The sequence below is a fragment of the Mixophyes fleayi genome, chromosome 12 (genome assembly GCF_038048845.1).
Source record: "Mixophyes fleayi isolate aMixFle1 chromosome 12, aMixFle1.hap1, whole genome shotgun sequence".
In the NCBI taxonomy this organism is placed as follows: Eukaryota; Metazoa; Chordata; class Amphibia; order Anura; family Limnodynastidae; genus Mixophyes; species Mixophyes fleayi.
Genome location: NC_134413.1, coordinates 36,445,770 through 36,684,199, shown reverse-complemented (window position 1 = coordinate 36,684,199; position 238,430 = coordinate 36,445,770). Strand labels below are relative to the sequence as shown.

The following is a 238,430-nucleotide window of genomic DNA, read 5'->3' as shown; positions in this document are numbered from 1 at the left end:
AGAGTTATTTTTTCTATAGGATGTATAGTCACAAGACTTAATTTACATGCTATCTTATATATGATTCTCTATGGCTATTGCTGGCAAGAATATGGAAACTAAATCTGTGATGGCATTTCTTCCAGTTCTAGGACGTAAACCACTTTCCCCAGAAAAAACTCTTCTGCATTCCATCAATTTAGAGAGATGGCCCCTATTGGCAAACAAGTAGAAAGTATGTAGAACATCTTATGAACCAGGAGATGATATAGACCTTGAACAGCTTTAATGACACCTGTTACTTCTGCATAATATGGGGGCAGGTACAAAGTTCAGATGTTGTATGACCCCTCTCAGTATGCAGTCTGTAAAATCAGAGGGCTACTTAGTCTTTGTTCAATACATTTCATGTTAAAACGGCAGCATTAAATGAAGTCACTGGAGGTGTTTGCTACACTGGCAGATTTTGGATGGTGCTGTAGTACCTTCTTATCTCCTTCACAGTGACCAACTGCATTTTGTGCTAATTCCATTCATTTGTTTGAAGCGGTGGTAATCGTTTTCACCACCATAACGACACCGAGGACTCCTCCAATTAAAAGCCGAATCTGTAAAAAAGCGATTTAAAGAGAAGCAGACTTACCCAAATACCGACGTTGGAGATGTCTGATCGGCGCAGGACGCTGACCTCAAGTGACTCCGACTACTGAGGTGTCCGTCAGTAGACTTTAACGTCATTGCGACTTCTATCCCTTTTCATTTAAAGCGGCAATGTCTGGTTAAGTGTTTAAACTGCGGAGTTTAACATTGCCGCTTTAAATGAAAAGGGATAGAAGTCGCAATGACGTTAAAGTCTACTGACGGACACCTCAGTAGTCGGAGTCACTTGAGGTCAGCGTCCTGCGCCGATCAGACATCTCCAACGTCGGTATGCAGGTAAGTCTGCTTCTCTTTAAATCGCTTTTTTACAGATTCGGCTTTCAATTGGAGGAGTCCTCGGTGTCTGAATATTAAGCACCGATCACCCGTACCCAACCCGTTTGAAGGGGCTTGTGAAGAATTTCTGTGTGCAGGGGAGCCAGCCTGCAATGGACCCGCTCATCACCCTGGTGCATCGTAGCCGTGCTGCAAGGACAAAATTTATTAGGCAGTCACTCGTACTGGCAAAACACCAAAAGGAGCAGGCTTGCAATATTTTTGGAAATGAACCTGCAGAGATGAACTGATCTTTATTATGCGCTACTATCAAGCATGGATGCTGAGAAATTTCTCTACAGAAGAGCTTTTACAAGCTACATTGGGGGAGGGAGACGACTCTTATTATTATTACCCCTCCCCATTCCATTCTCAAAACAGGCGTGCAAAATGAGGGTAGTATGGAGAAGTAGGTACAACTAGAAGTTTCACCCCGTGGCCACATTTTACATTTCGGTGCTTGGTTTTAATAAATGTGGATTGATGTCATCCTTAATAGTTATCCATAACCACTGTGTTGTATTTACTTGGGATGGGAATAGAATGACAGAGTTAAAGGTGTTACAAAATGATGCAATACAAGAGTTGTCGGTAAAGAGAAGACTTGGAGGGTTACATCCATTCCTCCTCTGCCAGTTCCACTGTCCGGTGTTAGATCACTTTATCTGAGTGTGTATGTAGCACGTTACTTCTACAAGTTTAGTAATTACTGTACAGTTTGTGTATTGTGATGAAACAACAAATAAGTATTACATTTACAGAGTGATATATACAATACAGAAACACATGACCTTGCATGTTTTATGTTAATTGTGATTATTGCCTCCATCTCCTGAAATATATATATTGGGCAGCACAGTGGCTTAGTGGTTAGCACTTCTGCCTTACAGCACTGGGGTCATGAGTTCAATTCCTGACCATGGCCTTATCTGTGTGGAGTTTCTATGTTCTCCCCGTGTTTGCGTGGGTTTCCTCCGGGTGCTCCTGTTTCCTCCCACCCTCCAAAAACATACTGGTAGGTTTAATTGGCTGCTAACAAATTGACCCTAGTGTGTGTGTGTGTGTGTGTGTGTGTGTGTGTGTGTGTGTTAGGGAATTTAGACTGTAAGCTCCAATGGGGCAGGGACTGATGGTCTCTGTACAGCGCTGCGGAATTAGTGCCGCTATATAAATGATGATGATGATGATTGGGCTGTGAATCCAGTAAACACAAATTGATGACACATGGAAAGTGTAAATTCTCTGTACATAAAACAGTGTGTGTAGACTAAAAAACACTGTATACTATACACAAAATGTCACCAGAGCTATGCATAATGTTGTTATTTAAATATGTTTCTAAACCAGGAATCTATGCACAATCTTTGGGGCTTGTGTGAAATTTCTGTTAACATACAATTTGTCAATATGTTGAAATATCACAAATACTTTTATATTATATCCAGAAAATGTACCATTATCATGGTTATGGCCATGTCCGTGTTATCATAGGCTTAGTTATTTTCTTTAGAATGTGTTGTTTTCATGTGTTCATTGTACAGTAAGCATCTTGCTAAGTCCATAAGCTATTCTTAATTCCTGTCCATTACAAGAGCAGAATCTCCCACATACACAGAAACATGTGACATAAATGAAAATATACAATGTATTGTAGGTGAAGACATGCAAAATAGCTGCCTTACCCACTTGTATTAGCTATTGCAGATTGTTATAAGACTAGAATACTAGCCATCGGGTGTCTTTCAATACAGTCCATTTTTTATGGGGAGGGGTTTGTAGCCGTAATCATATTCTCAGATGGTTCCGTCATCAAAGTTTAAGAACTACAGAATTGACGTATTATGAATATCATTTTTATATTAAATAGTAATTTATTTTATTTTTTTACCTGGCTCATCCCTTTCCTATTGGCAACTCCTCCCTAATGCCAGTGGCACTTTACAGCCATCTCTAGAACACATATGAATGATGCCCCCTTCACACTCTTCAGCAGAGAAGATGTTGAGCATTAACAGAACCTAAAGAAAGAATCATTAATTTCTTTGAGCACACATAATTAGCTAATCACACCAGTATAGTTCTACAGCATGCGTTTGAAGAAAAGAAAAAGTATATATAGTTAATCTTTGTTTTGTTTTTCTTTCTAAACTTACATTTTATTAGGTGTAACTTATTTTGCGCTATATGTATGTGCCCTGATACAGATACATAATCTCTTATCCAGAAACGCGTTATCCAGAAAGTAAATATTTATTCTGGGTGATTTTGCCAGACACCACGTGTTTGTTCCTATAGTTATATAAATAGTTCCGTGAAACCATTGAATGAGGATGGGAATGCTAGGTGCATTCTTATATATAACTGAAGTATTTTTTTCAGGATTTTTTGGGATATGGTGCCTAAAATGATAGAAAATCCCCTTATCCAGAAAGCATAAACTCCCAGGAATTCCAGATAATAGGTTCAATATTTTGAAAAGAGATGTCTCTATATCATTGTGCTTTGAGGAACTTTTCATTTTTTGCTTTGTGATATTATTGCACAGACCTCTAGCTATATCTTTAATTGGAGGGGGTTAGAGTTCTGCATTAAGATTTACCATTCATTAAAACACTAGGCAGATTCACTGGCTGGTGGCCAAATATTAATTGAAGTAGAAATTGCATGGGGTATATGCTGCATTTGTGTTGTTCTACAGGTTATCTAAAGCCATGTGAGAACCTAGTAACATGATGGCTTCATTATAACATTGCTCATTGTGCTGATAAGTTCATGAGAAGGAGGTGACATCAATAAACCCTCCCTATCAGTCACACCTGCTAATGTCACAAAGCAGGTTCTACTTAAGAGTTGCAGGGTCCAAGTTACACATTTCACTGGAGAACAATGCTTCTACTGACCCCCCTTCCCCCACTTCAAGCAGCCAAGAATGGAGGCAGCAGAGCCGGTTGGCTCACATTCAGTCTTGTTAACCATTACAATAATGGATAGAATCAGGCATATGTGTAAAGTAATGGTGTTTATCTAAAAGCAATACAGAATTTATGAGAAATGAGAGCAGTGTCAAACACATACTGTATGGGTTGGAGTCTGCTGAATCACAGTACGTAATAAATTGCAGACAGCACAATGTATAGATAATGCAAGCTATTACTGTTTAGTCAGACATACAGTTTCTCAAACAAACTTTTGGGGTCAGTTATTACTGGACAGTGGTGCAATTGAGCAGAAAAGTTGATTTTCCTTCTGTTAACATAATATGCTTAAATAAGCAACATTGCACACGGCTGACATTACAAGGCAAGACCATGGTTTTTTACGAAGACGAGCATCTGTTTACAATGTGTTTTTTTTTTTCTCTGCTTCTATACATATGATGTCTGTGCACACCTCATAGGTAAATGAGCTATTAGGGGAGGAGATGGAGCAAAATTGAAGACGTTCCTCACTTTCCACACTGCCATAGAGGTTTGGAACAGCTCAGTTTTTGTTTTAGTGCAAGGCATGAAACATAACCACTATTTTCAATGGGATGCCATTCTTAGGATGAAATGTAGAGATGTTCAATTTCATTGTCAGGGGTGGATGAAATAGATAATTGTGTGCTAATCCCATGCACATGGTGCAAAAGCCAGGGTAAAATTTGCATAATCTGCTCAAAAAGGTCATTCTGTTTCACGGTAGGATGTGAACCTATGGGTTTGTATAGCACTAAAGCTGATGATAAAGCCACTACATGACGTATAGTCTGTGCTGCTTGGCTGTAATGTTACACCCAATGGATACATGTAATACATGTTAATCTTTGTGCCAGAAAAATATTTGCCAAATAGCATAATTAAGTGGTACTATACAAATAACCAAATTTGTATGGCACTGCTCGACTTGCAATGAGGGAAAAGTCTGCTGCCAGCGGAAATGGAGTTGTTTTATAATCCAATACATTTCATTCTATTTAAATATGAATCCAAATGCATCATTTGAAAACACAGGACTGAAGATGTTGGACGAGAAGGACTGGACCAGAAGATCGTAGATGGTAATTTGTACAAGTACAAATAATTGTTTTTCCATTATGAATTTAATAGTAATTCACTTGAAGGTACAATCTTGGCAGCACAGTGGCTCAGTGGTTAGCACTTCTGCCTCACAACACTGGGGTTGTGAGTTCAATTCCCACCCATGGCCTTATCTGTGAGGAGTTTGTATGTTCTCCCCGTGTTTGTGTGGGTTTCCTCCCACACCGAAAACATACTGGTAGGTTAATTGGCTGCTAACAAATTGACTCTAGTCTGTGTTTGTGTGTGTGTTAGGGAATTTAGACTGTAAGCCCCAATGTGGCAGGGACTGATGTGAGTGAGTTCTCTGTACAACGCTGCGGAATTAGTGGCGCTATAGAAATAAATGGTAATAATAATAATCTTGCAGTGACCTTTAATAAGAAGTAGAAAATACACTGGTAGTTAAGTGATCCAGATATGAATAATCACTTTAGCATACATAACATACACAAAACAGGTGATGTTATATTTGACAAATAGTGTAACCATAAAAATACTGTGACATTTTATATTCCACTAAGTCTCATGAAAATCCCTGCTGCCCTGAAATATAAGGAATTTTAGATAGATGATGGACATAGAGAAATAAGATTACAGACAAAAATCTTGGGGAAGTTCAGGAGCTTATTATGACAGTTTCTGGGGTACTACTGTCAAATGAAATATTAAGGCCTGATTTTGATTTAGGAGCAAAGCGAAGAAAAGGAGCAACTTTGCACCTGGACAAACCATGTTACAATGCAAGTGGTACAAATTGACTCATTTTTTTGCACGCAGGATAATACTGACTGTTTTTTCATGTAGCGCATAAATAGTTGATAGCTTTACTTTTAAACTGAAATTAAAGTTGATCTAGGACATGCCGTATCCCAACTATAAATCTGTCCCTACATTTTATCTTTACCTCCCCCTTCAATACAATATGTTTTTGCCAAGGTGCAAAGTTGCTCCTTGTCTTTACTTTTGCTCCTAACTCAAAATCAGGCCCTTAGTGGGTACTTGACACACTTGCTCTTTTTGTGGATGGATACTATGGGGCGTATTCAATTGTCAGCGTTAACGCTGCAAAACGAGCGCTCGAAAAATATTACCGTTTGTACGGTAATATTGCGCACGAAAACCGTTAATACGGTAGTTTACTCGCTGAAATTCCGCGAGTAATTACCGTATTAACGGTAAGATTTTTCGAGCGCTCGTTTTGCAGCGTTAACGCTGACAATTGAATACGCCCCTATAAGTAAATACCATTGTATGTTGCAAATTTAAACATCAATTAAGTTGCCACTTTTTTCTTTTGTCACAAAGTATATACAGGTAGAATAGATTGGAAAAACCTGGGTAAATGAGAGCCGCAAAGCATACTGAAAGCAAGAGCTCCATAAAGATGTGGCTCATTCATTAATTAAGCAAATAATATTTCAGCATGATCCGGGTCTATAAAAATGCTGGTCTATATAAATAAATGATGATGATATACACTAAACAGCCTTTATTAATTGTATTATTTGCAATGTTATTTAAACATTGGACAACAAAAACTTACAATTCTTCAGAATGATATATTACACCAAATGTGATAACAGAATTGTTTATTTAAAGAAGAGCCTTCAGTGACATTTCTATAAAGAATTCCCATTCATGACTGGATAGATAATTAGTGCCCAGCATTCTTTCAGACGTAAGACAAAACAAGGAGAACATTCTTTTCTACCACTTCTGATACATGAAATGGGTATATAAGACTTTGTAGGAGACTCAATCTGCTCTGTGACCCGGCTACTCTGATGTCTATCAGCAGCAAAATAGCACTGTCTGAGAGCTATTTATAGTGCTATGAGGGCCCAAGTGACTTCACTGGTCTCAGAATTTATTTGGGTCCCTTTCACAATCCATATTTGAACTTGACCAAAGTACTTTGTGCTAAAACCGTAACTAAAATTAAATGGGGAATTTTATCAAAGGCTTGAGAATATTTTGACATGGCTCAATATCAACCTCATGTGGCAATACTCTGAACTGCTTACGTTCTATATGGTGAACTACACGTGTGAAATTTTGTACATCACTACACATTGTATTATCATGGTCTAGAGCAGTGGTCGGCAACCCCCCGGCACGCATGTCAGAAGTGTCATGCGGACCACGTCTGTCTGGCACGCCGACCTCCGCAGCTCAGTAAAACAGCCGAAGATGGCTGAAACGGAGCTGCTACACATGCGCACGACCTCGATTTCAGTCATCTTCGGTTGCTTTAGTGAAGCAGATCCTGTGGAATGGAAGATCAGCGTCTAAAGGTAAGTATGAGAGATGACGTTACCTGGGGGCGCAACTGTGAGGGATCATCATTTATTCATATAACGCCACTATTTCCACAGCGTTGTACAGAGAATTCACATTAGTCCCTGCCCCATTGGAGCTTAGTCTAAATTTCCTAACACACACACGTCAATTTTGATAACAGCCAATTAAACTACCAGTATGTTTTTGGCATGTGGGAGGAGACTGGAGGAAACTAACGAAAATACAGGGAGAACATACAAACGTCACATAGATAATGCCATGTTTGGGAACACATGACCCAAATGGATGACATTAACTGGGGGCACAACTATGAGGGATAATATGAATTTGGTGCACAACTGTGGCATAAAACGGGGGGCACAGGTTTGAGGCATAATATGATCCGTTAGCAGTTTAGAGATTTGTACATCGCCACACATCACATATGGTTTGAGTTTCAACCTCCAAATGACAGGTGAGTAAATCACTATTCATCCGATAAATGGTGTTTTGCAAATTGCAACAAAAAACGCCCTTAATAAGTTTTCCCCAATAATTTTTTTTCCTCTTTCTAAAAGCCTGATCTGCCAGATCAGTCCACTGTTCTCATCCACAATTCCAGGAGGTCAGAATGATGTATGATGTGCAGCACGATGACTTAGTGGTTAGCACTTCTGCCTCACAGAATGGCCTTATCTGTATGCAGTTTGTATGTTCTTTCCGTGTTTGCCACTAGTTTCCTCCAGGTGCTCTGATTTCCTCCCACACTCCAAAAACATACTTGTAGGTAAATTGGCTGCTATCAATTTAACCCTAGTCTGTCTGTGTGTGTTAGGGAATTTAGACTGTAAGCTCTGGTGCAGGGACTGATGTGAGTGTATTCTCTGTACAGCACTGCGGAATTAGTGGCGCTATATAAATAACTTTTTATTCTGTGTATTTTACCTCAGCAATTTAACAGTAAATTGAAGAGAAATGTATGTATTGTCAATCCTATATACTGGAGCCAATCGTAGAATAGCTAACAACAAATTTTACATGGTAGTAGTATTTGCACTAAGTAGCACCATCTATTTGAATATACACATCTCTTTATTATAAAAAGTATATTGTGTTAAAATACACAGCATCAGACATCACTCCCTATTCATCAGATGTCACTCACCATTCTGACTTATTTGGGGTTGCTCATATATTGATTGTCCTCATTAATCACACATTACTTCTCATAATCAGGGCCACCACCAGGCAAAACAGGTGTTATAGGTATAAGGGGCTTTTGTATGACAGTGTGGCAGCTCCCCAGACACTGATTTTGCGTTGAGGTCTGAAAGTCATGTAAGGGGCATTTGGGGTGGTCTGATGGATATGTAAGGGACATGTGAGGATAGCTGGGTGGCATGTGCGGATGTTTTGAAGTACATGTGGGATTTGAGGGTATGTGGGTGGTCTGAATGGCATGTGGCAGAATTTTGGATCATGTGGGGGCAATTTGAGATGAATGATGTTGGTGTACCGAGGTCACTTTCAGTCCATTTCAGCAAGTTTTTTATTATCAAAATTAAAGGTAATGTGCAGACCTTGGATATATGGATTATATGCTGCCTGATCTTTGTTATGTACTGTGTACACTTGCTCAGCTTTCCATATTCCATGTACCTATACATTTTCGAAACAGGCTTCAACATTCCAGGATCCAGACAAGAAACCAGCAATAGGTTGGAAAAGCTGCAACAGTCCCATCCTTTAGCCCTCCTAATTTTGTTTCCTAACCTTTCTTGCTCTCTCTGGGCCTGAGTCATTAAGGAAAGTAAGGCAAAAAAAGGAGTAAATGTTCTCCGGGACAAACCATGTTACAATGCAAGGGGTGCAAATGAGTTTATTATTTTGCACATTCGTTAAATACTGGCTGTTTTTTCATATAGCACACAAATACTTGACAGTTTAATTTTTACACTGAAATTTAAAGTTGATTTAGGACATGCCCTACCCAACTATCATCAACATTTATTTATATATAGCGCCAGCAAATTCTGTAGCGCTTTACAACTATAAATATGTTCCCACATTTTAAATTTACCTCCCCCTCCAATGCAACATGGTTTTGCCCAAGTGCTAAGTTACTCCTTTTCTATGATTTGCTCTCGTTAAGGACTCAGGCCTTCTTATCACCCTTGCTGTCCTCCATCTCTTTCCTTCCTCAATGTCTTGTCCATCAATCTGCTGTGTTTCTACCTGGCATCTTACCTCCCCTTTGTTCTCTTCCACGTTCACTTCTCCTCATTCTCTTTAGTCTTACCCTCTCTCCACTGACGTTTAGGACAGTGAGAATCAGCTTGAGGCACCAAGAGCAGAGCCCATCTATTAATCTTTAAAGTTTTGTTTAAAGATTAAACAACTATTGTTTTTTTCTACTTCAACTTGCCCCACATACTGCTCACACCCCCACCCTTGCTGCATTTCAGTACTGGGAGAGGTGGCTGCTTGTTTCATTTGTACTGGGCCCTACAACTTGATGGCAGCCAGTCTTCTTACACTTGCTTGATTCTAATAAATGATATCTAATCTGATTCTGATGTTTTACTCTGATGTGCAAAATGGACAACGCACCACTCAACACAAATAATAATTTGCACAAGGTGGACTCCAAGGAAAGAAATGAAAGCGGGTGTATGATGAAGTGGTTTGTTGGAGGCAGATGAATCATTAGTGGTGGCACCTCTTAATCACATGGTGCAGACACCCACCTCATTACAACCTCCAATACCTTTCCAAGTGCTGAATAATCCCTTTACGTGAATAAAACTCAAGACTACTGAAAGCTTTCAGATTGTGAAACTCTCAAGATCATTTTGTTTAGAAAGTTCCTGACCATAGAAATGGGTCATATTTGAGATGTGCGAAAGTTTTCTGGAAATAATTTTTAAAATATTGGCAGGTATGTTGAGGAGTAGAGTACCCCACACCTTTAAAGCACGAGGGCTTCTATGAGTCTTGGGATCCCCAGCAGAAAGATAAACAGAAGCCTCCTTATGAGGTTTAGGTGATGCTCATTTACAAAGTGTTTGTAGATACATAGGTTTACGGAGGAAGATGGCAAGGTTTGTAGAGGAGCTGAAGTTTGTGTTGGCAGTTAGGTGGAGTGAGGGGTGTATGGAGTATGTGCGCAGATTAATGTAATGACAGGGCTGAAGAGGATGCACTTTTTTTTTGGGGCATTCCATGCTGTGTAGAAGAGTGTATGGCCATTTCCACTCTGCAAATGGACTCGATTTTTACACCAACTCTGAGCTTGGGGAGATCTGGTCTCATCCTAAACCTCTAATGGGACACATCTGGAACTTTACAATTGCATTTTGGCAGAGAAGCGATTTTCTAGGGCACACTTTTGCCCAAATGTAAAATAAAGCTTGTAACACACATAAGTGCCACATAGACAGTCCCAATATTCCCTCACTCTCATATTAACTTATGTCATAAACGAGGTTCAGCAATGTAGTATCTCAGGATCATAACCAAAAAGTTTTATTAAAAGAATTGGGTCTAATGTGGTAGGAGATTGGACTTTTGGAGTGACGTTTACACTTTTGCTTAGTACACATCATCATATCTTTTCACCTAGACGCACTTCTAGCTTGCTAGGGCCTCTCCCAACAGCAGAGAGTAGAGGTACAGCTTGGTATGCGCAGCTTGGACCATTTAGGCGCACTAGTACAAAACCAAGGTATTTTGCACTGCACCTTGAATATATGTCGTATAATAGCTGCATCGGAGACAGATACAACTGTCTGCAGCATGACCATTGGAATGAATGACCAAGACCAGGAGATGAGTGAATTTCTTGAAATTCTGTTTACTAAATATTTGTGATGTTCGACCAATTCTTCTGTTATCATTGAATAGTTTGGCAGATCTTGCATTTGTGGTTCAAACAGATGAAGTTTGTGTATATAATATGTTTTGAACGTTAAAATGTTCATTATGTCTATGAAATGTTTTGTTATTTGGAAATTGTTAAAAAAATATTTATACACCAACAAATGAGCATTTTGACTTGGGAAATAATATTCTGGGCTTGATTCATGTTCAGACGTAATTCTCTTCATGTACCGCATCTTGCATGAAATGGCTTTGTGCATGCCAGGTAACGGACCTTATGCCAATGAATACAAATCATGTACAAGCGCAAATGACACTTATGAATGCCCATGACTTGAAGGGTGGAACTGGGTAAGAATGGGGTGGATGAACGGAGGCAAAGTAAGGCCGTTCCAATGCAGATGTGGCCGACTCAAGTCATGGGTTTCTCTAAAGTATGTTTTTTAAGCCGTTTACTTGCTACAGGGTTGGTGTAAGTGCCAACTGATAGTGATGACTATAAATAAATGATGATGATGATGATGATGACTGTCATGGCATCATCTTTGCATTAAAAACTGCATGTATGTGTGCTACTAGGTAGCAAAGAACATTTGTATGCAAGTAAGACAGAATATAAAAATGCGTAGTATGTACAGAACGCATTAAGAACATTCAGATTTATGTATTTAATGTAAAAAATATTTTTTAAAAAACATTTGTATTAATGGTTATAGTTTTATGAGTTGTTAATTTACTTTCTAGCATTAATTTTTTTAAGCGTTCTGATGGGACTTTATATTGCACATATTCTGTGCGTATTCTGCACTGTGTTCTATCTGTTAATACACGGTAAGTAACATTTAGCAAGATTCAAACTGAAGCGTATCTTGACATCCACTTGGATTTAAATACAGTTGGAACTACACAAGTTCTGTGCTCATTTTGTAAACGCAAGTTGCATGCAGGTTGTTTTGGCTGTTTTCCATGCTTGTATCTCTCTTGTGAGCTAAGCCAAGTGACATATTCCAAAGCATGGAACTCAGAAGCAGAATGAAGCCTGGAGCAGCAGAGATCACAAACACTCCTCCAGTAAGTAACAGTCCCACGTGTTTGTTTTCTTTCAGCACCACCTGGAGTGAGTTCAGAAAACTGCAGCCATGGATTCAGCTGGACCAGACAGCAACAAAGAGATGATGAACTCAAAAATTTCTTTGATACTGACATGTCCTAACCAGCACTTGGTAAAGCACCACTCAACCAGACATAGGATTTTCAGCTGATATCTTCATTGGCACCAGGAGACCAGACTCTTACATCAAGTGCAGAAACCAGTGTTGGAAGTAACAGTAAGAGTACCTATGTCCCTATTTTGGCAGGGTGTCTCATTTTGCGGCCTACAAAAGAGGTGGAGCTTAATAGGAAAGTGGGTAGAGTTTTACCAACTATGCCCATTTGTGGCCGACGTTTTGGCTGGATTTTTTTTCCCACTTTCGGGATTCTGAATGTTGGGAGTTATGATGGAGTATTCTATAGGGAGCAGTGTGTTGTGGGGGTGCTGATTCTGATTTATCAGGGTGTCTTATTGCAGCAGATACTACATAATTCAAAGGATATACAGTCACATTATAATCTCCCTTCTGTGGGTTTTGAGAGTTTTTGGGGTTTTTTTTACAACCTTTCCTTTCAAAAAATTCTCAACCTCTATTTGACTCTCTGTTAGGCTTATACTCCTAGTTCCCTAAAAACAACATCACAGGAAATTCGCAGTGGGAAACTCAGACTGCAAAATGTCATTATTTCAGGCCCTACATCATCACAACGTACCCATTCTAGTACCAATAGCGACCCACCACTCTACCACACTAACAGATTTGCCTACTGCTCCAGAATTTTGGGAGAATTAGTGTGTTATTTTCAAACATTTGAGGATATAATGTTGATATAAATTAGGAGAAAAATGAAACCACTTTAGAAGGTGGCATGTCAGCTTGTTGATGCTACAACACCAGAAGTCTCCTCAAACCCAGCATGGAAGCCAAATGGATGTATAGAGGTTTTGTTTCCTCCCATGTCATTCAATCTGTCAAATAAAGTAAAGTATAATTCACTGTCTTTTTAGTGCTGTGCCGAGAATGAGAGCTTCTGTCGATAAAGAAAAAACGATAAAAAGTCGAGAATATTTTACCATTGGCCTGGGGATAATGACCAGATATTAAACGTAATCTTGATGTACAAAAACACTGATAATACCAGCCAACAAACACCAGTCAAACTGAAAACATTACTGCTAGGGAGTGGCAAGCCCCAGAAATTATCTTCTTTGAAAATCATGGAGCAGTTAGTTTTTTTAAATTCTGCTTTCAACTCCTGATTTTCTTCAATTTGTGGGGTCCCCTCCTCTTATTAACCAGAAGCTGACAGTTTCTTCTTCATCATCATCATCACTTGATATAACTTTGCAAGCATTTTCCAAAAATAGGTTATTTCCTTTTATGAGGGTATGTCACCAGCATCTGCAAACACAGATCAGTTTGCATTGTGTAAAACTAGTACATTATTGACCCTATAATCTACTTTTCTCTGCTTCATTACCACCAACACTAGTGATACCCCTGGACATGCCTGCTCCATGATTGTGTAAAGCTGGGTACACACTACACAGTTTTCATCCAAAAATCGGCTACATCAGACGACATACGACCGCTCGTTCAAAAGTCGGGTCAGTATGTGCAGTGACACGATGGTCAAAAAGTCTGCCCAAATGGACGATTGTCGCCTCATTTGGTTGGTCGTACCGTTTAATATTTTCGGTCTAATCTCGTTTCTGTTGTGTAGTGTGTATAAACTTCCGACCGATCCACAACAGTGAGTACGAAATTACAGTCATTGCTCACGACAACATGGCTGTAAAAAGTCGCTAAAGGGACGTCCGCTCTTCCCTTTATCGTCCTAAACAAGGCTAGTGTGTATGCAGTCCATGGACCGAGCGATCGGAACATCGATCGCATGTAAAAACGCTCGGCATAAAAAGTTGGTTGAAATTTCTGTAGTGTGTACCCATCTTAATACATATAACTGGGATGTCACTCACTCGGTAAGTTGAAATTGTTATGCAGCTAATATAATTGGTAAATGCAGTAATAAACACACAATGCAACTCATAGATGTACAATTAATTTTCTGTATAGGTAGTTGATGCACTTGTTATACCAAGCTTAACATAGGTGTTAGAGAACCTACAGCGTAAAAGCTATAAGTTATATTGCATGATAGGTAACAGTGCAGTCACTATGTCAGTGTTGTACAGTCATGATCAAAAGTTTTCTGAATCACACAAGTATTGATTTTCACAAAGTTTTCTGCTTCATTCTTTTTAGACCTTTTTGTCAGATGTTGCTATGGTATACTGAAGTAAAATTACAAGCATTTCATAAGCGTCAGGCTTTGCAATTCGCCGTCATGCTGTCAATCAACTTCTGGGCCACATACTGACTGATGGTCGCCCATTCTTGCCTAATCAATGCTTGGAGTTTGTCAGAATTTGTTTGTTTTTGTTTGTCCACCTGCCTCTTGAGGATTGAGCACAAGTTCTCAATGGGATGTTTGCTCTGCACCCTTAGGGCTAGATTTACTATGCTGCAGGTTTGAAAAAGTGGGGATGTTGCCTTTAGCAACCAATCAGATTGTAGCTGTCATTTTGTAGAAGGTACTAAATAAATGAAAGCTAGAATCTGATTGGTTGCTATAGGCAACATCCCCAGTTTTTCAAACCCGCAGCTTAGTAAATCTAGCCCTAAGTGACCTGTGTCCCACACCTTATATATAGAGATATTGCTGAAAACCTGCATGTGCAGGGACCCTCTGCTCATTTATATCTGTGCCAGAGAGATAACCAGGCCAGAGGCAATACATTACCCACCTATACACCCCCAGGGCACACACAGTCACAGGGGTTGTTACACTTATATAGTAAAGCGGGAGTAGAAGTAATTGTTGAGCCAAGTTAGGAAACCTTCAAGGTTGTTTTTAACTAAAATAAACTGTATTTCTAGAACCGTGCAGTATTATTTCAGCAAGAGTGCAAAAGCCCATGACCTCTGGATGTTATCATAGTGTGTGTAATATACTATTACTAGGACGTTTACCTCACGCCACAGACAGCTCCTTGTATTAAATATCTACCCAGCAGTTGTGTATAAGACATAGCATGGAGAATAACTAAAGGCGACAACTATGTCATATGCGGAACGGACCCGGAACAATATTTATACCAGGACACTTTATTCCGGGGCTGTGTAACATTACGGATGTCTTGTGATGTTGCACCGGAAGCCGCCGGTAAATCTATTCCGCTATAGGTGCTACAATATCACATTGCTTTCATTCAAGAGCTTCTTCGTCTCCCTGGACTGATGGAGGCTGATTTACTGGACACGTTGGAGGCTTTGGGGTGAGTTCAGATCCTCCGTCCTGTGCTACGTATAGAGAGAGGAGACCGTCATCACCACAGTGATACTGGTACTGCTGGGACTTGTGGTCCTTCTATACATAATGGCAAAGTGTGTGTGTGTGTGTGTGTGTGTGTGTGTATATATATATATATATATATATATATATATATATATCTATCTATCCTCTATATACACGTAAAAAAAAAAATCTTTTCACATTTCAGCACCTATTAAGACAATGCTAGCTCAGATTTATATTGATATATCTCCATGTATGTTAATATACCAATACTTTAATGTTCATGAAGGATTTTTGGTAATCAAAGTAAGAAATCTTGCATATTTAAATGTTTCTTAAACACACAGTCCAAGATAAGCCACCAGTGAGATAGTTGTAAATGGAATGAATTTGAATGGAACAATATATATATACTCTTTAGAAAAGGATTGTTGTGCACCCCATCAGGATCAGCATGTAGGGAGCGCAGTGAATTCCTCAAGATAGTAACAATTGGACATTATGCTGTTCATAATATGTGTGTAAATACTTAGACATAATTTATTAGATCATTATTTCTTAAGGCATTGTACTACTCATGTTGAATGAATGCACACTTGTTATACATTTAGTTTGTATTTGTTATAAAGATATTTTTATATTGACAGACTGCTCATATAGTGAGACCTCTCTGGCATCAAGAACATAGAGCAGTTAAACTTGCTTGACAAAGTTACTTTGTGCAATAATATGTATCTTCACCCAGGTACCAGGGTCCCTTACTGGAAGAAGCCAGTCTAAATCCAGCTTTAGAAGGTGGTTTGTCATCTCCTGAGTACTCTCAGCTCTTGTGCTGGCTCAGTTCTCAGATTAAACTATTGGATAACTTAGAAGAAAGTGTTAGCTCTGAAGGTAAGTGACGCTTCACCCAAGTTAATGGTCTTATTGTCAGTGTAAACTTGTAATTGAACAGATAACTTTTCTTAAAAGGTCAGCAAAACCATTTTATAGACATCTGCAAAAGTTGATGTATGTTAGTATAATGTAAAGGGCACCCTACCCCAAAAACTCCACGGATGTATCTGGATCAAGAATATGATTTCAAAAGTATTCTCCTGCTTGACGGGCGGCTAGTGGAACTATTGGTCCGTTTGTTTAGCAATTAGGTGACCTCTATTAATAAATAGCTAGTGCGCAACCTCCAGTACATTACTGATAACCAAGCACAGTAAGGCTTCTGTATTGTCAATCTACACCAGCCCTTTACCTTATTGCCTCATTTACCAGTCCTGATTCAGGGAGAGTACACACCAAACATGTCTGTGTTCATTTATGTAGTGCTGTCGTAATGGAACAATGGAAATGTATAAAATGAGTGTTGACCACACAACCAGCTGTTAAATCTAAAGATGTTTTGTAGCACCGGTAACACAAATATTGTTGGCTATTTAAAATGTTGAAGGACTTTGTATATGCTCCACATGTCACCTGTGCTATTGTTGATTCATATGACTACAATAGAGAATATTTTTAATACCTGTCTTGACTGTAATAGGTGGAGATGTAGATAGCCTGCAGTTGGAAGTAAGTGGTTTCTTGAAGGAAATAATTTGCCCTTATCCTACTCTGGTATGTGGAGACATCAAGGGCAGACTGCAAAACAAGGAGGACTGTCTAAAACTGCTTTGTAAGTACATGATTCAAATGAAGTGAATACAAATCATGTATGTTTATTTGTTTTTAAATATGACACATACTTATTAAATAACCAATATAAGTTACTTGACATTGGGTAATAAAAAGTTTGACAACTGTAATTCAATAACAGATGCTTTATTAATTGTGTCCTTGCTTGCTGTCCAGTTATTTTTTTGAAATCCTCCATGTGTGGTATGTGCCTGCTTGCTGTCTGCCTTAGCTACTGAATGACCGTGGTCCAGTATGGATTATATTTGGGCAATTTATGACCTATTGGTCTATTATTGTATTCTATATATGTTAGTCGGTCTTCTGCAGGCTGTAATGCTGCTGTATAATTTGTTTCAGTGTTTTTAGGCTCTGAGCTTCAGGCCTTGCAAATTCTACATAGTAAGAAGCAGAGGCATTCGAGTCCTGGTGATGCTGTGTATATGGAAGTAAAAACCATCTGTGAAGCACTTCGACTCCCCGAAGAATCCTTTTCCAATGTTGCATCCATGTTAAAAAGTGTGGAGGAAAAGGTGGGAAGCTTTTATTTACTATATCACTGCTTGGCTAAGCTAGCTAGAACACTTGGATATAAATCTGAGCAAACCTGATGTTTCAGATTTAGCAAGGGGGAGAAAATTAGATTTTTAGATTTGAAGAACAAATAAAGCAGTTGCTGAAATCCATACATGTGAGCATCTGTGTAATAGTCAACTAATTCAAGTATCTGAAAAAGTGTCTCGCTAAATCTTCCCATTACACAATCTTCCCCCATCACTATATTAAAAAACAAAACAAAAATAGAAATATGTAACAAGCTGCATATATGAGCTTTCTTTCAGAGAGGTGTGCTACATGTGCCACTCCATGCAAATAAATTGTATAGTTAATGCAATGGGCAGTTGCAAGATTCAATGTATTGTACTGAAGGGAATCCTCCGTTCATGGGGAAAATACATTCCTGTGCATGTGTAGTTGAAAAAGTGGGGTGCCGATACCCTAGAGTAGCGTGCTTTAAAGAAATGGCTATGAAGGTGATGATGCTTTTCTCTCATGTATCACTCTTTAAGGAAGAGTAAGGTGTTGGGCAGTATGGCATTCCTGAGTTTATAGGATTAGCTTTCAGTCTAATGGGTAACATTAGGCTTTGTACAGATATTGGGATTTGCACAGGGACATTGCCGGTGATATCCCAGCAGAAATGACTGACGTGCTGTGATTTTTTATTTGAGCTTTTTGTCCATCAGTAGCCATTTACCCACTTTTTGTGATGGTGTGAAAATAAATACTGTTTTTCAATTTGTTTTTAACATTGGTGCATTCGATAGTAAAGGTAGGTCTAATGGTGAGAGAGATAGATAGATAGATAGATAGATATATATATATATATATATATATATATATATATATATATATTATATGCAATATATCTTTGTGACTTATTTTGTATAAAATTCATTATAACGTAGGCATGTTACTGTGCACAGGTTTGGGTGGCTGTCTGTTTAAGCTGTAGAGATAAAAATCATGCATATTCCCTAAATATGGAGACAACTTTATTTGTCCTCTTGTAAATTGTATATTGTGGGATGACCCCAGGCTGCCACTTTTCCTGCAGGTGACTGCGCTCTTACCCAAGGTGAAGACTAGTAACATTGACTCAACACTGCTCAATGTGGAACTGAATTCACAACAGCTGGTGAGAAGACTGCACAATATAGAGATAAATGTTGTTTGTTATATATTCTATATTTCACAGTCCATATGACCAAATAAACATACAAGGCAGAAATACCCTATATATAAATAAGAGTTACAAACATTGTCTATGGATAATACGGCAGAGCAAAAGAAGGTGCTGTTTAAATTCAAAGGATTTTTTTATTTTTTTTGTTATTTGTAGCAAGAGTCAAACTGTCTTTTAACATGGGTCGATTATGCTGCATAGCTCATCCTTTGCAATTTCCCCAGTTGTAATGTTAACGATTCAAAAGTTATACTTGCAATATGATGATCAACAGCATGGTTTGCTGTTGAATCATTATAAATATGAGGTCACGGTGGGAAGCAGAGTTTACACTTTTTGACAGATAATAGCGAAAAGTATAAAATCAATTTTCATTTTAAATGCATGAATTGTCAGTGTCTGGATGGAGGTAACTGTCAGTCACACATGGCTGAATAGCACAGAGCTGTGATTGTCGGGTTCTTCTGCTCTGACTACAAATGCTGTGCTATATGAAAAAGGATTAAAAAACTGTCAGTATGCCCCAACCACAAATCACAGACTGGTTCAACTAGGAGAGGAGCTCAAAAAAACAATCCCTACCCCTGGGGAGTTGGTCTATTCTATTAAAATTATTTTTTTTAGGTGTGGTTGCGTTTACCTGTAACTTAGACAGGAGCTGTATGAACCCCTTGTCCATTGTGCATTTACCACAAGGGATGTAGAGAGGCCACTCCATGGGATTCATCCATTTATTCTTATTATGACAGGGCTAGTGCTAACAAATATTAATTAAAGAATGGGCAGCTTCACACCCCCTTTCAAGTTATATAATCTATTGAAATGGGTGGGGTACCTTTTTACGATGACCGGCTCGGGGATACCAGATATACCGACAGGAAACAGTGACCGGAAAACCCTGCCGACGAATGAAGAAGCCGGCAGGTAACGTTGCTTTCAAGCTGCACATTAGGTTTGCTGTTCTTAACCTGCTATTTTAAGGAGATGCCACCTGTACAATGTATTTGGCTTTCTAAATAACATTGTACAGGTGGCACCTCCTTAAAATAGCAGGTTAAGTGCAGCTTGAAAGTGACGTCATCGTTACCTGCCAGCTTCTTCATTCGTCGGCAGGGTTTCCGGTCACAGTTTCCAGCTGTCAGTATTACCAGTTTGCCGGGGAATACAGGAATACACCTTCGGGGTATCTAGTATCGGCGATCCGGTCATTGTTCTAATGCTTTCCACCAATTGAAATATCTATACAGTGCTCACTGATACCGGTTGGACAATTGGTGGTTGCAGGGAATTTCATTATTACAAATGAAGAAATCTCATTGCATGGTGCCACATGTATTTCTCAAAGTGTCAGATTAATGAAATCATTCTGTGCTAGAAGAAAACTTGACACCTGTTACATGTGTAACAGCAAAACTGTAAGCTGTAGTTAGCAATTATTTTAAATGAGTTACCCCACTCCACACACTGTAGCGGACTAGTCTGGGTCCTCTGTGCTGGAGGACTCCTGATGAAAGTTTTCCAGGTGTCCTGCCAGCCCTCTGCTGCATCATGCCACTGATGTACTACATTTGATAGTTACTGTACTGGGTATTTGAAATATTACTACTAATTGGTGGACTGAAGCTGTGGAATGACACTGGGCCCAACATCAAGCTCCCCTGCTGCAAGCTGTGCATTGGGTCCTTCTTTGTGGATAACATGTACTATCTGGAGTGTACTTTGCGTTGAGGTACATTGGTATATTTTAATAGTATGAAGTGGAATTGGGGGGGGGGTAATTCCTGATTGGTTTAACAACAACTGCATATTGTCGCATTAGCCTAATTTGTACAATGGAAGGTTAATGTTCATTCTCTAGTAGCTCATTCAGCCCCTTTATAAATGTCCCACATCTCGTAGGAACGTCTGGAGAAAATAAATGAAGCTCTTCGTACAGAGTATGGTTGTCGGCGCAGAATGTTAATAAAACGGCTGGATGTAACGGTGCAGTCGTTTGGTTGGTCAGAAAGAGCCAAGGTGAGTAAAGTATAACCACTTCTTGACCAGAGGTTTTTAACAACTTTGTGACCAAACAACATAGATTTTTCCCCCACAAATAAAAGCACCTAATAAATTTATTGTTGTTTTTTCTGTAAATGGAGATATTCATTTCAGTATTCTACTGCAAACACAATGTGCACAACATCAAGAAAAACAGGCAAAACTTGCATAAAAAGGCATTTGTCCATGATGGCCATAGTTACCTTTGCTAGGGCCTAGGAGAAAAATATATATATTTAAGTTTGGGGTTTTTTTTGTTTCGTTTTTTTTTTCAAATTGAACACTATATACAGAAGTCTGGTAGCTAGGATTGGTAAGGGATTGTTACTACCTCACTGAAGCCACAAAGGCTGCCATTGACAGGACCTCAATGTGGCGGCCATGTACTTCAGTGCGCTCCCCATATCCAGAATCTGTGTGTGTGTGTATATTTATAGATATAATATTAGTGTCCAGGGTTATTCCTGTTTATGCATTTTTATCATATTTTACATTGCAATGACCATTTGGTAACTTTGATAATGTAGAAATTCCTGCTTATATCATCTGTAAATGTGTTCATCTAAAATACATTCTGTCTTAGACAAAAACAGATGAAATTGCACGGGCTTATCAGCCAATCCGATATTCCCTGTCCCCGAAATCGGGAATCACTGTTTCACATGTCTTGGCTGCCAGAGAGGATCTCTCCAGAATCGTGCGCACTAGCAGTGGGTCGGTGCGTGAGAAGATGGTCTGTCCTGTCAATAAGGTATATTATTCATGCAATCTAATTTTTGGACAATATATTTTGCTGTGTGACTTTGTTGGTTTAGTAGTGTTGGATTTACTATGAGATACTCATTCTATAACTACAGCAATTGCTCTTAACTTAGAGATTTGTGAATGATTAAGGCAGAGAAAACCTTTCTCGCTACGAGAACACAAGGATTCTGTAACGTGTGCAAATGTTTGTCCCTGTCGTTTGTTTACTTCTAAACTGCAACTGAGCATTAAATGGGCTGTCCGCTAATGTGTCTGTATGACCACTTCCCCCATATCAGACCCTCATGATGGAGCATGGCTCTTACTTGTTGTGACCGGGAACCTCTGCTATACGGCTGTCCTATCGCTGTAGTAGAGCTTTGTAGATAAAGCTATCATTCGGTTCTCTGTATTGGTTTACTGCCTTCTATGACCCGCAGACATTGTTATAGAGCTGATTCAGAAGTGTAAATGTATGGGTTTTGCTGAATTAAACAAATGGCTATGGTCCTGGGCAATCGGGGGGCTATATTGAAACGCTTAAACCCTTTGCAAATAATCAGCATTTTTTTTTTTGTCAACCTAATGAGTGAGATAAGATAGTGACTAGAGGTCCAGTACAGGGAGGCAGTCTCTGTACCACCGTGCACAGGAGAGCTTCCTCACGTAGGTAAACTCTCTCCCAGTCTGGTGCTCGGAAGTAGTTTTAAAGCTGCGGTAAGGCTCCAGGTCTAGGAAATGTGTTTGTGTGTGGTGGAAAAATACAAGTAATGAGAGAGGATAGGGCCACGGGGGTTTCACTGTGCCTTTCCCTAGGTAGAGGGCTGTCGATTTGTCAAAGTTTGCTTCAAATCCATGCACTGATCCAAACATCTGTCTTCCTCATCTGCGTTATCAAAGAGGAGTCTGGATTCGATATGTATAGCAGAATGTAATCAGAAATGCTGAGATCTTAGTGCATTCTGTACCAGTCTGAATACCCTGCAGCTGGGGCCACTGCTGTATGACTCAACAAAGGGGACATTGAACATCCTTGCCGAGTCTCTCTTGTTATCAACACATTTTAAACTCTGCGTGGGTTAACAAAGCTGAGGAGAGTTGGTTGGTACAACTTTCAGAAGACCTGAAAGCTAGTAGACTGGGATCTGCATTGTTGCCTTTGGTGGAACAGATTCAAAGAGCTACAGAGCATTTGGGGGTTGCGACTCTAGATGCTGGACTGATAGGATATCTGCTTCAGCAATCTTGGCCCCTCAACTGGTTTAAAGCCTGGAAAGCTAATGTGGAGTCTAAACGGACTCTAGAGTTGGTTCACTCCCTTACTCTGGGTGTGTGTTATTTGGGCCTGAGCTAGATAATTTTATCAGCCAGCCCTCGGGGGGAAGGGGTGCTTTGCGGTTAATGCTCCAAGAAGAAAAGCTTCCAGGTTTTGCTCCTTCTGGTTTTCAGGGAAGGTTTTTGCAAAGAAAATCTAAAAGTCAATATCCCAGAGGGATAGCCTTTGCCCCTAGGGAAAGTTTGCAGAGGGAGGACAGGCTTGATCTATCAATTTCTCTGACAAGCCATCAGCATGATGGGCATAAGGCTAGCTTGGAAATATTTGGGGTCACTATTCGGAGTCTCTCAATCCATTGGCGTGCACCAGATGCCTTCAGTTTGTGTCCCTCCTACTCTATCCTGTGGGGCTTAGTTAAAAGTAACTGATGGCTGCTCTGGCTGATGTACTGTATGGTGGGGGAAAGGGAGGAGCTATGGTTTTGGGTTTTTTTTTTTTATAAAAAAAAAACAAAAAAACAACACACTACATGTACCGTTGTGAGTTAGCTTTGGAAGCTGCTAGGTGTGTTAGTAACAAGATTATTCCATAGACTAGGGATCTGAATTAACGGCGAACATCTGCTGATTAATTTTTATTTTTTCTGATGCATAAAACACTGCTTCCAAATGCAGTTGTGACACCAGCTTTAGTTGCGTTCAGTCCTGTAGTGTGAATGGCTGATTGGGAACTGGGACTGTCCATCAACCAATCACTCTACAGGAATTGTACAGTGACCAAGGACTAACTCGTAAACAACAGAGTATTACATTTTCACATTTTAATTGAGCGTGTTATTCATTACATGTTCTATTACGTGACTGTTTTTGGTCTATTTACACATCTCAGTATAACGTGTCGCTTTATGCAGGTTCTGATGGGCAGGGTGCCAGATCGGGGAGGAAGACCTTCCGAGATTGGTCCACCACCTCCGGAGATGCCACCTTGGCAGAAGCGACAGGCTGATGGAGGAAGGGGAGGCTGGAGAGGGGGTGGACGACGAGGAGGAGGAGGTGGATATGGAAGAGGAGGATACCAAGGCAGAGGAGGATATGGTGACAGTTATGGAGGAAGAGGGAATTATAGGAGATTCTAAATGGACAATTTGTTGGAAGTTTGAAAGAGTATTTGTGACTACATTTTCATTTACCAGAAATTATCTATTATGTGCCTGGCGAGGTGTTTCTAGATAAACTCACGGAGCAGCTAATATGCTTTAACCAACCAGAATCAAGATTAGATGTTAGCACCTAAATTAATTTATGCCATAAGTACCAGGTGATGGACATTGCAGAGAATATGGAACATTTGTGTCCTGGTGATCTGATCTCTTGTTGAGCTCAGTATATTTAACCTGGCCATACATTAAATACCAATCGTGCTCCTGATTGTCCTTAGTCAATCTCTACAGAAGTTTGCAATATTTACATCCTATTCCAGAGTCAATAATTATTTTTTTACAGCACTGCCTTTAAGGAAGGTTTTATGATGTAAATAATAACAAATAGTGCTTGTGTTTACTAGTGGAGTATGCATAGTTTTCATTTATATTCCATGTCTATTAGGTGTCTTTAAACATATATAATTAAGGAAATGTCACCAGTACTATGGTTTAATAGAAACCCTTCTGTGTTTTATAGGTTGGTGGAGATGTATATTAGAGACAGTGCATTTCTGTGATGTTTCTATGTGTTTGAGAGCAAGTAACTGTTATGATGCACGTTCGGTATGGGTTACTGTACACATGCGCTTTTTAGTAAATAACTTTAATTATTGTTGTACTGGTCTAATATATATTGAATTTCCTGGAGGTTAGTATTTTTCTTAAACCAAACCTGTTTGTTTACTGCCAGTTTCCTTCCAAAGCTATAGGCTACAAGTATCTATTTTGTCAGAAGGTGTAACCTGTTAGATGTGGCAGAACTGCTACAGGGGGAGGGGGGGCTGACAATCCTTCGTCATCTTCCCTAGCTGTGCTCACAGCAGAGCCGTGGGAGCCCTCTTCTGAGCATGTGTAGGTTCAGTGAGGTAGGTTCCATGGACCTGTACTCGGCCCTCAGAAAATCGTTGACTTGCATTTCCTTACCTCTGGAGGGACAGGCATGAGTAGAGTAGGACAATTACCGTGATTGTCCACATAATCAGTTTGGTGTAGCTGCAGATGTATACATTGCTATCTGTGAGTGCAGATGTATACATTGCTATATGTGAGTGCTAATAAACACAATGATGATGGCTATTAGTAGCCCTATCGAGCGGCTTCTGACCATCATCATCATCATCAACAAATTAGTAGGTCCCTGTCTCCTGTGCTCATTCCCCCTCTAACTAAAATCTGTAATCTCTCTTTCTACTGGTATTTTTCCATCACTATTCAAGCATGCAGTGATTACTTCTATTTTAAAAACAAAATTCTGACCCAAACTCTCAAATTACCGCCCCAGCTCCCATGCTCCTCCAAGCTTCTCGAGAGAATTGCCTACACTCGCATCACACACTTTCTTACAGCAAACCACCTACTGGATCCTCTTCAGTCAGGCTTTCGTTCTCAACACTCCACAGAGACTGCGCTGACCAAGGTTGTCAATGATTTGATCACAGCAAAAAGTAATACCGTATTTCCCCAAGTATAAGACGCACCTTAATTTTGGGGCCCAAAATGAAAAAAAAAGATGTATTACATAAAGTTATTGAACTCAAGTTTTATTTATCATAAATGCAATGTGCAGCAGGAGGAATCAAAAGGCTCTTTCTAATTTTTGTCACAGAGCACACTATGGAGGAGCCTGCAATTTGTCACAGAGCACACTGTAGCTTGTAATTTGTGATTCACTAGAGCAGCTTACACATTCACACCAAAGTGAGGCAGTGAGGCAATAAGCGCTACTGCACAGTCTTGCTGACAAGAGACAAGTCACGTAGACATGCCCCAAGCGTGTCTACGTGACTTGTCTAATGTCAACAAGACTGTGCAGCTTTTGCAGGGGAAACACAGAGGAATCTGCAGCGGCGATCATCGTAACTGTCAGTCATGTGACTGACAGCACCGACACTGTGGGAGGCACCTGAAGGTCCTTTTGTAACGGCTGACACGCTGAACACCGCTGGAGCTGTTGGAGCTGATTAGCGGGGACTCCTCACACCGGATGCCGACTTCTTCAATCAGGTAAGTGAAACTTGCATTGTATAAGACGCACCTTTTTTTTAGACCCAAAATTTGGGGTGAAAAGGTGCGTCTTATACATGGGGAAATACGGTAACCATTACTCTCTTCTAATTCTCCTGGATCTCTCTGCTGCATTCGACACTGTTGACCACTCTCTCCTCATACAAATGCTACAATTCCTAGCTCCTGAAGGCATTGTTCTATTCTGGTTCTCATCCTACCTATCTAATCGCTCTTTCAGTGTTAATTTCTCTGGATCCACCTCTGCTCCGCTTCCTTTATCAGTTGGAGTACCACAAGGCTCAGTCCTAGGTCCTCTGCTATTCTCTATCTACATCACTTCTATTGGGAAAACTAATAAGCTCCTTTGGATTTCAGTATCATCTCTATGTGGATGATACACAAATCTATCTATCCTCTCCTGATCTTTCACCACCGGTGTTGTCTCACGTTACTGACTGTCTTTCTACCATTTCATCTTGGATGTCTTCTCGCTAACTCAAACGTTCAAAAAATGAATTAATAATATTCCCACCCAAAAACGGAAGCTTCCTGCCTGACATTTCTATTTATAACATGACCATAAATACCACCCGCAAGCTCGTTGCCTAGGTGTAATCCTTAAAGAGAAAATTATTAACCAAATAAGCATACAGCGCTGAAACAAGAAATCATATAGTATGTATCAAACGATACATATAGTATCTATTGATAATTAATACATAGTTATCCAAGGCAATAATCAAACAATTTATTAAAAAACATAAAATAGCGTCTTAATATTAAAATATCCACACCTGAATAAAAGGCATGATACCTCACAAAATCAATTCACTATCATAATATTGCAGTTATGATGACAGAGATCCACAATAAGACATAATCCATACGTCAAAGATGTTTGTTCCCGAAAATAATATATCCTATTGCCGAAATCTGTATGTACAATATCGGCAGAATAATGAAGATAGTGTTGTACTCTCCAATAATAGTCTTATCCAATAGCTTGAAAAGAATCGGAATAAATAGCAAAGTTATTCGCACTTACAAGTTCCTGGTTGTTCACTTCAGATCTCACGCGGACTCCGTCGTCTTCAATAATGAGACCGTACAAACTCCGATAGTACTAGCAGGTACTATATAAATACTAGATGTATCATTTGATACACATTATATGATTTCTTCTCTCAGCGCTGTATGCTTTTTTGTTTAATATTTTTCTCTTTGGGGACATGACACTATCCCTTTACAGCTTCGACTGTTGATATCATACTAAGTGTGAAAATAGTGACTTAGCGCCAGGTGATATTTATTTTATACTAGGTGTAATCCTTGATTCATTCATTCCCCACATTGATTCTATATCTAAATCATGTTACGTACATCTATAGAACATTTCCAGAATACGCACATATATCACACAGGACACCGCAAAAACCTTAATTCATGCACTCATCATCTCCTGCATCGACTATTGCAATTCCCTCCTTGAACCCCCTACAATCTATTTTGCATGCAGCGGCTAGACTGATTTTCCTTGCAAACTGTTATTCCTCTGCTGAGCCACTCTCATTCTCTACACTGGTTGCCTGTATTTCAACGAATCCAATATAAAATTCTTCTACTAACATACAAGGCCGTCAACAAAATTGCACCGATATACATTTCCTCACTTGTCTAGATATTTTCTGTCAGTCCTAATTTGCAGTTTTACTGGTCTATAAAAGATCATTTTAAAAATGACACTCAATGTCAAGTCTAGGGGGTAAATGTATCAAGCTGCGGGTTTGAAGTAGTGAAGATGTTGCCTATAGCATCCACTCAGATTCTAGTTATTTTGTTGAATGTACTAAATAAATGACAGCTAGAATCTGGTTGCTATAGGCAACATCTCCACTTTTTTAACCCTGTAGTTTAGTAAATATATCCCTAGGACTCTATTAAAGTCTGATCTAGATAGTAACATTTAAGCCATACCTTAATCAAACAATGCTGTCTTGCAACAGTTGTAGAATAGTGTTTAATTAGTTTAACATAACTGTATCTGATGCCCACCCCACCCCAAAACCCATTCACAGAAACCTAAACCATAACATTAACCCATTTAAAGCTTGATGACCTTCTGAAACAAGAATATGAAGCAAAAATTAGATCTATGGTTTCATTTAAATATTGGACAAAGAAAACCTACAATATTAACATATACAAAAAAATGTCTGTACAACATATACATAATGAGTTCTACCTTTATCTCAGAGATTCTGACAGTTGGCACAAGCACCTATGACTAATACAGAGAGAGTAGCAGCACTGTATCCACTTATGGTTGATTTATTGAAGCTCCAACTAAGCCTTGTCTATAATTTTATACTGAGTTATCTATATCCTGAACAGGCAACGGCAAGATCACAATTTACAAATGCCTTTACCTATAAAGGACTACTGGCAGGTGGGTGAAATATGTAATGTACTACATATATATTACTTCTTTTAAAACAATATGCTTCATATGACTTTCTACATTGAAAGATACGACACTAAGATTATTGCTTGGTAATGCGCTGCCCGTCTTCTATTCCTCACTCTTTCTCTGCCTACAAGTGAGGCTTTACCAAGCATCTAGTTTGATCTGTGAGAGACGTTTGTCATTGACTAATCCTAGATCACAAAATAAATGGTTTGAAACATAGTAAAATCAGGTGCATCATAGCAAAGAACAAATCATCTACACAAAGTTTAGGCAAATTGACCCTCTTGCTGTTGTGAAACTACAAGTTACAGCATCCCCTGGCAGCTTATTGTCCCACAATGCCTCAATTTCCAACATTGGTCTATGGCAGTGGTTCCCAAATCCAGTGCATGTTTTCCAGGTCACAAGTGATATAAGTAAGACCACCTGTGGATCGTTTGAGTCAGTAATGAATATACCTGAGCTCCAGCAAGGAGATATGGAAAACATGTACTGCTAGGGATTCCTGGGGACTGGGTTTGAAAAACTCTGGTTTACATTCATCCAAAAAGGCACCTCTGGATGCACCAGAAAGTGCTCTAAAACTGTAGATGTTCTCCTAAAAGGTTTGTCCATTCTTTTGAGTGGACATGAGTAAAGAAACAAAAGCCAATATACACAGATGATGTTTTTGTATATTTTCACCCCTCTCTCTTTAAAGCAAGCCCAGTGTGGTCCCCGAGGACCCCTTGATTTCCACACTCCTGCATGCAAGGCATTTTTTTTTTTTTTGTAAACAACAACAAAAAAAAAAAAAGTTTAAAAAAACAATGTGACTGTCTGCACATTACCTATATGGCTTCAGGCCTGCTAACATGTAACACTTGAAACTGCACTGATCAACCCCATTACATGGAAAGTATTGCAATAATCTACGACATAAAATCTATTTTGCTGATCGTGACTATATAAAGTTGCCATGATCCTCACAATGAATCTTCTTCCATGTTACAATAGTCTAATTTGTTTCCTAGAATCTGTCCTTGCCACATCGTACTCTTCATTATAAACCTGTCACACAGATCCAATACATCACAGCTATAATGATCTGGGTAGAGCCGGGGCGAAACGGCCTGAAATATACAGAGCTACTTTGTTTAACTGACCGTTCTGAAGTGTGGGCATTGTTGCAGAAGTCCTGCAGGTGTGTTAGGTGCCACCCTTCAACAAACCCTGCCAACAAGGATAGGCACAACCCAACATACAGTGTGCACTGATATAGTTATTATCCTTGTAAGAGACTAAACACGGTTTACACACCCTCTGTTGGCAGTCAGTGCCCCAAAGCTATGCACCATAAATAGTGATGTGCTGGGGGGGCTCTCTAAACAACTATTCTGTAATAGAGCCTGAGAACCAGTATATTGTCAATCACCCTTCAGGGAACCAAAGTGAATACTGGGTATTGTAACTAAACAAACACTGTTGTATCCTGCTGTGCTACCACCAACATATAGCAGGACTGTGGCTTTATCACACTGTAGTCCAGTGGCAGAGATCCTGCAAGTGTGTCCATCATCCTCTATGGCAGCAAAATGGCTATTATGTATATAATCCGTGGCAGTGGAGAAGTTCCAGCAATTCCTATTGCTATGATTCCTTCCTAACAGGCTCACTGTCCAAAACATACTTCCTGAGTTCTGCCCGCAAAGCTTCAATGCGTCTCTGGGCATCTTTAAGCTGGATCCGCAGACTTGTGTTCTCCTCCTTCAAAAATGATCTTTCCTATTATGAAAATAAAAACGTGTATAGTTAGGTCTGTTATGTCCTCGGCAGTCCTAGAGATGGTATAATGTAATGCTTGGGACGAACAAAACTAAATGCCAGCACAAACTTTTGCTGCTACTTTTTCAATGTGTCTGACATTTCCAACCTCAAGTCACAAGACAATCTAACCAAGTCAAATCACTAGGCATCATACCTGTCTGTGGAGGACCCACCCAGTGCACACCAGTTTCCAGTAACTTTTTATCCAATACACACCCTCTCCCCAACTAATAATCACTGCAGTTCCTCCGATAGGGACCACACTATTTGGACAATAATAACCAACTAAATAAACTGCAGGATTTTTCTTTTTTTAAGTGAAAGACAGACTGTTTATATAAGTGGAAGCAAGACTAGATTACGTAAAATAAAATATTGAATTCACCAATCATATGTCCCTTTGTTGAACCTGTCAGATGAATTTACCACCAAATAATCCCAATTTATAGCATATTTCACATGATCACCCCTCTTCCTACAAAATATGAACAGTATATGTGTATGGTGTTTACTTTTTCCAGTTCTTGTGCTGAGGGTTTAATTCCTCGTCTCTCCTCTCTTGCTTTGCGTATGGAGTCCTTATTCTCCCACTTGGCATACGCCCGCTTCCTGATTAGAATGGGGCTGGGACAGGGAGATGGGCTACGGCTGTGGCGTGGGGAGGGGATCTGTAAACAAGAGCTTGGAGGGCTGCCATCTGTCTGTGTGCTGCGGTGTCTCACTGCCGGGTGTAGCCGTACAGATATCTTCTGTGCTGAACTGCCCATCAACATGATCGTTCTGTCTTTACTGACTTCCGTATGTTCATTTTCTTCCCCATTCGTGTAAGTAAATGGGTCCTCGTCGGCTAAGCTGTCTGAGGAGCAAAAACACAAATTGACTTTAGTCAATATATCTTTTAGCATTATTATTTATTCATAAAAATGCCAGCATTTTCTGCAGCAACATACAATTGAGGGAATACATTTGGGTCAGCACAGTGGCCTAGTGGTTAGCACTTCTGCCTCACAGCACTGGGGCCATGAGTTTGATTCCCGACCATGGCCTTATCTGTGTGGAGTTTGTATGTTGTCCCTGTGTTTGTGGGGGTTTCCTCCGGGTGCTCCGGTTTCCTCCCACACTCCAAAAACATACTGGTAGGTTAATTGGCTGCTATCAAAATTTACCCTAGTCTCTGTATGTCTGTCTCCCTCTCTGTGTCTCTGTGTGTGTTTTGTCAACTCTCCTGGAATGTCCGGGAGACTCCCGCATTTTGGGTGAGTCTCACGGACTCCCAGGACAGTATGGTAATCTCCCGAATTTGGTACAAAATGGTGCGATTCTCCGGGACTCGTGGCATTTGGCCCCGCCCCAAGGTGTAAAATGACGCGCTTGCATCATTATGTCACCGGGGCAGGTCCAAAATGACGCGATTTTGGTGTCCCGCCCACCTCCCCGGCAGGCTCCTGGAAGCCAACTTCAGAAAGTTGGTAAGTTTGGTCTATATTAGGGAATTTAGACTAAGCTCCAATGAGGCAGGGACTGATGTGAATGAGTTTTCTGTACAGCGCTGTGGAGTTAGTGGCTCTATATAAATAAAAATGATGATGAGTGTCGATTTGCATTGACAAACTAATAGCAGAATTTCAAAATTGAAATTCTGCTTTCTGTTGGTTGCATACCATTAAACAGCCACTAGAGGGCATTCAGGAGGTGAGATAGCACATGGAATCCCCAAGTAGTTACAGTTCTAATCACCAGAGCTGGGCTAGATCATCATCATCATCTATATAGAGCCACTGATTCCGCAGCGCTGTACAGAGAATTCATTCACATGTATATTTTTATGTTACCTTGCACTTCAACCGCGCAAGGGGCACTAACCTCAACTTCTGTGTTTTTATTTTTGTTGTGTGCAGGACAGTAAATATAAAAATATTGTCTGTTCTATCTCTGAATAAAGACAGTGCTGGGGGACATGGGGAGTTTCTGAACACACAGCAGTCAATGGTCTCTTATGCTCTCTCCCCTTCGCCTCTCTTCCCAACTTCCTCATCTCTAAGCAGATGTCTGATAAGAAATGACAGTACTTTTACCTACAGGTGGGAAGGTGACTGGTTTATATAGAGGTGGAGGGGGAATGTTTAGCAAACACATGAGAAAGACAGCAAGACCAATCATGTTGATTCAAATTGTATCTTTATGTCTTATCAGGCACAGTCAAAGAATGTATTGAAGAAGTGTTTGTAATGTACGGAAAGTCTCTTTCTGTAAAAAAAGAGCGTTAAGTCCAGTGATGTGGGGGGAGGGGTTCTAATGCCCATATCTCCCCTATCCTGACTTCAATAGTTTCATACGGCAGACTGTCTAGTTTTCAATATGCCTTATTAGGCTACCATACTATTCCTACACATTGCATGCGTTTCATTAAAGATAATGCAATTTGGTTGCTAATCTGCAAGTGCAGATTTTATTATGAAAACCTATGTGTAGAATCCTACTTTTTTTTGTCATTTTGGAAAGGTGGATTGGTGCCAAAGCAGGAACAAAGTATTTCTTGGTGGTGGTTAGAAAACAAAATACACCCATTTGATTTTAGTTCACTTATTTTTCTTTTTGCAATTTCAATTTAAAAACATTGTTTTGTCCATTTTGGCTAGATTATTCTTGCCATGTGAAGGGATAAGCACACTTCTGGTATTCCATAAACAAATTACTGATTGATGTTGGATGCGACCAGCCCAAAAAGTGCCAAAATAGGCTCAGCGGTGAAGGGGTTAACAGATTCTTGCAAACAGATTGTAATTTGTCAGATACTTACCATTAGCTGTCCCTTTGCCGCCAGCTAAGAAGACGTCAGTCTGTCCAGAGTCGAGAGACAAACTGTTCTCCTCACTGGGGCATTTAGACCTCTGCTTACATTCAAACACCACCAGCTCTTTACACTGTTTGTGGCAGTTCATCCCACAGTCTGTAACACAAATACAGTGAATTATCAGATAATACACAAAATCAAATCACTATTTTATAAGTTCTACCAGTCTGGAGCATTGGTTGTAAGCTGAGTCACAAGGCCAGTGTGATACAGTATTAGGGGCAACCTGCTCGCATTCAACTGCCTGCATTTTCTATCACAAACAAGGCCCTCACTCTGAGTGCTGTCCCAGGTGTGGAGGTGTAGGGGGGGGGGGGGGGGGGGCTTGTAAGGGGACCCAGGAACTTGATTTGGGTGCCCGGGATTATCCTCAAAGTTTCCTGGAGGCTGGACCCTGGGACCACCAATGATCTACAATCTGCTCCACTCCTCCTGCAAAGGTGGCTGCCATCCAAAGCTTTGAAGGATAGGCAAGTGTCTTAGAGGGGATTAATGTTATGTGGGAGCTTGTGTGTGTGTGTATTAATGTTATTTGGGAGGTATTAATGTTAAAGGGCGCTAACTTAGAGATTGCAGGAGTTCAGTAAACATCCCAGCACTGGCCCTGCTAACACGTTATATTGAGGAACCTTAATGTGAACCTGTTGCTTACACACAGTGACAGCACCCATCTTGTGGGCCATGCATATTCATGAGAATGCAGTCTTTTAATTCACTGTAACTGGTGACATCACTTTGTCTTCATGCCTCATACCTCTGGCATAAATAGGTCATAGTAAATTCACAGTCTTCATTCTCATAAATATTGGTTCGACCCACTGCCAAAATCTTCTGTGTGGATTTTTAGGATATGGATTAGTACAAAGTCTTTACCTTTGCAGCGGTATCCTTGCTTGATCACACCCCATAGCTGAAAAACATAAAAATATGCATCACTACTGAATTATCATCCTGCCCAAGGCAGCCAGTATTGGCATGTTTTTAGTACCTGCCAATCATACCAACTGGGAGTAGATCAAAGGAGTTGCCCATTTAACTTCTAGGAATCTAGGTAGTTGCCAAAAAATTTAAGCAACTGGTGAAAGAGGGACACCAAGCATAATGAAAGAATGTGGCTCCTGTGTTAAGCAAGCAATTAACATCCAAGCATGGTCAGTGCCATGTATAAAATAGTTACACTGCCATGACTGCTTACAGCTATGGCCAACATGGCTGCAAGAAGAGAGTTCATTGACTGAGAGCCAAGTCCTTGTTTATTCATTGGGAACAGTCATTTTGGGTCATTTCAGATGTAATTAAACATTTTTAAACCTTAGATAGATTTGGTTGTCTCTCCTTGTAATCCGTGATTGTGGATCAATGTTTTTCAATGTATTTTGCACTAGAGATAATTACTTAGTGTAATACTTTAGGAGGTCACACACACACCATTGTTTCTAAACATTCACAAGTCTTAGGTAAGTGTATGTATGAGAATCACATGCAATGTAAACGGGCATTACAAATCTTTGCACTTGCAAACTACATTATCAAAGACAGATTTATTAACTAGTCATATTAACAAGGACTGCAGTTAAATATGAGCTACTCACAAATCCAGCACAGTTGTCACAGAAGGTCGGGCGCATATAGGTGGTCTCCTGGAATTTATGGAGGAAGCCCAAGCCCAGTTTGGAACATATTGAGCTGGCTCGCATGAAATATGCTGTGATTTCTTGTCTGCTGATTTGACCCACCCTATAGGACAGTCAAATACTAAGTGAGTTAGTCTACAGCATTGCTTAGGGTGTCGTATGTCCCTAGTACTATCTATAATATAAATGTCTAGTGGCGTGTGTTAGTCTGTCTGTGTGGAGAAAATAAAACCAAGCTGCAGCGCCACCTGCTGGGCGGAGTTATACACTGACCTACTAAATTCTTTGTGTGTGTGGAAAAAAAAATTCAGAAAGGGCTGAAATTTGGTACACTAAGATGTTTTTAATTTGTTAATTGTTAAAAGTGTTTATAAAGATTTAAAATATATATATATATATATTTCTTGAAGGAGAAGTGACAGTTGGGAGTGGTTGGTGGTTGCCGGGGGTGACAGTGGGGAGTGGTTGGTGGTTTAGGCCTGGGCTATGGCCCAAATGCATGACAAGAACCTTTTTAACACCTTAAGTAGCTTGATTTGACTAGAATGCATGAGTATCATGCACGGGTTAACTTGTTTCTAATATACAGGTATGAGATTTCTTATCAACAGAGTTCTAAAAGGCTTCTGGGAGCACTGCTAAACAATTTAATGATGCGGTGAATCCCGAGATTACTGTGGGGGGAAGTGCAGGGATAATTAGTAGATGTATACAGAAAGCAAAACATTATCCCAAGCATTCCAGCTAATAGGTACCACACCATCGGTTAAATAAACAAACATTCATCTTAAAATATTAATGTAAGCAGTGGTTGATGTGTAATCACCAATGTTTGTTTTGTAGATTATATTTTAGTACAATATATAAATGCAGTGTCACATATTTGGTTGAGTTTTAGGAGGTCTGCTCACCTGTCCTTATCCATGACGCAGAAAGAAAACGGGAAGCTGGCAGCGATCTTCTCAAATTCATCCTGGGATATGTATCCATCTTGGTCCAGATCATAGTTTTTAAATACAGACTAAAAAGATTAGAGGAGAGAATATTCATTATACAAAACCACAACCAGGAGTAATTCATTGTGACATTAACCACAAACACCTGGGCTATGTGCAAGATGGAATACAAAGAGCAGCCATAAGTTGTGTTTCCTGGTTAAAGATATATTTAGACCCAGAACAGCAGGTTAAAGTTAGACACACTTATCTAGAAATCTTACTTACATCTACCATCCTTTGCACGTGTTTGCTGATGGTTTTTGGGTCTGGCTTAGGAGAAACACCGGATGCCCAGTCTGCAACCACTGGGGGTTTTGAGGGTGTGACGGGCTGTTTGGAGAGAGCTCAGGGTGAATATCCATGAAAAAAAAAATTACTTTTAATACTACAATTAATTACATTATCCCACTATAGGAATAATAGAACTAAATATATACATACAAAGAATGAATGTATAAGCACATTTTTTTTACAAGCCTCTATAAACAAAGCACTTGGCCTATATCTTAGGCAACAGACAGTTTAAGCAGTTCCAATAAATAATATATGCTTCTATTTCTCTCCATATAAAAACCTGATAAAATAAATCCCAACAAATGAGGACCATGCTGCTGCTTCTTATGTGCAGTCAATGATTAACATTTAGACTGTACTGTGACAGCTGGGAATACATTACAGAACCCTCTGCCATTCTCAGCCAATGGCAGTACTGTAATTCCACCTTCAGGGCTCAATGATAATACGTGTGTGCACGCAGGTGTGGGGGTCACTGGTGAAATTCTACGGCTGTTTATGTTCTCCTTTACACCCAGGCATCATTTCATTTTCAGCAATCACAGTAACATTTCCCACCACAATGTGTTGTAGTTCTGGGACACAGCTGGAGAACAAGACGAGCACTTTTCAAGTTTTTCACGTGCAACCAAGGCCAACATATAAGCAAGCAGCTATATTCATTTAAATCTTGTACTAACAGTTAACATTGACGCACCTTATCTCATACAAACATGAGTTCCACAATATCCGCTTACACCTACTCTTGGCCGTGAATATATAGGCTATGGAAAAATGTGAATCACATTTCAGCTACTGTATTTGCTTATGCAAGCAAGTAATGAGTGTTACATAAGTGATAGCTCTAATGTATGCAGTGACAAAGTACTTTCTATCCTAATTGCAGGTTGACCTCAATAAAAAGAAATCATCTAATCAAAACATAGGTCTTACTTTTGACAATGTGCATCTGTTGGCAGTATATATCAAGTTACAAGACAAGATTTCAGCACCCATGTTACACTGTTCATCTGTATCTGTTACCCTACACATCGGTTTGTCACGTGGCCATCATATTATAACACCAAAAATTAATTTGAGAAGGCACAGAATAGCAAAGCACAAAAACATGAGTTCAATTCTAGATTTCATGCCCCCTTAAACCTAGGGCAGCTGCTTCTAATGCCTATTCAGAGTCCTGGGGATAAATGTATCAAGCTGCGAGTTTCCGGCAGGTTTGAAAAGTGGAGATGTTGCCTATAGCAACCAATCAGATTCTAGCTGTCATTTTGTACAATGTACTAAATAAATAATAGCTAGAATCTGATTAGTTGCTATAGGCAACATCTTCACTTTTCAGACTTGCAACTTAATAAATTCACCCCCAGTCTCCTACATGTCTACTTGTTAATGTCCTATTATGAGGTTGTCTCTTAAACTCAAATACCCCAGCCCTAAGTTTCTTACCGGTGCCCGATGATTCCTTGGCTCCCTTGCATACGACAGTTCATACATTTCATCCTCCGTGTAATACAAGTCAAGGGAGAGCTGATAAATACAACATGGAATAAGGTTTAATTAGCATATCATTAAGTGCGCAATGTTACTTCACAGGCTGGAAGTGATGAGTATTGACAAGTAATGAGACCTTATTTACAAATGCATGGCTATACGAGGGCTAGCATGGCTGTAAGGGAAGTGGGAATATGTTACGCCTCATATTTACAATGGAACTGCCAAGAGGTAAACACATATTATATAACTCACTGTTAGGAGATGCACAAGATCCATATTGGCATCTAGTGGTGGAGCTATATTTTGTAACTGAATGAGCTCGTTGATATGGTTGTACATGGAGTGTAGCTTAGGCACATTGATTTTCTTCTCTTCCACAAAATCTGGCATGGCCTCATGGAGAGAAATGAGATCTTTCAGGTGCACCCCAAGAATGGGAATCTTGAAATTGCTGCAATCATTGTATACTCTACGGTAATTATCATAATTCCTGCAGGAGGATAGGAGTTCTGTCATCTCATTAAGGACCTGCAATGAAAAAAAAAAAAAACATTGTTATACAATTAATTTAGAGCTAGTTATTTTATGAAGAACTGGAGAATTGTTTGATGCCATAACGTTTCCCTCCATACGACTGCTAATAGCCTGAACTTTTCATATAGTGTGATCTGTCCTGTATCTAACACAAATCAAAGGACCATCAATCAGTCCAAGGGGTATATTTACTAAGAGCGGGTTTGAAAAAGTGGAGATGTTGCCTATAGCAACCAATCAGATTATAATTATCATTTATTTAGTGCATGCTACAAAATGACAGCTAGAATCTGATTGGTTGCTATAGGCAACATCTCCACTTTTTCAAACCCAAAGTTTAGTAAATATTCCCCAAAATGTTAGGTCTCACAATCGATTCAGGAAATATAGGATTTATATTCATAGTACATATAGAAGGCTGATCAAATTTGTGAATCTCATACATTAGAGGAGACAGATTAAAACATGAAGGGCCCACCCCTAAATGCAACGTAATATATTAGATTTAGCACAATGATTTACTAATTTTAAAGTGCAATACAGAGATGTTTACAAAAAATTAATTTGAATTTTATTTACCTTGTGGACGTCGTGGGACACATGGGAACTGGTATCCTTGAGTCTGGAAATGGAGCTATGACACAGACCGCCAATAACTGCCATCAAAGTGTTAAAGTTCTGCAGCTGCTGAAGTTTCTGTGACGACAAGACATGAAAACAGAGTAAGTAATTGTAGGTATCTTACTACTATCACAATATAAGACCAGGGGTGTAAAAAGTCAGGTTACATGAAGCTGCTGCTCACCTGGGCCACATGAATGAATTTGGTGAGGACCTCGGCTCGGAGCTGGGGAGTCGGTCGGCTCAGAACCATCAGCTGGACCCACTGAGAGATGCCATTGCAGAGAGTGATAGAGCGTTCCATAGTGGGATTATCTTTTAAACAACCATTCACAATATACTTCTGATAGTCAGAAAACTGCAGGAAACAAAATTAAGGATATAATATAACCAAAACTTTACACAGTTTCACAATTCTTATATATCTCAAAGTTTAACTCAAGAATTCAATTGATAGATGCATCAATAGAACAAAATGTTAGAACTTGTGAGTGAAATGTCTTTGTCATTGTGAGTAACTTAGCCCCAACTTAGTAACTAGCCCTACGTAAGTAATTGTGCATCCCACCTGCTTATACCTCTTTATCCAACAACCCTTCTTCCATTATTTCGTAGTGAGAATACTAGTTGGTTGAAAAGAGCAAGTAGCAAAAATAAGAAAAAAATTGTAAATTTATTTCTAGTAAAACCATGTCTAAGCTGCCCTACTGATCAGTGGTGCCTAGGCATCCCCATAGATGTCTTCTATGGTAAATACAGAAATGACAATATACCTTAGGAATTCAATGGATAAAAGTAAACAGGTCAAGAAAATATAGCTCTCACAAGAAATATTAGAGAACATTGTACCAATCCATGCCACTACACTACATATAGGGACGGTACTACAGCTATTGCAGCTGTCCTGAGGCCTTGCAGTGAATAGGGGCCCCGGCCATGTGTATCCAGAGCGGTATGAATTCCTTTCCAGAGGCACCTGCTCTGCTCTTCTGGGCATGTGCGGGAGTGGAACATGTGCAGTGGGGTCCTGTATGGGCTTTCTGTTCCACAAATACATACGTACATATGTCAATGATAGAAGCCCTACACTGAATCTATAACTGAAACGGATGCAACATAGAAACTGCACAAGTATTAAAAAAACATTAAAATTGGCATAAACTGAAAAAAAAAAAAAGAAATCGGATTAAGATCTTAAAGTTCAAGTGTTTTAAGATCAGCAAGAGCCTTTTTATGGGCCCCGAGTTCCTTTTAAGCACTGCTCACATCTAGAGTCATGTTTGTATTGACGTAGTAGCCCTCAGCCCCCAACACAATGATCACAACGATGAAACCAGACCGGATCAAGCATGTCTTCTTTCTCAGATCCAACAGTCAGAATATGCTGTTGAAAAGGCATTTAGGACCTATGTTTAATCATAGTCACAGGACAGCACCGATAGAAGGGAGGGTGCAATGGTAATTTAAGAGATTGAAGATGAAACTATATTTTCTGCTAAAGTCACTTACAGAAATTCTGCGGAATGATTTGAATTCTAGGTAAGTCAGGTGTTCCGCCAGTTCCTGTGGCTCCAGGTGGTCGAACAGAAGTGATACTTTCCTCTTCTTGCTGCAATTGGGTTTTATTCTCTGTGTCAGTTTTCGAGACCAGTCCCGAGAGTTACTAGAATGGATTTAAAAAATAAATGAAAATACAAATAAATACAAATTTTCATAGTTTAAGAATACTATGCTTCACGTGCCCATTTTCTGATCACTCACATCTGAGCAGTATCAAGAAGACGAAAGTGTAACTCCTCCCCTTGTGCCTGCACCATCTCTTGGAACTCCTCCATGGTCTGTGTGAGACGTGTGTCCACCTTGAACATAGTCCACAGTTCTGTGATCCAGTACCTAAGGGGAATGAAAGGTTGAAGGAAAGACTTAGCACCACAGTACATATAGGAACATAGTGAGAAAGCTTTGCTGTACGATTTGGGGAAATGGGGTCATCTTACCTTACAAAGTAGCAGATCTTGAGACAGAACAGCAAAGACCTCTTCTCCAGAGACTCCTCATATGTTTGGAATTTCAGTTAAGGTAAAGACATATGTAGAAAAGTGACATGAAAGAAGTGTAACTCCGGTCACATAAGAGATAGACTATAATCACACAGCTTACACAAGTCGTGAATAGAAATTTATGAGACATTCTAATGATGATTAGTTTGCAATTGGTTGATTTATCTTATGGTCTTTGTTTTAAATAACATTAGCTATATACTGAGATTCGGTGCAGTGTGTCAGGTATATTGTTGTAACACTACACGGTCTTCTCTGGGACAGGATGAGGATTAAGTAGGTTGTAGATAAACAAGCACTGAACGTAATTTCTCTGTTGCCAGGCACTGCTGCTCCCACGAGAATCCTAGTTACATACAGCCTCAGTAGCACATGCCTGTCATTAGTGACACACATGCTCGGGTCTTTGTGTGTAGGGTTGTTTCAAGGCATTTCCTTTATATTCCATTTTAGAGGACTTGTTTTTGTAGCTCTCACAAACACATGTATAAACACCTGCTAGTTACGTGTGCTTAGATCCATAGATCTAGATTAGAACACCAACAAGTTAGATATATCAACTTTGTTTCATGTAGGAGTGTGATTGACACCGCAATCTTGTTAGGGACCCTGCTCCTTCTACTATTTAACTCTCAGTCTGTGATTTATTTATTACAACATTCCTCTCATCACATCATTATACCATTGTTGTCAATTGTTCCTAATTTTCAGGGACAGACCCAGATTTTAAACATTTGGCCCTGGAATGGTCCATGCTTTTCAGTATTGGCCAACTGCACCATAAAATTCTGATATTTCTGCCTTTTAGATGCAATTCTTACCATCACTTTTATTCTCTAGTTGTGCATCAAGTGTGTTTACTGGTTACGAGTGTTCTGGTAAAGATTTTAAAATGGTAATTATGTAACACTGCCCTTGTCATACAGTTCTGTCCTCACACAATCGCACGGATACCCTGAAATACTATGTGCTGCTGTGAGCATGCAGATGATGAGATTGGATAAATTTTGTATTCTCTCATCAACATCAGTACTTGGAGCAGAGGAAGAATGAAAACAAAAAGATGATTAAATCATAGTGAATACACCTTTATTCAATTATGTTATCTAATTTGCAACAGAAAGGGGTTTTGTTCTCAGGGAAACAAAATTTGTAATGGGGCAGGAACAGAAATACCTACAGTTGTTGATAGATACTTATCACCACTGAGCAAGTCACTGCTATACTCTTCCATGGAGACCAGCAATCACTGGCAGTGTCTGGCTTTCCAAAAAAGCCCTTAGTATGAAAGATTGCTATATACATGTACTGTGTGTTGAATATATTTTTCATATCAACTTCTGTGCCTGTCATTGCTTTTTGTGGCTAAACCGTTTAAAAACCAAGACCATAGCAGTGTATATTACGCACATTTTCATTCAAAGTTCTGGGTAGTGATCTTTGCAGTTACCAGTGCACTGTGCATGAAAGGATATAGTGTCCTGAGCTTGCGGAGCAGGTCTGCAGAGGGAATCAGGAACCCATGCATGGTCAGCATGATCTGCACTAGCTCGCTGCTCTGGCAAACATTCCCATCGGAATCTGGAAATCATAATGGTAAAAACAAGGATTACAAGTGTTGCTGCATGTGAAAGATGGATCCTGTTCTACTGCACTAGTATTTGCAGTAGAACAGGATTAACATACAGTACAAGTCAATGAGTTACCTGCTGTTTGTAGTCTATTATAACCTAAACAAGTATCACCTAAACACACCAACTAAAGGTGAACAATAGTATATAACTGGTGTGAATGAGTTCTTTGTACAGCGCTGCGGAATCAGTGGCGCCATATAAATAAATGATGATGATGATCTGTGAATGTAAAACGAAAACAAGGGCATCATTCTGGATGTAATGCTGTTTTAGTTTGAGTCAGTTTTAGTGTCTCTTTTAGCTTGTTGAGCATATACATGCTCTACAGGAAGTTACTGGTCTCTTTTCTGTCTCTCACACCCAGCTTCAAGCTTCCTTTCTAGTGCTCTCTTTTCACCAGAAGTGGTTTCAGAAGAGATTTTCGAGCTGAGCATAGTAACGATATGACTGCGTATGTGTCACACACTGCAGGACCACACCGTTCTGTCCACTAGTCTCAGGTGTGGATGCTGCTGCCATCTCCCACCTGCTGGATAAGGGTTAATGGGTTACTATGAGGGCTGTGAAACTCCCAGCATGCCACATGTTATTACATTATTGTCCTAGTTACATAAGAAATAGCATGCAGAGGTACTCAGGGTTATTATACAGCGCAGCAAGTTGTTTTCTAGGATCAGTTTGAGTATATAAGACACCACTTTAGCACATAATCTGTCATTTACTCTGAGGAACACGTCATGGAACATAAAACTAAATTAAGGAGGCTGTTTCTCCATTTCACGTCTTGTATTCTCGCAGGTTAGCAGAAAATTTCCTGCCGCGTTTCCATTCAGGGAAAGTTGTTGTATTAATGCTAATGTGATTGCAATTTTCCTCCATTTTCCTTCAGAGTGACAAACAATAGACTTTCTGTGCTGGGAAATGTAGGAGGAACATTAACAAAAGAATCAGTCCCTGGGGGTTTCCAGTTCCATCCAGATCTCCAGGTAACAAACAGAGCAAGCCCCCTGCTAAGTGGCAACACTCACTGACAGTTTAAATGTTTTCTAAAAACCATTGCTGCTAGATGCATTAATTGAAACTTTATACAGAAATCTGTAAGCATTTAGCTTGATGAAAGGTTCTTCTGACATCCTGTGGTTGCTACTGTTGTTATTTCAGCTTGTCACCTTCATTTATAGAGACAGAGACTCATACAGGCTATAAGAGGGTACTACACAACATACTGAAGAGGGCTTGGATCAGAACATGACAATGTTTTTTTAAATTCGAAACATGTATAATGTAAACATGACGTGGACAATCCCACATTATCATGGCATTCTTGAATAATGTGAATTCTAAAGTCACACCTCTTAGTGGAAGCTCCTTTATAAATTAGTAAAATCAGCTTACATAAACGATGACCGGATCATTTGACCCACTTACACCGTACCTGTAAACTCAATCATGACACTGGATCCTTAGGAATTCTCACAAACATTGAGTCAGTGCTCAAAATGGCTGCCTTCACTTGTGTTTGGCAGACAAATGCAATTTAATATACAATGCTTGATACAGAACTAAAATTAATCTGCTTTCTTATAATGATGGGACAATTAGATTTTTATTGTCTAAATTAGCAGACAATGCAGTTCACTAAATACTCTGGTGCCATGTAACCCTGTATATTGTTCCCATGACACCTATTGCTCAGAAGTCATGTAGACATGTGGGGGTTTATCAAGCTGCGAATTTCTGGCAGGTTTGAAAAGTGGAGATGTTGCCTATAGCAACCAATCAGATGCTTGCTGTCATTTTGTAGAATGTACTAAATAAATGACAGCTAGAATCTGATTGGTTGCTATAGGCAACATCACCCCTTTTCAAACCTGCCGGAAACCCGCAGCTTGATAAAAAAACTTACCCCTTGGGTGGAACTGTTGGTCAACAAACATTGTGCTACAAGAACAGTCCCCACACTATGGCTTGAAACTTGTGAGCAGAATTCTTCTGTGGCAAGTAAAAATTTTGGCAGTGATTAATTATGCATAAAGTACTGATTGTGTGGCAACTATATTAGTGATTGTGGGTTTTTTTTTTTTTTAAAATAGCCTTTTAAAGGTTGCATACCTGTAAGGGGCCATATGACATAGCACATTATGACTAGCAATGACCACATTCTCCAACACAGCATATGTCTGCTATTCTCTTATCATCACATAGCCATCATCATAACACTGACCCAGCAAGTCTAGCCCTCAGTACAATTTCCTATGCCAGGTATATGAGGATTTATCTTCTATTTAATGTGTGATGAGGACATACATCCCATTGACAGCCATATAGTGCATAAAGAAATCCCCCACTGTCAGGCATATATTGCAGAAAGAAAAATACTCATGCTGCAAACCACAAAATGCAGAGATAGTCCCATTACCAGCCAGACCCTCCCTAATAGGATATTTACACACCGACTGCTTGCTGTACATTAAACAGACTGCCCACCTCTCCAACCATGCCACTTACAATGATTACAGTCCTCTCAAGTGCCTTCCTACTCCTCCATTTCACACTGTGTAGATGTTCTGTGCCATTCAAGACTATGAAAAAACAGGTCCTGAATGACCTGGAAAAGTCAGTGATGTGCAGGTGATAGAGATAGTGCCTTCATGCAGTAACAGCAGAGAGGGTAGGAAGCCATAGAGTAGCCAGTGCGCAGATCCTTTATATTTGTCCTCTCATGGGCTCTCGTGCCTGGCCATGCACCTTAGGATCCATTCCTGTGAGACAGACAGACTTCCTTTCCCTTGTTTCCTGCCCATACTTTAGATATATATATATATATATATATATATATATATATATATATATATATATATATATATATATATATATATATATATATAACTATACTACACATACACATTATGATGGCCAGTTAATCTGGGCTAATAACAGACTATTATATCATCATACAAACACAATCTGATTATTGGCTGAGCAATTTTTTTCAGGCCCAAACAACCTAATTTATAAACAATTTTGTTGGCAAGATTAGATACATTAACATCATAAGACACATATCTGTTTCAAAATATCTTTCATATTTGATAAAAATCCACTAGACTGTCCAATCAAATGGAAACATCTACTTGTTTATTGCAGAATCCAGCCAACCAGTATCATGTGAATTTGGCAGTCCACAGAAACAATTTGACACATTTAAAAAAAAAACAACCCTTAGTGCTACATAGAAGTGTGTATATTTAAGCAATTTCCCAGCACAAAAAATAATAACTATCATTAATTAGGAGTTCCTATTTAAGAAGCATTTACTGAGCACAGCAAAACAGGATGCCATATCAATTTGGCCAAATATTTTTTTTTTCAGCACAGGGGTATCATCATTATCACCATTTATTTATATAGCGCCACTGATTCCGCAGCGCTGTATGATTTTTACAATCTATATATTGCAAATTTTAGAATAGAAATGTGCCTTTTACCTTCTGTGCCCTGTGTGTCAGATTTTATACTGAGACAGAAAAAGGGTGGAGCTTATCAATGCCATCTGCAGCAACACCATGGAGCATTGTGTCTATATTTAAGTACTGAATGAGGTCATTACCGACACTCAGCTACTCCACAGGAGCATAAAGACCCAGGATCTAGTTTAGCCATTCTGCTGTGATTGTGGGATGAGAACCAATAACTAAAACGCAAACAGCCCCCCATTAGGGTCGTGGACCTACAATGGATGGAGATTGGCTGTCAACTACATTCACCATAGTTCAGGTTTTCCCAAACCCAGTATTCCCCAACAGTGCAGGTTTTCCGGATCACATGTGACATAATTAGGACCACCTGTGGATCTGTTACAATCTGTCAGTCAGTAATGAATACACCTGTGCTCCAGCAAGGAGATATAGAAAACCTGCACTGGTGGGGAGCCCTGAGGACTGGGTTTGGGAAACCCTGCCATAGATACATTTGCTAACCTGAGGCTCTCTAGATGTGGTTCTCAACTCCAGTCCTCAGGACCCCTAACAGTGCATGCTTTCCAGGTGACAAGGGAAATAATTATACCACCTGTGGATCTGCTGGAATGTATCAGTCAGTAATGAATACACCTGTGCTTAAGCAAGGAGTCCTGAGGACTGGAGTTGAGAAACACTGTACTAGTGTATGTGAGAACCTACTACCTTGTTACACAAGACCTTAATGAGGATCAGACAAGTGCTTTGTGGAAATAAGCAAAAGTTCAACTCAGAGTGAGGGATCCATATGTTCAAATAGTCAGTATTTTGAGCACACACATCCTAATCAAATTAAATGGGCAAATATATTTCCACTAAAGAGGCACAAAAAATGCCCTACATGTGACTACCATGTTTGCTGTCTGGTCAGATAACCCCTGTGAAATGTACCTTGCACTGCAGCCATGCACCAAGCCCAGCAAGGTGGTACTTTTTTTTTATTTTGCAAAGACTGCTGTTGTTTTTATGTAACATGTCCCCCCTCAAAGAAATGGTTAATTGCTTCAAACAAACAGCAAGAAAGTATCCTGATGTAATTCTGTATTGATTGAACACAGCTGGAGTTTCTCACATCAAACAACATCTGACTGGTGCTGTGACAGCGACATTTCAGCTCTGTAAGGCTGCAACAGTCTCTGAACTCACTGACCCCGATCTCCACCTTTCAGGACAGGATGTTTCATTTCTAAAATTAATTGCACACCACGGGGTTATTGTTACTGTTTATTTTTAAGTGGCTGCATTTAACAATCTGTAAATGAATCTATTGTTTTAAACGTGTAGCAAGAAATAATGGCAAAAGCACGGAGACCACACAAGCCCATCAGGCTGTGCATTAGCTCTGTGCAGGAACTGAAAGCAGAAGAGGTCGTTTATGTTCGTGCAAAACCAGCTTCGGTAATGCCATCATCATCAATGCCATGCAACTAGATGATTTCAATGTAGTAGCTTAGGAGCAGGGCCCTCTCACCCATGTGTCTGTCAATATTACCCAGTATTGCTTTATTACAGTGTTTGTCCCCAACTGTAAAGAGCTACGTAATATATATATATATATATTGATGACAGATATACTCCAAGTACGACTAGCTAAAGGGCATGGGTGTGCAGAGTAAGGTGGCAGCGTCTGTGGAGAAGCAGACGTTTGCACAAGCTGAGGGAAGTAGATGGGTGGAGGGGGGGGGGGGCATTCTTTGCAAATTATGTTTTTTTTTGGAGCAGTGCGGAAACGCAATCTTCTTCTGAGAGGTGGTAACTAAAATGTGACAAAGGGGTAGAGAGGACATCATTTTAGGAACATTCCTTACTATGCAAAGAGCCATTTGTGATCATTCCCACTCTGCAGAAGGACTGACATTTTGCACCAACTCAGACCTAGTTGTCTTCAGGTCTCATCCTATACTTTTGATCGGATTCATTTTGTGCTATTTAATAAGACCCCAAAAAAATCCCTCTGTAGTTTTAATGTCCCCTCACTCATGATTACTTTAAGTTTAAGCTGTTCGGATAAACTGAGCAGTATTTTAGGGGGAAAAAAGACGGCAACGCTTCTTTTATTGAAAGGGGTGGTACTAAAGCGGGGGGGTTGAGCTTCGATGCATTGTTTTACACATTGCGACTCTAAAGTTTTCTGCCTCTCCACACACATAGGTGAACTTCTAGTTTGTGTAGGCGTCACCTGAGACTTGAGCGTAGACACGCACCTTGAAACGCGTTGGTTCTTGCTGCTCCTTCAGTCAGTGACAGGCTAGGGCAAGGTGCGGAGCTGCAGAATGATGTGTATGATCACATGATCACAGAGCCAACTTCAATCTTGCAAAAGAACCCACTGATGAAGCCACAACTGGTGGTGAAATGCATTTGAAACACAGTCCACAGACCACTACGGACACGTATGTATCTTATATTATATTTTTAATTTTGTTTTTAGTATTTACTACTTAAGATGTTTAACTTCTATTCTTCCCCTATATGCTTCTACCCAATTGCTGCAACGTCCATTATTTATTGATTTACACATACACATTTCCACAAAACATACTGTACCCATTTTATCCACCCATAGCACTGCACCTTAAATCATACCTCAAGTACATCTGGCTAAGTGCCCATTGCTTCTCCACCCTGACCCTTATCCCCAATCTATCCTGCACATTCTTCAACGTTTTTTTTCCACATTATAATTAATTCTTCATTTATTTTTATTTTTTTTCATTTTTCTATTTGTTCCCATTCTATTATTTAATTGTCTATATATATTATATTTGTTTGTTTATTTATTTGTTTCAGTAGTTCACATTTTTTATTTCCTTAATTTCTTACCAATTCTGTTTATTTTCTACCCAAATGATCCCAGTTATTGTCTATTCGCATCATAAGCAACAACCACCACACCCCACCTGCTCTACCTGGTATCTGCTCTACAAGATAAGAAGCAGCAGGGGAGCGGAGAGGGAAGCCAGACAATCATTTACATACTCAAGAGCCCCAATTTAAATTACCAGAATGTCCAGTGCTTGGAGCAAGGGTACTGCAGGGAGAATACATTTTAAAAAAACGTAGTGACTTTGTCACTCAGACCAATGTTATTACGGTTGCTTTAACCTTCATACTCTAGGCCACCATTTTGGATCTGCCGTTGAAGGAAACGAAGTCTGCCCATCCCTCTTCCAAAGAAGCAGTATGAGCTTCTGGCTTCAGATAATGTAGAATATAAAACACATGCTGCCTGTATAAAACATATACCAATAACATTCACACACATATATAACTTTTCTTACCTAGATAGAATTATGTTTTGTTTTAAACTATTTTGATTTATCTGTTTTTATTATCCATTCACATTTTCTGCGCAGCAATTCCACATAGATTTACTATCTCTTTAAATAGTGGTTTATGTACTTTTTAAGCATGCATCAGATACTCATTTATATTCGTACAAATCATTATCTCCTTTTCAATATCTCTCTGGAGGGCACACAGTATGTCAGCCAGCCATATAAAGGTGAAGGAGGTGGGGTGGAGGAAGCAAGGAGGTGAAGGATTTGAAGTAGATGGTACACATAGGAGACCGAGCTCATTGGGGCATTCCAAAGTCTCCATGCTCACTACATCATGTGCCATGTGACTGTGGCTGCCATGGTAGACCATGACACTACAATATTATAAATCATTAATAGCAACCTGAAGAAACAAAAACAAGGAAAAATGGTATATAAACAACAATATTTTTCTAGCCCCACACAATGATTTATGCTGAAAAGGACACCTTGTTTTTTGCTTGGGATTACTTCTTTAAGTAATATATATATCCTCCTAACATGTCTGTCCACACTAGCGGGTCAGGGGCACATGACTATGGCTGGGGTGTGGCCACACCCCCAGAGGGCTGCTTAGCATTGTAAAGCTACCCATTACATACCTCCCTTCCCCCAACATTGCCACCTGTGGGATAAACTTGTCCTTGAGCGGGACAGGGACCTAAAATCAGGACTGTCTCACTGAAATCAGGACATTTGGAAGGCATGATACATTTATTCCTACCCACGCATAGCAAAGTTGGAATAGGATCACTCTCTTTGGGCTGAACAGTGGAGTTGGCCCATATGCGACTAACTTAAAAGAAGCTGGCTGCAGGGTCCTTCAATGACAGGAAGTCTGCTGTGTATAGGCAAAAAAATTGTATTTCAGATAAGTTCCAAAACCCCAAATATATATGAATGTTATTAGTGTGTCTCTTAACTCTAAGTGGCCCTTCAATATGTCATTGTCGTTGCGTTTTCACTTACCAGGCATGATTCTTGTGACATGCCAGCCTAGCACTGTCACACACACACACACACACCCACACCCACACACACACACGTGTCCCATCAAAGAGGTTTAGAGGATACATACATGTACTAATCTGCAGTAATCGAGTGGAATTCTTCAGCAGACAGCAATGCTACCTCACTGGTAATCTTTCAAAACAGACACAATCCTTATCTCTTTACTCCAACACCAGATATCCTGACATCTCCAGACTAAAATAATCCATGCTTTATATTTACTATTGTGTCCCTTCCCATGTTGTTTCTCTTTGTTTAATCAATAGTTTCTTCACAGCCCCACGTTTGCACATCTGCAGAAATGTTTCCACTTTTCATTGTGATTTTGATATTCCAAACAGAAAACACGTGGAGTATGCTCTCAGCATAGCTCTCCCATGGGGTATACAAAAGGAGATACAAAATCATTGTGGGGTTGTTTAGATTACAATGGACCAGAGAAGCGCATTGGATACAGGATGTATGTAGTCACCAGAGAAGACCATTATTGCATGTACAAATTTTGCTAGCTGACTTAACATAAATACCATAATTACATAATTCATGCATGTGAGTGATAAGTGTCACAGCTTGTAGTTTCTACAAAAAGGAAGTAATAATTATTACAAGCAGCTCTGTGGTTAGGGGTGCTGACATCTAAAAACTTACTAAAACCTCCAGTTCCTTGTAAACTTGGATAAGACACTTTTTTGTGTTCATGTGTCCCAGACACTAAAAACTAAACTGTATATTCTACTGGGGAGGGAAATTTGTCTGAACAATTCTGTGTCACACTATTGCACCTTACTTCAGATGCGATTTCAATAGCGATTTTACCAACGACAAAGTCCCGATGAGCATGCAGCTTTAGGTGTACACACCTACACGAATGACCTTCAGATCTGTGATCTTCGTCTCTCATAACCATGTGCTGAAAAGATCGTGACTCTGTACACTCTACAAATATCAGTCTACACTGCTAGTCGTGAGTGCACACATACTTGCGCATTTGCCCGACATCGTTCCATCGTTTGTAGTGATTTTTAGGAAGTTTTTAAAACCAAATCAACAGATGCGATATGTTTTGGTATGATAAACGTGATTGTGGGAGGGTACACACTAATGCGATATTTGACCAAACAGCCATTTATCGTGTGATCTGCATCAGTCTGTACCTAGATTTACACAAAGCAAACCATTCCATATAATTATTTTTCCCCCAGAATGATGTGCTTATTTTATTTTTGGTGCCTGGAAATTGCTTGTCTGTTTTTTTGTGTTAATTTGCAACCTTAACAGTGTTAATTGTCAGTAAGGAGCAAACACACAGCTATCAAAACATAAAGGAAACCTTATGCACGTAAAAATCTCAGCTACGCGGATAGTCCTTAATGTACGAAACTTGTAAAGAAAACTGATAAAGACCTAACAATACCTGTGAATAGATATAGTAGAGCAAGAGTATGTTTATGCCAAGCAAAGTAACAGTTTAGATAATTATAAAAAGCCACAAACTATCTTTAATACTGTATTTGTTAATGGATTAGTAATGTCTGCCCATTCCTGCTATTTTAGCTATTTAGTCTCCATATGCTTTTAGAAGAAAAACAGTAAGAAACTTATTAGCAGAATCCAAAGAATCCAGGAAGAGAAAAGAATAACTTGGGTTAGACACAGTGGTATCCCGGTGGAATTGACAGCCAACAATAAAATTGTGCAATAGCAAGCAGCTCAGACAATCAACAGGGAATAACTGTATTGGAAAATATTTGTGTTCGCACAAACAAATCAATCTAAGTGAATCCACTGCCACGGCTGGCTATTACTGACAACTATCTACTATGATTCTGATATGAGGTTACAGAAGTAGAGAAGTGACGGGGAATGAATAGCTCCTTACATTATCAGCATAAATCTACACTATGACCTGATGGGGCTACATTCAGCAGGTTCTGAGCAGTAAATTTGCAATAAAAGGTTTTTAATATTGCAAGTCCTCCACCTAAAACGCATGCAACAGCTAATGTGATACAGGCAGGGCTGTCTTTCCCATTGGGCACAATGGGCAGGTGCCCGGGGGCCCTGCAGCCATGGGGGGCCCGTCGGAGGCAGCACAAAAAAAAAAAAAACCTGAAAAAAAAAAAAAAAAAAAAGAAAAGACCAGGGAGGGAGCCAGATCGCCAGCTGACCGCAAGGTAAGTGTTTTCTTTTTTTCAGGTTTTTTTTTTATTTTGTGCTGCCTCCGACAGGCCCCCTTGGGCTGCAGGGTCCATATACATATATATATATATGCACTGCTTTGCCCGGGGGCCCAAAATATTGTTATGAGGGCCCTGGATACAGGCATTTTTCTACCCTGAAAAAACAAAATCTAAAAGTACAAAACATTTTTTTTTTTACCAAATTGGAAATTAAATTGTGTAAATCCAAGATCAAAGCGGACAGCAGAGAACAAGGTTTTGATTACTCACCGAAAGTTTGAATGCACATCTGTATGAGTTCCTCCAAAGTGGCTACTTTGATGAGCTGTCCCAGAGGCATCATCATTCGAATGGGAGTGACCTGGGGAAGTTTAGGATGTGAGGTGCAATGGATGATTTGCTTTAACTCCAGGGCAAGTCTGGGAATAGTGGAACAGCCATGAGCAGGTCTACTGAGGAAGGAAGAAAGACAGCAACTTACAATCACAGTAACAGTTAGACACATATCATTGGACAAAGCATGGAAATGTCAGGATCTATACAGCCCGTTGCTGCAGATACAAGAAACCCGCCCTCTTCCTATCCCTCCTCCCATGTCAGACACAGCACAGTATTCTTACTTCTCTTCATAGGAAATAATTTTTTTCTTAAAATGGCATAGATATGGGTTTTTTTAACATTTTTTTTGTACAGGAATCCGACTCTACCAACCTGTATTACATCTGATTACAAACATGTCAGTTGTCTTCTTACACGTTAGTCTGTAAGAAATGTAAACTCTGAATGAATAGTGCAACAATCCCCACCCAAAGTATGAATCACCAAACAAACATGCAGCTCAAGGTAACCTCACTAGATTTCTAAGGAAAATATTTTAACCACATTGTAAATGTTCTCAGAAATAGTGTCAAACATAGGTATGCCATTTATCATTGCCATCCCCAAATATCATGTGCATTTCTGATAAACAACCTCTATTACAGACAATACTCTCCTTAGGGTATTCCAATCTGAAAGTTGGGACTGAGAATTTTTAAGTACGTCCACTGTGCAATAATGCAGGCAGATGCCTGGTCCTAACTTTACTACAAGGTCAGGATGTTCAGGGCAAACACACTGCAATCCACAGATACTTTATGAAATCAAATTAATATTTATTCTCGAGTAATTAAAATTTTTATTTCATATACCAGAACACTCTTTTTTGTATCTTTTGTCATTTTGGTGAATTATCATTAAAAATGGACATGGGGATTAAGGGGTCTATTTAATAAGTCGTGAACCGTAAACACCGGCAAAAGGTTCTCAAACCATTTTTTGTTATTTATCAAAGGGTTAACGTCAGAGAGATCATAGCTTGCTCTGGCATTAATCTAATTATCTGGAGGTAACAGCTGTCCCTACAGACCTCTATGGGGACAGCAGCATTTGTTAATTTAATAAGCTTTTTGCATCAAAATAACACCATTTCATTGTCAATGAGATCCGGCTGAAGCCTCCCCGGCTTCACTGGAACCCTCTCGGGGAAAGCACTATGCCCAAAGCACTTTCTCCATTCGCCGACAGCATAAAGGAAACACTTTGATTAAGAGGGAGGCCAGCATCGGCATAGTAAATTGTGATGGTGCAGATGGCCAAAACTCAGGTGGCTATGCAATGAATAGCACCAAGTGCTGTTGTCTCTGATAATGCCAAGACTCTGGGGCTGTGCAGTGCAGGCATCCCCCTTCCCCAATCTTGTAGCTGTGCAGACACCCCCCCCCCCCCAAATCTGGTGGCTGTGCAGTGCAGACACCCCCTTCCCCAATCTGGTAGCTGTGCAGTGCAGACCCCCCCCCCCCAAATCTGGTGGCTGTGTAGTGCAGACACATCCGCCCCCAAATCTGTTGGGTGTGCAGTGCAGACACCCCCTCCCCCCAAATCTGGTGACTGTACAGTGCAGACACCCCCCTTCCCCCAAATCTGGTGGCTGTGCAGACCACTCAAATCTCTGGCAGTTTTGCAGATCCCTGATTATCTTATAGCCATGTAGACCCCAGATCTCTTGTGGCAGCAGGATCGGGGATCTGTGCACTTTTTTCTGTTTGAAGTGACATGAAGCCGCTTAATTGTACCTCTCTCTATTGACCTTACTCCTGTGTCTGGAAGCAGTTTAAACCACTAAACAGCTCACAATACTGACTGATGAATGGCTGGTGTTATCCACCAGTCAAGAGTGCTGGGGGTTGTCCAGTGGCAGTTTCTAGGCACAGAAGTAAAGTAGAAATACTGCATACCAAAGGATGGATGGAAAAGCCCATGTGAGACAGGGCCAGCTTCATGTTTAAGGCCAGTGGAAGTATCTAATGCTGAGCTACATGGGTTCCAAAGGGTGTGGCGGGTAACGGGCACAGAATGGAGGGCCCAGGAAGCTAGAGCAGCATCACTGGGCCCTACAGCTAAATTGGGGTAGAGCGTTGAGGCTTTTGCTGCACCTGAAAAGTCTATATATCAGCCCTCCTATTCTTGTGGTAAGTAGACCTAAGTACTGGTGACTAGTCTATAACAGACCCACATATGGAGCCATTCCAATGACAACACAAAGTAAACCTACATGGTGGCTAATATACAATGCAGATCTCTATACTTGTAGCTAAAATACAATTTGAATCAGACGTAAACAACCTATGAGTCTCCAGCGGTTGTGGAATATGTAATGTTAAGCGGTTATGTAGAGGTAACCAGTAAGACCTATTGCATCACATCACATTACTGTCAATACCATGTAGTTTAACCATTTCAAAAACCAAACAAATAGGTACATTGTGAGTGAATATTCCCTATAAAGTAATTATACCCCCACCTGTCCAACTGTGAAACTAGTTGGTTGGTAAAAATCAAGAAAATTAACCATTAAAAATCATTGTTTGACAAAGTAAAAGACCACTAAACCCCCAAACTGAAAAATTCCTCTAGCAATAAAGGGAAATACTTTGTTGAGTGTTACATACCTCACAACTGTCCCATTTTAGTTCAAATTAGTGGACCCCAAAAGAGATGGGGTTTCTGTAAAAATGGGCAGAGCTTCATTATAAGGGGAGTGTGGCTGGGCACATTAGGCACATTTTGGGTGAAATGGGCACCTCATATAGGTGAAAAAGCTGAGAAGCTGCTGTGACATCACTGTCTGCTAGTTTAATTAGTCACTGTCAGTCTCGGTCCGCTAGTTTAGTTAGATAAGTATATTCCCTCTGTTATGAGCGTTTTGTCTCTATCCAATAACGATTGTCGAATCTCGATTTGTGTTTCCAACGCACAAAGATTTATTCTCAAAAAGTAGCAGTATATATATATTAGCGAAATAATAATAAGTACAGCCGTTACTTATTGCAGGCGCTCTGGATCCAGTGAACAGTCATTCAGTCCTGAAGTCTGTGGTCTAGGTGACTGAACTCTGGATGAGGAGCTGCTGCTTATATGCAAACAGAGATACAGTAAAACAATGCAAAGGTGTGGCTTGCTTCTATTGGTCCAGGCATCAGGAGGGTCCAGGGGGTTGCAGATCATAGGCTAGTTTAAGCTCAGGAATCCAAAGGAGGGGGTCATCTCTCCAAGGGATGAGCTCTGATCTTCCCGCCAAGATTTCTCATCATAATAGTCCATAATTCCTTAACATTAATAACTTGCGTATGCACTCTGCGATTCCTTCGCAGAGTGAACCGGACAGTTGCAAATGTGAAGAGGATTAGTATGGTACCACACATGACTAGATTCCTTCAACGTGTACCATGTGTTTTACTGATATGCCTAGAACTTATAATATTACATATAAATACTACTATATTTCGACATAAATGACTATGTGTTGCAACTACCATTAATGTGTACTATTTTACAAGTGTGCGTGTTTGTGTAAATGTATGTAAAATACTAAATACTGTTGTTGCCACGTGTTGCAGCTGCGCGCGCCCTTCCACGCCGTAGCGTACCGTACGCATCTTTTCAAACAAAGACAACAAAGTTTGCTCGATTTTAATTGAAATGACTTTATCCAATATGCTGACTTCGACACCTCCTACATGACAACCTGCTGCAGGGAAGTGAAACAGAGCATGGTGCACACAACTAGCAATATATAAACACTTCAGTTATTTAATGTATATTATTGAACCTGATAGTTCACAGCCTTTGAGATATATCAATATCCTCCCAACAGTCCTAAATTGAGTTGACTGTCTCACTATCCTGTGGTTGCCATGTTTGTCCAGATTGGGGATGCACCTATGTTTTGCACAGCAATTTCCTTTCTTGGAGGGAGGTTACCCTCTTAGTGCTTCAGAAGCTCTAGACATGCTCCCAGGGTGTGGTCAAGCCCATTGTGACAGACACACCCTCAACATGATGTGCTCACGCCCCCTTTCTTAAGTAGGCGTGGTCATGTCCTGCTTTAGAAATTTGAAATGGGAGGTATGCAATATCAATTAGTGGCTTTACTTACTTATAAGGAAATGTTCTACCATTGGTTTTATAATTTGGCCACTAGGATCACTGTCTCCTTATTGAAGTACTATGGCAGCTCCCATCTATATTAACACATGGAAATCTGCTGCTTAATTATGTCCTCTCTGTAAGAGTATCCTATGCCCACATGTTTTGATGAAGCATAAATACTACCTAAAAATTAAGTATACTTTCCCTTTAAAGGATATATTTCCCACTTGAGAAGTAATTAACTACATATGAGTGGATCTCCTGTTAGAGGAAGTCTCTATTAAAAGCCATTTGGTCACATTGAAACAAAAGAAGCAGAAGATGCAGTTCCACAGAACTAATGTTTTCACTGTAATATCCCATTATTTAACCTTTTCATACAATTTCCAGAGAAACATGTCTGCGGGTGTCTGCAGGGCATGTGTGTTTATTCTTAATGGTTAAGTCAATACTTTGGCAATCATGAGACTTCCATTGAAATACTTAAAAAAAAAGAAAAAAAAGGTATATAAAATACAAAAAAAAGTTATATACACACAGGTGCAGGATCAAATCTTTTAAAACAGAGAAGGAGCTATGTATTAATATAGGCTAACATGCATTATGTGGTAACCTGTATCAATCAGCATTTAGCTTTCATTGTCTAGTGCAAGGCAGACTAATAAATTCAGTGTATGATGGTTGTTAAGGGTTCAAATCTGCATCTATGTAAATAAACTAGAGGGTTGCTTATAATTGGCAATTAGGAGAAGTGCCAACATATGTGTAGTCTCTATATAGTAATTCAGAAAGTTGTGAGTTCTTCTCTTTTCATGACATTTATAAACCACTCACTCCTATTTGTGTTGTTCAACTAACAGTGCAGATAGATCAATGTTGGCTGCTGCTTCAGGGAGGACATGAAGATGTGCTCCCCACCAAAACCACTGTTAGCACTCTCCAGGAACAAGGTCCAGTACAAGCCATAAGAAGTGGCTTGGACTTATCCAAGAATCTATAGGATATGATCGTGGCATAACAATGTCACTAAATGCGAATGGAATCACACCTTCTACAGATCCCGGATCGGAGACCGTTCTAAGAGTATATTGTACCTAGGGATAAATACAGCACAAGATTTGTGTTCTCTAATAAAAGGTTTCATATTTTTTAACTTTATAAACTGTGCTGTGATACCATATGCTGCCACTTGATGTCTTGTTGCATTAAATAATGATATGACCAAAAATGTCTTAATTATGTTTCATAAAAGCACATAACAACACACCTCTGTTTGCAGGATCCAGCAAGTAGCAGAGTATCACTTCCTTGTCGGTGACCTGAAGAATTAATCATGAGCAGGAAGTCTGATTAAAGGATCCAGTAAGTCTGTATAACAGAGTGACATTGTTTCTTAGCCTATTGTACAGAAAGCTTGGCTGCTGTTACCTCATTAAATCATCAAAATCCCTGCGTACACTGGTAAATAAATAGTAATATATTGTGCAAATTTTGCTGTATCCACAACCCAGTCACCAGGGGCTGACTGGCCTGAGGGGCATTTGACCCCCAGGCCAGTCTCTTAGTGGACTACCTTGGGCTGGGTCATTGGGCTACCTGGATTTTGTTTCCTTTCAAATGTCTCTAATAGGCTGCTGAGCAGAGTATCCCTGTAATAAGTTAGCAGTAAGGTGCATCTGATCACCAATTCCTGTGCAACACACTGTGTGCACTTATCAACATTGTTATCCTACCCCACTGCAATTATTCCAGTGATGAAAAACACCTAGGTTCGTTTAAGCCCAAATGTCTTTACATATAAAAAAGCTCACACTGCAATGTAATTCTCATCTCTGTAATAGTGTGTGCTACTCATTTCAGTACCGAGAGTCTTAGCAAAGTAGGAGAACACCTTTTTCTTAAATATTTTACATTCATTTTGTTTGAGAGAGTTTAGAGAGCATTGGATCACAAGCAACATATGAGTTTCCTCTCTTTAAAACAAGAGGACTCCTGTCTTCATATGACAGCCATATTAGGGCCACTGCTATCCAGAATCTAACAGTGTCACATGAGTGGTCCATTGACAACTATGATACAGGTTGAAATAAAACCAGGATTTAAATAATGTGACAAGGCAGAAGCTTCAATCTGGAACCTTTAGGTAATTTGACTGTAATTCTGGTGATCCTCTTTGTAACTAACTTGTCTGTTCGGTCACACAGTCATAGACACTTTGCTCCTGTCTGGTTTGCCTGGCACTGTTTTATAGGTGCGTGTGCCCAAATAGGCACTAGCTTTATACATGCTCCCAATAAAGCACACCTAGAGATATAAATGTGCAAGTGTGAGTCATTATATTGTGCAATTTAGACATTTAACCTCAGGACAGGGTTGTGATGATGATGCTTTAGTTGCCGTATTTTTTCTTCCTAGATGTACTAAAGAAGAGATGACATCCTGGGATCTCCCAACAACACTTGATGATTTGAATCCTTTATTTCATAATGTAGTCCTCTTTTCAGAGAATGTCATTTAGAGAAGGAAATAAAGCAGTACAAGTTTATATGACTCACAGTCTTCAACAACCTTTGTTTTCTACCACTGATGAATCCATACAAATGGGCTGTTCTCTTCTTTCCAAGGAGGAGCGCACTCCTAGAAGAAGGGTAAATGTATCAAGCTGCGAGTTTCTGGCGGATTTGAAAAGTGGAGATGTTGCCTATAGCAACCAAACAGATTCCAGCTGTCATTTTGTGGAATGCACTAAATAAATTATAACGAGAATCTGATTGGTTGCTATAGGCAACATCTCCACTTTTCAAACCCGCCGGAAACTAGCAGCTTGATACATTTACCCCCAGCTCTCTATTGTAGAACTATAGTCACGTTGTGAAATATTGTTCACAGAAGATGGAAAACTCCAATGCCTGGCTTGAATCACAGAGGTCATACTAGGTAAACATAATTCATGTCCAATGAATAAAGATTAATTTCATTTTTCAGTCAATGCCTACATCTCCTATGGTGAAACAAATTTCTCTACTGCTGCTATCCTGGACATTGGATTTGCAGTAAATTAAAGCTTTGGTCTGCATTATATTACATTTTCTTCTATCCCTACTTCAAGTTCTTGTCATCTTTCTGCCTTGGCTCTAAAAACATAAAAGCAGATGATTTTTCTCTGTCATCTTATTGCAATGACTTCAAATTCCAGACAGATTTCACTTACATAATTGATCCTTGCGATTTACCAAAAATATCAAATTGAAAGTCCCTGTGATATATGCTCCACAGCTCATTTATCCCCTGCGTCTTTTCTACTCAAATTACCTTCTTCTTTGCAAATACTCAATGTCTTCCATGTTGAAAATCTCTGGTCATAAATCGTCACAGCTTCTACAGTAGTACACCAAAATCTATGGCTGCAAGACGGCAAAAGCATCCAATGTTCACGCGCCTCTTTTCATCAAGCCATTCTATTTAAAGCACTCTCTCAAACCTACCAAAGGGCTTCTGGCTGCTACCCAAACATGGGGAGGGGGATACGATAGCTAAGGCTAAGTACACACTGGAGAATTTTCCGACCAATCTGTTATCTACAACAATTGTACCTACGACTGTAGGTCCGATTGGTCGAGCGATTCATGCGTACACACTACACATGATTTACCTTCAGATCTGTGCTCTTCATCTGGTCCTATAGTGGTTTATAGAGAATGACAGCACAATATGCATTCATTCATACCGGTCACACTGATTAACCGGCTGAAAAGACCATGACTCTGTAAACACTATGGAGATTGTGATCGTGAGTGCGTACACACTGCAGGATGGGAAGGTGATTGGAATGAGCTTATTAAATAGTACGACCAAGAAAATGAAACGACAATCAGCACTTTGAAACACTGTCGTTCATTGTGTAATAATACACACTAACGCGATATGTGGCCGAACGGTCGTTTATTGGGTGATTGGCCTGATAATCAGCTGAAAAACTTCCAGTGTGTACCTAGCTTAACCCGTCTTTTCGTTAGCACCACCATCGGCACTTTTCTCCTGTTCTCTGCGACTTCCGCTTGTCAGCAGCTGCCTAGTGGAACTGGCTGCAGACCACGACCTCTGGGTCCCTCTTAGCAAAGTCTTTTACTCTATAATAGGTGTTCCTAGTACAAACCCAGGGCTCCTATTAGACTTCACACCCCAGGTTAGCCAGCACAAATTGCTAGCACTTATGAGTGGAAGATGTGAGTTGCTGGAGTTGAACAATGTTTGTAATACCAGTACACACCAAATATCACTCTATTTAAATCCAAAGTTAATTATTTAGCAATGGACCCAATGACCAATTTTAATAAACTACCCCTAAATGCAAAGGCAAGATATTGTGATCATCTGCTAGGGAGTATTACACAATTTTTGCTCACTTATTAGAAGTAACTTGATCTGATCTCCAGTTGGATTTGTTTAAACATTCCATGAAATGACATTATCAAACTAGCTAAAATACAACTTTATAACAAGGTGAAATAGTATTTCACACCATGGAATAGATCTCAAGCTGACTTTATTGCTGTCACCGTAATGACATTTGCAATGTACTTCTTAGTTTACCAGCTCTGAGTGGCATGCTGTAGCCATCAATAGCATACTTACCAACCTTTTTCAACTTCCTTCCCGGAGATCCCAGGCAGGGGGCGTGGTTGGAGGGCGGGAGGGGCGGGGCACGGGAATCGCATAATTTTGGCCCCGTCCCCCGCGGAAAAATGCTGCTTTTGTTGCAGGGCCAAAATGACGCGATTCACCGCAAATCGCGTCATTTTTACAGCAAGAGGCCGTTTGCGGGATATTTGCCTGCTCTCCCGGGAGATCTACCCGAATTTCAGGAGTCTCCCGGACATTCCGGGAGAGTTGGCAAGTTTGATCAATAGATGGACTTATGGTTATCTCACACTATGTAGTCTGTGCTCCAGTCTGTACGCTAAGCAACTAATGGGCTCATTTACAAGTGGGTGCATTTGTATTACAAATGCAAGTTGTGAAAGACCAGTCATAAATGAACAACAAAATATATATGTATGCATACACCCTGTTGGTGTGCATGCACAGTACAGAAATGCATATCTTACATTATTTTTTGTTTATTATTATTTTTTAAAGTATATCCACCTCTAATTGAGCCCCTAGATGTTTACCAATTTGAGGGCCAGATTTAAAAGATCTAGTAGCAGGAAGGCTCCTGCTTCTCCTTCCTACTATTCTGTATACTCCAATGAGGAATCATCAGCTAAAGGTCCCATTTTGCCTTTAATGCCATTGCCGTTTTAAATTTGCCCTGCATATCGGGGACTTGCAAAACCACAGCATAATACCTTTACCCCCAGAATGTAAATGTATCAATCAGTGGTTATATAAAACCAACAATTTTCGACAATTTGCCAGCGTTATGTAAATCGTCAATTTTATCAAAGGCAAAGCACGTCGGGTCTTGCCTTTCATAAAACTGCTGTTTTAAACACTGATGGTAAATCTATGAAAAAACTTTTATTAAAATTAGCCAATCACTGAACTGAGTTGATTTTGTGTTTTTTTTTTCCTTTTAATCTGGGCTTGTTCAGGAATGTGGGCATCCAGTGCTGCATTATTGTCTGATAACGTTCTTGTAGAAGTGTTGGGTTATTTTTCCAGGCAAGGAAAGGGAAGTGAAGATACATCTAGTTGGGTCTACAAGATCTCATTTAGGGCAAAGTGATTATACTGCAAATGTAATGTGGATGGCTAGTAAGAGATAAAAGGCAAACGTCCCATCTCATGGTCTAGAAGTCTACAAGTCACATTAGTACAGGGACTCATGCAGCGCTAAAAATGATTGTTCTGCAACCTTTCTTTATAGTCTACAAAGTACTGCTTGTCTACAGGGGGAATTCCAGGCTCCTGTAACTACTCCCACTCCAGTTCTTGCCTATGGATTTTTCTTAATTATTCTCACTGACTCTCTACATAGCGCATACAGAAGAAGTCTGTTGTATTATACAGTATATGTGATCGTAAGTCATTGTTGGCAAACTGCAAACCTTAGTAAGAAACCGGTTAATCAACCATAATAGGTGAAAAGTTGGTTTAACTACCTGTTTACTAATATGTGCATGATACAAGATTATTTCAGTTAGTCAAAACTGATACAGATAAGGCATTCCATTTCACCCAACCCATTACAAGCAGTCGTTGGCTGAAACATTAAAATATTATATGAGGTTCCATTGAGCAGTGGTGAAGATTGATCAACACATAAGGAAATCAGATTTTAGCACACAATGATGCCAATGGTTGGCATCAAATGTTTATTCAAATGTTATTCATTTAAGCCCCACTTATTTATGGCACATTCTGCTATGGCTTGCATTGCATTCATTCTCAAAATCACGGGCGCGGTCCTTTAAGTGTATTGTTTTATCTTTTAATAGCTCTGGAACAACGAACTTGGGAAGACAGGGGGAGTATGATTCCCTGTAATGTGCTGTGGAGTGCAGTCTGAACGGTTGTAAAGATACTACATGGTGATGTAACATCACAGATTTTTCCTAGCACTCCATAGATTTGTGCAGGAAAATCTGTAATGTTTGGGTACCATAGTACCAGATAATAAGCGCAGCCAGACTTCACAGTGATGCCTGGCAGCTCATCGCTAAGAACGGAATTCCACTATAAGAACCTGCTGGGATCACAATTCTAAGTAGATAAAAACTGGAGACCGACGACCATTTACAATTAAGAGTAAATCCAATGCAACAAGTATAAATTTTGCCCCTTGGCAAAACCATTTTGTGCTTCAGGAGGATCAAAAAATTGCAGACAAATTTAGAGTTGGTAGGGGGTGCAATATTGCTTAGCAACTTGTCTAGGTGCAAATTTGCACTCTTTAGCCATATGTCCCAGCTGGGTATATGACACGACCCCCTCCCACTCCCTCTTCTTCCATGCATGCTGCCAATAAATCTGACTGGATTACCTAAGAGACAATGTTGCATGTTAGATATATTTGCTCCTAACTCAAAATGAGGGCCCAAATCCTTATTATAGAGCACAACTTTCTTCTTGAAATTGCAAGAATATTTTTTTGTAGGATTCTTCTGTGTTTTAAGCATGTTTGAAGTAGAGATGCTCAGACTCGGTTCCTCGAGAACCAAACACACCCGAACTTAGGGGATCAGAGTACCAAGCCGAGCCTGCTCGGTACTTCCGTGCGCCCTCGGAATCGAAAACACGAAAATACGTCATTGTTACGTCGTCGGATCTCGCGATTTTTGGATTCCATTTTTAAGATCCAACATAACGGTGGTTGGGAGGGAGGGCGGGCCCAAGGACAATTCCATCTTGCACCATTTTTCTCTTCTGCCACTGCTGTGTGCCAATGTGTCCTAGATGTGCTAGGAACTGCTATGTGTTTGTGTCATTGCTCTGTCGCTTACCATCCAGCCAGGTCACTGCAGTATTTGTCCGAAAGTGTATGAAAATAATATTGTGATCTGTGAGGTGGTCAAAATTGACTGCAAATGCCTTGAAATAAGTGTTAATAATAATGTAGGAACAAAAAAGAGCAAAAATATGTGATTTTAGCATATAATTTAGGATTTTTTAAAAAATAAGCAAAACACATGAGGGCGGTTTTGCCAAAACCAAAATACAAAGCTAATCCAGATCCAAAACCAAAACCACTTCACTAGGGTCTTTGAGCATCTCTAGTTTAAAGCTCTTATACGCTAGTGTCACGGTTTTAAATAATAGATTTTTAATAAGTTGTTTACATGATCGATTAAAACAAAAAAAACTCAACTAATTTTTTGGCATATTTATTATTATTGTAGATTTGCAAGGCACCACATTGCTCCACAAAGCATTACAGTGGGGAAAATATAGTATACTTAACCCAGGGGCATACAAGGAAGACAAAAAAAAGCAGACGTGAAAACAAGGGGTAGACAAGGCCCTGTTCAAACAAGAGCCTAATCATTAATTGGAAGAAGGCACAGCTGAAATAAGAGGATCGGGTGTGGCTCATATTTGCGGTTTCAAAAATGTTGCCATAGCAACATTTTTGCTGCCTCTATTGGTAATATTGAGGTCTATATTTTGGAAATGACTGTAAAATGCAGCTTAGCATTTCAATGATTTCACAAATTTAGGTGACCTGAAATGAAAACACCTGCAAGTACATTTTGCATGTAATTTTAACAATAAAAAAACCTAAAGCCAACATTCCAAAAATTCTCATGTAAAAACATCAACCATACTTTAATTACAAACTGAGCCTGTTTACATGTTTTTTTGGAATGCTGTCTGCATGCGTTTACCATCTTAAAAATCACAGGTACCTGCAGTTGCTTTCACTTTCATCCATTTTTGGTCTCTTTACCTGATTTTGTCACTCTATTGTTTACTGCAATGTTTCATGCATTTATGTGTGTTTTTTTATTCCGCAATTTATGGTCCTTAGACCAATGAAGGTAGACAAACCTCATGTTTTATAATGTGGAGTTTTAATTATTTTTTTTTTTTAAATAATCAGTAACACAGCAACAATTGTCACATGTTAAAACTTTTAAAATAGCAACACAACATATCAGGGCTCATTTATTAGAGTATATTTTTATGCCATTTTTCTGAAGTTTAAGCTTTTTTCACACATTGCTGATGTGTTCGAATTCTTTAAAAAGAAAACAAAACATTGAATTCTATATTAAGTTATTTACAAGGAGAGATGTCTGGTTCCATTTTGCAACATGTTGCATCACACTTTATGTTGTTTATGTCAAAACTTTTGCTTTGCTTTTTAAACAACCCCTTAAAAAAAACTAAAACATACTTTTTTTTTTAATGCGCATGTAAACAACTGAATAGGAAATTATGTAAAACCATAACACCTTTAAAAGCATTGACGCAATATAATATTGAAAGAAATTCAAAGTGTTTGAAGAAACAGATGAATCACACACAAAAAAAGTCGCTTTTGGAAACAAGCCCTGGATGGCACTAATCAACACTCAATATATTGTATAATACAATCTCATTTTACCTGGTTTCCAACACAACCTCATCTTCATTATACAATATTCCCTACACTGCTGTGTAGATCAGAACATACATGTGAAGAGGCTGAGGCTTATTAATAAAGCTCTAGTGCTCTTAGCAGATGGCTCTACAAAGCAGACAATGAACCCTTAATATGATGAGCGAACATGCCTAGTCTTGATTACATTTCTAGATCACTGAGTGTATTTTGGCATTTCATCATTTATTAGATATGTAAACACGGATACTATTACAGGGCAGACACCCCCGATGACATTACTACTACAGATATATATGTAAAGTATAAACCAATGCAAATATAAATATCTAATGATACACAGCCCCTGATGTTGGGCATCCTACTTAGATCATTATTTTGCAAACAACAATAACATTATGGCCTTGTTCTTGAGCATTTCAAATTATATCAAGGACTAAATTTAGGGGTATATTTACTAAACTGCAGGTTTGAAAAGGTGGAAATGTTGCATATAGCAACCAATCAGATTCTAGCTGTCATTTTGTAGAATGTACTAAACAAATAACTAGAATCTTATTGGTTGCTATAGGCAACACCTCCACTTTTTCAAACCCGTATTTAGTAAATATAGCCCTTAGAGTCATTTCATTTTACACCCAGTATGCACCTTACCACTACACCTCCTCTTCCGTTTACTCTCACAACAAACTCAGGTACTATCAACATTTTACAGTATATCACATGCCAGTTTATGTAATGACACCTGGTACCATGTCTTAATTGATTCATCTCAACCAGTACAGCCACCCCTAATTATCTTACTCCATTTACTGCAGTCCCTAAAAATGTCCAGCTCAGGTTCTATCCCTAATCCTGTCTCATATCCTATTTAGTCTAGAAAATAAATAGCAAACTCTATACAGTTTTATTCCTGGACCAAACAACTACAAATGGACATCCTATCAAACAGTTTCCTGTCTTTAAATGTTAGCTAGTAGTCTGACTTTATAGTCCAGACCACAATAGACCAGCCTAGTCACCTCTCCCATGTTACACAAAGCTCCACTTAGTTATCTGCAGATAATATTAAAGATCATATTACTTTTATGTTATTAGCAACTCTCTGTATACAGTTATAACAACAGCACCATCCATTAAATCATTGCAATCTAGTATTTTTCATTATTTGCTATTTTCTAAATTAATTCACATTAATAAAACCGTCACAAAATAAGCATAACACATTTCTGTGCCTGCAACTACTATTGCAACAGCCGCACAAGCAATGTACTGGCAGTGCCTAGTGTCACGGACACGGGACGTATGTTGCCTGGTGCTGTGTGTGAACAATAGGTTCTGTACTGCTACAGACAAGAAGACATCGTGCACTTACTGGATTCCTTTCTTCTTGCCAATGGTCCCCATGATGAAGATGCTAGCGCTGTCTGAGTGATCTGCTGTCCCAGTACTCTGCCTGTATCCCATCCTGGAATAGAGATCAGCTTGGAGCGGATTACTGGTCTCCACCCAAACACACCTCCCAGTGGCCAGCTCTCCAAGTACCTGTCTCTCCTCTCACACACATTGCACAGAGCTTCCCGTGTCTCTGGGTGCAGGGCAGGCTATAGGGCAACACGCAGTTACGGCTCTCACGCTTCTTATCTAGAGGAGAATAACCTGTCTATTGAGGAGCACATTACACTTCAGTTCTTCCAGCTACTTCTGACAAGTTAAACGGATCCCCAGCGATTCCTCCCTTCTCTGTCTTTCACACACACTCCTCCCACACACGATGCATCTACATAAAACCATTCACACATGCCGTGCAGGCTTCTGACTTTCAGCAGCTCACAGACATCCGGGTTCTCTTATATTTTTCACAACCAAACTAATGCACTCCCATGTTACAATGGCAGTATTCCTACTTCCCAACTGCTCCTCTTGTGAAAGCACAGGAGTTCATTTGGATCCATATCACTCTGTTATTTCTTTCCAAATTCTGTTTTTGAGGTTTGAAAACGATGTGTTGTATGACTTGTATTGCTGTGTGGTGGTTATGGTGTTTGCTGCTGCATAACTATCACAACTAGGTTACATTTACTATGAAAGTCTGTCATCTAGTGATAAGACATACACTCCTAGGTGTGACCCACAGTCACCAGGCCTCAATTTTTTGTTTGGGTGGGAGCACGATGCTTCTCCATTCCATTGGTTGGACCCACACCTGCTCTTTTGCGCATGTGTGATTGCCAGAAGGCTTGTGCATGAGCTGTAAAGCCCAGGGTGGGTTTTCAATTCCTGAAAGCAGCTTCACTGCGCAATTGCAAGTCTCCGTGCATGCTCAGAAGAGCAGAGTGGCGGCCAGTGTAGCAAATGGAGAAGCCCCTCCCTCAGACCCCAAAGCCATTGGGGCCTTTGTGTCGACTATAATTCCGCCACAGGATACACTATAAGTTCATTGGTTCTCAACAGTACTAGAGTCTTGATAGATTTTCGGTGCACTGTGCTGAGGGCAGGCATTCTGATATGATCATCATCATGTCGTAAATGTAATGAAATAAATACCACTGACAACTGATATTCAGGTTTTTAGGGGCACAATTATCAATGTTCGCATAAAGTGAAAAATAGTTTTCAATCCTTATCGCATTAATAAGGATTGAACTATTTCTCAAATTTATGAAGAACCCAACACAGAAACAGCAGTTCCAGTAAACTGCTGTTTCTGTGATAAAAAAAATCATACTTCCTCTTCGGGAATGCGCTGTCTCCGGATCTCCTCCTTGTCCTCTTCGTTTCTTTTCTTGCTGCAACTGCACATGCGCACAAACATCTCTGCTCTGTCTCTGCAACTATAGTTGCAGAGAGAGAGTGGTGAGTGACAGGGAGAGATCATGTGATCCCTCCACACATGCGCTGTCCAGCTCTGCTCTTCGGAGCGGAGCTGACAGCACTGAAATTTTTCAATTATGTTAATGTACGCCAGCTTCAGCCTTGGGATCCCATGACCCGGCTGTCCTTCCTTAGACCTCTTTTGGTAGGTACTAACCATTGCATACCGGGAACACCACACCTTAGGTCTGCTGTTTTGGTGATGCTCTGACCCAGTCATCTAGCCATCACAATTTGGCCCTTGTTAAAGTCACTAAGATCCTTACGCTTGCCCATTTTTCCTGGTTCCAACACATCAACTTCAAGAACTGACTGTTCACTTGCTGCCTAATATATCCCACCCCTTGACAAGTGCCATTGTAACGAGATAATCAATTATTCACTTCACTTGTCAGTGGTTTAAATGTTGTGGCCGATCAGTCTATGGGGCATATTCAATTCCGATCCGATCCGCGGTAACGCGCGTTACCGCGGAAAATGCGCAGTACTGCTGGTAATACGGTACCGCAATAACGGATTAGGTTCGCGGCCGTTCCGGCACGATCCCGCGGATCGGGATCGGAATTGAATATGCCCCTTAATGTGTAATGCTCCCTTTGGATTACTGTTTGTGTGCCTCCCCGAGGGTTATGTGATATGTGGATGTGGTATGAATGGAATCACCTTGGGGGTAGACTAGTGCTTAGTTGTAGGACTGGAAAAATTAAATGTCCCCTCTGGTGCTGGGGAAAAGACTTTTGACACCCACCTGAGTTTGACCTAAGGTTATTGCTTCAAGAGTAACGCACCTTTGAGCCCAAGACTGAACATTCAGGTTTAAACTCATATTTTAGTGGAAAAGGTTTCCTCTCCACTACTCTAACAATATAGCAGGGGCTAGGGATAGCAACATTCAAGTGTCTAAAAGGTGCATGTCAGCATGAGTACTGAGAGGGAAACTCTAGCTGGTAAATTTACTAAACTGCGGGTTTGGAAAGTGGAGATGTTGCCTATAGCAACCAATCAGATTCTAGCTGTCATTTAGTACATTCTACAAAATAACAGCTAGGGGGGTATTCAATTGTTAGCGAGATCGCTGAAATACTCGCGCTCCAAAAATACCGTTAATACGGTAATTTACTTGCTGTATTTCGGAGCTGCGAGCTGAAATTCAGCGAGATATTACCGTATTAACGGTAATATTTTTGGAGCGCGAGTAATTCAGCGGTCTCGCTAACAATTGAATAACCCCCCTAGAATCTGTTTGCTATAGGCAACATCTCCACTTTTTCAAATGCGTAGTTTAGTAAATATAACCCTAGGGGTCTGATTTAGAGTTAGGTGCACATGCAAACATTTTTGTTCCATTCAGGATAAATATATATGGCACTGCTTTATTTTTATTTTTTTAATAGTTTTATTTTGAAAGGTCATAGAACGAAATACAACCAACATAGAGGGGCGTATTCAATTGTTAAAAAGTCCTGCGGCGTTAAAACTATTACAGTTAATACGGTAAAATCTAGCTGGATTTCAGCTCGCGGCTCAGGGAGCCGCAAGCTGAAATTCAGCGAGTAAATTACCGTATTAACTGTTTTTCCGCGCACAATTACCGTAATAACGGTAATCGTGCGCGGACCGCAGGATTTTCTGCGTTTCCGCCGACAATTGAATACGCCCCAGAGAGTATGTATATAGAGACACGGGGGTTAAACAGTAGCTGCGACCAGCGTAGTAAAAAGACATCTCAATGCAGAGGTCAACAACAGAAGAGTACAAGGAATGACCAGGAGTTTTTATGAAGAGGTAGAGAAGAAGAAGGAGGAGGATAAAAGAAGAGACAAAGAAGAGGGGGATGGGGGAGAGAGAGAAAGAGGTGGTGGCTTTTCCCAGGATGAGAGGAAATAAGCGGAGGAAGAGAAGTAGAGAAAGGGAGGACAAGGTTTATAGCGAAATCACAACAAAGGAGAACGATCTTGAAAAAAGGAGAGCCACGGGTCCCAGACCTTGGGACCCTCATTTAGTCCATATGTTGAGTTTGCCAGACTCTGTTAATAATGGTTTGAATAGATGGGAGAGCTTGCTGCCTCCAGTTTACTGAGATTTGGCAAGTTGCTGCCGAGACAATATGCCGGGCCAGCTTATTCTGATAGCGAGTCGCCAAAGAGTCCAAGGTATTTGATTTTCTGTAGGCGCCAGTGGAATGGAAAAGAATGTTCAAGTAGGGATTTGTCCGATGTGAGAACATAGAAATCTAGTACCTCAGTCTTGTCTGAGTTGACCTTGTAGCTGGAAAAATATCCATAGAGGTCTAACTCAGCCAGGAGGGGGTCAAGGAAGCAGTTGGATGAGCAATAGACATCAGGACATCATCAGCGTATAGCGCAATTTTGTGAGCCGAGGGGCCCACAGGGATACCGGCGATCTCCTGATTAGCGTGGATTCTGGCAGCCAAAGGTTCACAAGAGCGAAAATTAGTGGGGAGAGGGGGCAACCCTGACGTGTGACTTCGAGATAAAAAAGGGAGCCGAGGTCAGACCATTCGCTGAGATCGTAGTTGATGGGGAGCGATACAGGGCTGAGATGTCATTCAAAAACTTACCAGAGTATCCCATCCTCTTGAATACCCCATCCATAAAAGACCAGGAAATGCGATCAAACACCTTTTCAGCGTTGAGGGCCATAAGCAAGGATGGTAATTTGTCACAATGAATTGTATGAATCAAGTCAATGATCCTCCTTGTGTTATTGGCCACTTAACTCCCTGGAATAAAGCCCACCTGGTCAGGATGAATGAGGGAAGGAAAGAGCGGATTCAATCTGGAGGCAAGGATTTTAGCGTACAACTTCAAATCAACATTGAGTAATGAAATAGGCCTATAGCTAGAGCAAAGAGAGTGATCTTTCCCCGGCTTTGCCCCCTCCAACACCTCATTAAAAAATTTTGTCAGATGCGGGTCAAGGTCCCACGGCAAACTTTTTGTAATATTGGGGGGTTAAGCCATCTGGGCCCGGAGTGGACGAAACCTTTAAAGCTTTATTAGCAGCCAGGACCTCAGTCAATGTGATTTCTGAGTTCAGAGCTGTCAACTGCATTGGGGTAATTTTAGGGAGGGGGGTGACTTTAAGATAATCCTCTAAAGTGGGAACTGGAAGATCCTCACGGAGGGAGGGAGTGGGAAGGTTATAGAGGCAGGAATAGAATTCCCGGAACTCACAGACTATTGTTGAAGGGTCATAGGTGATGTTTTCCGCAGGGGTTTTTTGAATTTTGTCAGTGTGGTGAAGGGCCAGCTTTTTGCAAAGTTTTCTAGCAAGTACTGAATCGGCTTTAACAGCTTTGTCATAAAAATGTTGCTGGAGCTTCTATATAGTGATAGCTGCTCTGCAGGAAAGAAGGGTGTTGAGTTGGCCCTTCAATGAGTTAATCTGAGGGAGTAAGGTCGGGTCTTGGTGGGGCTGATGGAGGACAAGGAGCGCGGCAATTTGGCGCTCGAGCGATGATATCTCCGCTGCTGCCTTACGCTTAGAAGATGAAGTCAGACTGATCAGCTGACTCCAAATAGTGGCCTTATGGGCCTCCCGGAGGACACCTGGCGGTGTATCGGGAGAGTTCTCCATAAAATAGTTAGAGATGACTGATTTAACATCTAGGACAGTGGATTGATTAAGCAGCAGGGAGTCATCAAGGGTTTTTGTTTCTGGTTCAGGGCATAGACTGAGACCAGGGTGACAGGAGCAGAGCAGAGGGTGCCCTCTACAATTAGGAAATGACCTTTCGGATCTGCATACGTGTTGGAGTGCAAAAAGGGGATTTTGCTATGAATCAGGATAGCTACACCCCGTATCTTACAGTCCGTAGAGGCGAAGAAGGTGTGGGAAAACTGCTTACCCTGAAGTTGAGAGTGGGCTCCTGTGAAAGGGGTTTCTTGTAGGAAAAAAATGTTGGCCTTTTCTCTCCTGCAGGCTCCCAATAGCACGGTGCACTTACTTGGGGTATTGAGGCCATTGACATTAACAGAGAAGATCTTCAAAGGCATGCCACTGGCAGGGAGTCAGATCTCGAAAGCAGAGCTAGAGGTTGTGGAAGGAGGTGAAAAGTGTTAGTCTATTCCAGAGACAAAGAGTAAAGATGTAGGACAAGCCAGAAGAAAGAGAGGGGGAAGAGAAAGCCCAATTGGGCAAAAACCCTGAGTAAAAGAAACCCAAAGAGGGTTCAAGGATATAGCGAAAAAACTATGGATAAAAAAGTACAATATCAAATGCATGCGGATGATTATGTCTCGAGGAGGTTGTCCACTGGTGGGCTTAGCTCTCAGGGCCCTGTGAGCTCAGTCCATAAGACAGTCCGCATCGGACAGATGCGAAAAAATGTGGAGAAAAAGCTTTTGAGGAAAGTCTGCAGTTTCGTCGGAAGGGCGTCTTCGGCCACGTTTCTTATCCAGATATCATTACAACGAGAGCGGTTTTCGGAATCCTCTTGTTTCACTTTGAAAGCTTTGATCTTGTTGTGAAGGCGGAAGAGTTCTTTGTCAATCATGGTTTGGGAACGACAGAGATCATTAGTTTTGGATTCTGTCCTGTTACCCAGTGAATTCAATTCAGTTTTAAATTCAGTGACTGCTTGACTGTTGAAATGCCAGCTTGACGCCTCCAAGGAAATTGGTAATCACTGCTTGGATCTAAGGGTCCAGTTCCACTTCTGGGGATAGTGAGGAGGCCGACATCTCTTGGCTGGTTGAATGAGGCGTGGAAGCTCCTGGTTGTAAGAATCTGGGCACGGTGCTTAACAGACCGTGTCCTTACGTGGGTAGGCCCAGACCCCCGATTAGCGTTGCAGGGCAGCCACAAAAGCAAAGCTCACCCCCAAAGGCAAGGGAAGGGAGGGCCCCAGTGGAAACTGAAGTTGGGAGCCGTGGAGAGGGCGAAAAGGCACCGATGGCAGAAGATATATATATCTTAGTTGAGGAGCTATGAGAGACTCTGTCCGGCCAGTATGGCTGTCAGGCCACTCCCCCCACAGCTTTATTTTTACACTGCATTTTATGCCATGCACCACTCATAACTCTAAATTATGTTGTGCTTGTTACATTTGTTATCCCCTGCAATACAAATGGTTTTCCAGGTGCAAATTTTAAAAAGTAGTCCTTAAAACTGAAAATACACAAGTCAATGGGACCTTAAGTATACATACAAGGATATTAATAAAGTTCTAGTAATACTAATAACAGAATCATTGAACTAGTCCCTATGAACAGCAGTAATTCTAGTGGACTAGAATATAGTCCTGCTGCGCAAAAGTGAAAGTAAAGCAGAGACTGGCAACTACAGATCTGTGAGCCTGGTGTCAGTAGTGTGAAAATTAATGGAAATGTTGCTAAAAGAAAGAATAGTAGACTACTTAAAATCCAGGAACTTGCAAAACAAATGTCAAACAAATCTGATGGACTTTTTTGACTGGGTGACCATGGAAATATATTGCGATGAAACTGTAGATACAGCATATCTAGATGCTAATAAGGCCTTTGGCACTATTCCACACTCAAGTGTTTAATAAATGAGAAAATGTGGGACTGGATTCAAATTTGTTGAATAGATAAGAGATTGGTTTAAGGAAAGACAACAGAGATTGTTAGCAAATTAAGTACTTTCAGTGGAGGGAAATGATGCCAGCAGAGTACTCCATGGATCTGTATTGGACCATTGGTCTTCAATATATATATATTAGTGACATTTACTAATTGTATTTAACGAACAATCTGCCTTTTGCAGATGACATACAGGTATGTAGCAGTGTAGTCACCCCAGGGGAAGGAGAGGAAAATAAAATAGTCAAGAATGTGGCAACTACAGTGTAATACAATATCATGGAGTTGGGTTTCAAAACCCTAAATTATGAATATAGTATTAATGTCTCTAAAATACTGAGCAGAAAATGGATCTAGGAGATAATATTTCAGGAGACTTAAAAGTAAGCAGAAAATGTAACAAGTAATGGGGAAGGTCAGTCGGATGCTAGGTTGCATAGCGAGCAAATTTAGTAGCAGACAGAGAGGGTGGTGATGCCACTATATAGCTCATTGGTGAGACTTGCATCAGATATGGCTCTTTAAGTTAGACTTAAAGAGCCATATGGAGGTCCCATCTTCTGATCTACTCAGCATGCACTGGGGTCTGGTGCAGAGGAGGAACTAGCGAGCTGTGAGCTCTGGTACAGGGAAGCGGGCAGGAGGGGACCGGGGCCCACAGATCGCTAGTTCCACGTGCAGCAGGCCCCATTATCTCCATGGGCCCCGATGCACTGCACCTGCTGCACCAATGGTAGTTCTGCCACTGGTCTGGTGCATGTGTGGAACTAGAAACCAGTTTGCACTTCCAGTTCAACTGTTATAGAAAAAAGTTAAAGAAAAACATGGAGAGAAAAAAAAAGAAAAAGCTTTTATACATACACTATAGTGGTAGATTTGCGGCTGTACAAGCCATGCTGCAACACTTGATAAACACCTGTGGGGTTAACACCCATTTTCATCTGAAAAAGGGCTTTTCATCCTTTCATAAATAGACCCCACGTTTTTGTAAATTAGACTTAAGACCAGATATGGCTGTGCATATTAAACACTAGCAAATTCACTTTCCCCTTTTTATACATAAATATTTTGTGGGTTTTGTGGTAAATGCACTCAAAACTAAACATAAAAGCTTATTTGGGTGTGGTGTCAAAACTATCTTCTTTGTCTCTTTTGAGGAGCCTCAGTTTTAACTGTATTTTATGAATTTTAGTGTATAAATGTGAGTGTATTGCACAAGTATAATGTATTCACCACTCCATTACAGATAGTTGAGGCTCCTTACACATATTTAAGACAGTATCATATCATCCAACTGTACCACCTTAGGCAGGATAAAGCTGATTTAAGGACTGCCCTACCATACAGTCTATCAGGATTTTTGTCCCTTTCAGGGACAGTTGGGCGATATGTCTCGCTAGGTGGTGCCTCTTCAATGCCGCTTTTACCAATGGCAGGGGCACAATAGCCATTCCATGAAATGGTGCAGCAAAAGTAGAATGCAAAGATTGTATTACCGTAACTTTACACCTCTGTGAAACAAACAACTCCACCATGATATTATATTCTCATAGAATTCACAGCATCCTTGCTCTTAAACAGCCTTTTACATGTATATAAATGACAAATGGTGGCATTTCTTGCTACTTAATCTGTGGGTCATGAACAAAAGCTATCAGTGGATAAATTAATCTCTTTTGCAAAATTATTGTGAATACTACCAATTACCATACTTATTTTTAATAACATTGTATTTTTAATTCAAGTTCCTAATTACCACAGATATATTTAACACAATTGATAGGAAACAGTAAAGTAACCCTGTATTCAGTCATTTACACAGGGCAAGGGCAAGCAGTGATAATCACTTTATTTTATTTATATTTCTAATACATATATATTAAAACACATTTAGTTTTAAATAGGGATGTGCACCGGCGACTTTTGAGGTCTCGTGTTTTGTGTTTTGGATCCGGATTTTCGTTATTTTTGAGGTTCGGATTTGTCTCGCAAAACACTTGACGAAAGGTCTCGGTTCGGATTTAAGGTATTGGATTCGGATTTTTTTTGAAAAAAACATAAAAAGTTTAAAAATCAAGTTTTTGGGCTTATTTTCACTCCTAGGCTATTATTAACCTCAATAACATTCAATAACAAGCATTTCCACTAATTTACAGTGTATTCTGAACACCTCACAATATAGTTATTAGTCCAAAACGTTGCAACAAGGTATCTTTCTGGACTGCGTAGAGGAGTGGGTCACCACAATATATTATAAACCCTGAACTTTTATGATTCGCACCAATAATTGTACCTGGACTGCGTAGAGGAGTGGGTCACCACAATATATATTAAAAACCCTGAACTTTTATGATTCGCACCAATAATTGTACCTGGACTGCGTAGAGGAGTGGGTCACCACAATATCTTAAAAACCCTGAACTTTTATGATTCGCACCAATAATTGTACCTGGACTGCGTAGAGGAGTGGGTCACCACAATATATATTAAAAACCCTGAACTTTTATGATTCGCACCAATAATTGTACCTGGACTGCGTAGAGGAGTGGGTCACCACAATATATTAAAAACCCTGAACTTTTATGATTCGCACCAATAAATGTACCTGGACTGCGTAGAGGAGTGGGTCACCACAATATCTTAAAAACCCTGAACTTTTATGATTCGCACCAATAATTGTACCTGGACTGCGTAGAGGAGTGGGTCACCACAATATATTAAAAACCCTGAACTTTTATGATTCGCACCAATAAATGTACCTGGACTGCGTAGAGGAGTGGGTCACCACAATATCTTAAAAACCCTGAACTTTTATGATTCGCACCAATAATTGTACCTGGACTGCGTAGAGGAGTGGGTCACCACAATATCTTAAAAACCCTGAACTTTTATGATTCGCACCAATAATTGTACCTGGACTGCGTAGAGGAGTGGGTCACCACAATATATATTAAAAACCCTGAACTTTTATGATTCGCACCAATAATTGTACCTGGACTGCGTAGAGGAGTGGGTCACCACAATATCTTAAAAACCCTGAACTTTTATGATTCGCACCAATAATTGTACCTGGACTGCGTAGAGGAGTGGGTCACCACAATATATTAAAAACCCTGAACTTTTATGATTCGCACCAATAAATGTACCTGGACTGCATAGAGGAGTGGGTCACCACAATATCTTAAAAACCCTGAACTTTTATGATTCGCACCAATAATTGTACCTGGACTGCGTAGAGGAGTGGGTCACCACAATATATTAAAAACCCTGAACTTTTATGATTCGCACCAATAAATGTACCTGGACTGCGTAGAGGAGTGGGTCACCACAATATCTTAAAAACCCTGAACTTTTATGATTCGCACCAATAATTGTACCTGGACTGCGTAGAGGAGTGGGTCACCACAATATCTTAAAAACCCTGAACTTTTATGATTCGCACCAATAATTGTACCTGGACTGCATAGAGGAGTGGGCACTGGGCACCACAATAAAATATATAAAAAACCTTCAACAGATCTGCATTACACTACACATACGGCTGCTCCTCCATCCTCTCCATCATATACATGTTGGAGTTTTAGCGTGTGACAACCTCTTGTTTTTGATAATGTCAGTGCATTTTGAATATTTTTCAATTTGCCCCACACCACTGAATGTACTTTATCTATGATACGCAATACGCATCTATCTATCTTGACTGCGTAGTGTGGTGGCCCCGGTACACAATTTGGTACCGAGGCCACAATATAATTAAAAAACCCTCCACGTGTCTGAATTCCACCAAACAAGTATCTGGACTGCATAGTGGGGTGGCCCCGGTACCCAATTTGATACCGGGGCCACAATACCTCCTCCAAACATGATACAGACAATTCGTCATTGAGAGACCCCAGACAGACAGGGTCGAAGTGTTATTGTTTGACTTTGTAAACCCAAAAAAATGTCCCTGTTGCACATAGTCGTGCAATGAAGACTGACTTTTTCATTTAAAGGCACGATCTTTAAAGTGTAGTGTTTGTAAGTCTAAGTCATATTATACTTTTGCTAAAATTGGTTTATTTTGTTCCTCTTTATGGTAATTAATTAGTAATAGAATTAAAGTAGGAAATAGAATTAAAGTATGAAATAGAATTAAAGTAGGAAATAGAGTGGTATAGAGTTGTAGTGTGGTATAGATAGAGTGGTCCACACAATATAATAATAAAACCCTCAACTGGTCTGAATTCCACCAAACAAGTATCTGGACTGCGTAGTGGGGTGGCCCCGGTACACAATTTGGTACCGAGGCCACAATATAATTAAAAAATTGGGCATCAACTGTCACCGTTGTTTAATATCTGATACACCTAAATATGGACTGCACAGTGGAGTGGCCCCGGTAGTAAATTTGGTGCCGGAGCCACAATACCTCCTCCAACTTCCAAGTGTAGTGTTTATAAAGACACACAGCGTCGAAGTGTTATTATTAGTTGACTTTCTTAACCCTAAAATTGTCCCTGTTGCAAATATTCGTGCAATGGACAGTTACTTTTCTATTGAAAGACTTAAGCTTTCAAGTGTAGTGTTTATAAAATATAAACAACAATACAGTAGTTTTAGAGCACGTCAATACCTCTTGTTTTAAATTATGACACGGCATTTTACTTTTGGTTTAATTTCTTGAATTTTTTTACATTTGGTTTTACTTTTTGAACATGGCAAACGACTGTTGCTTTGTCATATAATGCAAAAAAAAAAGTTCCAAGATGGAATTGTCCTTGGGCCCTCACACCCACCCTTATGTTGTTGAAATAGGACATGCACACTTTAACAAACCAATCATTTCAGCGACAGGGCCTACCAAACAACTTTGGCTGAAATGATTGGTTTGTTTGGGCCCCCACACCAAAAAAGCTAATTATCTCTCCCTGTACAGACTAAACAGGCTCTACTGAGGCAAGATGTCGTCCTCATCCTCAACCTCTGATTCCTCTCCCCCTACAGTGTGTACTTCCTCCTCATCACACATTATCAATTCGTCCCCGCTGGACTCCACAACCACAGGTCCCTCTGTAGTATCTGGAGGGCAGTGCTGTACTTCATTGAGGAATTGATTATTCATTTTTATAAACATCATTTTTTCAACGTTGTGAGGAAGCAACCTCCTTCGCCGCTCACTGACCAGGTTCCCCGCTGCACTAAAAACTCTTTCCGAGTACACACTGGAGGGGGGACAACTCAGGTAAAATAGAGCCAGTTTGTACAGGGGCTTCCAAACTGCCTTTTTTTCCTGCCAGTAACAATATGGACTGTCTGACATGTCTACTTGGATGGTGTCAGCAAAGTAATCATCCACAATTTTTTCTATTGTGACAGCATCCAATGCAGCGAGAGTAGACATGTCTGCAATGGTTGGCAGGTCCTTCAGTCCGGACCAGATGTTATCAGCATCCCCGCCAGTGCCTCTTTTGGGAAAACTGAGCTTTTTCCTCGCAGCCATAGATGTGGAAGAAAATGAGGGTGGAGCTGTTGGCATGTCACGGTCCTCTTCAGAGGACAATCTCCTGACCAGCAGGTCTTTGCACCGCTGTAGACTTGTGTCCGCCGGAAACAGAGACACAACATACGCTTTAAACCGAGGATCGAGCACGGTGGCCAGAATGTATTCCTCTGACTTTAAAAGAGTGACCACCCTCGGATCCTGGCAAAGCGTACGAAGGGCTACATCCACAAGAGCTACATGCTTGGTGTAATCGCAATGGCTTACCAGCTCCTCCCTCACTTTCTCCAGCTGCTTCTGCAACAGCCTGATCAGGGGAATGACCTGACTCAAGCTGGCAGTGTCGGAACTGACTTCTCGTGTGGCAAGTTCAAATGGCTGCAGAACCTTGCACAACACGGAAATCAGTCTCCACTGCGCTTGACTGAGGCGCATCCCCACTCCTTTGCCTATGTCGTAGGTGGCTGTGTAGGCCTGAATGGCCTTTTGCTGCTCCTCCATCCTCTGCAGCATATAGAGGGTGGAGTTCCAGCGCGTCACAACCTCTTGTTTGAGGTGATGGCAGGGCAGGTTCATGCTTTTTTGATGTGCCTCTAGTCTGCGGTAGGCACTGGCTGAATGCCGAAAGTGTCCAGCAATTTTGCGCGCCACCGCAAGCATCTCCTGCACACCCCTGTCACTCTTGAGGTAATGCTGCACCACCAAATTAATGGTGTGGGCAAAACATGGGACGTGCTGGAAATTGCCCATATTTAATGCCCGCACAATGTTACTGGCATTGTCTGACACCACAAATCCCCATGAGAGTCTAAGTGGGGTAAGCCACTGGGAGATAATTTCCCTCATTTTCTCTAATATGTTGTCAGCGTTGTGCCTCTTATTAAAGCCTGTAATGCACAATGTTGCCTGCCTTTGCATGAGCAGCCATTTTGTAGATGCTGCTACTGATGCAGCTGTTGCTGTTGCTGCGGAAGGGGATGCATCTACCCAGTGGGCTGTCACAGTCATATAGTCCTTCGTTTGCCCAGAACCACTTGTCCACATGTCCGTGGTTAAGTGGACAGTGGGTACAACCGCATTTTTAAGAGCACTGAGGACACTTGATCGTACTTCTCTGTACATTTTTGGTATCGCCTGCCTAGTGAAGTGGAATCTCGAGGGGATTTGGTACCGGGGACACAATACCTCCATCAACCCTCTAAATCCTACTCCACTGATGGCGGACACCGGGCGCACGTCTAACACCAACATTGCAGTTACAGCCGCAGTTATACGCTTTGCAATAGGGTGACTACTATCGTATTTGGTGGTCATGGCAAACGACTGTTGGACGGTCAATTGTTTTGTGAAAGACTTAGCGGTCTTACGACTTCCCCTCTGGGAAGATGACCGACTAACAGCAGCAACAGCAGCAGTGGCAGTAGTAGGCGTACCGCTGCAGGATTCCTCGGATGAATCCCGTATTGAGGAGGACTCAGTCTGGCTGCTGACTTGGGCTGCAGGACTGAATCTGATGGAGATTGTGGAGGAAGTTGACGAGGAGGGTGTTGCTGGTGTGTATCCAACTGGACCACGGGATTTAGGTGTCCCTGTACCGATGAGGGTCCTAGCCCCAGTTCCTGAACTAACCACTGAACTATGAAGGTTATTCAGGTGACGTATAAGGGAGGATGTTCCTAGGTGGGCAAGATCCTTACCCCTGCTTATTTGAGCTTTACATAAGCTACATATTGCCATACATTGGTTGTCTGGATTTGGATAAAAATAACTCCAGACCGAAGAGGTGCATTTTTTGGTCTTCTGACCAGGCATGACGATGGGCTTTTTCATCCCATGGACATCAGCTGTTTCCCCCCCTGGTGCCTCATTTACAATAACCACATCACCATCCTCATCATCAAGTTCCTCCACAGCGCCAGCTACATCATCAATAGCCTCCTCCCGAGCCACCTCTTCCCGTACAGTGATGGGAAGGTCAAGCTTGACAACCACCAACACCCTTGGACTCGCCTTGGGGATTTGTGATAATTTCTCTTTAGAAGGCAGAGTTGTTTGCTGTTTTGTTGCTGACAGCATAACTCTCTTCAATTTTTTGTAGGGGGGGGGGAGGAGGAGGGCTAAGATCCGTGGGTGAAGCTGAACCACTAGTCATGAACACGGGCCAGGGCCTAAGCCGTTCCTTGCCACTCCGTGTCGTAAATGGCATATTGGCAACTTTACGTTTCTCCTCAGATGATTTTAAGTTTCTCTTTTTGCTACTTTTTCTTAACTTGGGCTTTTTGGATTTTACATGCCCGGTACTACGAGATTGGGCATCGGGCTTGGAAGACGACGTTGATGGCATTTCATCGTCTATGTCATGACTAGTGGCAGCAGCTTCAGCATTAGGAGGAAGTGGGTCTTGATCTTTCCCTACTTTATCCTCCAAAATTTTGGTCTCCATTATATGTAGCACAAGATACTGCAGAATGTGTGAACTTGGTAATATTGCAGTACCAATGGACTTATAAATTATAATGCTGGATTGGTTTTGCAAATTTGGTTATAATTATTATATATATTTTTTTTTTTTAAATTTTTTATTTTTTTTTACTTTTTTTTTATTTTTAAAAAACTTGGGAATAGTGGGGAAATAACTATGCCCTTAGAAGCACAGAGCACAGGACACAGCACCACTGGACTGAACAGGACACGGCACAGGACCCAGCAGCACTACGGAACTCAGCAGGACAGAGCACAGGACACAGCACCACTGGACTGATACTGCAGAATGTGTGAACTTGGTAATATTGCAGTACCAATGGACTTATAATGCTGGATTGGTTTAGCAAATTTGGTTATAATTATTATATATTTATTTTTTTTTTAAATTTTTTATTTTTTTTTACTTTTTTTTTATTTTTTAAAAACTTGGGAATAATGGGGAAATAACTATGCCCTTAGAAGCACAGAGCACAGGACACAGCACCACTAGACTGAACAGGACACGGCACAGGACCCAGCAGCACTACGGAACTCAGCAGGACAGAGCACAGGACACAGCACCACTGGACTGATACTGCAGAATGTGTAAACTTTGTAATATTACAGTACCACTGGACTTTTACTGCTGAATGTGTGAACTTGGTAATATTGCAGTACCAATGGGCTTATACTGCAGGATTGGTTGTGCAAATTTTGTGGTAATTAAAAAATATTAAAGTAGTTTTTGGTATTTTTTAAAAAAACTTTTTTTTATTTTTTTAAACACAGGGGAATATTGGGGAAATAACTATGCCCTTAGAAGCACAGAGCACAGGACACAGCACCACTGGACTGAACAGGACACAGCACAGGACCCAGCAGCACCACTGACCTCAGAAGGACAGAGCACAGCACACAGCACCACTGGACTGATACTGCAGAACACAGCACAGCACAGCACAGCACAGCACAGCACAGCACAGCACAGCACAGAACTAAACAGCACAGAACTAAACAGCACAGAACTAAACAGCACAGAGGACCACCTAACACACCCTCCCTCTACCCTGATCAATGCCCGAGTGAAGATGGCGGCGACTAGCGGGGAATTTATAGGATCCGAGTATCGCGAGATCCGACAACGGGATTATGAGTCAGAGCCTCAGTTTCACTTTTGAATTTGGCGCCAATACCCGGATCTGTCTCGGATCCGACTCGGATCCGCAACGTTCGGGTGGGCTCGGATTTCATAAATCCGAGTGCGCTCATCCCTAGTTTTAAATATTACACTCACAAAGCTCACTCTCTACAGTGAGAGAACAGAGCTGAAGAACTGCCTCTGCTGGCTACATAGCCTGGAGAGTGCACCGCTTGCACTGAAGGTAACTCCCTCCACCCAACGTATTGGCACTAAGAGTGGGGGATTTGGCCTATAGGGAGCTGGCCCAGGTATATGGGTCCTTCCTGTTGGTTGCCTCCCCAAAGTCGAGCCACCCTATTACATGTCCTGATGCTTGCAGCAGGGATCAACCTACAACAGAATGCCTAGGCTGGCAGACAGGGTGCACAGCCATTCAGACCAGGAATCTGTCTGGCTCAAATACTTCCCCTCTCCTTCCCATCTGCTACTCTTCTCCCCTTGACCTCAGCTACTTAACCTCTCTCCGCTCTAGTTTCTCACTTTATCTCCCCTCATGTTCCTTCCCTTCACTCCTCCCCTTTGCTTCCTTCCTGTCCAATTGTTCCAGCCCCCCTGTAGACCATACAAGAAACAGGCTACGGGAAGCAGATAGACGATAAGGTAAGCGGGGTGGTGGGATATTAATGTTATTTGGAAGGGGGCACTCAGGCACCGTCCCTCCGCATCAGCTTCGGGACAGCTGCCTGCTACTTCTCCCCCTGCGTCTGGTTGCTCGGCATGCACCCACAGTAATTTTTTTTATTTTTTTTTTAAGCCTGAGGTGCGTGTTCCATATCACCTAGTGCACTCAGTGACTGTGCTGGGAATTTGGGACTTTGGACCCTTCCCAAAAGGGAAAGGGCCCAATTCCTGCATATCCCCCAGGAGCCATAACCCCCCAGAGAGGGGAAAAAAAAAATTATGCCCTCCTATGCAGAAGCTAGGGAGAGCTCCTTGAAATCCCAGATCTCTGGAGCCAAAAGGCCCTTTATGAGGCAAGGCTCTTCGCGCCCACCTCCGCCGCAAGGCTTGTGCAGGCCCCTTTCTCCCCTAGGTATGCCAAAGCTTTCCCTAGGGGAATTGGGTCTTCAGCTAACCTCAGAAGGGGGACTTGGGGAGAGGGATACCCATAAGTTTTAACCTAACCTGCTCAAAAAATGTGCCACACAACAAACAAACATGAAAAAAGTGCTTACTGACAAGTGCTATGTGTCCATAAATAAATAAGTGCCCAAAAGCCCGAGCCTAATGGCAGGTGGGTATAAAAAAATTCTGATTCAGCTAAAAGACCAGGAGCAAGAAATAAAATGCGTTGAAAGGATGTTAAAAGTGCTTAGTGTTCGTACCATACCCTGTCCACAGTGTTGGTGCTGCAGTCCCATCACCTCTTGAATTTTCAGGCACCCCTGGCCCCTTCTTTTACTGAAGGCACATCAACATCTCAGGCTCCAAACACCAACGGCCTCCTGGCCAGAGGACCAGGTGACAGCCTATCTCCTACATTGGGCGCCTTTAAGCCCCACTGCATACATAGGCATCTACACCTGGTCTTAGCCAAAATAAATATATAAAATTATTTATATATATTTATCTGCAGCACTGATTCTTTCCAGACTTCTTTATGGGTGTCAGCTATGGTAGTATATATATATTAAACTACAGCACTGATTCTTAGCAGTGCTACCAGACACCTCATCTGCCACACTCCCCCTCCCTGCTTCCAGGCACCCCATATTCTGACTGTGCTCGATATTCTGAATGTGCCCCTTCATTAATCTCCGGAAGTAACAAGATGGGACACACACCCAAAATTCTCGTGATCAAGCCTCTCTTTGAACTTTATAGGATAACGCTTGCTAACCGGATGTTGTGTATATGTGATCGATGTGTGAAAGTGGTACTGTATATTCTTAATGATGATTAGACATTTTTATGTCAATTGATTGAGTTTTTTAATATTTAAACTATGTGCTGCTGGTATTGTCTCACACCCACCTGAGGAAGTCCAATGGATGAAACGCGTCAGGTACTTGCAGTGAGACTTTTGGACTAAGCTTAATTATCTGCTACCTGTGAACACAATCCCCTGGCCAATGATTATTTCTTAACAACAGTGATCCACAAGGATTCCAGCTTTTTAATTTAATGTACAGGCATCAATGTGATATTGATAATCTCTAAAATTGGTTCATGGATAAAACGTGCAACACATCTGTGTTATTGTTTTTTATGTTTAGTTTGCAACCTCACAAAACTTATTATCATTCATAAACATACCATTTCCCATCTAATGAGTTGCTGCAAGAATAAAGCCTTAAGTTTTACTTTAAGCCATTGTTACAGTGAACGGGTTAAAGGCGAAACATCATTGTTATATGCAAATCTACTGTGTTTTCAGCACAATCTCACATCCATTTCACAGCAACTGTACAGGTGGGAAGTGACTGGAGATTTATATCAGCAGGAAGAATGCAATTCTTTCACATATGCCTTTAGAGAACTGTGTAGACAAAAATAACATTCACAACTTGCTTGAACTGATAGAATCAGAACTTCTCAAAAGCTTGATTTATCAGGAAAAGACAGAAAAACATTGCACAATCCCAAAAAATGTTATGCCCACATTTTTCAAAAGGGATAAGTGCATTCAAGTGAGTGTGAAAATTAATAAATAACAAAAGAAAACAACAATAAACACTTTTGTCAGTTCTGATTTAGAAGAACACAATGCAATAAAGACTACAACACAATTATGTGTACACATTATTTTTTTTATGTAAATCCTTTTAGTCCAATTTCTTCCTCTTTGTAAACTATGTCGTCTATGCACAGCTAGCCACAACTGACACATTTGTGAAAACTAGTCCACAGGAAAACTGTGGTCCGTGCCAACCAATCACATTATAGCTGGATATTTTTTTTTTGCAGGTGCAATGTAAACACAGCCCTAGTTGTTAATCAGGCAAATATGGACCTATACTGCCTCTCAGTAAGCACACCAGGACCAATCGGATGAGATCCAGGCAGTGGCAGAACTACCATTGGTGCAGCAGGTGTGGTGCACCAGGACTCATGGATAATGGGGTTTGCTGCATGGGGAACAAGTGAGCTGTGGGCCCCAGTTCCCTCCTCCCCGCTTCCCTGCACTGGGGCCGACAGCTCACTAGTTCTGCCTCAGGTACCAGCAGTTTAGTTTTCCAGTCAAGTAGCGGAATCATCTCTAACTTATACTCATAAGAAGACCACATACACCGTTCTCTGTACAGCGCTGCAGAATTAGTGGCGCTATATAAATTGATGATGATGATGATGATACACCAGCCAGCAGTGGTTATCTTTCAACGTCATTTTCCAATATACCTAAGTTAGGCTCTCATTTATAACTACACACACGATATATACACTATAATGTAATAATAAAACCACCCTTCCTTGCCGATCTAGCTAATGCAAGCACACACATGGATTATCTAAATATCTGAGTCTCATGAAAGTGCACATGAAAAACCTGAGCTTACTCCATGCAAAAAGCTGCTACTAGCCACTAATTATTGGCTGATAGCACTTTTCCTGAACTAAATTTGTATTGTCTGACTTTGTGCAGGATAAGTAACAGAACAGCTATCGGTTAATAATAAGCATACAATCAAGAGATGGTAAGTACATCTTCATTATTTTACTATAACTGCCAGGAAATTATGGCTATATACCAACCATAAAATAATGGGCTTTATAATGTCCACTAGCCACCAGAGTTGGGGTTATATATTTTTCACTATTCACTAGAGAACAGAGGCAGTATTGTCTTCTAGCCACTAAGGAAGGGTGTCAGTAATATCCACTAGCTACAAGAGTATGGAGCCTGCACTATCCACTAGCCAACAGAGAATGATGTTTGTGATGTCAATTAGCCAACAGAAAACCGAGTTTCTACATTAGCCACCTGATAATGGGACCTTTATTTTACACTTGGCACTAGAGAATTTGGTCTGTATTGTACTCTAGCCTCCCGAGAATGGGGAGAGTATTGTATATTAGCCACCAGAGAATGGATCACTGTATTGTACATTAGTCACAATGAAATGATAAGTTTTAAAATTATCTTTTTTTTGTGTAATTTTTCTTTATTCAAATGTTAACAATATAATTAACAGTGGGTTACAAAAGCATTTTCAAGTAAAAGTAGCTAAAATGCATATGATTTTTCGCCATGATTTTCGGATATAAAGGGTAAGAGTAGCAGGAGGAAGAAAAAGAAGAGAGACAGAGTGAAGTGCGTGACCACCTTGGCAACGCTAGTGGGTACAGAGAGAAAAAGAGAGGGAGTCAGTGAGGGTCGGAGAAGGAGGGGGGAGGTGGAGCTATCTGATGATAGGAGTGATTAGGGAAGAGTACTACCCGCTGGAGAAGTAGCAGCTGAGCTTATCAATGATCTTAGTTTCCCTGTGTCCTGGAACGCGAGCCATAGACACTATGTGGCATAATAATCTGTGAATTTATCGGCGGAGGAGAATATCAACTCATCCATTGATCTATTCACTAGAGAACAGAGGCAGTATTGTCTTCTAGTCTCTAAGGATAGGTGTCAGTAATATCCAATTCTGTAGAATTCCATTCTCTGGAGCCATTTCTTAGTGGACAGAGGGGTGGGAGACCTTCAATGAGTTGGTATCACTGCTTTGGCGGCTGATATGAGGTATTTTGAAATTAATTTCTTAAAGCTGGAGATCGGGGTATTAGAATATTAACCGTTTTTTATAAAGCATAATCTGCTCACTTAAACTGCATTTTATACTAGTCCAGATCGTATAAGGTCACTGTAGTATTTCATTTTCTGGGGTCACTGTTGAGGTATTTTGTATGAGTTCACTTCTGATATATAATATATGGAATGGTAACAGTGGGAAAGATAAGTTGTTTAGGGAAAAGGAAGGAGAGGATTCTGTCAAAATTCAGCTTGGGTGCCAAAACATTCAGTCCATGTAAGGAAAATAACCATGCACCAAATGTGGAGGTGAAAATATATTTAACATCTTGATGGAAATACACTCACTTACTTGATTCCATACTCCTTGTCATCATCATCATCATCATTTATTTATATAGCGCCACTAATTCCGCAGCGCTGTACAGAGAACTCACTCACATCAGTCCCTGCCCCATTGGGGCTTACAGTCTAAATTCCCTAACACACACACACAGACACACACACACACACACACAAAGACAGAGACAGACAGACATACACACAGACTAGGGTCAATTTGTTAGCAGCCAATTAACCTACCAGTATGTTTTTGGAGTGTGGGAGGAAACCCATGCAAATACAGGGAGAACATACAAACTCCTCACAGATAAGGCCATGGTCGGGAATTGAACTCATGACCCCAGCGCTGTAAGGCAGATGTGCTAACCACTACGCCACCGTACTGCAACTTTCCTCTTAAATGATTACACCCTGCAAACATCCCTCCCAGCAGCTATCTTTCAATCCTTATAAAAGCTACTTTAGACACCAGGGGCATGATTTAAATTGGACGTAAGGTGAGGTCCAAAAATTAGGTAAGTATTATTATTATATTTTATTTAAAAGGCGCCACAAGGCTTCTGCAGTGCAGTACATAGGGGGTTAGAACATTCAACAAACTTACACAAGTACACAAAGACAAGAACAATGAGTACAGATAATCAGAATAATAAATGCATTCATGCAATTAATAGAACAAATAACATGACGCACAGAAACAATTCAGCATATAACAAAACAGGGACAGAGATGAGGATGGAGATTGTGCACACATGAGACAGGGTACATGTCACTCACCGGACCGTGAGTGCCTCTTCCCGGACATTTAGGAACCGTGGCCGTCCACCATCCTGAGGGTCTGCGCATGTGCAGCCCTTTTCTATACTTCAGTGTATACCCCTTTAACTTAATTGGCAGATCAGGCAACCTCCCTATATTAAGCACCTGTGGTCACTACCACGTGGCCTGATCTTGGAGTCTCATTCCTCATGAGTCTCTGAAGGTGTTCCTGTATTACTTGTGTATTCAGTGCTGCTGATTCCTGTGGTTTCCAAAACCACTTCTACTACTGTGGTTCCATACCACTTCTACCATCAACTTTATCATCATGACTGTTTGCTGATTCCTATCCGCTGCCTCCGTGCACTACAGTCTTCTACACCACTTCAACGTTATTTTATATCAATGTGACTGTTTGCTCATTGCTATCCGCTGCCTCCGTGCACTCCAGCTTTTACCTCACTCACCTGCTTCTCATCAAGTCTGTTTGCTGATTACTATCCGCTGCCTCTGTGCACTACAGTCTCCTGCTTGCAATTCGCCTGTGTTCAACATCGTGACTGCCAGCTGACTGCTATCCGCTGCCTCTGTGCACTACAGTCTCCTGCTTACAACTCGCCTGTGTTCAACATCGTGACTGCCAGCTGATTACTATCCGCTGCCTCCGTGCACTACACTCTCATCTCATCTTTGCTGTGACTTCCTCGAGACTGCCGCTTTTCATTACCATCTGCTACACTTCGTGATCTACAGTTCCTGCCCTGCGCTGCACTCCTGTTTCCCATCGCTGTTGGTTCCTGTGGTTGCTACTGGTTACCTCCGTGTGCCGCTGAGTCCTGCCGCTGTGGTCAGCGCTATCGTCCATCTCCTGCTGATCCACTCTCCACGCCTTCACGTGTTCCACTGGCCTCTACCCTCCTGTCAGCATTGGATTTGTATCTCTTCTACTACCCTCTGCTGGATCATCTCCATTCTCCTGGGTTTCCTATGAGTCCAGTTCCACGTGTTGCTGACTCCTGTGGATTCGTGTCCCTGTCGGTCTACTCACCTGTGCGCTGCACCTGCTAGACCGCTGCTTCACCTATCCAGGGACTTCCTATCCAGTCGGCCTCCAGCCGCTCAGGTACCGCTGCAATCCCATCTGACTGCTACTGCTGAACCACGGTATGCATACTTCTCATTGACTGTGCTGTGTATTGCATATCTTGCTGGACTGTGTTTGGTTCTCTCTGGAGTCTGCTATCCGCTGAGTCTATTGCCATCATTGACTGTGTTATCATTGTGCTGGACTACTTCAAGAGACTTTCTAGATTGCAGACCTGATCAGTCATTTATATATATGTATATCCATATTGTGCATATTACTGTGGATCGTGTATAAGGTGCCTGTGTATATCCTGTGTTGCAGTCTTCCCCCGTGCACCTCCTCACATATATATTCAGTGGTACAACTTGCTGATGTCAGACCACTGACTCCTGTTTACAGTTTCACCTGTTCCAGTATCCTCTCACATAGCAGTGGTACAACTTGCTAACGCAGACCACTGACTACCTGGATACCTCCACTTGGATTCCATTCCTTCACTCAGACAGCGGTACAACTTGCTACCCGCAGACCGCTGACTCTCATCACCTCCTTGTTTCTGTTGGGCATTCCTCCTCACTATAGCAGTGGTACAACTTGCTATCGCAGACCACTGACTACCTTCACGTGTCCTTGTCCATACAGTTTCTTGTGTATCATTACCTCATTATTACCAGTGTTGCTAGTCATAGACTTTCCTGAGCATCTCATCGGCCATCATTTCATGTTCCGTGATCACCCAGCTACCAGAGTACCCTATTACCATCTACATTGCTCTGGTAAGCCTACCATCTGGTGATTCCTGGGTAAAGACTCCTAGTGCCCGTGACAGTAAGATCAGGCCATGACAGACCCAGATACGGAACCTACTGCTAAAGAGATGCTGCAGCATCTGGTCAGCCGTGTGGAGCAACAGGATGCTCGCCAACAGCTGTTACTTCAATGTTACCAATCATTAACCTCCCAAGGAACATCTGGACAGACTGTTACAGCTAATATTGAAGCTCCTGTGCTTTCCTCCGTTTCCCCATTGCCATCCCAGGTGTCTACAGCTCCTACGCTTCACCTGCCTACTCCGTCAAAATATGACGGGGACCCCAAAACTTGTAGAGGTTTCCTTAACCAATGTTCAGTCCATTTTGAACTCCAACCTCAAAATTTTTCTACCCATCGTTCCAGAGTGGCCTATCTTATCTCATTGTTTTCGGGCCAAGCCCTGGCTTGGGCCTCCCCCCTGTGGGAAAGAAACGATCCAATTCTACAAGATAGTGCCAAATTCATTTCCACATTCCGAAGTGTGTTCGATGAACCAGGTCGTGTGACCTCCGCTGCTTCCAGCATCCTCCGTCTGCGACAAGGATCTCATACTGTAGGCCAGTACGTCATTCAATTTAGGATCTTAGCCTCTGAACTTCAGTGGAACACTGAAGCCCTAGTTGCCGCCTTCTGGCAGGGGCTTTCCGATAAAATTAAAGATGCACTGACTACCCAAGAGCTTCCTTCGTCACTTGAAGATTTGATCTCTCTTTGCCATCGTGTTGATATGAGATTTCGTGAAAGAGAGGCTGAGAAAACGACTTCTGCTAAAGCACCTTTTCGCTCTAACCCTCAATTTCGTCCAGTGTCACCCGCTGTGATTCCCATGGAGATTGGACGTTCCAAGTTATCTTCTGAGGAGAGGAAACGAAGAGTCAAGAATAGACTCTGTATCTATTGTGCTGATTCCACTCATGTCCTCAGCTCCTGCCCTAAGAGATCGGGAAATGCCAGGCCCTAACTAGTTCTGGAGAGGTGAAGTTAGGGTCCCTGGAGTCCTCTCCATCGTCTATGAAATCTAAAGTCTGCGCTTTTGATGTGACTATTTCCTTTGCTACCAAGACCTTTGAGTCACAGGCATTGATTGATTCCGGAGCAGCAGGAAATTTTATTTCCAAATCGTTAGTTAATCAATGGTCTCTACCAATGATTACCTTAAAAACTCCCATTACTGTGACGGCTATCGATGGATCACGTCTCATCAACGGTCTCATCACCCAGAGTACGTCTCCAGTAACCCTTCAGATTGGTGCTCTGCATCATGAAGAGATATCGTTTTTAATTCTTCCTGTTACGACAAGTCCGATTGTCCTAGGCCTTCCATGGCTTCAGTGTCACTCTCCCCAGATTGACTGGCGCACCCCTCAAGTCACGTCTTGGGGGCCTGAATGTCACCATCATTGCCTTTCCCAAGTCATTCCTCTCAAGGTACAGCAAGCTTCCATTTCAGCTATTTCACCGGGACTCCCTCCTCAATATGCTTCATTTACCGATGTTTTTGATAAAGCTCAGTCTGAACGTCTTCCTCCTCATCGTTCTTGGGATTGTCCGATTGATCTTCTTCCTGGCAAGACTCCTCCCAGAGGCCGGGTCTATCCACTCTCGTTACCTGAAACTCAAGCTACATCTGAATATATACGGGAGAACCTCCAGCGTGGGTTCATTCGACCTTCCACCTCGCCCGCTGGAGCTGGGTTCTTCTTTGTCAAAAAGAAGGATGGATCATTACGCCCTTGTATAGATTTTCGTGGACTCAATGCCATTACTATCAAGAACCGGTATCCCATTCCGTTGATCACTGAGCTATTTGACCGCATTAAGGGAGCCCGTATGTCACTCACCGGACCGTGAGTGCCTCTTCCCGGACATTTAGGAACCGTGGTCGTCCACCATCCTGAGGGTCTGCGCATGCGCAGCCCTTTTCTATACTTCAGTGTATACCCCTTTAACTCAATTGGCAGATCAGGCAACCTCCCTATATTAAGCACCTGTGGTCAACACCACGTTGCCTGATCTTGGAGTCTCATTCCTCATGAGTCTCTGAAGGTGTTCCTGTATTCCTCGTGTATTCAGCGCTGCTGATTCCTGTGGTTTCCAAGCCACTTCTATTCCTGTGGTTCCCATACCACTTCTACCATCAACTGTATCATCAGGACTGTTTGCTGATTCCTATCCGCTGCCTCCGTGCACTACAGTCTTCCATACCACTTCTACCATCAACTGTATCATCATGACTGTTGCTGATTCCTGTGGTTTCCAAGCCACTTCTATTCCTGTGGTTCCCATACCACTTCTACCATCAACTGTATCATCAGGACTGTTTGCTGATTCCTATCCGCTGCCTCCGTGCACTACAGTCTTCCATACCACTTCTACCATCAACTGTATCATCATGACTGTTGCTGATTCCTATCCGCTGCCTCCGTGCACTACAGTCTTCTAAACCACTTCAACGTTATATTATATCAATGTGACTGTTTGCTCATTGCTATCCGCTGCCTCCGTGCACTCCAGCTTTTACTTCACTCACCTGCTTCTCATCAAGTCTGTTTGCTGATTTCTATCCGCTGCCTCCGTGCACTACAGTCTCCTGCTGGCAACTCGCCTGTGTTCATCATCGTGACTGCCAGCTGACTACTATCCGCTGCCTCCGTGCACTACAGCCTCCTGCTTGCAACTCGCCTGTGTTCATCATCGTGACTGCCAGCTGACTACTATCCGCTGCCTCCGTGCACTACAGTCTCCTGCTTGCAACTCGCCTGTGTTCAACATCGTGGCTGCCAGCTGATTACTATCCGCTGCCTCCGTGCACTACAGTCTCATCTCATCTTTGCTGTGCCTTCCTCGAGACTGCCGCTTTCATTACCATCTGCTACACTTCGTGATCTACAGCTCCTGCCCTGCGCTGCACTCCTGTTTCCCATCGCTGTTGGTTCCTGTGGTTGCTACTGGTTACCTCCGTGTGCCGCTGAGTCCTGCTGCTGTGGTCAGCGCTATCGTCCATCTCCTGCTGATCCACTCTCCACGCCTTCACGTGTTCCACTGGTCTCTACCCTCCTGTCAGCATTGGATTTGTATCTCATCTACTACCCTCTGCTGGATCATCTCCATTCTCCTGGGTTCTCTATGAGTCCAGTTCCACGTGTTGCTGACTCCTGTGGATTCGTGCCCCTGTCGGTCTACTCACCTGTGCGCTGCACCTGCTAGACCGCTGCCTCACCTATCCAGGGACTTCCTATCCAGTCGGTCTCCAGCCGCTCAGGTACCGCTGCAATCCCATCTGACTGCTACTGCTGAACCACGGTATGCATACTTCTCATTGACTGTGCTGTGTATTGCATATCTTGCTGGACTGTGTTTGGTTCTCTCTGGAGTCTGCTATCCGCTGAGTCTATTGCCATCATTGACTGTGTTATCATTGTGCTGGACTACTTCAAGAGACTTTCTAGATTGCAGACCTGCTCAGTCATTTATATCTATATATATATCTATATTGTGCATATTACTGTGGATCGTGTATAAGGTGCCTGTGTATATCCTGTGTTGCAGCCTTCCCCTGTGCACCTCCTCACATATATATTCAGTGGTACAACTTGCTGATGTCAGACCACTGATCCCTGTTTCCGGTATCACCTGTTCCATCCTCCTCTCACATAGCAGTGGTACAACTTGCTACCGCAGACCACTGACTACCTGGATACCTCCACTTGGATTCCATTCCTTCACTCAGACAGCGGTACAACTTGCTACCCGCAGACCGCTGACTCTCATCACCTCCTTGTTTCTGTTGGACATTCCTCCTCACTATAGCAGTGGTACAACTTGCTATCGCAGACCACTGACTACCTTCACGTGTCCTTGTCCATACAGTTCCTTGTGTATTATTATCTCATTATTACCAGTGTTGCTAGTCATAGACTTTCCTGAGCATCTCATCGGCCATCATTTCATGTTCCGTGATCACCCAGCTACCAGAGTACCCTATTACCATCTACATTGCTCTGGTAAGCCTACCATCTGGTGATCCCTGGGTAAAGACTCCTAGTGCCCGTGACAGTAAGATCAGGCCATGACAGACCCAGATGCGGAACCTACCGCCAAAGAGATGCTGCAACATCTGGTTAGCCGTGTGGAACAACAGGATGCCCGCCAACAGCTGTTACTTCAGTGTTATCAGTCATTAACCTCCCAAGGAACATCTGGACAGACTGTGACAGCTACTACTGAAGCTCCTGTGCTTTCCTCCGTTTCCCCATTGCCATCCCAAGTGTCTACAGCTTCCACGCTTCACCTGCCTACTCCGTCAAAGTACGATGGAGACCCCAAAACTTGTAGGGGTTTCCTTAACCAATGTTCAGTCCATTTTGAGCTCCAACCTCAAAATTTTTCTACCCATCGTTCCAGAGTGGCCTATCTTATCTCTTTGTTTTCAGGACAAGCCCTGGCTTGGGCCTCCCCTCTGTGGGAGAGGAACGATCCAATATTACAAGATAGTGCCAAATTCATTTCTACATTGCGAAGTGTGTTCGATGAACCAGGTCGTGTGACCTCCGCTGCTTCCAGCATCCTCCGTCTGCGACAAGGATCTCATACTGTAGGCCAGTACGTCATTCAATTTAGGATCTTAGCCTCTGAACTTCAGTGGAACACTGAAGCCCTAGTTGCCGCCTTCTGGCAGGGGCTTTCCGATAAAATTAAAGATGCACTGACTACTCAAGAGCTTCCTTCGTCACTTGAAGATTTGATCTCTCTATGCCATCGTGTTGATATGAGATTTCGTGAAAGAGAGGCTGAGAGAACGACTTCTGCTAAAGCACCTCTTCGCTCTAACCCTCAATTTCGTCCAGTGTCACCTGCTGTGATTCCCATGGAGATAGGACGTTCCAAGTTATCTTCTGAGGAGAGGAGACGAAGAGTCAAGAATAGACTCTGTATCTATTGTGCTGATTCCACTCATGTCCTCAGCTCCTGCCCTAAGAGATCGGGAAATGCCAGGCCCTAACTAGTTCTGGAGAGGTGAAGTTAGGGTCCCTGGAGTCCTCTCCATCGTCTATGAAATCTAAAGTCTGCGCTTTTGATGTGACTATTTCCTTTGCTACCAAAACCTTTGAGTCACAGGCATTGATTGATTCCGGAGCAGCAGGAAATTTTATTTCCAAATCGTTAGTAAATCAATGGTCTCTACCAGTGATTACCTTAAAAACTCCCATTACTGTGACGGCTATCGATGGATCACGTCTCATCAACGGTCTCATCACCCAGAGTACGTCTCCAGTAACCCTTCAGATTGGTGCTCTGCATCATGAAGAGATATCGTTTTTAATTCTTCCTGTGACGACAAGTCCGATTGTCCTAGGCCTTCCATGGCTTCAGTGTCACTCTCCCCAGATTGACTGGCGCACCCCTCAAGTCACGTCTTGGGGGTCTGAATGTCACCATCATTGCCTTTCCCAAGTCATTCCTCTCAAGGTACAGCAAGCTTCCATCTCCGCTATTTCACCGGGACTCCCTCCTCAATATGCTTCATTTACCGATGTTTTTGATAAAGCTCAGTCTGAACGTCTTCCTCCTCATCGTTCTTGGGATTGTCCGATTGATCTTCTTCCTGGCAAGACTCCTCCCAGGGGCCGGGTCTATCCACTCTCGTTACCTGAAACTCAAGCTACATCTGAATATATACGGGAGAACCTCCAGCGTGGGTTCATTCGACCTTCCACCTCGCCCGCTGGAGCTGGGTTCTTCTTTGTCAAAAAGAAGGATGGATCATTACGCCCTTGTATAGATTTTCGTGGACTCAATGCCATTACTATCAAGAATCGGTATCCCATTCCGTTGATCACTGAGCTATTTGACCGCATCAAGGGAGCCCGTATTTTTACTAAGTTGGATCTTCGTGGTGCCTACAATTTAATCAGAATCCGTTCCGGTGACGAATGGAAGACAGCGTTTAACACCAGAGACGGGCATTACGAATATCTGGTAATGCCTTTCGGGCTATGTAATGCCCCCGCTGTTTTTCAGGGCTTCATCAATGAGATTTTTCGGGACTTATTATATGTATGTGTCGTCGTCTACCTGGACGACATATTGATTTTTTCACAGGACCTACCTTCTCACCACCAACATGTGGCAGAAGTCCTCTCCAGGCTACGGAAAAATTCATTGTTCTGTAAATTAGAAAAATGTTCATTCGAATTACCCCAGATTCCATTCTTGGGGTATATTGTTTCCGGAGTTGGTCTGAAGATGGATCCTGACAAAGTAAATGCTGTACTACATTGGCCCCAGCCAACTACTCTTCGTGCGATCCAGCGTTTTTTAGGTTTTGCCAATTACTATAGACGCTTCATTCAAGACTTTTCTTCCATTGCATCTCCTATTGTGGCCCTGACTCGAAAAGGGGCTAATCCTAAGCAATGGTCAACTGAGGCTATTCAAGCCTTTCAAACATTAAAAGAGTCCTTCTCTTCGGCTCCAATCCTTCGTCAGCCTGATGTGACACTCCCCTTCTTCCTAGAAGTAGATGCCTCTAATGTGGGCTTAGGAGCTATTCTCTCCCAACGCTCGGAACAGCAAAAATTCCACCCTTGTGCCTTCTATTCTCGGGGTCTCCTACCCGCAGAGAAGAATTATACCATCGGAGACAAGGAATTACTGGCTATCAAAGCCGCATTAGAGGAATGGAGATACTTGTTGGAGGGGGCTCGCCATCCGGTGACGATCTTCACGGATCATAAGAACTTGTCATATCTCCAGTCTGCCCAATGCTTGAACCCTCGTCAAGCAAGATGGTCTCTTTTCTTTTCCCGTTTTGAATTAATAATTACCTTCAAACCAGCTGCCAAGAACAAAAAAGCTGATGCCTTATCTAGAGCCTTTGTTACGTCCTCTGATATAGAAGAGGTTTCCAACCATACCATTCTTGACCCCAAATGTATCTCACTGGCTGCTTCATCCACCAAAACGCTACCATTTGGGAAGACCCTCGTGCCTCCTACTCTAAGGAGGAAAATCCTTTCGTGGTTCCATGCTTCTCGTTTTTCTGGACACGCCGGTGAACACAAGACTTTTGAGATCCTCTCTCGAAGTTACTGGTGGCCTTCAATGAGGAGAGACGTCAAAGAGTTCATTGCGTCCTGTGAATTATGTTCGCAATTCAAATCCTCCCGCAGAACCCCAGCAGGGTTGCTGCGACCACTACCCATTCCGTCCAAACCATGGACCCATATTAGTATGGATTTCGTTACTGACTTACCACCTAGTAAGAACCATAACACTATTTGGGTGGTAGTGGACAGATTTTCGAAGATGGCTCATTTCATCCCTCTGTCTGGTTTGCCTTCCTCGTCTATCCTGGCTGAACATTTCATTAAAGAGATCTTCCGTATCCATGGATGTCCATCTGAGATTGTGTCTGATAGAGGAGTGCAATTCGTGTCCAGATTCTGGCGAGCCCTTTGTAAAACCTTGGGCATACGATTAGCACTCTCATCTTCTTACCATCCGCAATCCAATGGACAAACCGAACGTGTCAATCAAGATCTTGAGACTTTTATAAGGATCTTTTCATCAGCCAATCAAGACAACTGGGTAGAGTTACTCCCTTGGGCTGAGTTCGCTCATAACAACATGTACCATGAGTCATCATCCAAAACTCCATTTTTTGTGGTCTACGGTCACCATCCGTCTTTTCCGGAATTTCCTGCCCTCCCGCCCACCCAAGTTCCTGCGGTGGAAACTGTTTGTCAGACCTTTAAAAATATCTGGTCTCAGGTCAGAACCTGTTTAAAGAAGACATCTGTCAAATATAAATCTTTCGCTGATAAGAAGAGGCGGGCTATTCCACCACTAAAAATTGGAGATCGTGTCTGGTTATCCACAAAAAATATTCGTTTGAAGGTTCCATCCATGAAATTCGCCCCTCGTTTTATTGGTCCATATAGGATCATTCAAGTTATCAATCCAGTATGTGTGAAACTCCTTCTTCCTAAGAGTCTTCGGATTTCTAATGCCTTCCATGTATCTTTGCTCAAACCTCTTATTATCAACCGTTTTTCAACTCCTCCCTCAGCTCCGCAGCCAGTTCAAGTTCATCAGGAGGAGGATTTTGAGATTACCGAGGTACTAGATGCAAAAATTTCGCGAGGAGTCCTCCACTTCCTCGTTCATTGGAAGGGCTTTGGTCCTGAGGAGCGCTCTTGGATCAAAGCTGAAGATCTTAATGCTCCTGCCCTTTTGAAGAAGTTTTACTCCAAAAATCCGGACAAGCCCGGTTCCAGGCGTTCTGTGCCCACCTTTAAAAGGGGGGGTACTGTCACTCACCGGACCGTGAGTGCCTCTTCCCGGACATTTAGGAACCGTGGTCGTCCACCATCCTGAGGGTCTGCGCATGCGCAGCCCTTTTCTATACTTCAGTGTATACCCCTTTAACTCAATTGGCAGATCAGGCAACCTCCCTATATTAAGCACCTGTGGTCAACACCACGTTGCCTGATCTTGGAGTCTCATTCCTCATGAGTCTCTGAAGGTGTTCCTGTATTCCTCGTGTATTCAGCGCTGCTGATTCCTGTGGTTTCCAAGCCACTTCTATCCTGTGGTTCCCATACCACTTCTCACCATCAACTGTATCATCAGGACTGTTTGCTGATTCCTATCCGCTGCCTCCGTGCACTACAGTCTTCCATACCACTTCTACCATCAACTGTATCATCATGACTGTTGCTGATTCCTGTGGTTTCCAAGCCACTTCTATTCCTGTGGTTCCCATACCACTTCTACCATCAACTGTATCATCAGGACTGTTTGCTGATTCCTATCCGCTGCCTCCGTGCACTACAGTCTTCCATACCACTTCTACCATCAACTGTATCATCATGACTGTTGCTGATTCCTATCCGCTGCCTCCGTGCACTACAGTCTTCTAAACCACTTCAACGTTATATTATATCAATGTGACTGTTTGCTCATTGCTATCCGCTGCCTCCGTGCACTCCAGCTTTTACTTCACTCACCTGCTTCTCATCAAGTCTGTTTGCTGATTTCTATCCGCTGCCTCCGTGCACTACAGTCTCCTGCTGGCAACTCGCCTGTGTTCATCATCGTGACTGCCAGCTGACTACTATCCGCTGCCCTCCGTGCACTACAGCCTCCTGCTTGCAACTCGCCTGTGTTCATCATCGTGACTGCCAGCTGACTACTATCCGCTGCCTCCGTGCACTACAGTCTCCTGCTTGCAACTCGCCTGTGTTCAACATCGTGGCTGCCAGCTGATTACTATCCGCTGCCTCCGTGCACTACAGTCTCATCTCATCTTTGCTGTGCCTTCCTCGAGACTGCCGCTTTCATTACCATCTGCTACACTTCGTGATCTACAGCTCCTGCCCTGCGCTGCACTCCTGTTTCCCATCGCTGTTGGTTTCCTGTGGTTGCTACTGGTTACCTCCGTGTGCCGCTGAGTCCTGCTGCTGTGGTCAGCGCTATCGTCCATCTCCTGCTGATCCACTCTCCACGCCTTCACGTGTTCCACTGGTCTCTACCCTCCTGTCAGCATTGGATTTGTATCTCATCTACTACCCTCTGCTGGATCATCTCCATTCTCCTGGGTTCTCTATGAGTCCAGTTCCACGTGTTGCTGACTCCTGTGGATTCGTGCCCCTGTCGGTCTACTCACCTGTGCGCTGCACCTGCTAGACCGCTGCCTCACCTATCCAGGGACTTCCTATCCAGTCGGTCTCCAGCCCGCTCAGGTACCCGCTGCAATCCCATCTGACTGCTACTGCTGAACCACGGTATGCATACTTCTCATTGACTGTGCTGTGTATTGCATATCTTGCTGGACTGTGTTTGGTTCTCTCTGGAGTCTGCTATCCGCTGAGTCTATTGCCATCATTGACTGTGTTATCATTGTGCTGGACTACTTCAAGAGACTTTCTAGATTGCAGACCTGCTCAGTCATTTATATCTATATATATATCTATATTGTGCATATTACTGTGGATCGTGTATAAGGTGCCTGTGTATATCCTGTGTTGCAGCCTTCCCCTGTGCACCTCCTCACATATATATTCAGTGGTACAACTTGCTGATGTCAGACCACTGATCCCTGTTTTCCGGTATCACCTGTTCCATCCTCCTCTCACATAGCAGTGGTACAACTTGCTACCGCAGACCACTGACTACCTGGATACCTCCACTTGGATTCCATTCCTTCACTCAGACAGCGGTACAACTTGCTACCCGCAGACCGCTGACTCTCATCACCTCCTTGTTTCTGTTGGACATTCCTCCTCCACTATAGCAGTGGTACAACTTGCTATCGCAGACCACTGACTACCTTCACGTGTCCTTGTCCATACAGTTCCTTGTGTATTATTATCTCATTATTACCAGTGTTGCTAGTCATAGACTTTCCTGAGCATCTCATCGGCCATCATTTCATGTTCCGTGATCACCCAGCTACCAGAGTACCCTATTACCATCTACATTGCTCTGGTAAGCCTACCATCTGGTGATCCCTGGGTAAAGACTCCTAGTGCCCGTGACACCGTATTTTTACTAAGTTGGATCTTCGTGGTGCTTACAATTTAATCAGAATCCGTTCCGGTGACGAATGGAAGACGGCGTTTAACACCAGATATGGAAGACGGCGTTTAACACCAGAGACGGGCATTACGAATATCTGGTAATGCCTTTCGGGCTATGTAATGCCCCCGCTGTTTTTCAGGGCTTCATCAATGAGATTTTTCGGGACTTATTATATGTATGTGTCGTCGTCTACCTGGACGACATATTGATTTTTTCACAGGACCTGCCTTCTCACCACCAACATGTGGCAGAAGTCCTCTCCAGGCTACGGAAAAATTCATTGTTCTGTAAATTAGAAAAATGTTCATTCGAATTACCCCAGATTCCATTCTTGGGGTATATTGTTTCCGGAGTTGGTCTGAAGATGGATCCTGACAAAGTAAATGCTGTACTACATTGGCCCCAGCCAACTACTCTTCGTGCCATCCAGCGTTTTTTAGGTTTTGCCAATTACTATAGACGCTTCATTCAAGACTTTTCTTCCATTGCATCTCCTATTGTGGCCCTGACTCGTAAAGGGGCTAATCCTAAGCAATGGTCTACTGAGGCTATTCAAGCCTTTCAAACATTAAAAGAGTCCTTCTCTTCGGCTCCAATCCTTCGTCAGCCTGATGTGACACTCCCTTTTTTCCTAGAAGTAGATGCCTCTAATGTGGGCTTAGGAGCTATTCTCTCCCAACGCTCGGAACAGCAAAAATTCCACCCTTGTGCCTTCTATTCTCGGGGTCTCCTACCCGCAGAGAAGAATTATACCATCGGAGACAAGGAATTACTGGCTATCAAGCCGCATTAGAGGAATGGAGATACTTGTTGGAGGGAGCTCGCCATCCGGTGACGATCTTCACGGATCATAAGAACTTGTCATATCTCCAGTCTGCCCAATGCTTGAACCCTCGTCAAGCAAGATGGTCTCTTTTCTTTTCCCGTTTTGAATTAATAATTACCTTCAAACCAGCTGCCAAGAACAAAAAAGCTGATGCCTTATCTAGAGCCTTTGCTACGTCCTCTGATATAGAAGAGGTTTCCAACCATACCATTCTAGACCCCAAATGTATCTCACTGGCTGCTTCATCCACCAAAACGCTACCATTTGGGAAGACCCTCGTGCCTCCTACTCTAAGGAGGAAAATCCTTTCGTGGTTCCATGCCTCTCGTTTTTCTGGACACGCCGGTGAACACAAGACTTTTGAGATCCTCTCTCGAAGTTACTGGTGGCCTTCAATGAGGAGAGACGTCAAAGAGTTCATTGCTTCCTGTGAATTATGTTCGCAATTCAAATCCTCCCGCAGAACCCCAGCAGGGTTGCTGCGACCACTACCCATTCCGTCCAAACCATGGACCCATATTAGTATGGATTTCGTTACTGACTTACCACCTAGTAAGAACCATAACACTATTTGGGTCGTAGTGGACAGATTTTCGAAGATGGCTCATTTCATCCCTCTGTCTGGTTTGCCTTCCTCGTCTATCCTGGCTGAACATTTCATTAAAGAGATCTTCCGTATCCATGGATGTCCATCTGAGATTGTGTCTGATAGAGGAGTACAATTCGTGTCCAGATTCTGGCGAGCCCTTTGTAAAACCTTGGGCATACGATTAGCACTCTCATCTTCTTACCATCCACAATCCAATGGACAAACCGAACGTGTCAATCAAGATCTTGAGACTTTTATAAGGATATTTTCATCAGCCAATCAAGACAACTGGGTAGAGTTACTCCCTTGGGCTGAGTTCGCCCATAACAACATGTACCATGAGTCATCATCCAAAACTCCATTCTTTGTGGTCTACGGTCACCATCCGTCTTTTCCGGAATTTCCTGCCCTCCCGCCCACCCCAAGTTCCTGCGGTGGAGACTGTTTGTCAGACCTTTAAAAATATCTGGTCTCAGGTTAGAACCTGTTTGAAGAAGACATCTGTCAAATATAAATCTTTCGCTGATAAGAAGAGGCGGGCTATTCCACCACTAAAAATTGGAGATCGTGTCTGGTTATCCACAAAAAATATTCGTTTGAAGGTTCCATCCATGAAATTCGCCCCCTCGTTTTATTGGTCCATATAGGATCATTCAAGTTATCAATCCAGTATGTGTGAAACTCCTTCTTCCTAAGAGTCTTCGGATTTCTAATGCCTTCCATGTATCTTTGCTCAAACCTCTTATTATCAACCGTTTTTCAACTCCTCCCTCAGCTCCGCAGCCAGTTCAAGTCCATCAGGAGGAGGATTTTGAGATTACCGAGGTACTAGATGCAAAAATTTCGCGAGGAGTCCTCCACTTCCTCGTTCATTGGAAGGGCTTTGGTCCTGAGGAGCGCTCTTGGATCAAAGCTGAAGATCTTAATGCTCCTGCCCTTTTGAAGAAGTTTTACTCCAAAAATCCGGACAAGCCCGGTTCCAGGCGTTCTGTGCCCACCTTTAAAAGGGGGGGTACTGTCACTCACCGGACCGTGAGTGCCTCTTCCCGGACATTTAGGAACCGTGGCCGTCCACCATCCTGAGGGTCTGCGCATGCGCAGCCCTTTTCTATACTTCAGTGTATACCCCTTTAACTTAATTGGCAGATCAGGCAACCTCCCTATATTAAGCACCTGTGGTCACTACCACGTGGCCTGATCTTGGAGTCTCATTCCTCATGAGTCTCTGAAGGTGTTCCTGTATTACTTGTGTATTCAGTGCTGCTGATTCCTGTGGTTTCCAAAACCACTTCTACTACTGTGGTTCCATACCACTTCTACCATCAACTTTATCATCATGACTGTTTGCTGATTCCTATCCGCTGCCTCCGTGCACTACAGTCTTCTACACCACTTCAACGTTATTTTATATCAATGTGACTGTTTGCTCATTGCTATCCGCTGCCTCCGTGCACTCCAGCTTTTACCTCACTCACCTGCTTCTCATCAAGTCTGTTTGCTGATTACTATCCGCTGCCTCTGTGCACTACAGTCTCCTGCTTGCAATTCGCCTGTGTTCAACATCGTGACTGCCAGCTGACTGCTATCCGCTGCCTCTGTGCACTACAGTCTCCTGCTTACAACTCGCCTGTGTTCAACATCGTGACTGCCAGCTGATTACTATCCGCTGCCTCCGTGCACTACACTCTCATCTCATCTTTGCTGTGACTTCCTCGAGACTGCCGCTTTTCATTACCATCTGCTACACTTCGTGATCTACAGTTCCTGCCCTGCGCTGCACTCCTGTTTCCCATCGCTGTTGGTTCCTGTGGTTGCTACTGGTTACCTCCGTGTGCCGCTGAGTCCTGCCGCTGTGGTCAGCGCTATCGTCCATCTCCTGCTGATCCACTCTCCACGCCTTCACGTGTTCCACTGGCCTCTACCCTCCTGTCAGCATTGGATTTGTATCTCTTCTACTACCCTCTGCTGGATCATCTCCATTCTCCTGGGTTTCCTATGAGTCCAGTTCCACGTGTTGCTGACTCCTGTGGATTCGTGTCCCTGTCGGTCTACTCACCTGTGCGCTGCACCTGCTAGACCGCTGCTTCACCTATCCAGGGACTTCCTATCCAGTCGGCCTCCAGCCGCTCAGGTACCGCTGCAATCCCATCTGACTGCTACTGCTGAACCACGGTATGCATACTTCTCATTGACTGTGCTGTGTATTGCATATCTTGCTGGACTGTGTTTGGTTCTCTCTGGAGTCTGCTATCCGCTGAGTCTATTGCCATCATTGACTGTGTTATCATTGTGCTGGACTACTTCAAGAGACTTTCTAGATTGCAGACCTGATCAGTCATTTATATATATGTATATCCATATTGTGCATATTACTGTGGATCGTGTATAAGGTGCCTGTGTATATCCTGTGTTGCAGTCTTCCCCCGTGCACCTCCTCACATATATATTCAGTGGTACAACTTGCTGATGTCAGACCACTGACTCCTGTTTACAGTTTCACCTGTTCCAGTATCCTCTCACATAGCAGTGGTACAACTTGCTAACGCAGACCACTGACTACCTGGATACCTCCACTTGGATTCCATTCCTTCACTCAGACAGCGGTACAACTTGCTACCCGCAGACCGCTGACTCTCATCACCTCCTTGTTTCTGTTGGGCATTCCTCCTCACTATAGCAGTGGTACAACTTGCTATCGCAGACCACTGACTACCTTCACGTGTCCTTGTCCATACAGTTCCTTGTGTATCATTACCTCATTATTACCAGTGTTGCTAGTCATAGACTTTCCTGAGCATCTCATCGGCCATCATTTCATGTTCCGTGATCACCCAGCTACCAGAGTACCCTATTACCATCTACATTGCTCTGGTAAGCCTACCATCTGGTGATTCCTGGGTAAAGACTCCTAGTGCCCGTGACAGTACAGACATGAGACATAAGGTAGAGGACTGTGCCCATGAGAGCTTACATTCAAAAAGCAGGGGGTAATAAGATACAAAAGGAGTAAATGGGAACAGAGGTCTGCAAGACACTAAGGCCATGATATAGGGAGGCCTATATTGTGCCATGATGGTGCAGGGCCTAGGTTGTACAGAGGCCTATTTGGGCAATCTCCAGGATGCTGCAAGGGAGATATGACAGTGGCAATGCAATCAAAGTGGTAAAACAACAACAAGGCCAAGCAATGTTATGATCAGTACAATGGCAAAGTCAATGCAGTACAATAATGGTAGATTTAAGAGCTAACTTGCCCACTCTCCTGGAATGTCCGGGAGACTCCCGCATTTCGGGTGAGTCTCACGGACTCCAGTGGAGGGTATGGCAATCTCCTGCATCTGTCCACTTCCTAGTGAAGTGGGCAGAATTAAGTCCAAAATGCAGCGATTCTCCGGGAATCGCAGCATTTTGGACCCGCCCCTCGTCACGTAATGACGCAAATGCGTCATTTTACAGCGGGTCCAAAATGAAGAGATTTTCGGAAGAGTCTATCAAGACTGAAATGTCCCATTTTGCTCAATTGTGTTCCCTCACACATCAGGGGGTAAATGTATTAATGTACGGATTCTTCAACTCCGGCGTGTTCAGCGTCTTCGGCGATTAAATTTAAAGCAGGGCTGCATTGTAAAGGGAAGTTTCCCTTTACAATGCAGCGCCGCTTTAAATTTAATCACGGAAGACGCTGAACACGCCGGAGTTGAAGAATCCGGACATTAATACATTTACCCCCAGCTCTTAACTAGTAAGTAGTAATTCTGATTTTATTTCCTATTTTATTTTCTGAAACTTATTTGTGCAAATTTATTGTATATCTTGTTATTAATTTTTGTAACTAAGCCTTGGAACCATTTTTTAGATTAAATAAATTTTATCTAGCGTATTCTCCGTGATTCTTTGTGAACTTACAAAGCCCAGGGAGGCTCATGCTACATGTGTATATGATTTAAGTATGAAACATTAATAAGTGGTTCTGGTGAACATAAGGACACCATAATAAATCCTTTGTGGTGGCAGAAAAGGTGCAGATTGCTGCATCTGGGAGAGGCTGGGCGTTCGTGACACTCTGTTTGATACATTTACCCCCTAAGTGGCATGCAATATTCACAACCTCTGTAACCAGGGACAGAACAGTGCCATGCACTGTAGCAAAACATTTTGTTGCCTGTTTACATATGGTCAAATATGCATCTACACACTTACATTCCTATGTATTTTGAGTTACATCATCCTAAGATATGTGCATAACTATATGGACTATATGCATATCTAACATATAAATGCGTCTGCAGCAAATATGCCTCAATCAGCACCCATTTTGTGTTGGCACAGAATTAAACACATTTAATGTATCATGTGTAAGTGTAACCCATATCCATTAGGTGTGCTTAATTTGCTTCTGCACACACCTACTGTACTGCACCTGCACCAGTGGCGTACGCAGGGGGGGTTTCTGGGTCTGCAGAAACCCCTCCCTTCCGCTAAAAAAGTGCCCTATATAGCGGCACTGTACTATACAGCAGCCACGGCGTTGTCAAAGAAGCGTCCGCGGCGGTGCTGTATTGTATACAGCACCACCGCGGACGCTTCTTTGACAGCGCCGCGGCTGTATAGCACAGTGCTGCCGAAATGGAGCTGCCGCGCATGTGTGGCAGCTCTCTAGGTTTTTTTTTCCCGGGGGTGGAGGGGAAATCCCCCCCTGAAAAATCCTCCATGCGCCCCTGCGCACATGAATGCACCTGATCCTGTGCAAGCAATAAATGCAGCTTAAGTTAGTGGCACAACTTGGGCATATGTGCAGGACGACAAATTTTACTTGAGAGGCATATTTACATATCGCAAATGCACTTGTGTCCAACTCTAAATCACACCCAATATGCGCATTGACTTGACAAAGACGTATAATTCTAATAGTTCCACACTTATGATCTACTGTGCTTAGCTTGTCTGTTTAATTTAGGTGTATTGGCAATCAGGAAATGTTTGCATATTTGTTTTTCTACAAAAACCTACATTTCCTTCACCTGAATATTATCACTGAGTGATATCTTTAGATAAAGAAAAGTGATGAATTTGGTGGAAAGAAACAGCAGGAAGTTGCCTGCTTTGAAAGTCAAAACTCTAAATTCTAAATAAAACTCTGTCCACGTGATCTCTTTTGTGAACCCGGATGGAAATATAGTACTAGCAGTTGTTTTGAACATACCATCAGTGACATATAAATGAAAACCACATACCACCAAGTTCATGTAATGGAATCCAAAGTCGAAAGTCAGCAAAAACTTGTAATTTGACTAATAAGCTAAACTTACAGTAAATAACACATATAAGAGCTGCAATCGTGCAACCACCTGCGAAATAAACATGATGATTATTGCCAAATTATCATTAACAACAACAATAGTAATAATTTACAGGTAGTGTCAGACAGGGCTTTTTGAACATTACGGGGTATATTTACTAAACTTCGGGTTTGAAAAATTGGAGATGTTGCTTATAGCAACCAATCAGATTCTAGTTATCATTTATTTAGTACATACTGCAAAATGATGGTATAATATACCCCTACATGTTTTCAGACATTGCATAAAGTGCAGGGAGACATTTAAGGCTCTTTTCTGGGCAAAAGGATTAGTTGGGTATTTCCTTCTCTTTAGGTCATACATAATGCAGAAAATATTTATGGAAAAATGACCATATTTAAAAATGACAGGTCCTATTTCAAGTGCGGGTTGGGTACATTATTCTGACATACGAGTCTTACCAGCAACGATTATATAGGCAAAGAAATACCGATTAGTAGAACAGCAACAATGATTAAATGCAGACTTACATTAAAACACACAAAGGACATTTCCGACGGCTCTCCAACCAGACTGCTAGAAATTGGGAAGATACTGCATGCTGGCACTTGGGTTGTACGTCACAAAACAGAGCGGCATTTCTAAATATAAAGTGGCAATGGCGGGGTCTAACAACTCTACAGTTTAATGTTAGGGTTAGGAGCCAGCTCCTGTCATTACCGCTTTCAATTTAGAAATGTACATGTCTATTTTTGGTAAAGACTCTTGTTGCAATAACGAGTACCACCGTTTAAGTGCAAACTCTAATCCAAACATTAGTTATAATCATATCTCTCTCAAGCTATAAGCTAAAAAAATTTTTAGTTTAGAAAAGAATGTGCTCACAAATCTCTGATTTTACCTGTTCAAAATTTATTAAAGTGGTTCTGGCTGTAGCAGCCCTGAAGCGTTCTCCGGTGAAATCATTTTGAACCATTTCAAAACCACAAAAATACCACACCAACAAATTCAATATAATTTTAAAATTTACTGGTCCTCCAAAACGATATATATTTCTATATCATGGAGCTTTGTCCTAGTTATATCTTAATGAGAGGGGTGCTGTCACAGAACTATTCCTAGTGACATGTACATTATTTTCTTTTTTAAACGTTTATTTTTGACGAGTCAAAACAATACATCAAGAAACATAACATAAGCGAGATACATTACTGCAATAGAACATACTCACAATAGAAAAAAAAAACCAAAGCATTTCAAATGCAGAGAAATGGAACAACAACGTTGATATCTGTGTATGAGATTACTCCAAATTTTAAGAAAGGACTGGGGAGGGGATATAGAAGGGAAGGGGAATAGAGACGGTGTGGCTAGGATCGTGAGAAGGAAAGGGAGAGGGAAAGGGTTCAAACCGGAAAATTTTGTATTTGTCAGTAACTCGGGAAGAGAGAGCAAATTACTCGTTGGCCGTTAAAAATGAAAAGTTAAAAGCTAAAAATTAAAATTAAAAGGGAGAGCTGGAGTTGAAGAAGGATAACCATGAAGACCAAACTTTATTAAAGGATTTGGAGGAATTGTTCAGAATGCTGGTCATAAATTCCATACGTTGTATGTGCCAGACACAGTTTATTATAGCTTAAATATGCAAACATGGAAGCCAACAGTTAAGCACCTACCCTACTGCAATATTACTGCTTGCTTTGTTCAACACCTGCATAACAATTTTGTTACAGATATTTAACATTAATATTCATCACTAGAAAATTTGAAGCAAGGTCCATCATATCTGCACATCCCATTTTATCCCTTGTTATAAAAATGACATTCCTGGGCTACCTTTGTTCAAATTGTATGAGTTCTAGGAGCAGGTTTTAGCTGTTTAAAAACAGGTTTAGTGCGTCTTTCAGCTGTGCCATGGCAGCACACCACCACTCTAGTATAATTATAACAGTGTCATATACAACTTCTTATGATTTAGCAGTTAAAGCAGCAATCCCATGAAAAAATCAGGTGTTTTAACATAACTCTCCGTATGAACAAGAATGTTGGTGTTTACCATTGTTCTTTGTTTTTCTCCTACAGGCTGCTATTAATAAGTTATAATTCTGGACTACCATGGCAACCACAGTTACATGGCACATGAATGTAGTGAACAGAGTGGCTTTGAAACACCCCTAAGAGCTCTGTCTTTACTATGACATCCTCCTTCTGCCCCCTCTGCCATCAGATGAGTGCTGTGTGCTGTGAGCCTGTGTCTCTGTCTGGCAGCCATTTTTGTTTGACAACAGGAGCAGAGGCGGAACTAGCGAGTCATGGGCCCAGGAGCAAAAAATTGCTTTGGGCCCTGCCTCCCCCCCCCCCCCCCCCCCGCCTCAGACCACACAAAGGCATGCACGCACACACGTACGCGCACAAAAAAAAATGTATTGTATTGTTTTGTTTACTTCAAATTTCAAGTATAACAAATATATAACATGTGCCCCTTCTGTATCACACTGTGCCCCTTCCAACACACTGTACCCTTTCTGTATCACATTGTGCTCCTTCTGTATCACACTGTGCCCCCTGGATCTCTTCACCATCACACTGTGCTCCCTGCCCCCTTCACCATTGGTAAGTATATATATATTTTTATTTAATAGACGATGGCGATGGTGCACTAGCCCCCATTATAGGCATGGGCACTAGTGCCGTTCACCGCCCGCACCACCTGTCATTCTGCCATCAGTCTCAATTTTAAGTGAACAGTTCTGATTTTTAGCAATCAAGAAGGGCATGAAATACCAGAAAAATACATGATCTTGCAAGTAATGATTGTGAAATTAGCAGACTTCAGTGTGTGCATAACTGAGAGAACACTTATGGCACACTCTTAATTATAATTATATTTATTACAAAAATCCTTTTTAAATTATGCTTTCAGTCTCTGCTTCATACTCTTTGCTCACTCTCTGCTGCTCTCTCTCTGCTTCATGCTGAAACTTTGCTCACTCTCTGCTGCTTTCTCTCTGCTTCATGCTGACTCTGCTGCTCTCTGCTTCATGCTAACTCTTTGCTCAATCTCTGCTGCTCTCTTTCTGCTTCATGCTGACTCTTTGGTCAATCTCTGCTGCTCTCTCTCTGCTTCATGCTGACTCTTTGCTCACTGTCACTCACACTCTGTCTTCTTCCAAAAATGCATCTCTCTATGCACCTCCCCCCTCTATTCCTTGCACGCTGTGCGGCCAATGCAAGCACACTGTGCCTGCGCAAGATGTCACTGCGCGTCAGGGTGGCCCCACAGCAGAACAGGCTAAAATGAAGAAGCTGATTACTAACTACCAGGTGATCCCGACCAGAGGGGGGCCCCATGAGAGAAGGGGGGGGGACACAAGACCCCTCTGCCCCATCATTAATCAGGCTCTGCCCGGCGGGCGAGTCCGACGCTGGTGGTTCGGCAGGCGGCGGAGGGCCCCATTACCTTCATGGGCCCTGGTGCTGTGCATTGGATGCACTGCCTATAGTTCCGCCTCTGAATAGGAGAGCTTTTGAAAAGGTGATAATGATCTGTAGAAGGAGGATAGCTAAAGGTGCTTAACCTGCTATTTAAAGAATAAAAATCTTTTATGTGGGATTGCTGCTATAAACTCTAATTGAATGATATCCCAGAGGATATGTCAGGCTAACCAGAGACCCATATATAATTAGATAATCAATAAGCTGTGTAAAGAAGGATGGCACATCACCTCCAGTCCAATCACTTTTCTCCTATAATACTGCCACATTTATGGCTTAAGTTACTCATGAGTATTACATGTGACACCTTTGTGTGTTAAAAGCTTCTTTTCATTGGATGCCTAGATATTCTCTTCTCCATCAAAGTGCAAATGGTAGTCTCAAAGAGTGCAATGTCCTGCATCTTGGAGCTGTAAGGCCTCATCATAAGTGTTTTTGTAGAGTAAATTTGGCTGTGTGTTCACCAGTCTTCCACGTTAACTCGCTCTTTCTTCCCATCTGCCTCCTCCTCTATTCTGTTAATCATACTAATAATAATAATAATTATTATTATATAACTATTATTATATAACATAGACCTAAATAAGCAAAGTCATAAATAGGTACCTTCAAAGTGTTTTAATTTTTATTATTATTATTATTATTATTATCGTTTATTTGTAAGGCGCCATAAGGTTTCCGCAGCGCCGTGCATGGTACAAACAGTAGACTATACAGGGTAAGACAGTACAGAACAATAAACACAAAGTACCAGTACTTCAGAAACTCCAGGCAGGCAGATACAGTAGAGACAGAGCGGAAGAACAGGTATGGAGACAGGAGGGAAGATGGGCCCTGCTCATACGACCTTACATCCTAAGGGAGGGTAAACAGAATCAGGTACATAAGGGAGCCAGTGAAGCAACGGGGGGAGAGAAAAGGGGCAGGGGAGAACCAGAAGAGGTGAGAGGTTAAGTGCATGGTTGGTAGGCCTTAAGGAACAGGTGAGTTTTAAGAGCCCGCTTGAAGGAGCACAGATTGGGTGAGAGACGAATGGAGCGAGGGAGGTCGTTCCAGTGAAGGGGGGCAGCACGGGAGAAGTCTTGGATTCTAGAGTGGGAAGAGGTGATCAGAGTGGATTAATGTGGTTTTGAACTTCAATACTGACATATGGGTCATTTATGACTTAACATAAGTGATGGGCAACAGGCAGCCGTGGGGCCCTCCAAGCCCTCACCTGTAGCTCACAGCTACTTCCTACATTCTTGTCAGTTATGTTAAAGCTTGTAAAACTTATTGCTGATATGTTATTACTTTTAACTCATTACTGCAGGGTTTCCCAAACCCAGTCCTCAGGGCTCCCCAGCAGTGCAGGTTTTCTGGATCACATGTGACATAATTAGGACCACCTGTGGATCTGTTACAATGTGTCAGTCAGTAATGAATACACCTGTGCTGCAGCAAGCCCTGAGGACTGGGTTTGGGAAACCCTGCATTACTGAGGTTAAGGGTAAAGTGAGACCCTTTTTCAAGGTTAGTGGACCATTTAATGCACCCCCTGAAGTGTATCAGGGTGCCCATCACTGCTTTACATTGTGCTACTGTGTTTTTTCTTTATGTGTTTCTATTCTCTGAGAAAAGAACCAAAGAATTTGTATAATGTTGCCAAAAAAGATAAGACAGATAAACATACCAATCTAATACCCAGAATTCTTTCAATGGTAGCTTAATCTAGTAACCCGGAGCAACCGAAGGACCAGGAAGTGATAAGATGAGACCCAACCCATGTTGTGTACACTGCAGTCCTGCTGCTGCTGACTGATCCCACTGAGTGTGACACACTCGGCAGACAGACCGGCATGCAGAGACCTGACTCTTTTCTGGCCCTTGTAGTATATAAGAAGGAAGTATCAAACATAAATGTGAGACAGAGATAAACCACAGGATGTAAAAAGAACAAAGGTGCATTCAGTCCTTGCTACTTGATTTTATACTGCACAGTGATTCACTTTGAAAGCCAGTGTGTTTTAAAGGCTTTGTGTGGGAATATTGTGTGTGGGTGCTGTCATCATGTGATTCCCACATCCATACACTAAGTACTGCCAACATGAACTCCATAACAACAAGTCGCAGAACTGGAAATGCTGGTGGAGTCCAGAGAAATCACTGCCCAATTCCCACTCACATCTATATCCTGGAAGATGTAAGTTCTCTTAACTATTAAAAGGACCACTAAACCTAAAAATTGCAGTTTTCGTAAATAAATGCTTCTATTAACCTTCACAAATATATATTTATACATATATAGCTATATATAGATATATATATATATATATATATATATATATACACATGCAAAAGTGCTTTGAGCATTAACTTTTTGAGAAAAGTTAATGTACTTGATATAAGAGTATTATCACTGGGGTGGCTTTTTCCTTATAGCCAAGACACATATGCACAGATAGCGGCAGCAATATCAGCAGCTTGGCCCGAAATTACAGAGAGTGTGTCCTGAAACGAGTGAGATGCCACTGAATGATCAGACCAAATTTGAATAGTCCAGTGCAGTGGCTTAGTGGTTAGCACTTCTGCCTCACAGCACTGTGGTCATGAGTTCGATTCCTGACCATAGCCTTATCTGTGTGGAGTTTGTATGTTCTCCCCGTGTTTGCGTGGGTTTCCTCCAAGTAATCTGGTTTCCTCCCACACTCCAAAAACATACTAGTAGGTTAATTGGCTGCTATCAAATTGACCCTAGTGTTTCTCTCTTTCTGTCCATGTATGTTAGGGAATTTTGACTGTAAGCTCCAATGGGGCAGGGACTGATGTGAATGAGTTCTCTGTACAGTGCTGCGGAATTAGTGGAGCTATATAAATAGATGATGATGATGATCAGGTAATCACACAGGCGAACATTGTTATCTGTCCAAAGTGGCCTTCCATGTGTTCAGCCATATTGGAAAGTGATCCTTTCCTTGTGTGGTCAAGTGTGTACAACATACTTCTTGTCACGAAGTGCAGGAAGCATTTCAAAGTCTTAAATGATAAGCATGTACATTAGCTCACAGTGTTAGGCTGAGTACACACTACAAGGGTTTCAGCCGATTAACGTGCCAATCAAATAATAAACAACGGTTCGGCCCGATGTTGCATTAGTGTGTAGGCTGCAACGATGAACGACTATTGTTCCAAAACACATTGTATCATTGCATTAGCTTTTTAAACCGGACTAAAACTGTCGTTCAACAATGGAATGACGTTGTTTCAATTCTGCAGTGTGCAGAGTCACGATCTTTTCAGCCGATGGTTATGACAGGTGAAGAGCACAGATCTGAAGGTAAAACGTGTATAGTGTGTACATATGAATCGGTATGATGATCGGGACTCTATTTTCTTTTGTCGTTGGTAAAATCGTTAAAGACATAGCATCAGGAGAAATTTTCTGTAGTGTGATCCCACCCAGCCTTATATTGTGACACAGTTACATATTGAATGTGGCGACATGACAACTTATACATAGACATATAACAAAGTTGCAAGATGCCTTTTCATGTGTTTTCTATTTAATTTTTGAATTGCCCTATTAATTTTGAGCAATTAGCACATATTTCCCTTTTGGAGGGACAAACTTTTATTTCCAAGCTTCATCATCATCATCATCATCATCATCATTTATTTATATAGCGCCACTAATTCCGCAGCGCTGAACAGAGAACTCATTCACATCAGTCCCTGCCCCATTGGAGCTTACAGTCTAAATTCCCTACTATAGACACACACTCACACACAGAGACAGACAGACAGAGAGGGAGAGACTAGGGTCAATTTTTGATTGCAGCCAATTACCCTACCAGTATGTTTTTGGAGTGTGGGAGGAAACCGGAGCACCCGGAGGAAACCCACGCAAACACAGGGAGAACATACAAACTCCACACAGATAAGGCCATGGTCGGGAATTGAACTCATGACCCCAGTGCTGTGAGGCAGACGTGCTAACCACTAGGCCACTGTGCTGCCCAAGCTTCAATTCTCAATGCATTCTGTGTTATGCCTACATATCTCCCAGCATTTCAAATGTTCCGAGAATCGAATATGCACCAGATCTGAACCCAATCAAGCATTTTTGGGGCAGCATGACGGCTTCGTGGTTAGCACTTCTGCCTCACAGCACTGGGGTCATGAGTTCAATTTCCGACCATGGCCTTATCTGTGTGGAGTTTGTATGTTCTCCCTGTGTTTGCATGGATTTCCTCCGTGTGCTCCCACACTCCAAAAACATACTGGTAGGTTAATTGACTGCTATCAAAATTGACCCCAGTCTCTCTGTCGTCTGTGAGTGTATGTGTGTGTATGTTAGGGAATTTGGACTGTAAGCTCCAATGGGGTAGGGACTGATTTGAATGAGTTCTCTGTACAGCGCTGCGGAATCAGTGGCGCTATATAAATAAATGGTGATGATGATAATTATTTTTGGGATGTTCTAGAATGACACCTGAGACAGTGTTTTCCACCACCATCAGTATATCAGTATAGTATTATAGTATCATACAGTATCAGTATAGTGTTACTTGTTTATTGTACTTTAGTTTTACCTTGTGCTGTCTTATTGTTTGTACACTGCACAGCGCCGCGGACATCTTGTGGCGCCTTTGAAATAAAAAATAATAATAATAATAGTGTCTTTCTTATGGAAGAATGGTGCTGTATACTTCCATCACGATTCCAGAGATTAGTAAACTTAATGCCATGGCGCATGCAGGCCATATAGGCCGTATGTAGTGACCGAATGCCCTATTAAGTGACATTACATATTGTTATTTATTTTATATGGAGTCTCCCTATGGCAGGTTCGATCAGGAAAGTCCTGTTTGAGAATCTGTGTAATATTGATGGCAATAATCGGCTATCACTGTCATTTAATTGAAGTATCTGCAATGATTCTTCTTTATTACTCTTTACATCAGATAAGCTTAATTCTGCATTTTATCCTGTACGAACAATTGAGCTCTTGCACTTAAGAAGTGTTTGTTCTATATTACATTATTGTGCTTTCCTGTACTATCTTTTTACACTAGGTTGGAACCCATGGGTGCTGATTAAGGACAAGTTGCATCATATATGGGTTTTATCAGCACTTACTACTGCTATAGTGAGCTTGTAATTGTAACTACTCTTTCAGTGGATGTATTAGTAATACTGTTTAACTTTGTTAGTGTACTGCAAAATGCTACCATACCTCATATAACATTATCATTCTGGGGTTGCAGTAATTGAGTTCACATAATTATAAGAATAATCATGACGAAGTTGCGATACATAGCAAAGCTGTGAAATTTGGCCTGGTCAAGAGAGTATAAAAAAAAACACCACCAGTGATGAAAAGGTTGAGAGAACCATCCAAAACTTATAATGTAATTTTGGCTAAAGTTTACTATGTTATATAAACTACAGAGTATTATTTAATTTGGGTGCAGCGTTATTTTCCCAGGCACCCAAGTTACATTTTTTTAAAACATTCAGGTCCAACGAATATCATCATACCCACCTAATCTATACACATACTCAAACGCATACAACAAATGCTTTCCAGATTTATTGGGGCGGGACATAGACCTAGGGTACGAATGCGAATTCTCACTAAACATGAAACCTTCGGAGGTCTAGGCCTCCCAAACATATTAAAATACTATCAAACAAACACATGTCCCATAGATTGTAAGCTAGCGAGCAGGGCCTTCTCCCCTCTTTGTCTGTTTTACCCAGTTTGTTTATTAGTTTACTATGTTTGTCCCCAATTGTAAAGCGCTACGGAATATGTTGGCGCTATATAAATAAATGATGATGATGATGATGATGTCCCAATGCATTCTTTAGCACTTGCCCCCCTATCGCAGAGTTTGGACCCTTATTGAGTCAAATATGCTACAACTATACTCTCCGTATTCAATGCTCTGGATACCGCCCCAACACAGGACCAGACGCTTAACTCTAATCCCTACAGCCCGATTTTCCGTTTCCATATCGAACTTGGTAACCCAGGCCTATAAATTATGATCCAAATACCTGTTATTAGTCCCACTATGGAACAATAAAAACTTTGCGCCAGGCCTGGACTATAAAATGTTTCAACATTGGACTTCACATAGTTTACTGTTTATATGGGATCTTGCCCCGAGGAAAATTTTCCCTACATTCTCGAAACACGATTTGGTTTGACACAAAACATTCTATCAATACCCACCCAATCTCTTAACCTGGCTCACACGTCACAAGGAGCATGACACTCACTCACGTATGACATGGCGGTTGTGTGCAAATTTAATATAAGCAAATGGTAGTTGCATTGATAGAATCAGGTTACAGTTTATTGTCTGTAATTCAATCTTTAGCATAACCTATTGCTTCAGAAACACGTCCGGTAATCAGTAAACCACAGACACCACAACGGGCCCAAATTCTACATTAGCATATGAACTTCTGACTTGCAGTTTGTCTGGTGCTTTGCAATTATTCTTTATTTATTGACAGAAATATATTTCTGCCTATATTGTCAAATGAAAAATTAGATACCTGAGAAATGCAGCTCTTAGAAAGTACTGCATATTGTGTAACATTAAATTTTACTGAAATAAAGAAAATCAATAGCTCTAAGGGGCTGATTTATCGATGGGCAAAGAGACCTATTGCCAGTGAAAATAGGTGTTTTTGACAAAATATTCATATTTTTTATTTTTAGGAATGAGATTTCAAAACAGCACAAAATAATATTATCTTCCATTTTCCCATATCTGCCTTTGCACAATTAACTCTGAGAGTGACCCCAATGATTTATCACCTACCTCTCACAGAAAGTACGTTCTATTCAAGTCTATAGGGCCATGAGCAATAGTATGAGATCTTTTCTTTTCTTTTTCACTCTCCCTCCTCAAACATTTTTTGGATGGATCTATTATTACTGCCATGCATGGGAGGCCTAATTCTGGTCTCTCAAGCATTTACCAGAGAGTTTGCAGCCTTCATGGTAATATCATAGGGATTTCCTATTACAAAAGCAGATGCACATAGTGCTTAAGGATTTAACACACAATGTTTATTTAGAAAACAGGGAGTCGCAGCATTTTGACACGCTTTTGTGTCATAGCGTAGTGGGGACGGGGTGCAGTGGCGGATCCAGGGGGGTCGATCGAGGCGATCGCCCCCCCTAGCAGGGGCTTGCTGCCGGCGGCTGCACACTATGTGCAGGTCCGTTCGGCAGGGACAGTGTGCTGCCCGGCCGCTCTGATTGTGTTTTAAACACAATTGGAGCATCCGGGCAGCACACTGTCCCTACCTGTCACTGCTGAACGGACCTGCACATAGCCGCCGACAGCCTCAGATGTCAAAAAGGGGGCGGGGCCTAAATCGCCCCGGGTAGAAGTATTCTCTAGATCCGCCCCTGACAGGGTGTCAATTTGGCCCTGTCCCCACTACGCTATGACGTCATTTTCCAGCAGGAGAGGGGTCAAAATGCTGCGATTCCCTGTTTTCAAAATAAACATTGTTGACCCCCCAGCGGGAAAAAGACGCTTTTGAGTCATAGCGCAGTGGGGGCAGGGCCAAATTGACACCCCGCTCCCGCCATCCTAACACTTCACCTTCTCTCGGGGATCTCCCACGAGCAAAGATTAACAGGTTGGTAAGCAGGCCCTTATGTTTTGCATGTACCGGAGGCCCGGTGTAACGATATGTGCTAGTGATGACAACACCAGCAGCACTATCTGGCAGATTTTGTTTTGTTGCATAGTGACTCTTCCAGCTGATAATAGTTCTATCATTACCATCACGGCTGTATTATGACAAGTGTGTCTGTCTATCTGAATTTCTTATTGACCTCCAGGAAAGAAGATTCCCATTGGACTTATAAAGGTGTTTGTATTTAAATACATTTTATATCAAATTATCCTTTGTATTTCTGACACTACATTATATTATATAAATATTGTGTCCGAATTGTGTATGGCGATTTACACATTTATAACTAACACTAGTAATGTACTATTCTGTATTTTGTATCTAAAATACCTATGTAATTTACCAGTACTTCTTATTGTTACTGAGATCATTTTTAGTGGAAATAACCAACACTACGGTTGTAATGTGTTATGTAAGATATTTCTTTGCTCTGTCTGTAAAGCTGTTCATTATAGGAGAACTGTTATGTTTTAGGTTGTGAGTGTAACGCTATATTATTCAAATTAGTTATCTGTGTCGGTTACTATCCATGGGAAGATAAGGGATTTGTTTAACCACAGATGTTAGATGCTGCAGGAACGTCATACATATATTAAGTAATTGTTTATATACACTTGCTTAAATACACAGTAGACAACTCGAAAAATTATAAGTGTAAAGTATATCTTCAAATAAGTTTCCTGCATTAAGCTTAGCTTATGTTTCCATTTTTTACATTTTGTATTTTTTTATGAACTAGTTGCATAACCTACATAATAACATAATTAATCTGTTCTTTGTGTTCATGTTTCATATAGGGATTTAACTTTAACAAGAAGACTAGCTGATTGCGTATTTACAGGCCGTTCCTTAACTTCTTTGGGATGCGTGCATCTGCACAGCAGTTAACACTGTGTTCCCAGTAGTAGTAAATGTAAAAATATCATTACCCTATTTGTACACAATATTACTATGATATAATGGAGTGTCAGAAGGCACAGTTGAAAGCAAGAGCGAAGATAGGCTCATTTCCCCAAGGAGAAAATGGGATTTTTTTTCCAGAGGCAAAGTTTTAATATATGTAAAGTGATTCATTTTATTGTTTGTGTGGTCTTTAAAATGTATTGTTCTTTTTTTACATCTTTATCTGTTTTTACAGAATTTATTTACATATGCTACCAGTGGTTGAAGTGGACATTTAGAAGTGGCGGTATGGAAATTTAGAAGTGACGGTATGAAAAATGTAATGGGAATATAAATAGAATTAAATAGTTTAATAATGAAAATAGTAGGAGAAGTGGCGGTATGGCATACCACCGTATACAACCCCACTTCAACCATTGTATGCTACTAATAAATCCTAAAGGTAAAAATGTCAATTAGCATAAACATTTAGGTATGTCTTTTAACGTACAGTGCATATTCATAATGTTCATTTGCCAGGACAGATACAGGGTCAGGGCCGGATTTACCGCTAGGCAACCTAGGCACCTGCCTAGGGCCTAGCGGCTCTCGGGGGGCACAGCTGGGGGGGACAGGAGTAATTTTTTAAAAAATGAAAAAAAAATGTAAAAAAAATTCGGCCCCTCCCCCGACTCGCGGCAAACCCCCCCCCCGCGACTCGTGCGGGGGGGGGGGGGGGGTGCCGCGAGTCGGGGGAGGGTGCCGCAAATCGGGGGAGGGGGGGTCGGGTGCCGCGAATCTGGTTCCGGCAGCCTCTTCTCCTCTCAGTGTCTCAGTGATAGAGAGAGGAGGAGAGGCTGCCGGGACCCGACGAGCGATCAGGTGACTCTTTCTTTTTTTTTCTTTTTTTTTTTACATCTGGACTGACGGAGGAGGAGCAGCGCGCAATAGAAAGGTAAGTAAAACAAGGGACATAAGTGGTGATGGTGAAGGGGCACAGAAGTGGTGATGGTGAAGGGGCACAGAAGTGGTGATGGTGAAGGGGCACAGAGGTGGTGAAGGGCACAGAGATGGTGATTGGCACAGAAGTGGTGATGGTGAAGGGCACAGAGGTGGTGATGGTGAAGGGCACAGAGATGGTTGGCACAGAAGTGGTGATGGTGATTGGCACAGAAGTGGTGATGGGCACAGAGGTGGTGATGGTGAAGGGCACAGAGGTGGTGATGGTGAAGGGGCACAGAATTGGTGATGGTGATTGGCACAGAGGTGGTGATGGTGATTGGCACAGAAATGGTGATGGTGAAGGGCACAGAGGTGGTGATGGTGATTGGCACAGAGGTGGTGATGGTGAAGGGCACAGAGGTGGTGATGGTGAAGGGCACAGAGGTGGTGATGGTGAAGAGGCACAGAGGTGGTGATGGTCACAGAGGTGGTGATGGTGAAGGGCACAGAGGTGGTGATGGTGAAGAGGCACAGAGGTGGTGATGGTGATTGGCACAGAAGTGGTGATGGTGAAGGGCACAGAGGTGGTGATGGTGAAGAGGCACAGAGGTGGTGATGGTGATTGGCACAGAAGTTGTGATGGTGAAGGGCACAGAGGTGGTAATGGGCACAGAGGTGGTGATGGTGATTGGCACATTGGTGGTGATGGTGATTGGCACAGAGGTGGGGATGGTGATGGGCACAGAGGTGATGGGAAAGGGCACATGTGATATTGTGAAGGGGCAAAAGTGACAATGAAGGGGCACAGTGTGATGATAGAGGGACAAAAGTGACAAGAGCACATACTTGGATTTATGCGTATTATTTTTGCAAACACCTTAAGTAAGTATTTCTGCCCTGACTTCAATATTTATTATGTTGTTTTGACCCAACTACTTAAAAAAACGGGACTGCTTGGTAATTATTTAGGGGTGCCTTTTTCTGCAGCAGGGTGGCCTTGCTCTTTTCACATGTTAGGTACGCCCCCAAAGATGCAAGCCACGCCCTCACCTCCTTTGGCGGCAGGCCGCCGCTGCGCGGCGGCACATGCTTTCATATCTACTTAACTATAGGGGTATATGGTAGGCATGCGGCGGCACATGCTTTCACTTCTACGTAACTATAGGGGTATATGGTAGGCTGCAAAAATATAGTGCTATGGATTGTTTCAGGGAGGGGGCCCAAAAACAGTATCCTGCCTAGGGTCCTATGAGGTCTAAATCCGGCTCTGTACAGGGTACAGTAAAATATACACAGGGTTACATACTGGTATCATGGAAGAAGTACTCCTGCATACCAAGACCTGTTCTACAAATACACAAGAACACCCTTTTGCAACATGAGATTGTGTACTAACAAGTATCTTAACTAGAACATTTGACAAACAATACACTTGTACCTATCAATATTTAACTTATTGCAACATAATGTTCAAAATAAATCATTATCAACCAGATGATTCCAGGAATAACCTAACATAATACAAAGTTTTATCTTGATAATAATGAGTGGAGTGGGCTTAAGTAAGATAATGTCGTGGTTGTTTTTTTAACAAAGAAGAAGTCTAATTTTGACAATGTGATGCAACTTTTCCTAGGATTATTTCTAAAAAAGACCAGTGCTCTTAAAGCTACCTTTTTAAAAGCTGCAGTAGCAGCTACGTAAAAGATTTTACTAATGTGCTACTCTCCCTAGCCCGGTGAAAAACAGCTGCCCCTTCTGTAATACTGAACTACTGAACTGGTAAGTCAATTTAGTTCACCTCTTTTAAATGGAGAGCGAAAGGAGTAGGTTGCAAGAGAACCAATCACAAGCTACTTTCTGTTGTGCTCACTTTTTGCCAGTAAGAGAGCAGTAAGACGAGCGGAGGTGTCCCTGAAAAAAACAGTTGCATGTAGCAGACTCCGGGACTCTGGCTATGGGCAGGGGACGTTAGTGAAACCTTATCCATAGGGGGTAGTTCAAGTTTAAATAAGGAACTCAAACAGTAATGTTTAATAAAGTTTTGTTGCTGTAACCAGTAGTGGAAGTGGCCTGATATGCGGTGGTATGACATACCGCCTCTTCTCCTAATGCTTTGATTGTAAAACTATCAAATTCCATTCGCTCAAATTTTTCCATACAGCCACCCTCTAAATTTCCACTTTGACAACCATCATCATCATCACCATGTATTTATATAGCGCCACTGATTCCGCAGCGCTGTACAGAGAACTCACTCACACCAGTCCCTGCCCCATTGGAGCTTACAGTCTAAATTCCCTAATATAGACACACACATACAGACAGACAGGTAGACAGGTAGAGACTAGGGTCAATTTTGATAGCAACCAATTAACCTACCAGTATGTTTTTGGAGTGTGGGAGGAAACCAGAGCACCCGGAGGAAACCCACGCAAACACAGGGAGAACATACAAACTCCACACAGGTAAGGCCATGGTCGGGAATTGAACTCATGACCCCAGTGCTGTGAGGCAGATGTGCTACCACCGATTGTAATTGTAACCGAAGACTAAATTAAAGCTGTGCATTGCAAAGGTCTACTCTAATTCGCATAGGTAAACCCCTCCAATGACTCTCAATACTGTTTGGCTCTGAAATTTACTGTAACATTCAATATGAACTGTATATTATTAGTTGTTTAGGGTATTGTAATATTTGTAGCTGTGTTTAGGGTTGTTTTATATAAATTTCTATCTGACGGACTGCTGGGACAGTCATGAAAAAAGCATTATTATTTAACATGTTCTCTTAAGTCATTTCAAATGATGAGAGGTATTAAATTACAACTTTTACTCCTCACAGTGGTGTGGTTAGATGTCCAGCATAAACGCTGCAGAAATTTCTCGTGAGCCACTGATAAACCTTGACCTCTCTAACTGGAGACTATACGCACAGAAACATTGGCCCCCTTAACCCTGCTCATCCATAAGCCACATCTCTTTTACATGGTATATTTTGTAGCCTGGACAGTCCTGTCAAAGTGGAAGCTATAGTGTAACTAACCGACAGAATTCATCCCCTCTGTCACTCACTGGACTGTGAGTGCCATTTCTCCTGTGTTCAGGAACCGTGGCCGTCCGCCATCCTGAGGGTCTGCGCATGTGCAGCCCTTATGAAACCTTCAGTACCTGTTGCTTTTAATTAATTGGATGATCAGGCAACCCTCCCTATTTAAACCACCTGTGATCATTACCTAGTTGCCTGATCTTGGAGTCTCATTCCCCATGAGCCTCTGAAGGTGTTCCTGTGTTTCCTCGTGTATTCAGCTCCAGCTGATTCCTGTCTACTACGATTGTGGCTTCCAGACCACTTCAACTCTCCTGTGTTCATCGTGTATGCACTTAGCTGATTCCTATCTGCTACTGCTGTTGGATCTCAGACCGTCTCAACTCTCCTGTGTTCATCGTGTCTGCACTCAGCTGATTCCTATCTGCTACTGCTGCCGGATTCCAGTCCGCCTCAACTCTCCTGTGTTCAGCGTGTCTGCTCTCCGCTGTCTCCGTTACTACTGCCGGGTTCCAGACCGTCTCAACTCTCCTGTGTTCATCGTGTCAGCTCTCCACTGATTCCTATCTGCTACTGCTGCCGGATTCCAGACCGTCTCTACTCTCCTGTGTTCAGCGTGTCTCCCCTCCGCTGCCTCCGCTACTACTGCCGGATACCAGACAGCCTCAACTCTCCTGTGTTCATCATGTTTCCAGTTTTACTTACTACTGCTTCCTGAGTATTGCTCCTTTGATTACCGGTTACCTTTCGTGCGCTGCACCAACCTGATTACCGCTTCCATCCTCCAGTGGTCTCTCCTCCTGCCGGCGTTCAGCCGTTCAGGTATCCCTGCACTTCTCCTTGACAGCCTGCTCTCCTAAACCGCGGTATGCATACTTTCCATTGACTTTGCTATTGTATTGCATATCCGTCTGGACTGTGTTGTGTTCATCTCCGGAGTCTTCCATCTACTGAAGCTATTGTTACTATTGACTTTGTTTCCTATTACCTGGATCTCTATAGTGACTTTGTATACTTCAAGCAGCGCTTGTCAGTTATTATTGTATTGTGGTTATCATCGTGGGATCAAGTTCTGTGTGCCGCCCGTGTATCCTCTGTATTCCATTCATCTCCTCGTGCCCCTCCTCACATATATATAGCAGTGGTACAACTTGCTGAACGCAGACCACTGACTCCTGTTTCCCATTGGCACCAGTTTCAAGTATCCTCTCACATAAGCAGTGGTACAACTTGCTGTACGCAGACCACTGACTTCCCCGTTACCTACTTGCACCTGGAACCCATTCCTTCACTATAGACAGTGGTACAACTTGCTATACGCAGACCACTGACTTTCGCTACCTCCTCTCTACTCCTGGACATTCCTCCTCACTATAGCAGTGGTACAACTTGCTGTACGCAGACCACTGACTCTCCTCACGTTTACTTGTCCATCTGGTTCCTCGTGTTCATACATCTAAGTCATTACCAGTTGCTGCTAGTCATAGACTTTCCTTGAGCATTCTCTCACCATCTGCTGATTCTCCTGTTCCGTTGTCACCCTGCTACCAGAGGACCATAGTACCAGCTATATTACTCTGGTAAGAACATCATCTGGTGATATCCTGGGCAAAGACTCCTAGTGCCCGTGACACCCTCCTCAGATACAAAATGTTTCACAGATAATCAGGGAGTTTTCCACCGAGAGTTTTCCCAGTAAGCCAGTAGCTCATGGGGCCATTTAATGCAGTTTTCTTCAAAACTTGTAATCAGTTTTAGATATTTTTACCCTGCACCCTGGTTTGGCCATCCCGGGCCCATCAGGGCTGGCCCTGGCCTATTAGTGGCCGGCCCCGACATTCATCTGCTTCCTGGTGGCTGGCCCCTTCTCGGATCCTTGGCTTTCGTTCTTCCTTGTCTCCCTCTTTCCATTCCCTCCTCTCTACTGCTCAGCTCTCCACCTCGGCCAGTGTTTCCAGTAGGAAATTAGAAGCACAATGGAAACTGTTTACTAAAAGGCAACGAATGTGATATAGAGGGGACTGTTAGGGCAGCAAAATAGGGGTTTGAGCAGATGGGATACTAGAGGCAGAGGGACTGGGGTAGAGGGGGAAGGAAGTTACTGGCTTCAGCTATTATGCTGGCAGGGTCAGGGTGCTTGAGTTTGCCTTGTCTATTTGACAGGACTGAGGGACAGGGAAGAATGTGGATACAAATTTACAGGTGGCCTTACAGACACTGATCTAATTTAATCTCATTGCTTAAAGAGTCATAATAGTCATCCTAATCCTTCCACACACACCCTTTTCTAGATTAAAGCTACTAGTGGATCCTGTTCTTCCACTTTCATGCTACACTAGCACTCTACTGTCGGAGGACTTTCATGATTTATTACAGTTCAATTATGTTAAGACAGCGAGTGCTATATAGAAAGTATTTTCGGTGAGCAAGAGTTGCCTGGCTGGAAACTCTGTACAAGAACAATAGAAATCAAAGCAGCACCTAATGAATATTACTGAATCTTTTTTGCAGCCAACGGAGCATGGGATATTGAATGGAAATGTGTGTGAAGTCCTGATTTATATCACATGGAATTAAAAGGAGCCAAAAAAGAGGTGGAGGGTAGTACCACGCTCTCCTCATGAAGATACTGCAGCTATATGGGGGCAGGGATGGCACATTGGCATCGTCCACAACACCACAATTTCCTCAGTCTCACAACCCCCTGCCTTGATGTCACACTTTGCTCATTGCTTTATTCTTACAAACAGCCTCTCTCCCAGTCCTGTTGCATTCAAAGACTTTGCTAGAATGCAAACTCTTTTCCATTCTCTCATCATGTCCCGCCTCGACTACTGCAATATCCTCCTATCTGACAGTCTCGTCAACCATCTATCCCCACTCCAATATGTCCTATATGCTGCTGCAAGACTGATCTTATTCTCTCACCATTACACACCTACAGCAAATCCCTACAATAGCTCCCCATAACCACCAGAATCAAATTTCCTATCCATCATACATCTCTGACCCCGTAATAAGATACTCTCCCTCAGATTCTCTTAGATTTGCCTCTGTCTGGCATTTTGCCTCCTTTATGATTCCCCCCTCTCACTCCTGCCTCCAAGACTTCTCCCATGCTGTTCTCCACTTATGGAACTCCCAGACCTCACTTGACCAATCTCTCCCCCAACCTTCAATCTTTCTATTGCTCTTTCAAAACACACCTCTTCACTATAGCCTTTTGTCTTTTATTGTCTCTAGCAACTATTGTCTCAGCATAACCCTCTTTTTCTGTTACTATGTATGATGTGTTTTTTGCACAATTTTTTGTACTGACTCTCTGGAACTTCAGAGCTTTGAGGCAGTTTATAAACAAACAATGATGATGCTAGGCAAGTGCACAAGGGAGCTATGGGTGCCCAAAATCCCCCTTTAGATCAGAACAAAAAAATGAACTTGTATAGCCTTTTACAGCAATGGCTTGGCACAATGCATGCACAATTAGTTTCAGCCATATAGTTTGTTCTATATAGTGTATATAGAGTATGTATAGTATTATTACCATTATTATTATTATTATTATTATTATTAATAACCTTTAATTATACAGTGCTAACATATTATGAATCGCTCTACAGAGAATGTTTATGCATTCACGTCAGTCCCTGCCCCAGTGCAGCTTATAGTCTAAATTCTTTGACATACACATTAGCCTACCAGTGTGTTTTAGGATTGCGAGAGTTCAATGTGGAAAAACAAAGGTTTTGGGCAAAGGTAAAGATGTAATCCCCTCCAACACAATCCTGTGCTTGCCACTGAGGCGTTTGATTCTAATGTGCACAATCTCTTTAAAACTAAAGCTTGATACCACAAATGTGGGTGATGTTATGAATCCAGAATTCCTACATCTCAATGCCAAGATTTTCTAAACAAACAACATTCTTAATTGTCTTCTGCCTATTTGGCAACTGAAGGAGAAGAATTCAGAACAAACTGTATTCTATTTGTAAATACTCAAAAGCGTGACCAGTGCATTAATGGTTAGCCCATAGAAAACAAGGATAATAACCCAGCAAAACCTACCCAGTGTTACATTGCTATTTGAATAGCTAAATATAATAGAAAAGACTTAATAAATAGGCTCCTTTTGCAGTGATAATGATGATCACCACTTGTCACATAAATAAAGAAAATCCCTATCACCGCAATTTATCAAAAAATATACTGCCTGGACTATTAAGCAGTACTCAGCTGTCCCGGCGACACTGGCCTACAGCTTTGCCAAGTCAGTCTTTGCAGATGTGCAAAAGTACACATAAGTGAGTCAGCTTGCGAAATTTGGGCTTTCATTTTCAATTAAAAAATTTATCTTTTTAAAAATCTACAGAAAAAATATAAAATATATTTAAAAACCTTAGATTTTAATCTGTTATCGGCATCCTGCGAAAGCGATAACAGGCATTGTAGCGGTACAAGTACTGATGCCATACTTTTTAAATAGGCTTCCCCATGCAACGCAATTGTTTTCACCTGCAGTAACCATTTGTTGTTTAGGGTGTAATGAAACAAGATATCCTACTGCTGACGAAAATGGGACCTTTTTGTCCTATGACGAATTGGACCCTGTGTATGGCCCATGGTGTTTGTGTCTACATGAAAGTGTCTATGTGTCTGTCTATTTGTATGTATATAATGCATTAGGGATGAAGAGGCCACAAATCAACCCTGGTCCATGCCTACAACCCAGGTTGTTCGAGAGGGATGCGGCAGTAGCATTAGGGCATAACTGGCATTTATATGGAGTCAAAACTTGCCATTAACCCAATACTTTATCTTTCCAGTTTCAGACAGAACTTATTGAAAGAAGGTGGATTGGGCTCAGAACTCTACAGTAAGAAGCATTAATCAGGATGCAGACAGCAAAAGGCTTTCCATTACTGTCTTATCATCAAGGCAGGCACATTTCTTTTTGTTCAGACTCCAGGGGGTAAATGTATTGGGTGTGGTAGGATTTATCCCCACTGACTATGCAGACAAAGTTTTCAATGACAAAAAAATTGCGATGAGTGTGACAGCGATGAGCTGAATATATGGACTTACCATATTACTGACAGCCACTGTTTCCGGCACCTTTATTTCTCTCCACAGCAAAAATGGGACTTTTACAAACATCTACACTAAGAAATTACGTCACTTGTAATGGCCCTACTGAAAACGGTGCTTTTAAAGCGGCAATGGCCGGACCCAACGCCTAGATTACATTATACAGGCGTTGCACCTCAGAGGTTGGTGTCCATGCATCAAGTCTGTCAAAGGCTTGGTGAGTTTAGAGTAGCTCGGTACAAACCTCTGATAGTACCTACAGAAGCTTAGAAAAGATCAGTGCTCTCTCAACTTTGTGGGCCAAGGCCACTGTAACACAGCATTCACCTTGGCTGGATCTGTGGCCACCCCCTCTCTGCTGACAATGTGCCCCACATATTTAACTGTGGTCTGGCATGGACAACATTTGTCCACAGAGAGCTTCAGGACATGTTCCACTAGCTTATTCAGGACCTTGAACAGCCTCTCGTTATGTTCTTGAAGGTTCTATCCAAAGAGTATCAACCTCCATCCAAAGACTATGACCACTCTAAAGTTCTTATCTCCCACTACCACATCCAGTCACCTCTGAAATGTGACTGAGGCCCTGTAGATTACCCATGGCATCCTCTTGAACTGGTAGAAACCCAGTGGACAGAAAAATTTAGTCTTCTCTGCGTCCTTAGGGTGTATGTATGTCTGGCGATACCCACTCCGGAGGTCCAACACAAAGAACCATCTGCTTCCTTATAGGCAGTCCAAGTGCTCGTCAATCTTAAGCACCATACACTGTTCTCATATTCAGTGTCCAGTAGTACAAATGTTCCTGTTCTTCTTCCAAGTCACCACTATCGAAGAGGCATAAGGGCTCTCTGACTTCATGATGACCTCAGTCTCTAGCAGCTTTCGCAAATGATCCAGGACATCCACCAAATCCACTGGGGCCAGTTTCCCGGACCTTTCTCTGAATGGACTCTTATCGTTCAAGTTTATCCGGTGCACTGGAGCTCTCATCATCATCTCTCTGATCACTTGTTCCTTGACCGATGAGGATGCATCACTTCGCTTGAAGCAGGAATTAAAACTATTTGGCCTCTGTCCTTCTGTCACCTTGTTCGTCTCTCTCTCTCTCTCTCCACTTTCTGGTAGGCCGCCAAAAACACTGGATGGATGGTGAGACTCCATGCAGTGGCTGGCTAGGCTGGGGGGCATCTGCCCCCCGGGCCAGTCCCATAGTTGGCTACCTTGGGCTGGGTCACTAGGCCGCAAGCATTTTTTCCTTTAAAATAGGCTGCTGAGTCGAGTCTTGCCCACTGGGCTAAAATTTGCTGGCACCTCCCCTTACTCTGTGGGTAGTTTTCTCCCCCTGCTTCATAGCACCACAGAGATAGTTGCCTGAAGATGTTTGCATTTGTGCCTATGATGATCAGCACCTCTTTGAATCCCCTTCAACTTCAGGGCACACCAAAGCCATCACCTGCATCTGGCGATCCACCCTGGCAACTTCCTGAGGAAATTGCGATATCACCGTGATGTACCCTAGGTAAGGGTAACTCGCTCAGACCTCAGATGGTCAATCCAGTCAAGGGGAATAAATGGCACTTTTGACAGGTATCACTTATACCACCCTCATAAATGATGGACACCTATCTAGCAAAGCTGAACATTAATTGCCATTTATAGACACTAGGACTTTTGGAGCAGGACCCATCAATCCATCCATCTCCGCTATTCTCTGCCATTTCACAGACTCCTTACAGCTCCACTCTTTTATATTATAGCATTAGATTATATAAACATTTTCTATTACAGTGCTGAACACAGGGGCTGATTTATCAAAGTACAAAAAGCCCCTTTGGTTTAAAAAACTGATGTTTTTGCCAGCCAAATGGCTTGTTTTTAATTTGCCCTATATGCTAAAAGGGTTACTACTTGTTTTAGGGTTAACCTAAAACAAATAATATGAGATTGGCACTGGGAGAAGGAGCAGCGTGCTAGGTGTCAATTTGAAACTCTGCCCAGGGCTGAAATAACTCTCTGGGGGGGGGGGGGGGGGGGGGGAACAGAGCCACTTTAGACAGTGTGTCCCCTATAATGTAACATGATTATAATTATAGACAAATTTTAGACAAATACATCGGCAATACTGTGTGCATTACTGTTAGGTACATGCAGCTCTGTCTTCATGAGCAGTACAGTGTGAAGCAGGATATACCTATCAACTGTCCTTGCAGTTGGACCAAATCCTGACTAAGCGAGACAGTCACCAATATTTGGGACTGTCCCACCAGATTCAGAACAGTTCTTAGGTTGTCCTGCTCTCTCCTACCCGTTTTTGTCACTTTCACTACCTGCAGCTGCTGGTTTCTTTAGCTCAGTTGCTGCTTGTCTGGATCCTGGAATATTGGGGGCCCTAGAATACTCCAACTAGCCATGGCGTCAAATTAGTAGCACCCACGTTTAATAATTGGGTCTCCCTCCAGCCCCAATATTAAAATAATAATATTCACATTTAACTAGCTCTATTTCTCTACAACCAGCCCGGACATTAAATTAATAGTATAGACATTTAATAAATAAGTATATTTCCCTCCCTCAAAATAACCCCAGCAATATTAAATACCATTTCCCACAGCCATCCCCGGTATTACATAATTCAGATGCACTTTAAATAAATAGCCCTCGCGTCTTTGTTACTGCCAGCACTAAATCAGGTTGGGGAAAGTGAATGTCACTCACCGGACTGTGAGTGCTACTTCTAAGGTAGCTAGGAACCGTGTCCGTCCATTATAATGAGGTACTGGGCATGTGCAGTCCCTTCTAACCTTCAGTTCTGTTCCTTTAACTTAATTGGCTGATCAGGCAACACTCCCTATATTAAGCACCTGTGGTCAATACCACGTTGCCTGATCTTGGAGTCTCATTCCTCATGAGTCTCTGAAGGTGTTCCAGTGCCTCCTCGTGTGTTCAGCTTATGCTGATTCCTGTTTGCCGTTTGTGGTTTCCAGACCACTTCTACTCCTCGTGTTACTAGTGACTTCAGCAGCTGTTTCCTATCCGCTGCCTCCGTGTATCTACAGTTACAGATTACTTCAAACTCTCCTGTGTTTCATCGTGACTCCAGCAGCTGATTCCTATCCGCTGCCTCCGTGTGTCTAACAAGTTACAGATCTCTCCAACTCTCCTGTGTTACATCGCTACTGTTCCAGCTGATTCCTGTTAGCTACTTCAGCGTGTCTACAGAGTCCTGCTCGTCTCAGCGCTCCAGTCTGCATTCTACCTGCCGTCAGCTGACCCGCTGCCTACTGCTTCTACAGTGTGTCCATTTGTGTCAACTTGCCTGTTAGCTTCGAGTCTACGTTCCTCGGCTTCCAGCTCTGCTACATCGCTTCAGCTCTCCCGTGGTCTCCTGCTGTTCAATTCGATATACTACTGCTTCCTGAGTATTTTGTCGTCCTTGCTGGCCTACCTACAGTGCGCTGCACCTACCTGCCGCTTCCATTCTGCAAGGACTTCTCATCTCGTCAGTTCCCTGCCGCTCAGGTATCCCTGCAGCTATCTCTAACAGCCTGCTCATCTGAACCACGGTATGCATACTTCTCATTGACTGTGCTGGTGTATTGCATATCCATCTGAACTGAGTTGTTCTCCTCCGGAGTTTCCATCCTCTGAGACTATTGCTATTATTGACTGTGTTTCCTTTTGCTGGACTATTCTAGTGACTTTGTTTATCTGTGCAGTGCTGTTCATTCATTATTATTATTGTGTGCAGTTCAACGTGGGATCAAGTTCAGTGTACCCGTGTAGACTCTGCATTGCATTTATCTCCTCGTGTCCTTCCTCACATATATATTCAGTGGTACAACTTGCTAGAGGCAGACCACTGATTCCTGTTTCCCTGTGTCACCAGTTGCATATATCCTCTCACATAAGCAGTGGTACAACTTGCTACACGCAGACCACTGACTTCCCCGTTACCTTCACCTGGATTCCATTACTTCACTACAGACAGCGGTACAACTTGCTATACGCAGACCGCTGATTTCCACCTCCTTATTACTCCTGGACATTCCTTCTCACTATAGCAGTGGTACAACTTGCCGTGCGCAGACCACTGACTACCCTCACGTGTCCTTGTCCATCCGGATCCTCGTGTTCAGTTACCTATTGTTTACCAGTGCTGCTAGTCATAGACTTTCTGAGCATTCTCTAACCATCTGCTGTTTCCAGTTCCATTATCACCCTGCCACCAGAGTATCATATACCAACTCTACTGCTCTGATAAGACCATCAGCGGGTGATACTGGGTAAAGACTCCTAGTGCCCGTAACAGTGAATCCACTATATCTGCTAGAATGTTGACAACCTTCTTGTGCCTCCCACTGCTGGTCTTTCACTTCTCTATAGGCCACATGACCATTAATGCTGCATCTGTACCCATTGTGTGGAGGGAATCCTGAGCCGGGAATAAATAAAAATCTGTGGAATATCACACCTGAGAAGGGACTACTCATTTGGGGAAAATATTGTGTGCCCAGGAGGTAAATAAAACCTTCTCTTTCTAGTTTGTAAGTAATTAACAAAATATTTGTTACTTATGGGGATTTTGTAAGAAAAAAATAAGTAAAAATATGTTCTACTTCTCCTTTAAGGTAACTTTGAGGGTGTCAGACTGTCTCCCACGTTGTTTGATTATGTTAATCATTAAATAAAAAATATCTAGTTGATGAGAGGTAAAACAAAATGTAAATTGTTTCAGTATGTTATTTTATGGGTTATTTTTCTTTACTTGGTAAACAAACTATATTAAATCCACATGCATGCAAGAAAATATGTTTGTTTCCCTGCCAGGACCAAGATGAACACAATCATTGTACAATGGGCATAGTTTATTAATAAAATGATGATGTCGTCCGCACTCCAAAAATAGAAGCTAAGTCATTAGCTTATGTGGACTAGAATGGGGGGAGGACATATTTTGAAAGAAGAAAAAAAGAGAACAAACTGTTCCACTTAGCCGTAATTTTATAAATGTCACCCTGAATGTCCACCATCTTTAGTCGAGACAAAAAAATTAAATTTTCAGTACACAGCTGTGCATTAAATATATATTTTAAAGTTGGAAAATATGGTAAAAATAAGAATAATTGAAAGACTGGTAAAGATTAATAAAATAACATTAAGAGAATAACAGATGGGTGACCATTTACAAACTAAGAGATAAGATATGTGATAAACATTTTGTAATGTACAATTAAAGCTCATCCTAAGAAATAAAGTCCAGACCAAACTGGATGAGGTCCAGCTGTTCAGTGCCAAGTAACCATCATCATCATCTATTCGTCTATTCATCTATCATCTTCTGCCTCTTCCCCTCATTCCCCTTCCCTTATCCTTATCCTCCGTTCCTCCTTCTCTCCCTCTCTCCCCTGTGTCTCTCTGTCTGTCTACCACACCCCTTAGATTGTAAGCTCCTTTGAGCAGGGTCATCTCTCCTCCTGTCTTCACCACTTTTAACTCTGCTCTCCAGCTACCTAGCCCTCCTCCTCAAGGACCCTCTTCCTTCCTTCCTCTTTCGCTCCCTCCTCTCCCCTCTGGGGGTCTCCCTGTCATCCGTGCCCTCCCTCTTGGGCTCCGTCGTATGCGGACCTTCCCCTCTCCCCTCCCCCGCCCCTCTAGCTGTACTTTGAGCTCACTGAGTTACTGTGCTTATTATTTACTGTACTGTGCTGTCTCACCTCGTATTGTAATTTTTTTGTCCCTGTATGGCGCTATGGACACCTAGTGGCGCCCTATAAATAAAAATTAATAATAATAATAATAATAATAATCTATTTATGTAGCGTCACTAAATCCTAATGTCCCAAACCCAATTAGCGACTCTGCTAGCTATGATCAATTTGACCAAACCATACACCACCATTTTCAGGGAACAGTCCACAGTTGTGGCTTCATGATTTGGAAGTGTGACCAAGTCAACCAAGTAGCAGTCTGTTTCAGGGAGTAAGACAGGAACTGGAGAGTCATTGGGGTGGCCTAAGGTAACCCAATTTTTTATTTGGAATGTTAGGATCCACAAGGGACACAGCAGCACTCAAAGGGTCCGCAGCGCCATGCATAGAGCATGGGACAACAGTACAGGGTTACAGTGCACGGCATAATAACTACAGTTTATCACTATAGCATTGGCCGACACTACCTCTCACTTGAGAGAACCACAAATTTACACTTGATATTTAATTCAATAGTGTTGTGTCTACTATTTTAAGCGCAGTGATAGGACTATTAGTTTAATGCTGGGGTGGTTTGGGGATTATTAATTGAATGTGGGTCTGAATTTGGAAAGTAGTAGGGCTATTTATTAAATGTGAATAGAGGAACCTAAGTATTAAATGTGGGTGGTATTGATTTAACGGCAGGGGCAGTTTTGGGGAAGGGAGACCAAGAATGTTCTCTCGTTGGTAGGATGGCTATCTATATTTCATGTTCCTATCCATTTTTCAAGCAGAGCCCCAACATTCAAGGATCCAGTCAAGCAGTAACTTAGCTTAAGACACGAGTAGCAGTAGGTAGTGAAAAGCGCAAGAAGAGGTAGGTGAGAGCAGGACAGTCCACTAACTGTCCTGGTTCTGGTGGGAAATTCCCGGCTATGTAACACTCCAAACTGCTCTGCTTGTGAAATGGGAGCTGAGTGCACCTAACAATAGTGCAAGCAGCATTGTCCGTGTATTTCAAGGGTCTGGGAAGAGGTTGGAGAGCAACCTAGCTTGTTGGTCATGTCCACTCTAGTGGTGTGGAAACCTCAATCTAGAAATCCATGGGTTTGCCATCAATTCACTAAGAACAAGAGACATCACTGAGGTATGAGGCATAAAGAGTGCAGCCTATCAAAGTGTCTCACATCCCATACCTCTGTGATGTCACTTGTTCTTAACTACTGCAGTGTAAATAGCACTGTTTTTGAATGTATTAGTTGTTTCTCTGCCAACCTAATGTAAATGTACCCTGTTCACCTTCAGTGTTTTCATTGTGCATTACTGCTATTCGCATGTAATGACAGTAGCACGAACAGACCTAAGTGATTGATTGGATGCATTGTGTGCACACTAAACCATATAATTAAGTTTTGCACAAAAAAGAGTACATTTGTATCCAGAACAAGAAATATACAGCATTTTGAAGCTGCACCAACATAATCTTATGGCTGAAAGGTTTTGCCCTATAATGTCAATTGAGAGAACCACAAATTTACACTTGATAAGCACATATCCAATAACATTATACTAAGAAAAGTAAATAATAAGTAATCTGCTAACATAAAAACGCATCCAGTAAAAACAAAGTACTTGAGCATAATAAAATGTAGAAATGGGCAGAAAATGGTGAAAATAATTAGAATAATGGATGAAATAAAGTAGGGGGCGAAGAAAAATTTAAAGAAGTACAATCATTTTAACTAAGTAAAATCAGTCAGTGGTATGGTAGAGTCAGATGAAGTATGCTCAGTCCTTAGTGATGTGACATAGAGTCTTGGCCAAAAATATTGTCACCCCTGCAGTTGTTTTCTAATAATGCACAATTTCTTACAGAAAATTGTTAAAATTATCCACATGTATTTCTTTGGTTTCCATTCTAATAAAATACAGAAAACTAAAAAGCTTATTCCACATAGAAATCCTTAAATACGCCAGACAAAATTATTAAAGAGAGTAAAATGAATCTTTCAAAGAAAAAAACACCTCACCTACAGTCACATAGAGGAAGTTCAGAGATGTTTTGAAAGTGTGCATGGCCTCATGAAATCTGGAGCTGGCCAGTCCATTTTGGAGTGCAATGTTGAAGGTGTGCATGGGTCTTCCAGCAGGACACTGAATTCACACTTCAAAAAGCACCCAGGAAGGGTTCAGGACAATACACCATAGTAAGCAGTGGATTACAGTTACTTTGACCAAAGGCTGGGCTACCAAATGTTAACTCTACGGTGTCAATAGTTTTGTCAATGCCATTACGGGTGGGGTACGGAATAATGGCTGCCATTAATCTGACAATACTTACCCCGACGCGGCGACCCCGAACGACTACTTCACAACCTGGTTCCAGGTCGACTGCTGTGACCGGCGACTGCCAGGCATCGCGACCATAGACAATATACTTTGCTTAGCGTTGTACATTGTCTATGGCCGCATACTTACATTTCCACCTTAACAGCAAGGAGAAAAGCATCGCGGTCGGCAGTGATGTCATGAAGAGTGGCCGGATTCTTCATTGGTCGCGTTCCCTGACAATCGCCGATCACATCAGTCGTCCTAGAGCCAGGCCATGAAGTAGCCGATCGGGGTCGCCGCGTCGGGGTAAGTATTGTCGGGGTAGTCAGCATTGATATGCTGACTACCACCGGCCATTACAGTATTAAATTCAGAATCAAAAACAAAGGTTCTGTAATATCAACAGAGAAAGAATTGTGGAGACCAAATACTGTTGTCGTTTAGAGGAAATTGTGAGTCATTTGAAAAAAGTATAAGGGTGCCATTATTTTTGGCCACGACTGTAATGGAACTTGATCAAATTTGTAATAAAAGTATGCATTAAGTATGCAGCATGTGATATGAATGATGAGCGTGCAAACAAATACGTTATTTGATAAAACGTCTGTGCAGGATAGTTAACAGTAGAATGTGCAATATTCAATAATTATAATAATTGCAATTATAATACAATATATATATATATATATATATATATATATATAAACATACAAATATCCAATAAAATGTTGTATAAAACCTGCAGAGGTGCCGTAATTTTTGCTAACCATTACAGACAAAGTATAAAGACCAGTGACGAGGTTGACGATGTTAAACAAGGAAACACAATGTTGCTCAATATATTTAAAGGGTAAGCAGCCCTTGTTCATATATTATAATTACAATAGTAATATAGAGCCTGATTCATTAAGGAAAGTTAAACAAAAAATTTAGTAAGATTTCTTACTCAAGTTTTCACCATGTTGCAATGCAAGGGGTGCAAATTAGTTTATTATTTTGCACATAAGGAAAATAAATACTGGCTATTTTTTCATGTAGCACACAAATACTTGATAGTTTATTTCTACACTGAAATTTATAGTTGATTTAGGACATGCCCTAACACAAATATATATCTATCATCACATTTTAAATTTACCTCCCCCTCCAATGCAACATGGCTTTGCCTTACTTACTTTTGCTTAACTTTCCTTAATGAATCAGGCCCATAGACACTAGAATTGCGGAAAATGAAATGAAAGAAATTAATCATAATAACATGGAAAAATGTATACAAACAATTACACAAGCATACATGTTTATACATGTGATGTCCATACATGCATACACAAATAATTCCTTGTGCCCCACATATTTACCAGTAATTTAGTAAAACAGCCTCAGATAGGAAAAGGTATATCACCACTTGTGTAATCATTTCATATGAAGCCTCATGTCAGGCGCAGTCTCCACACCCCACATAGGTGCCGGAGACGGTCGCCTTCTGTGCGCCTCTCTCATCCCGTCCCGTTGCTAGGCAAGCAACGGGACATTCTTCTGCCCACATGATCCCGTGGCATGCGCATGCGCAGTACGCCGCAACTGTTGTCCTAGCAACAGGACACTAGCCGACGATCAGCTGTGTCTGATCGTCGGAAACTCTCTCTCCTCCACTTCCGTTCCCAGTGTATTTAAACCTCACTCTGGCACCATTAGGGCGCCAGAGTATTGGTTATCACATCTCTAGCTTCTCTGTGTTACCTGATTGACTACTGATTCTGAAACTTGGCTGTCTTGACTAGTCTTCCGGATTACCCACTGTACCTTGCTGCCCGTACTGGATCTTGACCTTTGGACCGTTCCTGACTATTCTCTCGCCTATTCTCCGTGGTACTGTACTTCCTTGGTTCCGACCCGGCCTGCCTGACTACACTTCACTCGCTGCACTGGTGACTATCTCTGAGAACCGCGACCTGCACACCTCATGCAGCATAGTCCATACCTCCTTGCGGGGGTCCCTGGTGCACACCAGGGGTGCGTTAGACTCCGCGCCTCCCAGTTTAGTAACACCAACACCAGTCAGTGGTAATTCTTGTGAAATACGTGACATCTCATTCCTAAGATACTACAATTCCATTTCTCAATCTTTTCCAATACTCATGTGGCATTACTTATTTGTTTGGTAAAATACGGTATGCAACATTGCATAGGCTATTCTGGTGTATTTTACAACAGGTTTAATTAACCTAGCCTAGTATAAGTTTTCACCTACATTTCCCTAATTGTGTCACGTGGCAGATTTATGCACATACAGTAGATTACCCACTCCTTCAGATACATCTCACATGCTACTTTAGTCCCCATTACCATAAATCTCTGGGTAGCTTCAGTTACCCTTTGCACATTTGTGTAGAGCACATTGTTAATTTACGATTCCAATTTTTTTTCTATGACCAAATTATGTATATTGAGGAAATGTATTTTTGCCTCATGCATTCCAGTTCTTTCCCAATAGTCTTGTGGTACTTTTGATATTATATTCATAACCCAGTTATTCATTGGAATACTGGGGATATTGTGACATGGACTAATAACTAGTTGTATGTATGTCTTGCTGCAACTCATCGTGAAAAAAAATCACCGGGAACTCTTTGATGTCTTCTGTAAAAAATCTGCTGATATTTTGCTCCCTCATAAGAAATATGGCTGAACGTGAACTTCTTCCTGTTTTTAAACTGCCTAAAGGGATAGTATATGTTCTTTCTGGTCCAGACTCTGAAGCCAAGAATATATAAAAATACTTTAGAAAATGGGGTTATTAAATCTTCCACAGTGAAATTATTTTTCTTTGTTTCTAAAAAAAGATGGAGGCTTGCATCATTGTATTGATTATAGAGTTGTCAATAAGGCAATGATTAAAACATGTTTCTGAGTTGTTTGATCAAATAAAGGATGCCACCATTTTTTCAATTGACTTAAGAGGTACTTATAATTTGATAAGAATTATGTAGGGAGATGAGTGAAAAGTAGTATCTGGTCATGCTCTTTCGTTTATGCAATGCTTTGGCAGTTTTTCAAATATCATCAATAATATCTTAGAAAGTTCCTCCTTTGATATTCTACTTTTCTTTTCTTCACTGACTGAACATCATAAACATGTTAAAATAGTCTTAGAGAAATTGAGAGACAACAAATTGGAGAAAGCCAAAGCCCAGACTGTTGTAAATTTGTCCCAACCCACAAGTTCCAAAGATTTTTGGGGTTTGCTAGTTAATATAGGTGTTTGTTAAGGGGTTCTCCTCCATTGCAGCACTGACCTAGAAAGGTGCCCATCATGTAAAATAGTCTTCTGAAGCCCTCTATACATTTGGTACATTATATGTAACATTCATTTCCACACCAATTCTCCAACATATGAATGCTAATCTCTTTATTTTTTAAGTAGATGTATCTGAGTTTGGTGCCAGAGCTATTATTTATCAATGTTTTAGTGATCAAAAAAGATTACATCTTTGCACATTCCTTTATAGACATATCTCCTAAGTAAAGGTTAATTAGGATGTTATTATGTTGAGGAGTGGAGGCATTGGCTAGATGATGCTTGTCATACTATCATTGTCTATATGTTATATAAATATTTACAGTATATTAAGTATGTCAACAGATTAAACTCCAGATGATTATGTTAGGTAATTTGTCACAATTTAATGTTATCATTACATACAGACCTGGGGCCTGATTCATTAAAGATCTTAAATGAAGAGGATCCTTATTTCAGTCTCCTGGACAAAACCATGTTACAATGGAAGGGGTGCAAATGTGTGTTCTGTTTTGCACATAAGTTAAACACTAACTGTTTTTTCATGTAACACACAAAAACTTGATAGCTTATTTGTACACTGAAATTTAAAGTTGATATGTGTGTGTTACATGAAAAAACAGTTAGTGTTTAACTTATGTGCAAAACAGAACACACATTTGCACCCCTTCCATTGTAACATGGTTTTGTCCAAGAGACTGAAATAAGGATCCTCTTCATTTAAGATCCTTAATGAATCAGGCCCCTGGATTCAGAAAAATGAAAGTGGTTGTATCATCCCTAACATTTCCAGCTCTAAGAGGGAATTCAATTCCCCACAGATTAGCGCAGCGATTACTCTATTACCGTTATTACGGTAAAATCAACCCGGCTTTCTGCTCGCGGCTCAGGGAGCAGTGAGCAAAAACGGCGTTGAAATTACCATAATAATGGTATTTAAGTGCACTATTACCGTAATAACGGTAATAGTGCACAGGCCACGTTACTTTTCACAGTAACGCGGCCAATTGAATTCCCCCTATGATTCAATTTGTTCTATTCCTTCAAAATCAATGACAACTTTCTGCAAGACACCCTCCCATTTTCTCTTAGTTCCTGAACATCTTTGTCAGACAGTTCCTTTGTACATACATGAGGGGTTTCTAAGACTATTAAATTGGTGTCTTAATCCATCTGGTGGACTCTCTTGAAGAAGGATGCCAAAGGCTGTGTTTCCTCATGCAAGATATGTATCAGAAGCAAGACTTCTACTTCGGGCCAAATGATTCCATTACCAATCCTCAGGGAATCTTGGAGTCTTTGGACTATTGTGGTTCTACCACTTTCTAATGTATTTATTATGACATGAGTAGTAGTTGACCATTTTAGTAAATTGTTTAGTACATTTTTAGATTTCCAGTGAATATTGTCTCTGACAGGGAAACACAGCTCTTCTCAAAATTCAGGAGAGCCCTTTGTCAATATTTGCGGATTGAGTAATTCTTTCACTAGAAGTTTCCAATGCTTCTGCACCTAGAAGTACAATCATAAATCTTGTTCATTTACTCCCTTTGAAACTCACAATATTCTTTCGAACTACACTTCAGTAAAACAGGTTTCAAATAACATTCTTTGGAACTTGCTGTTTCCAAACATAAATTATAAGTAGCATAAAAATTCCCCTAATTTCAACATTGGAGACAACATATACCCTAGAAATATTGAACTCCAGCGACCTTCGGCCAAATTAGGTTCTAAATATATTGGATCTTAAAACATATCTAATGTCATAAACCTGGTATATTTTCAGTTGGATTAGAGCAAGTATTCCACATATTATTAAAACCAGTGATTTTGCAGAGACCAGACAGAAACTTGTATAGGTCTCCTCCATTCATGATTGTTAGACAACCAAAATACAAAAAGATCTTAGGTTTGTTCTTGTTTCCTGTTTTGGCCTCTATATAGGCACCTTTTGAATACATGTTTGATTGTTGTGTTTACTCTGATCTGCTTTAATTGACCATGTTGGATTCCCTAATACTGAGTACCAAGAAGCCCCAATTTAGTGAGATAAAGAATCAAGCTATGCATGGTTTTCAAGATTGACTAGAAGTTTTCTGCATGGCATGCTGCTTCTACTTTACAGGGGCTTGTTCATTCCTCAGCTATTATATGTACATTTACCTTGTGTTTTTGTATTTTGTCTAACTAATCTGTGTACAGACTTTACCTTGATCTTAACTTTGTCCTGAATATGACCCTTGCTTGGAATTTTGACTACTAAAGGATGCTGCCTACCCAGACCACTTGTCCAGATACTATTGCTAATACTTCTATCAAATGTTTCTATACCTTTTATTCTCAGGTCAGAGCTGCCATACCTAAGCATTCAAACAGTGTCAATTCATTTAGCCTGGAGTCTGGGTCCATATAAAGCTGCACTAAAGTAAGTTATTCTTGGAACCTCAGGGGAGGGACCATATCAGGTGCTATTCACTATTCACACTGCTGTAAAATGTTAAGGACTGCAGAGCTGGGTATACACATCATACTGCAAGACCAGTCCACCTAAGGACAAGGCAGTTCAAGTGTCACCTCACAGTAAGTGTTTATCCACTCAGTTGAGCATGAACATTAGAGGACAAGGAACAAAGGAGGTTTTTTATTTCTAATGTGTTCATTTTTAATGCTCTTTCTGTTTTATAGCAAGCTATTCCAGAAATCCAACATATTGCCAACAATATCAATATAGCAATGTTTGCAATTAGAACAATGAGAATATAGTAATTCACATTAGTCTCTTCCCCATTGGAGCTTACAGTCAGTCTTCCCTGACACACACATATACACACACACACACACACAAGTCCTTTTTGTCAGAAGCCAGTTAGCCTACCAGTGTGTTTTTGGACTGGGGGGGATGGGAACCAGAGGATCTGAAGGATACCCACGCAAACACAGAGAGAACATTCAAACCACAGAGATAGGGTCCTGGTCGGAATTAAACTCATGACCCGAGTGCTGTATAGGCCAAGAATGTTGTATTTCTATTTCTGTTAATTCTCAAGAAATATTTACTTGAAAATATCAGAAAGGAAGTATAAAAACTACATCAGAGTGAATTGTAGAATTTCGTTAACGATGGTGGGAATTCAATTCTCCCCATAGAATGGAAAATTTAACTCAGATTTCTGCTTGTGGCTCCCTAAGTCGCAAGCAAACACAGCCTTACAGATTACTGTACTAACGGTAATTATGCGCACCATTACCGTAGTAACGGTAATAGTGTGCACACCTCGTTACTTTTGGCAGTAACGCACCCAATTAAATTCCTCTCTCTATATGTATTTATCAAATGTTGTATGACCCGTATATGTAACACATTTATAGAAGATGTAACCTCACTTAATTTACACCAACAAAGACAACTAACCCTGATGTATACTAAAATAATTAAAAGAGAAAAGTAAAATGGACAATACGTGAATGCTTTAATCAATATACAGCTGGAATGCAGTTCAGCCAAAAGAGGCTCAAGAGGGGGAGTAAGAAAGAAAATGTATTATGTCTCATTCCTTTAAGAGAGAAGTGTGTAAGTGACAGATAGGAAGTGTGTAAGTGACAGATAGGAAGGGTGTAAGTGACAGATAGGAAGTGTGTAAGTGACAGATAGGAAGGGTGTAAGTGACAGATAGGAAGTGTGTAAGTGACAGATAGGAAGGGTGTAAGTGACAGATAGGAAGTGTGTAAATGACAGATAGGAAGTGTGTAAGTGACAGATAGGAAGTGTGTAAGTGACAGATAGGAAGGGTGTAAGTGACAGATAGGAAGTGTGTAAGTGACAGATAGGAAGTGTGTAAGTGACAGATAGGAAGTGTGTAAATGACAGATAGGAAGTGTGTAAGTGACAGATAGGAAGGGTGTAAGTGACAGATAGGAAGTGTGTAAGTGACAGATAGGAAGTGTGTATGTGACAGATAGAAAGTGTGTAACTGACAGATAGGAAGGGTGTAACTGACAGATAGGAAGGGTGTAAGTGACAGATAGGAAGGGTGTAAGTGACAGATAGGAAGTGTGTAAGTGACAGATAGGAAGGGTGTAAGATTTATTATTTTAGAATTGTGCTGAATGTAGTAAAATGTGATCTTCTGATCTATTCTTGTTTGTAAATAAATAAGTGGGTTCAGCCTAAAGAACCCACTGATTAAGCCATCATTTCCTTATATATCATTATCTGTTTATTCCTGAAATAATTGAAATATATATATTGTTTATTACTATTTAATGTCCTTAATTTCCTTATTGTTAGCACCACTTTCTATGCATTCTACTATTTAATCTATTCATTATTTTTCATTATTTCTTCTCCATTATCTCATTAGTGTCATTATCTCTTCTATGTTCACTTAGCTTTTTTCCACTATATTCCATTATTCACATGTGGTATTACATTAACAGCATATTTAACACATTTTAGTAATTTCTTGCACTAGTTAAATAGTTTTATTTCTCACTTACTTAATACAATTATGATCCCCTATGAAATTTAAAGAAGTGTATATCTCACAAATTAATTGCATTTACTGTTTTCCCAGACTTTTCTCTGTTTTTATTATTCTATCATCTCTTGTACTTTTGCAATATATTTTACATCATTCCCATTTTTCCTATATTCTGCCCTTTTATCTAATTTTTACCTAATTACAAACTGTTTCACCAACTAAGTTTTATCATCTACCAATCAGTTTAATTACTTTACTATTTAATTTGTTGTTATTATTATGTACTAATCACATGTATTATTGCCAAATCTATATTCGCACAACACCACTAGCTCTTAAAATGAGTATTTTGCAGCACCAATCTGGAAATCCAGATCTATGAAATAAAAAATCACCAGACTCCAGTCACAGAATCCACCCAGCACTCCATGGCAATGACCGACTGAGCGTTTCCTGCTATGAACTTTCAAGATAAAGACCAGGGGGCATATTTAAGAAAGCACGATAGTGCTCTTACCGGCAAATTAAGCTCCCTGGGTGTCCTCCGCAAATTTATGAAAGGTGCATCGCAGCAGATATCGTGGATATCTGCTGCTTTGCACTCCTCTTCATTTTTGGGAGCAGTCACCATTCAACAGTATGGTGACTGCTCCCAGCCCAAATCTAACAAATTCCGAAAAAACATTTTTTTCGGAAACTTGTCTTGATAATGTACGCCAGCTTATTATCATAATTGAAAAAATCCAATGCTGTCAGCTCTGCTCCGAAGAGCAGAGCTGGACAGCGCATGTGTGGAGGGATCACATGATCCCTCTCTGTCACTCACAGCTCTCTCTCTGCAACGATAGTTGCAGAGACAGAGAGGGGATCGAACTGCACATGCGCAATTGAAGGATGAAGAGGAGCGAAGATGACCTGGAGGAGATCCTGAGACAGCGCTTCTGAAGAGGGGGGTAAGTATGATTTTTTTTTTATCACAGAAACAGCAGTTTTTCGGAACTGCTGTTTCTGTGATCTGTTGTTCATAAATTTGAGAAATAGTTCAATCCTTATCCATGCTATAAGGATTGATAACTATTTCTCACTTTTGCCGATGATTGATAAATGTGCCCCCAGGTTTGCTGCTTCCCTGGTTCTATATTGTTTTACTGTTTATCATAACTCCCAAGCCACTATATCTCTTTGAGGAAAATTTCTTGAATCTCTCCAGGGATGAAACAAGCTGTCGTATGCGTATGCTATATATAATTTTTATTATTGTTTTTTTCTCATTTACATTATTTTTTTTGAAAGCCAGGGACCAGGGTGACATTTGGATGAGATTAATTCTTCAAACAAGCTTCTTGTTCGTTACTGTAGCTGTCCCTGCTGATAATAAGCCTGTGATGCTTAGTTTCCATGTCTAATGAAAGCTTTGCGCTCTGGCTGCTGATAAAACAAACTTGTTTTTCCTCGTACCCACCCAATCAATAGTTGATTACCTATAAATAAAACATTTGCGCTTTAAATAGCTGTCTGGCTGAGCACCACTTACTTAGTGACTGTGGTTGCATGATAGAGGTGTTAGATCAAAGCTGAGGACTAATAATATGGACAGATTATGCATACAGAAGAAAAAGAGCCTACAACTGATCATTCCAGTTTAAATATAGTATTTATTATGGTGTATCAATTCTACATAGCTAAAGTTGCATCCCAATAATCAATGATATATCGCTTTACATATCTTTTAGATGAGATTTCAAAAACCAAAACTAAAGATAGTTCAATGAGTTTCTGACATCTCTTTATAAATGAAAGTGGCATCCGAACATGTAACCTAACAAATGTTGTTCACTTCTAAAATACCTGGATCCCTCACCAAGGGCTAGATTTACTAAGCTGCGGTTTGAAAAAGTGGGGATGTTGCCTATAGCAACCAATCAGATTCTAGCTTTCATTTATTTAGTACCTTCTACAAAATGATAGCTAGGATCTGATTGGTTGCTATAGGCAACATCCCCACTTTTTCAAACCCGCAGCTTAGTAAATCTAGCCCCAAGTGTTTGATCTGGTGATGGATCCTGGGACACAGGAGTGGCTTCAGCTGGATGACATGTTAAAGGCAAGTAAAGCTATGCTGAGATGGCATTACTTTGCTGTGAAAAGCTTTGTCTTTTGCAGCTTGATAAATTGCTTAATACCACTGTTCCCGTAGAGGTCTATGGGGATGGCGGAAAAGCAGCATTAAATAAGAAAGCAGCATTAAATAGGTTAAGGCCAGAGAAAACTCTGATTTATCCGGTGTTGACCATTTCATAAATTGCAATAATAAATAAATAAAGTCCTACAATAGCCATATTGGCAGTGCTCTTCAGAGTTTTGGCTCATCACAGGATAATAAATAGACCACTATCATCATCATCATCATTTATTTATATAGTGCCACTAATTCTGCAGCGCAGTACAAAGAACTCGTTCACATCAGTCCCTGCCCCATTGGAGTTTACAGTCTATATTCCCTAATATAGACACACACTCACACACAGACAGAGACAGAGAGGGAGACACTAGGGTCAATTTTGATAGCAGCCAATTAACCTACCAGTATGTTTTTGGAGTGTGGGAGGAAACCGGAGCACCTGGAGGAAACCCACGCAAACACAGCTAGAACATACAAACTCCACACAGATAAGGCCATGGTCAGGAATCTAACTCATGACCCCAGTTCTGTGAGGCAGAAGTGCTAATCACTAGGCCACTGTGCTGCCCACTATATCTCTTTGTCATGATATGGTTATCTTAAAGTCATGATATTTCTTTTAAATAGCAAAGACAGTACTGTTTGACTTCTTACATAACATTAAAATACTAGCAAAGCCATCTTATACTTGCCTGCATTGAAACCCTACTGGACAGAAACATGGAACAGCACCTGACAGCCCCTCACTGTCATTGGTATTCGTACAAACACCATTGTACTTTAAGACACCACAATACCATGTGTATATACTCCATGTTACAAAGCTTACCACCATATGAATCATTTCTGTTACCATTTTACACAAACCCCATTGCTATTTGCCAGAGATTGCAGCCTAGGGCGTATTTTCTATATTGTTTCTTCCTCTTGTTTTGTGTGTATAGAGGAGGAGTGCGCTATGTGTGTAGTCTTAGGAGGAGAATGATGACCAACATTGTTGGTGTAATCAACCTAGCATCTTCTTTCCAGTCAATTTGCATAAATAGCTTGACTATGTTTTTTAGTTTGGTTTCACTTCAACCAATGTGCCACAAATATATCATTAAACAATCCATATCAATATAAGAATAGATACAATCACACAATTGTAAAACCACAACATAATTGTTGTTGTTTTTTATCATAGATTGGTGCAATGAGTAGTTTTTTTAAATCCAGACAGAGAAGGCCATAAATTGCCCTAGACTTATATGAAAACATTTACTTCAGAAAATATATTGGTCTGAAGGTTATTAGGATATTGAGGGAATATTGTATTATATGATGCATAGAAGGACACATTCTCTTTTTAAATGAGTTGAAAATGTAAATTGTGTTTGGTGAACAGGGTAAGATTATTGTGTGTGTGATTGGCTAGTCCACTTAAAAGTGCCAATTAGTGTTTTTATCATCGCAACTTCCAACCTACACATTTTGAACTAGATTTACTAGGGTAGGAACTTTAATAAAGATCCATCAGCGGACCTCATTTATGAGGCACCTTAGATTTGCATCAGTGCACCTAGATGATCTGCCCGGTGCACAGCAAGGTGCACCCTGATCTCAGAATACCCCTCCAGAAGCTAGAGATCTGCCTAAGTGTGCAATGAGGTGGAAAAATCACACTATGTAAAATCCTGAACATTCTACTATTTGTGAACAACCCTTTTTGTTACAAAACTTTTCAAGTTTTCTCCTAAAATATTACTCTGCTTAGTCTCAGTGACTTAAATTAACTATGAGATTAAGGAAACCATGAGAATGTTTTTATTACGTCACCTTTTGTGTGTGAAGCTTTTCCTTATGTTGTTCAGCGTGCGCCTAGAAATGCGTTTCTCTGCTGAAGTGTAACACGAAGGTGCAAAACGGGTCCCATTAAAAATACAGGATGAGACCCAAAGTCCGCCAGCTCCGAGTCTGTTAATTTAAAAAAATATATAAAAGGTTATACAATTCATGAGTGAAATTTTCAGCACCTCTCGAAGAAACAAGTCACCCACTGGTTTATGCTTGTCTGCCCTCTGCAGGACTCTTTTATTATGTCTATGTGTGCAAGACAGATTCTTAACATATGGGTAAAAATGTTATTTTAGAGATGTGCTTTTGTCCCTCTCATTGCAATCGTTTTGCAAAACCAATATATAAGGAAGTATACTGTTAGCTAAACAACAATCCACAGGTTGTAAATCTGCTCAGACAAAATTTGGGTCACAGATGAAAAAAGTTGAAGAATTCCAAGGATATTGGATAAATATTGCTATTAAGATTTATTTATAAAGCACCAGCATATTCGACAGAGCTTTACAATTGGGAACAAGCAAAGTAGTAAAACAAAACTGGGGGATATATTTACTAAACTGCGGGTTTGAAAGAGTGGAGATGTTGGCTATAACAACCAATCAGATTCTAGTTATCATTTATTTAGTACACTCCACAAAGTGACAGCTAGAATCTGATTGGTTGCTATAGGCAACATCTCACTTTTTCAAACCCGCAGATTAGTAAATATACCCCTGGGTATTAACATACAAATAAATAGATAAGAGGGCCAGATTACAATGAGAAAAAGTGCTTAGTCAGACTATATAACCCAGCAGTGTTAGTTTGGAGGTCTGTAGGCCTTTTGAGTATGTAAAGAAAAGAATCTAAAGTCTTGCATGAACTGTGTATTAAAGGGCTGGATTCTAGAGGAATGTTTTGTTGCATGAAAGATGAATCCCACAGATTGGGTGCAGCCTGAAAAAGAGCAATGAATGAGTCCAATACTGATATCCTGCTAAAATTATAATCTATTTGTTGATATTATGATATATATATATATATATATATATATATATATACACACACACACACACACACACACACACACACACACACACACACACACACATATTATGTTACAATAGTGGGTGCATTTAGCAAAGTAATAGATAATTTCTGGTACCCCCACAGCTTAACTACTCTTACTGAGAATATAACATAAAGCCAAGCATAAAGCCAAGCATATCACATGTACCGCACACATTTTTGCAGCAACGTGCTTCTTTTACAGGGGTGAGCATACATATGTACCCTCTCATGTTTTGTTCTTAGAAGTGCACATGCTGGAAAAAGAGGTGACTTCACGTCCTGCCTGCTATCACTTTGTAACAACCTCCTACATTGATTTCAACTTTCTCATTTTATATATACAATACTGCTCATTGGAGCCCCATTTGTGTATTTAATACATCATGAGATAAAAGTCTGTCTTCATTTTTATTTTTGTTCATTTTCATGTTTTTTTTTGATGTTCTCACGTGTCCCCAAAAAAGTGTATGTGATGTGCAAAAGTCGTCTCATTGGAAGGACTAGCTGACACATGATCTTTGAGGATGTGTAAGTATGAAATCATTTTAAAAATCCTCTGTGGTTAATCATAGTCTAAATGTGTCATCTCCACCCCTTGCAACTCATTTAAATATCGTACTCTGCAAAACAAAACTTTGTTTTTTACATTTGGTCACAATATGAGATTCATTAAGGCACCATGCCTGTATTTAGCACCATCATCCACCCAACTCCTTCCATGAAAAAGAGCAAAATTAAGAAAGAGCCTGTCAGCTTCAGATGTGAATTTGAAATTAGCCAATCAGAAATGTCTAGCTAGTAATTGCAACTGTCATCATTATCAGCACTTATCTCCAGAAGTCATATGGCTACTAACATCTGTCTCCATGCGGGTTTGCCCAAGTTTGCAATTACACAAACACGCCTTTACTGTACTCTGTGTGGGTTTGCATGCCCTTCCCTCCATGGTTCCAACTCATAAGAAGACAACAACTACCAATTGTGCATACAGTCATGGGTGTATGCATTATTTTGCAGACAGAAGAAATTTGCACCAAGCAAGCCATCGGAGACTAACTCAGCATGAGCCCAGAAGCATTTTTAATTGGGGCATAAAATTATGTTTCTTTACTTGTATCCAAGAACTGTTTTATTCTCCAGATTGCTGTTACAACAATCTTACTTAGTAGAAGGAAAAGTGAATCAAGTATCAGTAATAAATCTGGCAAATATATTGTTTAACCCAGGGTTTCCCAAACCCAGTCCTCAGGGCTCCCCAACAGTGCAGGTTTTCTGGATCACATGTGACATAATTAGGACCACCTGTGGATCTGTTACAATGTGTCAGTCAGTAATGAATACACCTGTGCTCCAGCAAGGAGATAGGGAAAACCTGCACTATTGGGGAGCCCTGAGGACTGGGTTTGGGAAACCCTGGTTTAACCTGTCAAGTTTTTAACATATATGGTACCTATATTTTTTCAAGTTATTTGTGTGCTGCAAGATTGGGCTCCTTCCCGTATGATAAGCACGCCAAACAAATGCTGCTGACATAGTCTTGCTGAACCACTTTGCTGTAGTTTTATTCAGAGGTGTCAGGATGGTACAGACAACAACTTTCGTAGTTCCAGCAATTCAATCAAACAAAAGTATTTGCAGTTACATGCGACCCTGCTGCTAGCTAGACATACAGTCCCCTCACTAGTCACCGGCCACTTGCTAGCATCGGTTGCCCCGCCCACAACACAAAGCAGCTATTTATCACTTAGATAATTACACCCTTGTGTTCTGTGTGTAGAGAAGTGTGGAATATTAACCCTGTCTGCAGCATGAGCCTGCAGACTTCCAGAGGAAAAATTAGTCTCTACTTTAAAGGTCTATATACTGATCATCCACAACCTTAAAATCACCTGCCTAATATTGTGTAGGTCCCCCTTGTGCCACCAAAACAGATAAGACCCATCGAGACATATAAATTAGCTGCGATACTAATGACTTACGTGCTATCAGCTGGAGCGGTCAATATGCAAATAACCAAACAGAAGTGGCTCGATAGTGCTACTGATAGTCATCATCATCATCATTGTGTATCACTACGCCAGCCTTCCAGCACGCTCAACAGATACGCCTCCTGACAGGTGAATTTGCATATGTGTCCATGTCTAAATGAATTGCACGTACGTCAACATGCCCTTATTGTACTCCCCGTTCAGCCTCTACATAAGGAACAGTCAACAATACACAAAAAACTATATATATATGGACAGACGTAGATGCATTTTTGTTACATATGTACAGCACGGAAATACATATCTTATGTAATAAACCAGATGCATGTCCAACCCTAAAATGAGCCATTAACGTTCTTTTTAATCAGCAAAAGAAAAGGTTGCATACAGATTACATAATAGTTATCCCACTGTATTTTTTTTTCTCTACTCTTTTCTAGATAGAGATTGCCTGCTTATCTCTGAAGGGGTTAAGTGCAGGCTTAGTGACAGATACTTGTAAGAACTTCAGATGCTGGTCCTCCAGCTTTTGCAATATTGACGCCCACAATCCGGAAAGGCGTTGGAGTTCCCATAATACATATTGCCACTTAGCAGTGTTCACTTGCCCACTTATCACTGGCGGGGAGTAGGTGTTTCTCCTGCTTTGCCATCCTTTGCACACTCCACATGACTCACAGGTCGCTGGCTCATTTAGTTAAATGCGTGAATGATACGCACAAAGATTCAATTACATGGGAGCACTTTGACAAACTTACCATGGCAACACAGGCTTTATCTGCACACAATGAGCTGGATTCATTGCTCTTCACTTCTTTTTATTCCAAAAGCAGCTGTTTTTACCCTTTTCTTTTAAGCTTAGACATATTCTAAGGCATGTAATCCTGGTACCTGTTGTGGCCTGGAGGTGTTCCTCTTTAATGGAGCAGTAGTTTACGGCTTAACACCATATAAACTACTTCTGACAGATCTGGTTATGTCAAGGAGACATGCTTAACCCAAGAATCTGTGTTATCCCCTTAGCATACGGGTTTGACTGGCTAATTGTTATTCTCTGAAATCTTTCTCAGTGACTGATTTTCACAAGCATATTTAATTTCTACATGTTAATTTAGACTTATAAACTTTATCAGTGAAAAATAAGCCCGCGCTCGGTATATCCCACATTATATATGGTACCAGCTGCTTGGCAATAAGCCCGCGCTCGGTATATCCCATATTGTATGTGGTACCAGCTGCGTGGAAATATAAATGCCCATATATGTATACAAAACAAAAAGACAGTTGTCAGCGCTTATCCTTTACACTGCATATCTGTGTGTGTCTAGCAAAATGAAAACATGAGGTATTAGTTCATATTTTGAACAAAAGATTTAAGCCTGCATCCCAATGTCAAGGGCACCTCATTATATGCAGGTCCTACACTCAGGCCCGGCGCTACCATTAGGCAACATTAGGCAGTTGCCTAGGGCGCCGGGCTTTTGGGGGCGCCACCCGCCCCTAAGCAATGTAAAAACAAGTATAAACTAAAAATGTAAAATATTTTAAGTTACATAGCCGCCGGCGTGACTTTGCCAAGTTCCGCGCCGGCACCATTTTACCGCCGCACTTCATCATGGTGGTCTCTCTATGAATGGAATCTTGCTGTCGGCTGACTGAGCTCCCACACCAAAAGCAGAGGGGTCCTGAGCGGCAAGCGGACCAATCACAGACCAGCAATGTCCTGACACTGTAAGCTCCAACCAATCACAGTGAGACTTGCCTGACAGTTTGTCAGATGTTTCTCACAGTGATTGGTTGGAGCTCTGTGTCAGGACATTGCTGGCCTGTGATTGGTCCGCTTGCCGTTCAGCTCCCCCTGTGCTCTTGGTGCTTTTTCTCAGTCAGCCGACACATGCTGTGTTCAGGAGGTACCACGGATCGGTGGCGGCTTCATCAGCTACTGTAGGGTGTACCCTGGCCCCCACCTGCACTTTGATGCTGAGCAGAGGTGCCCCTGCACATGGAGCTGACAGCCTGGGACTGGACTGGTGCTGAGCCTTGCCCCATGCACATGGAGCTGACAGCCTGGTACTGAAGGTAAGTATATCTTGATAAACACATTCTAATTTTCTATGCTTTTCTGTATATACAGTCTTTCTTACCTTCACTGCTGTTTGTGCCATTATATCTGCCCTTCCTCTATCATTTCTGCCCTTCCCCTGTTTGTGCCAGCCTCTTTGCCATTCCCCCATCTATGCCATCAATTCTGCCCTTCTCCTGTTTGTGCCAGCCTCTTTGCCCTTCCCCATTATGCCACCCTCTCTGCCCTTCCTTCATCTGTACCACCCTCTCTGCCCTCCCCATCTATGCCAGCTTCTTTGCCCTTCCCTGGTCTGCGCCAGCCTCTCTGCCCTTCCCCCATCTATGCCAGCCTCTCTGCCCTTCCCCCATCTATGCCAGCTTCTTTGCCATTCCATGGTCTGTGCCAGCCTCTCTGCCCTTCCCCATCTATGCCAGCCTCTCTGCCCTTCCCGCATCTATGCCAGCCTCTCTGCTCTTCCCTCATCTGCACCACCCTCTCTGCCCTTCCCTCATCTGTGCCACCCTCTCTGCCCTTCCCTCGTCTGTGCCTACCTATCTGCCCTTCCCTCATCTGTGCCACCCTCTCTGCCCTTCCCTCGTCTGTGCCACCCTCTCTGCCATTCCCTCATCTGTACCAGCCTCTCTGCCCTTCCCTCATGTGCGCCAGCCTCTCTGCCCTTCCCTCATGTGCGCCAGCCTCTCTGCCCTACCTTTGTCTGCGCCAGCCTCTTTGCTCTTCCCCCATCTATACCAGCCTCTCTGCCCTTCCCTCATCTGTACCAGCTTTTCTGCCCTTCCCTCATCTGTACCAGCCTCTCTGCCCTTCCCTCATCTGTACCAGCCTCTCTGCCCTTCCCTCATCTGTACCAGCCTCTCTGCCCTTCTCTCATGTCCACCAGCCTCTCTGCCATAACTCTGTCTGCCACAGCCCATTTGCCTTCCTCGTCTGCACCAGCCTCTCTGCCCTTCTCATCTGCACCAGCCTCTCTGCCCTTCTCATCTGTGCCAGCCTCTCTGCCCTTCTCATCTGCACCAGCCTCTCTGCCCTTCTCATCTGTGCCAGCCTCTCTGCCCTTCTCCCATTTGCGCCAGCCTCTCCTTCCACATTCTGTGCCAGTCTCTCTCCTTCTACTGCCTGTGCCCCACCTATCTCCCTTTCTTCTGCCTGTGCCAGTTTCTCCACCCTATTTTTGTGCCAGTCTCTGTCCCTCTGTCTCCTCGTCTGTACCTCTGGGGGTGTATTGGTGTAATGTATGTGGAGAGGGGTGGGGCTGTTGCTGGCTTTATTGTCACAAGATTTTTTTTTTTGTTTTTAAGTCTAACATTTGGAAACCCCTCCTTATAGAAATCCTGTGTTTGCCCCTCTGACAGCGTTCTGCATCAGACATCAGTACATTTGGACTGCAGCCTTAACTGCCAACCAGAAGGAGGTAAAAGTTATTTTTTTTATTTTACAAACGTCAAGTGTGTGAGGGTGTTCAAAGTGGGTAATTTTTTGGGGTGGTGGGGCGGTAGGTCAAAGTTTTGCCTAGGGTGCTGAGAATCCTTGCACCGGCCCTGCCTACACTGACTTATATGCTTTAAACACCATTAAAATGCAGTTAAAATCAGATGCTCTCACCTCCCAGGTATAGGGGTTTAGATCTAAAACTTTATGAATTTAAAATATATTTGTCAATGCTCTAATAATTTACTTTAAATGATCTTATTATAATTGGTAATGAGTAGAGATGAGCAATTCTTTTAGGAATGATTCACCAATAACAAGCCTATTTAGAATGATGCCACACACCCCTTTGGGCAGACACCTCCTCTTTTTGAGTACGTCAACATGTTTCTCAAACTGCAGGAGACACTGCTCACACCACATATTTAGGAATTAAATTTTCGGTAACTCTTGGACAAAGTGGAGACAGAACTTAGTAGCCAAACCCCTTCACACCCTAATCATTTTCTGACAACAAGCATCCTGAATTAAGCTAAAGTATCCATGTAGATACTGAGATAAATTATGAACTAGTTCTCTCTACAGTGTATATATGTAATTGTGTGGCAAAGTGAGTGGTTTTCCACAGGCCTCTAAGAGAGAAATCAGCTATTCAGCTGACAGTCTGCAGGTAAAGGCTCCAAACCGGGTTACACACAGGTATTGCAACCTTCCAAACTGTAGCCGGTGACCAGACAGGAAAAGTAAGTCTAGTCAGAGCTAGGTTTCCTGGAGTCATCTACGTATATGAAGTATATGCCGGTTATTGTGATGGAACAATAAAAGTACTGTTTATACAGCAAGAAGTTGTCAGTGCGTACATCACCAGAAGGGTGCCAGTGTCACAAATGCAATTTTCATTACAAACTCCCTGAATTAGGCTCTTCCTATATAAAATCCTGTAAGTGCAGATAAAAATGTGTATAGCCTGTCTTTACAGTAAGCAAAACACATATATATATATATATATATATATATATATATATATATATATATATATATATATATATATACATATATATATATATATATATATATATATATATATATATATATATATATATATATATATATATACATACAGGACTGCCAAGAGGAGTTCTGGGCCCTGGTACAACAACTTCATGGGGCCCCCTTTATTGTTGAGCATGGCAAAAAAAATTGCATCCCAAAAGTGGGAGAGTTCACATTGGGGAAAGGCTAGCAGATGAAAAGCGCTAGACCACCCCCACCTACAGAAAAAACCCCCTGCATTGTTGTGTACACCATTGGCACAAGGGTGCGGTGCCCGCTCGCCGCAGCGTGGCATATCTCCCAGTGCTCCTGACTTTCTTGACATCTAGCACCATAGTGTAGTATATAAAGAATGAATTGTGTACATAAAGAGTGCCATCACACACGCTATAACAAGCCCCTGTGCCATCACACACACATTACCGTGCCCCTTCGTCATCACCACGCTGTGTCTCCTTATGATCACACTGTCCCCCCTTATCACAACCACTCTGTGCCCCCTTATGATCATACTGTGCCCTCGATGCTGCTTGCCCCTCTTCACCTGGTTCCCCTTCATCACTCTGTTTCATGCTGCCCCCCTCCATCAAACTGTGCCATGCTCCTCCCCCTCCCCTTCATTACTCTGTGCCATGCTGCTCCCCCTCCCCTCTCCTCCATCATTGTGCCATGCTGCTCCCCACCGGCTCTCCTTCATCACTGTGCCATGCTGCGCCCCCCTCTTCTTCATTACTGTGCCATGCTGATCACCCCCCTCCTTTATCACTGTGCCATGCTGCTCCCCCCTCTCCTTCATCACTGTGCCATGCTGTTCCCTTCCTCTCCTTCATCACTGTGTCATGCTGCTCACACCCCTCCTTCATCACTGTGCCATGCTGCTCCCCCCTCTTCTTCATCACTGTGCCATGCTGATCACCCCCCCCTCCTTCATCACTGTGCCATGCTGCTCCCCCCTCTCCTTCATCACTGTGCCATGCTGTTCCCTTCCTCTCCTTCATCACTGTGCCATGCTGCTCCCCCCTCTCCTTCATCACTGTGCCATGCTGCTCCCCCCTCTTCTTCATCACTGTGCCATGCTGCTCACCCCCCTCCTTCATCACTGTGCCATGCTGCTCACCCCCCTCCTTCATCACTGTGCCATGCTGCTCCCCCCTCTTCTTCATCACTGTGCCATGCTGCTCCCCCCCTCTCCTTCATCACTGTGCCATGCTGTTCCCTTCCTCTCCTTCATCACTGTGCCATGCTGCTCACCCCCCTCCTTCATCACTGTGCCATGCTGCTCCCCCCTCTCCTTCATCACTGTGTCATGCTGCTCCCCCCTCTCCTTCATCACTGTGCCATGCTGGTCCCCCCTCTTCTTCATCACTGTGCCATGCTGCTCCCCCCTCTTCTTCATCACTGTGCCATGCTGCTCACCCCCCCCTCCTTCATCACTGTGCCATGCTGCTCCCCCCTCCCCTTCATCACTGTGCCATGCTGCTCCCCCCTTCTTCTTCATCACTGTGCCATGCTGGTCCCCCCTCTTCTTCATCACTGTGCCATGCTGCTCACCCCACCTCCTTTATTACTCGGTACCACCCCCCCCCCCCCCTTTCTTCATCACACGGTGCCTATGTTTTCCTCCATTTACCTCCTTCCTTTACTTACCTTTGTATTGGCTTCTTTCACTTCATCTCTTCTCTTCTGTCTTCTCTCTTCTGTCTGGGTTCTCTCTGTGCCACTCCTCACTGTATGTCACCTGACATTCAGTGCGAATGGAGCAAAAAGGAAGGAACAGGGACGCCGGCGCCGTGATCACGTGAGTAAGTTCATTTATGAGGTGCTCTTAGGACCTAGTATTGCTTTGCTTATGAGTGGTTTTTTGTTTTGCCAAGTCCAGGATCCCTGGATTTATTATGGATGAAGAGTCAGTATCTAGGTGAGCAATAAAGGAATGAATTAAGTAAATGAGGATTGTTTACAGGTGTTTTTATTTCAAATAAAATTATTTTTACACTTGTGTCTATGATTTTTATTTACATGTTTCCTTGGTAACATGTAGTGACAGGTCCCAGCAGGCCCATGGAACCAGGGCATGCTGGCACTTGTAGCATCACCATAACACATCTGGAGGTTTGGTTGGCCCACCGCCCAAAGCTTTCCAACTCAAATATGCATGTGGAACTCTGCAGTGTAAGAGCACCCGATTAAACTGTTATTTATATATTGATCTAAACTAAATTAACAACACTTTCTATAAGTCTGGACTAGAGATGAGCGCACTCGGATTTCTGTAATCCGAGCCCACCCGAACGTTGCCGATCCGAGTCGGATCCGAGACAGATCCGGGTATTGGCGCCAAATTCAAATCTGAAACTGAGGCTCTGACTCATAATCCCGTTGTCGGATCTCGCGATACTCAGATCCTATAAATTCCCCGCTAGTCGCCGCCATCTTCACTCGGGCATTGATCAGGGTAGAGGGAGGGTGTGTTAGGTGGTCCTCTGTCCTGCTATATCTCGTACTGTTCAGTTCTGTGCTGTGCTGTGCTGTGTCCTGTGCTCTGTCCTGTTCAGTCCAGTGGTGCTGTGTCCTGTGCTCTGTGCTTCTAAGGGCATAGTTATTTCCCCAATATTCCCATGTGTTTAAAAAAAAAAAAAAAAAAATTATTTTAAAAAATACAAAAAACTAATTTAATTTTTTTTTTAATTACAACAAAATTTGCACAACCAATCCTGCAATATAAGCCCATTGGTACTGCAATATTACCAAGTTCACACATTCAGCAGTAAAAGTCCAGTGGTACTGCAATATTACAAAGTTCACACATTCTGCAGTATCAGTCCAGTGGTGCTGTGTCCTGTGCTCTGTCCTGCTGAGTTTAGTAGTGCTGCTGGGTCCTGTGCTGTGTCCTGTTCAGTCCAGTGGTGCTGTGTCCTGTGCTCTGTGCTTCTAAGGGCATAGTTATTTCCCCATTATTCCCAAGTTTTTAAAAAATAAAATTAAAAATTAAAAAAAATAATAATTATAACCAAATTTGCAAAACCAATCCAGCAGTATAAGTCCATTGGTACTGCAATCTTACCAAGTTCACACATTCTGCAGTATCTTGTGCTACATATAATGGAGACCAAAAATTTGGAGGATAAAGTAGGGAAAGATCAAGACCCACTTCCTCCTAATGCTGAAGCTGCTGCCACTAGTCATGACATAGACGATAAAATGCCATCAACGTCGTCTTCCAAGCCCGATGCCCAATCTCGTAGTACAGGGCATGTAAAATCCAAAAAGCCCAAGTTAAGAAAAAGTAGCAAAAAGAGAAACTTAAAATCATCTGCAGAGAAACGTAAAGTTGCCAATATGCCATTTACGACATGGAGTGGCAAGGAACAGCTTAGGCCCTGGCCCGTGTTCATGACTAGTGGTTCAGCTACACCCACGGATCTTAGCCCTCCTCCTCCTCCCCCCCCTACAAAAAATTGAAGAGAGTTATGCTGTCAGCAACAAAACAGCAAACAACTCTGCCTTCTAAAGAGAAATTATCACAAATCCCCAAGGCAAGTCCAAGGGTGTTGGTGGTTGTCAAGCCTGACCTTCCCATCACTGTACGGGAAGAGGTGGCTCGGGAGGAGCCTATTGATGATGTAGCTGGCGCTGTGGAGGAACTTGATGATGAGGATGGTGATGTGGTTATTGTAAATGAGGCACCAGGGGGGGAAACAGCTGATGTCCATGGGATGAAAAAGCCCATCGTCATGCCTGGTCAGAAGACCAAAAAATGCACCTCTTCGGTCTGGAGTTATTTTTATCCAAATCCAGACAACCAATGTATGGCCATATGTAGCTTATGTAAAGCTCAAATAAGCAGGGGTAAGGATCTTGCCCACCTAGGAACATCCTCCCTTATACGTCACCTGAATAATCTTCATAGTTCAGTGGTTAGTTCAGGAACTGGGGCTAGGACCGTCATCGGTACAGGGACACCTAAATCCCGTGGTCCAGTTGGATACACACCAGCAACACCCTCCTCATCAACTTCCTCCACGATCTCCATCAGATTCAGTCCTGCAGCCCAAGTCAGCAGCCAGACTGAGTCCTCTTCAATACGGGATTCATCCGAGGAATCCTGCAGCGGTACGCCTACTACTGCCACTGCTGCTGTTGCTGCTGTTAGTCGGTCATCTTCCCAGAGGGAAAGTCGTAAGACCGCTTAGTTTTTCACAAAACAATTGACCGTCCAACAGTCGTTTGCCATGACCACAAAATACGATAGTAGTCACCCTATTGCAAAGCGTATAACTGCGGCTGTAACTGTAATGTTGGTGTTAGACGTGCGCCCGTGTGTCCGCCATCAGTGGAGTGGGATTTAGAGGGTTGATGGAGGTATTGTGTCCCCGGTACCAAATCCCATCGAGATTCCACTTCACTAGGCAGGCGATACCAAAAATGTACAGAGAAGTACGATCAAGTGTCCTCAGTGCTCTAAAAAATGCGGTTGTACCCACTGTCCACTTAACCACGGACATGTGGACAAGTGGTTCTGGGCAAACGAAGGACTATATGACTGTGACAGCCCACTGGGTAGATGCATCCCCTTCCGCAGCAACAGCAACAGCTGCATCAGTAGCAGCATCTACAAAATGGCTGCTCGTGCAAAGGCAGGCAACATTGTGTATTACAGGCTTTAATAAGAGGCACAACGCTGACAACATATTAGAGAAACTGAGGGAAATTATCTCCCAGTGGCTTACCCCACTTAGACTCTTTGTGGTGTCAGACAATGCCAGTAACATTGTGCGGGCATTAAATATGGGCAATTTCCAGCACGTCCCATGTTTTGCCCACACCATTAATTTGGTGGTGCAGCATTACCTCAAGAGTGACAGGGGTGTGCAGGAGATGCTTGCAGTGGCACGCAAAATTGCTGGACACTTTCGGCATTCAGCCAGTGCCTACCGCAGACTAGAGGCACATCAAAAAAGCATGAACCTGCCCTGCCATCACCTCAAGCAAGAGGTTGTGACTCGCTGGAACTCCACCCTCTATATGCTGCAGAGGATGGAGGAGCAGCAAAAGGCCATTCAGGCCTACACAGCCACCTACAACATAGGCAAAGGAGTGGGGATGCGCCTGAGTCAAGCGCAGTGGAGACTGATTTCCATGTTGTGCAAGGTTTTGCAGCCATTTGAACTTGCCACACGAGAAGTCAGTTCCGACACTGCCAGCTTGAGTCAGGTGATTCCCCTGATCAGGCTGTTGCAGAAGCAGCTGAAGAAAGTGAGGGAGGAGCTGGTAAGCCATTGCGATTACACCAAGCATGTAGCTCTTGTGGATGTAGCCCTTCGTACGCTTTGCCAGGATCCGAGGGTGGTCACTCTTTTAAAGTCAGAGGAATACATTCTGGCCACCGTGCTCGATCCTCGGTTTAAAGCATATGTTGTGTCTCTGTTTCCAGCGGACACAAGTCTACAGCGGTGCAAAGACCTGCTGGTCAGGAGATTGTCCTCTGAAGAGGACCGTGACATGCCAACAGCTCCACCCTCATTTTCTTCCACATCTATGGCTGCGAGGAAAAAGCTCAGTTTTCCTAAAAGAGGCGCTGGCGGGGATGCTGATAACATCTGGTCCGGACTGAAGGACCTGCCAACCATTGCAGACATGTCTACTCTCGCTGCATTGGATGCTGTCACAATTGAAAAAATTGTGGAGGATTACTTTGCTGACACCATCCAAGTAGACATGTCAGACAGTCCATATTGTTACTGGCAGGAAAAAAAGGCAGTTTGGAAGCCCCTGTACAAACTGGCTCTATTTTACCTGAGTTGTCCCCCCTCCAGTGTGTACTCGTAAAGAGTTTTTAGTGCAGCGGGGAACCTGGTCAGTGAGCGGCGAAGGATGTTGCTTCCTCATAACGTTGAAAAAATGATGTTTATAAAAATTAATAATCAATTCCTCAATGAAGTACAGCACTGCCCTCCAGATAGTACAGAGGGACCTGTGGTTGTGGAGTCCAGCGGGGACGAATTGATAATGTGTGATGAGGAGGAAGTACACACTGTAGGGGGAGAGGAATCAGAGGTTGAGGATGAGGACGACATCTTGCCTCAGTAGAGCCTGTTTAGTCTGTACAGGGAGAGATGAATAGCTTTTTTGGTGTGGGGGCCCAAACAAACCAATCATTTCAGCCAAAGTTGTTTGGTAGGCCCTGTCGCTGAAATGATTGGTTTGTTAAAGTGTGCATGTCCTATTTCAACAACATAAGGGTGGGTGTGAGGGCCCAAGGACAATTCCATCTTGGAATTTTTTTTTTTGCATTATATGACCAATCAACAGTCGTTTCCCATGTTCAAAAAGTAAAACTAAATTTAAACAAATTCATGAAATTAAACCAAAAGTAAAATGCCCTGTCATAATTTAAAACAAGAGGTATTGACGTGCTCTAAAACTACTGTATTGTTGTTTATATTTTATAAACACTACACATTGAAAGCTTGAGTCTTTCAATGAAAAAGTAACTCTCCATTGCACGAATATTTGCAACAGGGACAATTTTAGGGTTAAGAAAGTCAACAAATAATACTTCGACGCTGTCTGTCTTTATAAACACTACACTTGGAAGTTGGAGGAGGTATTGTGGCCCCGGCACCAAATTTACTACCGGGGCCACTCCACTGTGCAATCCATATTTAGGTGTATCCGATATTAAACAACGGTGACAGTTGATGCCCAATTTTTTAATTATATTGTTGGCTCTGTAAAAAATTGTGTTCCGGGCACACCACACTACGCAGTCCATACCCTTTTTTGGTGGAATTCTGACCCGTAGAAGGTTTTTTAATTATATTGTGGCCTCGGTACCAAATTGTGTACCGGGGCCACCACACTACGCAGTCAAGAAAGATAGATGCGTATCATAGATAAAGTACATTCAGTGTTGTGGGGCAAATTGAAAAATATTCAAAATGCACTGTCATTATCAAAAACAAGAGGTTTTCACACGCTGAAACTCCAACATGTATATGATGTAGAGGATGGAGGAGCAGCCGTATGTGCAGTGTAATGCAGACCTGTTGAAGGTTTTTTATATATTTTATTGTGGTGGCCAGTGGCCAGTCCTCTACGCAGTCCAGATACTATTTTTGGGTGTAATGCAGACCTGTTGAAGGTTTTCTATATATTATATTGTGGTGGCCAGTGGCCAGTCCTCTACGCAGTCCAGATACTATTTTTGGGTGTAATTCAGACCTGTTGAAGGTTTTCTATATATTTTTTATTGTGGTGCCCAGTGCCCACTACTCTACGCAGTCCAGATACTATTTTTGGGTGTAATGCAGACCTGTTGAAGGTTTTCTATATATTTTATTGTGGTGCCCAGTGCCCACTACTCTACGCAGTCCAGATACTATTTTTGGGTGTAATGCAGACCTGTTGAAGGTTTTCTATATATTATATTGTGGTGGCCAGTGGCCAGTCCTCTACGCAGTCCAGATACTATTTTTGGGTGTAATTCAGACCTGTTGAAGGTTTTCTATATATTTTTTATTGTGGTGCCCAGTGCCCACTACTCTACGCAGTCCAGATACTATTTTTGGGTGTAATTCAGACCTGTTGAAGGTTTTCTATATATTTTTATTGTGGTGCCCAGTGTCCACTACGCTACGCAGTCCAGATACTATTTTTGGGTGTAATGCAGACCTGTTGAAGGTTTTCTATATATTATATTGTGGTGGCCAGTCCTCTACGCAGTCCAGATACTATTTTTGGGTGTAATTCAGACCTGTTGAAGGTTTTCTATATATTTTTTATTGTGGTGCCCAGTGCCCACTACTCTACGCAGTCCAGATACTATTTTTGGGTGTAATTCAGACCTGTTGAAGGTTTTCTATATATTTTTATTGTGGTGCCCAGTGTCCACTACGCTACGCAGTCCAGATACTATTTTTGGGTGTAATGCAGACCTGTTGAAGGTTTTCTATATATTATATTGTGGTGGCCAGTCCTCTACGCAGTCCAGATACTATTTTTGGGTGTAATTCAGACCTGTTGAAGGTTTTCTATATATTTTTTATTGTGGTGCCCAGTGCCCACTACTCTACGCAGTCCAGATACTATTTTTGGGTGTAATTCAGACCTGTTGAAGGTTTTCTATATATTTTTATTGTGGTGCCCAGTGCCCACTACTCTAGGCAGTCCAGATACTATTTTTGGGTGTAATGCAGACCTGTTGAAGGTTTTCTATATATTTTATTGTGGTGCCCAGTGCCCACTACTCTACACAGTCCAGATACTATTTTTGGGTGTAATGCAGACCTGTTGAAGGTTTTCTATATATTTTATTGTGGTGCCCAGTGCCCACTACTCTACGCAGTCCAGATACTATTTTTGGGTGTAATTCAGACCTGTTGAAGGTTTTCTATATATTATATTGTGGTGGCCAGTCCTCTACGCAGTCCAGATACTATTTTTGGGTGTAATTCAGACCTGTTGAAGGTTTTCTATATATTTTTATTGTGGTGCCCAGTGCCCACTACTCTACGCAGTCCAGATACTATTTTTGGGTGTAATGCAGACCTGTTGAAGGTTTTCTATATATTTTATTGTGGTGCCCAGTGCCCACTACTCTACGCAGTCCAGATACTATTTTTGGGTGTAATTCAGACCAGTTGATGGGTTTTTAATTATATTGTGGGGAACACTCCTCTACGCAGTCCAGAAAGATACCTCGTTGCAACGTTTTGTACTAAAAAAAAAAAAATATTGTGAGGTGTTAGGTGTTCAGAATAGCCTTTAAATTAGTGGAAATGATTGTTATTGAATGTTATTGAGGTTAATAATAGCGTAGGAGTGAAAATAAGCCCAAAAACTTGATTTTTACACTTTTTAGGTTTTTTTCAAAAAAAATCAGAATCCAAAACCTTAAATCCGAACCAAAACCTTTCGGCAGGTGTTTTGCGAAACAAATCCGAACCCAAAACATTGCGAAAATCCGGATCCAAAACACAAAACACGAGACCTCAAAAGTCGCCGGTGCACATCCCTAGTCTGGACATATCGGACTATATTGCCCTAAAAACACTATAAATGTTATGCAGTAATTTAGGAAACACTAACCACACATCAGGTGCCTGGTTCATAAGCTCTAGTCTCACTTATTTTTTCTGAACTGGAACTTGAGACTGCCATTTTCTGCCACAACACTGTGTGATAGCAGGACTGTTCGATGTATAATATATGAGACCATCTGCATTTTCATAGCAATCAAACAGTGTGGTCCATATATATATATTATGGTATATGCATATTCTCTTTGAGCAACTGAAAACTAGAGATGCTCACTGACCCCCGTGAACTGGTTTTGGTTTTGGATCTGGATAAGCTTTGTGTTTTGTTTCTGGTTTTGGCAAAACTGCCCTCGTGTGTTTGTTTTTGGTTTTGGATCTGTATTTTTTAGAAAAAATCCTAAAATATGCTAAAATCACATTATTTTGCTTTTTTTTGTTTCTACATTATTATTATTAATCTCAATAACACTAATTTCAAGTCATTTGCAGTCAATTTTGACCACCTCACATGTCACAATATGCTTTTCATACACTTTCGGACAAATACTACAGCGACCTGTCTGGATGGTAAGCAATAGAGCAATGACTCAAACACATAGCAGTTCCTAAAACATCTAGGACACATTGGCACACAGCAGTGGCAGAAAATAAAAGTGGTGCAAGATGGAATTGTCCTTGGATCATGAATCCAGTTATGGTTCATTTGATCGCTCCACCTGTGTCTTGGATAAGTGAGGTAATTCTACAGCTAATACATGGCAACGAGCGCTGATCCCTCCGGGATGCGTGCTTTTATCATTTTATGCGTGCTTATACCCACACCAATCCAGGGTGCCAGACAATGCACTAAAAAGAGCCATTGTAATTCCCAGCAAAAAGCGAGTTTATCACTGAGCTTCGAATCAGCCCCACATTATAATCTAGTTAGGTACCTTTGATGTAAAGTGCAGATTACAGACACTTGATGAAACAGCAGCAAAGTGGAAGGTAATACATATACACATTTATTTAGACATCCATGCTTACATTACTTCTGCAAGCAACGTTGTTCTTTGTTAATAAAACTGCTGTCTTTATACGGTTAAAAAAAAAAAGAATCCTCTACCATTCTTTGGATGTTGATAGCTGATAGTAGGATCAGGTGGAGTTACAGCAGAGGTGTCACTAATTCTGGTCAATTCTTTTACAGTAGACAAGACCAAGGGGTAAATGTATCAAGCTGAGAATTTTCCGGTGGGTTTGAAAAGTGGAGTTGTTGCCTATAGCAACTAATCAGGTTCTAGCTATCATTTTGTAGAATGTACTAAATAAATGATAGCTAGAATCTGATTGGTTTTTCAAACCCGCCGGAAAACTCTCAGCTTGATACATTTACCCCCAAATGTCAAAATGTTGTGCTGAGTCATCTGCATCATCAATGGGTGTCTAGGATTTTTGCTAAGCACACAACACTATATAGCACATGTAAGTAACATTGGCACACAGCGGTAGCTGAAAGGAAAAATGGTGCAAGATGGAATTGTGCTTGGGCCCTCCCACCCACCCTTATGTTGGATCTTAAAAAGGACATGCACACTCTAACAAACCAAGCACTTCAGCCACAAAAGTGCCACTCCACTCCTATGCCAATCGCTTACAAGGTTCCCGGCTGTGCTGAAAACTCTTTCCGAGTACACACTGGAGGGCGGGCTGCTTAGGCAGTGCAAAGCGAGTTGGTACATGGGTCTCCAAATTGCCTTTTTTTCCTCCCTGTATGTAATGGGACTGTCTGATGTGTCTATTTCTATGCTGTCATGAAAATAATTCTCCACCATCGTTTGGATGCTGATAGTAGGATCAGGTGGAGTTACGGCAGAGGTGTCACGTATTTTGGTCAATTCTTTTAGACCAGACCAGATGTCAAAATTTGATACTGAGCCATCTGCATCCTCCCTGGGTATCTTGGGAAAGCTAAGTTTTATCCTAGCAGCAGTTGAGTGAGAAACTGAAGGAGGAGACGCCGTCCTGTCACGTAGCACTTGAGCTGTCATCTTGCTCACCAGGAGCTCCTTACATCTCTTCAGATCTGGATTAGTTGGAAACAAAGAGAAGACATAGCTCTTAAACCGAGGATCAAGCACAGTCGCCAAAATGTAGTGATCCAATTTCAAGATTTTAATAACTCTTGGATCCTATGCGAAGGGAATAAAGTACTTGATCTACAAGTCGGACATACTTAGCGTAATTGCTTTGTTTCATCTCCTCCTTCAGCTTCTCAAGCTGCTTTTCCAAAAGTCTTATTAAGGGAATCACTTGAAGCTAGCAGTGTCTGAACTCATTTCACAGGTGACTACGTTGAATGGTTTCAGCACCTTGCACAACACGGAAAGTATACTCCAGCGCGCTTGACTAAAATACATCCCCCTCCTATCCCAATGTCACGGCTTGTGAAGTAAGCGTGGATGGCTTTTCGCTGTTCCTCCTTCCATAGAAGCATATACAGGGTGGAATTCCACCTTGTCACCACCTCAGTTGGTGGCAGGCAAATAAAATTGCTGTTGCAGCTGCTGCAATCTCCTACATGCTGTTGCCGAATGCCGGAAATGTCCAGATATTTTACGGGCCACATACAGCATCTCCTGCACGTCCCTGTCATGTTTTAAAAAGCTCTGTACCACCAAGTTTATTGTGTGAGCAAAATAGGGAATGTGATAGAATTCACCCAGCTGTAATGTTCTCACAATATTGGTGGCGTTATCAGAAATTACATATCCTGAGGAGAGTCCAAGCGGGATAAGCTATGTTGCAATGACACCCCTTAGTTTTTGTAACAGATTGTCAGCTGTATGCCTCTTAGTGAAGTCGGTGATACACAGAGTAGCCTACCTTTGACAAATGTGACATACTTGGGTACATGCTGCTGCTGTTCCTGCTGGTGAAGGCGAATCACCAACCCAGTGGGCTGTCACAGTCATATAATCTTTAGTTTTCCCAGTTCCGCTTGTTCACATATCTGTGGTTAAGTGTACAGTGGGTAGAATGACATTTTGTAGCCCAATAATTACATTTTTATGAACCTTCTGGTAGAGGTAAGGAATAGCTTTTCTACTGAAATGGTGTCGTTATGGAATTTGGTAACAGGGACACAAGACCTCAAGTAACTGTCTAAAACCAGCTGCATTAATAGTGGATATTGTATGCAGATCTAATACTAGCATAGTTGTCATGGCGTCTGTGATCCGCTTTGAGACTGGGTGACAGCTTTCATACTTGCTTCCTCTTGCAAAGGATTGTTTAACAGTCAATTGTTGTAAACTACTAGGAGTCTTCTTCTTGGTCTGCTTCTGGGATGAAGATTTCCCCCCAGCAGCAGCAGCAGCAGCAGCAGTGGGACTAACACTCAAGAATTCTTGTGAGGAATCCAGGATAGTGCAGGAGTCATCTAGCCTTAGCAACTTGGATGCAGGACTAACTCCAATCGCTACTGAGGATATTGATGAGGACGGTGTTGTGGGTGTAGATTGCAGGTGTCAGGATGTAGGTAAGAGAAGGGTCCTAGCTGATGATGGACTGCTTGTTGTTATTTTTTTAACATAAGTTTCTGATTTTCCCAAGCTTGCCATGAACTTGCTTCAAATGGCGTAACATGGTTGAGGTTACTAAATGGTTAAGGTCCCTACCTCAACTGACTGTGGCTTTACATACACTACAAATGGCTAGACAACTGTTGTGAGGATTTGGGTACAAATAATTCCACACATAAGAAGTGGATTTTTTGGTCTTATGTCCAGGCATGACAATGGCTTTCTTCTTATCACATACCAGAACTGCTTCCACCATTGCAGGACTTACACAAACAACATCATCCTCATCAACATCCTCATTAGCTCCATCATCGGCTACACAAATATCCCCCTCATCCTGTTGCAATTCCAAAGTGGCATCCCCAATTGGTGTATCACGGCTACATTTGGGCTGTTCATGCACACATCTGCAGAAATGCTGAAAGGGCCCTTCTTTATGGGTACACTATCAGAATGGTCAGGATTACACATAGCACTCGTGGATAGACTATCATCAGGGATTTGTGTCATTTCTGAATCTGAACATACATTTTCCTCTAATGCCTTGCTGTTTTCTTCCAGCTCGGCTTTTACACGTAAAAGTATTTGGTCACGACTGACCTTACAAGAAGATGCCTCAGTGACAGTTTCAGAATTCGCACTCATAGAGAAAGGCAAAGGCCTCATTCTGTCTTTGCCACTGCGTGTGTAGAATGGCATGTTGGCAATTTTATTTTTTTCTGCAGATAACTTGATTACAGCTCTTTTTTTCTTGACCAAGGTAAAAGGTGTTTTTTTTTACATTTTTGTTTCCCTGACTTAAAAACACTATGCACTTTTACATAGGTTTTACCAGATGACGCAGAGGGATTGCTATCATCATGACTGGTGGCAACAGCTGCTTGGTGCTCCTGCTCTTCTGTGTACTGCTGTGAATCCATTTTGATAACACCGTACACTTTGACTGAAAATCCAGAAGAAAAGCCTGCCAGCCCTAGTATTTGTATTTCAGCAATGACAATTAGCAATGGACCTCTCCTCTTTTTGTGTAACCTATATAACACTGTACATTATGGGACTGCAGATTTAGAAGACCAAGCCTGCCCTCTTAATTCTATTTCAGCAATGACAATTGGCAATGAAGCAATGGAGCTCTACTGAATGTCACAGTAGACTTTGAAGAACACTGTTTCCCCCTCCTCTTTCTATTCTACCTATGTTGCTGCCCAACTACTCTACAGAATGTGCTACCGCTTCTGTGTCCCTCTGTGAAATGGCGCTGGATCGCCGTGGAGGGCAGAACTTATAGAATCCAAAACTCATGAGATCTGAAATCCGATGACGTAACGAGGACGTTTTGCCTCGTTTTCAATTTCGAAAAAGCGCAAAAGCTCGGTATGCGGATCTGCTAAGTTCGAGTATGTTCGGTTCTCTGGGAAAAGTTAGGGAGTCAGTCCAGCTTCAGGGGAGCTTACGGGAGCTTCTGAGGAGTGTGCTGGGGCATTAGAATTGCTCCCCCTCCTGCGGCAATAGCCTACCTTATCAGTCTGTTATAGGGTGGTGCAGTGGCAGGACAGTTAGTGTGTCCTTATCTAAGTCATAGTGTCATTGGTTAATCTATTATAAATTGTGTACAGTACATAAACCTTTTCTTTCTTAAGCTAGTAATGACATACTTACCTACTTTCTTCAGCTCCCTTCCGGGAGCCAGCCAGTGGAGGTGGGCGTGAGGGGGCGGGGCGGCCGAATTCCCTGTGATGTCATGACGCAAATCACGTCATTTGACAGCGGGGGCGGGGCCAAATGCCGCGATTCATCGGGAATCGTGGCATTTGGGATTTAATTCTGCCCACTTCACTAGGAAGTGGGGCACTTCCTAGTGAAGTGGGCAGAATTCGGGAGATTGCCACACTCACCCGGGAGTCCGGGAGACTCTCTCAAAATGCGGGAGTCTTGGGGAGAGTTGGCAAGTATGAGTAATGATGTAATGATGTAATGATGCTTTCTTAAGCTAGTAATGCATCACCCAAATTCAGAGCTTCAGATTTAATCAATGACAGTATAAGCATTCTTTTTTTTGTCTTTGCCCATCACGTTTATGTATCCATTTTACAATTTTATCAAGACCAACGGTACCTTCTATATGAAATACCTTATCATCCCAAGTCTTATTCCCAACAGCACAGTACTGTCTTACATTTATGTATCTTAAACATTAATTGTGCACATACCCAGCTAAAGTACGCAGACTCTGCCCTTTCCTCTCACCATTGTTAAATATATTTGTATTCCCTTTGATACGGGTTAGAGTGGCATTATTACTTCTTTCTTTCTGCTACTGATTCCTCTACCTATGCAACCAAGCATCTGACTTGCCTTTCTCATTACTTTGTTACATTGATTATCTGCCTTTAAGTCACCTGAAATAGTGACTCCTAGATAGATATCTTTCCTCCTCAGTAGATTCCATTATAGTGTCATATATATATACTATATTTAGCCTTTGAGGTTTTGAGAGCCAAGTGCATGATTTTGCATTTTTTGGCATTAAACTATAGTTGCCACTCTCTTGACCATTCCTCTAGTCTTCCTAGATCATGCATATTTTGTTTTACCCCTCCTGGTGTGTCTACTTTGTTGCATATCTTTGTGTCATCTGCAAAAAGGCATACTTTCCCTTCAATACCATTTGCAGTGGCACAAATAAAGATATTAGCAAGTACTGGTCCAAGTACAGATCCTTGGGGTACTCCACTGGTAACCTTTCCCTCCTGTGAATGCACTCCATTTACTATAACTCTCTGTTTTCTATCCAGCAACCAAGATCTTATTCATTCAACCATCGTAGAATCCAATTCCAAGCTATCAAGTTTTTTAAACACTCTTTGATGTGGGCCAGCGTTAATAGCCTTACCAAAATATAGATAAGCTATGGCCCCCCTAGCTTTAGTCACCCAGTCAAAAAAGTTAATAAGATGTGCAGCACGGTGGCTTAGTGGTTAGCACTTCTGCCTCTCAGGGGTCATGAGTTTGATTCACGACCATGGCCTTATCTGTGTGGAGTTTGCATGTTCTGCCAGTGTTTCCATGGGTTTCCTCCGGGTGCTCCGGTTTCCTCTCACACTCCAAAAACATACTGGTAGGTTAATTATATAATGGTGCTACAATGTTCAAGTAGATCGGGATCCCAGATCAGAGAGGCTCCCTCCACTTAGACCCCCCTCATTAACTAAATCCACATGTAAAATATCAGGAGTTGAAGTCCGACTGTAAGCGTTTCAGCAGAGCCTCTCTGTCAGTATTACCCAGTATTGTCTAAGTAATGTGTTTGTTCCCAATTGTAAATTGCTACAGATTTTCTGATGCTATATAAGTAAATGTTGATGAATGTTGATGACTGACGAAGTGGCGGTGCTCTACAAATCGCTCCATGGAAGCCCCATCCTGCCCACTTAACTAGGGAGAAAGAATAGCCTGCGGAAACTCCGGGAGAGTGGGCAAGTTTGCAAGTGTATGCTGTGTTTAATGTTTTCTCCCAGGCAAAAGGGATTATGGTGAATCCTGTCTGCTTTGATAAACTACACAGTGCACAAGGCACTTTGCAGTAAAACAGTATAATGGCATCAGAAAACTTGGTAAATTACTCTCAATCACTAGTCAATTCTGAGTTTTGGGTGGAGTTCTTCCTTAATTCAGCTGGAAGGGAACTGAGTGGATCATAATGAACTTTCAACTTGCCTTTCTGTAGTTTCACATCAATAGAATGAAGCAATATTTATCTTCAAAATCTAGGTTCATATAGAGCAGTGATGGCTAACCCTTTTCAGCTTGGTGTGGCAAAAATCGGAAAAAAGTGTAGCCTTCCTTGGGTCGCGTGTCACTTCAAGAAAAATAAATATATATATATATATATATATATATATATATATATATATATATGTTATTGGGTTGCAGGGTGTATTAATAGACCAAAGACTTATTTCTGGTGAGCCTGCAGGGTATGCAGAGCTGTGTGATTATATATAAATATTGTATTATAGGATTAAAAAAGTAGAGGAATCCTCTACTTTTTTAATCCTATAATACAATATTTATATATAATCACACAGCTCTGCATACCCTGCAGGCTCACCAGAAATGAGTCTTTGGTCTATTAACAAAAACACTACATAACATTGCTTGTGGCCAGTATCTGAGGCTATTTTACTATTAAATACCGGTAATTCAAATATCCATTATAAGCCCTACCGTGCCCCAGGGAAGCCAGCCATTGAAGTAATGCCGGGAGATATACAAGGGAGGAGTTGATGCGACCGCGCATGCGCAGCAGCTCCATTTCGCCGATGGGGAGTTGTACAGCAGCCGCGGCGCTGTCAAACAAGCGTACGCGGCTGCTGTATGAAGAAAATGTTTGGCATGTTTACAACAGGCAGTTTGACGGACAAGCCTGGCGTGTCAGTCAAACTGCCTTGGCGTGTCACGAGTGACACGCGTGTCATAGGTTAGCCATCACGGATATAGAGTATGCTCACACGTTTAGTGCAGCAGCTGCAGCTTCTGTGTTAAACCACATTGTAGATGAAAGAAATAACAGATCAGTGTTCTATTCTTCTGGCATCTAAATATTAAATATGGTGATAGTGGCTCTGCAGTCAGGGATGGGCCAAACATACTCCTAGAGGAAGTCACTGCAATTCTGCTCCATTATGTAATCTAGCATATATATTTATATTATTTTGGTGCATACTCTAATACAAACATTTTACACATTAGTCATTATTAGGTCACCAATAAATTCTATTTTGTAGCTCCACAATATCTGCTTCTTGAAGTAGCAGTCTCTGCTGTTATCATAGACCTACCCATGCTTACAGCTCTATTTCACTTTTAAGAAAAGTTATTATTACTAATATTAATATTACCTTTTATTTATAAGGCGCCACAAAAGGTCTGCAGTGCTGTACATGACATAAACAGACAGCAATGATCCATAACACATTACATAACACATAGTACATGAAAAACAAAACAAAAAGACCAGATATACAGAGTAAGCAAAAAATACACAGATAACATGGTGATGCTGTTCAAATTATTTACGGGACATGGAGTGATAAATGTTGGAAATTAATTATTAAAATGGTTATTCATAATGATATACTGTCTCTGCGGACCATTGAAAAAACAGTGTCTTCTTCTGCTCTTGGCAGTTGTAAAACAATGTAGAGTTGCCATTGCTAAACTGGGTCCCTTGTGTGCCTTAACTTTGTATCATCCAGGATTTAGAAGGGGGGGTTTCTGCCCCCCCCGGAAAAAAAAATATATATTGCGCAGCAGCTCCATTCCGGCGAGTCTGAATTCTACAGCAGCCGCGGCGCTGTCAAGCAGCATCCGCGGCAGTGCTGTATTATACTACAATACAGCACTGCCGCGGACGCTTCTTTGACAGCGCCGCGGCTGCTGTACCGTACCGTTGGTTCGCGGAGGGGAGGGGTTTCTGGGGAACCAGAAATCCCCCCTGCGTGCGCCACTGTCATCCATGCCACGTCCAGAGAGGACAGGACATGTAATCAGTCCCAGCCATGTTTAGAGGAGTGGGACTTCAAATCTACATTCAAACAGCGTAGGGATCCACTGTAGCATCATCAGCCTTGTTGTTATGCACAGTCCTTGGGAACATGAGAAAACACTAGAGATGCTCGGGCTCGGTTTTCTGAAAACCGAACCCACCTGACCTTAGGGGATCCGAGTAGGCTCGCGAGCCGGCTAGGTACTTTTGTGCGTCCTCGGATCTGAATCGACGCAAAACGTAATCGTTGTGTTGTCAAATCTCGCGGGTTTTGGATTCCATAAGTACCTCCCCAGGAGATCCACGCCATTGCTCACACAGAAACAGGGATAGCAGTGTTCTTGTCACTCTCAATTCTCCAGTGCCATTGCTCATACAGACACAGAAGGGATAGCAGTGTTCTTGTCACTTGACAAAAAATAACAGGAAATGACTGGAAATTAATGTTATTGGGGTTAATAATAATGTAGGAACAAAAAAAGAGCCAAATTATGTGATTTTAGCCAAAAAATAGGGATTTCAGGAAAAAACTAGGGATCCAAAACCAAAACCAAAACACGCAATGGCGGTTTGCCAAAACCAAGACCAAAACACGAAGTTAATCCAGATCCAAAACCAAAACCAAAACACAGGGGGTCAGTGAACATCTCTAGAAAACACTATATTCTTACTGCTGGTGAGTGGGGCAGCAGAGGGGGATACTTTTATTTCACTGTATACTGTACACAGGTAACACATAGTAAATTTTTAAAGGTTAATTGGGGAATCGCTTGAACAATCTCAAGGTGGGTTAAAACTTCACACGAGAAAAGATCAAGCACAATGCAGATAGGACAAAATATGTCTGGATGGAAAAATCTTTTAGTAAACATGTTTATTAAAACAATTATTTATTTGCCCAATTCATTAATAATAATACATTTATAGTGTTATTTATGTAGGTCTTTTTTTATAACCAAAAATAATGAAGTAGAGCTATCAACAGGAATAAGAATGAAGCTTTGAAGACGTACTACCTACATCTTCATGGTCAGTATTTGGTTTATCAAAACCTGCAATATTTTCATGGGGATAAAAGTTTTTATTTTCCAGCCACAACATCAGGAGCCTTTCCTCAACCTCTTTTTATTAGATCCCCTCCTGGGCATCTCAGAGGGGAGGTCAGGTAGCATGTGCATAAGATGTCCCGGCCCCCTGACATATAATGCAGATATTCATGGCATTGCATAGCAGGGGCAGGGCCTGAGAATGAGAATTGCATCATTTATTCCCTTCTGAACTAAAAGCAACCCTGGCCTTACATTGCAACAAGACTGGGAAAGAAAGCAAACCATATGAGGGTTGATTGACATAAGCAATACATCATTTTGTTATAAAAGCTGATCTACAAGAATGTATAACTTTTTTGGATATACCTGATTTCAGTGAAAACGTAAGACAGCGTCATTCTGAATAATTGTCCAAATTAAAACGCATTGCGGCTTAATGAATTATTATTTGCCAGGTGTTGTGCCAAAATTTCATCTCAGGTGGCCACATCATTTTTCACTTTTTCAGTGTGTCATCATCGCCATGGATAATTTTTTTATTGAGATTTTTTTTTTTCAGAAAAGACAGGGTATTTCTAGATGGACCAAAATAAGAAAATGCAGCCTTTGGCTTTGTAGCTAGTGCTTGGGTGCAAAACATTGGTCTCCATCAGATAATTCAGAGTTTGAATATATTAGCTTTCATCATGAATAATAGTTGCTTGGCGCAAACACCTAACCTAAGCCGTTTACCACCTTCACTTTGCACAATGATACACAGTCCTAGCACTGCTGAGGTTCCCAATTCAGGAAGTCACTTTGGTCACTTGATGTGGTGCCAGATCTTCAGGGACCAAACCCTCCTGCCTTTGTAGCAGTTTTGAGTTTCTTCTCACAACAAACAGGGGACCCTCCTAACCTTCTGCTTACCAGAATCAAGTTCTCATGGGCAGGGGAGGGCTGGCAAATTTTAGCCTAGGGGAGACTCAGCCTATTAGGAACATTTTAAATAAGAAATAAAATGCAGGTGGCCCAGTGACCCAGCCCAAGGTAGCTCACTATGCCTCACTGCCCCCCCCAGCCCAGCCTGCCCCTGCTCATGGGTCTGAACTCTTGTTCAATCTCCAAATGGTTCTCTGTCTCAACTCTCCTTCCTTCATCAGGACTCACTACAGCTCCTCACTTAGCCGACAACTCAGCTCTCTATGGAACTGCAGAAGGATGTGTACAAATGGGTATTGGAGAGGATCCTCCCAACCTCTATAAGTCACTCAAGGGGTGAAACTAACTTAAATTTAATGTTCAACATTATTAACCCATTCCAAGTAATTTTTCAATAATACCCTGCGGTGTGTAGGCAAAAGAAAAGCTGCAGGAGTAGACGCGATTAGATGGTTATCATGACAACTATGCATGGCAGAGAACCACATGACAGCCGCCAGGAAACATTTATTGGAAACCTCATGTTGCCAACCAGAGAGAACTTTATGTAAAACATCAAAATTATCACAGATCCTGAGTTTGCAATAGACCTCGAAGCCCCGCTCTAGATAGACTTACCCCCAGAGGGCTGCGGAATCTAACGGTGGAGAGTTATTCACCAGGGATCCCCACAAAGGAATATGGACTTAGCTGCTCTCTAGCCGCAGGTCGCGGTCCTCTAGGGGAAATTAGAGCAGGGTGAGATGGAACCGTGGAGTGGAGCAGGACTGCTGGACGATAAATGCAGAGGTTCGGGTGAATGCAGTGAACTGAAGCATTGAGGTCTTTAGAAAGCAAATAGCTGAGAACAGGACTGATTATGAGACACAAGGTTCCTGCAACAATACTGCAGACCTTGATCGTGGAACAGGTAACCCAGGATACCAACTGAGAGGTGGTGAACTGCTGAGAACTGATGCACTGAAATCACTGAAAAGCGAATAGCTTGAGGATGGACCCGATGATGAGGCATGAGGTTCTTGCAATAATACCAGAGGTCTTGATCGCGGAACAGGTAACACAGAATACCAATGTGTAGAAGGGAGCCAGAGAGAACAGCATCCTAACAGGTAAGGAGACTTGAAGATCTGGCACCTTCATAGAGAAGCAGGTGCTTTAATTAGACAGAGCTGGCTGGCAATTAGCCAATCAAGAGAATGCAGGAAGTTTTGAAAAGAACAGGTGTGCGCATGCTCAGTTCAGAGGGAGTGAGAACCAAGGGAAACAGATAAGAATAGTGACCAGAATGAAAAGTAGCTGTTGCAATGTGTGACAAAAATGCACAAAGCAACATACATCTATCAGCCACATCCTTAAAACCACTGCCAAGGAAATCGAATAACATTGATTATCTCAACAATGGCACCTGTCAAGGGATAAGATATATTAGGCAGCAAGTGAACAGTCAGTTCTTGAAGTTGATGTGTTGGAAGCAGGAAAATGGGCACGTGTAAAACTCTGAGCAACTGTAACAAGGGCCAAATTGTGATGGCTAGACCACTGGGTCAGAACATTTCCAAAATGGCAGGTCTTGTGGGGCGTTCCAGTGGTTAATACCTACCAAAAGTGGTCCAAGGAAGGACAACCGGTGAAGCAGCAGCAGGGTCATGGGTGCCCAAAGATACTCATGGGGAGCGGAGGCTATCCCCGTCTGGTCCAATCCCAAAGAAGAGCGACTGTAACACAAATTGCTGAAAAAGTTTATGCTGTCTATGATAGAAAGGTGTCAGAACACACATTGAATCGCAGCTTGTTGCACACCAAGTATACCCCTTCATGGCAATAGCATCCCCTGATGGCAGTGGCCTCTTTCAGCAGGACAATTCGATCTGCCATGCTGCAAAACTTGTTCAGGAATGGTTTAAGGACATGACAAAGAGTTCAAGGCGTTGACTTGGCCTAAAAATTCCCCAGATCTCAATCCGATTGTGCATCTGTGGTATGTGTTGGAAAAACAAGTCCGAGACATGGAGGACCCAATGGTCCTGTAATCGCAATATACAGGACTTAAAGGATCTGCTGCTAACGTCTTGGTGCCAGATACCACAGGACACCTTCAAAGGTCTTGTGGAGTCCATGCCTCGACGGGTCAAAGCTGTTTTTTTTGTTGGCTTGAGTGGAAATACTACACAATATTAGACAGGTGGTTATAATGTTGTGATTGATCGGTGTATAGTGTAGTACTACTGAGACTGAGCTCTTGCTCAGGGACTAGAATAAATGGTTCTCAGCCACACTCAAGTAACAGGTATGTAAAACCATAGAGGAAAATACAGTAAAAGTAACCATAAATATAAAAGTAATCATAAACAAAAGGAAATGTGGGCTATTGCTCAAACCATCTGACTGCAACCATCTGCTTTGATTAAGAGATGGTACTAAAGGGAAAGGAGATTGACTTTAGCTTTTGCACAGTGCAGCTCCTAAGTATCTAAACATTTTTATGCCTCTCTGCAGTGAGGAGGCAGGGACCTTGACGTGCGCTGGGTGGATGGTCAACTTGTATCAAGGTATTTTTGGTGTGCATTGTGTGCATTTCAAAAATAATTTTTCCAAATAAAACCCACTGCAAACTGCAATTATATTTCATTTTATGCCAAATGTGTAAAAATTATATCTTGATTAGTTATTATTCAAGGGCAAAGTAATACAATTGGAAAAAACAACAAGTGTAGCCAGAACCAAAGGCATAATTTTTAATTTACAGACACAGTCCCAGGTTTTAAACATGTGTCCATGAATATCAATACTGAACAACGGCATAATAAAATTCCTCTTTTTTGAAAGTTAGATGCCATTTTTACCATTCATTCTTAGTTTATGATCTTCATATACAATAATACTTGTTGAGAATGAATATTTAAATGGAAAATGCAAAGCATGGTATAATCAAATCCATTAATTAATTAAAGTTATCTCCCCATTTTAAATCCAATACACTAAAAATAAAATCCATTAATTAAATAAAGTCATGTCCCCACTTTAGAGCCAATACACTACAAATACAAGTTGATTGAATAGTAACAGGGTACTTGGGACATCCACAGATGTACAGACAGTGGCGGATCAGCGGGGTGGGCGATCAGGGCAATCGCCCTACCTAGCAGGGGCACGCTCCCTGAGGCTGCACACTATGTGCAGGTCGGTGTCGCTGTCAGCACAGACAGACAGAGAACCCTGCCCGATCTGATTGTGTTTTAAACACAGCCAGATCTTTGCTGGGACAGCTATGTTCATTGTGCGCAGTGGTGATCGTAGGTCACCAGTAAGATTACTACATTTGTCTCTAAGCTGTCTTCATTGCTTTTGGATACAGCATTGTTGCCATACTGTGGACGCAGGTGGATCAGCTCTCTGCTGGGACAGCTTAATCTCTTTGTGCATGTGAGCACTATAACACTACTACAATATAACTTCTGAACAATTCATTGTGTGATGGATCTATGTAAAAGACCTTAATTAGCTGATACTGGTGTAAACATTCCATCATGGATGTCTGATATCTCAATGTGATAAAACAGCTGAGGTTTTTTATGTCCATTGCTGCCAACTCTGAACAGTTGGGACTAGTGATACTCATACATTGATATTGGACATTTGATCTAACCAAAGGCCTTTTTTGCATTTGTGACTGATTATTGATCGGTCTGGGGGCGGGGGCACCCCCAGCCCGATCAATGCTGCTGAGCACTGTCACTGTAGTCCTCCGTCCCCGGCGCTCAGTAATCTGCTTACTGAGGAGATCTCGCGAGTGAACTCTTGCGAGATCTCCTCAGTAAGGAGCTTACAGCGCGCCGGGGACGGAGGACTACAGTGACAGGTAAGCGCTTGGGGGGGGGCCCTCACGGGGTACGGGGGGGCGGCGGGTGGCTCACATTGGGGGCCTCACGGGGGAATGGAGGCGCACTTAGCCCAGGGGCCTCCATTCCCTTAATCCGGCCCTGGATGTATACAATTCATCGTATTACTAATTTTGATTTTGAAATTTTTCAATAAATGAATGTGTTTTAAACATTGTGTTGGTTTTTGTTGCTGCTCATGAAGTGAGCCAGCTACAGCGCTGTGTGTCCTTTAGATTTACATAGTGTGCAGCCACAGGAAGCACATCATTAGAAGTTTAAAAAGGGATGGGGTCTAAATCCTCCCTAAAAATACAATCTAGATCCGCCCCTATATAAATTATATGTAAAAATACCCATACCTTGACAAAACTTGAGATATTACATATTGATCCGGATTTATTAAAGAAAGTAAAGCAAAAAAATAAGTAATTTTTCATCTTGGCAAAACCATGTTGTATTGGAGGGTGGGGGGGGCTAAATTTAAAATGTGGAGGCAGATATATTGTTGGATAGGGAATGTCCTAGGTCAACTTTACATTTCAGTGTAAAAATAAGGCTATCAAGTATTTGTGTGCTACATGAAAAAACAGCCAGTATTTAACTTATGAGCAAAATAATAATCTAATTTGCACCCCTTGCATTCTAACATGTTTTTTCCAGGAGAAAACATACTCATTTTTTTGCCTTATTTTCCTTAATGAATCAGGCATATTATATTTATATTCATTTTGGACAGCAATAGATTGACTACAGTCTCTCTAGTCATAAAGACAGGAAGATTGGTGTGCATAGATAGAGCGACTTCCCCCATCATGACAATTTACTTTATTTAATTCAGACATATTTCTGCGTGTATATCACTTTGCATTTATAGTTGTGAAAATTACTAGTAGTTATATAAATAAGGTAATTTACATTTTAGATTTAGTGGCTACTTACACAGTTTGCAAACCATTCACCAACATAGTACAAGGTACAACCTGCATTTATTAACCTTCCTCATGCACAGCTCGTCTGGCAAATAAGGGCTTGATTCATTAAGGAAAGTAAAGCAAACTTAATGAGTAAGTTTTCTCCAGGACAAACCCATGTTACAATGCAAGGGGTGCAAATTAGATTTTTATTTTGTGCATAAGTTAAATACTGGCTGTTTTTTCATGTAGCACACAAATCCTTGATAGCTTTATTTTTACCGTGAAATTTAAAGTTAGGACATTGCCTAACCCAACTATAAATCAGCCATCACATTTTAAATTTACCTCCCCCTCCAATACAACATGGTTTAGCCAAGGTTCACAGTCACTCATTTTTTTGCTTTACTTTCCTTAATGAATCAGGCCCTATATCTCAAAAGTTCATATTAGGCTGCTAGCTATGAGAGCACACTTCAGTTGTAGTTCCAAGACAGCATTAGAGTGAAGGGTTGCTTATGATTATGTCATGGCCTTGGAGCAATACACAGATTTACCTACAAAACCATAAGTAATCTCTTATATCAAAAGGTAACAATAGGTAACAATAGTTAAACTTGTTAGAAAACAAGCTATAATGGTGAGAATAATTGCAAGTGTTACTGCATCAAACTGATATAAAAGCATGCCATGCCTCTGTACTTATTTCAAACTTCCTCTTCCCTAATTTGTCCTGTCTTTCACCCTTATTTGTTTATAGGGAATCATCACAGTATCACTTATAAATGTGCTTACCAGTCTCTGCCAGTGTTCAGACATCAGAGGTTCTGAGCTTTACAATCCATTCAGTTTGATAAACACTATTGCCGTCTTGCCAACTGTAGATTGACTTTCACTTTGTAAGCGCTCATCTCTGCTCTAGTGTATGTAAGGGGAGGTTGTCTGCTAGTTTGTGGTCGGGAAATTATCATAACGTGGTTTCCCCGTACATAAATTACTAGCTACAGACTCTCTCAGTTCCTTCTTTGGGTTGTTTTTTTTAATTTCTTTTTTGCATTTTTTTCCAATAGTTCATTGCCTCTGGCTTTTTTAACCTCATTAGCATCAATTACTACAGCTGGAAAATTAGTATATTACCAGTAACATCTGTCACTTAGTGGTGCATGTAGCAAGCAGTGTCTAGTTCTATTTTAATCAACAAGAGCAGGCACCCTGCTCTCTTACACTGTTACTGTATACTTTATATTTTGGAGTTTACCTCGGAGCTGGCTTAACATAAGGCTTGTGCCTAGCAGTAGCAGAGACTGAGATGGATCTATTTATCACATGCTTATCAAGATTTATTAGTTATGAACAAAAAAAATGGAATGAGAGAATGAGACAAAATCGCTTGTGTGGGATTAACTGAGGTGAAGAAATGTTAAATTAGCAACTTGGGGTGGGAATGAACATGATTTATGGAAGAGCAGATGACTTGTGTAGTTTGGTTTTGCAATGTCAGGTCACTAGTCTGACAATATGAGAAGAACCTATTAAGCTCGGGTAGAGTGGCCAGAAGGGCCCCAGAAAGCCATGATGGCTTTTCCTGTTGGTGAATGTAGGTAGTAGATAAAGGAAACAGGGAGAATTATTAGATGCCATCACCACTGTAAAGCATGGTTGTGGCAGCATCATGCTTTGGGGCTGCTTCTCTTCAGCTGGAACAGGGGCTCTAATCAGGATAGACAGCATTATGACTAAATCCAAATATCAAGATATTTTGGCACAAAACCTATTCGCCTCTGTCAGAATGCTGAATATGAAGAGAAATTTCACCTTCCAACATGATAACGATCCAAAGTATACATCCAAGTCAAGTAAGGAAAGGCTTCAGAAAAGGAAAATTAAAGTCTTGGGGGTAAATGTATTAAGCTGTAAGTTTCTGGCGGGTTTGAAAATCAGATTTGCTACCATGTATAAAATATAATAGGTAGTAGAAGTGTATATATATGGGCAGCACGGTGGCGTAGTGATTAGCACCTCTGCCTCTCAGCACTGGGGTCATGAGTTTGATTCCCGACCATGGCCTTATCTGTGTAGAGTTTGTATGTTTTCCCCGTGTTTGCATGGGTTTCGTCCAGGTACTCCGGTTTCCTCCCACACTCCAAAAACATACTAGTAGGTTAGTTGGCTGTTTGAAATCATTGTTCTTCCGCTGTTAACCATGGTTATCTGCAAGTAAACACATGCAGTCATCATTGCTTTACACAAAAAGGGTTTCACAGGCAAGGATATTGCTGCTAGTAAGATTACACCTAAATCAACCATTTATCGGATCATCAAGAACTTCAAGGAGAGAGGTTCAATAGTTGTGAAGAAGTTTTCAGGGTGCCCAAGAAGGTCCAGCAAGTGCCAGAACTGTCTTCTAAAGTTGATTCAGCTGTGGGATCGGGGCACCACCAGTGCAGAGCTTGCTCAGGAATGGCAGCAGGCAGGTGTGAGTACATCTGCATGCACAGTGAGGCAATGTAACAATCCTGTCCAGGTTTGCTACTTTCCCTGTCTGCTCTGTTCTCCTGTGGATCACATGACTCACCTTCAGGGCGGGTCATTCAAACCTGCTCTATTTAAACTCAGCACTGACACCTGCTCATTGTCAGTGCAACTTGTTTGCTAGCCTGACTCCATGGACTCCTGTGTATTCTCTGACCCTTGTGCATTCCTGAACTCTCCTGTTGGATTCCCTGTGGGTGAACCTGCTTCATCAACAAGTGCTGGTAGCACTATCTTTGGGACTCTCCTGTTGCAAGTATCTTTATGCATCATTTGACAAGACTTTGTTTATTATGCCAAGTGTGCAGATTATCATCATTGTGATATACTGAACTGCCATCTCACCTATACTACTGTACAATAACTTATTTGATACCTTCTGGACTGTTCCACTGATGCTGCTATTTCTACACTCTGCTGTGATCAGACTCTTACCTTGCATATATGTTGTAGTGCTAATCTCTACTAATTACCGGACCCCTGGGGTATCCTGAACATCGTTACTCACCATCTCTGCGTACAGAACTTTGCTGGTCTCTAAACATGTCTTGTCACAGCTATCACCATCCATGCTGCATACTGACTACTGCCAAATACAAAACCATTGCCACGCCCTGCCGTGACTAACTTACATATTCTGATGTGTACAAAAGTGGAAGCTGCTCAAATCAAATTATAGGCCATAACAGGTGCTTGAAAGGGTGGGGTTATCCTGCAAGGAACATACACACAAACTTTTTTTCCCCCAGCACACTGCTATAGCCAGCAACAGATCTGCCATTTCTACTGTAGATAAAAATCCAAAAGTCTTTGTTGCACACATTTGCAAATGTATGTTTAAGCCATCCTGCCACGCCAAGGCGCTTTTGCTAATAGGATGGTCCTACTCTAAACAATGAGAGTCCCATATATTTGGGCCATACATATGTGTTTTTAAATTGAGAGCCAACTTGCCAAAGAGGTACCCCAGAAGCCTCCAAACAGCAATTCAGTGCCAGTACCCCCTCTCAGCTACTGACACCAACATGCGTTGTGTGTATGTTCCTTGCAGGATAACCCCACCCTTTCAAGCACCTGTTATGGCCTATAATTTGATTTGAGCAGCTTCCACTTTTGTATTTGTCTGAGAGGCATGTTGGTGTCAGTAGCTGAGAGGGGGTACTGGCACTGAATTGCTGTTTGGAGGCTTCTGGGGTACCTCTTTGGTAAGTTGGCTCTCAATTTAAAAACACATATGTATGGCCCAAATATATGGGACTCTCATTGTTTAGAGTAGGACCATCCTATTAGCAAAAGCGCCTTGGCGTGGCAGGATGGCTTAAACATACATTTGCAAATGTGTGCAACAAAGACTTTTGCATTTTTATCTACAGTAGAAATGGCAGATCTGTTGCTGGCTATAGCAGTGTGCTGGGGGAAAAAAAGTTTGTGTGTATGTTCCTTGCAGGATAACCCCACCCTTTCAAGCACCTGTTATGGCCTATAATTTGATTTGAGCAGCTTCCACTTTTGTATTTGTCTGAGAGGCATGTTGGTGTCAGTAGCTGAGAGGGGGTACTGGCACTGAATATTCTGATGTGCACAGAACCTGCTAGTAGTTAGCCGTGGATGCAATACATATTCTATGTGTTTTATTGATACTTGCATTTATGTCCTATATATATATATATATATATATATATATATATATATATATATATATATATATATATATATATATATATATATATATATATATATATATATATGTATATATATATTATTCCTTGTGATTTGCAGTACTGCCGTGTTTAATGCTTAAACATTGTAATGTTATGTATGATACTCTGCTTATCTCTACATCTCATTACTATTTGCTGCATTGTTGTTATGTGTTGACATGTACTATGCTCATATTCATTGAAGTACATATTAAGCAGACCCATTGCCTTGTGTTCTTATTCTCTAAGCATCATATGATCCTGACTCAGCTAGTCACGTGCCCAGGCCTTCGTGGGAACCGCCCTCTTGGCCTGATATTATTCCAGTCCATAACAGGCAAAGACTTTTGGAGGATGACCTGGTGTCAAGAAGGCCAGGAAAGAAGCCACTTCTCTCCAGGAAAAACATCAGGGACTGACTGATATTCTGCAAAAGGTTCAGGGATTGGACTGCTGAGGACTGAGCTAAAGTCATTTTCTCTGATGAATCCCCTTTCAGAATGTTTGGGGCATCTGGAGAAGTAAAGGTGAGCGCTACCATCAGTCCTGTGTCATGCCAATAGTAAAGCATCCTGAGACCATTCATGTGTGGGGTTGCTTCTCAGCCAAGGGAGTGGGCTCACTCACAAATTTGCCTAAGAACACAGCCATGACTAAAGAATGGTAGCAAAACATCCTCGAAGAGCAACTTCTCCCAAACATCCAAGAACAGTTTGGTGGTGAACAATGCCTTTTCCAGCATGATGGAGCACCTTGTCATAAGGCAAAAGTGATAACTAAGTGGCTCAGGGATCAAAACATCAAAATTTTGGGTCCATGGCCAGGAAACTCCCCAGACCTTAATCTCAATGAGAACTTGTGGTCAATCCTCAAGAGGAGGGTGGACAAACAAAAACCCACAAATTCTGACAAACTCCAAGCATTGATTAGGCAAGAATGGGCGGCCATCTGTCAGTATGTGGCCCAGAAGTTGACTGACAGCATGCCAGGGTGAATTGCAGAGGTCTTCAAAAAGAAGTGTCAACATTACAAATATTGACTCTTTGCATAAACTTAATGTAATTGACAATAAAAACCTTTGACACTTATGAAATGCTTGTAATTTTACTTCAATTTTCAATATGCCATAGCAACATCTGACAAAAAGGTCTAAAAACACTGAAGCAGCAAACTTTGTGGAAACCAATCCTTGTGTCATTCTCAAACCTTTTGGGCATGACTGTAACTATCGATAAATACTCTATATAGACAGAAGGGACTGTAATGACATTGTATTCAAGTACTTATACTTGAGTTGGTTCCCCTTTTGCTGTGCTAACACTTCCACTGTTCTTGAAAGGCTTTCCACAGGATATTGGGGTGTTTCTCTGAGAATTTGTGCCCAATAATTCTGTAGAGTATTTATGAGGTCACGCACTGATATTAGAACGAGAAGGCCTGGTTTGCAATCTCTGTTCCAGTTTATCACAAAGGTGTTCGATGGGGTTGAAATCAGGGCTCTGTGTGAGCAAGTTAAGTTCTTCCACACCGAATGCATCAAACCATGTCTTTGTAGACCTTGCTTTGTGCACTGGGGCACCGTCATGTTGGAATAGAAAAGGGCCTTAACCAAACTGTTGCCACAAAGTTGGAAGCATAGCATTGTCCAAAATGACTTGGTATGTTAAAGCATTAAGATTGCCCTTCACTGGAGATACGGGGCCTAGCCCAAACCTTGAAAAACGACCCCATACCATTATCCCTCCTCCATCAAACCTCACAGTTGACATAATGCAGTCAGGAAGGTAACGCTATCCCAGCATCCACCAAACCCAGACTCGCCCATCTGACTGCCAAAGAGAGGAACGTGATTTGTCACTTCACAGAACATGTTTTCACTGCTCCACAGTCCAGTGTCGGTGTGCTTGACACCACTCCATCCGACGTTTGACATAGATTCTTGATGTGAGGCTTGCATGCAGCTGCTCGGCCATGGAAAGGAAACCCATTCCATTAAGCTCCCGCCGAACAGTTTTTGTGCTTACATTAATGCCAGTGGAAGTTCGGAACTCTTCAGCTATGGAATCAGCAAAGCGTTGGTGACTTTTACGCACCATGCGCCCTAGCAGTCGTTGACCCCACGGTGTGAATTTACGCGGTCTTCCGCTTCGTGGCTGAGTTGCTGTTGTTCCTAAATGCTTCTACGTAAATATTTCATGGTTAACTGTAAGTGATATTATTGTATACATATTAAAACTTATTTAGGTCAGGCTACAAGGTTTGGACAAACAAATTCTGCATAGTCAATGAGTCTAAATAATATATATTTTGTTTATAGTATATTTATTATCACATACATATACTTCTTAGATATTAATATACAATATTTTCTCTTTAAAAACACATGAGCCAATCGCATGCACATATGTAATAAATGTGATTGAACTAGATAAGTAATTTCCTCCTTTTAGTTATGAGCCGACCAATCATAAGCCATATATATGTGAGACATATAAGATATACATTAATAGTTATATAGAAAAGAGAATAACATCATAATCATTACACAGAACGTTTATCTCTGCGGTTTGGCATATGTAAGCCTTGGAAACTTTATATTCATTTTTGTTAACAACAAACTGGTTAGTCGTACATGCTTGTCGGCTCATCCATTATCTTCGTCACGTGACACATTGTTTTCTGTGTCACCTTCCCAGCCACTTTCCCCCTGGCTGAGTGACAGTTAAGAATGCTTGCTTACCTGTTTGCAATAATTGTAACACCATGTTATTTTCAGATACTGTAAATTGTAAAACACAAAAGATCGGGATAAGGCACAAAAAGAGGAGGGATTTCGCCTTATCCCGATCTTTTGTGTTTTATATGTACTGAATTTGTGGAAGTATAGTAGGTGTTTCCAAGGAATTTTTGGGCTGCATTCCCCACTCCCTCCCCCATCCATCTAGGAGCGCAGAAAGGACACATATATCTATTACTGTAAATTGTAAAGCACATTAAAGGAAAGTTCAGTTGTCCAGATACCCCTGTTTCTTTCCTACCCTGTCACCATGTAGCAAATGGATTCAGTCCCTGATGCAACACACTTTAGCTTCAATGGTCCTTTAACCCCTTCACTGCCAATAAGGTAGAATCCTATGTCATGGACTGCCCCACACTTAAGCTGGGTACACACTACACTGTTTTCGTCCAATAATCGGCTGAAACAGCCGACATACGACCGCTCGTTCAAAAGTCGGGTCAGTGTGTACAGTTACACGATGGTCAAAAGTCTGCCCAGATGGACGATTGTCACCTCATTTGGTTGGTCGTACCGTTTAATATTTTCGTTCCAATCTCGTTTCCGCTGTGTAGTGTGTATAAACTTCTGACCGATCCACAACAGTGAGTATGAAATTACAGTCATTGCTCACGACAACATGGCTGTAAAAAGTCGCTAAAGGGACGTCCCCTCTTCCCTTTCTCGTCCTAAACAAGGCTAGTGTGTATGCAGTCCATGGACCGAGCGATCGGACCATCGATCGCATGTAAAATTGCTCGGCATAAAAAGTTGGTCGAAATTTCTGTAGTGTGTACCCAGCTTTAGATGGCCAATGATGTAGACTCCATATTACTTGCTCACATGTAGAAAGCATTTGATCAATATAAATAGAGATTGCTATCAGGGCCTGATTAACAGTTCCAGCCGCCCTAGGCTAATTCACTGGTAGCAGCCCCCCTACCCTCATGTTTACACTCATATTCAGCAACAAATCTGTAATTATTGGTCTAAATTTGGTACAGATTAAATTATTAAAACAAAATCTAGTTTGAAGACAGTAGAAGTGACGGTATGGCATACCACCGTATACTAGCTCACTTCAAACACTGTATATATAAACTGTATATTACTAATATTTAAATAAAAAGACACAAATCCTTCACTGCAGCTGGCCAGAGAAACCTTGGGAACTTCTCATAAACTATACAAAAGAAAACACACAAAAACAGTGCTGTGAGAATAATTTAAATGATTCCCCATACAGCATATACAATGTGCACTGGCAGGATCTTGTTTTCATTAAAAATAATTGTCTAAAGTCTTTTAAAATTATAACATATTTGTTAATACATAAAACACATTTCGTTCTGCAACTATATAAAAATATCATACTGTAAATTGGGAGGTACATGTTGACTGAACACATTACAGTAAAATTCAGCATTCAAATTTAGACAAACTGTGCTGCTCACTCTGACCTGATCTTGCAGTGTTGACTACCTGATGTTTTCTCTTGCTTGTACTTGGAGCTTTGTTTTCGGTTGGCTGGCTTCTGGAAACTTGGAGTCCTGTATTGAAGATGTGCAAAAATTGTATTATATTGCAAAATCTTATCAAACCCTGACTGATTAGGCTGTTCAAACACAACACTCCGTTATGGTCACATAATACAGCCCCCTAGTACAGGCATATTTAGAAACAAAAATATATGAACATTATTTATAATCATTAAAATCTACCAGCCCCATCTGACTAGTATTTAGCATTCTAGTGACCACTGAGACCACAGGGAGCATCCTCATGAACGCCACACAATACAGAGATCATGCCATTTCATCAAATACCCCCAACCCAGCCTTTTCATCCCAGCCCTAGCAGCCAAGTTATGACCCCCCCCAGTGATTTAATCACCCATCCAACCAGTCAGCCGCCAGCACTGCACTGCAGAAATTTTCGTTTGTTCTATTGACAGGAAGCTGGCAGCATATGCGCTTGCTGTTAGCTGCACTATCAGTGTGGGTGTCCTCTGTACTTTGTCAGGTCTCGTGAGATGTGGTAATCTCTCAAGACCAAACTAAGAGAACTGAAGAGGGCGAAGAAGGAAGCTACTCACCATTCCGGCATTCCAGCAGTGAGCATTCTCCTTCTTTCCTTGCAGGTCCCGGTGGCCGCGGGCAAGTGAGCCAATCAGGGCTCACTTCCCTCTGCTGGCCAATCAGTGGCCGGACAGGCGAGCCAATCCTGACTCGTCTCCAGCCATGTGAACTTTTGACTCCAATCAGTTCTTTATAAGCCGCTGGGTGCCGCCATCTGGAGAGATCAGTCTGACGGCAGAGCGAGATGGACGTCGCTGGAGCGGCACCAGAAAAAAAGAAGAAGCCGCAAGTGAAGCCCGCCAGAAAGAAGAAATAAGACGCCAGGAGCAAGCCGAAGAAGAGCTCACTGGCGGGGAGCCCTTGTAAGGGCTAAGAGCACCCTTGCCGCAGCACTGACAGGGCAATTAACAGCATCAGATTTGCTGTTAGCTGCCTCGCTGCATAGTGATAGTCAGGTCAGCCCCCTTGTGACAAGGTGTGGCCCCGACCACTTGACTGACATTAAAAAAACAAAACAAAAAACATTTGGTAAAATGATGTAAATCCAGGACCCAGTGCCCCAGGTTGCAGCCTAGTCAGCCTATTTGTTGATCAGGCTCTGATTGCTTTAGACATAATTGTACCCACAGTGACAGGAGGAAACTCTGGTGACATGATCACTGGTGTTTCCTGCATAAGAGAGAAGAGAGTTGTAGTTTGTCTCTAAATGTATCAGTCTAATAACTGTCCATGGCAGCAGGACTTAGGTGCCAGGCGGCACCCTGAGAAATGTGCCCCCCTTCCGCTTTAATCCGGCTATGCTTTCACCACTTGAACCCAGCTGTCATTGACACTATGAAGTTATATGTGACTCCTGGCCCTATGATCACAACACCATACTTGTCAGTGAATGATCTCTAGAGAGGACTCCAGGCCAGACTGGAAAATTAAAAATACACTAGCCAACATAGAACATGTAGAACAATATAATAGCTTCTGTGGATTGCTTAAACGTTATTGCTAAATGTCATCTTCATGTTAACTTTTCCTCACATTATCAGTATTTCGGCATTATTAAACAGAATTTACACCTGTGTGGTGGCAGGGTGTTAGAACCCACCACCACACCCATAATCCCGACTATCACTGAATAGCAGATTTGTGGGGGGATCCACGTGCCATTAGAAAGAACAAGCTCCCCCCTCAAAAACTATTCTGTAATGATCTGTTTGAACATTTGAATTTCTAATATACCCAGTGAGAAGTGAAACTCTTGAAAACTGCCTCTGCTTCATTCAAAGTTAATAGCAGTACTGTCTCCTGAACACTGTGCATGAAGTTAAGTTCCAGTGTGCTAAGAATAAACCTTATTACCGCATCACCTACTTCCTCCAATATCTGCTGATGCAGAAGTGTGATCTACGTGTGACACTCCTATACAGTTCTTCAACTCCTGCCTCCTTACTGTGAATTTCTCATTTCCATTTTCTTATTTTTAGATTAGACCAGTGACCATGAAAATAATGCTGAAAATACCTGCAACAACATGAAGTAACGGTTCCTGATGAAAACTCAATGCTGCTGAAGCAAAAGCAGAACCAAAAATAAAAAATATAAATTAGTAGCTGTGTTCTAGGTCTGTAACAGTGTGAAACTATGTGTAAGGGACACATTGTGACATCTCTATATTCAATACTAGTATAACATGGTGTATACTATACCAAGTACATATGGAAATACATTGATTTAAAATAAAAATAATCAGATATTTGCCTAGCTTCTTTTTCTCTAGTTTCCAGGAATAGCTCCTGACTAATATTCATGGAATGTTTTACCCTAGTAAGTCACTATTTTACAAAATGTCAAACTATACAGTATATTTTTAATTAGTTTAGATGTATGTAAAAGAATACAAATGGTTCTTTGTGTTAGAAGTATATAACAATAACTATAGCGCTCTAATGTCAAAGATAACATAACATAAACCACACATTGCAATTGAAAACTGTTGTCTATATAGTAAATTTGGCCTCAGTTCACTCGACAAACGTCATGTACAAAGCCACTACCAATTCAAATAAACTCCTTCCGTTCTTAAAGAATGATAAAAGTACCGTTACTGGTTCAATCTGGTAAGTAACATAATTGTCCAGATGAGTATCCTCCTCCAGTAGTTTCCAAACTGTATGTATAGTATAATATCAAATATTCAGACCTTCTTTACGAGGTCCTGATATCCCACCCGCTGTACAACTTCCAACGGGACTTGAATCCAACACCATGTAGCGTTTGGGTGTTTGTAAGCTATGTCACCCCAGATGCTGCAGGTATCCAACTCTCCGTACGATGTTCTTGGCTCTACTTGTCGGTAGTGAACTCCAGTCCACGTGTCAGCAACAAGAGAAGACCAGAATAATGGATAAGTATAAACAACTTTATTGTACCAAACAAACGAACATCGGTACTTACAATTGAGTAAATGTAAAAAATATTAAAAAAATGTTCACGATTGCCTCCTCAACGCGTTTCGTTCCTCTAAGGAACTTTATCAAGAGTAAACAGTTGTGATTTCTGATGTCCTATATACCTATAGAATTCAGTCTATTGGTCAATATCACCTAATACTACATTTTGTCAATTTAACCCTATAGTTACTCAATCTTTTGTAGTGAATATATACATTTATACATTCTTACTGATAATAAAATAATACTAAAAAACCATACTACATAATTTAAAAATATTAGTAAATATAAAAGGATATGTATAATATATAAATAAATAAATACATATACATGTAATTTATATACGAATCTCCTGTATTAGAACATATTTGCCGCTGAGTTCACACTATATCTGTAACATAAAAATTGAATATATATACCGTATATACTCGTTGTATAAGCCGAGTTTTTCAGCATACTTTTGGATGCTGAAAAAGGGCACTCGGCTTATACACGGGTGAACTTACCTGGTGTCCGGTCCCTGGCTGTCAACTTCTGCATATGCGTTCCAACAACAGGAAGTTCGGCATTTGGAACGCAAACTTGCGTTCCAAATGCCGAACTTCCTGTTGTTGGAACGCATATGCGTTCCACTGCCGGGTAGGTAACAAAAAATCTCACCCTATGTCCGCTTCCACCTGTAGTCAGGAATAACGGCATAGCGGCATCTTTAGGACACTGCCTTCTCCATTCATCTGTCTTGATCTCAGCAGCGGCAGCTCACTATACTGATGTTCCCTCCCGGCGGCTGACAGGTAAGCAGATAATGCAGTTCGGCTGCGCTGATTGTGTTAAAACAATCAGAGCGGCCGGACAGGATTCTCTGCCTGTCTGTCAGCCGTGGGGAACATCAGTATAGTGAGCTGCCGCTGCTGAGATCAAGACAGATGAATGGAGAAGGCAGTGTCCAAAAGATGCGGCTATGCCGTTATTCCTGACTACAGGTGGAAGCGGACATAGGTTTGGAGACACTAGATATTGCTATCATAGAACAACTGTATGCTGCTAAGATATTCTATAAAAACGCATCATATGCACAGTATGCATTGAAAGCCTCTCTCTCTCTCTCTCTCTCTCTCTCTCTCTCTCTCTCTCTCTCTCTCTCTCTCTCTCTCTCTCTCTCTCTCTCTCTCTCTCTCTCTCTCTCTCTCTCTCTCTCTCTCTCTCTCTCTCTCTCTCTCTCTCTCTCTCTCTCTCTCGATTTCATAATCATTTATGAATGTTCCTTGTCATCTAGCTAGAAATGATTTCATAGATTGAACCTATCATTTTCATTTAGGTTTTTAATTTAGCGCTCTTTTCCACCCTAGGCTTATACTCGAGTCAATACGTTTTCCCAGTTTTATGTAGTAAAATTAGGTGCCTCGGCTTATATTCGGGTCGACTTATACTCGAGTATATACGGTAACTGAATAAAGTAGTAGACTTATTACTAAATTCCCCTATTTAAGATATATCACACCATATATTATAATAGAATATACCATATCCATAATTACAAAATGCAATCTAGAGTGAAGTTGTTCATCCTTCAATAACACGTGCCAGTGTCTATTGAGGATTTTTCTCAATTGGGGGGCTGATCTCTAGTACTGAGTTATAAACAAGGGTTTTTGCGCTCGTTGTATTTCTTGATTGTTGTCCGGTTTGGGTTTATACCTAAGTAGAATGGAACGATCTATGTCCCTATTGGATTCATAAGCCCTTGTAACCAAATCTGGATCATATTGTTTCTCTAGAAACTTTGCCCGCAAATGTACACTCTGTTCATTGTACACATCTAAGTCTGTGCAGTTCCTACAAATTCTGCGAAACTGCCCCTGCGGGATATTGGTTAACCAATTGTAATAGTGATGGCTTGTAGCTAGGATATATCCATTGACATCCACTAATTTATTGAATGTTTTAGTTTTCAGGATGTTCTCTTCCACATATATCTCTAAGTCCAAATATTCTACTCTGTTATAACTGTAGGTATGGGTAAAAACAAGGTTGTTTTGGTTACAATTTATATAGTGCAGGAAATTATTCAATTGTGTCTGTGTTCCTTTCCAGACTATGAGGACGTCCACATACCTCCGAAAATAAGAGGGCCATCACCCAGTACATCACAACAGAGGAAACAATTCAGACCACAAAAACCATATACCCATCACATTCATACACCCACCAAGAAGCCCCATCGTACACAAGCACAGAAGTCTCCACTAATTAAACATTTACCCAGATATATAGATCATGATAGGGTTTATCAACCACTAAACCAACGGAATTTGGGACCGAACAAAGACCTCATTTCAATACCTTTGAAAAAACAAAATCATGAAAAGAATGTGAAAGAGGGATATAAGAGAGGCATAAAACAAGCACGCCAAATACTTTCCCAGGACCAGTCCGCACTATTGGACAAACTGAAACATATAGACCCCCACCAGGATAATATCGAATTGGAAGAAGCTGATGCAGATGATCTAATAGATCATTTTTTAGTACTAGCCCAAGGCACCTCCCAAACACCCCTGAGTCCAATGAGCATCAGAAAAAGAAAAGAAAGATCCCCATCCCAAGAGGCACAAGGGGAGGAACTAAGGGACATAGAGAGAGGAGGAGCAAGACCCAAAACAAAAATAAAGAAATAAACATCGAAACCAATAGAGAAATGGAAATCGGCACCAATGGCATATTCAATCTGAGTAGCCAAGTGCTCACCAAATCCGAAACTGATCTTCTTAGTAAAGGCCTAAAATTTGCACCCAATAGGCCACTCAACAAGTTTGAGACCTATATAGATTTACATAAATTTATTAGGAATCTCACCCTCAAAAAGTTTTTTCTTAATTACAAACCTGGTTCCCACATGGACATACCCGAGCCATCTGGAGAACCCATTACATTCAAACACACCCAATTGAAAAACAAGTCCACTTTCTTTCCCGTGCACTGTAAGGGTCCATATCTTGAAACCTTTCAGAAGCTGGTAGAGAGTGATCTTGACAAACTCAATATCAAACCTAAGTTCAACTCCAACAACATTACCAAATCAGAAAGGGGAGCACTGAAGGACCTCCAATCAAATAAAAACATGATCATTAAACCAGCTGACAAGGGGGGTGGAATCACCCTCCTTGATCAAACCGCATATCTTACTGAACTAGAGAATCAGCTCAAAGACACTTCTACATACAGAACCCTACCTGGAAATCCCACTCAGCAATATAAACAAGAACTCACTGTACTTCTAAATGAAGCATTAGAAAAAGGCATACTCACCAAAACCGAGTATCAGTTTATACTGAACCAACATCCAAGATTGCCTGTTATTTACTGTTTGCCCAAGATCCACAAGTCCATCACCAATCCACCCGGCCGACCCATTATTTCTGGAATAGAATCCCTCACCACACACCTTTCCAGCTACATTGACACCTTTTTACAACCGGCAGTTAGTAACCAGAGGAGCTATCTAAAAGACACCAGGCACGTTCTACAAATCCTACAGAATATAGAATGGCAAACTGGATATTTACTAATGACATGTGACGTTTGTTCTCTATATACTATCATAGATCATAAGACAGGATGTGAGTACGTCGAACACATCCTCTCCACAGAGACAGACATCCCCCCTGAGCAAATTCAATTTATCATGCAGGCTATCAATTTTACTCTGCACCACAACTACTTTTGGTTCAATGGAGGCTACTATGAGCAGGTTCGCGGAACTGCAATGGGTGCGAAATTCGCGCCCAGTTACGCGAACCTGTTCATGGCCCATTGGAAAAATACCACCATCTGGCAAAACAACCCGTATAGCTCACAAATCTTGGGTTGGTATAGATACATTGATGACGTCCTGTGCATATGGACGGGAAGCATGGACATGCTCCAAAAGTTCCTTGATTATCTCAATAGAAATGACATCCACCTCCGTTTCACTGCTAAGATTAGTGACACCAGGGTAGAGTTCTTAGACTTAGACATAGCCATAGTAGACAATCACATCCAGACTAAAACATTCCTAAAACCGGTGGACTGTAATTCCTATATTCCAGCCACTAGTGGCCACTTAAAAAGATGGCTCACCAATATTCCCAAAGGTCAGTTTACCCGCATCAGGCGGAACTGTTCCAATCTGGCCTTATACGAGGAACAGTCCACAATTTTGAAAGAGAGATTCCTTGAACGGAACTACGATAGGGACACTGTCAACATGGCCTTTGAAGAAGTCAAAGGGCTAGAAAGGGAAACCTTACTCCAATCTAAAATTCCAAATATGAATACGAATGATCCATTACCCCCTGCATTCATCACCAAGTACAGTTCCAATCACAGGGAACTTGAGCAGATTGTAAGAAAACACTGGCATATACTGCAGATGGATGACCACCTGAAGGGCATCCTCTCAGATCATCCTAAGATCATTTATAGAAAATCTGATTCCCTCAACACAAAATTAGTAAAATGCTGCATTCCCACAACAAAGAAAGAAAAACAACAAAGTTGGCTCGGAGAGAATAGTGGGGGTTTCTATTTCTGTAATAGGTGTCAGGCCTGTGTAATGACTAACCACAAGGGACTGAAACCCACTACCACCTTCAGATCCAACACTACAGGGGAATCGTATAAAATCCAAACCAAAATCACTTGTGACACTATGGGTGTGGTCTACCTACTGGAGTGCCCTTGTGGCCTCCAGTATGTTGGACGCACCATTCGGAAATTACATGTCAGAATTTCTGAACATTTACGCAATATTAGGAACAAGTCAGAAAATCACACCGTATCTGCCCACTTCCTCAAACATCACAATCATGACCATACCACCCTCCAGTATTTAGGGATTTGCAAAGTCACTAACCCATGGAGAGGTGGTGACTATGTGTCACTCATTTCGAAAGAAGAAGCCAGGTGGATTTTTAATCTTAAAACCCTGACTCCAAAGGGACTGAATATAGATTTTGATTTGGGATATTTTTTGAACTCATAGATCCCCACTATATCTATTGCTTTAACCCCGCCACTTTACTCAAATATTATAACTAACTATGATCAGTCTGTACATATATGTACAATTGTCATAGGTCTTATACATACATTTTTTCCCACTTTTAGTGCATGACCACACTTACCACCCAATAAGGTTTACCACACTGGTATACCTATAACAAGGTCTCATTACTGGTATATATTATATTTACTCAGAGACTTACTCACTGATCCTACCGACTAAAGAGATTCATGAATCAACTGTTCATATTGGGATATACGGAATTGTGCTCATGAACAGACCTAACCATGTTTTATTACTGGTACTTTACAACTATCCAGAGATTCAATTTATTCAATTTATTCAATTGATTGTTTCAATTTATTTGTGAGATTGTTCTGTCTGTTTGTTGGAATACCCACCACGGACACAGATCTATACTATAATGTCACTCATGAACTGCGAGTATTCATCTGTATATAGAAGCATCCCCTTGACATACTCGCTTCATTGTCTTCAGCTGAGCCCCTGGCAATCATGTGAAATTACTGATGCCTAATTGCAAACATCCGGACTATATATAAACATACTGGGAGGAAGACCAGCACTGACACACCATCCCTGAGGAAGCTCACCGGCATTCTAGCCACGAGCGAAACGCGTTGGATACATAGCGACATAAATCTTCCAGCTAAGGACCATTCATCTAGCATGCTAGATTTTCATTCATTCATCTGAATCATCTGATCAGGTTTTTGTTGGGCGCGAATTAAACAAGAGAGCGTGCATACGTTACACACGCCACCTCCGTTGTATACACAGGCTGCGTGCCTGCGATTCTCTCAAATCCACAACCGAGGGACAAGAGACGCTGCCGCATCCTAGGAGGAATCCTCGCCCCGTGAACAACCCTTCTCTGTCGAACGAAAATATGTAAGTCACCCTGGACCATTTGTTTAACCCTTTGGATACACATTGGTTCTTTGGACAACATTCTCAATCATTAACGCTATATCCACAAGGGCTCATAGCCTACATAGCGGGCTTTATGTTAAGCCAGGACTGTCATTTTTTTTTCCGTGATTTTACCTTTCATTTGTTTTTCCATTGTTATCCGATACTTTGGAGCTCCTGTATACACATATATACAATTTTTGTGACCTCCTTTTTTGTGATATATATCAATATTTTTATTTATTTATATATTTTTTGTGATACATTTGTGATATCATGTGCCTTTATTACACCATGTAGTGCATTGCATGCACAATATTTTTTCCGGCCGGATTGTGTTTCATGTAAACCATGTTACAATAAACATCTATTATATCCTACTTCACTTATCCATCCTGCCATATATTTCACACTGATCAGCGCCCAGAACCTGATATTTATTTATTTCAAACCCTGTTCCCCTTGGGAGGGTAGGGATTCCCTCCTACACATTTTCAGGTTCGTCTATTGGCTGCTTCACATATCTAGAGGTAGCGCAACCCACCCTATCTGTCTATATCTTGTAGGAAATAGTCCACATAATGGGACAGATTCGATGTCAAGGAACCAATCCCCGAGACGATCGGTCTCCCCGGGGGCTTGTCCGCATTTTTATGCAGCTTGGGTAGGTAATAAATAACTGGTTTCCTCGGGTGTGGTGTTTCTAAATACTGGAATTCTTTTTGGGTCAATATACCATTACTTACCCCCAATGTTAAGTGGGTGACCAATAAATCATGATATTCCTGTGTTGGATCTGTGGGTAATCGTAAGTATGTTAAACTATCATCCAAAATCCTTGACATTTCAGTCTTGTAATCTTCCAAATTTAATATCACCAAACCACCCCCCTTATCGGCTGGTTTGATGATAATATTGGTGTTATTCTGTAAGCCAAGCAGTGCTCCCCTTTCTAATTTGGTCAAATTATCCTGATGTCTAAATGGTTTATGGTCGATCTGTTCTAGATCGTCTGCGACTAATTTCTCAAAGGTCCCAATAAGGTTTCCCTTCATAAAACTTGGGTTAAAAATGGATGGAGGTTTTAATTTTGTATGTACACCAACAGATAATCCTCTTGAATGGCAAGAGGATTATCTGTTGGTAACATGTGATGTCACCAAACTATATACTGTAATCGATCATAATCAGGGACTGAGGAGTTCAAGATTTTTTCTTGAAAGTTCAGGCATATTACCATCAAACCAGATAGATTTTATTATTGACAGCATGTCATTCATATTGCACCACAATTATTTGTGGTATGAAGGAACATACTATCTGCAGACAAGAGGTCCGGCAATGGGCACCAGGTTTGCTCCGAGTTATGCTAATTTATTCATGAGCAAGTGGGAGGAGGAATACATCTGGTCCTCCCACGAATTCGGGGCAAGCCTGGTGCTCTGGAGGCGTTATATAGATGACGTCCTCATAGTCTGGAAAGGAACACAGACACAATTGAATAATTTCCTGCACTATATAAATTGTAACCAGAACAACCTTGTTTTTACCCATACCTACAGTTATAACAGAGTAGAATATTTGGACTTAGAGATATATGTGGAAGAGAACATCCTGAAAACTAAAACATTCAATAAATTAGTGGATGTCAATGGATATATCCTAGCTACAAGCCATCACTATTACAATTGGTTAACCAATATCCCGCAGGGGCAGTTTCGCAGAATTTGTAGGAACTGCACAGACTTAGATGTGTACAATGAACAGAGTGTACATTTGCGGGCAAAGTTTCTAGAGAAACAATATGATCCAGATTTGGTTACAAGGGCTTATGAATCCAATAGGGACATAGATCGTTCCATTCTACTTAGGTATAAACCCAAACCGGACAACAATCAAGAAATACAACGAGCGCAAAAACCCTTGTTTATAACTCAGTACTCGAGATCAGCCCCCCAATTGAGAAAAATCCTCAATAGACACTGGCACGTGTTATTGAAGGATGAACAACTTCACTCTATTTTACCTACTAAACCTAAATTGGTCTTTCGAAAAGCTCCCAATTTGGCTTTGAAAATCACACATAGTCATGTTTCTGAAGAATCAAAGCCTAACAACTGGCTTATGGAAATTTCTCATAAAGGGGGCTTTTATTATTGTGGTACATGTACCAACTGCAAATGTTTGGGTTTTAGATCCAATAAACCCATTGATGTATTTCAATCAAATCAAACATTGGAACAATTCAAAATAAAACAGAAATTGACCTGCAATAGAAAAAATGTAATCTACTTGTTGGAATGTCCATGCCATATCCAATATGTAGGTCGCACTACAAGAAAATTAAGAGTTCGTATTAGCGAGCATATTCGGAATATTTGCAAACGGAATATGCTGCATAGTGTATCACAGCACTTTGCAGCACCTCATGAGGGAAACCCAAATGGTTTAAAATTCATGGCTTTGACACAAATCAAACCAGATTGGCGAGGGGGCGACCATATTAGGAAGATAAATAAGGAAGAAATGAAGTGGATGTACAAGTTGAGGACTTTAGCCCCTAGAGGGATGAATATTGATTTTGAGATTAATACCCTACTTTAAGATGATATGAAGAGACTATATCATTTATTTTCTATATCAAGATGCCAGATGAAAACGGATGTTGATATTGTAAGATCAAATAATAAATTGGGTAGGGATATTGATAGGTTACACAAGTATAGGAATCAAGTTCTCCTTCTTCTTTGTTTGCATATATATATATATATATATATATATATACCATGATGTAACTCAATTTCATTCTATTTTTATTCATTCCATCCCTTTAACGTATGTGTATATATTATGCAGTACATATACATACCTATTATAATTATAATTATTTATGATTGCATTTTGTAATTATGGATATGGTATATTCTATTATAATATATGGTGTGATATATCTTAAATAGAGGAATTTAGTAATAAGTCTACTACTTTATTCAGTTATATTATATTCAATTTTTATGTTACAGATATAGTGTGAACTCAGCGGCAGATATGTTCTAATACAGGAGATTCGTATATAAATTACATGTATATGTATTTATTTATTTATATATTATACATATCCTTTTATATTTACTAATATTTTTAAATTATGTAGTATGGTTTTTTAGTATTATTTTATTATCAGTAAGGATGTATAAATGTATATATTCACTACAAAAGATTGAGTAACTATAGGGTTAAATTGACAAATGTAGTATTAGGTGATATTGACCAATAGACTTAATTCTATAGCTATATAGGACATCAGAAATCACAACTGTTTACTCTTGATAAAGTTCCTTAGAGGAACGAAACGCGTTGAGGAGGCAATCGTGAACATTTTTTTTATATTTTTACATTTACTCAATTGTAAGTACCGATGTTCGTTTGTTTGGTACAATAAAGTTGTTTATAGTTATCCATTATTCTGGTCTTCTCTTGTTGCTGACACGTGGACTGGAGTTCACTACCGACAAGTAGAGCCAAGAACATCGTACGGAGTTGGATACCTGCAGCATCTGGGGTGACATAGCTTACAAACACCCAAACGCTACATGGTGTTGGATTCAAGTCCCGCTGGAAGTTGTACACCGGGTGGGATATCAGGACCTCCGTAAAGAAGGTCTGAATATTTGATATTATACTATACATACAGTTTGGAAACTACTGGAGGAGGATACTCATCTGGACAATTATGTTACTTACCAGATTGAACCAGTAACGGTACTTTTATCATTCTTTAAGAACGGAAGGAGTTTATTTGAATTGGTAGTGGCTTTGTACATGACGTTTGTCGAGTGAACTGAGGCCAAATTTACCATATAGACAACAGTTTTCAATTGCAATGTGTGGTTTATGTTATGTTATCTTTGACATTAGAGCACTATAGTTATTGTTATATAGATGTATTCTTGTAAGACATAGGGGAGTCTTCTCTATATGCTGCTCATGTCAGAGTGTTTGTGATTACTCAATTTGAGCGCTTATCCATATCTAATTTGTATACTTTGTGTTAGAAGTGCCTTAGCCAACCAAGTCTCTAGGATTTAGTTATTTAGTTTTGTAAATTCTCGGTTGTGAAAACAGGTACTGTACCTTTAAATAAAGATAATTAGTCGTAGGACCCAGGTAATAGTAATTTCAGGGATTAGCCAGGGATCCATAGCCAGAGAAGCTAGGTATCTGAGGTCAAAGGCAGAGAAGGTATTTGACCAAGGAGACAGGGGTTAAAGTCAGAGAGTAGTCATCCGAGAGCCAGGGATCAAAGTCCAAGGGGGGTAGTCAACCAAGAGTCATGGGTCAAACATAGGCAGCCAGATAACAACAGAATGCGGAGTGCTAGAAAGGAGCTCAATAAACTGGCAGCATGTTGTTCCCAGGAAGATTATATATACACAAAATAAGCCTCAGTTGCTGACAGCAAATTACTAGCAGCAGGTCACTAGGCCATTCCCTGATGCAGGTTAACACAGATGAGATGAAAATGATGCAGCAGGATATCAAATGAGCCTATGGCTAACTGCACAGACTGTCAGAATTCCCAGTATGAATTTCACGGAGAGTAGTTGTACTTAAAACATAGTGGGCCTGATTCATTAAGGAACTTAAATTAAGAAGTTTCTTGTTTAAGTCTCCTAGACAAAACCATGTTACATGCAAGCGGTGAAAATTAGTTTTCTGTTTTGCATATAAGTTAAATACTGACTGTTTTTTCATGTAGCACGCAAACACTTGATAGCTTATTTGTACACTGACATTTAAAGTTGATATTTGTGTGCTACATGCAAAGTTGAAGCACTGCAGACCCTCCTCTCTTCTTATGTGCTCCCCTTTTATGGGATTTCCTCAGAATTAGAGTCTGAGACAACTGGCAGGAGCACAAAGGTAGTTCTAGGACTGTTGTGCTAGGTAGTGTTGCCGAATGCACAGGTGACCCACAAGATGGCACTGCAGGATATGGTAAAAACTTGTTGATTACTGCCTCAGCAAATAGTTGTAAGTCAGATAGGATGCAGTGATTAAACTCAACCAAAGGGTTTGCCCATTCCATGGCCTCTCCTTTAAAATTTGCTAACAAGAACAAAACTTGCCTCTTTGGGTCACTGACAAGGCCAGGTTCTGAGAGGAAATACGAAGCACAAAACGTCAGTAGAGTATTAAATTGAGAAAGGTGCCCCTCAAGGTAGGTGACGGCTCGAACTGGAGACCCTTGGCAAGAGGCGGCTTGGACTGCGCAGGCTTGGCAGCAGGCCCGGACTGGATGGCAGGCTAGGCAGCAGGCCCGGACTGGGCAGCAGGCCCGGACTGGGCAGCAGGCCCAAACTGGGCGGCAGGCCCGGACTGGGCGGCAGGCTTGGCAGCAGAGTGAGAAGCCTCAGAGCAGACAGCGCAGTGAGAAACCTCAGAGCGGATAGCGCAGTTAGAAGCCTCAAAGCGGTAGCACTAAGTGTCAACCTGGACCGAACCGCAGTGAATGTCAACTTGGGCTGAATCGCAGCGAGTGTCAACTCAGGCTGAACCAGATTAGGCGGAAACTCGGGCTGATCCGGATTACGCGGCAACTCGGGCTGAACTGTCAGCAATGTTTCTGTAGACTGGAGGGACAAGACCCTCTCTGGAGCAGGCCGTAGAAGAGGCGCCCTCTCAGAAGCAGGCTGTAGGGGCAGAGCCCTCTCGGAGGCAGCGACTAGCAACTCGGGTGCAGAGGCAGCGGCTGAAGACTCGGGTGCAGAGGCTGGGACCTCGGAACAGGAGGCAGAGGCTGGGACCTCGGAACAGGAGGCAGAGGCTGGGACCTCGGAACAGGAGGCAGAGGCTGGGACCTCAGAACAGGAGGCAGAGGCTGGAACCTCAGAACAGGAAGCAGAGGCTGGGACCTTGGAACAGGAGGCAAAGGCTGCGACCTCGGAACAGGAGGCTGGAACAGTAGCTTCTGGACAGGCGGCTAGAGCTGGCACCTCAGGACAAACGACTGGAGCTGACGCCTCAGGACAAACAGCTGGAGCCAACGCCTTGGGACTGGTGGCAGAAACTGGCACCTCAGGACTGACAGCAGAAATTGGCACCTCAGGACTGGTAACAGGGGTTGGCAGAGCCTCATCCGAGGGAGCAGAACAGGTTGTAATGTGGCAACAGGAAGAGAAGCGTAAACAAATCCAGAATGCGGAGAGGAAACAACAGAAGACAGTTCAGTAGGCTATCATGGTCTGCGGAGAGGACAGTCCTGTAAGAAGTGAACATTACTGGCACAGTAGAGACACAATTTGTTTTCCTGTGCCGACACTCCTCTTCAGTCAGGTGGGGGCGTGGACCACCTGTGAACCAGGAATTTGTTACACCACAGTTCTTAGTAAACTGAAAATTTGTAGTAGCACAATTAAAAGATGCTATTTGCCCAGATTCAGCAGCAGGAAAGGTTGATTGAGACAAATCAGCAGCTTCTGAATAAGGAGAGACAGTCTCCTGAGTGAGTCCATAAGTAAAGTAGAAAATCTAGCAAGCTGAGAGCGAAGCAAGATTTATGTCCATTTGTAAAGTCTGTAGCAGTGGTAATTCAGAAATTATTAAAGCAGATATGTTTGCAAAAACAAATGGAAATTAATTGCAGTAAAAAGGTCCTGGAATAGAAATCTTTCACATGACTCCTAAGCTGTTTTTTGGGCTGGTTATACTGTCGCATTTCAATGCAAAATCACAGCTAAGGAGCCCAGAATATGGTGGAAAACACGATATTTATTGCAGATACATTTCCAGAAAATGCAGTAAGGTACAAACCGGATGATGCTGATATAGTACATGGATTGCAAGGAGATAGTGAAGACAGGTAGCAGGAACACTCCGCTCCTACCCTGTCACACTGGTCTCAATTTATGCCCCAAATCAGGGCCAGGGTCAGTTTTTCTCCACCCTGTTCCGACACTTTGAGCGACTAGCCCAAGGTCATATTATATTAGGTGGCGATTTTAATGGCGTCTTAGACCCACACCTTGATAAGTCCTCCCTCTCCCCTCGTGAACTCTCTATGCCTCTTTCTTAAGATTCCTCCGCCTTGTCTGCCTTGTTGCAACAACACTCTTTGCATGACACCAGGCACCTCAAAAATTCCACCGAGCATGACTACACCCATTACTCAGCTCCCCATCAGATATACTCCCGCATTGACATACTCCATGTTTCCCAGTCCCTTGTACCCTTAACCACTCAAGCGGGCATCATTCCGTTTTCATGGTCTGACCATGCAGGAGTATACATCCCTTTCGATCTCTTACATCAATATCCACGTGCCTTTAGGTGGCGCTTGGATGACTCCCTGTTATTAAACACTTCTATCTTTACTGCCATCAAAACAGCTATCTCTGAATATTTCCAGGAGAACACTTCGCAAGAGTTAGCTCCGGGTGTTAACTGGGAAGCTCGTAAAGTCACCATCTGTGGTGGACTCATTAGTGCTGCCTCACAGGCAAAGTGGAAGGCCGCTCTAGAGGTCTCCTCCTTAGAGCAACGTATTTCCACTCTTCTGACCCAACACAAACAGGCCTCTTATTCCTCCTTGCTATCACAAATTAACTCTCTGAAGGGTCAGCTTAATACCCTATTGTCCGAAGAGCGGCCTCCCTTTTGCAGAAACTCCAGCAACACTTTTGACAAGGGAGATAAGGCGGACTTTCTACTTGCTCAGAAACTTCGTCAGAAGCGTGCCCGAGGAGTTATCGACAAGAAATCCACCAATTCTGTAACATACGATCCCCTAGATATTTAGAATTTAGAGACCTTTATGCCTCCTTATATAATCTTCCTGGCTCTCAGCCCCGTGAGGGCCACCTGTCAGATACTCTGGAGTCATACCTAGCTGATACCCCTCTCCCAGTCCCAGCTCTCTTGCTTAAATGCGGACATCACTGCAGACAAAGTTAAAATAGCGATAAAATCTCTCAAATCCTCCTCAGCCCCTGGCCCGGCTGGCTTTTCGGCACAATATTATAAAAAGTTTGCTGCAGACCTTTTTCCACATCTAACGACCTTTTATTACCAAATTCTAGAGAGGGCATCCTTTGACTCCTCCACTGCTCTTGTCAAAATTGCGGTCATCCCAAAACCTGGATCTTTTGCATTGTGAAGGCTATAGGCCTATCTCCCTTCTCAACGTAGACCTTAAACTTGACAATAAATTCTGGCCACTAGACTCAACCCTCCACTTCCAGTCCTGATACATTCGGACCAGGTGAGCTTCATTCCGGGGAGACAGGCCCCTGACAACACCAGGAGGACCATCAATTTGATCCATTCTATCCAGCGGTAGGTTGCCCTCTCTAATAATGGCCTTGGATGCGGAAAAGGCGTTTGACCGCATCTATTAGCCGTTCATGCGTGGCGTGCTTTGATCGATTGGCTTCTCTGACAAGTTTCTGACAGCTCTCTACCAAACTCCCTCTGCTACTGTTGCACAACCAGAATTTGCTCTAACCAATCCATTTCAGGTATTAGGGTTGGGTCTATGGAAAATAAGATTGCGTTATATGGTAGATGATGTCCTCATTAGCATATCCCACCCCCTCTCCTCTCCGAACTAGACACATATGGATACTTCTCAGGATATAGGATCAACCTTACCAAAATTAAGACCCTAGACTTTTATATCCCTCAAGCAGACAAGCTTATCCTAGATCATATATTATCATTCACCTGGCATCGCCACAAAATAAAATACCTGGGCATCTTCCTAACCAAAAATCCTTCCCACCTCTTCCAAGCTAACTTCCCCCACACCCAATCCCGAATAAAAAAAAAAATTAACGCTTGGTCCCAACAATTTATCTCCTGGATAAGCCGTTTGCTAAAATGAACATTCTTCCTAGACTGTCATACCTTTTCCAAACTCTTCCCATTCACATTCCTCCTTATGTATTTAAATTCCTTCAATACGAATCATCCAAATTTATTTGGGCAGGTAGACGTCCATGTATACGACTCTTCTACAGAATTCCTCGTGGGGTGGAAGTCTCGGTATACCAAATTTCAAAAGATATTACCTTTCGCCCCAACTCGCTCAATGCGTCTTATGGAATGGTCTTACATCTGGTAGGGTTTGGGTAACTCTCGAGGCTGAGAGTCTGGGACTGCTACACAAACTTCCTTTCTGTGGCTCGCATCGTTCCAATAAAGGTATGACTCATCCCTCTGGCTAAATGGGACTCATCCGCCAGATTCTATGGTCTCTCCCCACACCCCTCACTATTAGTCCCCCTTTCAACTATCCCGATTTCCCTCAAAGTGTGCACCATTCCTCGTTCTCTCCATGGCATTTCCGAGGGATACGTTTTTTAAACTATATCACTTGCAGTGTATTATTACCCCAATTCGCAGACATTCAAGTGAAATTTGGCCTGCCTACACAGAACTTTTATCAATACTTACAAATTCGCAACCTCCACTCTTCCATCAAATCTCGCCTTACCTCTCGTCCACTCACTAGCATCGAGGCAATGTGTCTACACTGAGCATCGTCGGGTCTCCCCTATCTATTCTGAATTAACCTCCTCTTCTGTTCCTCCTCGTGATCCTCATGAGGTGGCATGGGAACGGGACATGGTTTACCCACTTGATGACGAGGAATTGTCGGAAATACCGGACAATGCCGCCTCTAGCTCAATTTGTGTCCGAATAAAAGAAAACATATATAAACTCCTCTATCAATGGTATTATGTCTCTACCTACCTTCATAAGATATTACCTGACTCTTCCAACAGATGTTGGCGTTTATGCTCTGGTGTAGACTCATTTCTACACATATGGTGGGACTGCCCAAAATTGATCCTCTTTATGCGTGAGGTTAAATCTTTGATAGAAACTGTGATTCAAATTTCCCCACCCCTCGATCCTAAATGTTTTCTTCCACCCCTTGGGTGAATGGAGGCAGGTCACTCCCCACTTCCTCATTGCTGTGACTAACAGGATCTGGCAAACTCATGACCAGCATTATATCCAAAACCTTTAACAAAGTCTGGGATCCATGGATGTCCTACTTCCAGTACCGCTCCCCCTTTACTTAGATCACACCTTCCTCCTATTCACCCCCCTCCCTATTTCTATTTTCTTCCCCTCTAACCCTGGGGTGGTTCCTGCCACACCACCCCTCTACCTACCTTTTTTTATTCTATATCTCTCTATTTCTCTCTCTCTCTCTTCTTTTCTTTTTCTTGGTCTGTTTCTTTCTTAATCTAAATTAAAAACTACTGGTCGTCCTTTTTTCATATCCCTAAAAGAATCTGACTTGTTTCCTCTCCAGCATTCGGAGAGCCCTTCAACTAACGTACTCTACATGATGTAAAATGTAGTTGATTCTCTCTGTATATGTTATCTGACCGTCAATAAACATTTGTTTAAAAAAAAAAAAAAAATTGCCTCTTGCCAGATCAATCACCTCAGACCTTACATCTACAAGACCCACTTACCCACCCCCTGTTCTTTATCTCCTATTACTGAGGACAAGGTCCTCACATTCTGTTCCCCATTCCCACCCCCCTCGACCCTTGCCTGCACCCATCTCACCTTTTCAACATTTGCCTCTCCACTGGCACTTTGCATTCCATCTTTAAACATACACTCATCTCTCCAACCATCAAGAAACCATCTCTTGACCCTACCACTCTCTTCAGCTAGTGTCTCATTTCTGTCCTCCCCTTTGCTTCCAAACTATTTGAGAGGCTTGTCTACAACCACTTTCTCTTCACTCACTTGTTTCAACCCTTGCAATTTGGATTCTGCCCTCTACACTCCAACGAGATTCCCCTCACTTTTGTGATCGAGAATCTACTCATGGCTAAGTCAAAGGCTTATTTCTCCATCGCATTATTCTTGACGTTTCTCCCACTTTCAATACAGTTGAACACCTTCATTTCTTCAACTGCCTACACTCCCTTAGTCTTCGTAGCACAGTTCTCTTCTGGCTCGACTTCTACCTTAGTGAATGTTCAGCTAAGTTATCTACTCTTGACACATCCTCCTCTCCATTTCTTTAATCTGCTGTTGTTCCTCAAGGTTCTGTTATCAGCCCTCTGGTTTTCACTCTTTATGCCTTTTCTCTCAGTAAACTAATACACTCCGTCAACCTCCACTATCACCTCTATGCAGATAACACACAAAGCTACTTCTCCTCCCATGACCTCTCTCCTCTCTCCATGTCTCCAACTGACTCGCTGCAATCTCTCAAGTGACCTCGCAAAATTCACCTCTTCACTATAGCCTATTTTCCCCTGACCTCACACTCCTGTCTCTGCATCTTCTACTAGCTACAGTCCCATGTTTAATCCACTAATTCCACTAGTCTCACCTACTGACTCAGCATAAGTTCACACAGGCAGGGCCCCTCTACCCTCTGTCTCATGCCTGCACCTCCTTCGTCATCCTTGTATGTATTTGTTCTGTTTAATGCAGTCAGTACTCAAAGTGGGGCGGTATATGCTCAGCGACTAGTCAGCCTTTTCATAGTCCCCTGTCTGCTCGTGCCTGAGGCCTATCACTGCCTCTGCTACCAATCCGTCTCACATCATTGGATTCCCACTCACTTCCAAATTCCCTCCTGGTGCAGTACTACTGAATTCAGGGCCACCTTAACAACTTTATGGGCCCCCGGGCAATGCAGTGTACTGGGCCCCTAAAAAATATATATATATATATATATATATATATATATATAAATAGTGTGTGTGTAAAAAAAATATATATGTATGTAAAAAGACGTGATTATATATATAATCACTTTTTTTTTACATATATATATATATATATATATATATATATATATATATATATATATATATATATAGGGGCCCCCTTAACTTACCTTAAGTCCGATCCTCTTCTTTTTTCCGCGCCGCTGAGTCTCTTCTGCCCTCTTCCGTGCTGTGGTTGCAGCGAATGCTGGGCGTGACATTACGCCCAGCATTCACTGCGAGCACAGCATGGAAGAGGGGACCATGGAGGGAGCCGGATCACCGCTGACATGACCGCAAGGTAAGTATTTAAAAAAAAATAAAAATTTTTTTTTTTAGGATTTGGACAGGCCCCCCGGGCACTTGCCCATTGTGCCCAATGGAAGAGATGGCCCTGACTGAATTGTCTCCTAGCCACAGCCTACTTCTGCGCTGTCTTACTCTGTCTCTCTTTCATTAACATTTTTATTACTTTAATTGCTTCTTTAGTGTTCATACATTGTGTCAGGATTCAAACCCAAGGCTTCTGCCTCTGTGGACTGCTGCTCTACTGACTGAGCTATTTTGGCTGCTGAGCAGTTCCTTGCCTGTATTCTGTGTTCTAGATCAGTTCCAGTGATCTCCTGATGTCCCAGCATGCCTTAGCTCCACCCCTTTGACTTCCTATAAAAGCCTCGCCAGTTCCTGTCTCCAGTGCCTGATTATTGTGCTCTGTGCCTGTGATCTAGCTCCTGCTGCTGTTCCTGATTACCAGCATCTACTACTCATGTACCGACCCCTGCTTGCCCTCCACTTCGCCTCTGCCTCAACCTTTGGACCTCCTCGCCTCTCTGAGTACCGAACCGGCTTGTTTGACCTTTCTTACAATCTCACCTCCTGTTAGCCAGCCTTCCTCCATGCCACTGGGCTCCTATCCTGTCTCCGGACCGTGACACATCTGTTCCTTAGTAGTCAAAGAACCAAAGTACTTTTCTTTATAAGTGGCCTAACTTTTTACTTTGTTTCAGCTGGTGACAGCACCCATGTGCATGCTGTCATGTTCCCTGTTTTCATGTATGCTATATCTGTACTATTATGTTAGGCCCTACGGAATCTGTGACGCCATACAAAAAAAAGATAATAATAATAATTTACTTAAAATTCATAATTTTACACTAAAGTATAGAATAGGAAATCATATTGCAAACAAATGACAAACACTGATGAAACAAAAGATAAATGCAGTTGTGCCCAAATGAGTTTACAATTGTGAAGTATAAGGAACCCCAAGTCATTAACTGGTTAAAAAACACATCTGTCTTTTCTTTTCCACTCTTGCTTAGTAGGCTGCTGTCTTCCCATTTCTTGCACTAACCTGCCCCCAGGTGGCATATTTCTATAGACAATTATCCTACATTGCATTTTTATTAAAACTGCCTTTAAGTTTCAACTAATCTCAAGGTATTTTTATATTACCATTTGATTCCTCATTTACTGAAGCTTATCAATGATATATGGTATATGTAAATGAGTTGAACAATCAAGTAGAATATAAAAGTTAATGCAAAGAAATGTAGTGTTGAAATGACAATGCAATTATCTGCCTCTGGTTTTAGCCAATGCTGAATTAGGGAAAAAGGCTAAACCAAACTATCAATCCTATATAGGGTGGGCAGGTTAGCCATTTGAAACTGGACACAAATTAATTACTCTTGTTTAATGAATGCATTGCAGTTAGTTGAGATGCATGACATAAATACATACTTAGTACCACTGCAGACATGCAACACAGATGTCATTACCAGACTTGTAAAGGATGACACAATGCACTGAAAATAGGCAATTCACATTTTTAGGTTACGCACCCTTTGGAACAAGTTACTTACTCTGCTGGTTACAGCCTATGCTGAGGAAAACACACTGCCCCATGCAACCAAATTTAAACTCTCCTACACCCCCACAGTAATCACACTTTTTACATGTTCAAGACTTTGGGGCTGATACTGAGTTTGACCGCATTTGTGTAAAAAAATACAGATGTAAAATGTGTTCACAAAAGAAATGCGATTGTGCCAATAAGCAGAGTTTGGCGAATTGCAAATTGGTGTTTGCAGCCATACTCCTCATGAGCATGTATTTGTACCTAGCCTCATGCACTGATACAGCTACTGACAGGCATATATGCCAGTCTGTATCTGTTTGCAATGACGCAAACACACCCTTACTGCACTTGACCTATATTATCATCATCATTTATTTATATAGCGCCACTAATTCCGCAGCGCTGTACAGAGAACTCATTCACATCAGTCCCTGCCCCATTGGAGCTTACAGTCTAAATTCCCAAATATAGACACACACAGACAGACAAAGAGGAAGATAGACAGACAGGGAGACAGACAGACAGAGACTAGAGTCAATTTTTGATAGCAGCCAATTAACCTAGCAGTATGTTTTTGGAGTGTGGGAGGAAACGGAGCACCTGGAGGAAACCCATGCAAACTCCACACAGATAAGGCCATGGTCGGGAATCAAACTCATGACCTCAGTGCTGTGAGGCAGAAGTGCTAACCACTAGGCCACTGTGCTGCCCATATTAGAGTGTCACTTCCATCCCCTGTCGCACCTCTCCAGTTGTAATTGCATAGTTGTTTAGGATGCAAAAATACATATATCTTATATTTGCCAACTTTTTATAGTGTCAGTTTGGGAGTTCCCGGAGGGGTATGGGCGGAGGGAGTGGGGCTTAGAAAAATTGTGTCATTTTAGCCCTGTCCCATGACATAATGCAGTGCTTGCGTCATTTGACAGCAGAGGGAGGGACCAAAATGAAGCATATCCCTAAGAATTATGCCCACTTCACTAGGAAGTGGCCAGATGCGGGAGGTTGCCCTACTCTCCCGGAAGTCCGGGAGACCTACCCGCAATTAGTTGGCAAGTATGATATATCAATCAAGTTCAAACTTTAATCCTCAAAATCCCTAGATGTCCCATAGGTAGACAACAAACACTATAAAGCATAAATCACTTTATGGCTTTTATGGGTTACTCCTATGATCTATATATCATTAGCATGGATGATCGGGCTCGGATTCCACTAATCCGAGCCCACCCGAACAGTGCAGATCCGACGGGAACTTCCGGCCGCCAAAGGAATCCGAAACGAGTCTATGACATCCAAGTCTCGCGTTGGATCTCGCGAGACTCGGATGTCGTAAATTCTCACCTTGCGGCCGCCATCTTCATTTCGCCTGACATCAGGGAAGAGGGAGGGTGTGTAGGGTATTGGTGCTCTGTCCTTGCTGAGTCCAGTGGTGCTTTATGCTTGTGTCCAGTGCTCTGTCCTTGCTGAGTCCAGTGGTGCATCAGTCCAGTGCTCTGTCCTTGCTGAGTCCAGTGGTGCTTTATGCTTGTGTCCAGTGCTTATACCAAAATAATTAAAAAAATATATAAAAAAATAATTTAAAAAGTATAAAAAAAATTCTAGTGCTATATATTCTTGCAGTACAGAAACATTAGTACTGCAATCTATAAAAAATTGTTCACTGTTCCAGCAGTATTAAAAAAATAGTACTGTAATACAACGTGTGCTGTATATAATGGAGCACCAAAATTTGGAGGATAAAGTAGGGAAAGATCAAGACCCACTTCCTTCTAATGCTGAACCTGCTGCCACTAGTCATAACATAGACGATGAAATGCCACCAACGTCGTCTGCCAAGGCCGATCCCCAATCTCCTAGTAGAGGGCATATAAAATCCAAAAACCCAAAGTTCACAAAAATTACCAAAAAAAGGAAATTAAAAACATCTGAGGAGAAACGAAAACTTGTCAATATGCCATTTACGACACGGAGTGGCAAGGCACTGGCCCGTGTTCAGGACTAGTGGTTCAGCTTCACCCAAGGATCTAAGCCCTCCTCCCCCTCCAAAAAAATTAAGAGAGTTATGCTGTCAGCAACAACACAGCAAACAACTCTGCCTTCTAAACAGATGACATCACAAATCCCCAAGGCGAGTCCAAGGGTGTTGGTGGTTGTGAAGCCTGACCTTCCCCTCACTGTACGGGAAGAGGTGGCTCCTTCCACCATTTGCAGCACACCCTCTGCATATGCTGGAAGGATCCCCACAGTGTAGATCCAGATTTGGATAATCAAGGTGTCAATGTTGTACAGCGGGAGGAGGATATTGATGTAGCTGGCGCTGAGGAGGAACTTGACGAGGAGGATGCTGATGTGGTTATCTTAAATGAGGCACCAGGGGGGGAATCAGTTGTTGTCCATGGGATGAAAAAGCCCATCGTCATGCCTGGACAGAAGACCAAGAAATGCACCTCTTCGGTCTGGAGTTATTTTTATCCCAATCCGGACAACAAATGTATGGCCATATGTAGCTTATGTAAAGCTCAAATAAGCAGGGGTAAGGATCTTGGCCACCTAGGGACATCCTCCCTTATACGTCACCTGAATAACCTTCATAGTTCAGTGATAAGTTCAGGAACTGGGGCTAGGACCGTCATCAGTCCAGGGACACCTAAATCCCTTGGTCCTGTTGGATACACACCAGCAACACCCTCCTCGTCAACTTCCTCCACGATCTCCATCAGATTTAGTCCTGCAGGCCATGTCACCAGCCAGACTGAGTCCTCTTCAATCCGGGATTCATCCGAGGAATCCTGCAGTGGTACGCCTACTACTGCCACTGCTGCTGGTAGTCGGTCATCTTCCCAGAGGGGAAGTCCTAAGAACGCTACGTCTTTCACCAAACAGTTGACCGTCCAACAGTCGTTTGCCATGAGCACAAAGTACGACAGTAGTCATCCTATGGCAAAGCGGATAACTGCGGCCTTAACAGCTATGTTGGTGTTAGACGTGCATTCGGTGTCCGCCATCTGTGCAGTGGAATTTAGACAGTTGAAGGAGGTATTGTGGCCCCGGTACCAAATTGGGTACCGGGGCCACTCCACTACGCAGTCCAGAAATCTTAGTATCAGATATTAAACTACGTTCACTGTTCCTGCAGTGCAGAAATATTAGTATCAGATATTAAATTACGTTCACTGTTCCTGCTACATCAAAAAAGCATGAACATGCCCTGCCAAAACAAGAGGTAGTGACGCGCTTGAACTCCACCCTCTATATGCTGCAGAGGATGGAGGAGCAGAAAAAGGTCATTCAAGCCTACACAGCCACCTACGATGGGCCACGTGTTTGTGACGCCCACTTGTGTCGCTTAGCTTAGACATCCAGCTACCTCGGTGCAACCTTTTGGCCTAAAAACAATATTGTGAGGTGTGAGGTGTTCAGAATAGACTGGAAATTAGTGGAAATGATTGTTATTGAATGTTATTGAGGTTAATAATAGCGTAGTAGTGAAAAAAAAAAAACAAAAACTGGATTTTAGCACTTTTTTATGCTTTTTTAAAAATAAATCAGAACCCAAAACCCTAAATCAGAACCAAAATCTTTCGTTGGGTGTTTTGGCAAAACAAATCAGAACCCAAAACCTCAAGCTAATCAGAACCAAAAACCCAAAACCCTAAAAGTGGCCGGTGCACACCCCTAATCATTAGATGTGTTGTTGATGTCAGTAATCCTGTATTTCTGTTTTATTAGATAGCTAACCCATGATTTTGACAGTGTCTGTCAATGCCAGTTCTTGTGATAATGCATTCCACAGTTTCATGTCTCTAACAGTAAAGACCAATTTCGTAGCTAGAGATTTAGGAGGAAATATATCAAACTGTATTTTTTTTGGTTTAATACCTCTGCATTTTCCTTAGTATAATTTATCATTTCACCCATCTCGCTTCTTAGGGGTCCTATATTATCTTTTTTAATCCATTTGCCATTTATATACTTAAAAAACGTTCTGAAGTTTGTCTTACTTTCTTTTGTAACTTGTTTTTCATTTTCTAATTTAGCCAATCTAATTTCCTTTTTGCATGTTTTATTACATTCCTTATACCTACGGAAGGTCAAAACTCAAATCACCAGCAATGTGTGGCAATTTCAAAACGCCTAAACTGATTTAATCAAAATCACCAGCAAGAACCTCCAGAAAGGCAGGTCTTTTTAAACCTGCTTCTGATAGATAGCTATAATAGCATGCTTGCCATTCACAGCATAAGAGGAGGCACTATTAAATGAATGAATTGATTTATAATGAAATTATGGGTGCAAAATCGTTTTATAAAGAACTGAAGGGGGCAATATTACTATTACAGTGGAAAATTTAAATTATAACGTTGGCATTATTTTATGATGTGGACACCATTTATACTGCATACTTGTGCATACACTTGTGCTCCTGTGTGAGGAAAGAATCATCACTATGGCAGGGATATTTCAGTTCAATTGTCGATAGGCTTCCAATTTGTAATCTGACAGATCTTCCCCACCCTTATCTGCATTTTTAAAGATTCTGTTTGAATCTAATTGTAGTTATTTCATAGCTAACTATTCACTATGATAAACATTAGACCATTTATTTTTGTTTTTATTCGTTGCAAGGCAAAACTCCTGAAATTGTTAAGCTGGGTACACACTACAGAAATTTCGACCAACTTTTTATGCCGAGCGATTTTACATCCGATTGATGGTCCAATCGCTCGGTCCATGGACTGCGTACACACTAGCCTTGTTTAGGACGATAAAAGGAAGAGCGGACGTCCCTTTAGCGACTTTTTACAGCCATGTTGTCGTGAGCAATAATTTTAATTTCGTACACACTGCAGCGACATTTGCGGGAAATGTAACGAGATACCAAAGGCATTAGCATAAAGGGGGCAGAGCTTTCGCTAAAGTTAACACCCAAAGCTGCTGTCACTCACCGGACCGTGAGTGCCTGTGCGCTGGTGCGTGGTTCTCTAGCTTCCTGCCGGCGCCTGTCCTGAGCCACGGCCGTCCGCCATCTTGATGCACTGCGCATGCGCAGCATCCAAGAACTTATGACCTTTTGCTTTTAATCTAATTGGTGGATCAGGCACCTCTCCCTATTTAAGGCACCTGTGCTCATTACCTTGTTGCCTGATCTTGAGTCTCATTCCCTGTGAGTCTCTTAAGGTGTCTCCTGTGTTCTGCTAGTGTCCTCAACTTCCTGCTGATTACCTGCTCTGCTCACCTGGGGTTCCCATACCCGCTACAGACTCCTGTATCCTGCTCGTGTCCTCAGCTGTCTGCTGGATTACCTGCTCTGCTCACCTGCGGTTCCCATACACGCTACAGCCATTCAGCGCTCCCGCTGTACCTGCATATCCTCGTGGACAAGCTTCTCTACTCATCAGCGGTATGCTTACTTGTTATTGACTATCAACTGTTACTTTGCATATCCGCCTAGGACAAGCTTCTCTACTCAGCAGCGGTATCCATACCCGCTATAGACTATTTGTTGTTACGCTGCATATCAGTTTGGAACAAGCTTCTCTACTCAGCAGAGATATGCATACTTGTGATTGACTATCAGTTATTATCCCGCATATCCGCCTTGTGCAAGCCTCTCTACTCAGCAGCGGTATACATACCGTTATAGACTCTTAGCTGTAAACGCTGCATATCTGTTTGGAACAAGTTCCTCTGTGCTCTCAGTGTCTTCATACCGTTATTGACTCTTTTCATGCCTCCACTCATCCGCACGTGAACTACTCCTCACTTACTAGCAGTGGTACAACTTGCTATACGCAGACCACTGACTTCCCCGCTACCTACCTGCACCTGGACAAGTCTTCTCATCACAGCAGTGGTACAACTTGCTGTACGCAGACCACTGACTTCCCCGCTACCTACCTGCACCCCTGGACAAGTCTTCTCATCACAGCAGTGGTACAACTTGCTGTACGCAGACCACTGACTTCCCCGCTACCTACCTGCACCTGGACAAGTCTTTCCTTCACAGCAGTGGTACAACTTGCTATCCGCAGACCACTGACTCTCCTGTTACCTTCCTTCACCTGCTCACGTCCACCCTGGTCTCCGTGGTTCAAACCTGCCTTTCCACTATAGATGCAAGTCGCTGACTCATTTACCAGTATAGCTGCAAGTCATTGACTATCATCAATTCCATTGGCATCCTCTCTCCATCTGCTGTTATATACGTTCCACTATTCACCCTGCTGCCAGAGGGCCGCTGTGCAAACTCCGCCTCTCTGGTAAGCATAATCAACTAGTAAAATCCTGGGCAAGACTCATAGTGCCCGTGACAGCTTCATAAAAAGAGAAGACTACACTGTCTCTTCATTCATTTCTATAAAATAGAAGTTTAGTAATATACATTTAATTTAGAAAAACATTTAACTGCTAAAGTGCAATGCAATGAATATTCCCTAATAATAAAATCCCTTCGTATGTAATGGAATGCTCCAATCGGCGTGCATCATCGCTGATTGGTCCACAGCAGAAACAAACACCCATGTCTGAGTGTAAAAAATGTCAGAGGAGCCTGTTTGGCGCCGAGGAGCATCAGAAGATGGCGAGTGAGCAAGTGGCAGTGGGGGTTGCGAGTGAGGAGAAGATGTCAGTGGGGGTTGCGGGTGAGGAGAAGGTGTCAGTGGGGGTTGCAGCTATGGAGACAGAGACGGAGACGGAGATAGAGTCAGACATGTTGCTGGAAGGGCCAAAAAATGTTGGAAAAGTTAAGGTGGGGGATGGAGATACTCAAGAAGAGCAAAGAACAAATCCAATGAGCCCAAGAGAGGTGGAGATGATGGTCAAAGTACTGGACCAGGACGACAACGACATTAAAAAAGGTCAGTAGCACATGTAGTCTACCTGTTCGAAGGACTTTATTTCATTCTAGTGTCACATAAAGCAATGGAAACTAATTTGTAACCTAATTTTTTATGTCAAAAACGAAGAAATACTGGTGAGGCCTGTATAGATACCACTGATACCACTAATGTTACACCTGTTAGCAAACAAGAAAAAATTGAAAAAGAAAAATATACTAAAGAAGTTCTACACGAAGGTATTTTAGTGAACATGTATAAACAATTAAATGCTTTGGGCACATACCTGTACCGTTATAATAACCAAAATGGCGCCTGTTTTCCAGAATGCTCGGAGGTTAAGCCCGCTATTATTGCGATTTCGCCACAGGGACCAAAATATAAACTGATCTCGAGCAGTGTGCAAGGTGAGAAAATGAGAGTATTTATGTCGTTGAATATAAATTACAGATATAGAAGTTAAATGGTAAACATTTTTTTATTTCCTTGTATCGTAGATAAAGAAATCAAAGGGAATAGAAACCCAAGCGACATCAAGACCTGTTCTGCCACAAACCAGTAGCACCTTTACAAATACTAAATACTAAAAATAATACTCTGCAGTACTCTGCGCTCTGATTGGTATGGGCGCGCTCACTTCTCATGCGGATCTTTCAGACAGCTGTGTGTGTTCAAATTTTTGTACCTTTTTCCTGCAATAAAAATGTTGCTTGAACACTGTGTGGTTTATTCTGGGTACTTCACAATTATAAGTTAATAAAGGTTAATATAACTTTAATAGGTTATAAAGGTATAAGTGTATAAAGAGTAAATATGAATAACACACGTGCTTTATACAAGTGTAATGGTCTGCAGCCAGACAGGTGCAATATACATCGATACAAAACACTAGTCAGTGATGTGCGGAATCCGCACCACGTGGGACTGGGACAGACGGCTTTAGTATTGTGGGATGATTATCAACGCATGCACACGCTGCTGTGCGATATTCCAGCTTTTCCCCACCCAGGTGACTGGTAAGAACCCTGGTCTTTTTGAGTGGCAGCTCCGGTAAGATCCTCCTATATATATTTGCGGCTCACATTGTTGTCCATCTATCTCTGATTCCAAGGACTGTGATACACAATAATTTGTCATGATATTTTTTTTATCCTTGCTAGCAATTTTTCCATTCCATGGTTTGGCTACATGTGGACATGATATATCGATTTGAATAATCGTTTACCTCATATTATTGGGTAAGTGTTATAAAGTCATCTAGTTGATTATGAATTCATCTCAAAGTTTATTTATATCTAGTCATTGGGCCTAAGAAACTAGCTGCACCTCCTTGTAGGAGTATATTTATGCACCTACTTTGTATACTGCCTGATATTCTATAATTGGCTAATGTTATATATAATTTTTATAATGGTTTTTATATGTAATTTTTAATAAATTTGTTATTCTACTCCAGTTCAATGATCTCTTGATTGAAACTTGCACACAGTTGCAATCGTTGCTTTTGTGATAAAACTTATTTGAACACTCATCAAGTATGCTCGCAAGATGGTAGGTTTTACCGAATTATGTTAACTAGTGCTGTGCTAGAGGGGGACTCATACTATACTCATAAAGCTCTCAATTCTATACTCACAACTGACTGGGCAATCTGTTAAATACTTAACTTTTTTTAAAAAACAAAAACAAAACTACACACAGGGCAATTTCCATACACTACAATTTCCTTTGTGCTTCTTTTGATTTTTTGGATTGTTGTGTATCTAGATCAGTGGTTAAAACATTTTCCCAATTTATCTATCCAAAACTTACTTAAAAAAAACATTGACCACTTCAATCAAACTATTTATCCACATATGTCATTAATTAATATATATCAAAGGGTATAGATATATCCACACAGAGGCCATTTAATAGGAATACTTAATAGCTCAGCATGTCCTAGGTGTCTGTGCTCATCAGAGGACCTCTTTCACTTTCTATGGGCTTGTAACATGGTTAGACATTTCTGGATTAGCGCTTGGAACTTTGCTACTGAAAAAATAGTAAATTACTTACCTTTACCCCTGAATGGACAGTTCTGGGAATTTTGCCATGAAATATTAAGATAGATAAAGAAAAACTGTATTTTGCGTTTTGCATGGACTGGCTGGAGGCCTCTCTACATAAAGAAATATAAACTAAGAAAATTTTGAAACACAGGAGAGTTTTATTAGTACCTTACATCTATTAACAAAATAACACATTTGGAAATGTTTTTGCTATACCACATGATTTGAGACTCAGGTGTATTTGAGAGACCTGCCTAATACTGAGAAATTATATAATTTTCTAGGTACTGGGTTCCCCTGTTCCTTCCATGTCTTCAATTAAATAATCAATCAACTATTTCACTGAGAATTGGCGGTTCACATATTTAGTATGTTTGCTTAATCAATATTATATTGTTTGAGCTAATTATTTACTGAACATTATTGTTATATCTTACTGCACCTATTTTAATTTATTGTTTATTAATCTCAATTACTCTGTGTATGAATGGTATCTCATATTACAGCTGTATTTTTAATTTGCCTCCGTAAACAATAAAAATGTTTGAAGAAAAAAAGGACTTTTATACTCACAATAAATCCGTTTCTCTGATTCCATCTGGGGAACACTGCTACCATGAGTTGTGAGAATGGAGGTGGAGTTGGCACTTAACAGGTTAACTTGTTAATGTATCATGCTGACAAACCCCTCCCATCTGTAACCCCCTGTAGCCTCTTCAGTCCATCTATAAAGTCCCAAGGAAGGGGAGTCAATCAACCAGAGACCAAACAACAGAAGAGCAGAAGGGAGGGAATGCAGTGTCCCCCAGATGGAATCAGAGAAACGGATTTATCGTGACTATTAAAATCCTTTTTTCTCTTTTATCCTATCTGGGCGACACTGATACCATGGTGACGTTCTAAAGCAGCCCCCTTAAGGGAGGGACCGCTCTGACAGGCCAGCACGTAGAGCACTACTGCCAAAAGCAGCGTCTGCTGACACAAATATATTGAATTGATAAAATTTGGTAAAAGTATGGACCGAGGACCAAGTGGCTGCCCTGCACAACTGGTCAGCTGAGACCCCATTTTGTGCAGCCCAGGAAGCCCCGCTGAATGGGTAGAATGGGCTACAATACAATCTGGCACAGGTTAGTTAGCATTGACATAAGCCTGCCTAATAGTAGAAGTAAGCCACCTAGCAATCGATTGCTTAGAGGCCGGCCATCCTCGTTTTGAGGAGTCAAACAAAATAAATAATGAATCCGTGTGGTGAATCGTTGATGTCCTCCTGACATAAATTCTTAGAGCTCTAACCACATCCAGAAACTCCAAGGGACCTGTCCCTGAAAACTGGGCCACCATTGAATACCAGAACCACTATTTCTTGGTTCACATGAAAGCTGGAAACCACCTATGGTAGGAAAGCGGGAATTGTTCTGAGAACCGTCCTATAATCGTGAAAGATAACATATGGTTCACGACATGAGAGAGCACCCAATTTGGAAACTCTAAAAGCCGATGCAATAGCTAGTAGAAAAACAACCTTCATAGTCAAGAACCGCAATTCTGCAGTGTGTAACAGTTCAAAAGGAGGTCCTTGAAGCATATTAAGCACCAGGTTAAGATCCTAGGGTGCCGTTGGTGGAACATATGAAGGCTGGATATGCAAAACTCTTGCAAGAAGGTCCTGACATCCGGAATGTCTGCCAAGCGCAGGTGAGAATACACCTAAAAGGGCCGATATCTGTACTTTCAATGAACCTAGATGAAGGCTCGCATCCAGGCCATCCTGGAGAAAAGCCAGAAAATGTGGAAGACAAAAAGCAGCCTTGTGGCATGGTCAGCTCTCACACCATCTAATGTAGATTCGCCAGATGTATTGGTAAATACTAGCCAAAACTGGTTTTCTAGCCCGAAGGAGGGTGTTCACTACTTGCGGAGAAAAACCTCTGGACCTCCACAGGTTGGCCTCAACAGCCATGCCATTAAATTAAACTGGGGCAAGTCCCGATGTGTGAATGGTCCTTGCTGAAGAAGGTCTTCTCGAAGGGGTAACTTCAGACCCGGACCTACCGCTAGCCACAGAATTTCTGCGTACCAAACTCGCAGTGGCTAAGCAGGAGCCACCAGTATGACTGGGAGCCCCCCCTTACTTTACTTGTCAAAGGACCTGAGGAATCATATGGATGGAAGGAAAAAAGTACCTCGACCTGAAGTCCCATGGCATCGTCATTACGTTAATGGCCACCGCCAAGGGGTTTCTTGCTCGAGTGCAAAACTGTGGTACTTTCCTGTTGTGACGAGATGCCATTAAGTCCAGAGACGGGATCCCCCATCGTAGTAGGACCAGAGACTGGAAAACCTCCGGATCGAGCGACATCTCGCCCGGCAATATCGCATGCCGGCTGAGATAGTCTGCTTCCCAGTTTTGGATTCCTGGAATAAAAATTGCTGAGCAGGAATCTGGATTTCGGCCCCGGTCAAGATCTGAGCCGCCACCCTCATTGTCCCTGTCTGTTCACATAAGACAATGCCATTGCATTGTTGGACTGTGAACAGACTGGGTGCCTATGAATTATCGTCTGGGCTCTCTGTAAGGCCATTAGCATGGATTTTAGTTCCAGAATGTTGATGGGGAGAGAAGTATCCCGAGAGACCCTGGAGCCAAAAATTAAGTACCACAGCCCCCCATCCAGTCAGGATGGCGTCTGTGGTTACTAAGATCCAGGACCATGGGGCAAAAGACCTTCCTATTGTCAGATTGTCCTGGACCGTCCACCATCTGAGGGAAGCCTTCGCCTCTGGTGACAATTGTATCAGTTGTCCCTCTAATTTACGATCGGATCCTGACCACTTCCTTAAGAGGTCCCATTGGAAGCAGCGCGAGTGAAGACGACCATAAGGAATGGTCTCGAAGGTTGATACCATCTTTCCTAATAGATGCATGCCTAAGTGGACCGACGGTCTGCCGCAGGTCATAACCCAAGCCATTAGGTTCCTCAGGGATTGAGATTTGTCCTCCGGAAGGAAGACCTTTTGTTTGTTGGTATCCGTGATTAGTCCCAGAAAGGTCATTTTCTGGCACGCAATCAAATGGAATTTGTCTCGACTTATGAGCCATCCAGGCGTCTCCAGGATCATGATAGTGAGGACCTGGTGCTGATTTAGCAGGTGAGCTGAGGAGGCACTATTTGCACTCCTCTGGAATGAATACAGACTGCCATTACTGCCATTATTTTTGTAAAAACTCTTGGTACTGTCGCGAGGCCAAATGGGAGAACTCGGAATTGGTAGTGAGACGGTCCCACTGTGAATCTGAGAAGGGCCTGATGAGCCTTCCAGATGGGTATGTGAAGGTAGGCGTCTTTGATGTCTATAGATGCCATGAATTGATCTGGTTCCAGTCCATTGATGACGGACCTGAGGGATTCCATTCCAAACCTGACCACCCGCAGGTGCAGGTTTAACTGTTTTAGATTTAGAGCAGGTCGGAATGAGCCATCTGGCTTTGGGACCAAAAAGAGATTGGAGTAGAACCCCTGTCTTTTTTGGTGTTCCGGAACGTGGCGGATGACTCCGGCGGAAAGAAGAGAGGCAACACATGTAAGCATTGCCTCTTTTTTTCGAGGGTCGCGGAGTAGGTTGTTTGCAAAGAACCAACAAGGAGCCCCCATGAAAGAACTGTCTAAATGAACCAAACCTTGGTGCCCTAGGTTTTGGGACATTTACTGGAAGGAAGCTGCTTTTTTCACCTGTGGCCTGGCAAATTATGCTGTCCAGTTCAGGGCTGAATAACGCTCCCCGTGAATAAAGGAGTGATTCTAAAGACTTTTAGATTTAGTGCCCGCATCCCAGGACCCGAGATATAAGGTTCTCCTGGCCGCTACTGCGGTTGCAGAAATAGATGACGAAATGGAGGCTGCATTCTGGGCGGCCTCGTATACGTATCCAGGAGCCTCCTTGAGATGCAGGGTGAGGGGAAACAATTCTGAATTTTCCAGACCCACTGCTAATTGGTCAGCCCATGTTTCATAGCCCTGGCAACCCATGCCAATGAAAACATAGGTCTGAATGAAGTACCTTGCGCAGTGTAGATAGACTTTAAAAATCCCTCTATCTTGCATTCAGTATTATCCTGCAGGGTGGCTGTCCATGGGATAGGGAGTGTAGTGTGGCCAGCAAAGCGTGCCACTGGTGAATAAACCCTTGGAACATGTTCTCAACGATTGAGGTCCTCCTCCTGTAATGGATATAAAGCCAGATATCTTCACGGAATAGTACATTTCCGATCTGGTTGTTTCCAGGACACTTACGGTATTTCTTTCAGTTCCACTGATGGAGGAAAGCGGATCAATGTCTCCTAGCTTTTTTTAAAGATGATGTTCTATTCTCTTCTAGATCCAGAATACCTAATGTCTGACGAACTGCTACCACCAGGTCGTCAATACTTTGATATCTGGAAGATTCTTCTGGGACTACGACCTGTGTAGAATCAGAGTCTTCTATCAGCTCACCCTCCTCTTCTGAAGATCTCTCCGAATTAGTGAGGGTCAGAAGGGGGTTAGTGGAACGGTGTCGCTTATTTTTGTGTAAGGGTCTTGGCCCATCCAAGATCCAGTTTAACCTATCAAGTCCTCTAACTAGGGTAGCCGACCAAGCCGATTCTCCTGTAGGAGGGTCTTGTGAGATGAGGGCAGATGGAGCCCCTAAGTCCATGGACTCGGTGGTCCCCGTAGCCTTGCCAGTTGCGAGGGGGTCAATTGCTATTGAAGTAGAGGGAAGAACCGCTGGAATCTTTGTGTCACGATCTGCCTACAGCTTATGCATTACATGCTGCTTTGCATGGCAGCTCCTGCCTTTTTGTCCTTATTATTGTATTTGTATTGGCAGTACCTCCATTCACCAGAGGTGCTGCTATTGTGCCTTATTGTGTGCATTAGGGGTTAACCTTCATGTTCACCAATTATCCCATGCACCTGGGTGTGGTTTTCCCTTTATATACCTGTCACTCCCAGCACACATTGCTGGTTATTGTTGTCCCATCCTGTGATGTCATATCCTTGTTGCAACCTGTGGATTCTTCCTCCTGCCTTGCTCTTCTGGTTCATGCCTGCTTGGAATCTGTTCATACCTCCTGCTTCCCTGCATCAGCTGTTTACCTGCTGGTTTCTGAACATTCGTATTATTTCCTGCATCAGCTTGCACCTGGTATTTACTACTGCTCTCGTTTACCTGCTATTTATACTTTTCTGCAAATAAACAGAGTGTTTTCACCATATTCGTGACTCCTAGCTGTACTCCTGTTTGTAACCGTGACACTCTGTTGGTTTAGAGAGCAGCTTTACCAATGTCTCAACCTCCTGTGTCAGGGCATTTGCCCATTCTGGTGTTTCCGCTAACCTGAGCTTACACGGCCACTGTACCCCCGCTGCAGTCAGTACAAAGTACCCCCGGGTCCTGTAGTCCAATCGGTAACTTATTTTTACACTTGGAACACGTATAATAGTTTGCCCGTGGTGCCTTTTCCTAATCAGACATTTTTTTAAGGGAACAGTATAACAGCAATAGAATGGAATACGGTTAATCACTCACAAGCAAGCAGAGAGATAATAACTAGGTAGTAGTATGTTTAGTATGTTAGTATGTATATTTATGAAAAATTACCTTCTACTTATGTTAAATATATGAAGTCCACAATAGATCCTGTTTGTAACCGTGACAGTATAACCAGCCCACAAGACAGCTTTGGAGTCAGGTGAAAGTTTTGTTTTATTCTGGGACCTTTTTTCTGCAATCAAGTTTTCATTTGTTTTTTGCAACATGTCTGTTTCACCAATCATGGAATTGCCACTGCTACAAACTTTACAGATGGACATTATATTGCTACGTTCTCAGCTTGCTAGATTTTCCTCTTTACTTGTGGACCCACTCAGGAGACTGTCAGATTCTGTCTCTCTTAATTCAGAAGCTGCTGAGCTGTCTCAATCCACCTTCTCTGCTGACGAACCTGTGCAAACAGCCCCTCTTAAAAGTACTTCTACAAATTTGCTGTTTTATATGAACTATGGGGTATCAAATTCCCAGAACACAGGTGGTCCACGCCCCCATCTGACCGAAGAGGAACGGCGGCGCAGGATAACATACAAGTTGTGTCTCTACTGTGCCAGCAATGCACATTTCTTGCAGGACTGTCCTGTCCGTAGACCACGTCAGCTTACTGAACCATCTCCTGTTATTTCCTCTCCGCATTCCAAAATTGTTTATGCTCCACCATTTCTGTTCTCTGGGAAGAGACCCAATCTGCCAGCTCGAGCCGCCTGTCCTGAGGCGCCAGCTCCAGCCGCCTGTCCTGAGGCGCCAGCTCCAGCCGCCTGTCCTGAGGCGCCAGCTCCAGCCGCCTGTCCCGAGGCGCCAGCTTCAGCCTCTGTCTCCTGTGCCGAGGTGCCAGCCTCGGTCTCCTGTGCCGAGGTGCCAGCCTCGGTCTCCTGTGCCGAGGTGTCAGCCTCTGTCTCCTGTGCCGAGGTGCCAGCCTCTGTCTCCTGTGCCGAGGTGCCAGCCTCTGTCTCCTGTGCAGAGGTGCCAGCCTCTGTCTCCTGTGCCGAGGTGCCAGTCTCTGTCTCCAGCTCTGAGGTCACATCATCTGCCTCCAGCTCTGAGGTCACATCATCTGCCTCCAGCTCTGAGGTCACATCATCTGCCTCCAGCTTGGAGCCTCCTGCCACTGTGTCCGGTTCTGAGTCTCCTGCCGCTGTGTCCGGTCCTGAGTCTCCTGCCGCTGTGTCTGGTCCTGAGTCTCCTGCCGCTGTGTCCGATCCTGAGTCTCCTGCCGTTGTGTCCGGTCCTGAGTCTCCTGCCGCTGTGTCCGGTCCTGAGTCTCCTGCCGCTGTGTCCGGTCCTGAGTCTCCTGCCTCTGTGTCCGGTCCGGAGTCTCCTGCCGCTGTGTCCGATCCGGAGTCTCCTACCGCTGTGTCCGGTCCGGAGTCTCCTGCCGCTGTGTCCGGTCCGGAGTCTCCTGCCGCTGTGTCCGGTCCGGAGTCTCCTGCCGCTGTGTCCGGTCCGGAGTCTCCTGTCGCTGTGTCCGGTCCGGAGTCTCCTACCGCTGTCTCCGGTTCCGAGTCTCCTACCGCTGTCTCCGGTTCCGAGTCTTCAGCCGCTGTCTCCGGTTCCGAGTCTTCAGCCGCTGTCTCCGGTTCCGAGTCTTCAGCCGCTGTCTCCGGTTCCGAGTCTTCAGCCGCTGTCTCTGTTCCTGAGCTACAGCCTGCTCCAGAGGGGGCGCTGCCCTTAAAGACTTCTCCAGAGGGGGCGCTGCCCTTACAGTCCTCTCCAGAGGGGGCGCTTCCCTTAAAGTCTGCTCCAGAGGGGGCGCTGCCCTTAAAGTCTTCTCCAGAGGGGGCGCTGCCCTTACAGTCTTCTCCGGAGGGGGCGCGGCCCTTACAGTCTGCTCCAGAGGGGGCGCGGCCCTTACAGTCTGCTCCAGAGGGGGTCCTGTCCCTCCAGTCTGCTCCAGAAGAGTTGCCTGTCCATGCGGTTCAGCCCGAGTTGCCTGTCCATGCGGTTCAGCCCGAGTTGCCTTTCCATGCGGTTCAGCCCGAGTTGCCTGTCCATGCGGTTCAGCCCGAGTTGCCTGTCCATGCGGTTCAGCCCGAGTTGCCTGTCCATGCGGTTCAGCCCGAGTTGCTACTCTATGCGGTTCGGCCCGAGTTATCACTTGGTGCTGTCTGCTCTAAAGCTTCTCACAGCGCTGTCTGCTCTGAGGCTTCTCACAGAGCTGTCTGCTCTGAGGCTTCTCACAGTGCTGTCTGCTCTGAGGCTTCTCACAGCTCTGTTCCCCCCGAGGCTTCTCACAGTGCTGTCCCCTCAGAGGCTTCTCACAGCACTGCCCCCTTCGAGGCTTCTCACAGCACTGTCCCCTACAAGTCTGCCGTCCAGTCCGGGCCTGCTGCCAAGTCTGCCGCCCAGTCCGGGCCTGCCGCCAAGTCTGACGCCCAGTCCGGGCCTGCCCCCAAGTCTGCCGCCCAGTCCGGGCCTGCCCCCAAGTCTGCCGCCCAGTCCGGGCCTGCCCCCAAGTCTGCCGCCCAGTCCGGGTCTGCTGCCAAGTCGTCTGCCAAGTCCGAGCCATCTGTTGCTGAGGGTGCTAAGTCTGAGCCGTTGCCTTTCTTTGAGGGGCACATTTCCCAACTTTGTGCCCTTCTGAAATTTGCTGCCTCTTATATGCCCTCCATACCAGAGCTTGTTAACAACCCTAAGGGACGGGTACTGTTCCTTATTTCATATTTTAAAGGAGAAGCTTTGGAATGGGCAAATCCATTTATTGAAACCCAAAATCCCATCCTGTTTGACTTACAACGGTTTGTTGAGGAAGTAATCAAAAAGTTTTCTCCAACCCCTGCAGTGCCATCCTGTGGGTCACCTGTGCTTTCAGCAACCCTACCCGGCACTACAGTCCGAGAACTACCCTTGTGCTCCACCCAGTTGGCGCAGGTTCCAACTCTAAGGAAGTCCCGTAAGAGAGGAGGACGTAAGAAAAGAGGTGGTTCTGCAGTGCTTGAACTGGCAGCTGGCATGGCCTCCTTTGCCCTTTTACCCATGGACGAGGACTTTTCTGCCGGGCCCCCAATTCTGGACTATGATTCCGATGAACTCAGACATTTCTGGTAATTGGGCGTCTGGAATCCGCCCTTAAGGGAGGGGGTACTGTCACGATCTGCCTACAGCTTATGCATTACATGCTGATTTGCATGGCAGCTCCTGCCTTTTTGTCCTTATTATTGTATTTATATTGGCAGTACCTCCATTCACCAGAGGTGCTGCTATTGTGCCTTATTGTGTGCATTAGGGGTTAACCTTCATGTTCACCAATTATCCCATGCACCTGGGTGTGGTTTTCCTTTTATATACCTGTCCTGTGATGTCATATCCTTGTTGCAACCTGTGGATTCTTCCTCCTGCCTTGCTCCTCTGGTTCATGCCTGCTTGGAATCTGTTCATACCTCCTGCTTCCCTGCATTAGCTGTTTACCTGCTGGTTTCTGAACATTCATATTATTTCCTGCATCAGCTTGCACCTGGTATTTACTACTGCTCTCGTTTACCTGCTATTTATACTTTTCTGCAAATAAACAGAGTGTTTTCACCATATTCGTGACTCCTAGCTGTACTCCTGTTTGTAACCGTGACACTCTGTTGGTTTAGAGAGCAGCTTTACCAATGTCTCAACCTCCTGTGTCAGGGCATTTGCCCATTCTGGTGTTTCCGCTAACCTGAGCTTACACGGCCACTGTACCCCCGCTGCAGTCAGTACAAAGTACCCCCGGGTCCTGTAGTCCAATCGGTAACTTATTTTTACACTTGGAACACGTATAATAGTTTGCCCGTGGTGCCTTTTCCTAATCAGACATTTTTTTAAGGGAACAGTATAACAGCAATAGAATGGAATACGGGCAATCACTCACAAGCAAGCAGAGAGATAATAACTAGGTAGTAGTATGTTTAGTATGTTAGTATGTATATTTATGAAAAATTACCTTCTACTTATGTTAAATATATGAAGTCCACAATAGATTGGAATATATTTTATGTAAAAGAGGTTCTAGTAGTATTCACATATGTATGTAAAAGAGGCATACCTTGAGAGAAATTGCTATATTTGGAATTGAATTTACGTTTGCTATGGGGCGGAGTGTAAACAACTGTTCTCTGTTATCAACAATTTCAGATAAGACAGACCTAGGGAGGGGTATATTTACTAAACTGCAGGTTTGAAAAAGTGACAATGTTGTCTATAGCAACCAATCAGATTCTAGCTGTCATTTTGCAGAATGTACTAAATAAATGATAACTAGAATCTGATTGGTTGCTCTAGGCAATGTGACGATTATGTAGTATATCTAATGACTGATTTTCTGTTGAATTGATGTATGACAATGTATATTGTATGTACCCTTGTAATGTAATCTCAACATGTGCATTGCTAGATGACATGAGTCTGACCTGCAAGAGGCATCTTTGAGGCATTTGAAGCCCCAAAGCTGTAAACCATCTAGCCAAGCAGAACAAGCAGAGGTGAGAACTCAAGGTCCTGTGAATGTTACAGATTTCAGGACATCCCTAGTTCACTTTGAAAGCCCTGTGACATTTGGGAGATCAATCTGTCTTTATTGACAGCTAAACTCCAAAGGTGGGGCGTGAGAGCTATGTGGAAAAAGGTTTACAATCTTCTGCCTTAGACAATAATGTGTGCATTTTCATGAGGGGATTTATCAAGATTGAAATATCACATATTTCTCAATTGTGTTCCATCACACACCAGGGTTAAATGTATCAAGCTGAAAGTTTTCTGGCGGGTTTGAAAAGGGGAGACGTTGCCTATAGCAACCAATCAGATTCTAGCTGTAATTTTATAGAATGTACTAAATAAATGATAGCTAGAACCTGATTGGTTTTTCAAACTCGTTGAAAAACTCTCAGCTTGATACATTTAGTATTTAGTTCCTATTTTATTTCTGAAACTTATTTGTGCAATTTATTGTATGTCTTGTCATTAACTTTTTTGTAACTAAGCCTTGAAAACATTTTTCGGATTAAAATACCTTTAATCTAGCATTTTCTCATTGATTCTTTGTGAACTTACAAAGCCCAGGGAGGCTCATGCTACATGTTTATGTAATTTAAGTGTGAAACATTAATAAGTGGTTTGGTGAACGTAAGGACACAATAATAAATCCTCCGTGGTGGCAAAAAAGGTGTATTAATTGCTAAGTGACTATGGTGATGCCAGTCACGGCCAGCTGTTCAGATTGCTGTATCTGGGACAGGCTGGCCGTTCGTGACAAACTGGTTGTCAGCTTTCTGTGATTGATAATATTTTTCTTTTTATCATAAGAACTTAAGTGAATTAGTGGTGTGTGATTCTAGAGAGAGTCAGCATCCAAATTCTACCATTCTGCTAATGTTTTAGGTAGTCAGATCGATTTACATGTGCCCAATTCTGAAGGTGACCCAACGTGTGAAAATGTATCCAATGTCTTAGGAGTAGTGACCCGGAGAGCAGCACAAAGGAGCTGGGCATTAACCCCTGAAAGTGTGAAGAGAAATTCACTAGAAGCTAATCCCCCTCCACCCCCTTCCCTCACTGTAGAAGCTACAGATTCAGGCAGTGGTTTGAATGAATGACCTCATGCTGTGTACAACAGTAAGCTCAGAAGTGACACTTTCAAAGCAGAACAACACACTGATCCCAGTCTATCAGCAGTGAGGGGGAGGGTTAGTCTGTCCTGTCTTGAAAGTAACGAAGATAGAATTTTTGGGGAAAAACGGCCTTTTGTAGAGAGAGAAAAATGTCACGAGTATGCATCCAGATGTAATTGCTGACAGGCAACTAGTTGTACCTCAAACCTATAGGGAGGGGTTGTTGAAAGTAGCCCATGAGATACCCCTAGGAGGACATTTGGGTGTTGCCAGAACTGAAGCTCCTTTGGTACATAATTTTTACTGGTCTGGCACACTGACTGACACAGCCAAGTACTGTCGGTCATGTCATGTGTGCCAGATTGTTGGAAAGTCTGGTGATGTGGGTAGGGCCCCTCTCATTCTTCTGCCCATCATATCAGAACCCTTTGAACGGGTTGCTGTGGATATTGTGGGTCCTTTAGCCATTCCCAGTAGCTCAGGGATAGGGTACATTCTGACTGTAGTGGATTATGCTACTAGGTACCCAGAAGCAGTAGCTCTTTCCTCCATTTGCTCAGACAAGGTAGCAGATGCCTTTATAACTATTTTCTCCAGGGTGAGGTTCCCAAAAGAAGTGACAACTGATCAAGGTACCCAGTTCATGTCTAACCTCATGCAGAGGCTTTGTAAAAATATGCAGGTGAATCACTTAATTACTTCCCCGTATCACCCTCAGGTCAATGGGCTGTGTGAACGCCTTAATAGCACCCTAAAACAAATGCTTAGGAAGTTTGCAGGGAAAAGACAGGCAGAGGTTCTGTCACGGTTGGCTTACTGGAAATAGATCCCTAGGCTCTGCTGAACATAGCTAGGCCCACCCACGGGCACGGAGTCTAACAGGTAGGTGGTTTTCATCAGGAACCCCCGCAAGGAGGTATGGTCTTAGCGGCACCAAACCTGCAGGTTGCGGTCCGCGAGTGAGTGAACAGCAGAACGATGTGGAGGAGCCAGGTGAAGCAGGAAGAAACGATGGAACCCACAGGTAAGTGGTATAGATACAGGAACAACAACAATATATGCTGATGGTCAGCAGCTGATGAATCCCTAGAGGAATAGGTGCTCTGCAGAGTAACAATGAGAGAACAGGAGCTGTCACAATGGTGTACTCAGGAGTAGATAGTAGAGGTACTAGAACAGCGGTAATTCAACACTGGGCATGAACTGAGAGCAAACTGAAGAAGCGGAGGTAACTCAGGACAACAGCTGATGAGTCACAGATGTAGTAGCGGCTCAGAGAGGTAGCAGTGAGAGAACCGAAGCTGTCACAATGAAGTACTCTGGAAATGGTAATAGAGGTACTGGAGCAGTGGTAGTTCAATACGGCCACAGGCTGAGAGGAGACTGGAGTAGTGGAGGTAACTCAGGACAACAGCTGATGAGTCACAGACGTAGTAGCGGGTCTGGGAGGCAGCAGTGAGAGAACAGAGGCTGTCACGATAAAGTACTCTGGAGATGGTAATAGAGGTACTGGAGCATCGATAGTTCAATACGGCCACAAACTGAGAGCAGGCTGGAATAGCGGAGGTAACTCGGAATAACAGCTGATGAGTCACAGATGTAGTAGCGGCTCAGAGAGGCAGCAGTGAGAGAACCGAAGCTGTCACAATGATGTACTCTGGAAATGGTAATAGAGGTACTGGAGCAGTGGTAGTTCAATACGGCCACAGGCTGAGAGGAGACTGGAGTAGTGGAGGTAACTCGGGACAAAAGCTGATGAATCACAGACGTAGTAGCGGCTCTGAGTGGTAGCGATGAGAGAACCAGAGCTGTCACAATGAATTACACTGGAGATGGTAAGAGAGGGACTGGAGCAGCGATAGTTCAACACAGGCCACAAACTGAGAGCAGGTTGGAATACACGTGAACCACAAGGAAAACAGGAACCAGAACCACAGGCTGCAGGAAGTGAGCTTGAAGAACTGGCATCAGACAGGTGAATCCAGGAGGTTTAAATAGTGCTCCAATAATACTTAGCCAATGAAAAGAGGGAGGAGGCCCTGAAGTGCAATAGACTTGCACCTGTGCAGATCTGATAATAGCTGAATGAATGAATAGTGTCTGACGCTGAAACATGGCAGTTTCCAGATCAATGAGACGCAGGTAACAAGACAGGTACCCATTTGCAGGACCGGAGCGTTACAGGTTCCTGCCGCACCTCCTCTTTGCATACCGCGAGGTACTGCGGGAATCCACTGGCTTCTCACCCTTTGAACTACTGTACGGACGCTGGGTGTGCAGCCTGTTAGATTTGATTAGGGAAGAGTGGGAAGGGAAATTGATCACCAAAGAAACATCAGTGGTACACAATGTAGTGCAGTTCAGGGAAAAAATGCAGTCCTTAATGGGGAAGGCACAGAGCAACCTGAAAGCTGCGCAGGCAAAACAGAAGCTGTGGTATGACCGCAATGCGAGAGAACGCATATTTGAGGTGGGGCAAAAGGTTCTGGTTCTGAACCCTATGCAGCAGAACAAGTTGCTGGCTGCCTGGGATGGTCCTACACCATAGTACAGCGCATTAATGTTGTCAATTATGTTGTGGCAAAAGATGAGGGACAAAAGACGCCGAAGGTATATTACATCATGTTCAAAGCTAATCATGACAGGGAAGCTTGTGTATTAGCTGTCTGTAGTTTACCTGAGAGTGATCAGGAGTCTGACCCCTTGGTAGATTTAGCAGCTGCTGCTAAAGAGGCAGGGTCCCTAGCAGACACCCACTGCAGTGAAGTGCTGTCTGACTCTCAGCTACAACAGCTAGCTGACATGCTACAGCCCTATCAGTCCCAATTTACAGGGAAACCTGGAAAAACACACATCATGTAAACACGGGCAACCAGACACCCCTCAGACAGCCAGCATATCGTACTTCCCTGAAAGTGCTAGAAGCAATGAAAATGGAAATAGACGAGATGTTGCAGCTAGGGGTAATTCAAAAGTCTCACAGCTCTTGGGCTGCTCCATTGGTACTGGTCCCAAATAAATGTGGGGGCACCTGGTTTTGTGTAGACTTTAGGAGGTTAAATGATGGCACAGTATTTGATGCTTATCCTTCGCTCAGGATAGATGAACTACTAGATCAGCTTGCCCAGGCACACTACATCACCATCATGGATCTCAATAGTGGGTACTGGCAGATTCCATTATCACCCGAGGCAAGTGAGCGCTCAGCATTTATCACACCATTTGGGCTATTTGAGGTTTAGGTCATGCCCTTTGGAATGAAAAATGCCCCTGCGTCCTTCCAGCGCCTGGTCAATGACCTGCTAAAGGGCCAGGATGGACATGCAGTTGCCTACCTGGATGACACTGCAATGTTCAGCCAGATATGGGAGGAGCACCTGATCCATCTGAATAGTATGTTAGACCGAGTTACTGAGGCAGGTCTATCAAGCCAGAAAAGTGCCAGCTTGGCATGCGTGAGGTGTAGTACTTGGGGCACCGTGTAGGGGGAGGTACCCACCACCCAGAGCCAGGCAAGGTAGAGGCTATCATGGCGTGGCCGACCCCTACCACGAAAAAGCAGGTCATGTCTTTCTTAGGTACAGCTGGGTATTATAGAAAGCTCGTGCCCCATTATAGCACCCTAACCAAAGAATAAATGTATCAAGGTCCGATTTTTTCAGCGTGTTAAAATCGTGGCAAATCGCGGGTGATATGTATTAAGCTGTGATTTTTACTCTGATCTTCAAAATCGCTGGTCATCTCTGGCGATTTGCTGCAATGTCAAACACTTCCGTGTTTAGCAAACTCTCCTGTGTTGTCATTATCTATCTGCGAGATTAGTAAACACATCACTGTTACACTGTCCCTGCCTATTCAGCCGGAGGTCCCGGCAGCTGTCAAAACTGTTAAAAGTAAAAAAACAACAAAAAAAAAAACGTGGGATCCCCGCCCGGCCACTATTAATCCTAATGCTGCCAGCCTACTGCTGGTTACGTGAAAATCGGGAAAAAAAATTGCGTGGGGTCACCCCGATTTTCACTTACCCAGCACTAGGCAAACCAGCCTGGGGTGCGTGGCACTATAGCAGGGGGACACATGGCAGGGTGACAACCAACCCCTGACTGTTCAGTGCTAGGCTGGATACCCTAGGGAGTGGGGTTCGCCGAAAAAAGGAGCGGACCCCCCTCTAGGGACAACCAGCCCAGTGCTGAAGTCACTATGGCTCTTCCTACTCCCCTGGGCAGTGGGTGTAGGGTAATAACAGCGATATAAATGTAAAAAATAAACGGACACCATTTTGTTTTGTGGAACTACAAGTCCCAACCACAAGTGCCAACATGCCCTGACACCCACGGCTGGCTGGGACCTATAGTTTCATAAAAGAAAATGTTAAATAAACCACCACACCCTATTAACAACCACATACATTTAATAAAAATAATAAAACCCCAATAAAGACATAAATTTGTATCCAAAAGTCCTGCTTGACCAAGTCCAGTCCAAAATAAATTTTGGACTTGGACTATCGATTTTGGAAATAGCGCTTTTGACAGAAACACATATCTGGCAATTTTACATGAAATCTCAGGTTCATACATCTGCTAGTGTCAATTCTCCCGAAAAAATCGCTGATTTTGCAAAATCGCACCTTCATACACTTACCCCCAATCCTCTGACTGACTTAACAAAAAAGAAATTACCACAGGTGGTTAATTGGATAGAGGATTGTGAGAATGCATTTAAAGGTCTGAAATCTGCTCTGGCCCAGTCCCCTGTGCTACAGGCCCCAGATTTTAAACAGAGATTTGTAGTACAGACCGACGCATCTAACTACGGACTGGGAGATGTCCTTAGCCAGGTGACAGCGCAGGGAGAGGAGCACCCTATCAATTTCCTAAGTAGAAGATTACTCCCCAGATAGGTGGCTTATGTTACAATTGAACGA

General features: G+C 42.1%; 2 protein-coding genes across 4 annotated transcripts; one reads left to right on the top strand and one right to left on the bottom strand.

The window, feature by feature from the left end:
- Positions 1-15,390: 15,390 nt before the first annotated feature.
- Positions 15,391-24,915, top strand: FAM98B (family with sequence similarity 98 member B). Its single transcript, XM_075193221.1, has 8 exons — positions 15,391-15,606; positions 16,372-16,517; positions 17,161-17,292; positions 17,652-17,824; positions 18,910-18,990; positions 20,938-21,054; positions 21,662-21,829; positions 24,009-24,915. Exons 1-8 carry the CDS (start codon positions 15,569-15,571, stop codon positions 24,231-24,233), a joined length of 1,080 nt encoding a protein of 359 aa, XP_075049322.1. The 5' UTR covers positions 15,391-15,568; the 3' UTR covers positions 24,234-24,915.
- A 3,535-nt stretch (positions 24,916-28,450) lies between these two features.
- Positions 28,451-183,181, bottom strand: RASGRP1 (RAS guanyl releasing protein 1). Of its 3 annotated transcripts, none has more exons than XM_075192817.1 (17): positions 183,120-183,181; positions 53,002-53,183; positions 42,544-42,649; positions 41,006-41,068; positions 40,770-40,901; positions 40,518-40,671; positions 39,193-39,366; positions 38,967-39,083; positions 38,106-38,381; positions 37,806-37,886; positions 36,291-36,395; positions 35,979-36,088; positions 35,026-35,170; positions 34,307-34,343; positions 33,380-33,529; positions 31,092-31,435; positions 28,451-30,537 (listed from the first exon to the last, which is right to left on the bottom strand). In XM_075192817.1, exons 2-17 carry the CDS (start codon positions 53,075-53,077, stop codon positions 30,403-30,405), a joined length of 2,205 nt encoding a protein of 734 aa, XP_075048918.1. In that variant the 5' UTR covers positions 53,078-53,183; positions 183,120-183,181; the 3' UTR covers positions 28,451-30,402. The 3 variants fall into 3 exon arrangements, with proteins under 3 accessions (XP_075048918.1, XP_075048916.1, XP_075048917.1); XM_075192815.1 differs by lacking the exon at positions 183,120-183,181 and adding an exon at positions 67,623-68,003; XM_075192816.1 differs by lacking the exon at positions 183,120-183,181 and adding an exon at positions 67,623-68,003 and having other exon boundaries at positions 53,002-53,180.
- Positions 183,182-238,430: the final 55,249 nt, after the last annotated feature.

Coding starts and splice junctions, on each gene's coding strand:
- RASGRP1 (XM_075192815.1), bottom strand. CDS start 67,714: ATGGGATACAGGCAGAGTACTGGGACAGCAGATCACTCAGACAGCGCT. Junction 33,530..34,306: donor GCAAGGATACCGCTGCAAAG/GTAAAGACTTTG, acceptor TTTGTGTTACAG/ACTGTGGGATGAACTGCCAC. Junction 31,436..33,379: donor CGGCAAAGGGACAGCTAATG/GTAAGTATCTGA, acceptor TTTGCTCCTCAG/ACAGCTTAGCCGACGAGGAC.
- FAM98B (XM_075193221.1), top strand. CDS start 15,569: ATGGAGGCTGATTTACTGGACACGTTGGAGGCTTTGGG. Junction 15,607..16,371: donor GACACGTTGGAGGCTTTGGG/GTGAGTTCAGAT, acceptor ATCTTCACCCAG/GTACCAGGGTCCCTTACTGG. Junction 16,518..17,160: donor AGAAAGTGTTAGCTCTGAAG/GTAAGTGACGCT, acceptor TGACTGTAATAG/GTGGAGATGTAGATAGCCTG.